The 230563-nt window shown below is 40.6% G+C and overlaps 3 protein-coding genes, 1 long non-coding RNA gene and 1 other non-coding gene across 23 annotated transcripts; 3 read left to right on the top strand and 2 right to left on the bottom strand.

Moving 5' to 3' along the window:
• The first annotated feature begins 3239 nt into the window (after positions 1-3239).
• RIPPLY3 (ripply transcriptional repressor 3) lies at positions 3240-15098 on the top strand. Its single transcript, XM_060640483.3, has 5 exons — positions 3240-3469; positions 4567-4633; positions 10339-10406; positions 13999-14261; positions 14498-15098. Exons 1-5 carry the CDS (start codon positions 3366-3368, stop codon positions 14782-14784), a joined length of 789 nt encoding a protein of 262 aa, XP_060496466.3. The 5' UTR covers positions 3240-3365; the 3' UTR covers positions 14785-15098.
• An 8151-nt stretch (positions 15099-23249) lies between these two features.
• On the bottom strand, positions 23250-59236 carry PIGP (phosphatidylinositol glycan anchor biosynthesis class P). Of its 10 annotated transcripts, XR_013557825.2 has the most exons (9): positions 58184-58372; positions 57666-57769; positions 51093-51165; positions 50434-50552; positions 49410-49476; positions 38869-39020; positions 31125-31259; positions 29153-29298; positions 23250-23386 (listed from the first exon to the last, which is right to left on the bottom strand). XR_013557825.2 is itself a non-coding variant. In XM_078452797.2 (6 exons), the coding sequence occupies exons 2-5, from the start codon at positions 57745-57747 to the stop codon at positions 49424-49426; spliced, it is 327 nt and encodes a 108-aa protein (XP_078308923.1). In that variant the 5' UTR covers positions 57748-57769; positions 58184-58372; the 3' UTR covers positions 38865-39020; positions 49410-49423. The 10 variants fall into 10 exon arrangements, 8 of the variants coding, with proteins under 8 accessions (XP_078308923.1, XP_078308920.1, XP_060496855.1 ...); XR_013557824.2 differs by lacking the exon at positions 31125-31259 and having other exon boundaries at positions 23254-23386; XM_078452797.2 differs by lacking the exons at positions 23250-23386; positions 29153-29298; positions 31125-31259 and having other exon boundaries at positions 38865-39020.
• Positions 58487-187173, top strand: TTC3 (tetratricopeptide repeat domain 3). Of its 10 annotated transcripts, none has more exons than XM_060640850.3 (47): positions 58487-58725; positions 71505-71659; positions 72767-72809; positions 73644-73794; positions 74262-74349; positions 75594-75647; positions 77679-77799; positions 80146-80231; positions 81676-81770; positions 82900-82962; positions 93276-93330; positions 101866-102028; positions 102964-103009; positions 104313-104433; positions 105552-105615; positions 107760-107820; positions 110808-110892; positions 117064-117198; positions 117854-117934; positions 120336-120448; positions 123572-123692; positions 126114-126236; positions 127007-127108; positions 128674-128766; positions 129400-129464; positions 130489-130625; positions 132452-132778; positions 135119-135370; positions 136620-136640; positions 138170-138216; positions 139609-139665; positions 140201-140274; positions 141819-141980; positions 146508-147576; positions 148508-148573; positions 153970-154119; positions 164900-165039; positions 168866-168934; positions 170360-170456; positions 171836-171936; positions 174867-174957; positions 175388-175489; positions 178134-178495; positions 180267-180393; positions 180565-180699; positions 184358-184450; positions 185624-187173. In XM_060640850.3, exons 2-47 carry the CDS (start codon positions 71516-71518, stop codon positions 185687-185689), a joined length of 6018 nt encoding a protein of 2005 aa, XP_060496833.3. In that variant the 5' UTR covers positions 58487-58725; positions 71505-71515; the 3' UTR covers positions 185690-187173. The 10 variants fall into 10 exon arrangements, with proteins under 10 accessions (XP_060496833.3, XP_060496836.3, XP_060496832.3 ...); XM_060640849.3 differs by having other exon boundaries at positions 58488-58725; positions 141816-141980; XM_060640855.3 differs by having other exon boundaries at positions 58513-58616; positions 141816-141980.
• On the bottom strand, positions 116601-143517 carry LOC132684195 (uncharacterized). The gene is made up of 4 exons (XR_009612611.3): positions 142750-143517; positions 133439-133590; positions 117306-117461; positions 116601-117184 (listed from the first exon to the last, which is right to left on the bottom strand). It is a non-coding gene; the product is annotated as an uncharacterized LOC132684195 (long non-coding RNA).
• On the top strand, positions 121259-121364 carry LOC132684402 (U6 spliceosomal RNA). The gene has a single exon (XR_009612625.3). It is a non-coding gene; the product is annotated as a U6 spliceosomal RNA (small nuclear RNA).
• Positions 187174-230563: the final 43390 nt, after the last annotated feature.

Genomic DNA, 230563 nt, shown 5'->3' with positions numbered 1-230563 from the left:
CCACGTGCCCTCAGGAGCACAAGTCCTGGTTCTCTAACCTGATGGTGACTTTACCCAGTTACCTAACCTCTCTGAACCCCAGTTTCTTAATCTGTAAGATGAGGATAATGCGTATTTGCAGAGTTGGGATGAGGATTAAATTGATAGTTTATGAATTAATTACATGCCCCACAAAAGGAGCAAATGATCCTAACTGTATGAGGTGCCTGGAATCGTCAGAGCCACAGCGACACAAAGTAGAACGGTGGTTGCCAGTGGGGATGGGGAGGTCGTGTTTAATGGGACAGAGTTTCACTTGGGGATGATGCAAATGTTCTGGGATGGGACAATGCTGATGGATGCACCAGTGTGAATGCACTTAAGGCCGAGGGGCTGGATTTGAAAATGATTAAAACGGCAAATGTTGTTATGTGTACTTTACCCCCACGCAAAAATATATGCTCATTGTTTAAAATTTAGAAAACATTTTTGGGGCGCCTGGGTGGCTCAGTCGGTTAAGCGTCCGACTTCGGCTCAGATCATGATCTCACGGTTCATGAGTTCGTTCGAGCCCCACGTCGGACTCTGTGCCGTCAGCTCAGAGCCCGGAGCCTGCTTCCGATTCTGTGTCTCCCTTTCTCTCTGCCCCTCCCCCTCTTGCGTGCTCTCTCTCAAGAATAAACATTTAAAAAAATTTTTTTTAAATAAAATGTAGAAAACATTTTTTAAAGTGTTTTAAATCCTTGGTAATCCCAGTAGTCAGTGGCCACTTCTGTTTTGTCATTTGTAGCCTCTGTATGGTTTGGGTTCTACTCATCCAATTTTGTTCTTTCGACATTATACAGATGTATCTCTCCGTGCTGTTCAAAACTCAATAAACTTAAAAAAAAAATATATATATATATATATATATATATATATATATATATATATTATTGTCAAATTGGCTTCCATACAACACCCCGTGCTCGTCCCAAAAGGTGCCCTCCTCAATGCCCACCCCCCACTTTCCCCCACCTCCACCCCCCCATCCTCCCTCCGTTTGTTCTCTGTATTTAAGAGTCTTATGGTTTGCCTCCCTCCCTGTCTGTTTGTAACTATTTTTTCCCCTTCCCCTCCCCCGTGGTCTTCTGTTAAGTTCCTCAAGATCCACATGAGTGAAAACATATCTGTCCTTCTCTGACTGACATCTTTCACTCAGCATAATACCCTCCAGTTCCATCCATGTAGTTGCATGCTTCAATAAACCTTTTTACTACCTTCGTGATATTCCATCATCACTGATTTAGCCATTGCCATATGTTTAGACATATTTTCAACATTGTAAATAACACTATCATAAACATCTCTGTTAATTAATATCTTAATTTTTTTCATGTTTATGTACTTATTTTGAGAGAGAGAGACAGCACGTGTGCAAGCTGGGGAGGGGCAGAGAGAGAAGCAGAGAAGAGACTCAAGTCAGAAGCTTTAACCGACTGAACCACCCAGGCGCCCCTAATATTCTTTAATATAGACCCAGAAGGAGAATTACTGAGCAGAGGTGACCATCTTTAAGGCACATGATTTACCTTGTCATGCTTTCTCAGAAAGGTAACCTGACTACATTACCACAGGCTATACGAAAGACACTCATTTTAAGGCACCCATTTTAAGGTTGCCCAACGTTAAATATAGCATTTTATTGTTGTAATGTCTGCCAATGTTCTTTGATTTCCTCTACTTGTGTTACATACTCAGTGTCCTCTTTAGTCGTTTGTATGAAATGTTATATAGTAAGCTTAGTTATTAATTCCCCCCTCTGCCTTTAATTAGGTTTAATTATTGCCAAATAATTGCCAAAAAATCTGTTGCTTTTTTTAAAAAAAATTTTAACGTTTATTTGTTTTTAAAAGAGAGAGAGACAGACAGACAGCGTGAGCAGGAGAGGAGCAGAGAGGGAGACACAGAATCCCGAGCAGTTTCCAGGCTCTGAGCGGTCAGCACGAAGCCGGACACGGGGCTTGAGCTCACCAACCACAGATCATGACCTGAGCCGAAGCGGGGCTGCTCAACCGACCCAGCCACCCTGGAGCCCCCCAAATCTGTTGCTTTTAAGGAAAGAAAATATGGAAATACACACACACACACACACACACACACACACATATATATATATATATAATTTTTTTAATGTGGAAATATTTTTATCTCTGAAGTTCATTGCTTTCCCCCCCACCCCACCCCCATTAGTTTAAATCACAGGCAGCAAGCTCCAGTTCTCAAACGCAGAGCCAGTGGGGCACCGAGGAGCAGACGCTATTTAAGCAAGGGGCCCCCAGGCCGGCCCGCGGCCTTCAGTGCTCTGTCGCCCGGGCAACTGATAAACCAGCATTCCTCCCACCTGACCCCGCGCCGGTGACGGTGGCGGCCGCGCTCCCGCGTCCCGCTCCAGCCCTGCAGCCTGGGGACGTGTCCTCAGCGTCCGGCAGCGGCCAGGCTCATCCAGGCGCTTTCTAAGCGCGGCCCCCGGGGTAACCGGAGGCAAGTCCCACGCACCCCCACGCGGGGCCACCTTCCTCTGCAAGGCCCGCGACGGCGGGGAGCGCGCTGTCCTCCCGCTCTCCTCTCCGCGGCCTTCCACCCGCCTGGAAGTGTCGCCGCGTCTCCACCCCACCCGGTTCGCGCAGCGCCGTCGGGGCGTCCCGGGCGCTCCAGCACCGCAGGCAGGGCGGGTCCACGCGGGTTCCCAGACTTCCGTAGCCGCCCCCCAAAATCGCCCTGCCGCTTAAAAGTGGCGGACGTGAGGTTCTGCGGAAATCTGGGGACCCAGACGTTCCCGCGGCAACCAGAACCCCAGGGGCCGCGGGAAGAAGCCAGGGGCCCCTCCCCTCCCGCAGCGGGCGGGGGACACCCCCGGGCGAGGGTCCCGCCACCCCTGACCCATAAGGGTGAGTTCCTTGCAGAAATACACCCCCCCCCCCCCGCACGTGTCCTCTTCCCCGCGCTTCCCGAGACACTTCCCGTCGCCCATTCCCCGGGGTGCCTCGCCCCCGCCCTGGCAACCCTCCCTGGGTTTCCTTTGTCCCCGCCACACCCCTGCCCGAGCTTCCAGAGTCCTCTCCAAGGATATCCCACCACCACTACCCCCCCCCCCCCCAACCCCCGCGCCGCGCCTCTTCGGGACCTTTTCTGGTCCCTTCCCCCTCTCCGCCTTCCCTGTCCCCTCCCCGAGCCTCTCCCGCGCCCTCCCCGCCCCCTCCCCGGTTTCCCCTGTCCCCTCCCGCCCCGCCCCCGTTTTTAAACCTGGCGCCGAGCGCCCTGGTAGGTGAGCGCCCTCGCCCGAGCGGTTAGAGGCGCGGCCGAGTCGCTGGTGCCGCCGGAGGGGCGCTGGCTGTGCGGGCACCATGAGACCCGAGGCGGCGGCCGGAGCCCGGGAGGCGCGGGGGCGCGTCTGTCACTGCCCCGCCGACGGTCCCCGGAGGCCACCGCCGCCGCGCGGGCCGGAGAGGTGAGGGTGTCCCCGCGGTGCGACGGTGAGGGGGGCGCAGAGCGGGATGCCCCTTGCGCCGCTGAGTCCCCCCGAATCCGGGCGGAGCTCCGGAGCCCGACGGCGACGCAGGGCAAGTCCCTTAACCTTAGTCAGGGACGCAGAGTCCTCCGGGTTTCGGGGTACAGCGCCGAAGCGCGGAGGCCCAGGAACGGCCCGCGAGGAAATGGGCCAACGCTTCCATCCATAGATCTGAAATCACTGGGCTGGGAACGTTGAAGTCTCGGGGCCTCTCGGCGTGCCTAACAGGGGTCCCCTCACGTTGACTGTCACAGCCTTGGTGACAGTGTTTGGTTAGCCCAGTGCTTGGGGCTCAGCCCTTTCTGTACTGTAAGGTAGTACAGTTAAAATCGAATTAGCCAAGGAGGTGTGGAAGGGGCTGCGTGGCTAGGCAGCCTGACAGGAGAAAACCATTTGCCCCTTTTGCATCCTAGATGCCTTGTGGAATGGTCTCGGCGAAGTCAAGATCCTTCAACAGCACGGGTGGTGCGGTAGAAATTAATGAGCCACAAAGTAGCCAGCTACAGTGGGGAATCAACGGAAGAATCCAGTCAGGCTGGGAGAGAAATCCCTCAACTAATGTGTCCTCTGATCATTGCATCAGATTTGGGACTTCTCAAAACCCAATGAAGGCAGAGAACTGATAATGCGGCAAGGAGAAAAAAAAAAAAAAAAAGAGAGAGAGAGACCCCCCCCCACCCCTTCCAAATGGTACTGGTTTATCCACAGACTGAGAACTTGAGAGAACTTTCCGGGGTATCCAGTGATCCTTTCTCAGGCAAACATTAGAATTGATAAGAATGATAACTCTTACGATATTATTTTTTTTAAGTTTATTTGTTTGTTTTCAGAGGGAAAGAGAGAGAATCCCAAGCAGGCTCTGCATGGTCATGGCAGAGCCCCACATGGGTGGGTCTCAATCTCACAACCATGAGATCGTGACCTGAGCTGAGATCGAGTTGGATGCTTAACTGACTGAGCCCCCCAGGTGCCCCTTATGACATAATTTTGAAAGAGCAGAAAATGCTGGGGTTCATCTCTGGTCCCTGCCTTTCCAGCCCCACACCATGGAGACCTTGGATCCTGACACCCCAAGAAACTGAGCTGCCCGCAACTGGAAACCCGGTAAGGTTAAGGGGGGCATTGTGGTATCCAACAGTTCAGCCAGAAAGTGGCACCAACTCAAAAATGACCATGAAGGCCTGTCCCTCTCTCGGTGGTCTAATACAGAAGTGCCTGTGGGTTTGGGATTGGGAGCCTGGGTGAGGCTGCTGTTAATCAGACCTGAGTCACATGCACAGATTGGGCTCCTGCTTGCTTCTCTCTCTCTGTCTTCTTTTGAATCTTGATTCATTTTTTGAGAGCAAGATGGAGACAGAGCATGAGTGGGGGAGGGGGAGAGAGAGAGGGAGACACAGAATCAGAAGCAGGCTCCAGGCTCCCATCACAGAGCCGGATGTGGGACTCGAACCCACAAACCATGAGATTGTGACCTAAACTAAAGTCGGACACTTCACCGACTGAGTCACCCTGGTGCCCCTGCTTGCTTCTTTCTTGAAAAGCAAAGCCTAGCTATGGCCTAGTTCTCTCAAGGGCATTCTGAGAGAAAGAAAGGGAGATTTCTTTTATGTCGTTTTTTCCCCTTGCAAACCAGCGGGTAGAGAGAGGAGGGGTTGGCTGTCTCTGGCTGCCTCCCCTCCCCTTAGAGAAAAGCTGAGGGTGCCATTACTGCTGGGCTGGTACCACAGTGCAAATAAGGGCAGAGACCAGTCTGGGGTGCCCAGAAGTTGCTGTTAAAAGCCCACCATCTGGCCCTTTCTGAAGGACTTTTGCCCAGTCTGCAAGCACTCCTGGGGTAATTCATGTTGTCTGAGCAAATACACTCTGGCTGAGGGCTTTGTGGGTAAAGATTAATCTCCACCACTATTCTTTTGTTTCCTGCACTGGTAACTAAATGGCTTTATACTTACTGAAGTAATGGCTTGCTTTCACAGAATTTACCTTTCCTTTTTTAAATCTTCAAATGTAAGTTGATGACTTTTATAATGCTGAAGAGCTAATCAGGCTGGGAAGGACCATGTATTTAATTTACGTAACATGTGGTATATGTTATGTGTGCAGTTATTTGTAATATGATAAGAAATTCAGGTGCGGGAAAGCTGACCTTGGAGTGTATTTTGATATCCAGACTACTTTATTAAATTAGCCTGGATAATGGAAGTTTTTAATTCAGTTGCTATTATTTAAAGAATGAAAAAAATACAATCTATATCAAATGAATGATTTTGTAGCCGAAATTAGTCTTAAACACATGCAATCTCTAAATAATGGAAAATAATTTCGTCTTTTGCATCCAAGCTTAAGTTCGTTCTTAAATATAAGATTTAAGAGGTGCTTGGGAGAGGGAGAAAATATAGTTTACAATTATGCGATTTTTTTTTTTTTTTTGTTAAATGAAATGTATATGGAGCGGTTGTTGCAAGAATAAAAATACTGTAGCACATTTATTAACGCAAGGCAGGTGGATTTTTTCCTATGATGACGAGGAGGCTATTTGTGAGAAAATTGTTAAGGTGTAGCAACTTTCTAGTTGATCGTTAGCATGGCACACTGGATAAAGCCGTTGTGTCCATGGATTTGGCGGGGAGGTGCTCTGTGGGGGCTGTAGCGCACGCCGCCCTGCGCGCCTGGACAGCTCTGTAGAGCCCACTTGGCGGGGCGAAGTCAGCGGGAGCCAGGGCCAGGTGAGCGCCGCCCGGCACCGGGAGGGACCGCTTCTTGCTCAACAGCGCCCTCTCCCGACGACGCGGGAGAACTCCTTGCCTCCCGGGCCCTGTTGTGTATTTCTGGAGAAATTGTAGGGCTGGATTGGAGGCCCTGTGCCCTGAGCCGTGGACTCACCCTCACCCATTTGGTATCCCTCCCTCTCCTTGGGGGGCTGTCTGCCTCTCCTGCCTGGGGAAAATGAACGACAGCCTAATCCTTCGTTGACCTCTGTTGCATTTCTCTCCTTGCCACTTGCCGACCTTGCAAGGGAGGTGATTCCCTAAAAGGAGATGGGCCCATCCTCCCATCTCACAGGTTTCCCCGCACTTGCACTTTGTTGGAGTCAGAGGCTGCATGGGGAGGAGAGTGGGAGACCCTCATGAAAGCCTCTGCTTGTATCTCTTCTCTTACTCTTAAGGACACACACATTGACATACTTACCCTGTATGCATTTCTGTTCCCCTTGCATCATTAAAATATGAATGTTTAGACATTTCTGTCATCAGAAAAGGATCTTTAATTAGAGTGTATTTGTGACATAAAGTTTTTATTTTTATTTATTTAGTTTCTTTTCTTTTCCTTTTTTTTTTTTTTTAGAGAGAGAGAGAGCATGAGTCGGGGAGAGGGGTGGGGGGCGGGGAGAGAATCTTAAGCAGGCTCCATGCTCAGTGCAGAGCCTGACATGGGGCTCGATCCCCTGATCCTGGGGTCATGACCTAAGCCGACATCAAGAGTCGGGTGCTCAATGGACTGAGCTACCCAGACCCCCTGGCATAAAGTTTTTAAAGCTGTGTATGTTTGTGGGTAAAGTTTTACAGATTTTAAAGGTGTATTGAATGTTTCAGAGTCTGGTTAGAATTACTCAGTTTATTCTGTTTAAATTTTTTTTTTCCACGTTTATTTTTGAGAGAGAGAGAGAGAAAGAACTTGAGTGGGGGAGGGGCAGAGAGAGAGCTCCGGAGACGCAGAATCTGAAGCAGACGCAGGGCTGGAACCCACAAGCCGAGAGATCATGGCCTGAGCCGAAGTCGGATGCTTAACCAACTGAGCCACCCAGGTGCCCCTAGAATTACTTGCTTTAAAGGAAGCTGTTTCTCTGTACTAACACTGCCTTTTGGTGCCACCAAAGTGTGTGCACTGTTGTATTAGACACAGCCATCGCCGGATATAAAATCATCTCTGACAGCCCAGGATTGCTTCCTGTGGTGGAGTGAGCAATTAGAGATATTTTATAAAGACAAATAAAGCTTAACACAGACACGATTCTCTGGAATCCTCAAAAAGTGAACTTCATTTTGGAGAAGGTTTTGCTCAAAGAGCCTCATTTTCTTTCCCTAACTTAGCTCAGCACAGCATATTGGAAAGAAATATGGTTGGTAAAATATAATGACGTTTGGGGTGCCTCGGTGGCTCAGTCGGTTGAGCGTCCAACTTCAACTTAGGTCATGATCTCACAGTTTGTGAGTTCGAGCCCCATGTCGTGCTCAGTCCACTTTGGATCTTCTCTCTCCCTCTCTCTCTGCCCCTCCCTCACTCATGTGCACTCTCTCGCTCTCTCAAAAATAAATAAACATTAAAAAATATAAATATACACATATGTGTGTGTATATATATATATATACGCACTTATATGTATGTATGTATGTACATATAATGTATATGTATGTACATATAATATATATGTATGTACATATATATGTATATATAAAATGACGTTTGCTCACAAAGACCACACATATCACTGCAGGATGGAAGGATGTGATGATCGTTGGTGACAGTCCTCAGACTCCTTCCTTGTCACACTCCAGAAGATTTTGTCTCCCTCTCGATCTGGCTCCGTGCAACCCAAGGGCTGGGGTTTCTGATCCATGGCTCCAGCCCATTTCAGCTCACTTTCAAGCTGTCCCCGGAATGGTCTGTCCCAAGACACCCCACTTCGTGCTTTCCATATAACTAAAACTTTCAGAGCTCTAACATCAAATGGCAATTTCTGCCTTCTCAGCCCCTTAGATAATCTGGCCACAGTTCAGGCGAAATTCTTTGAGATTCAGGACCTCACAGAATGGGCAGAAAGGGGTCAGCCCTGGACCGGAAGAGTGATTGTCCTTTCTCTCACTAGCACCTACTCTGGTCACAGCGTGGACAAGCCTGGCACTCTCTCTCTCTCTCTCTCTCTCTCTCTGTTTGTGTCTTATCTCCATTGTCCTTGGTTGCTCAGCCTAGCTTTTCTTTCCTCCACTCCTGATATTCAGGGGGTCACAGGGTTTTTTGAATACTACTGAAGTGCCCTTGAAATCCATCTTTCCTTTGCCTTCCTGTCACTGTCCAAATCTTTATTACCTCTTGCTATGTGCCTCTGGGCCCTTACCTCCCCAACCTAGGCTGTGCACTACTCCCAGGGGCCACCATTATCCTTAAATACAGGTCTGACTATTGAACTCCTGACTTCAAAATCAGCAGTGGTCTTTACTGCTGCCTCCAGAATGAAACTGAGACTCAAAAATAGGTATTCAAGGGGCGCCTGGGTGGCTCAGTCGATCAAGCGTCTGACTTTGGTTCAGGTCATGATCTCATGGTTCATGAGTTTGAGCCCCGCGTCGGGCTCTGTGCTGACAGCTCAGAGCCCGGAGCCTGCTTCAGATTCTGTTTCCCCGTCTCTGCCCCACCCCTGCTTGTCTCTGTCTCTCTCTGTCAAAAATGAATAAATGTATAAATGTTAACAACAAAAAAATAGGTATTCAAGGAGTCCTGTAATGAGGATTCAGCTTCCTGTTGGAGCCCATTTACTACCACAGCTTCTCGTTCATTCCACACTGGGCTCCTCACTCTTCCCCATCTGTGCCCGTCAGAACTTGATGCTCTTCTCTGCCAGGAATGGTCTCAGAATCACACATTCAAATGCCACTGAGGTCTCTGCCAGGCCTTCCATGAACCTTTCCCTCCTCCCTGCTTAGAATTGCTGGCATCTTGCTATATGATGCTTTGTAGTGCGGCTATTTGACAGTGTGTGTGTGTCTTTTCCAATTATATTTAAAAAGCCTGAACTGGGGGCGCGTGGGTGGCTCAGGTTTAAAATCAATAGGAAAAGACCATCCAGAGAGAACGTAGGCAAACAGATGATTCAAAGACAAGAAGAGGCACCTGGGTGGCTCAGTTGGTTAAGCATCTGACTCTTGAATTCGGCTCAGGTCATGATCCCAGGGTTGTGGGATTGAGCCCCGCATCAGGCAACACACTGGGCATGGAGCCTGCTTGAGATTCTCTCTCTCTCTCTCTCTCTCTCTCTCTCTCTTAAAGAAAAAAAAACAACAACCCTGAACTGAAGGACTGTGTCAGACGGACTCCTCTTTCCATCTTTGAATCCCTCACAGTCCCCAAGACATCACTGTCAACAGGAAGAGGAAGAGAGACTTATCAAATACTGTTAAGGTTGGGGCACCTGGGTGGTTAAACGTTAAGCGTCCAACTTTGGCTCAGGTCATGATCTCACGGTTCACAAGATTGATCCCTGTGTCGGGCTCTGTGCTGACATCTCGGAGCCTGGAGCCTGCTTCGGATTCTGTGTCTCCCTCTCTCTCTGCCGCTCCCCTGTTCACACTCTGTCTCTCTCTCAAAAATAAATAAAACATTAAAATTTTTTTTTAAAAAAAGAAGATAGAGAACTCGATCCATGTTCCCCTTAAGAATAAGGAGGATGAGGGGTACCTGGGGGGCTCAGTCGATTAAGCATCTGACTTCAGCCCAGGTCATGATCTCACGGTTCGTGGGTTCAAGCCCCGCATTGGGCTCTGGGCTGACAGCTGGGAGCCCGGAGCCTGCTTCGGATTCTGTGTCTCCCTCTCTCTCTGCCCCTCCCCCAGTCACACTGTCTCTCTCTCTCTCTCTCTCTCAAAAATAAACATTAAAAATTTTAAAAACCCACAAATACTGTTAAGGTGTTTACATTGTTTCTAAAATTGGTATTGATACTAAGAAGTGCAGACCACTTAGATTATATTTTTTTAGAATTTCAGGATGCTACTTCAGACAGACTATATCTGTGTTTGATGTGTCTGTCTTTGCAGCTTGAACCTGGTGATGACCGGCAAACTCCGGGATCAAAGGGTGCCTTTGGGTTTCAGCATCCTGTAAGGTAACATGACTTCACAGCAAGAAATATGTTCTTTCTTTTTAATAGAAGCATAAGCATACTTTAGTGTCCTCACCTGTGTACATTCTCAACAAAGTGGAAAATAATTCAATATAGTCTTCTGTATTTAGTTCTTACCCAAAGGAACTTCGAGGATATTTTGTTGGATTTCTGGAATTCATTCATTCATTCAGTGTTCCAGTTGCAAATTGGATTGACCTCTTTCCTTTATGTCTTTTGTTTATACCTCTCATTACATATTATGTCTTGTGTTAAATTTTTTTAATGTTTGTATTTATTTTGGGGAAGGGGAGGGGCAGAGAGAGAGGGAGCCAGAGGATCCCAAGTGGGCTTTGTGCTGACCTCAGAGATCATGATTCGGGCTCGAATCAACCAACCGTGAGATCATGATCTGAGCTGAAGTCAGATGCTTAACCGACTGAGCCACCCAGGTGCTCCTGTCTTGTGTTAAATTTAATTGGATATGAATTGTATATGTGTATCTGCTTATTTACTTAAGTACTTAAATACATTTCTATTTCTTTCCCAGAATATAAGTTAGCATATTGTCTGGAGCAAAGTAGACCTTGAAAATATGTGTGTGACCAAACAAGGGATTGGTTGGAGGGTTCTCCCACCGTTGGCTTCTCCGGCCTCTCTGTGCTGCCATGGTCCTTCCTGGTGGGGATCAGGACCCTCACTACTTTATCCCTCTTACATTTCATCCATTTTAGGCAGGTGGCTCATGCTCAGGATTTTTTAACTGTGTCTCTGTCTCTTTCTCTCCCCATCTCTCATTTCCTGCAGCAGAATGAATCTAGTCTGTGCTACTCCTCATGAAAGTATTTTTACCCTGGTTATCCTGGAAAACTGAAAGCTCTAGTAAAACCCAGAGATACTAACTGCTAGAGATGCACTTGAAAGACCTTCAGACTGGTCAAAGAGTGATTTCTGGAAAAGGGAAGCTTTCCTAGTGTCCCTTACACCTGTGGTCTTTATTCCCCACGGGACTGGGGAAGCTTTAAAAATACAGACGCTGGGAGGCTCCCCTGGGAGTGTTGACTCATTTGTTCTGAGAAAGGCCTAGGTGTCTGTATTCGTACGGTCTCCCAGGTGATCCCAATGTGCATGGGGGATGAACCTGCCACCCTCTGTCTTGCCCTGTGAGCGTCCACCTGCACGACCCACCCGTGGACCTGCCGGCCGCGGACGCTCTGGGGCTGCTCCCCAATTTTTGTTTCATTGAAAATGCAGTGACTGGTGAGGCATGCGTTACAAACTGAGTGCACAATTTTATCTTTTTATTACAGAAAATTTCAAACACAGACAAAAGTGGAGAGAACGGTACAGGGACCCACATGCCTGTCACCAGCCTCAATAATTATCAGCCGTCTTCAGATCTGCTGGTGTTTATCACCTTCTCCAACCTATTTTTTTAATTGTTGTTAGAATATTTTAAAGCAATTCCAGATATCCTACTAATTCACATTCCCCTGCAATTACTTCAGCATTACAGCTAACTTTTAATATGGCCAAACCCTGGGGGCACCTGGGTGGTTCAGTCAGTTAAGCACTGATTTCGGCTCAGGTCATGATCTGACAGTTCGTGAGTTCAAGCCCCATGTCGGGCTCTATGCTCACAGCTCAGAGCCTGGAGCCTGCTTCAGATTCTGTGTTTCCCTCTCTCTCTGCCCCTCCCCTGCTTACTTGCTCTCTCTCTCTCAAAAATAAACAAACATTAAAAAAATTTGTAAGAGAAAATATGGCCAAACCCTAAACCAAGTTTGTAGTTTATATTTTATTTATACATTTTATATAATATAGAATTTATGTTATTTATATTTTATACAATATAGAAATATGTTACATTTTATATTTTATATTTAAATTTATATTTTTATATAACATTACTTGTATTTATATAATATAGAAATATATATATTTAAAGTATACATATACATATATGTATATATGTATAAAGTATATATATACATATATGTATATATATATACATGTATATATATATATATATATTTTTTTTTTTTTTTTTTTCTTCTGTTTGTTGCAGAGTTCCTCAACCCCAGCACTATTGAACTTTGAGCTGGATGACTGTTTGTTGTAAGGGGCTGTTGTGGGCATGACACAATGTTCAGTGGAATCACTGGCCTCTGCCCACCACATACTAATAGCTTCCCCTCAGTTGTGGCAACCAGAAAGGTCTCCAGACGTTGCCACGTGTCCCCTGGAGGCTGAGAATCCCTGGCTTATCAGAAATCTTGGGACGTTCAGAATTGTCACGCATTATTTATAGCAGGGTGTTTCCGCTCTTTTCTCCTCCATCCAAAAAGAGGGAAATGGAAATCAGCTCTACAGGGGAGCCTGGCTGGCTCAGTCGGTAGAGTGTGTGACTCTTGATCTCGGGGTTGTAGGTTCGAGTCCCATGCTGGGTGTAGAAATTACTTAAAAATATAAAAAAATAAATCAGCTTTGCAACTAAGTAGTGATCGGTTGATAATCCCTCTCAGTTCCTCAGGAGACCTCAGGGGAAAACGCCAATAAATGAGTGAGTAAATGGTAAGAAAAAAGGATTATGGGGAGAGTGAGGGGTATTTTAAATACTTCCCATGTGTAACTGGAATCATAAATTCTATAAAACCTGGATTTAGAGGTTCCAAATTTATATATTTAGGTTATTTCCCTTCCTTCCTTCTTTTCTTTCTTCCTATTCTTTAGACTAGACAAATAACCAGGGTTCCCATCTTCTGTACTGGCAAAGTGAGGAACCCACCCCTATCACTTTTCTATAGCAACGTCCAGAAAGATTAGCTGCTTCTCTAGACTGGGGCCTCAGGGTCAAGTTTCCTCCAGGGCCCAAAGGGCTACAATGTTCCCCATGCTCAGGGGTGTTAGGGAGAGTGGGACCTAACCTAAATAGGACATATATTCTCCAGGATAAATCAAGTTCTCCATTCGATCAGAGTGAGACTCTTCATCTTGAAACTTGGTGTTTTAATTCCCCCTTACCTTCACGGAAGCAGACCCTTTTTCCTGTGTTGGTCTAAATTGATTTGCTCACTCACATTTTAGCTCATTTCTGAACTGGTGTAGGGTTCCTCACCAGCTCTCTCCACCTGCCCACAGTCTTGTGTTCTGGTGACTTAGAAAACACACCTCGGGGTGCCTAGGTGGCTCAGTTGGTTAAGCGTCCGACTTTGGCCTCAGCTCATGGTTTCATGGCTCCTAAGTTCAAGCCTCGCGTCAGGCTCTCTGCTGACAGCTCAGGGCCTGGAGCCTGCATTGGATTCTGTGTCTCTGCCTCTCTCTGCCCCTCCCCAGCTCACAATCTGTCTGTCTCTCTCTCTCTCAAAAATAAATAAACATGAAAGAAAGAAAGAAAGAAAGAAAGAAAGAAAAGAAAAGAAAAATTAAAAAAGGAAAGAAAAGAAAAGAAAGAAAAGAAAACACTCCGGGCACAGTGAAGGCAAGATCAGAGAGGGAGATTGGGAGTTAGCTGCTTTTAGGGAAGAGGACCCTCTCGATGGAGTTCAGCATTGTTTCGGGGTGATTAATGGTGTATTTTTTTCTTAAATATTAGACTTTATTTACCCATTTCAAAGCGCCAAAAGTATCTGCAGAGTTCTGGGGAAAAAGTGCTGGCCAGCTTCCCGGTGCAAGCCACAATCCACTTCTACAACGATGAATCCGATTCAGACGACGAAGAACAAGAAGAAGAAACCCAGTCTTCCGAACTTCAGTGCCAGGAGACAGAAGGTCAGGCGGAGAATGGCCCAGGAGGGAAGGGCAAGGGCAAGCTCACAAACCTGGGACGGAGGTCTGTAGGACACGGTGGCCTCAGTGGTAAGGGTCTACTCTCTCATGGTGACTCTCTGGGGAGCACAGAGTGTTCCTCACCCAAATAAATGGGGTCTCTCTCCTACACCAGACCTGGCTCACATGCACTCCTGGGGACAGCCGTGCCAGGACACCTTGCATTTCCCTTGGTGTTTAGGGGTCGGGGACTACCTCTGGCCAGGACGCCATTCACAGCCAGAACTTAGCTTTTAACTTTTCCTTCTCCTGGTGATTCTCTTCAGGGCACTCATGCACACTGTTGAGAAAGGATTCCAGGACCAGGAGAAGGTTTGTGTTGACATGGGTTGTTATTAGTTGGGACCAACTTTCAAAGCACCATTTACCATTGTCACTGTGCCATCAAGTGACAGATTATTCCAGTATAGGTTACTACCCCACCTGTGCCTCTCACTTAACCTCAGACTCTTTATTTAGCGATTTCTATTTTTGTAAAAATGATGAAGCTGTTGTCCCAGGGTTGATGTATTTGCTTACTGGCATTCCCAAAATATTTATGAAAAATAAATAAAACTGAATAATTTCCATAAGAGTAACAGAAATTTTAAATGTGGATTTTTAGGGGACAATTCTGGATAAAAATTTGTGATTCTTGTCTAAGGGCTGAGTGTATGAATAAATGGAGAGAAGAGCTTTAACTCTTAGTTGGGGACTGGTATGGGCTTATTACTTGAATAGAATAACACTGTTTTCAATCAAATTATCTAATATAAAATTATTTCCATTTTTTAAATATTTTGATGATTAAATGAGTGTACTCCACAAGTTTATCACTTAACTATCTTACATGTGGTTGTTTTCCTATATATAGCACATTATATAAATTTATACTTGAAATAAATATTTTGAAAGAAAAATGTTTGATAATCACCTTTTTTGTGTAAAATAATTCTATTTATTTTTTTATTTATATTGTATTTTTTTTTAAGTAATCTCTACACCCATGTGGGACTCAGACTCAGAACCCTGAGATCAAGAGTTGCACGCTTCGCCCACTGAGCCATCCGGGCACTCCATGTTTAAAACAATTTTAGATTTTAATTAGTGCCTGCTTTAAAGTTTTTAAAAGTTTGTCAGAGTGTTTTCATATTTAACTCTTTAAATGATATTAATTGTGTTTAAGAATATAAAAGTGTAAAAAGAATGTAGACAGGATTGTAACCTCGATGCTCAAAAAGTCCATTAATATTAAAAAAAAATGGAGCTAGGGGCACCTGGGTGGCTCAGTTGGTTAAATGTCCAACTTCAGCTCAGGTCGTGATCTTGTGGTTCATGGGTTTGAGCCCCGCATCGGGCTCTGTGCTGACAGCTTAGAGCCTGGAGCCTGCTTCAGATTCTGTGTCTCCCTCTTCTCTCTGCCCTTCCCCTTGTGCTTGGTCTCTCTATCAAAAAAGAAAAAAAAATGGAAGTAATATATGCAAATATTTTAACAATCCAAACAGTATAGAAAAGTATACATTTGCATAGTAAGTCACCCTCTCCTGTTTTGCTCTTTCTCTGTGCAAAATACCCAACAAAAATTGTTTTTTATTTGTCTACCTCTTTAAAAATTGCTGTTTGTAGGGCATCTGGGTGGCTTAGTCGGTTGAGCATCCGACTCTTGATTTTGGCTCAGGTCATGATCCCAGGGTCATGGGATCAAGCCCCGCATAGGGCTCCATGCTGTGTGTGGAGCCTGCTTGAGATTCTCTCTCTCTCCCTCTGCCCCTGTCCCGCACCCATGGTCCCATGCTTTCTCTCTTTCTAAAATAAAATAAAAATAAAAATTACTTTCTTTCTTTCTTAATAACTGGAAATTTGTAGCTCTTAATCCCCTTTATTTCACCCATCCCCCATCCACTTTGCCTCTGGCAATCACCACCATTGAAGAGTATTTCAAAGTCTGTTTTGTCTGGCCATTTGCTTTGTTTTTGAGACTCCACATATAAGTGAAATCATATGGTATTTGTCCATCCATAGTGTTGCAAATGGCAAGATCTCATTCTTTTTTATGGCTGAGTAATATCCCATTATCTATCTCTATCTATCTCTATCTCTATCTATCTCTATCTCTATCTCTATCTCTATCTCACATCTTTATCCATTTATCTCTTCACAGACACTTGGGCTGCTTCTATGTCTTGGCTGTTGTAAATAATGCTGCAGTAAACACAGAGGTGCATCTGTCTTTTCAAATTCGTGTTTTTGCTCTCTTTGGGTAAATACGGAGCTGTGGAATTACTGGATTCTATTTTTAAGTTTTTGAGGATCCTCCATAACTGTTTTCCACAGTGGCTGCACCAATTTTCATTCCCGCCTGTAGTGCACAAGAGTTCCCTTTTTTTTTTTTTTCACATCCTCCCTGACGCTTGTTATTTCTTGTCTTTTTTTAAAAGATTTTATTTTTAAGTAATCTCTACACCCATCGTGGGACTCGAGCTTATAACCCTGAGATTGAGTCACACGCTCTACTGACTGAGCCAGCCAGTCGCCCCTATTTCTTGTCTTTTTAAAAATTTAATGTCTTATTTTTTTATTTTTGAGACACAGAGACAGAGCATGAACAGGGGAGGGGCAGAGAGAGAGGGAGACACAGAATCCGAAGCAGGTTCCAGGCTCTGACCTGTCAGCACAGAGCCAGACGCGGGGCTCGAACCCACAGACCATGAGATCATGACCTGAGCCGAAGTCGGACGCTCAACGAACTGAGCCACCCAGGCGCCCCTTGTCTCTTTGATACTAGCCGTTCTGATAGGTGTGAGGTGGTATCTCCTTGTGGTTTGATTTCATTTCCCTGATGGTGAGTGACACTGAGCATCGTTTCGTGTGCCTGTTGGCCATCTGAATGAATGTCTTCTTTGGAAAAATGTCTATTTAGATCCTCTGCTCATTTTTTAATCGGATTGTTTGATTTTTTTTTTTTTGGCGTTTTTTTTCCTCTTTTCAGATTTTTTCTTCAAAATTTTTTTTTGTTAATATGATTATTTTACTTGTTTAAAGTGCCTTTTTTCAAACTTTAAAACAATTCTACCTGGGCTTATTTCAGAAAGGATTTCAGATGGCATCCTACTTTGCCAGGTTGTAACAGAAAAATATTAGAAGTCTTACCCTTACTGTCCCTTCATCGGATGCTTGAGATGAAGCTTCAGTCATCACATTTGGCTTTGTTTAGTTTTCTCAATAAATCAGTTTTACTGAGAAAAAAAGATCTGGCCCAGTTGCCCGTTTCCCATCAAGAAAACAAACTTGGTCTGCCATATATTCACTTATAAACTATACATTATATGGAACCATTTGAAATTGCTGATGTTTGGCTGTTTTGACCTCCATTTCCATTCGTTTACAAAAAAGAAAAAAAAGTCACCTTGATGGCGTTTTCTTTTTAAAAAAAAAATTTTTTTTAACGTTTATTTATTTTTGAGACAGAGAGAGACAGAGCATGAACGGGGGAGGGTCACAGAGAGAGGGAGACACAGAATCCGAAACAGGCTCCAGGCTCTGAGCTGTCAGCACAGAGCCCGACGCGGGGCTCGAACCCACGGACCAGGAGATCGTGACCTGAGCCGAAGTCGGACGCTTAACCGACCGAGCCACCCAGGCGCCCCGATGGCGTTTTCTAAAACCTACATTTCTCCTTCATTTTCTGCAACAGCTTGCCTGATAATGATGTAGAAAACAGAGATCACATGTGGTACCATCTATACACTTTTTCTCCGGAATCTTTAAAAAATTCGAATCAAGTCAGCCACTCCAACAATGGTTACAATTAGCCAGGTTTCCATTAAATGTGTTATTTTGAATAAGTAATCTGTGGTTCCGGCTGACTTCTATGAGACATCTTTTAGCGGCTCACAAAAAAATAGCTCCTAATGAATGTGATTATGGAAACAGAGTCTTGCAAATACCAGGGGCTGAAGCCCGCTGGAAGCATTTGTACTTTCACCCAGCTGTGTGACAAGCCTCCCACGCTGGGTAATTTGCTGTAATATTTTTTTCTTCACGTCTCCAGTGCATTTTCTATGAGCCTTCCAGCGGATTTGCCGACAAAAGAACGCATTTCAATGTGTGGCCATATTGTTTTCTGTTTGCTATTTTATTTTATTTTTTTTTAATTTTTAAAAAAAATTTTTTTTAAACGTTTTTTTTTTTTTTAATTTATTTTTGAGACAGGGAGAGACAGAGCATGAACGGGGGAGGGTCAGAGAGAGGGAGACACAGAATCTGAAACAGGCTCCAGGCTCTGAGCTGTCAGCACAGAGCCTGACACGGGGCTCGAACCCACAAACTGTGAGATCATGACCTGAGCTGAAGTCAGACGCTTAACTGACTGAGCCACCCAGGCGCCCCCAAATGATAGCTCTTTTTACCTGAGAAACTGCCAGAAGTTTTCAAAGCAATTGCACCATTGTCCATTCCCATCAGCAGCACATGAAGGTTCCAATTTGTCTGCATCCTTGGTTATGCTTGTGACTGTCTGTTTTTCTGATTACAGCCAGCCTAGTGGGTCTGAATGGATACCTCACTGTGGTTTTGATTTGCAGTTCCCTAATGACTAATGATGGGCACTTTTCATGTGCTTCCTGGCAATTTGTATATCTTCTTTCATGAAATGTCGATTCCAGTCTTTGTGCATTTTCTAACTGGGTTGTCTTTTTCTTGTTGAATTGTGATAATTGGGCAGAATTATTTTTAAAACGCTTTGTCTTTCTGGTGTGTGTTAATTTAGTTACAATTGGTTAACACAACCTATAAATCTACGTCATCACACATGTATACACGGCAATATACTGGGCCCAGTAAGTACAGGTGACTCCATCACCTGCTGTTATGCAAACCCTCTTCCTGTCTCACGAGACCTTGTATGATCCATGACCAGGTGCCAAGCAAAGGTACAGTGTCGATCTGTGCATTAAATGAACAAGGGTGAGGGGTGCCTGGGTGGCTCAGTCGGCTGGGTGTCCAACTTGAGCTCAGGTCATGAGCTCACGGTTCATGGATTTAAGCCCACGTCGGGCTCTGTGCGGACAGCTCGGAGCCTGGAGCCTGCTTTGGACTCTGTCTTCCTCTCTCTCTGCCCCTCCCCCACTTACACTCTGTCTCTCAAAAATAATAAGCGTTAAAAAAATTTTTTTAAATAAAATAAATTAATAGAGGTTAAATTAAATTATTTAAACAATTTTTTAGACTTCTAAAACTCCAGAACTCCCAATATTCCTTATGGATTTCTTTGCGCCTTCCCCTGGGCTGTGTGCACCCACGGTGCAGACGCCCCGACTTGGTTAAGGCACGGTGCCAATGGCTTCACCAACTCAGATTTGATTCCTATACGATCCAGTTACACTAGCTCAGAGAAAATTTCATTCTGAATCAGGAAATAAGCAAATCCTTGTTCTGCAAATTCCTGTTATTGGCCTGGAGAGAGACAGATAAGGCTGCAGGGCCTTGCTGCACCTGACCCATTGCTCCCCAGTGGAATGTTCCACCACCTGGTTTACAGTCCATCTTCAATAACATTATCTTCCCTCAGGGGAAACAACATTAGTCCTCGAAGAAGGCTGCAACGAAATAAAATATGTACCACTGACCAGCCAGTAGGCTCACAGATTTTTACTTTTTGGGACTTTGGAGTAAATTCTGGTGGGCTTTCTACAAAGGAAGTGGAGATTTTATTTTAGGTAGATTTTAGAATTTTTTAAAATGTTTTTATTTATTTTTGAGACAGAGAGAGACAGAGCATGAGCAGGGCAGGGGCAGAGAGAGAGGGAGACACAGAATCTGAAGCAGACTCCAGGCTCTGAGCTGTCAGCACAGAGCCCGATGTGGGGCTCGAACCCACAGACTGTGACATCATGACCTGAGCTGAAGTCGGACGCTTAACTGACTCAGCCACCCAGGAGCCCCTTGGGGGTTTTTTTTTTTAAGTTTATTTATTTTGAGAGGAAGAGACTGCAAGCAGGGGAGGGGCAGAGAGAGCGGGAGACAGAGAATCCGAAGCAGACTCCAGGCTCTGAGCTGTCAGCACAGAGCCCGATGCGGGGCTCGAACTCAAGAACTGTGAGATCATGACCTGAGCCAAAGTCGGATGCTTAACCGACTGAACCATCCAGGTGCCCACATTTTAGGTAGATTTTAAAGTAAGGTATAAAACTCTCTCTGAAATTATATAAAAGATTATCATTTCTCTTTATATTCCAGAGGTCTATTTGAATAATATATTGAAAAACACATTTGTTTAGGGGAAATTTCATAGCAATTTTATTATAAATACTGACATTAAGAAATAAAGCATCCTTTCTTCCCTCCAGGCTAATTTTTCATTGTAAATTTTTTATTGAAGAATGACACCTGTGAAAACATGGCATAAGCTTGATATGTATTTGCAAGGTTAATATGATCATGCAAACAGCACTCCAGATCAAATAGAAAACACAAGTAGGGGCACGTGGCTGGCTCAGTCTGTTAAGGGTCTGACCTCAGCTTAGGTCATGATATCACAGTTTGTGAGTTTGAGCCTTGCATCGGGCTCTCTGCTGTCAGCACAGAGCCTGCTTCGGGTCCTCTGTGCCCCTCTCTCTCTGCCCCTGTTCATTCTCTCTTTGTCTCTCTCAAAATAAGTAAATTGAAAAAAAAAACCTCAAAAAAGTTTTAGGGGTGCCTGGGTTGCTCAGTTAAGTGTCCACCTTCGCTCAGCTCAGGTCTTCATCTCCCGGTTCATGAGTTCGAGCCCCACATCGGGCTCTGTGCTGACAGCTAAGAGCCTGCAGCCTGCTTTGGATTCTGTGTCTCCCTCTCTCTCTGCCCCTCTCCGACTCATGCTCTGTCTCCCAGTCTCTCTCTGAAAAATAAATAAACATTAAAAAACACACTTTTTTAAAAAAAAGGAAACACAACTAGCCACCTAGGATAAGTGCTCCCTTCCAGTCATGACCCCCTCTTACACTACAGACTCCATTTGACAGGTTTTGAACTTGGGATCAGTAGGATCACAGGACATGTGCTCTTTCCTGTCTGGCTTCTTTCCTTGACATTCGTTTGTGAGATTCTTTCAAACTGTGTGGGCAGTTGTAGGGGTCTCATTCTCTGCTGAAGAGACCCCCACTGCGTGGCTGTACATGTGTCCATCCCCTCTCCTTGTGGTGCGTATGTGGTTTGTTTCCAGCTTGGGGCTATGAGAAATAACACTTCTTCAACTGTTTCCATACCCGTCTACTGGTGGACAGGGGCCCGATTCCGTTGTGTGTACATGTAGGAGCAGGAACAAGAGCACAGTTTTTAGAAGCCTGTCCTGAACATGTCTGGTCTCCTCCAGCCAGAAAATAGCATAAGGAGTTGGGTGAAGGTGCACGGACCAGGAAGTTCCAGAGGAAAAGAACGACATTACCAACAAGGCCAATCTTTTCTTTGAGACCTTTTTTTTTTTTTTTAATTAATTAATTTAATTTTTGAGAGAAGGAGAAAGTGCGAGTGTGTACGAGTGCAGGAGGGGCAGAGAGAGGATCCCAAGCAGGCTCAACACTGTCGGAGCAGAGCCCAATGTGGGGCTCAAAATGAGCTTAGAACCCATGAACCATGAGATCATGACCTGAGCTGAAGTCAGATGTTACCCAGCTGAGCCACTCAGAGGCCCCTCTTTAGATCTTTATGAATGGCCTAGAGCTCAGGAGTGCTGAGGTGCCCAGTGAGTGACCATGGGCAGTGGGCTCTTCATTTTTCTTGAGTCGAGATTTTGTAAAAGGATTTAGGAGCTTACCTCATTAGCAATGAAACGGGTTGTGAAATGGAAATGTGAAAAGAGAGCTGGAACATTCTATCCTGGAGGAGAAAGTCTAAGAACTCTTCTCTGCAAGTTCCAAGAAGTTTCCAGGAATTTGGTAAGGTTTCAACCAAGCTCTTGAACTCATCTGATGCCTTTACATACAGAGGAAATTCAGTTACAACAAGAGTCAAGTTTGAGAACAGAACCCGCATCCGGCAACATGTCCCCTTTCCAGCAATGAGGCCCAGCTCCGTCCCCACTTCCCCGTGATGGGGCAGCTTTGTACGCCAACCACGGGTCACATGATGCTTTTTCTAGCTGTTTCTGTAGCTCATCCCTGCCATGCTAATTATATAGACTCTACTAAGAGTTTTCCATAATTTTATTTTAGACCCTGAACAACCAACTGAAATCAGAGGGGTTGTTTGTTTGTTTGTTTGGGCAACTTATTTTTATCATCTCTCCCCCCACTCCCCACCCCATGATAGCAAGATAATATACCCAAGCAAAAGGAAAAACTACCTGGTTTTCTCTGTCTGTGTGACTCATTTTTGTAGAATTGCTGGTGAAACACCAACGTATAAATAGGTTAACTTTTTATGATGATTACGAAAATTATGGGTATTTATAAAAATAACTTCAACTGCCTTGGAGTTTGCTGGGCAAATCTAGAATATGATAGTATTGTAATATTCTATTATATCATTATACAGTAACCTTTACAAGCAGATTTTATTTTATAGTTTGAAATATTTAAAAAAGATGCTTAACACAACTAGCTATGACATAAATGAAAATTAAAACCACAGATACTGGCACGCGCCTACTAGAATGATTACATTAAAAAAATTTCTTTATGCTTATTTATTTATTTCGAGAGAGAGAGAGAGATTGAAAGTGCATGCACAAGAGGGGGAGGGGCAGAGAGAGAGGAGAGAGAATTCCAAGCTGTCAGGGAAAAGCCCAACGCGAGTCTGGGACCCACGAACCATGAGATCATGGCCTGAGCCGAAATCAAGAGTCGGACGCTCAACCAACTGAGCTGCCCAGGCGTCCCTAGAATGATTACAATTTTTAAGAGACAGATAATAACAAGTATTGGTGGGGATGTGCAGTAGTAATTGGAAGCCTCATACATCACTGGTGGGAACGTAAAATGGTTAACGGTTTGGAAAACAGTTTGGCAATTTCATTAAAAAGTTAAGCATACATCACTCACCATCAGAGAAATACAAATCAAAACCACAATGAGATACCACCTCACGCCTGTCAGAATGGCGAACACTGACAACTCCAGCAACAACAGATGTTGGCGAGGATGCGGAGAAAGAGGATCCCTTTTGCACTGTTGGTGGGAAAGCAAGCTGGTGCAGCCACTCTGGAAAACAATATGGAGATTCCTCAAAAAATTAAAAATAGAACTATCCTACAACCCAGCAACTGCACTACTGGGCATTTATCCAAGGGATACAGGTGTGCTGTTTTGAAGGAGCACGTACACCCCAATGTTTATAGCAGTGCTATGGACAATAGCCAAATTACAGAAAAAGACCAAATGTCTACCAATGGATGAGTGGATAAAGAAGATGTGGTCTAGATATATGTACAATGGAGTATTACTGTGTCATCAAAAAGAATGAAATCTTGCCATTTGCAACAACATGGATGGGAACTAGAGGGTATTATGCTAAGCGAAATAAGTCAATCAGAGAAAGACAGATAACATATGATTTCACTCATATATGGAATTTAAGCTACAAAACAGAAGAACATAAGAGAACTAAAAATAATATAAAAACAGAGAGGGGGACAAGACATAAGAGACTCTTAAACACAGAGAACAAACTGTTGCTGGAGGGGAGGTGGGTGGGGGGGATAGGCTAAATGGGCAAGGGGCATTAAGGAGGACACTTGTTGGGATGAGCACTGGGTGTTATACGTAGGGGATGAATCACTGGAATCTACTCCTGAAATCATTATAACACTATATGTTATACTATAATCATTATAACATTATATGCTAACTAACTTGGATGTAAATGAAAAAAAAAACTGATAAAACAGAATAAAATGAAAAATATCCCCCCCCCAAAAAAAGAATTCTTGCTTAAGTTTCATTATATGTGTCACATCATTCGCTTCTTTTCAAGTTGAGTCTTCTCTCTAGTACAAAACTTAGAACATTATAACACTCAGTAAATATTTTTAAATGGAGAGATTTATAAATGTATAAAATGAGCATATGCAATGCTTGGAGGCTCATGCTTTATTTAACTGGTCTATCACTATTACTGCAATAAATAAAAAATCCAAATAGAAAAAAAAAAGTTAAACATAAATTTACCACACAACCCAACACTACCACTCGCAGGTGTCTACCCAGGAGAAGTGAAAACATTTGTCCACACAAAGACACGGACACCAATGTCCATAGCAGCTTTATTTGCAAGAATCCCAAACTGAAACCAATCCAGATGTAGATCAACTGGTGAATGGATCAATAAAATGTGGTCTATCCATGCAATGGGATATAATTCAGTAATAAAAAGAGATGAAATGCAATAGTAAAACATGCTGACACATGAATGGACCGTGAAAACGTTGTGCCAAGTGAAAGAATCCAGATACCACAGACTACCCTGCGTGGTTCCATTACACGAAATGTCAAGAGAAGGCTTGCAGCGTGCTCGGAAAGAGAGGCATTGTTCAGGAACCAGGTCGAAGGGTCTTGTGCAGCAAGCTCAGGGGCCCAGCCGATCCACAGAGGGCTGTGGAGAAGAGCCTTGTAGAATTTTGAACGGGAAAGTGATAGGATCAGGTTTGTGTTCTGAGCATTCTTTCTGTAGAGATGCAAGACTGGGCACAGGAAAGTCAGGTGGGAGGCTGTCACAGTGGCTGGGACCCCGGGAGGAAGACCAGAGAGGAGGACACCTGTTTGAGGATGTACATTTCCGTATGCACATTTCTGAGCACTTGTTGTTGGGGTTGCTGACTCGTAGAAGATACTCCTGCTAACTAGACAACTGCCGTAGCTCCCCCAAATTCATGCTGGCCAACTTACACAGGCGATTGCTTTAGGACACCCCAGCTATTCTCCATTCCTCTGTCTTCCTATAATGAGATTTCGTATAAACTGCTCCATGAAGGAGATTGTACTCTCTGATTATGGGTAAAGAAAATCAAAAGCTTTGTCTTAAGCATGTGATTTCCCCTCTGCCTTCTGTCCCACTGTGCTGAGCTCCTCAGCAGATTGAAAGGCATGCTTGTTTCTTATTAATAGGCCCTGACCATAAATCTAAGTAAGCAAGAAAAAACAAAAGAAAAAAAAGAGAAAAGGCAAGTCTTTAATCACAATGCATAATATATAATTATATATTATATATGGCTATATAACATGCATTATACATTATATATATGTGTATAATGCAGAATGCTTGCTTAGCGCTGGGAGTGAGTGCCCTCCTACAACAGGGATTGACTGACAATGGGTGCAAAGAAATTTTTGGGGTGATGGAAATGTTCTAAAACTGGATTATGGTGATTGTTGCACAATTCTATAAATTTCCTAAAATTATTGAATTGTGCAGTGCCATGATTGGGTAAATATATGGTACATAAGCTACACCCCAATAAAGCTGTTTAAAGAGCTGAGACTCAACTACTAAAACAGTATTTGTATCTTTTCTTTGGCCATTAAGCCACTAAACAAATTATGTAATCTTTTTTTAGCATGAAAAAAAAACCCATATTAAAAAAAAAAATTAACTCAAAGGAGAAAGCTCTAAAGAAATCATTTGGTTTTTTCCCTGACACCCTTCGTTTTTGACTCTCTGGGTTTCTCAAGGCCTTGTCTTCTGCACACTTGCAGTGACCTCTGAGCCATCCATCACAAAAAGGTGAAGAGGTCTCAGGTGTATGTTCAGGATGATGACTTCAGTTCCAAAGACACGAAAGGAAGACCATTTGCTGAGATCCAGGCCATCAGGAAGTTAGATCTTTCTGTGAGTATCTTAAGTTACTTTAAACTCCAAGATTACATTTTTGAACAATGTGGTAGGGTTATGACCCAGATTTAAGTTAGGTGTAAGACTTGGGGCTCATTACTAACAATACCAAACAATAATGGTCACCAGCTGTCATAATTTGGGGGTCTCTCCAAGTACATCCACTACATCTGCAAATGCAAAAGTTTTACATAGTTTTCCACAAACAATATACTGATTCAATAGTTACACCTACCATATAGATCATTAAAAGATATTTTTTAAAATATATTTATCAGCCTACAACAGATACAGAAAAGTGAACAAATCATAAGTGCTTGATGAATTTTATTTTTTTTTTTATTAAAGATTTTGTTTTTAAGTAGTGTCTCAACCCAACATGGGCCTTGAACTCACAATCCCTAGATCAAGGGTCCCACGCTCTACCAACTAAACTAACTGGGTTTCCCGGTACTTGATGAATTTTAAAATAGAACACAGCCTTTAAAATATAAGCCAGGGGGATGCCTTGAGTGGCTCAGTCAGTTGAGCGTCTGACTTTGGCTCAGGTGGTGATCCTGACTTGGCTCAGGAGTTCATGAATTCAAGCCCCATATTGGGCTAACTGCTGTCAGCATGGAGCCCGATTTGGATCTTCTGTCCCTCTCTCTGCCCCTTCCCCGCTTGTGCGTGCACACTCTCTCTCTCTCTCTCTCTCTTTCTCTCTCTCTCTCTCAAAAATAAATACAACGCTAAATTTTTTTTTTAAATACAAGCCAGGTTAAGAAATAGATTATCATCACCCCAGAAGCTCCTTTTATGTGTTCCCCTGGCTAACACACTCACTCCCTTCCCCAAGGATAGCCACTATTCTGACTTCTAATACCACTGATTTTTCTTGCCCAATTTTGAAATTTACCATAGTGTGTGCTTATTTGTGTCTGGTTTCTTTTACTCAAGATTGTGTACCTAAGAGTCACTCATTGTTCTAGGGTATTCTATTGTAGGAGTATATCACTATTTACCCATTCTATTGTCGATGGATGTTTGGATTGCTTCCAGGGTTTTGGCTATTATGGATAATTCCGCTATGAATTCTTCTGAATATGCCTTTTGTGCATATGTGTGTGCATTTCTATTGAGTACGTATCTAGGAGCAGTCTCTGGGTCATAGGGTATGTGTATGGTTAGCTTTAGTATAAATCATTTTAGTTTGCTAAAATCAAGAAAGCCACTTGAAGTGATTTAAGAGTAAACACACTCAAATGCAGAAATTTTCTAAATATAAACACACGTTCATTCTTCGTCAGAGTTGGCCTGAACAAACACTGTCATAGGCAGGACAATTGAATATCAGTCACGAAGTTACTGGAGTGTGATGTCTCACAAACATAACTTCTGAAGACACCATCTCCTGTGAGTTTCAGCCCTCAGGAAATGAGGCCGCTGTGAGCTCTCTGGCATTCCTGTCTGCGCCTGGGCGGGAGTCTAAATGAGCAAGGATTGTATCCCTGCCTTGGCTTGGATCTCAGAGAAAGCATTATGTTTGTTCCATCTCCCCCTACAATCTGGAAATAAATTTATTTTGGGGTTAGTAAAAAGTCTAAGGTAGTTATTTGCACAGGATACCAGGCTGAGGCTCTCGGTTCCTGGCTGCCTTCTCGAGCTCCGTGGCTGTTTCCCAGGAGGGCCTGCAGGCCTTGTCTACAACCAGTTCTTCTGGGGTGGCCTTGGGCTCATCAACTACCCTGTGTCATAGCCTATCCCTGACCTGACACCTTGAGATTTGAATTTAAGCCAAGGGAACCCTGATTCAACCCACAGCCTTCCAGCAGGATGTTTTTGTGGCACAGGTTAATTTCAGAAATTCAGAGGATTTGCCCCAACAAACAATGCATCCACATCAGTTTCACTTCCTGGTCTCTGGACTGGTTTTCCACTGGGATTTGGAGAAAACTTTCTCTCAAAACAAGGAAACTTCTAGCTTCCTGCCTGCCTTTGGGAATTTGAGGGGCTCACCAGAATTCCTGGGCCTTGGGGTTTTTACAACCCTTAATAGACCAGGCTGTGGCAGGAGGGGGCAGGGGTCTCAGTTTTCTTCTCTTTTTTTTTTTTTTATTAATTTTTTTTTTTAACATTTATTTATTTTTGAGACAGAGAGAGACAGAGCATGAACGGGGGAGGGTCAGAGAGAGGGAGACACAGAATCTGAAACAGGCTCCAGGCTCTGAACTGTCAGCACAGAGCCCGACGTGGGGCTCGAACTCACAGACCGCGAGATCATGACCTGAGCTGAAGTCGACCGTTTAACCGACTGAGCCACCCAGGCGCCCCAGTTTTATTTTCTTTCTATTTGGATTCCTCCTGTTGCTGCCTGTTCTTTCTGAGGTCTCCAAGGTACTTAATCCCTAGAAGGAGCGGCTTTTGGAATAGTGTCCATTATGTCTTAGTGTTTAGACGGGAAGCGATGACTACATCTTCTTTCTTTTTTACAACACCCTAGTGTCCCAAAGAGACCGGCTTCAGCTTTAAGAGAAGTTACCATACGCTCTTAACTGTCCGCTTTGGTTTGCTTTAAAAATTGCCACAATGTTTGACGTTCTCATTTGCCAGTGGCTGAACAGAAATTATGTTCTCTGAGTCAGATGGGCTCCCTGAATTCTTTCACACTTTTCATGTTTTGATAAACCATGGCCGTGTTCTAAAGCTCTGCCCAGAACATGTTTTGTGGAAAACTTGTTATTTGTAAAATGGCAAATATTTAATACAAAGACATATAGGACAGCTATAATGACCTACTTGCTTAGGTTTATGAAATGGAAAGTATTTATTTGGTATCCCATATTTTGGGCTAACTTAACATTTTAAAATAATTATTTATTGCATAAGAATATATATTCTTAGGGGCACCTGGGTGGCTCAGTCGGTTAAGCGTCTGACTCTTGACTTTGGCTCAGGTCATGATCTCACAGTTCATGAGTTTGAGCCACGTCAGGCTCTGCGCTGACAGTGTGGAGCCTGCTTGGGATTCTCTCCTTCTCCCTCTTTCCAGGCCCCCTTCCCTGCTTACTCGCTCTCTCTCAAAATAAATAAAAATAAACTTAAAAAGAAGTATACATCCTTATAACATATAAGAATGCAATGAATATAAATTCACTCACCATTAGAAAGCTGGTTTGTCAATACAAGAGGAGAAGTCTTTATCAAGAGAACAGGTGAGGGGTGCTTGGTTGGCTCAGTCAGTACAGCATATGACTCTTGATCTCGAGGTCATGAGTTCAAGCCCCATATCGGGCAGGGAGCTCATCTAAAAAAAATTTTTTTTAAAAAAAAGAGAGAGAGAGAGAGAGACCAAGTTAGTCAACCAGCCCTTCCTAGTTTTCCATGTTTAAGACGATATAGATGTGGCTGACTTAAATTGCTTTTTTTTTTTTTTTAAGTTTACTTATTAATCCAGAGAGAGAGAGAGAGAGAGGAGTGGGGCAGGAGCAGAGAGAGGGAGAGACAGAGAATTCCAAGCAGGCTCCGTGCTGTCAGCACAGAGCCCAATATGGGGCTCGATCCCACAAACTATGAGATCACCACCTGAGCCAAAATCAAGAGTCGGATGCTTAACCAACTGAGCCACCCAGGTGTTCCAGATAGCTTTTTGTTTTAAAACCAGTTTTCTCCCATCCAACCATCCAACCATTAATTTTTTAGCAGCCTTATTGAGATGGAATTCACATATACTGTAATTCATTCATTTAAATTGTACAACTCAGTGGTTTTTTTAGTACATTCACAAATATGTGCAACTCTCACCACAGTAAATTTTAGAACATTTCATCATCTCGAAAAGAAACCCCACAGTCTTTAGTTATCAGCTCCTTCCTCTCCCACCCCAGCCCCGAGCAACCACAAATCTGCTTTTGGTTTCTGTAGATTTATATTTTTCCCCCCAAGTTTTAATTTTATTTATTTATTTATTTATTTATATTAAAAAATTTTAAATCATTTATTTATTTTTGAGAGACAGAGACAGGGTGTGAGCGGGGGAGAGGCAGAGAGAGAGAGAGAGGAGACACAGATTCCGAAGGAGGCTCCCGGCTGAGCTGTCAGCACAGAGCCCGACGTGGGGCTCAAACTCATGAACTGTGAGAACATGACTTGAACTGATGTCAAACACTTAACAGACTGAGCCACCCAGGTGCCCTGAGAATCCCAAGTTTAATGAATTGCTCTTTCTTACTCTTCCATTTGCTTCTCTGCTGACTCTTTCAAATAAAACTAAAATAAAAATAGGAGATACACGAAGGATTTCCTCAATTAACCAGGAAAATGAGCACAATTATTCTGTGCACAAGGGAAGCCACAAAGCTCACTGGAATAGCGGTTTTATTTGTCAGTTACTTTGATCACCCTGAGTACTTTTCAGTATGGTTAGACCATTTCCAAGTGCATCACTCAGAAAAGCTATCTTCTGGGATGCCTGGGTGGCTCAAGTAGGTTAAGCGTCCGATTTCTGCTCAGGTCTTGATCTCACGGGTTCACGAGTTTGAGCCCCACGTTGGGCTCTGTGCTAACAGCTCAGAGTCTGGAGCCTGCTTCGGATTCTGTGTGTGTGTCTCTCTCTCTCTGCCCCTTCCCTGCTCATGCTCTGTCTCTCTCTGTCTCAAAAAAAAACAAAAACAAAAACAAAACAAAACAAAACAAAAAAAACCCACACACACACAAAAAAGAAATCTTCTTCACCTCATACATCCAATGAAATATTTAAAATGCAACAAGAAGGTAACAGTAGATGCAATAAAAATAACTTCAGAAATTTTAAAATAGCTTCTGAATAGTCCAAGCCCTTGAGATCAGGACTGTGCCTTTTCTTTATGCCATTGTGCCTTGGTTGTTATTTGGAGTGCAATGGCTTCCAACTTCAGGTCCAAATAAAAGAAAATATCGTTTTGCATTAATCCAAGAGATATCTTGATTTAATTCTACCGATAGTGACATCTAATGTTTTAGTTTTTTGCTTTTTCATTTCAGAAAGGACAGAAATTCCGACTGTCATTTTGATATCGGCATGCGATGAATTCCTACTGATGCTCTCTTTTGTCCTCTAGTAGACATCTTTTGGGGGGGGTACGTCCAACTCACAATCATTTCCCTCTTCTTTGGGGACCATCCCTCAGTTCACCAGGGAAGCCAACCTAGGAACGTGGGTGGGTCTATACCATGAGCATTTCGGAGTTGTGACTGGACACGTCTGGCCCCGCAGTAGACAAGGTTGATCTGTAGAGAGATGAGAAATGAAACAGACGTGCTTGGAGGAACAGAGATGAGTGGCCAAGAAACCTGTTGGTTGGTCAATTCCTGGTTCCGCTGCACTCCTGACACCTGGCTGCATTCCTGCCCTGTAGATGTTCCCTCCACACAAAAGTTTAAAATAAGGAGACCTATAGAAGCCGAAACTAATACTGTAGTGTATGTTAACTAGCTGGAACTTAAATAAAAACTTGGAATAGGGCGTCCGGGTGGCTCAGTCAGTTGAGTGTCCAACTCTTGATTTTGGCTCAGGTCATGATCTCACGGTTCCTGCCCTGAGATGTTATGTTTTTTTCAACAAGAGTAATACATACTCATATGACACCGATAAAATACCTACCATGTGCCAGATGCTGTTCTAAGGACTTCTGTTGTGACAGTCTCACGAGACCCTATGATGTCATGACTGTTATGGTGCCCGCTTGACAGATGAGAAAACCGTTCAACCCTTGCTGGAGACACTTGGGGGCAGTGCCCAAGACCCCGGGACTCTGCTGGTGGCACGCAGGAGGGGTGGCCCTGCCAGAGAGTGCTGAGGGAGGAGCAAGGAACCCACAGCCACGGGCTGGCCTAAGGAAAGACCTCAAGAGTAGAACAAGAGAGTGTCTGTCCAGCTCCAGGTGAATGAGCATTGCAGCAAGTAAGTGACCCTGTTCTCTGCCTCTGCTGCCTACCAGCCTGACATCAGTGAGGAAGAAAGGGAAGATCTGGGGTGACAATGGAAGGTGAGGTTATAGTTTCTCGCACCTCAGAGAGGGGGAGGACCACTGGCATAGACATGGGGGCCTCAGGTCTGTCTTTCGGAAAGCTGGCCCCTTTCACCAGCACTTCTGGGGGTTCCGAGAGTGGGTGACTCTATTTGCGCGGTGGCCGGGACAGGCATCCTCAACACTCGGGGGTGGACGTTTAGCCCAGGGCTGCCCACGGCCACACAGTTAAGAGCATTGCAGGCTTACGCTTCTTACATCACAGACACGGCACTGTGGCTAAGGTTACACCGTTGTGTCCACAAGCCAGGTGCATGGGCCGACGTGACGCCCTGGAAGGGCCTGGCCCAGGGTGCCGACCGCCCGGAGCCCATCCTCTTGCCAGAGAAGCCCCTGTCTTCCTTGTCGTTCTAGGCCTGCCCCCTTGTCCTGTCCCTCCCTCCCTCTGCACTGGGCGATGCAGCCACCGTGCCTCTTCCAAGTCCACTGCTTTCTGTGGCCTGTGGCACCAGGTTCCACCGCCCACCCTGGGCTGAGTGACGATGGAATGTGTCTTCCTGACTCCCCTCTGCTTTCTGTCCTGGACTCAGTACCTTAGGTGGAGCCATGTGAAACGGCTGTTCTCATTTACCTACAGAAATCATACGTTCTCATAGGTCAACTTAAACGTAGGCCTTTTAATTTTTTTATTTATGGGAGAGCACAAGCAGGGGGAGAGGCAGAGAGAGGGGGACAGCGGATCCGAAGCGGGCCCTGCCCTGACGGCAGAGAGCCCGATGTGGGGCCGGAACTCGCCAACCGTGAGATCATCACTTGAGGGGAAGTCAGACGCTCAACTGACTGAGCCACCCAGGCGCCCCAAACAGTAGGCCTTTTTTATTTGAAACATCTTGCTGCTCACTGTGCAGGAAAATACACAGAAAGAAACAAAGTAGGAAATCTGGGCACACGACAGTCTCCCTGGAGACTGTACAAGATCGTTTTCCCGGCCTGTCTGCCTTTCCCAGGGGCCTTTTAAACAGGGAGTTTTGAGGACGTCTCCCAAGGTTACCTCATGGCCTGACCTGAATGTCGGACCTGGTGGCTCTGCTCAGACGGTGGCCGCGCCCCACCCTCCTATCCTCGTCCTCACATCTCCGCTTCCCTCTTCTCTCCTTCCTGCAGGCTTTTCTTCTGCAGCCGCCTCTTGGTCCCAGGCTGTCTCCCAACCCCCGTGAGAAGGAGGCCTGGCTGCTCAGGCCTGTGTGACCTCGCCGTTACCTCCCCGTCCTGTCCTGGAGGCCCCTGGGGCCAGCCCCCCGCCCCCCCCTTGCCTGTTTCTCTCTGTACTGTGTGTTTTGCCCACAACATTTCTCCTGGCCAGGCTGCTAAGTCCAGAAAAGTTTAGTTGCCTTATCTCCGCTGTGGGTTTCTATCTGAGCCAGCTCTCTCCTCAATTCATGTTTCCCTACACAGCAGGGGCCACCTTTGCAAGCCCACCAGCGGCTTCCCCCACCCCCACCCTGCAGATTCTGTCTCTGTTTCGGGCCGAGTCCCTGCTGGCCTCCCTCTGGGGCCCAGTGTCGAGGCTGCATGGCCCACTCCGGAGCAGAGGGCTGCTGACCGCCAGCTGACTCCACCCAAACCTGACTCCCCAGACTCACTCTCTGAAACTCCCCTCAGGTAGCCCGTTGCCCCCTCCCAGTGCACGGCAATGGATCTTGAGTGGAATTTCTACTCGGGGTCCTCGGAGGGAATCTGATCAGAGATCAGAGGGTTACCAGCCGGAACACGGGGCACAGCCCGAGCAGAGCTACTCTGGGATAAAACCAGGCTGCTACGTTGGCAAAGCCCGCTCCTGGGGCCTCTCATGAGCCTGGGCAGGGAGAGCACTGCTGAGTCATTCCTGGGCCCCTGCTGGTCCCCCATGATGCCTGCAGACTTCACCACCAGCACCCAGCCACTTGGCCAACAGTGACCAACCCAGCCAATGCACCCATCGGACCCCTCTTTTCTACACACCCTCTTTTATAGTGACCGGTTGTTCATTCAACCACTCACGCCATTCAATAGAAATGTGTTGAACACCTGCCAGGTACCATTTTAGGCCTTAGGGACATGTGGTGAATAAGACAGATGAGGTCCCTTCCCCTATGGAGTTAATAGTCCAATGGGGACAAACCAATGATTATCCAGCTGCATGGGCTAGTAGGGTCTGTGGACCAGAGCTGGGCCACAGATTTGTGTTACCAGCTTGAGATGAGGTAACACAGAAGTTGAGAGAAGTGTTTAGAAACTTCTTTTTTATTTATTTTTATTTTTTTAATGTTTATTTTTGAGAGAGAGAGGGGCGGGGAGGGGCAGAAACAGAGGGAGACACAGAATCTGAAGCAGGCTCCAGGCTCTGAGCTGTCAGCACAGAGCCTGACAAGAGGCTTGAACTCACAAGCTGTGAGATCATGACCTGGGCCAAAGTCAGACGTTTAACCAACTGAGCCACTCAGGCACCCCTAGAAACTTCTATAGTGATTTGATAGAGTAATCTTATGTTCATTGAGTCTAGTAAAAAAAAAAAAAAATCTGGCTTCTATTGTTTGTCTTTTTTTCATTTTATTTTTCTAGTAATTCATTTCTAATATATTTTACAAAAATATAGATCTGCAATGGGCTGGAAATTTAGAAAAATTCATCCTATACTCCAGAAATTTTGAGAAGCATTGCTCTAAATTACAAATTGCAATTTGTGCCATGAAAAACATGATGGAGAATAACGGGAAAAACTTGGTCTAAGAAGGGTGGTGTGTGATGTGACCTAAAGGGTGAGGAGGAAGAGAACCAGGCAGAGCTGGGGATGGAGCTTTCCAGGCAAAGGAACAGCCAATACAAAGGCCCTGAGGGGAGTGAGAACCTGGAGGGCTAAAACAGAAAAGAACCTAGCGGAGGTGGAGGCAGAAGTAAGGGGACACAGGTGGGGCAGGTGGGGTGGGAGGAGCAAGGGGAGACAGGTGGGGCAGGTGGGGTGGGCGGAGCAAGGGGGACAGGCGGGGCAGGTGGGGTGGGCGGAGCAAGGGGAGACAGGCGGGGCAGGTGGGGTGGGCGGAGCAAGGGGGACAGGCGGGGCAGGTGGGGTGGGCGGAGCAAGGGGGACAGGCGGGGCAGGTGGGGTGGGCGGAGCAAGGGAGATAGGTGGGGCAGGTGGGGTGGGCGGAGCAAGGGGGACAGGCGGGGCAGGTGGGGTGGGCGGAGCAAGGGGGACAGGCGGGGCAGGTGGGGTGGGCGGAGCAAGGGAGATAGGTGGGGCAGGTGGGGTGGGCGGAGCAAGGGGGACAGGTGGGGCAGGTGGGGTGGGCGGAGCAAGGGGGACAGGTGGGGCAGGTGGGGTGGGCAGGCAGAGGCCCCCATCCCAGGAGTGCATTTGAAGGGTAAGGAGAAGCTATTGAAGTGCTTTAAGTGTCACGTCAGGGCTTCCTACCTGCCCTTTCTGATAACACATGCACAGCCAAAAAGGGACCGCTTCATCCTGGACTCCATCGGGAGGGTTTATTTTCTGGATCCAGGACATCGTGATGGCAGTATCTCCACTAAAGTCCAGTCCTGAAACAGGGATTTTCATAACAGCTTTCTTGGGGCAGCTGGGTGGCTCAGTCAGTTAAGCGCCCGAGTTGGGCTCAGGTCATTATCTCAAGGTCCGTGAGTTCAAGCCCCGTGTCTGGCTCTGTGCTGACAGCTCAGAGTCTGGAGCCTGTTTCAGATTCTGTGTCTCCCTCTTTCTCTGACCCTCCCCTGTTCATGTTCTGTCTCTCTCTGTCTCAAAAATAAATAAACATTAACAAAAAAGTTAAAAAAAAAAAACAGCTTTCTTGTAAAGGTCTGCAAACCTTTTTTAAAGGAACTTCTTGTGGGGCACCTGGGTGGCTCAGTCAGTTAAAAGTGTCAGATTCTTGATACTGGCTCAGGTCACGATCTCATGGTTCATGAGTTCGAGCCCCGCGTTGAGCTCTGTGCTGACAGTGCTGAGCCTGCTTGGGATTCTTTCTGTCTTCCTCTCTGTCTGCCCCTCCTCCATCTCTTTCCCTCAAAATAAATAACATTAAAGAAAAAAAAAGACACTTCTTGTACCTTGGGCACTTACTGGTTGAGACAAAATGTTGCCAGGATGAAATTTGATTTAAAGAAGGATTTTCAGGGCACCTGGCTGGCTCAGTCGTTAGAGGATGAGACTCTTGATCTCAAGGTCATAAGCTAGAGCCCCACATTGGGCATAGAGTTTACTTAAAAAACAAAAACAAAATCTTTAAAAGAAATAAAGAAGAATTTTCTCAAAGATGCTACACTTTGCAGGGTGCCTGGTGGCTCTGTCGGTTAAACATCTGACTTTGGCTCAGGTCGTGATCTCCTGGTTTCTGAGTTCAAGCCCCGCATTGGGCTGTCTGCTGTCAGCACAGAGCCCACTTTGGATCCTATGTCCCCCTCTTTCTGCCCCTCCCCTGCTCACTCCTCTCTCTCTCAAAAATAAATAAATATTTTTTAAAAAGATACTGTATTTTGCAACTAGGGAAAAAAACTAAAGAATGGAAAAGAGGATTCCAATCCATCATTTTTCCTTTTTTAAAGTTTTCATTTAAATTTCAGTTAGTTAACATACAGTATATTAGTTTCAGTTGCACAATATAGTGAATCAACACTTCCATACAACACCTGGTGCTCATCACAGGTGTGCACTCCTTTTTTAAATTAGAATAGGGACTGGGTAATATGGTTGGTTGATCTGGCCTTCTATCAACCGGTCTGTGCTTCAACAACTGTTCATAACGACAATGATGCTAAGGTTCTAAATATTTCTAAAGTATCTTGTAAGTCCCCCAAAGGAAAATTATATAATTTAAGCGTAATTCTAGAATTGTGGTTTCTGTATTCTTTAAAAAGAAATGTGGTGCCTGGGTGGCTCAGTCGGTGGAGCATCTAACTCTTGATCTTGGCTCAGGTCATGATTTTGCCATTTGTGTTGGGCTCTGCACTGACAGCATGGAGCCTGCTTGAGATTCTCTCTCTCCCTTTCTCTCTGCCTTTTCCCTGCATGTGCATGCACACAGTCTCTCTCAAAATAAACTTTAAAAAAAAATGTAACTGAGATCTATTGAACAGGATGGTCTATACGTCTTTAACGACTGGCTTGTGTCTAAAATGAGATCATTGTCGTCTCCTTGCATTCTGTTACTTTAACAGACTTTGCTAGGCTCTTTTCACTGCAGGTGAAGGTCTTGTATATTCCAGAGAGTTATTGCACATTGTTTGCAAAAGATAACTTAGGTGGGTTCAAAGTTTGAACCAGCCCCATAACCTTTTTCATTATTGTAAAACAATTACTTTGTATGTGAAGGGGATTTCCTGCATGAGTTTGGTGAAACTTTAAGTTATGCCCTACAGATAAGTCATTTCTACCTCCTAGACCTGCCAGGAAGCTCTTAGCTCTGGTTTACATGTTAAATAAGTCTCGCTAAATTCCTAAGAGATCATTGCTTTCAAATTTCTTTGAACTTATTTAGTTATTCTGAAAATGATCATAGAAGATCTACTATCATTTTCTTGAATAGTTAAAGCTTAAAATGCATATTAAATAAATAAATAGGTTATCAATACATGATGTTGACAAATGAACAGTCACGCTTTGCTGGTGGAAATGTAAAAACGGAGGTTAGCTTCCTGGCAATTTGGCGATAGGTAATAAGAGCTTTAAGAAATTTCATATCGCTTACCCTTCAAATACATTTCCAAGAGATATAATCAGAGATAAGAACAAAGATTTCTATACAGGGATATTTGTTACACTGACATTTATAAAAATGAAAATCAGAACCATCCTTAGAGTCCGTTAATAGAGAATTTGTGAAATTATGGTGCATCCATATGCTACAATATTATGCAATTATTAACTGCTCATAATGTAATGTTATTTGAAAAATGAGGCACACAAAATTATATTCACAGTATTTTTTTGTTTTTTGTTTGTTTGCACACACATGTAGAAGGGCTTATAGAAGACAATTAAGAATATCTTTGAGTGATGGGTTATGGTTGATTTAGTTTTATTTGTTTTCTATAATTTAAAAATTCTCGGGGTGCCTGGGTGGCTCGGTCAGCTAAGCGTCCGACTTCAGCTCAGGTCATGAACTTGCAGTTTGTGGGTTCGAGCCCCGCATCAGGCTCCGTGCTAACAGCTTAGGGCCTGGAGCCTCCTTCGGATTCTGTGTTTCCCTCTCTCTCTGTTCCTCCCCTGCTCGCACCCTGTCTCTCTGTCTTTGTCTCAAAAATAAATAAAGAATAAAAATAAATAAATAAATCTCTATGATGCATGTGTATTACTTTTAAAATAAATGATACTGATTAAAAACAATGCAAATATTTAAAGTATCCGTCATTAGATACCATTCCACATTCATTACTTATGTAGATTTAAAATGCTATAATCATGAAATGATCTTAGCCAAAATCTTACGAACTTTAATCAAGGGTATTTCTGATATGGTCTGTTGATCCATAGACTGTGTGGCTGATGGGCTCTTCAGCACCTTTCAATCACATAAGTTATTTGGTTCTTGGCATTTTCATGATTAATCCAACATGAAAAATCTGATTTAGCCCAATGCACTAACTACCACTAATCTTATTGGTGACAAGAAGCTTCTGATAAGGATGGCTTGGAGAGGTGAAAAAGAGGGCAAGTTTGGGGATTTAACTTCACTGAAACCATTTTCTTTGAGGGATGGGATATCTGATCCGATTTCGTTTACTTCAGATCTTTGAACAAATCATTACACAGGGATTTTGGGGGAAAAGGAGTTAAGTCGAGAAGCAGTGCTTGATTTAGCATTTGTTTTGGAATCACTTACCTTTTGGGTTGCTGACAGCAACAAACATTTTCTAAATGCCCAAAAGAACGAAAGTAGATTGTCTTCCCATAAGAAGTGGCAGATGAAAGTTGGTTATTTCTCTATATTCATTCAGATGAATGTTTGAGTGAGAAAAAAACCCAAGAAACAACCTGAAACCAAAACAAAACAGGTAAAAGTTACCTCTTAAATTTGTCAGGCATCTGTACATGGTGTGTGGCCTTCTCTAACTTCCAAGATGGCCTAGGAGAGATATTTATTTTGTAAAATAAAGTTCAGAAAGGCAGAGATATCATCCACTTAGACCAAACATTCAGTAACTCCTGCAAATGGATTGTCAATAGGCCTTGACACCCATTCCTTATTCTGGCCAGGAAGGAATAGAGTTATTCTCAAGGTTAAGTAAAGGTCATCTCTCTCTGCCAACTGCCAGTCAGCAGTGATGGAAAAGCACAGGCTGGGGCTAGGTGCCTGGAAATTTCACTTAAGAAACAAATGGCCCCAGTCTGTCTGTTCACTCAGGTCACTTCTGTTAGTTTTCCCATAATTGTGCTAGATCGGTAGGCAAGTGAAATGACAGATTCGTCACTGATAGAATCTCTATCTTGGGTTGACAATTCTTTAATTTGTGGCCCTTTGTGGTCAGAGGCCATTATTTCTGATTGCTTTTTTTGTCCCACGGCAGTTCATCTGTCTTTCACGTGCATTAAATTTAATCTTCTCGTTCAGAGATGACAGTGAATTCAGTCTGAAGTAGCTTTCAAACTGATTTCATAAATTTAGTAAATTCAGGGGGAAAAAAAATCTTAAAAGGCACCAGAATTTGAAAGTAGAAGACAAATAATGATGGCTTTCTGGACATTTCGGGTCGTTACAAGATCTCCACATTGATCATTCTAAATATTTAGGGCCTTAAATGATTTGACTCCTTAAAATATGAGAAAAGTTTATATCTCCCTCTTTCCACCTTCAAAACCATTTAATTGTAATGCTTCTGATGATTCCAGCTAGGAGCCTCTGAATTTTTCCTTTTTCACTCCATAACCATATACTTTGTTGTCTGTGCTAGAAACCCAGGACCCAAGATGAATCAGCCAAATTCTCAGGAAGTGAAGTAAAAACCAAGTGTGTGCGTGGCCCCTTGTGTGTAGCACAGAGGACGTTCGGAGAGAGATGAACACAGTGTGGACGGGGTGTGGGGTGTGGACAGGGAGCAGCAGGGACAGATGTGGGCCAGGATCTGTGATTCCAGGGTTTTCGTCCGCTTTACCTGATTCAACCCTCAAGATTATCTCAAGGTAGGTGTATCCCTCTAGCACGTGAGAAAACGGAGCTTTCAGGGTGGGGGGAGGGGAAATCTCTCCAAGGCCTCCCACTCCACCCAGGAGGTGATGTGAGGACTTGAGAGCTTGTGTTCTCATCCAAAACCCAAACTCTTAACTTTGCAGGCTCTCTTCCTGAGGACAGGGGCAAAATCGGAAAGGGTTTCTATGAGTGTGGTGGTCCAGCCAAGTGGGGGTGAGGGGACGGGACAGGTGGGGGTAGAGAGAGACAGCAGAGGAGAGAGAGAAGAGTAATACTGTGTACGGGCATGTTGATCTCTCTCTCTGAGTCACAAGAGGGATTTATTATCTAACACAGTCCACTTATGGCATCGGCGCTCTCTGGGTTTGGGGTATTCTGTGGCACACTTTGCCATCAAAGATAAAGGGTTTTCTTCGTCGTGCTGTGCCAACCTTAGCACTTGGGTTTTCATCCTCAGGCTTGAGGGAATACTTTCTCTTCTGTTTCCTGACATGGATTTTAAGCCAACCTTGATATATGATTGGGGTAGCCTGAATAATGGCTCCCAAAGACATTGGCAGGTGCCAGTTCCTGGACTCTGTAAATGTCATCCTATAAGGGAAGAACAGTCTCTGAAGATGTGACAAAGTTAAGCCTTGTCTTGTTTTGCTATATAAACACTTTATTAAAAGCAGCAGACCAGCGGGGTGCCTGGGTGATTCAGTTGGTTAAGCATCTGACTTTGATCTCACAGTTCACCAGTTCGAGCCCCGTGTCGGGCTGTGTGCTGACAGCTCGGAGCCTGGAGCCTGCTTTGGATTCTGTGTCTCCCTCTCTCTCTGCCCCTTCCCCACTCACACTCACGCTCTCTTTCTCTCTCTCTCTCAAAAATAAATAAACAGTGACAGGTCAGCCCTATGGGCCAGTGGTCAACCCAGATGCTCAGGACCCAGCAGCAAGCCCAGCACTCACCTCTTGCTCTGACTCTGTTGGGGTGAGCACGTCGCACTCATGCACTGGGCCTTTCTCACTGAGGATGTGGAGTGGCTTGTGTCATTTCTGAATTCTATGCGCACCTGCATGCACTGTCCCCGAGAACCAGTCCTGCCCAGTGCCTTGGTGACCCTGCACATGGTTTATATCTGTGATGGTGATGCAGGTGGCGTTTGGGAGCAGACAAATTAAGGATCTTGACATGGGGAGACGAACTTTGATTATCTAGGTGGGTCCTAAATCCAATCACAAGTGTCCTTATTTATTTTTAATGTTTATTTATTTTTGAAAGAGAGAGAGAACACGTGCACGTGCACATGCGCATGCGAGTTGAGGAGGGGCAGAGAGAGGGGGGACAGAGGACCCAAAGCAGGCTCTGCGCTGACAGCAGAGAGCTTGATGCGGGGCTCGAACTCACAAACTGCGAGATCATGACCTGAGCGGAGGTCGGACACTCAATTGACAGAGCCACCCAGGCGCCCCGCACGTGTCCTCATGAGAGAGGCTGAGGGAGATTTGATACATGCAGGAGAGAATACCATGTGTCTTGGCCAGCTAGGGCTGCTGTCACAGAGTACCCTGGCTGGGCGGCTTTAACAACAAACATTTATTTCACACTGTTCTGGAGGCTGGGAGTCCAAGGTCAAAGTGCCTGCACGTTCTGGGTCTGGTGAGCACCTTCTCCCTGGTTCATAAGTGATCATCTTCTCGGGGCATCTGGGTGGCACCTGTGTGGCTCCTGACTTCGGCTCGGGTCATGATTTCACCGTTCATGGGTTCTGACCCTGCCTCCGACTCTCTGCTGTCAACACGGGGCCTGCTTCAGATTCTCTGTCCTCCTCTCTCTCTCTCAAAAGTAAACATTAAAATAATGATCTTCTCACTGTGTGCTCACATGGAAGAAGGAGAAAAGGAGCTCTCTGGGGTCTCTTTATTTCATTTTTTAAAGATTTTTTTTCACGTTTTATTTATTAAAAAAAATTTTTTTAATATTTATTTATTTTTGACAGAGACAGAGCATGAGCAGGGGAGTGGCAGAGAGAGAGGGAGACACAGAATCTGAAACAGGCTCCAAGCTCTCAGCTGTTGGCACAGAGCACGACGCGGGGCTTGAACTCACAGAGCGTGAGATGGTGACCTGAGCTGAAGTCGGCCGCTTAACAGACTGAGCCACCCAGGCGCCCCTCAGTCAAACTATTTTTTGCCTTCCATGGGCATAGGCGACTTCCAGGTAAGGCTATAACTTCTGTAGTGCTCAGCCAATGAGGAACCAGGGGAGGGACTTACACAGTAGGAGATAAATTATCTGCTGTAACTGCCCCAAGCGTGCCTATCCGTCAGACACCTGCTCCTGCCAGAACGTTGATTAAAGCCTCGCTTCACTGTGCTCCGCCTCCCTCCTTTGATTGATTGGGTTGGTGGGCTTATTCCTCCCTTTAAGTATCTTCAAGATGTTCAAGCCCTTTGATCCTGTAACAATTCCAATGTCAGGAACCTAGCCCAAGGGCACAATTTCACAAAGCTTATCCACAAAGATTTCCACTGATTGTTCCTAATAGGGGAAAACAGGAGACAACCTAAGTGGCCAGAGTAGGGAAACCATCATCCTTCTGCTCATATTTCTGCCTCAGTGACTAAAACAGTCTGCCTTCTTGGGAAAGCATTGGCGGAACACACTCCTGCACTATATTCCACACTCAACACTCACAGGTGTGTGACTTATCTGATGGGTGAGAAATGGCCACACTGACTGCACAGGAGTTGCCTGCTATCTGCCAGGACCACACAGGACGCAGTGCACCACGCTGTCTTGTGCATGCAGATGGCTGGGCCGTGTCTAACTCTGCAGGCCAGCCCTCCTCACATCAGATTTAAGGAAGAAAGCTGGGTTTTGGCTTCATTTTTATGCAGCACTTGAACATCTGGCTCCATCAGTATTAAGGTGGACAATGTATTTAAAAAATTTTTCTTTAATGTTTATTTTTGAGAGAGACAGAGCACAAGTTGGGGAGGGGCAGAGAGAGAAGAGGGAGAAACAATCCAAAGCAGGCTGCAGGCTCTTGACTGTCAGCACAGAGCCTAATGCAGGGCTCAAACTCACAAAAGGTGAGATCATGACCTGAGCTTAAGTTGGAGGCTTAATCGACTGAGCCACCCAGGTGCCCCAATGGACAATGTATTTGAATTCCCATCAGGCACTTGTCCTTCACAGAACAGTGACGACGAGTGTTGTGTTCACCCCAGTGGTGTGCATGTCAACTGTGGTTCACTGAGAGGTGTCAAAAGAGGGGGTCCTGGAAACTATAGTGTCAGAAGGCAGGATGGGGCCTTTAGAAGCGGCCACAGGAGCAGGGTGAACAGGCTTTATAACACAAGTGGGCCAGCCTGGCCAACTATGGTGCAATTGGAGGGTGCCATTTGATGCTTTAACTGGCATCATCCAGCCCTGGCCATATGGCCCTCTGTGACTGACCTATACAAGCAGAGCTTGGACACTGGATTTGCAGAAAGAGCCTGATGAGACAGGTATTGAGTTACTGGAGTTTTTCCCCTGCATCACGTGAAACAGATTCACAGGGGGAAAACTCAGATCCACAAAAGCATCTGCTCACCAATTATAACTCAGTTTCTGTAACGCCATTATTTCGAACTCCGTGGCTCCTTCGGTCCCTGAGGTTTCCGTTGCATTTCTGGAACACTGGGACTTATGTGGTGGTGAGGAATGGAGGGGTAGGGAACATTTGGTCCCTGGTCATAAGTCCACACAGGTGACCACTGAGACATCCACGGTCTCTGTCTACATGGCTCCGTTCTGATTTGGTGGTTATCTCCAAGTGCTGAACTTTTGTTGTGTCTAGACCGATTGGAAAGGTGGGGTAAGTGCGTCTGCCTATTCTGAAATAGTATATATATAGTGCTACGGTTAATCCACCTGAGTTTTACCCTGAACGAGGAGAATCTTGACAACGGCCACAGCCTGACCTGCACCTTGGGAAGACAAACAAAAAGAATCTCGTTTCTGCCTCCCTTTCCCCACATCCCATCCAGTCTGCGCTGAAGTGATTGCCTAGGACGGGGGGGTCTGTATTGTCCAATGCACTGGGTCTGGGATAACTGCAGTAGCACTGGATTTACTTGAGTTTTCCAAGTTCTGTGGGCATGGGCCTGGTAATAGGATACTGCTTGTCCCATCGGCTCTTTGAAATAGTGGCACATAGAAGAAATTATGGGCTGGATCAATTTGCTTAAGGAGTAACACCCCTCTAATGAGCCCCGAGGCATCGGCTTCTGTAGAAAACCCAGCCTCCTGATTGAGATACTTCTCAGCAAGACAGGTAAGGTCAAGAAATTAGGGAGGGAAGAATTTTGGATTTGAATTGTTGGCTTTTCATTTAGGCGATTTCATATCTGGACTTCTATAATATAATTCTAGTTGATAATTTAATTACTAGAGGGGGTTTTGCCAAAATCAGAAAATGTTTATATTGCTGACATTTGGGGAGTATTTTATGCTATTATTTAGGCTTATTGTAAAACATGGTGTCTTTCAAAGCTTTTTCTTTTTAAAATTGTTTCAGTGTTTATTTTTGAGAGAGAAAGTGAGAGGGAGAGATATCATGAGCCAGGGAGGGGCAGAGAGAGAGGGAGACACAGAATCAGAAGCAGGCTCCAGGCTCTGAGATGTCAGCACAGAGTCCAAAGCTGGGCTCGAACCCACAGAGTGGGCCCTGAGATCACGACCTGAGGTGAAGTCTGACTCTTAACCAACTGAGCCACCCAGGCACTCCTCAAATCTTTTTCTTAAACTACAGCATGCAGCAGGGAAATGCATTACATATCATGGCCCTGCAACTGAAGCAAAATTTTTACAGAAAAGCCACATCTCAGCCTGGGGTTCTCATGAAAGCAGAGCCTGTGACAAAGGCTTGTGCGTAGGCAGTCTATTTGGAAAGTGACACTAGGGAAGAGTGGGCAGCAACGGAGCAAAACCGAGAAGAGCCAATTCAGGCATGCGCTACTGAGCTCACCATTGCCATGGTGACCACAGCTCAATCTCCCAGGGCCTCCTGAGGAGCTCCCGAACATGAAGCTCACAATTGCTTCTTTGGGGGAGGGACGCCTGCCCCACATGGAGTTCCATGGCATCCTCTGGGGGTTGACTTCCCCTCTCTCCAGGGTGCATTGTCAAGGGGCACCTGTGGCTGATCAAAGGGGCATCAGTGGCTGGAATAAGGCGTGGAACCAAGCAGATCTGAAGTGGCCATTAGAGGTATTCAATTAAGATACTTATCCTTCCTAAGTGCAATACCGTATCCTACACACACACACACACACACACACACACACACACACAGTCTCTCTCTCTCTCTCTCTCTCTTTCTAGTTGAGGCCCACTAACCAGTAGTTCTCCAAGTGTGGTCTGGAGACTCTGTTTCAGGGGGTCCATGAGGTCAAAACCAATTTCATAAAACCATTAAGATGCTATTTGTCTTTTCCACTCTCATTCTCTCACAAGTGTGCAGTGGTTTTCCAGAAGCTCTGTGACATGTGGTATTGGAACAGACTGAATACAGAAGCAGACAGGAGAACCCAGCTGTCTTCCATTAAGCCAGATATTTAAAGTGATTTGCAAAAATGTAAAACAATTCCACTCATTTCACTAAGTTTCTTTCAGGAAAATATAGTTGTTTTTTATAAAATGTTATTTAAACATGTCAAAATGTAATGGGTATATTATTTATAAACAAATATTTTAAAAATTCCTATGTTAATTTCTAAATATAATCCACCTACACAAAAGCTCTTTGGGAACACTCTTTATGAATATAAAGGGGTCCTGAGGTTTAAAAAAAAAATGGTGAGAACTGCTGCACTAAACCAAGACCCTGGAAAGAACTGCATCCCATAATCTAAGAAAAAGCGACATACGGACAAAATGTCTTATAAAGTGTAAGAACAGCAGGGCTGGGAAACAGAATGAAAAGTTAATAGGGGGCTGGAGGTGAGGTGGGGTGCTGCAGTTAATGAAGGGCCTTTTCTCACCCATTTCAACACCTTCATAGGCCTATCATTGGCCTGAGGGGAATGCAAAGGAGTGATGCTGATCCGGGCAGGAGTCTCACAAAGGTGGGAGGGCTGCTCCAACACTGCCTGTTCTTTCAAAGCTAACACCACTCCCTGGTTGACCGCAGGCTCAGTTAAATCCAATGAATTAAGGCAGGAAGTTCTCAATCCTGGCTGCATGTTTTAAGTGTCAGGTTGTCATTAAAAACTACCCCTGCTTGGGTCCCACTCCAGACCAATGAATTAAAATTTCTGGGGATGAGGCATCGGCACTGTTCTTTACCTTTTTATTGATGTGTGAGTTACTTCTTGGTTGAAGGGACGGGTGAAACAGGTGTAGGGGATGGAAGGAACTTCTAACTTACAAACTTCTCATAAAATAAGCCACAGGGATGTAATATACAGCATAGGGAATACGGTCGATAACACTGTAATAACTTTATATGGTGACCTACTGTGGTGGGCATTTTGTAATGTACAAAACTATCCAATTACTAACTTGTACACTTGAAACGAATACAACATTGTATATAAACCATAATTCAATTTTAAAAAGCATTAAGTCAAATGATATTAACACAATGATTGTTATACCCAAGTAACTACAACCCATATCAAGGTGCGGGGCATTTTCAACAACCCCCCCCCCCCCGGCAGGTTCCCTCATGGCTCTGCTAGTTAATATCACCATTCCAATATTTATCACCAGAGTAGTTTTTCCTGATTTTGAATTTCATGTAAATGAGAACATATAGTATATATTCTTTTACGTCTGTTTTTTCCCCCCAACATATATCTGTGATATTCCTTCCTGTTGTTAGATAAAGCAGTGATTCATTGTTTGTACGGCTGTAGGGTTTTTCAATGTATAAAGAGATCACCATGTATTTACCATTCTATCCTGGATGGACCTGACTGGTCCTCTTAAACTGCTCTTAAATGTGGTGAGACGCTCTTACCATAAAAATACAGGAAATGGGACAAACAACAGAACAGAAATAGCAGATTCCTGTTATCCATCTCGTGCTCATTGGGCAGGGATACTGTCCTTGAAATGGAAGTCCTAGTTTTCTCAACTATTTAAAATTAATAGTTTCTTTTTTTTTCATTTTACAGAAGGTATAGTTAAATCTGCACAAAAATGGGTAGCTCCACCTCTATGTAGAGATTTAGTGTGTTCAAAGTTAGAAGGCCTTGAATGCTTGCTAAGACTGGCCAACTGTGAGTATACTCTTACAAAGTTATACATGGTTTGTTTTTTAAACTTTAAGCTTCTTAATCTCACGTGGACGCAAACAGATGTTCACAAGGTGGCATCAGTCCAAGTAACTCATATACCAAATTCTCCAACCTCCTCACCTACACTTCCCCCAAATACTGTCTGATTCGGCAAAAGGTAGAACCATCTACTCATTGATCCAAAAGAACCCAGGAGGGGCCCTTGATCACAACTTGTCTCAGCAGCTTGCCTCCCCCGCACAGTCAGTCAGCTGCGTCTCCGACAAAGGCTGCAGAGTGACTCCTCCCCAGCTCCACCGCCACCACTCTGCTCCATACTCTTGCCCCATCCCGGACTCTCCCTCCTGAATCCATCCTCTATCCACCAGCCTGAGCGACTTTTTAAAAACATACATCAGGCCATGTCATGCCTTCCCTTAAAGCCTCCCCATCGCTCAGTGTCTAAAGGGTTCCAACTCCTCACACAGACCCTTAAGTCCAGACTTCCTACACTGGCCCACAAAGCCCACTGCCGTGTCGCTGGCCTCTCCGGGCTCCCCCGACCACACCCCCTGGCACAGAGCACTCTAGGCCCCCTGCTGGCCTTCCGTCCTCAGGACACGCTGAGCTCCTTCTCACCTGGAGGCCTCTGCCCTGGCTGCTTCACACCTGCAAGGTCTCCCTTGTCTCTGATCCTTCTGTTGGGCTCCTGTTTTTGCTAATCAAATTTCAGTCCCAACTGCCTCTCTCTGAGCAGCCTTCCCTGACCCAATCTAAAGTAGTCATCCCTTTACTTTCTAGAACATTATATTATTTCAATTCTCTGCATAGCACTCATCACAAATATTTTATTTGCTTAGTCTGTCTCAATCTGCCTCTAAAATGTAGGCTCTTTCAGAGAGAATCTTTTCATCGCTACGTCTAGAAAAATACCTGGTATGTTGGAAGTACTCCACAAATGTTGCTTTGTGTCTTAGACACAAATGTGATGGCAAGAACATACAAATTAAATGTACCCTTCTCCCAAATCAGAGTTCGAATTCTGGGCCTCCAAGAACAAACGGCAGGAAGGACATAATTGCCATTTAAAAATTGCAGCATGAGGGGCGCCTGTGTGGCTCAGTTGGTTAACTGGCCGACTTTGGATCGTGTCATGATCTCACGGTTCGTGAGTTTGAGCCCCACATCGGGCTCTCTGCTGACAGCTTGGAGCCCGGAGCCTGCTTTTGATCCTGTGTCTCCTCTCTCTCGGCCCCTGCCCTGCTTGCAGTCTCTAGCTCGCTCTCAAAAATAAATAAACATTAAAAAAAAATTAAAAAAGAATTACAGCATAAATGTCTCTCTGGAGGGATTTCTTGATTTTACAGATACTTATGTTTCAAAAAGTCTGGTATGTGGTAATGCAGTATTTATTTATTTTGTCCATTAATAACTAATACTTGAGAACATCTACATTTTTTTAATGTTTATTTTTGAGAGAGAGAGAGCGTGTGTGCACGCACAAGACGGGGAGGGGCAGAGAGAGGGGGAGAAAGAGGATCTGAAGTGGGCTCTGTGCTGATAGCAGACAGCCCAATGTGGGGCTCGAACTCACGAACTGTGAGATCATGACCTGAGCTGAACTCAGATGCTTAACCGACTGAGCTACCCAGGCGCCCCAAGAATATTTACAATATTAACGGAACTTTATCTAAAACAGGCTCAACTTATTTTTTTACATTTCAATATCATGTTTTAACAAGAGAGTGAAAATAATTATGGTCAAAATTATTACATCAAAAACTTTTATAATAAATGCTTGTTGTTAGTCTACATACAATTTAGTTTTGGGTGTGATGTTCTTTGGCTGCAAGAAAGAACATTTGGTTTACTTCACTAATAGGAATATCTCTTAATGCCGGGATGGCCTCTTCTTGGTAATTCTTCCGCTGTTGATTTTTAGCATAGTTATCTGTAAGAAGAGGACAAAAAGCTATGCTTACCTAAGTAATTTCTTCTACGGTTTCTGTGGTTTATGGAGATCCACCACATAGTTTACTGAGCTAATATCTGCATAATAATAAACACCGTGTTAACATAATTAAGACTACTTGAATGCTCTCTTTAAAAGAAATGTCCCAACTGGAATAAAAATCAGGAAAGTCCTTTCTATATCTAACTAGGGTAAGAAATTAATATTTCATTCAACTGTACAGTGATGGTTAAAGTCCCACTTGCACACTTCTCATAGGGATAGAATTAGACTGAGGCTTGGAAAACAGATTTAACCCAATATCCCCAAACTATTAAATCATTCATGCAAACTTAACGACATCCCCTTTGTACAAATTGTCTATTTGCGGTAATTCCAGGCAAGAATTCAGGAAATACAGTAGGTTCTCAGAAAAGAAATATAAAAATACTGTAACTGGTTCAAAATATATTGTAGAGACTCATGAAACAAAAGCTTTGAAAAGTTAAAAAAAATCATACCAAGCAATATGGTGTGATTAATACCATAAGTATAATAAAAAACACTTCTTACAATCTGAGCAAGCTCAGGAATTTACTTTGATCGTTAGACTTAAGGGAATTTAAAAAAACTACAGAAACCTGCTGTGGCTCTTTATCTACAGAACTGGGGTCAGATGGACACAAGGGTCCTGAGGAGGGGGCACACTGTCACATTGCTCTCCTAGACAAGGTCTACATGGAACGATTTGCCTGCCTTGATCAACACTGCCTGTTTAGGATAAAATTTGTTTTTCTCATGAACAGTTGCTAAGGAATATATTATGTACTTGTGGTCTTTATGGGAAAATACACATACTATAAACAGCAGATTTAGAATTTATTTCTGCCATGTACACATCTCCTCTGGTATAACTTTGTATTTATTTCTCCCAGGTTCTTTTTACTGGGCCAGTGTGTGTCACCTACTGTAGCCTATTCTCGGTTGCTTTTCTTGATAAAACTGCTGACTCTTTCTCTTCCATTCCCCCACACTTCCCTCTGAGGTACATTTACCTGTGATCGTATGAATGGAGTTGAGTGGAGAGGTACTCATCATGTTTATTCCAAACAAGAGTACATAACCGATTACTATAGTAATGAGGAGGTAGACGGGCAATGCAATCGCCCAATACCTGCAGAAGAAAATATTAAAGTAGGTAACTGCCTAAAAAGTCATCATTCTCAAGAGTCCATCACCAAGGTAACATGCTTTTTGAATTTAATTTTATTTTTGATTAGACAAATCATTCTACAAGGTCTCATGATGAAAAGCTGCAATCCTGTATCATTCCATACCATAGCAACATGGAAAAAGTGGAAACTAAGTCAGTTACCACTCACCTACCTGCAATCCATTTCCTTAAATTCTGTTGATACTTCTTACCTGCTATCCCATTATTTGTTCCCAAGGGTTTATACCTTAAAATGTTTTTTTCTGTAGTGTTACCTGAGCAAGATGTCAGGAGGGAATGGAGATAATGATGTTGTGTCCACCTCACCATTTTTAACAAAAGGTGTATCAGTGATGTCCTTTAAAAAGCTTTAGATTTCTATACGGCTTTTTATGGATCTTAAAAGAATAAATATTTAAGATTTGGGAAGTCTAAAGGAAAAACTATGATCCTGAGAAACAGCATTAATACATTTTTATTTAAGAAAATCATTAAACTTACTTTTGAGGCCAGTAGGTTAAGCCTAAGGAGTTTAGCCAAGTTTCAGGAATAAAAGCCCACACAAGATATAGTACTGCAGAAAAGGGGAACAAAAAGAAAAAAGAGAAGTTAGTAAGGCATGTATCTAATCTATCAAGGTTTAGATAACACAAAACCTCCTTTGAAGGTTCCCTGATCACCTCAAAAATGACTTTTCTTTCCCTTCAGTCTTCTAGCTCCTTATCTGTATCATTCCTATGATACTTACAACAAGTTAAAGTAGTATATTTCCATTGCTGTGAAATGGATCTCTAGAACTTTACCATCTTGCAAATCTAAAACTCTATACTCATTAAGCTACTCTTCCCCCACCATTAGTCTTTTTTGTTTTAAAACATGTCTTAAGTCTTATACTATATTTTAAGCAATGTAAGGTCAGAAATCACTTTTTAAAAAAATGTTTATTTATTCTGAGAGAGAGCACATGTGTCTGAGGGAGGGAGGGGCAGAGAGAGAGGAGAAAGATAATCCTAAGCAGGCTCCATGGGGTCAGCACAGAGCCCAACGCAGAGCCCAATGTTGGGCTTAGTCCCATCCATCAACAGTGACATCAAGAGTCAGTTGATGAGCTGAAATCAAGAGTCAGTTGCTTAACTGACAGAGCCACCCAGGCTCCCCAGGATATAAATCACATCTTAGCTGTTACTGTGATCCTTACAGAACCTAGCAATTTGCCTTATATACAGTAGCTGTTCAACACCTCGTCCCCACAGGGTTGAAATGATTACAGACACTTGTTGCTCAAAGGTGAACGTATCTACTACCCTTGTTTGGACTCACTACCTGTTGGGCTTCTGCCCCATCTCCCAGAATACAATCTTATTTCCCTCAAGTGGAGTCTTTGTGGCACCCTTTACTGTTGTTAATATGTAAAAACAATAGTCAACCTCCAAGCGCTCACTGTTGGCTAAGCATTTCACATGCAGTATTTAATTTAATCCTTAAAACAATCCTATGTGTGTATGTCATTGTTACAGCTGAGTAAATGAAATCTTAGAAATGTTACATCATCTGCCCAAGGTAAGGGGCAGAGATAAAATTCGAACTATTGGTATCAATGATGATGAGTCATATTCTACATCAGAAGCATGAGAAACGGTGGTGAACCCAAAAGACATGGCCTCTGTCCTCCCAGAGCATAAAACTTAGGGGAGGGGGACGGAGAGAAGTAAATTGATATTTTCACTGCACTATGATTAAGTGGTATGAGTAATAAAAGACGACATAAGAACATATGAGGACCTTAGCCCACACTAGTGCGGATGGAGGTGATGTTAGTGGTCAGGAAAGATTTCCTGGAAGAAATGACTAAACTGGGGCCTAAATAATGAGTAGCGGATTCGCCAGATTAAAGATGCATATAATTGGGGCCTGCAGATGAGGAAGGAAGGAAATATGAGAAAACGATGTTCCCTGCCATGATCCACAGAGAGAGCATGAAGGATCTGGTGAGGCATTTAGTGTGGCTGGATGGTAGAAGGAAAAGATGGCAAGGGACCAGCTTGAAGCTTGTGATGGCTTTTAAGACTAAAGAAATGCAGAGGCGCCTGGGTGGTTCAGTCGGTTAAGCATCTGACTGCAGCTCAGGTCATGATCTCATGGTTTGTGAGTTCGAGCCTGGCGTCTGGCTCTGTGCTGACAGCCTGGAGCCTGCTTTGGATTCTGTGTCTCCTTCTCTCTCTCTGCCCCTCCCCAACTTGTGCTCTGTCTCTCAAAAATAAATACATGTAAAAAAAAATTAAAAACAAAACAAAAAAACAAACTAGTGTGTGAGACAGAAATGAGTCAAATGTAATGGCAGGAACTTCCCATACAGTATCTTGTCTGACCCTTTCCAAATCCTTTGAGGTGCATGCTATTATTATTCATAAGCCACAGACAGAAAAATCAAAGCACAGGGAATTTAAGTAACTTGCCTAAGCTGGACTGTGAACCCATGCAGTGTGTTCATACTATGCTTTCAGGCAGCGGCAAGAGCATTGGTTAAAACGGAAGTGAAGAGGAATGTGATGCTTCTGGGGGAAACTAAGGAGTTTAGAGTACGTGCGGCATAAAGCATAAGGCTGTGAGTGCTGAGAGATAAAGCCGGAAAAGTGAACAGGTCCCAGATCATGAAATATGTTGTACAAGGAACTTGGGACTTTATGCTCTAGGCAATGAGGACAGCCGGAGATACATATATATACACACATATATACACATATATGTGTATATATATGTGTATATATATATATATTTTTTGCTTTCAAGATCTAGCAAACTATGAAGACAAATAACCATTTACACTCCAACCAGAGGTTTTAAGTAGAGGAGTTGGGTCTGCGTCCCAAATGAGTCACTGTGATGGTTGTGTGTGTGGGATCTATCTGTGGAAGAGCAGAGGCAGTAGAAAGCCCCACCAGATTCAGCGGCAGGAGCAGATGAATGAGTTGGGAGAAGAAAAAGTGTAAGTGAAGAACGACTCCGGGTTTTTCGAGTGGGTGTCTAGTAATTTCAAGGCTGAGAACACGTGAGCAGTCATTCTCCACACAGCAATGAGTGATCTTCCAAAGATATAAATCTGACTATACTGCTTGCCTGCTCAAACCCTTAGAATAAATTAAGGGCCTTTAGAATAAAATTCAAACTCCTTTCTTGCAAGGACTTCAACATTCTGCTCACTTCTCCAATGTCTAGTCCTGCTGCGCAATGCTCCTGCTCTAGGTGGAATCTCAGGGCCCTTGCACTGACAGTGAGTGCAGTGATTACTGTCTGCCTGGAATGTTCTTCATTTGATTCTTTCAATGGATGATTCCTTCTCTTCCATTCATTTCTTGGCTCAAATACCCTCTTTTCCAATGAGGCGTTTTCCATCACTTGCTGTTCCAGCTGTGTGCCACCCACCACCCCCTCCTGACTCCTATCATTTCCCTTTATTTCCTTCTAAGTTACTATCAAAATCTATAATTATTGTTATGGAACCAAGGTTTATATCTCCCTCAAATTCGTATGTTGAAGCTAGAATCCCCAATGTGGAGGTATTTGGAGGCAGGGCCTTTGGGAGGTAGTTAGGTTTAGAAAAGGTCATGAGGGTGGGGCCCCATGCTGGGATTAGTGTCCTTGTAAGGAAAGTAAGAGACCAGAGCTTCCACTTGCTCTCTCGCCACTCTGTGAGGACACATCAAGAAGGTGGCTGTCTGTAAGCCAGGAGGAGGGCCTTCACCAAGAACCACCCATGCTGTTACCCTGATCTTGCACCTCCCAGCTTCCAGAACCGGAAGAAATGTTGATTGTTTAAGCCTCCAGTCTATGGAATTGTTACAGTGGCCTAAGCAGACTAAGAAAATTGCTTGTTTTCAATTCAGTAAATATTTAAATGTAGAGAGAATCATGTAATCCCTTTGTACCCAATACCTTCTTTTATCATAACTGCTGGGTACAGCCTCTGACCTCTGTCCTATTACTTTCTACCTCATTTTCTCAGGCTTCAAGCCTACGCCTCCATCGGTTCCTCAAACTCATAGGCACGTTCTTCTAAATGCTTCTGGTACTGGCTGTTCTCTGTCTGACTTTTTCCCCTGACTGCCCCACAGCTAACTCGCACTTTTCACGTCTGTGCTTAAATCACATCTCTCAGGGAGGTGCTTCCAGATTGCTGTATTTAAAACAACAACCTCCTCCCATTAACCTTAGCCTCCTTTCTTGCTTCATTCTTCCCCATGGTACATGTTATCATCTGACATCATATATGTGGTACTTACTTAATTTGTCCACTGGCTATCTCCCCATACTAGAATGAAAACCCTAGGAGAGCAGGTAAGTTTTGAATGTTTTGCTCCTCCTTTGCCTATCACAGTGCCTGGCATCTGGTAAGTACTCAAAAATTTGTAGCATTACTTTTTGGTCGTGGGCTGTAGCAATTTCTTACTAGATAGGTCTCCTGAGGCAAGAGAAACAAAAGCAAAAATAAACTACCGGGACCTCGTCAAGATAAAAAGCTTTTGCACAGCGAAGGAAACAATCAACAAAACTCATAACGCAGTCTATGAAATGGGAGAAGATAATCACAAATGACGTATCTGATAATGGGTTAATAGTGAAAATATATAAAGAACTTATCAAACTCAACACCCATAAAACAAACAATCCAGTCAAAAAAACGGGCAGAAGAATGGACATTTTTCCAAAGAAGACATACAGATGGCTAACAGATGCATGAAAAGATGTCCAACGTGGCCCATCATCAAGGAAATACAAATCAAAACTAAAATGATACCACCTCACACGGTCAGAATGGCTAAAATGAATTAAAGAAAACAAGCAATACTGGTGAGGGTGTGGCCCTTATACTGTTGGGAATGCAACCTGGTGCAGCCACTCTGAAAAACCCGTATGGAGGTTTCTCAAAAAATTAAAAGTAGTGGGTATTATTGGATTTAGGTCTTAAAGTCATTGCCTTTATTTATTTGTATAGTTTGTAATCTTTCTAATACTAAAACAGGGATTTTTAAAAATGATGTTGTTGATGATAATAGTAACAGCAGCTAACACTTAAGTAATTATGTTCCTATATGTTAACTGCTTTGCATAAATCACAGCAATTAATCCTCACGAGACCCGTGAGAGGCAGCAGGGTGAAGTCAACCCAGTGTCTGGGTTCAAATTCCAAGCTGTATCATTTACAGGGTATATTAGCTTGAACACATTACTAAAACCCTGTGCCTCAAGACTGTCGTTCTAAAATGAGGACAGTAATAGTAATATCTACTTCACAGTATCTACTGTCTTGCACGCAATAAACATTCAGTAAACTTGACCACCACCTTTTCACAGATGAAGAATATGGAAGTTCAAGAGGTTAAGCAAATGGTCTCAGGTGACACAGCTTGTCTCTAGAGGAGTCACGATTTGAACTCAAGTTAGAACATCTTTACTCCATACGCTACCCTAGCCAAAAGCATGGCTGGCTGTACTGATGCAGTTAAGGTTCAGAAACACCACCACTCCCTCACCTCCCTGGTTTCTACAAAATTCCAAGATGTTGGATGGGGACACCCAATTTTCTCTCAGGTTTTCCTCACAATTCCCGCATCCTTTTTTTTATTAAAAAAAATTTTTTTTTAAGTTTGAGACAGCACAAATGGGGGAGAGGCAGAGAAGAGAGAGGGAGAGGGGGAGAGGGGAGGGGGAGAGGGGGAGGGGGGAGAGAGGGAGAGAGAAAGAGAGAGAGAGAGGGAGGGAGGGAGAGAGGGAGGGAGATAGAGAGGGAGGGAGGGGGGGAGAGAGAGGGAGGGAGAGAGGGAGAGAGGGGGAGAGAGAGAGAGAGAGAGAGAGAGAGAGAGAATCCCAAGCCGGTTCTGTCAGCGCAGAGGCGGAGGCGGAGCTCAAACCCAGGAAACCGCTACTAGATCATGACCCGAGCCAAAACCGAGTCAGATGCTTTACTGTCTGAGCCACCGAGGCATCCCCCCACATCCTTTAGAGGAGAGATGTGGGTCCTGCTGTGTGACGTGGGCACATTAGTGTCTCAATGAGCATCAGTTTTCTTATCTGGAAAACCGGATCCTCCCCAGGGACTGAGCCAGATCCAGGATGTGAAGCACCCATGTCTTCTCAGGCTTAATTCTCTTCACTTCCTAGCTCCCACAGGCTGCACCCGCACCAAATTACTCACTCTACACCCTTCATTCAAAACCTTCCCACGTCTAGGGGCGCCTGAGTGGCTCAGCGGGTTAAGCGTCCCACTTTGGCTCAGGTCATGATCTTGCGGTTTGTGCGTTCGAGCCCCGCGTCAGGCTCTGTGCTGACAGCTCAGAGCCTGGAGCCTGCTTGGGATTCTGTGTCTCCCTCTCTGCCCCTCCCCTACTCATGCTCTGTCTCTCTCAATAATAAATTAACGTTAAAAAAAAAAAAACAAAAAATAAACCTTCCCACGTCTTGCTTCTTATTGGTTATTGTCGGGGAGAAAGCTAACCCTGATTTCCCAGGTTGATTTCATGTCGCTCTACTGAGTTCCCATGGCTCTTTTCACACTCTTTTTTTTTTTTTTTCAACGTTTTTTATTTTTATTTTTGGGACAGAGAGAGACAGAGCATGAACGGGGGAGGGGCAGAGAGAGAGGGAGACACAGAATCGGAAACAGGCTCCAGGCTCCGAGCCATCAGCCCAGAGCCCGACGCGGGGCTCGAACTCACGGACCGCGAGATCGTGACCTGGCTGAAGTCGGATGCTTAACCGACTGCGCCACCCAGGCGCCCCCTCTTTTCACACTCTTAATTGTAAATTTACTTGTCTGCCTTGTCCAGAAGACTATGACCACTGGGACCAGGTTTTATCCACTTTGCAGTCCTGTCTGGTGCTATCTAAATATTTGTTGAGTTAAACTATTTACGCTGGTGCCTGGCATACACAACACCAAACACAACTTCCCTTCGGGTTTTCTTAAAGACATAGGTAGAAAGAATCACAGTTCAGATGGGCCCATTCTAAGAACAAATGCAGTAATTTCCTTGTCCTTGAACACCAGAAAAAGGCGCTGGCCATCAAAGTACTTACTGAAGCCAAACTGGGAGCTTAAGAAAAGAACAAAGCCATAAATCGCTCTTTCTGGTAATGGCGACGGTGAATTTTCCACCATTTTCCCTGTGGCTTTGGACAATCTGTGGGAAAGAAACACAATCATCGTCAGTGATTTCCTCCCCTTCGTCACTGGTCTGTCGTAGCCTCATTGCTTTGCTATGGGCACAGCCTCTGCAGTTTTTTCCCCTAGCCTAAACCACTGCACGCGGCCAACCTGCGGACACACCTCCCAACACACACCGCTTGCACGCGCGCACAAGCCCCCGGACCTCGCGTGCGCGCGCACACCCTGCAGCTGAGGGGAAGGGAGCGCAGAGGAGGGACAGACGCCGCTCCAGCCCTGCAGGCTTCGCTTCCCTGCGGAAGGGCAGGGCAGGGCCGGGCCGGGCTCCTCTCCAGGTTTGGGCCCCGGCACCCGGGACCGGACCCTGCCCTCTCGGAGGAGGAGCTTCTCGTTTCTTATTCGAGGCTAGGGGTGGGGGTTGGCCCTCGACCTTGGGTCCTTGAAGCGTCCACTCAGGCCCCTCCCGACAGCTCGACCACCTCAGCTTCGAGTCCCCTGCGCAAGCGCTGTCCGGGAAGCCTCGGGGGGGGGGGGCGGGGGGGTGCGAGAGAAGAAAAACTGAAGGAAAGGCCGGGTCGCGATGGCGCTCCCCCCACGCCTCCCCCCACCCCAGGCGCAGGCGCACCGCGACCCTCGCCGGCTTGCAGCAAGCCAGCACTGGGGAAAGCTACATCGCTCCGCTCGCCGCCGCGGAAGGGGGGGGGGGCGGGGGGGCACGGTTACGCATGCGCGCTGCTGCCCACGTGATACGCCCGCCGCCTGCGCTGCCTCCCGCTCCCGCCCGCCCGCCGGCTGACGTGGAGGGCCCGAGGCGGCGGCGTCGGCGGCGGCCCGCGTCCGAGGCTCGCGGGCGGCGGGCCCCGGTGAGTGCACATCTGGCGCGCGGCGGGGGTCCCGGATGTGTCACCTTGTCGCGCTGCAGCCGAGATGCCCGGGGAGAGGGGCCCTCCACACCCCCCCCGTGGGTGTGTGGTGAGTGTGGGTGTGTGTGCGTCGCCCCGCGTCGCTAGCTGTGGTGCCCGAGGTGTGTCTGCGTGGGTCGGGGTGCCGGTGCGCTGGGGGTGTGGCCGCCTTTTTCGGCCCCAGTGGGTGTGTCCCCTTTGTCTTAAGGTCCCCTTCTGCAAGCTTGGGCCCCTCCGGGCGTCTGTGCGAGGGTGGGAGTAGCCCCTTTGTGTGCGCATCCCCCTGCCGCCCGCGCACTCTCGTCTGGAGGGTGACAACCCTGATAGGCGAGGGGTCCTTCGGCCCGGGCGTGCGAGCACGCGCCTGTGTGTCCACTCTCGGCTTCTTTGTGTCGCGACCGTTCTTCTTGGCGTGGGCGCCTGTGGCCCGTGTGGGTGGCCCCTCGTTGTGTCACCGTCCCTCGCCGGGGGGTGCGCGTCCACTCCTCGCGTGGCCGCGCGTTCTGCAGTCGTGACCCTGTCCTGGGGGCATCTCCCGTCCAGGTGTGCGTCTTAGCGTGTACCCGCCCGCGTGTCGCGCCCGGATCCTGTCGAATGTATGATTCCCCCCTGTGCGCGTTTTCGTTCGCGAGTGTTCGTGAACGTTCGTGCACGCTCCATCCTCTGTGTTTTGTGTGCCTTACGTCTGCGCCACCTGCTTTCGTGAGAATGGCAGTCGAGTCCGGGGGTGGTGGCCTCCTTCCCCGGAAGGGACCAGGGAAGGGAAACGCTCCCCCCTCCCTTCTTTTGGAAGCATCCTCCCGCCCCCAACGCTGGTGGGAAGAGGGGAGACGGCAGCGGGTCTGGCCAGCTGCTCTATAGTGTTGACGACAAGTGTGGCCTGTCGAACCCTCCTGTTCTGGGGATGGAATAAGGGGGGAGCCAAGGGCCCGAAATCGAGCCTAGGCGTAGGCGAATTTTGGCTGGTACCCGTGCAGAGTGCCTTTTCCAGAAGCGCCCTAGACACCCAAAGCCCTTCAATTGCAGACTGCTTCCAAAATATACGTACACGCCAGCTGGGTAAATATATTTTAGCTGTTCCTGGGCATTCTTGATCATACTTAACGGTTCGTGTAGTGTTTTATGGTGTTCACGTAAATCGTCACTTGATTCTGCCCAACACCCTGGCGAGGGGAGTCAAGGTAGACCTCTTACAGATTTTACTCCTCCCTTGGGAGCAGTTTCCTTATAGTTACAGCTTCAGTTAGGACATTTTTTTATTGCAAGAAATTTGCATTTTATCCCGAGCGAAATGGGATTTATTACAAGGATACCCAGGGAAAGAGACTTCAAACCCGTTAAAGACCCTACCCTTCTACGCCTCCTCTTGCTCAAAGGTTCGTGCTCTGCGCTCAAAAGCTGTGTTTTGGTGTCTGTTTATTTCTGTTCATTTGTTCAGTTTTCTTACCTTTGCCTAATCTCCCTTTTTCTTTTTAACTTCTGGAATGATTCACACATAATATACGTAGGGGGATCTAACCAGTCCATGACCCAGATTTACAAATGTAATTATTTTGCCAGATTTACTTCAGATCCTTTTTTTTTTTTTAAGAAGTAAAATTGCAGATATTGGAGGTGCTCCGAGCTCCTCCGCCTCCTCTAGAGGCAGCCACCGTGTTCCTATTTTATGCTTGATTCACAGTGAATCCGTAAACAATATGTAGTGGTATGTGTTTTCAATTTTAACGGTGTTAAATGATAAGTGTCTTTTGCAACTTGCTTTTTTTGATCAGCATAATATTTTGAGATTTATATACAAATAAATTGGATGATTGTGTTACCTTTGGTTCATTTTAATTACTGGTAAAGAATTCAATTGTATGAATATACCATAATCTATCCATTTCCTTATTGATGGATTTTGAAGTTGTTTCTGGTTTTTGACTCTAAAACAGTCCTGCAATAAACCTCTTTGTACTTGCCTGCTTGTGCACACATTTGGAAGTTTGTCTAGGAAATGCACCTGTAGCAGAGTTGCTAGATAGGTTGTGTGCATTTTCAATTTACTAAATATCACACAAGCTCTCAAGGTGGTTGTACTAATTTTCACTCACTGGTTTTGAGTGAGGACACCCATTTATTTCCTCACATCCTTGCTAATATTTTATGTTATTAGACTTTTAACTTTTTTTGTCTTCTCTTTACTGACCAGCTTCCTTGTACTTTAGTGTATGGCTAAATTTGCTTGCAGCCACCTTGGCTACTGCTCCAGCTCTGTGTCAGATGGGTTCATCTCTCACAGCTAATTTGCTCAGTCTTTATCTCATGTGGTCCTCATAAGTTCAATTCCAGTAAAAATTTATTTTGCACCTATGGTTGATGTAAAGTTAGTAATTTCTGTGATATGTATATGTACCTCTCTAGTGGCAGTTGAGGCGATTTAATTGCTTTTTAAAATACGATGAATGGTTTTGAAAAATCTTTTTTCCTTTTTAATGTAATATTTGATACAATCAAAATATATGTAACAAAATAAAGATAATAAAAAACAAAATATATGTAATATATATGCAGGTTATGAAGCAAAATAATAAAATGAACACCAATCAATACACCCAATCCAAGAATCAAAATGACCAATATCGAATGTACTCAACTCCAGAGTGACTACTATCCTGAATGGTGTCATTTCTTGCTTTTTAAATATAATTTTGCCAGATATGTGTATATCCCTCAACAATGTATTGTGTGGTTTTTGGGTTAAAAAAAAAGGAATTCTGGATACAGTTTTCTGAGACTTGGTTGTTTCACTCAATGTTGTTTCTAAGAATCACCGATACTGAGTATAGATGTAAGTCATTTTTTAGGGCTGTGTAATATTCCACAGCAAATATAACACAGTGTATGCATTCTTCTTTGATGAACATTTTGGCTCTTTCTAGGTGTTGCTATTACGAAATTTTCATACATATCTTCTGGTACACAGTTGCAAGAATTTCTCTAATTTTCATGCTGGGGTGTATGACCCTCAGGGGAGTAATGAAGGTATTTCTAGGGAGTACTTGGGCACCACGGATATTAATGCCTCCATTTCTAGATGATTAAATTCCATGTGTACTCTTTCCTGACGTTGGTAATGCCTGAGGCCTGTAATAGAGGCCTCCTGTTGCTTCCACTTTCACCTTACCTTTCCTAGTAGCACTTCTACCTTAGATAAGGAAGGCATACCACTCATCCACGTGGAGTCTGACGAAGGCATTGTTCCAAGTGGAAAAACTCCATGGAAAACAAAGAGATAATTTAAAATCTAGTGTACGTTGTTAGAGAAAGCCTTTTTAAATCCAGGCACTTCCCATTTCCTCAAGACTGCATTTGCAGTACATTTTAACACATCTTCAATTATCAGTGTATATAGTTATTGTTGATCAGTCGTATGCAATAATACTTATAACAATTTAAGCCAGTGATGTGTCAGCTTTATTTTTAAATGTCACAAGAAATTCATCCTTTGCAATTATTTAAACTTAGACTGAGCATTTTAGGTGTCATCTTAGTGTGAAATGATTAGAAGTATTTTTTGTGGTTTGTGAGTAAAAAAAGGTTGGAATACCACTGTGGTGAGCTATTTGCTAGAAGTGAAATTGCTGGATTATGGGGTATGAATGTTCAACTTTACCAAATCGTTTTCTGAAGTGGTTGTACCACCTTGTACTTCGACTAGCAGTTTTGTCAATTTATATACTTGGATGAGCAGTGTGTAAGAGTTATGGTTGATCTGTATCCACTCCAACACTTATTATCATCATCAGATTTCTTTATATTTGCTGATCAAATGGGTATGAAATGATGTGTCATTGTGATTTTAACTTGCATTTCTTTGTTAATGAGTTTGAGCATCTTTTCATATGTTTATGAACGGTTTTCCTTTTGTGACATGCCTGCTCGTATCTTTTACCCATTTTTCTGTTGTCTTTTAAAACTAACAAATGGGTAACAGTGATCCTTTATTGATTGTATGTATTGTAAATATCTTCTTCCAGTTCATGGCTTGTCTTTTTACTCTTTATGGTGTATTTTGGTGAACAGAAGTTCTTAATTTTAATGTAATCTAATTGGAAACTTTACCTGGCCTTGGAATTATAAAGACGTTCTCCTATGTTTCTTTTTAGAAGTTTTAAAATGATGTCTTTCACATTTAAATTCATAATCCATCTGGTATTGATTTTTGTGTATAGTGTGAGGCACTGATCCACATTCATTTTTTTTTCCTCCATGTGGCTACAGCTGTCCTCATACCATAGGTGGAATTGTCCCTCTGTTCACCAGAATGGGTTTGTTTCTGGCTCCCTTTTTCTTTGCCACTTGTTTCCTTGTCTATCTCTGTGTTATACCACACTGTTATAATTATTAATCCTATAGCTTTACCAGAAATCTTGCTATTTGGGGCAGGGGGTCTTGAGTCTCAGCTGTTCTTGGACCTCTGTTCTTGTTTTAAGAATCAACTTGTCACATGACATGAAAAACTCTTTGGGAATTAATTGGAATTATTGGATCACTTTGAGGGAGAATTGAAATCTTTAAGATTTTGAGCCTTCCTGTCTGAGAAAATGGTATGTATTTCTATTTATTTAGGTTTTTAATGTCTTTTAATTTGGTTTTGTAACTTTATACAGAGAGAACATTAAACCTTAAAATATTCATTCTAATGTTTCTATTAGTTTTGTTTCAATTATAAATGGTGCTATTTTTTAAGATTCTATTTTCTGTGTTTACTGTTAGCAAATAGAAATTTAATGGATTTTTATATTCGTCTTTAGCCACCCAATTGATAAACTTTTATCGTTTCTAATATATTTTCTGTAATTCTTTTGAGTTTTCTATGTGAATAATTATGTCATTGCAAATACACTTTTTGTTCTTCCTTTCAATTACTTTCCTTAAAAATTTTTTTCTTGTCTTAATATGCTGGCATACTTTTACATCTATGTTCAATGGAAGTGATGATGATGATTGTTCATTAAAAGTGATTGTAGTGGACATATACATGTCTCATTCCCGATTTTAAAGGGAATGTTTCTGCATTAAAAATATTTAAGTTCTCGTAAATAACTCTTTATAAGTTAGGGAAGTCTTTGCGGTTTTGTCACATGCTTTTCTGCATGGGACAGAAAAACTTGAGAGAGAGTATCTTGTAGTTTTTCTTTTTTAATCTGTTAAATGTAGTGGATTTCAGTTAATACATTTTAAAATTCTTAATTCTCTTTTGTATTCTTTACTGAGATAAACCCAAATTGATCTTAGTGAATTGTTTTTTTTTTTTTGTTTTTTTGTTTTTTTTATGAACTACTGGATTGAGTTTGCTAATGTTAGGATTTTTTTTATCAGTTTATGAGTGAAATCACATATCATTATTCTTTATTGACTATCTTGTCTGATTTTGGCATTAATGTTATGCCACCCTTATACAATTAAAGAATAGTTCTTTTTTTTTTTTCTGTTCCCTAGGACAGTTTGGATTGGGGTGATTTGTTTCTTAAATGTTTGGTGGAATTTACCTCTAAGATCATTTGGATCTAATGTTTTCTTTGTAGAAAGATTGTAAATGGTTGATAATTTGGTAGTAATTAGCAATGGAATAATAGTAGGACTTCAAGTTTTCCATTGCTTTTAATCAGTTTTGGTAAGTTTAAGAAATTTGTCTTTTCAACAAAAACTTTAAGTTGATTGGCATCAAGTTCATGGTATTGTCTTAATTTCTCCCCCCCCCCCTTTTTTTTTAATGTTTATTTATTTTTGAGAGAGAGGGAGAGACAGAGCATGAGCAGGGGAGGGGCAGAGAGAGAGGGAGACACAATCCAAAGCAGGCTCCAGGCTCTGAGCTTTCAGCACAGAGCCCAACATGGGGCTTGAACTCACAAACCGCGAGATCATGACCTGCGCCTGTGCTGAAGTCAGACGCTCAGCCAACTGAGCCACTCAGGTGCCCCTCTTAATTCCCTTTTTAATTTATGCTTTATCTGTAGTTGTGTTCTCTTTCTCATTTGTTTTTATTTATTATTATTTTTTATTTTGGAAGAGAGAGAAAGAGAGTGCAGGGGAGGAGCAGAGAGAGAGGGAGAGAGAGAATCCCAAGCAGGCCCCATACTGTCATTACAGAGTGTCGATGTGGGGTTCAATCCCACTCACCTTGAGATCATGACCTGAGACAAAATCAAGAGTTGGTGCTTACCTGACTGAGCCATCCAGGCGCCCCAACCCCCTTTTCTCATTTTGAGTATTTGTGTGTGACTTTTCTTTTTTCTAGGTTAATCTTGCCAAAAATTTGTCTATTTTACTAATCTTGGAAATGGATTAATTTTTGGCATAATTAGTTCTATTAAATTTTTGTTGTTGTTCATTGACTCCTTTTCGTTTATTTACTTCCTTTTTCTTTCTTTGGGCTTATATTACTTTTTTAACTTAAATTCCATGTTTAACTTAGTAATTTCCAGCCATTGTTATTACCTAGTATAAGTGTGTTAGGCTGTAAACTTAACTCAAAATTTATTTTTGCCTTAGCTAACATTGTTTAACTTACAATGTTTTCATTAACTTTCAAATCTAAGTACTTTAAAATTTTCATTTTGATTTCTTCTTTGATGTACACGTTTTAAAATTTTCTTTGAAACATGTAACATGTTTTTTTAATTTTCAAAAGTATCTACATTAACATTTTTCTTTTTGTTATTCACTCCTAAATTGTGTTATCAGAGAATGTAGTATTTTGTCTTCCAAAAAATGTTTGCTTGCTCTCAATTTGTGGCCTTGTACATAGTGAATAATAACTGTTAAGTGTGTACTTGTGACAAGTATGTGCTTTCTAATTGCTATGTATCTGTTAGATCAAACTTGCAAATTGTGTTGTTCAGACTAATTTTTGTTTCATTGGTCATTAATTGAGAGAGATATGTGCAATCTCCTGCTATTACTTTCTAACTGACTTCCTATAGTTCTAACAACTTTTCTGATGTGTGGTGAGATTATTTGATTAGGGATGTAAAAGTTTAACATTATTTTCTTGATGGATTGAATCTTTTCTATTATGCTGTGATCCTCTCCATGCTTAATTTAGCTTTTTGTGTTAGTATCTATTTAGTCTATCTCACCTTCCTTTTGGTGGTAATTTACCTGGAATATCCTTTTCCTTTATTTTGCTGTCACTTTTTTTATGCCCTGACATTTTAGGTGTCTGTTACAGAGCATATATTACTGGATTTTTCTTTCAATCCAGTCAGTTTATGTCTTTTAGTTGGTATTTTTTTAAATTTTTTTTTTTCAACATTTTTTATTTATTTTTGGGACAGAGAGAGACAGAGCATGAACGGGGGAGGGGCAGAGAGAGAGGGAGACACAGAATCGGAAACAGGCTCCAGGCTCCGAGCCATCAGCCCAGAGCCTGACGCGGGGCTCGAACTCACGGACCGCGAGATCATGACCTGGCTGAAGTCGGACGCTTAACCGACTGCGCCACCCAGGCGCCCCATAGTTGGTATTTTTTAAGAAGTTAGTTCAAGTCTCTTGGTAGCTCAATTTTTATATAAAATTATTTTGATTTTATCCTTGTTCTTGAGAGAGGTTTGATGGGTATACACATTCTAGGTTGATGGATTATTTTCTGTCCACATGGTGAAGATATTATCTACATGGAAAGCCTCCTGTGCGTTTATTTTTGCTACTTTGAAGAAACTTCTTTTTCTTTTGGTTGCATTGGATATTCTATCTTTGGTGCTATGTCATTTCCTTTTTAAGTCTAATGGAGATTACTTTTTGTTTATCCTCTTTTGGATACACACGCTTCTTGATTCTGAATTTTGCTGGATTCTGAATTTTGTCTTTCAAGAGGTCTAGAAGATTCTGAGCCTTGTAATAAATATTGTCTCTTTGGAAATTTAGTTGAATGTGTATGGAACTGTTTCCAGGTTAGGTATTTTTCATCTTTCATAGTTTTCATTTCCTTGTTTCCCTATCAGAATTTACAGTGCTGGGTAATTTTATCAGCCATATCTTCTAGTTCATCAATTTCTCTTCATCTGTGCTTAGTCTACTCTATAATGCGTCCATTTTTTTCCTTTTACTCTTAACCGTTATATTTTTTATTTGTAAAAGTTCCACTTGGTTCTTTTTTCAGATACATCAAGTCTTTCTTTCATGTTGCTTCCTCGTTTTTCTGAACCCATGGGTATTCTGTGGACTGCATCTGGCAGTCCCAATGTCTGATGTCTTTAGGGATCTAAATTTATTCCTTGTTTTTTTCTGTTGTCTATCTCTCATGTTGGGTTGTCACCTCCTATGCTTGATGATCTTTGGTTATGAACTCTTTGATTGATCTTTCTCCGTGGGATCTTGAAAGTTTGATTTGGAGGTCCTTTTCTTCTGATAGGATTTGTATCATGTTTGGTTGGGAGCCAGGGAGTTTACATTGGACCACTTTCGGTGTCTTCACTTTGCTTCTGGCCCAGGGCTGTGTCCGTTGCTGCTCTTGGCAATACTACTTGTAGCTCTTGACTCTCAGCTTTAGTTTTTAGCCAGAGGTTTGTTGCTTTTGCGGGGAAGGGTGGTTTTAGACATTCCTAGTTCTATAAGCTCAGCAAAATTTAAAAAATTTTAGAATCGAGGATCTACTTTGTTTTGCAGTGAGAGTCCCCTATTAGTTCATTGTAACTGATGGGTTTAGAAGTCCTTTACATTCTTACTTGAGTGTATTAGGAAAAAAAAAGTCCTTCCAAGTGTAAGGTTTCTTGTGGTATCAAATTTTCTATTAAAACAAGCTTAGATCTGAGTTAAAAGTTGAGTTATTCTCAAAAAAATACTGAATAACAGTAGTAGAGCTAGCAAGTGGATTTAGCAAAGTTTTCTACTTGGGGAGCGTGAATAAAAAATTTGGCAAGTACTGAGCTAGGGAATCAAGATGAATAGCGCACAGCATACCCTCTCAGCCTACAAAGATAAGCCTGTGATGACCAGTGTGAGAACTGCTGTCAAAAAGATGTGGGCAGGGCGCTCTGGGTTTATGGAGAAGAGGTGCAGAAAGGAACTTGGTAGTAGTAGTGAGAAGATCAGGAAATGCTTCCCAGACTGGTAGGCCTTAGGTGGTTGTAGAACAAGGTTTGTTTATGAATCAGAGGCAGTTGAGTATGAATGTCTTCTGTGTTGCATGTTGTGGAGTGACTGGAAATAAAAGCAGAAACAGGATTATGAAAGACCTTCCAAGCTGCAGTACGAAGTTTGGACTTTATTCTGAAGGTGAAGGGAAGCTATTGAATGATTTTAAGCAGTAAAATGTTACGATCAGAGTTTTAGAGAGTGCCAGGTTAGAGAGTGCCAGGTTTGAAGGCACATCACCAGCTGGGAGTCTGCTTGTTAAGTTAGTTCAGAGAAGAAAAGATGAAGCGAAAATGAAGGTAGTGTCATTGGCATGAACAGGTGTACGGGTGCTAATTTTAGATTTCATAAGTGGGTAGAAACGACAGGACTTTGTGGTCAGATGGAGAGGAATGTTGAGAGAGACTGGGGAGTCCAGATTGCCTCCGGATCGCTGGTTTGCTTAACCATGTGGCATGTAGAACAGTTGACTGGTAACATACGGAAAGAGGAGAGAACTTCGTTTCATTTGTTTGTTTTTGAAGAAAAAGATAAGTTTATTTTTGAACTTAATCTGAGAAATTTGTGGGACATCTTGTTGACGGGGACTATAGAGATGCAGTGCAGCCTGGAGGAATTAGAGACTTCAGCCTCTGGCCGTTTCGGCTGTTGTTTGTTTCAGTGCAGTTTGAGATAATGTAAAGTGGCACATGGATTCTGTAATAGTTAAGAACTTAATGTGTATGAAAAATGTAAACTGTATGTCAAATCTGTGATATCATGGATATTACCACTTAGGCCAAGTGAGCCCAATAAAAGAGAACTACTAAATAAATAAAAATACATGTGATATGTGGAAATGGCAAAAATCATGGTGAAGCTGTGCAAATGATGGAAGTGCAGAAAGTACTATTTTGAAGCCCTGGGTGTGGTGGATGAGGTCACCGAGGAGAGAGTAAGCCTGAAAAAAAAAGAGAGGTGACATTTGGGTGGCGGGGAATGGAGAAGAAGAGCCCATGGAAACTGAGGAAAAGCAGCCAGAAGAATAGGAGGAAAACCAGGAGAAGATGGTCTTTGGAGTCCATATGAAGAGTTCTGAGAAGGAGGAAGTGGTCAACAGTGTCAAGTAAGTTGTAAGCTGAAAAGTGCTCTTTGGACTTAGCAGTTAAGGTAGACCGTTTAGCTGGAAGCATCCAAACAGTGGGTTTTTTAAAATATGCATCTAATACTAATGTTAACAATAGCTGATATTTATAATATTTCCTATATGCCATGTACTATTCTAAGCACTATAAATGTGTTACTGGTTAATCAAACAGGTAGTATTGCTATCCCCATTGGAAATGTGAGGAAAGCCAAGTACAGAGAGGTTAAGTGACTCGCCCAAGATCACACACTCAGGAAATGAGGGAGCCAGGATTCAAGCCCAGGCAGTCTGGTTCCAGAGTCCATGCTCTTAATTAACCACTGTGCCATATTGCCTCTTTGGTTAAAACAAGGTAGAAAATAAAAAGTACACCAGTGTCTAATCATAGAATAGTTGGTATAGGGTGTGGTGAGTCAGGTGTGATGTCAGTGAGATCTGCCAGGCTGTGAATGACCAGCATGCTGTCACAGTGGCTCAGTCTCCTGGGTATGAGCACATTAATTGGATTATAACCGATGCCGTGATGGCGATGTGTGGGCTATGACAGAGAGTTCTTGGCTCTACACACACAGAATGTTTGTAAGGCAAATGAATTAAAAAGTGTATATATTTTCCAGGATAGCATATGTCCCACTTTATGTGCCATACCTTGGGTGCTAAAATGTCTATTTTTTCGAGTCATTCGCTTTTGGAGTTAAATTCTCCAAACTCTGGAAACCTTGTTCATACAGACAGTTCAGGTTCCAGACATAATAGATAATCAGTCTCTTGTAGAAGGTCATTAATGACCTTGTTGTAAGCAGTTTTCCTTGAATAACAGAGGTGGAAAGCCAGCTGCAGAAAGCTGAAAGGATTCGAATGGGAGAAAAGGGAGGAAGAATTCTTGATGAAGAATGTCTGTGGTAGGAGGCAGGGGACACAAGAGCTGTATGACTCTTGGTTGTGGTCAGAAAGGAGCTAATCAAAGTTAAAGGTTTAAAAACTGGCTTAAACCTGCACAGTGATCTGGGGTGTAGCCTTGGGAAGGTAGAGCCTTGGTGTCACAGGTGGTGAAGATCATTTTAGTCAAGGAGGTGAATGGTAAGGCTGGGGTCCTGAAGGGATCGTGTATACAGGCCTTGGTGTGGCTGGGTTGGTGAGAGTTTGGAGGAGAGAGGGGAACACTGTGATGATTGCCGGTGTTCTTAAACATGGCAACAAGCAAGAACTGGCCAGGTGGCAGTGACAAGGAAGAGTGTGTGAGAGGAGAGACTATGGAATCAGAGGACCTAAGTTTAAATCCTTCTAGCTTGGTGACCTTGAGCAAATTACTTAATTGTGCTAAGCATATTTCTTATCTGCACACTGGAGGTGATGATCGGACCTGAGAATTGCTGCGAGGATGAATGGGATGGTGTATGTGAAAATGTTTGGTACAACGTGTGACAAATAGCATGAATAGTTTGCTAGGAAGATGGTTCTTGTTCTTCACTTCTGCTACTGTGAGGTTTTCGTACAGCGAATTGGACACAAGAAGAATTAAAAGAACAGGTTTGTATTTCAAGGACTGACGGTGGTCTTGCTTAGGAAAAAAGAAGCTTTGTTTGTCCTAACAGGAGCGGGGTGATAGTGGTGAAGTGGAAAGGTGTAAGAAACGGTGTTCATGATGGTGCTGGTGAGGAGAGGGAAAGACGGCCGTTACATGGGCGAGAGTTAGAAGTACTACCATGCTGCATTTTTCAGTGATACTTAGGTTTTGTAGCTAATCTCTGATAGCTATAAATCTTTATTATTGAACTTTCTTCTGGAAAAAAGCCTTAGTCTGAAACTCCAGCCCTAATTTCCCTCTCCCCCCATTGAAATGCTTCTTTGTAAAACATAGTTAATATGTTTGAAAATACGAGGCTGTTGATAATATGAGGGCTTTTGCCTACCTTTGCAATCTAGCAGTGCTCTGTGGTGTGGTAGTTGTGAGAGTGAGAGATGCAGTGATTGTTAGGAGGATGGAAGTCTGGATGCGGCTGTGGGAAGTTGGGAGATTGACAGTCTCACCCAGGACCACCCCAGCTCTGCCTCTTTGTCCAAGACAGGAACGCACACGGAGGGATGGATAGCAGAATATGAACAGCCAGTGGAGTCAGGATTTACTTCTGGCCAGGAGGTTGAGAATATGGTAGAGTTTGTGTGTGATGAAATGGCATATTTTATAGGATGCAGTAAAAGCAGATGGTGTAGAAGGGCAGCGGTGGAAAGATGTCTTTTGTTCATTCAGCAAACGATTATTTGAGGGCTTACCATGTGCCAGGCACATAACAAAAGTGAGTAAAATGCCCTTAATTATCTCCCAGTTAAGGGAGACATGCAAACAGATAAATTCAGAGTAGAGATGGTGACTATGTGAGTCTAAGGAAGAAAAGAAAGATAAACTGATCACTTGAGGAGAGTTGGGGAAAGAATAGCAGACTGAGGATGAGAATCTTCCAGAGCTCAGTGTCCTTATTGATTATTTTGAGGAGGCCTAAGTTCCAAGGATTTTTCTAATATACCATAGAAGCCAGGAAAACTGCTTCTCATATTATCTCAAATGATTTAATTACTAATTTGGGTTTGTGTTATTTCCTTAGGATGGTACAGCATGGATGATTTTGCCCTGGGAGATTTCACTGTAGTAGATGATGCCTTGTTAGAAGATTGCCCTTATGTGGACGATTGTGTCCTTGCTCCTGAATTTATGTCCAACGATTGTGTTCGCGTGACTCAACTTTACTGCAATGGGGTGGTAAGATTTGTTGATTCTTTAACATTGTGTCTTCTTCTTCTTTTTTTTTTCTAATGTTTATTTCTTTATTTTGAGAGAGAGAGAGTGAGAGGAGGGGCAGAGAGAGAGGGACAAAGAGAATCCCAAGCAGGCTCGGTGATAACAGCCTGGGCCCGATGTGGGGCTGGATCTCAGGAACCGTGAGATCATGGCCTGGGGCGAAATCAAGAGTCGGATAGTTAACCAACTAAGCCACCGAGGTCCCCCTAACACTGTGTCTTCTTAAAGGTTTATCATTTTATTGAGGTATAATTGACCTAAAACATTGTATTAGTTTCCCATGTGTACAATATAATGACTTGAAATACGTACGTGTCGTGAAATTATCACCACAGTAAGTTTAGTTAAAACTACGTTCATTACTGTTCGTAGTTAAAGATCTTTTTTTATTCTGAGAACTTTTAATGTCTACTTTTTAAAGGTGTTTTGATTTAGAGCTATGGGAGTAAAGATGTTTTTGTGGTACACAAGTTTTTAAAATAATTTTTTTAATGTTTATTTTTGACAGAGAGAGAGAGAGAGAGAGAGAGAGAGAGCGCATGTGCGCACATATAAGTGGGCAAGGACAGAGAGAGAGGGAGACACAGAATCTGAAACAGGCTCCAGGCTTTGAGCTCTCAGCATAGAGCCCCATGCAGGGCTCAAACTCACGGACAGTGAGATCATGACCTGAGCTGAAGTTGGACGCTCAACCGACTGAGCCACCCAGGTGCCCCTGTGGTACACAAGTTTTACAGGAGGTACAAATGTGATTTCAGAAGGGAAAGTAAGCAGTGCCTCAACAAGAATGTACAATACCAGAGAATGAGTGATGAGGAAATATGGTTTTCTGACTGGAGATTAGAATGGTTCTCAAGAGAGAGCCGTAGATACAGACTCAGGGGAAATGAAACGCTTTGAAAAAAGGCTTAAAGGCTCACCACTGAGTAAAGATAGTGTAATCAAAGTGTATAAGTAAATGGGCACTGAAATTTGTTACTTTAGTACTGATAATCCTTACATTAAAAATTGAAAGCTGTATTTTTGCATTTCACCAGATACAAGTCAAAAGAATTTTTTTCTATTTAGGGGATGCAGTATAAAGATTTTACCCAAAGCGAGAGAAACTTAGGTGAGTAACTTGGTATTTTAATTTGTTAAAAGACTGTAATGGGAGGTTCATCCATTCGCATCAACATACCAGTCCTACATATCTGTCATTTTTATTTTTTGATCTATGTCTTTTTAAAACATTTTTAGCGTTTATTTATTTTTGAGAGACAGAGAGAGAGTGCAAAAACGGGAGGGGCAGAGAGAGAGAGACACAGAATCTGAAGCAGGCTCCAGGCTCCAAGCTGTCAGAACAGAGCCCGATGCAGGGCTCGAACCCACAAGCCGTGAGATTGTGACCTGAACCAAAGTCGGACAGTTAACTGACTGAGCCACCCAGGCACCTTGGTTTATGTTTTTGTTTGTTTGTTTGTTTTTTGCTCATTTGTTTTTTAATTTGGCTCCATGCCCAGCATAGAGCCCACTGTGGGTCTTGAACTCATGACCCTTAGATCAGGACCTGATCTGAAATCATGTCAGACATTTAACCAACTGAGCCACCCAGGTGCCCCGATTTATATATTTTTAGTTGAAGTATAGTTGGTATACAGTATTCTATTAGTTTCAGGTGTACAACATTTATATATATTAGGAAATGCTCACCATAATAGTTACCATATGTTACCATACAGAGTTATTACCTTGCTGATGATGACATCCCTCATCCTGTCTATACTTTACAGTCCTGTGATTTGTTTTATGACCGGAAGTTTTACCTCTTAATGCCCTTCACCTATCCTGCTCACCCCTTCTTTTTTACCTTTCCATATCTGTTGTAGCCTTTCCTTTATTAACAGTGTTGATTTATTTCAAAACGAGGCACAAAATATTAATTGGGTACTTTTTTCTAATTAAGAATTTGATATCTGCAATATGTGGTGTAGTAAACCAGTTTCTGTCCTGCAAGATTACTGTGATGCCATTAAAATACACATCTTCTGGCCACTTCTGTTTCAACGTCAGCACAGTTCTGTAATATCAAGGTTGCATCCTTGTGTGGAGGCTGGGTAAGTTACTACATGTTATTTGTTTTGTGTAAACAGTTGTAATCATGTTGCCCATTATTAAGGAACACCAAGTACAATGGAAGCCCTATTCTTATTCTTATGTCTTATTCTTAGATATTGTTCACCTTCACTGTAATGTAATAAGGTGGGAAAAGTTAATGCTTTGGATTTAGATATGATTGACTAATCATGGTAACGTAATGAATGGATATCTGAAGAGCATAGATGGTAGGTTTGAAACCTACCTAGGGAAAATTAATATGCTTGTTTATGAATAAGAGTATTGTTATGCAGAAGAGAGAAAAAAGTACAGAATTTTGTCCATTTAATAAATAACTTACTGTTACCTAGAGTGAAGAGAGAATTTTTTTCCAAATAGTTTAAATTGAGGTATAATGTAAAGTATAAAAGTCAGTGGATTTTTATATATAAGAACCTGATGTTTTAAAAATGAATTTGTATTTAAGCAATTCTCATGCTTCTGAGATAAGTTTGAAGAAATTACAACATCTAGAATTGATGGAAGATATTGTGGATTTGGCAAAGAAAGTTGTGGTAAGTGATAGAATCCCCCATATCTAAAGAATATAAATACTCATAGGGTGTCAGGGCCACGTTAGTAACTTATAGTGGCTAACAGGTTATGGTTTCAGTTTAGTTTAACATGACATTATTCTGCTACCCATGAGTTTGCTGTGTATTTGAGAGATTAGATGGACTGCTATTTTCATGGCTCTGACATGAATGATGCGATCCAGGACTATTCCTTGTCAGTAAAGAATAGAAACTGGAATTTGGCACAGATGAAAGTATGCTCCTGGTTCACAGGAACTTTTGTCGCTGAAAGTGACAAGGTTCTCTCTTATAAAATCATGCCACTGTCACTATCACCACAATAAATAGTACTACTTTGTGGTAAACTTTTATTATGCCGTATTTGAGGTAGTATCCCTGTACTGCACTGAGGGTTATTTTTTTTCCCTGTGAAAGCCATTTAGTAATTTTTCTTACTTCAGTTGGTTATGGAACCAAGCGTTTTTCTTGGTATTATTCTGATTGCAAACTTAAATAAAAGACATTCTGATATTTATTTCCTGCTGATAATCCTTTGCTATAACTTCTGTCAGCCAGTGTAGTTGCTTTTTTTTTTTAATGTTTATTTTTGAGAGCGAGAGAACATGAGCAGGAGAAGGGCAGAGAGAAGGGGGCAGAGGATCCCAAGCGGGCTTTACGCTGACAGCAGAAACCCTGATGAAGGGCTCAAACTCACAAACTGAGATCATGACCTGAGCTGAAGTCGGACACTTAACTGAGCCACCCAGGTGCGCCAGCCAATGTAGTTTTATAAAAAATTTGGTGTGGGGTGCCTGGGTGGCTCAGTTGGTTAAGCGTCTGACTCTTAGTTTCGGCTCAGGTCATGATCTCCTGGTTTCATGGGTTCCACCAGCTCAGAGCCTGCTTGGAATTCTCTCTTCCTCTTGCTCTCTGCCCCTACACCACTCATGCAGTCTGTCTCTCTTGGAATGAACTTTAAAATCCATACATCTAAAAGGTACACTGAGTCATTTTATTATTAGAAGCCAATTTAAGACTATTTCTTAATTCTTGTTTCAGGGTTCTTAGGAGGTAAATGGGGCATGAAAGTACTTGTAGGAAGTGGACTCTGAACACATAGCAGTATTCATGAAATGTAGGATTTTTTTTTGTTTTTTTTGTTTTTTTTGTCCACTGGAAAATTCAAGTGTAATTCATTGAATAAGGAAATAACTGTGGTTTTTTTGTTTTGTTTTGTTTTGCAGAACGATTCATTCTTTATTGGAGGCTTATTGAGAATTGGTTATAAAATAGAAAATGTAAGTGTTAGATATGGGAAGCAGGCACAACAACTGCCAGTAACTGGCAGTCATCTCACTGGTCATTGCCCATGGGTCGAGTTCACATGTTTAGTGTTTTACATGTAGTATTTGGTAGTATCGATTTCTATATTTTGCTTAAAAAATCTCCTTACTCTGGAGGTTTGCATCATTTTCATCATTTTCTTTCTCCTGTGTAAGTAGTATAATTTTGAGCTTCTTTTACAAGTTGATTCTTTTTTCTTTTTTAGATTATTTACCTTGCATATATTCTCCCAAATGAAATTACTAGGTCTCTAGTATGAACATTTTGGATATGTAATTACTAGATAATCTCCAGGTACAATAATCCAATTTTTAATGCTACTGGTAACATAATAAACATCTACCTGTTTCCCTTAAGCCTGATGCCAGCATCGATAACTCCACTACTTCTGAAGTCATTTCATATATGTGTATTTTTTTAATGTTTTTATTTATTTTTGAGAGGCAGAAAGAGAGCATGAGTGGGGAAGGGGCAGAGAGAGAGGGGGAGCCACAGAATCTGAAGCAGGCTCCAGGCTTCAGGCTCCAGGCTTCAAGCTGTCAACACAGAGCCAATTCGGGGCTCGAACCCACGAGCTGTGAGATTGTGACCTAAGCTAAAGTTGGACACTCGACTGACTGAGCCACCCAGGCGCCCATATATATATATGTGTGTGTGTGTGTGTGTATATATTATATATGTGTGTGTATATATATATGTGTATATATATTTGTGTGTGTATATATATGTATATATATATGTGTATATATATATGTATATATAGTTTGTTTTTATTTTTATTTTCTTTAATTTAATTTTGAAAGAGAGAGAGACAGAGTGCAAGTGGAGCAGGGCAGAGAGAGGGAAATACAGAATCTGAAGTAGGCTCCAGGCTCTGAGCTGTCAGCACAGAGCCTGATGTGGGGTTGAATTCACGAACCGTGAAATCATGACCTGAGCCAAAGTCAGACGCTTAGCTGACTGAGCTACCCAGGCATCCCTGAAGTCATTTTAGACCAGAAGTATGAATAACATTCTTGTGAACTCCTGACTCTTCATGAAGATCTTTGCACTGAATGCTCATTTGAGCAGTTGTGCTTTTCTCCTGTTGTTTATCTGCTTACTCTTCTCTGTTTGCCACAGACCATTTAAAATACCCAGTCCTGTGGTGCTGAGGGACTCCGTCAGTTAAGCGTCCAACTCTTGATCTCGGCTCAGGTCACGATCTCACAGTTCGTGAGCTCGAGCCCCATGTTGGGCTCTGTGCTGATAGTACGGAACCTGCTTGGGATTCTGTTTCTCCTTCTTTGTACCCCTCCCCCACTGTGCGTGTTCTCTCTCTCTCTCAAACTTAAAAAATTAAAAATTTTTTTGAATGTTTATTTTTGAGAGACAGAGCATGAGCGGGGTAGGGGCAGAGAGAGAGGGAGACACAGAATCTGAAGCAGGCTCCAGGCTCTGAGCTGTCAGCACAGAACCCAGTGTGGGGCTCGAACTCACAAACCATGAGATCATGACCTGAGCTGAAGTTGGGTGCTTAACCGACTGAGCCACCCAGGTGCCCTCCAAAAATGTTTTTAAAATACACAGTCCCTTTCATGAACCTTAATCTCTATACCTTTCACTTTGTGGTAAGGATGGAAGTCCTAGTTTAGATGAGATCTGAGACCCCTCACTCACCTTTTGTTATTGTACTTTAGTGCTACACAGAGCATCCTCTGGCCAGGTTGTAAACCTCAGCTTCCAGGTCTGTAATCATTGAAGCAGCATCCTGTTCTCTGAGGGTGGCCTGAGGTTACTTAAAGATGTAACGTGTGAGTCCATGTTATCTGTTAACTTACAAATCGGGGTCCAGCTGTTCTAAGTTGCATGCTAGTGTAATGAAAGTAGGAGATCGTGTAAGTTTTTATCAAGAATCTAAAATGCTATATGTTACATATATGGTGTCACATGTAAATTTAGAGTTAATACCCAAATCACATTCTTTATCCATCTTTTTGATACAGAAAATCTTGGCAATGGAAGAAGCTTTGAATTGGGTGAAATACACAGGTGATGTAACAATTCTACCTAAATTAGGAGCGGTTGACAATTGTTGGCCTATGTTAAGTATTTTCTTCACTGAATGTAAGTATACATGCATTAAATTGTTTCTTGACTCAGTTTTTAAAGGAATTATTCGGGAAATGGAATGTGTGGTTATTTATCTTAGGACTTTTTTTAATGTTTGTTTATTTTTAAGAGAGAGAGAGAAACACCGAGCACAAGCAGGGGAGGGGCAGAGAGAGAGGGAGACACAGAATCCAAAGCAAGACTCCAGGCTCAGCTGTCAGCACAGAGCCCAACATGGAGCTTGAACTCATGAACCGTGAGATAATGACCTGAACCACGTTAGGTCCTCAACCGACTGAGCCACCCAGGCATCCCTATCTTAGGATTTAAAAAAATGTTTTTGTCTTGTGAATAAGAGAAAAGCCTGAATAAGAGAACTTTAAGCTTATAGTTTTATTGTTCTGTACTTCCTGTCTTAATGTTTTTTATGACATCATACTTCTAAAAATCCTACCTAATGAATGTCATGTTATTATATATAATACCCAGAAAAAGAGATCACAACTGGCACTTTATGTATTCTCATTCAAAAGAGAAATAAGGGGGCACTTGGGTGGCTTAGTTGGTTAAGCATCTGACTTCGGCTCAGGTCATGATCTCACGGTTCCTGAGTTCAAGCCCCACATGGGGCTCTGTGCTGACAGCTCAGAACCTGGAGCCTGCTTCGAATTCTTTGTCTCCCTCTCTCTCTGCCTCTCCCTTGCTCATGCTCTGTCTCTCTCTCTCAAAAATAAAGATAAAAAAAAGAGAAATAAGAGCTGAGATTGTAATTTTCATTTCCCTGATGACTGTTAATCTTTTGTATGATGAAACTGCTTTATATATTTATTTACTTTGTGAAATATATTTCTCTAAATAATTTGAATGTTAGCAGTTTTTTTGTAGCATATCTTTTTTTTTTAATTAAAAAAATTTTTTTAATGTTTATTTTTGAGAGAGAGAGAGAGTGCGCGCGTGTGCACGTGAGCAGGGGTGGGGTAGTGAGAGAGGGAGACGCAGAATCTGAAGCAGGCTCCAGGCTCTGAGCTGTCAGTACAGAGCCCAGTGCGGGGCTGGAACTCCCGAACTGCGAGGTCCTGACCTGAGCTGAAGTTGGGCACTTACTGACTGAGCCACCCAGGTGCCCCTAGCTATAGGGATCTTGAAGCAGAAAATATTTGGCTCCTTAGTTGATGATGACTGGTAATTTGCCATCCCTACTGAGAAGAGGTCAAGTCTTATGCTGTTTAATGTAAGTGGTAGAGAGAAATTAAGCTTAAACATGAAGGCTGGGTTGATAGAGGTGGTTCTCCTCATTGTTCTGGAGGCCTTTAATTACAGGGTAGATTTTATGGTAAAAGTGGAGGAGCAGTATCACATCGGGCACCCATGTGGACTCGGTTCCAACGCTCTTTCTCTGTTCTCTTCTTTACAATAGCTGTCTTATGGTAGCTGCTGTTGTCCTTATTTTAGAAATAAGCAAACTAAGGCTTTGGGAGGTTAAGTGATATTTCTGCATTCTAGTGAGTAGTACGGCCTAGGTGAGAGGTCAAGATTCCCTAATTTCAAAGCCTAGGTTTTTATCCTGTAATCTTACTTTATCCCTTATTAATTACTTTATTTGGTGACCTTTCAGAATTCTTTCTTAAATCTTCGATTTTAGATACTTTTTTCACCTTGGAAATGTATGTGTTTGGTAGAGGCTTAACTACGATTTTGTTGGGATAAAATTACTATCCGTTAAAAAATATTTTTTATAGAATAGCTAAAAATATAGAAAATGAAGTCTTGGTATACTTTTAATATAAGTTTTGGTTATTACCTACTGTGTTTTAATTAGTTTATTAAATTTTTAAAAGAATGGTATTTCAAATAACATTTTAACATTTCATTCATGAGAGTCAGAATGTTAAATTAAGATATTTAAAATTATTTGTTACATTAAATACATTTTAGAGAGTTTTCCATGTTTTTGTTATTAGACATTTTTATTGAATATTGTGCCAGGTTCACCATACATGCTCAGTAACTTGAGTAATTATGGAACTGACTTGAGTAATTATGAGACCTGTTTGGAATATCATGACCGAACATTTATTTAAACTACAATTAGAACTAATGTAATAGTAAGTGCTTTTTTTTTAATGCTAGACATAAAACAGATGAGACTCACAGCAAGCAGTGAATCTAATAATGTGTTCTAAAACATTTTCAGTTGTGTATTTTCAGTTGTATTATTTGGTACATGTAAAATTACAACAAACATGTTATTTAGAAGGTATAATAATTAATTGACTTTATGGATTGACTTACATAACCTAAGTTTTAGAACATTAACAGTACCAATTTGTTTTCTCACTCTCTCCTAAAAATAAAATTTAGACAAGTATCACATAACTAAAGTCATAACAGAAAACTGCAATTTGCTTGAAGAATTTAAAACTCAAAATTGTGTGGAGTGTATAGAGGTGAGAATAAATATTTACTTGTAAGTATATTTTAAGATTTATCTGTTAGAACTTTTATTAACATTCAAAGGAAGTTCAAAAAAACTGTCAGCACACAACGAACTATAAAATTCATAAACAGGTTTGAGGGAAATTTTTAATAAATTTTAATTGGAATATTTATTTTTTTGGAACAGGCAAACAACATCTTGATCAGAATTTTCTAATGTTACACATATATTTTTAAAATATATATTTATATATTATTAAATTAAATTCACATAATGTTGAATAACATAAACATCAAATTGTACATATTTTAAGAGTTAATTATAAACTGAAATTTGATTTTTTTAAATTGAAAGGCTTTTACTTAGTTGAGGAAGTATGATTTTCTCTGGTATAGCTTTATTAAGATGTAATTCACATGCCATAGAATTTAATCATAGGAAATACAATTTTTTTTTTATTTAAAGATTTTATTTTTAAGTAATCTCTGCACCCAGTGTGGGGCTCAAACTTAAACCCTGAAATCAAGAGTCACATGCTGTACCAACTGAGCCAGCTGGGTGCTCAAGTTAAATAAGATTCAACTAAATTTTTAAAGAAGGATTTAGGAAAATATTTAATGTTCTATTTAATTCACTAATTAAAGCCATTTATGTGATCCAGTTTATTTTACTCTGTTTATTCTGAAACTGTAAGTATTTGAAGTGAAAAGTTTCAGTTGCATCTGTAGCATCTTCGATTTCACATTCTTACTAATTTTGCTGCTTCGTTTTTTGGCAATTAATCTATTCAACTTTGCCTATATGTTACTGATTTATATATTGGGGTTTTTTTTGGCACTTAGGTTATTGAATAATACCACATTTTCTTTTTTTTTAAGTTTATTTATTTTGAGAGAGAAAGAGTGCGTGCACGCTAGCACGCAAGCAGGGGAGGGGCAGAGAGAGGGAGAAAGAGAATTGCAAGCAGGCTCTGTACTGTCAGCACAGAGCCTTACATGGAGCTTGAACTCACGGAATTGTGAGATCATGACTTGAGCTGAAATCAAGAGTTGGATACTCAACTGACTGAGCCGCCCAGGTGCCCCTAAATAATATCACATTTTCTAACTCTTGCATCTACTTTTTTCCCTGCTGTGTGGCAGGCCCAGTAGGTATATTTAAAAGTGGGCCTGCCAAATACTATACACAAGGGGATTAATTATTAGTAGTTATTCATAATGTGGTTTTACTTTTTAATATTCCTTTAACAAAGTTAGCATTGAATCGTCAGAGACTGGTTTCTTTAAGTATATATACCAACATATTGGGTATTGCGTTCCCCTTTTCCACATAAATAATACCCCAGGTTATTTCTGTTGTCAATGACAAAAACCTAGAACTATTTTTCCTAGATAGTGGGTTCTTGATTGCCTTTGCATTTAATTTATGAGTCTTCTTTCACCTTGGTTTCTCAGCAAGGAGAACTAATGAAAATGAAAGGAAATGAAGAGTTTTCAAAACAAAGATTTGATATAGCTATTATCTATTACACCAGAGCCATTGAATATAGGTAAGAGCAAAATAGAACGAGATCCTTTTTGTGTGGCAGATCAAGTTAGAATGCTAGTCAGGAGAAATAAAAACAAGGCAAGGAATTAGAGAGTAATTTCAGTTTGCCAAGTGGAATAGATGTTCTCGCCCTTAGGCGCCAGAAGTATTAGGGGTGGCCTGGGTCGATGAACTTAACCAAGCAGTAGAATTCAAGCAAGTCAGGCAGGATTGTGAATATTACTTCTACCCTACCCCATTTTCTCTCAAGCTTTCCAGTATAGGGTCATCTGTTTTTTTCTTGTTCTCATTTTGCCTTTAGCTGATATCTTCCAGATTGTTAACTGATCAAAAAGGGTTAGTTACTAATACTTAAGATTCCCATTAAAAATTCCCATTTGGGAAGTTTTGCTTCTTAAGAGGGAACTTTTAAAGGATAATAGTTGGGATTGTTGAGAGAAGGTGTGTATTTTTCTACCTCATCTTCTGTTTGCTCAGCTGCTAGAATTTTGTAGCATTCCTGCATGTGTAACTCATATTTGGTTCCTACTGACATATTAGCTGGGCCACCTAGTATTGTAGCAGCCTTTGGAGGATGTGTTGTAGACAGCTACTCTCTTTCGTGCCTTGCCCATCTCCATGGGGAATGAGTGACTCAAGGTAGCACACCACACCTGGAAGGCGGCTGCTCTGCTCTGAGGAAAGAAACAGATAAAACTAGAAAGGATAAAATGTGAAATGAAGCTGTTTAAAGTATTGTTGTAGTTTAAAGACTTTCAGAGTTCTTTGTCAAAGCGGTATAGTCCTGACTTATGTGAGTATAATTCTGTCCTTTGTACCTATGCCACACTTGTGGTTTGCGAACTTTTTATTATGCCTTATTTTATCTTGACGGCATCCCTATGAGCTAGGCAGAAATAGTAGAACATTTTGAATACAGGGAAATATAGATTGATTTGAATAAAGTTACTATGGTAGGAAGTGAAGGAACCAGGACTTAGCCAATTAGGTCTCCAAATCCTATATTCCTTCTGCTCTGCCACATAGATGTAAAGGTTTTGAGAAGTTTTTCATGCCTTATGTTTTCTGTGTGCTTTTTATTTGTTTTGTATGTAATGTACTTTCCTGACTAAACATTATTTCTTTTAAAGACCTGAAAATCACCTTCTTTATGGTAACCGAGCTCTTTGTTTTCTTCGCACTGGACAGTTTAGGTAAGTTGGTTAGAGTACCCCGGTCACTGAGCTATTATGCTAAACTACCCATTTTTGAGAAATATTTCTGTTTTGCAGGTAGACAAGAAAATCCTTCAGTAGTTTTGGCAGAAATAGTTAAATGGTTAAAGGGGCTCTATAGGCTTTATGTAGAACAACAATGACAGCAGCAGCTGTTGATTGAATGGATAACATGTATGCTTTTTTCAGTACTTTTACATGTGTTTCTTAATTCTCATAACACACTTAATAGGTAATGTTATTCTCCACGTTGAAATTTGGGGGGGCTCATACTATTAGTAAGTAGTGATGTCAGGATTTGAACACAGATCTTATCTGATGGTATCAAAGTTTGTGTTTATAGTATCTATGTTACTCCCCCCCTTTTTTTTAAGTTTATTTATTTTGAGAGAGAAAGCACGAGTGGGAGAGGGGCAGAGAGAGTGAGAGAGAATCCCAGGTGTTCCTGTGTTACCTCCTTTTGCTCCTTTAATTGATCTTTATAATTCTGGAAGGATTTTTGCTGTTTCTTTCCTATATCTTGATATAAAAAATTAAGTAAATCTCACTTATAAGTGAAAGAAAGAAAAGATATTTACTGGTTTAGCTATGAGACTTGAATTATGATTAATGTAATTCAGTCTTAGTTTCTTATGTTGCATTGAGATTTTATGTATTAGTTGAGAAAGATTGTTGACACTGTGCCATGATTTTGTTGTTCCTCAATTAAAAATTTTTAGGATAATATCACAAGCATTAGTAGTGAACAGTATATGCTATTACATTTAGTTATATCCTGCCATACTGTAAGATGGGCTTAGAGTGGCTGCAGGAATATATGCACTCAGTAGAAGAATATTACAAGCACAACAAGACAAACTAAAAAGCCAGTTTAGAGCTGGGGATCCTCAGAGTAAAGCTGCATAGGCATAAAGTCCTGTGAAGTTATTAGTTATAATTCATATTTGTGTTTGACCTTTCTATTGCCAAAATAAAAGGAGAAAACCTGACAAGTTACATGAGATTTTTCACTGTTCATGAAGAAGGAGGACAGAAGTTGTTCGGGTGAAACAATTTTCCTGATGTTTAGTTCTGGAAGAAATGTCTTAGATGGCTTACAAGTAACTTGAATTGAGTGATGGACAAGAAAGAACCTCCACAACTTTTCTGTGAAAGCAGAAAACTCTGAAAGTGCAGTTTTGGGTTTCACAATTTTTTTGTGGCGTTTTCTGATGAAAGCAGAAAGTTTGATACCACTGATTTTTTAGTTAAAGTGCTTACATTGGGATGCGGGAGGGTGGGAGTGGGGAAGAGAGTATGTTCCAAGTATGTAGCTTTTAAAAATAACATGTGTTTTTCTTTTATTATAAACAGAACACATTCTCATGGTAGAAAATTTGGAAAATACGAGAGTTTAAAAAGAAGAAAATAAAAATCACCAGTAATCCAACCACCTCGGAGAATACCGCTGTATTAACGTTATGCAGCTTTTAGATGGCTTAAGCCGTGGATAAACCGAGGCTATCTAGACTAGAGGAATGGATGGGCTTGACACAGTCTTCCATCAATACCACTGTCCTCAACTGGTTCTGACAAGAAATGAGCTACAAATGTCCTTAGTTATTGCGTCTGGCTAGGTCCAGAATTGCAGATATCCTATGCTGTTTGATGGTGAATCTGTGTGCTTTCAAGATGAATAGGTTGGCAACTTGGCTAGCCTCTTGTGAAAATCGAAATGTTGATTGGGCAAAAGGTCATCCGCTCTGCATAGGGGAGCTCCGAGAGCTGAGAGGCCAGCCAGGGGGTTTCTGCCCTCTTTCAAGAGTGTTGAATGCTAGACATTCAAGGAGGATCCTCTTAAAACTGTGCTGCAGACGAGGTGCATCAAAGTAGAAATACAGAAGCCAGGTAGCCTGGTGAGGTAAAGGTTAAAAGCAGGGTTGTGTGTCCATCCTTGTACTGACTTCCTGATGGTCTAGCTTGTGGTTCGACACCATCGAAGTTTTCACTAGAGTCAGGTCAGCAGCATTTCCTTCTTAGGTGATCACCAATATGTATTGGATGCCAATGTAATGTCAGAAATATTGTGCCACACGGGTTTGTTGGTGTTTCCCACCTTCTCACACATTGTTTACATGACTTGCTCAGTAACCTATAGGGATGTTTTCTGAGTCCACAGTACGTTTCATTCCTGATTAAGTGAGTAGATAGTGTAGATAGTGTGACTTCAGGAAGGAACACGTTGCCAGTGATTCACTCGTGTCATTGACAGCAGAAAGACCCATGCCCTTTAGCTGAGTTACCGTGGTTGAGATGTTTTGAAGGTCTCACATCTGAGGTTTGGTAGATCTGTCATGGGAATCTGGCTGAGCAGCTGTGGGACACCTGAGGGTAAAGCCTCCAGCCACCCCCCCCCCCCCCCCGCCCCCGGCACTGTTCTGAGCACTTTACACACACAAGCTCAACAACCCTCCACGACCCCGTGAGGTGGTTGCTCCTGACTCTTTTTAGATGAGGAAACAGGAATGGGGAGGTCGAGTAAAGTGTTCTCAGATACTAGGTGGGTGTGATGGAGCCAGAATTTAAACCCAGACAGCCTGGATGCAGGGTCTCTACTACTAATCCCCATGGATGGGTGATGGTAGAATCAAAGGGTAATGTGAAAGCTGAAAAGAAAATTAAAAATAAATGCTTCAAATAGTCAATAAACATTAATATCCTTATAGGACATGCTGATTACAAACCGTGAGTCTTTTTTTCATGTCCATCAGATTGGCAAAAATTTTTAAAGCTTCATAATACCAAGTGTTTGAGAGGATGTGGAACAAAGGAAACTTGCGTACTCCGCCGGAGAAAATGTAAATTGGTGCAATCACTTTGGACAGCAATTTGGCAAGGTGAAGATGTGCATACTCTGCAGCCCACTTCTAGGCTCATATCCTCCAAACTCAGACGTGTCCCCAAGAAGATACGTGCAAGCCTTCACGATAGCATTGTTTGTAAGAGTAAAGGAATGGAAACAACTCAAATGTCCATCAGTGGGGAATGGATAAACAAATGATGGTATATTCATACAATGGAATCTTATGTAGCAGTTAAAATGATGACAATGCTGAGTGAAAAAGCAAGTTGCAGAATGATTGGTATGATGCCATTTATATAATGTTCAAAATATGCAAAATGACTTACATATCCACAATTAATACATAGTGTGTATTAAAACTTTTTAAAATGCATGGGCATGTTAAACACTAGGGGAGTGGCTGTCTCCTGGGGAGGGAAGGAGGGAAAAGGATCGGAGATAAGAAAGATGATACACAGTGGATGTCAACTGTAACAAAGTTCTGCAAAAAGATCTGAAGTGAATGTGGCAAAATGTTAAGATCTTGCTAAGCTGGTACATGGGTGTTGACTATATTAATGTTATTCTTTGTATTTTTATGTATACTTGAAATATGTGATAAAAAGTGATACAGTGAAATTGAAAATGCACATGATAAGATGAAAAAAGAAAAAAGCAGCATTCCCTAAACATCAAGGATAAAATAAGTGAAAAGTAATCTTGAAAGAAGAGAAATAATAAGTATTTTAAGACCAGAGGTGGGGAGCCGGATGTGAGGTGTGTGGGGAAAATGCTTCATTCAGAAATGGTCAAAGTGGTGGTGGTGTGGTTTTAATGCCAGATAGTCACAGTTTGTAAATCAGGGCACCTTTGGGTGAGTGTAGGTGAGGCCAAGAGCCCACCTGAACTCTTCCCATTCATCAGACACGTGCACCTCCAGGTCTGCAGATGTCGCACTTGGGGAATCCTTGGAACGGGATTGGGGTGAGGGGGGTGGTGTGTGTGGAAATACTCTATCTCCTGCTACAGCATCTGCTGAATACTTCAGGCTCAGGACTGTGCAGTGTACCCCAAAATGCCTGGTGTGGCTGAGATGTCCTTTTATTCATGTGTTCCAGAAGTTTACTTTTCAAATATGATTTGGCAGTTACAGAGCATTATAGAGTGATAGTTTTTTTTTTAATGTTTTTTATTTTTGAGAGAGAGAGAGCATGAGCAGGGGAGGGGCAGGGAGAGAGGGAGACACAGAATCTGAAGCAGCTCCGGGCTCTGAGCTGTCGGCACAGAGCCCAACGCGGGGCTCGAACTCACAGACTGTGAGATCATGACCTGGGCTGAAGTCGGATGCTTAACCAACTGAGCCACCCAGGTGCCCCTAGAGTGGTAGTTTTAATTGAAGTAATCAGCTGTTTTTAGTTTAAAGGAGAATCTAGAAAAAGCAATTAGACATATCTATGGCTTCTGTAGTTATGGTACTTAAGCGAGGTATGTGATTAGGCTGTGCCTCCCTACTGTTTCATTCCTTCTGGTACTCACATGTGGAAATCTGCATTCTTTGATGGGATGTGATAAACTGTGTAAGGGGAAATGTAATTGGAGAAAGGGAAAGTTTAGCCTTGGATGTTTTTTTTTAATTTACTTTGGAAAATTATTGAGCTTTAAACTTGGTATTTACTTTGACCTTCACTATTTAATTACCCATCATAATACGTTCTCTTCTTTTAGATCCAACTTGTGATTAATAGCAGGAAGATAGACTTTAAATGACTTCTGTTTTTTTGTTTTTGTTTCTTTGGTGTCTTTCTGAATTTCTCTGAGGCCAGAGGCATAAATCAAGTCAATTGTATGTTCCTGCGAGAACTTAAAAAAATCCTAGTGTGTGGTGCTTGACTGGCTCAGTCAGTAGAGCACGTGTGACTCTTGAACTCTTGATCTTGGGGTCATGAGTTTGAGCCTCACATTGGGCCTAGAGCCTGTTTAAAAAAATCCTAGTGTGTGTGGGGAATGTCACTGTGAGTGTTTTGGTTTGGTGAATTTTTGCTCATGCTGCTCTCTTTCTTTTGCGGGCTCTTTATTTTTACAAGCTGCTGAATTTACTTTTGAAGCTTTTGAATTTATTTTTTCAGTCTTCTTTGTGCTTTTAAAAAGCAGTAATGCACATCATAAGAAGTTAAGAGTACAAAAGAATGAACTGAAAACTCTTGCCAAGCTCAGACCCCTGCCCTAATTCATCTTTTCAGATCCTTAGGTGTTTCCATAACGTCTTATGCCTATATAAGCGCTTATTATGTTGAATCAAATGCAGTTGCCATTTTTATAAGTCAGAATATAGGCAGTTTCGTTTGGTTCAATGTAATGTTCATAGGTGTGTGTGTGTGTGTGTGTGTGTGTTAAAATATATTCCTTGTGTGTGTGTTAAAATATATATATTTTAACATAGGAGCATGCTCTACACACTGTTGCACTTTTTTCCACCTAATACTTAAATCTTGGAGCTTGTTGCATGTCAGTGTATATAGAGATACACCCTTGTTTATGTTCATGGCTCCATAGCCTTTTACAAAATGGATTACTCATGCTTTGGTTAGTTTGTATTAGAATATAAATTATTTCTAGTTAAAAATATTACAGCTCTGTAATGATTATCCTTTTACTTATATTCTGCACTCAGGTACAAGTGTATCTGTAGAGAAATTGCTGATTGCTTTTACTTGGATGAAAGAGTTTATATAATTTTAATTCCAGATGATAACTTTTGATATTATAGTGTATGTGTTTATTCAGTTGATGGTTATCAGTCACTGCTTATTTGGCAGTGAATGACCATTACATCTGAATCCTGCTTTTGTCGCTTCGTTGTAAGATCTGTGAACTTGAGGAGGAGTATTACTATTTCTTTGTTGGTCTGGTCAGTCCCTGATAGTGATGACTTATAATAGGGAATGAAAAAAGTGATAATCCTTTTATGTCTTGCAAAGTCCTTACATATATTGTGATTTGAGAGAGTCAGTAAATAGCATCCCCTGTCCCTCCCAAGTCCAGAATCAGTTAAGAGATGGAAACAGAAGACAGGCAAATGGTGATCCAGTCTTACCTCTAATGCTGATCCAGTTTTTAGAGAACAGAGCTTTATCAGGATAGTCTCATAGCTAAGTGACTTATTCATCCATGATCACAGACAGAACTGGCTACAGCGACCTTTATGAACTTTAAGCTTGGAGGAAAAGGGAATCTGGTGTTATGATGGTGTTCAGTAGAAGATTCCAAAGAGAAAAAGAAGAGGCTACGCCACTATGATTTGTGCCCCTCCCCCTCCACTAGGTAGTTATTATTCATCCTCCGGGGAAAAGTTAGGGGTGGGGAAGGAGATAGCTCAGAAATGGTTCATCTAGCAAATCCACATGGAAGCTAGAGGAGGGGACAATACGTATTTATTCCTAACATTTTAAGGCAAAATGTAGTACGTCATATATGAAGAAATAGGTGAAGGGGCTGGAGAGAGAACACTTTGCCATGTAACAGGTATTCAGTTGGATCATCTAGGCTAGAACTCTCTCTTACCTTACCCTGTGTTCAGTACTCTCACCATGTCACACAGTCTTTAAGAGTAAGTAGCCATTTGCATTTCTTGTTTCCTGTTTTCAGAGATGTATTGTTCAGGGTATTGTTGTTCCTAAAGGCATACCTGCTCTCCAGAGTGTTTAGGTTTCAGGCTGTACTGGGTTGGATGAGCAGTAACCCCATGTAATTTACTATGCCCAGTTTGTTTTAGTAGGAGGATGTGGTCATGTGCTAGTAAATGTGAAAATGTTAGTGTTTTTATATATTTATATACACAGGCACTAATGAATATAGTATTTACAACGTGATTGTAATATAGTACTATGGTTGTAGTATTGTATATTATATTAATTATAATAACAGTAACATTCAACATTGATTCAGCCAGTATGATGGGAGTTCTGCTTTTAGCTCTGTCAGAAATGGGCAAAAACGGACATAGTTCCCACTGTATTCTAGACGGTGGGCCAATGGTGGGAGGGAGGATGTTGTATTCATGTTATTAGTAGTGTGCCGGGTGGCCTGAATACAGAGGAGGAGGGGAGTGGTGGTCAGGGGCGAGACCAGGGAGGGTCTTGTAGGCTTCATTAAGACTGTTGGCCTTTAAGAACATCAAGAAGTGAGTAAAAGATTTTAAATTGAGGGGAGATGGCACGATTAATACCTTAAAAAGATCAGTCTAGTTGTAGTGAGGAGAATGGGTTTGGAGGGGATGCAGAAAGAATGTGGGTTAGGAGGCTATTGCAGTACTCTAGGCCAGAGATGATGGTAGCTTGGAGCAGGGTAATGGTAGTGGAAATGGAGAAGCGGAAGGATTTGACATACTTTGAAAGTAGAAGGGACAGAGGTTGCTTATGGTTTGGTGTTTGGAACTATTATGAAGTTTCTGCCTTCAGCCACTTCATAGATTATAGGCTTACTCTGTAATACTGAGCTCACTAGAAGAGATACATTTGTAGGAAATAGAACTTGACTTCACTCTTGGACATCCTGATTTAAAGTGTCCTTGAAGGATTCCAGTTGGAATGTCACATCGGCAATGAGTTAGGTGGGTCTGCCACTCTAGGGAGAGGTTTGGGCAGGAGACAAATACTGGGATAGTTAACCTAGATGATTTGAAGTTGTAGATGTGGGTGAGGTTGCTTGGGGAGACGGTTCTCAACTTTTATTGCGCCCTGGAATTGAGCTTGGAAGAAATACCCCCAACCCAGAGATTTTTGATTAATTGGGCTTCTAGCAGCACCCCCCATATAGTACTCATGTGTAACCAAGGCTGAGACCCACTGGTCTAGAGTGAGGATGAGCTGAGAACTAGGACTGAGCCTTGAGGGACACAAATAGTGGCCAATTAAGGGAAGATGAACCTGCGTGGAGACTGTTAAGAGGTAGCCAGAGAGGTAAGAGGAAAACTGGAAGCGTGATGTCATGAAAGCAAGAGGGAGAGAGTGGCCAGTAGTGCCTGTTGCTGAGAAGCCAAACGGAATTTAGATTGAGCAATATGAACATCTTCTAGTTCCCATAGGGAGATCTGTCTGTGGGAAGCTTGGAAAGGATGCTGGGTTGGAGTGGGTTGAGATAAGAGGAAATGTAACAGTATAAGCAGCTGTTAAAAGTATCTAGGGAGAGAAGTAATGAGACGAGATATGCCATTCTGTCATGATGTGTTTGGTTGCAAATAGTAGAAAACCCAGTTTAAATGGTGAAGAAAACTTAACCTCGTTCAAAAAATCCAGAAGAACGTGGCTCTAGGGTTGTGTATTTAGTTGCTCAACAATGTCCTCAAAGACCTAGGATTTTTTTAGCCCCACTATGTGACTTGGACCTTAGTCTGGCTACTGTATTTCAGACGTTAAACTGGACATTCTAGTCTCCAGCAAAAGAATGGCTCATGCAATCTTCAGAAAAAAGAAAAGTACACATACTGCGAAGCATATGATTCATAAGTATATAGGTTGAATTTTCAGAAACCTTACATGTGTAAGGTCCCGGCACCTTACATGGGTAAGATCGGCACCCAGATCACAGCCCCAGAAGTCTGCTTTTTTCCTCTTCCCAGTCTGCCCACCTCCTCCCCCAGGATAACTACTATCCCAGCTTCCAACGCTACGGGTTAGTTTTGCCTGTTTTTGTGCAATGTAAATAATCATATGGTATGTGCTCTTTTATGTTTGGCATTCAGCATTGTTTTTGAGATCCATATTGTTGCATGTAGTTGTAAAGTGTTCATCTATTGCATGAATATACCACATTTTATCCATTCTAATGTTGATGGGCATTTGGGTAGTTTCTAGTATTTGGCTTTTACAGATAGTATCATTGTGAACATACGTATTCATTTCTGTTGAGAATATAATTAAGGAGTGGAGTTGCTGGGATGAAAGTATGCTTATATGCAGCTTTCCTACATAATTTCCTGTCTGGTTGTATCATTTTATACTCCTGCCAGCAGTATATGAGAGTTTCAGTTCCACGTCCTCACTGACACTTACTATTTTGTGTCATTTCATTTAGACGTTCTGATGGGTATGTAATGACACATTGCTGTGATTTTAATTTGCATTTCCTTAAGTTGATCAAGGATATTTAAGTTGAGCATCTTTTCATACGCTTATCGACCATTTGGATATTCTCTTTTGTGAAGTGCCTGTTTGGATATTTTCTTTTCTTTTGAGTTGAATGTCTTATTCATTAGGTTTTAAAAAAATTTATTTTGGATATGAGTCATTGGTCAAATATATGTATTACAAATAGCTTCTCACATTCTGTGGCTTGCCTTTTCACTTTTGATGTTTTGTTTTCACAAACAGATGACACTAACTTCAATATAGTGCCATGTATCAGTTTTTTCCTTTATGATAAGCACTTTTTGGGTCCTGTTTATAACCTTTGCTTTCTCTAACATCACCAGAATGTTCTGTTTCTTTCAAAAGCTTGATTTTTTAACTTTCACACTTAGACGTATAGTCCACCTGGAGTTGGTTTTTGTATTTAGTGTGAGGTAGGGTTCAGGATGGACATGGATGTCTAATTGACTCATCACTGTTTCTTAAGAATGTATGTTTTCTCCATGCACGGCAGTGCTCATCTTTGTCAAGTAGATCAGGTGACTATATGTAAGCATCTGTTTCTGATTTGTTTGTACTAATCTGTTGGTCAGGTCATCTGTCTTTAGATAGACTTTTTTTTTTTTTTTTTAACTGTATATAGTCTGGTAGAAGCTACTGCTATCTGGCAATGTAAGTTACCTAGCTTTATTCTTCCTTGTAATCTCTTTTTAAGAGTGATGAGCCCTCTGAGCTCTCATTGGCCAGCTCTGGGTTATAGGACTACCTCAAAACTAGTCAGTGCAAAGGAGAGTGAGATTGCTGTGATTGGCTTACAATAATTATAATTATCACCCTCGTTTTACATGTGAGAAAGTGGGCCAGAGAGGTTAAGAACTTCCTAAATAATCCCAAATTGAGTTAGCGATTGTACTGAATTTAACTTCCATCTGTGTTTCAGTTTTCAGGCTCTGTCCGCTGCAGCTTAGCTGATGTGTGAAAGATCTGGGAATTATATTTTTGGAGATCAGAAGTCTGGCTGACACGCAAAAATAGTGCAGAAAAACCAGGCAAATAATAACAAGTTTGGCATAGATGTAGATAAGATATGTGCTGGAAATAACTCCAGAAATAAGAAAAGTAGTTATTCCTGGGTAGTTGCGATTGTGACTCTGGGTGACTTTTTCCTTTTGTTTTGCTTTTCTGTATTTTCCAAATTTCCTATAATGGACATATACGGATTTTTAAAAGTTAAAAAATTATTTTAAACTAGGTTATTTTTGGAAAAGTCAAGAAGTACAAGTAGATACACAATATATAATGCCTTTATTAAATACATAAAAATGAATATTTATTTTTCTTTTCAGAAATGCACTTGGTGATGGAAAGAGAGCCATTATTCTAAAGAGCAATTGGACAAAGGTAGATTTCTTTTATATTTACATTCAGCAAGTAATGCCATATAATTTTGTGAGAAATCTGTGTACAGGATGTGAATTTATATGTAAAAATGCTGGATAAAATTAATGCAGAGCTCAAGAATGTGAGAGGGAAATCTTCAGTTCCATGATCAGAAAGGATACTTCACACGACAGTGAGGTCCTGCATGTCTGAGGAGGACAGGTAGCCCATAGGAGTGTTGAGGGTCTGGAGGGTACTTGAGTGATTGAGATGTCAGTATCTGCGTTTTCTGGATTGGTCAAAGACCTTCCTATGAAAAATGAAACTTAAAACCTAGAATGAATTATAGGAGACTGTCTTTATGACCTTGAGGTGAGAAAGGATTTCTTAAATAATACACAATGCACAAATCTGGGGTGGGGGAAATCTAGTAAATTTGAATATATCAAACTTAAAAACTACTGTATGTCAAAAGACACCATGAATGAAATCATAGTCTGGGAGAAGATAATTTGTCATATAGATAACATATATAACTGATAGGATTTATGTCCAGAATATGCAAAGAACTACAATAAATAAGAAACCCAGTAGAAAATGGGCCAGCGAAATAGATAGGCACTTTGCAGAAGAGAAATCCTGAATGGACAATAGAAATAAGTTATGTTTTGTTTCCTAGAAATTAAAATTGTACAGTTAGAAAAATGAAACCAAGAGAGCAGAGTAGAGAGCTTCCAAACAGCCCTTCATATACATGAGTAAATAAAACAGTGTGGTATTATTAGGTACTTTAGATTGGCAAATTAAAGAGACCCACAGTCCCAAGTGCTGGTGCATGTGTGTACTAACAGGAACCCTCCGTAAACTGGTGGGTGAGAATTGGTTGCAGCCAACTTGGAGAGCACGATCATATGCTTATGCTGTTGTAATTATTTGATTCTAAGTGTGTGCCCCACAAACATTCTTGCAATATGTGCGCATGGGGAGATATACAGAGTGGTCATTGTGGTGGTGTTTTTAATGGCACAGAACTGCAGATACCTACATATCCATTGATGAAGCAGTGATGGATGTGGTATTTTCACTTGATCAGAGTTGTAACTCTCATCTGATCTGGCCCTCTTCTTAAACACCCATTATGTCACTCCTACCCCTCTCTCCCTTGTTCACTGTGTTGACCTGTTGGTCTCCTCGCTGTTCCTTACATATGCCAGGCACTCCCAGTTTGTACTTGTTCTTCCCTCTGCCTAGAATTAGAATGCCTTTCCCCAGAGTTAGCTCTCTTATTTCCTTTCATTTTTTACTGAAAATTGTCTTCTTAGTGAAAACTTCTGTCTGTACTACTAAAATGGCAAGCCTGCCCCTGCCTAGACATTTGCTGCCCTCTTTCCCTGCTTTACTTTTTTTCTTCTTGGCGTTTATCATTATTGAACAACTCTGTGTGTTATTTCAACTGTGCTTACTGTGTGTCCTCCTATACAACGTGAGCTCAATGAGGACAGGTTTTTTTGTTTGTTTGGTTCACTCTTGAATCTAGACTGCCTGACAAGCTGCCTGGCACATAGTAAGCACTTACTAGTAAATAGTAAATATTTGTTGACTTAGTGAATGAACGAACCAAATACTAGTTTGCAGTTGGAATAAGTTAACTGGCTTACCGACATTTATAGATTTAAAAAACAGTGTTGAGGGGTGCCTGTGTGACTCAGTGGGTTAAGCATCTGACGCTTGATTTTGGCTCAGGTCATGGTCTCATGGTTGTGAGATCGAGCCCCACATCAGGCTTTGCGCTGGGCATGGAGCCTGCTTGAGATTCTCATTCTCTCTCTCTCTCTCTCTCTCTCTCCCTCTCCCTCTCCCTCTCTCTCCCTCTCTCCCTCTCCCTCTCTCTCCCTCTCTCTCCCTCTCTCTCCCTCTCTCCCCCCCCCCCGCCCCGGTGGCCTCCCCCCTTCCCCCTCTTGCCCTTGCTCTCTCTGTCTCAAAACATAAAAAATTAAAAAACAGTGTTGAATGAAAAAAAGCAGTAAAAGCATAATGTAGGCCAGAAAGATATCTATCAAACTCATGATAATGTTTGCTTCTGGGCAGTTAGAGAGGGAACAATGAGAGAGGGTCCAAAGAAGATTTCAGCCATATCTGTATGGTTTTATTTCTTTCATTAAAAAAAAAATGCAAAACAAATACAACAAAATCTTAGCATTTATTTCTGGGTGTTATATTGATCACTGTATTTTCCTAAATCATAAAAATACCTGACTTTTAAAAAAAATTTTTTTTGAATGTTTATTTTTGAGAGAGAGAGAGAGAGAGAGAGCATGAGCAGGGGAGGGGCAGAGAGCAAGGAGACACAGAGTCCAAAGCAGGCTCCAGGCTCCGAGCTGTCAGCACAGAGCCCGATGTGGGGCTCAAACTCAAAAGCCATGGGATGATGACCTAAGCCAAAGTCAGCCGCTCAACCAACTGAGCCACCCAGGCGCCCCCTGACTTTTTTTTTTAAGTGGAGCTTCAGATAAGACACAGAAAGACATGTGTTTCAGACTTCATTCTTGGCTTTTTGTTTTTAAACCAGAGTGAATATAATCATAGAATTTTAGAGTCCCCTAAGTTGTGATTCATGTGGCCAAGGAGTTTGTATCAGAGTCTGGGGACGGTGAAATTCCCCAGGTGGACTTCTGCATCCAAATTTTGGAGTCTGTTTTTAAATGCCTCATTTTACAGATGAAGATATTGAATTCCAGAAAGGTAAAGGGACTTTTGCACGTAAAGACAAAACTGGATTGAGAATCCAGCATTGGATTTGCTTCTGTTTTAGAGTGATCAGTTTGTCGCTATTTTTATTTCCAGTCATTGTTGTACTTGATACGGAAATTTGTTGATCACTGAACCTGCATTTGGCGTGTGCTCTGTAAACACTTACAGAATGTATGGATGATAGAATTCTTAACACCAAAACCCAGACCCTGAAGTTGGTTTTCTGGAGTTACCTTTTGCTATTTCAGTCTAGTATCGATTGAAAAAAGAGTACTACAACTTTCTGAATTACATTGAAGACTGTTACATTATAACAGTTACATTGTAGAGTGTTTATTTCTGGATTAATTTATTGAGCAGAAAATACTTTTTAAAAAAAGACTTTATTTTTTAATTTGTTTTCTATTTATTAAGACTATTTTTTTAGAGCAGATTTGGGTTCACAGCAAAATAAACAGGAAGGTAATTTCCTATAAGTCCACACACATGCATAGCCTTCCCCATTGTCAGCCTCCCCCGTTATCAGCATCCTCCGGCTGACTGGTGCAATTTGAGAATCGATAAATCTACACGGGTACATTATAATCACCCCAAGTCCCTAGTTTCTCTTAGTGTTCATTCCCTAAATGTTAGGCATTCTGTGGATTTGGACATAGGTATAATGACATTTATCCATCATTATGGTTTATACAGAGTATTTTCACTCTCCCCAGTATCCTCCCAATCTGCCTGTCCATCCTCCTTTCCCTGACCCAGTCCCTGGCAACTGCTGATCCTTTTACTGTCTCCATAGATTTGCCTTTTCCAGAACACAGAGTTGGGATCATACAGTATGTAGCTTTTCTCATATTGGCTTCTTTCACTTAATAATACTCCTTTAAGTTTCTGCCATGTCTTTTCATGGCTTGATGATGCTTTTTTTTTAGTGCTGAATAATACTACCTGCCTGGATGCACCAGTTTATTTATCCATTCACCTACTGAAGGACATTTTTGTTGCTTTCAAGTTTTGGCCATTAGGAATAAAGCTGCTGTAAATATCTATGCGCAGGTTTTTTTGCGGACACGTTTTCAGCTCCTTTGGGTAAATACCAAGGAGTATGATTGCTGGATCACATGACAAGAATGTGTTTAGTTTTTTAAGGAAATGCCAAACCGTTTTTCAAAGTGGCTGTAACCTTTTGCGTTCCTACGCCACAAATGAGAGTTCCTGCCTCTCCGTATCCTCAGCATTTGGTGGTGTCAGTGTCCTGAATTTTGGCCTTCCTAATAGGTGTGCAGTGGAATCTCGTTCCAATTTGCATTTCCCTAATGACATGATCTTTTCATGTGCTTATTTGCCACTGTATACCTTCCTGGATGAGGTGTGTGTTAAGATCTTTGGCCCATGTTTAAGTGGGTTTTCTTATGGTTGAATTTTTTTTTTTTTTTAATTTTTTTTTCAACGTTTTTTATTTATTTTTGGGACAGACAGAGACAGAGCATGAACGGGGGAGGGGCAGAGAGAGAGGGAGACACAGAATCGGAAACAGGCTCCAGGCTCTGAGCCATCAGCCCAGAGCCTGACGCGGGGCTCGAACTCACGGACCGCGAGATCGTGACCTGGCTGAAGTCGGACGCTTAACCGACTGCGCCACCCAGGCGCCCCTGTGGTTGAATTTTTAAGAGTTCTTTGTATATTCTTGAGTAACAGCCCTTATCAGATGTGTCTTTGCTAAATATTTGCTCCTGGACTGTGGCCTCTCATTTTCTTGACAGCAGTTTTCAGAGAGCAGAAGTTTTTAATTTTAATTAAGTCCAGCTTATCAGTTATTTCTTTCATGATCCATGAAAAAGTTATCACCGTTTTTTGCATTTTACATTTAGGTGTGTGATTCATTTTTAGTTAATTTTTGTGGAGAGTGTAAGGTCTAGATTCATTTTTTTTTTTTTTTTTTTTTTTTTGCATGTGGATGTCCCACCATCATTTGTTGAAAAGGCTCTCTTCATTGTATTGCCTTTGTTGCTTCGTCAAAGATCAGTTGACTATAATTATGTGGGTTCATTCATTTTATTTAAATAGGGTTATTTTGTGATGATTACAAAAATATTTATATAGATGCTAAACACAAATCCTAGTAAGTATTAAAAAAATTTGGTAAGTACAGCTAGGCCATTTTTTCTTTTATTTTACCAGAAAGGAGTGCTCATTGAAGGGTAGCCTAAACTGCAAAAGCAAAGGTAGACTGTACAAGGTGCATTCTGTACTTCTACTTTAGATTAACTATGAGCCTGAGTCTGTTGAGTCATGCCTCTAGGGTATAAACCTGTATAGAAGGTATTCTTTAGATTCTGTGAAGGTGAGCCATTGTTCCCCCTTCTTTCCAGTTAGAGAAGACTGGTACAATGTCAACTGTCCTACACATGCTTTCAAGCTTAAGAGAGGGTATATCATTGTATCACAAAGAGTGGGAATGTTTATAGTCAACAGACATTTGTCAGTAATCCCCGTGCATTGTCTTTTGGTATTGTCATATAGCATACAAACCAGTAGCCTCACAGATGCCCACAAGAACCTTTTAATATTGAGGGGGTGTATTTTGTGAGTGACCAAACCTAACTCCGATTTGGCCTAAGTAGTTGGTTCATGTAATTGAAAAGTCTAGGGATCAGCTTCAGGCATGGCCTGATCCAGGTCTGCATCCATTTTCTTCCTGTTCTCAGTTTTGCTTTCATGTGTTTTTTTCATTTTCAGTCTTTTTTTCCTCTGTTTTCATTCTGTGTTTCTTTTTGGGTAGTAGTGTCTGTAGTGTCTAATCTGCCCCAGTTTTCATCCCATGTATTTTTCATCTTAAATGCTTTAACTTTGGAGTTTCATTTTGAGTATTTCTTACTTATTTCACATCTTAATATGTTCAGTCTTTTAGCTCCTTAAGCATATAGAATATGTTTATAATAACTGTTCTAATGTTCTTAACTACTAACACTATCACCTGTGTCATTTCTGAGTTATTTTCAGTTGACTTTTTTTTCTCTTCCTTGTAGATCACATTTTCCTTATTTGCATACCTAGTAATTTTTTATTGGACATAAGACATTGTGAATCTTACCTTGTTTGTTACTGATGTTTTTGTGTATCTGTAAATATTTTTGAGGTTTGTTTTAGGATACAGTGAAGTTACTTGGAAACAGTGTAATTCTTCCGAGTCTTGGTTTAAGCTTTGTTAGGTGGGACCATAGTGGTATTTGGTCAAGGGCTATCTTTTTCTTCACAGCTGGGGCAAAATTCTTCTGAGTACTCTACCTGTTATTCTATGAATTATGATGTTTTCCACTTTGGTTGGTGGAAACAGGAATTATTCCTGGCCCTGTGAGAATGCTGACTGTTGGCTTTCAAGTGGTTCTTTCCTTGATTTGGGTTTTGGGTGGTTGCCTTGCATGCACATACTGACTAGTACTCAGTTGAAGTCTCAATGCAGGTGGACTGTGTGAGGGTCTCTGGAGTTCTCTGTGGAGCAGTCTCCTCTCTGGTCTTCTGCCCTGTGAATTTGCACTGCCTTGGCTTTCCTGGACTGCTGGTGCTGTCTCTTGAACTGAGACTGCGGGCCCTGTCTGGGTTCCTTTGCCCTGTGCCATGGCATAGAAATTCCATTCAGCAAGGTGGAGCAGTCATAGGGTTTATTTTGTGTGTTTCTTATGTCTCGAGGATCACTCTCTTTTGTTGCTTGGTATTCAACGTCTACAAACCTTTATTCCATATATTTTGTCCTTGTTTGTTTTAGGCAAGAGCATAAATCCAAATCTCTGTTACTGCAGCTTGAGCAGAAGTGGTAGAGCGTAGGCTCTCCTGGCTTCATTTTGAAAAGGACTTTTACCACGTAGTGGGAGCCCCAAACTGATATCCTTAATAGCTGTTAATTCTAGTGCAAAGAGAACCTCTTTTAATATCTTTATAGAGCACCTGAGGGATGCCTCAGACTGATCCCGATTGAGCCGTGTGCCCACCAGCAGATTGATCCTACAACCTGGAAAACGGTGCATTTCGATTGGCCAGGCTCCTGGATCACAGCTGCACTCTTCCCTGTTTATTGTGGAGATGGAGCGCTAGTCCCAGCCCTGCCATTACAATACAGAGTAGGGACGTGGTGGCACCCGAAAAGAGGGGCTGCTCGGCAGATGGGCAACAGGGAGTTTCTATATATGTGCTACACAATGAGGTAGTGTCAAAGAAGAGCAAAGCTTTGTATTGCAATTGGGTTCAGGAAGCTCTGAGATACCTTTAATTTAAGCTTCCTTCACATAACTTCAGCAGCGATACCTGAATAAGCTCCTTTCTCAAATGATAGACATTATAGTAGGTTTTATAGAGTTTGGGAAGAGGACCCAGCAGCAGATGAGGACAGTTGCCGGGGGCAGGGGGAGGGGGGGTGCGGATAAGAGAAAGAAAAGGCGCTTTCTACAAATTTAGCAGGTATGGTTTATAATCTCATAATTTCTAATGCTATGAATTTTTATGCAGTTACCTAAATTTCAAAGTTGGAATATTCCTAGGGGATAGGATTTTGGTTTTGTAGCATATCTGAGAGATCTATCTTCATATGCCTTTTGAGGAAAAGCAGAGTTTAAGCAAATGGAATCAGAATTGGGATCTTTAATCTGAGCCTAAATAGTCTGGCTATAAAAATGCTTCAGAACTCACAGATTGGGTTGGTGCACCAGAGTAGGATTATATATATGCACCGAACCTGCATAAACAAAGGTCCTCATGGTTGTTTACAGCCTGTTTTAGTGAAAAGTTCATCTTTCTTAAAAGGGTCATTTATCTCTGATTTAGTAGTTTCTTATAGAATGAGAATGTTCTTTGTAAAATGTGGAGTAAGGAGGAAAGAGCTGTGGGCCCAGAGTCAATAGGTCAGGATTCTTTGGTTTGCCTCTACACAAATGTGCCATTAGGGCAGTTTCTAGCCTCTTTCACAGGTACGTCAGTTCCCAAGTGGAGATACTGTACCTACAACAGGAGCTCAGTTTGTGAGTAGGTAGAAGAGGGGGTGGTTGAGTTAGCCCCAAGTTTGGTACTACTAGCTTTCTAGATTAAAATGTTCATCCTTGATATAGAAGATTTCCCAGAGTGCGTAAATGGGGCCAGCCAGGACCGTGGTTCTATAGCAAACAAAACAAAACAGGAAGCCCCGATCGTTGGAATTGAGTAGATCTATGGTTTTTGGACCTTTTCTTCAAGCCAAGAACTACACCTAGAGATAAAAAATGAAAAGCTGATTGAGAGAGGTGGATGGAAGGTCTAGCCTAGGTGTACCCCTTATCTGTAGCCATGCTCTCAGAGGGGTTGCAAAACTTCTGTATAAGCTGATTTTCCTTCCAGCTCTAAAATCTGTGTGATTTCCAAAGTGTAGAGAGTGTAATGACTTAGAGACTATTACTGCCTTAAAATATTTTCAAAAAAATTAAGTTACTCCTATGTAATGAATGTTTTTTTGTACTTTATTTGGCACAAAATAATATATTGCATTCTTTACTAGTAAAATATAATAAAGGTTGAATTATTTTCTTTGTGGGCATAAAAATCTCTTAAGCAAAAATACTGATCTCTAGTTAAAATTATTATAAATACTATTCATTACTTTTCATTTTAGCTCATTTAAGTAATTTTATTTCCTGAGAGGTATTAACATTTTAAAAAAATTTTCATTGATAGGGTCCTAAACTAATATTTTAAGTAATTAGTTTTTAAGCAAAATATTTTTCCTTATCTATTTTCTTTAACTTAAGCATATTTTTGAGAAAAAATTAAATTTATCTTTTGGAACAGGGTCATTATCGTTATTGTGCTGCTCTTTCTATGCTGGGGGAATATGACTGGGCCCTGCAAGCAAACATAAAAGCTCAAAAACTCTGTAAAAATGACCCTGAGGGAATCAAGGATCTAATTCAGCAGCATGTAAAGTTACAAAAACAAATAGAAGACCTGCAAGGTATTTCACCTAAGATTCTTTGGTTACAGTCGAATTCCCTTTAAAACTTTTGAAGGTGGGTTTCTTGGATTAATGGAGGACCATAAATCAATTCTCAGGTGATTTGTACTTACTTTGTTTTGCTTTCTTGGTCAAGTCACTTAAGTTTTCCATTTCTATCTGTGTAGAAGTACATTAGTGTTCTATTCCATTAGGTAATTACAAATGATTTGTATCTTTTAGTTGAAACAGACAACAACAAATTATAATTTGTTCTTCTGTAGATTTTGAATAAAGTGAAGCCTTTTGAAATAAAATTGTTTAAAATTTTTTCTTCTATGGTTATAGTTACTTCCTAAAGAAAGAACCCTTCAGTAGAGTTGTTTGATGTTCACACCAAGTGTGTGGCTCATTCTATAGCATGCTGACCACATATGCATATATACATCTGTGTATGGATATGTACACATACCAGAAATCGGCTGTGTGGGCTAGGAATTCAAGATTTTCATTCTCTCGTTTTCTCTCCTAAGTGATTTTGTTTTCTCCAATGCCCGAAATTTCCTTACTCTATACTTGCACCATATAGGTCTTTGCTGTTTTTTCTTCTTTGGGTATTTACTGTCTTAGGAAGCTGAGCTGAGATGTTATCATCCAACTTAACGTGATTGTAAGATTGTGAGCTCCTTGAAGACAGATACCATCTCTGGTTCAGATTTATATACTGCTGCAGCTAGTCAATGATCACATGTAACGGGATGTCAAATCAGGCTGTATAACAATTTGGTGAAGCCATCCTAAAACTAAAAACATCTGGAAATACAAAATTATTCAGGTTTATTTTTCCAGTTCTGTAAATTTGATGCTCTGTCAGCTTAAAGGAAAGTTTAAATCTCTTTAAAGTATGTGTTGCTAATCCTCTGATTACTATGCGTGTGTGTGATTGATTTTTATAGGTCGAACACCAACTAGGAATACAATTAAAGCTTTTTATGAAAGCAGGTGAGTTAACATCTCTCAGGTCTGTAGCTGTTACTTGGGATGGCTTTGCCTTGTAAGTTTAAGAATCACTATGTATGATGCTTTGTAGCTAATGGCAACCACGGTAAAGTTGGGGAGGGGAAGGACCCAGGTTTGTGCCTTAAGATCAGGTGACCCATGAATTGTCACATTTGTTTTGTGGACTGTTTTACTGAACCATTTCGTATGTATTTATGGGAGATCTGTAGCCTAAGCCTAGGGGAAAAGAGCTGTGTAATATTACTTTCATTTCACTCTACTCGTATGGGAACAGTTTTTGTAGTGACGATCCTGGCAGCAGAGAATAGGGACAGTCTGTACCTTTAAGTCTTAGCTGCTATCCTGGAAACATCTGTCTCCAGCCTCCCAGTATCTTTTGAAAGGCTAAGACACTTTCTGTTAGAAATAAGCAACAGGCAGATTTTAATATGCTCACAAACAAATAGCAGCCTGGGTCCTACGTTTGTTACTGGGCAATTAAAAGAGATTATGCCTTTTCCTCCATGCTTTAGATACCTAAGATATCGAAGCTGTTAAATTTATTTATTTTTTATTTTTAAAAATTTTTTAATGTTTTATTTATTTTTGAGACAGAGAGAGACAGAGCATGAACAGGGGAGGGTCAGAGAGAGAGGGAGACACAGAATCTGAAGCAGGCTCCAGGCTCTGAGCTGTCAGCACAGAGCCCGACGCGGGGCTCGAACCCACGGACCATGAGATCATGACCTGAGCCGAAGTCGGATGCTTAACTGACTGAGCCACCCAGGCGCCCCTAAAGCTGTTAAATTTGAAACAGGGAGACTTACTTGAATATTAGAAACCAGAATATATTATTAAACTGTTCTTAATCTGTTTTGAGTTTTCACTACCAAATTGAAAAAAACATTTATGTATAAAGCCCAATCTCAGAGGTAGATTCTTTCTAAAACAGTATTACCGTGCTTTCAAGGGAAAAAAGGTGATAGTTGCTAAAACTTGTTTCTTTGAAGGATAACTTTTTTAAAATTCATGCTAATCAGGGGCACCTGGGTGGCTCAGTTGGTTAAGCATCCGACTATGGCTCAGGTCATGATCTTGCGGTTTGTGAGTTTGAGCCCCACATTGGGCTCACTTCACTGTTGTCCACCTGTCAGCACAGAGCCGGTTTCCCATCCTCTGTCTCCTTCTCTGCCCCTCCCCCTCTTGTGCTCTCCCCAAAATAAATAAATATTTTTAAAAATTATTTTAAAAAATGCATACTAATCAGTATAAAAAAATTTAGTATTTCTTTTATTCCCCATTTCAGGGCCTACATACCTAGTTTATCAGCACCTGCATTTAGTACTTCACTTAACTTCGTGGAAACTGAAAAAGATTCCAGAAAAACTAACCACGAAATGGCAAACGGTGGTAATCAGAATCTAAAGGTAGGTTTAGTTAAAAACTAAAATTAAAATTATTTCAAGTTTAGAAAGTCTCATGTTTTTACAATATTTTGGTGATAATGGAAGCTAAGTATTTTGGTGATACAAATCCCTTTTTGCCTATTGATACCAAGAGAATGATTTTCTTTTCTTTTTTTTTCATTTTCTTTTTTAGTAAATATTCCAACTACCTCCTTCAACTACATGAAGATGATAGTCACAGTTTCTTTTGAAATCACATTTGTGTGTTTTCAAAAATCTTTTTTTCTAAATTTCATTTTTCCTCTTGGATAAGTTCTTTTTGTATGCTTTTCCTGCTTTACATGTCTCTCAATCAAACAGCCACTTAGGAATGAGTGACAATGGGGTCTGGTGGCCATGTCACCCCACTGCTTACAATGCTTTGGATTTTTCTTTTCCTCCCTTTCCCCTTTTGTATCTACTTGGCCTTTGGCACCACACCAGCCTGCCCACCGGCTTGTGTTGCATTGGGCCTGGGAGGCCTGCCATCCCCATCTCTGCCCGAAATATTTCTGCAGCCTCTGTGGTGCTTCCCAGCAGTGGTCCCCAGGCTTTATTCCCTGCTGTGTGCACCAGCACCCAGGTCTGATGGTTTGTGAGGGCGCCTCTAGGCCTTCCAGTCTGCCTCTGTGATCAGCGTCTATATCTCCATTTTCTTCTGAACAGTAGTATATTAAAAATTCAGCAGGTATCACCAAGTACACATTCATATTTCTTTCTAGGATTTGAGAGGAAAAAAGGAAAATAGTGTTTTGGAGTAGGTGGCTAGGAGGCATTGAAGGGAGCTTTGCCAAGTCCCTGTATAGTCCTTTTATTGTTAATAATGAATATCTCAGAGGCTGTACTCAGGGAAAGAAGCATAAGGAAAGATATGATAGTATTTATTAAGTACACTTATTGAACAGACTTGTTAGGCATCATGCCAGGTGTTGGAAATAGAATGGTCTTCTTGTTTGTTTATTCATTTAGGCCTAATAACCAGCTGGTTATTTTAGGCACTTGGGTAAATTCTGTTCTATTTTATTATTTAGCTATTGAATTCTTTATGGCTGTATTTTTTTTTTTTTTTTTAATCTCACTAATTTTATTTTCATGGCTAGGTGGTAGATGAAGCTTTGAAGGTAGATGATTGTGACTGTCATCCTGAATTTCTACCACCATCAAGTAAGTTTTTTCCTTATTTGTTGCTGAATTAATGTAGCGTTCCTAAACTTCCATGGCCCAACATTTGTACAAGCCTCACTTGTATTTGCTTTTGTTCTTTTCTACTTTATAATATTTCTATGTTAAGAAAACATTGAATATTTACTTGAAGTCAATGCTCAGTATTTTCATATATTTAATAAATTTAATTTTGGAAATTCATATAAGAAGCACAGAAAGGAAGGATAAAACTCTTCTTCATCTGCTACCTAATTCCTGTTAGGCCGGTAGTGTCTTTCAACTTTAATTAACCACCACCACCCCCCAACCCAGGGGGCTTTTTAGACTTTTTTTTTTCCTATTTGCCCTCCTGCCACGGATACTGTTTATCTTTTTATGTCCTGTATGTACATCTGTGCTTTATATATATAAAAAAATTTTTCTCATCTCCTAATAACTAATTTTCACCCTGTTAGGAGTGATGCTGAGAATGGATGTTTTAGGCTTATTTTATTTTATTATTTTAACTTGCATGTGCTTAATGTATATGTTTATTTATGCATCTAGTAAATACACATACACCCAACAGGACTCCATTTACTCGACATCATTGGGAAATGATGGGTCCAGAGAAGCAAACATTGATGCTTCACTTATTTCTCAGTCTCCCTTTATATGACCAGATTTTGTTGAAAATTATTGTACAGTAGATCATATGCTTCCCTGCCTTTTAAAATAGAGCTTAGGAAAATACAGATATTCTTGATGATGCAAGGTTGCTTGTTAGATACAGATTTTGTCTCAGACTTTCATGTGCTCCTTCCAGAATTATCGTGGTGAGATTAGTGACGTAGTTAGTGATCCTGCTGCCCTCTTTTCCTTTTTCTTGTTTGTTGGTTCATTTGTTTTCTGCTTCTGGCAGCCATTTCTGTCTTTTTTCCCTGCAGTTCTGTCTTTTCTTAGACTCTGGTGCCATATACCCAGCTATTTACCATTAGCCACTCCCATTTGGTTAGCTCATTGGAGAATGATAAAGAGGGCGACTCAGGTGATTATCTTACCTGATGTGACTCTAATAGTGCATGAAAAATCTTTGAGGACAAAACTTTTCTTTTGGAAAACACCTTTTAATTTATTGATGTTTCTTAGGCTGTTATTATCAGCACATTTTTAAGTAAATAATTTAAATACCACCTTCAGCATCTGTATTCAGTCAAAGAAATTGAGGTCCTAGTTAAGCCTACATAGATTTGCCCTAAATCGGACAGCAGGAATCAAACTAGAACTCTTCTGCCTTTCTGGAAGCCTCTCTTGTTTTCTGAGGCCACTCAAACCACTTCGGCTCTCATCCCCTCCTTAATTCATAGGTTCTGACTTGCCTCTGCTGTCTCTCCCCAAAGCTCCCATCACATACACCCTGTCCGTATTGCCGTGCTCTCTTCCACACAACTTTGTGCATTTGCCTCCCTGCTCCAAAGTACATAGTGGTTCCTACTCTCCAGCCTGTGAGTCAAAGTCTGGACTCACACAGCTCGAGTATCGGAAGCAAAGGACCTGTGATCGCTCACTCCAGCCAGCCTTCACAGCCCCTTTCCAACCTTCTCTTCTTATCCAACTCCCCAGATCACACAGGTTTACTTAGTGTCTCTTAAAGTGAATGTCAGTCTTGAGTTTGGCCCATCCTATCCAAATCCTGCTTGCTTCTTAAAGCTAAATATGAATGCTGCATTCCCACTAACACTTTTCCCAGACACTCAACCTGAAGTGATTTCCACTTCTATGAGTTATAAGACCAGTTAACATGGAATTAATATGTCAATAGCAACATGCCATATCTTCTTTTCTAAAAGTGATTGTCGTGTAATCCTGGTAACTGTCTTTTCTTCCCATCTGATTGTAAACTACCTGAGAAGAGGAACTGTGGCCTTTATCTCTCTGTATCTACTGTAGGCCTAAATAATATCATTGTAATTTATGTTCACAATAATTTTATAGCATATACAGACAAACATTATAGCTGTTTCTTTACTTGTTTGTAGTTTCACTCACATAAAACATTGCTTGCTTTGCTTTCTTATTCCAATGTACATAGTTTTAGTTGATTTGCTTTCAGGCTTGTTGATTGTTGTGTACAGATTTCGGGAACAAATACTTTGTATTCACAGGTCAGCCTCCAAAATATAAAGGAAAACAAAAATCTCGAAACAATGAATTGGAGAAGTTCAGGTATGTTGTTTATCTAGGTTTTTTTCCCCCTTAAATATCCTCCTCTTAAGAAAAAAGAAAAAGGGGAGGGGAGTATGTCTCTTTCAAGTAGTAGCTATGATGAGTACTAAAATTCCTTTCAAATATCAAAGGCATGTCTTTAGGAGAGTGCCATATTTGGCTAAAATATTATTAATTCTGAATGTTAGTAATGTCTGAAAGGCATATAATATGAGATATAGCAGTGTTAATTCTTAGAAATCTCAAAATACATGCTCATGAGAAGAAAAAAGAAGTATGAAGTGAAAATTACCTCTTCTCCCTGCTCACCTTATTTCACCTTTCCCACAATTGCTTCTCTTGTGGCTTCCTTTAGGTACTCACTGTTAACAAGTTCTTGGCCACCTGAAGCTTACTCTGCATATACAGGCATGGGTGTGTCTATATTCAGGGGCCCTTTTAAGCAGCTGTCATTAGAGGAAAGTGTTCACTAATAAAGTGACTACATATAAAGTGAGTTCTACCAAACATCCCCTTCCTGGAATTAACAATAGGAACTCTTACCACCTATCTTTACAATTAACCCACCATTGCCTGCAAAGATACAGATTGATTGCAGAGTGAGTGAACTTGTAAATCTTGCAATGGATACAGAAGTTCATGAAGTCAGTGAAAATGATGCTGGAGACCCTGCAAAAGCATTTCTGCCAAAGGTACACCAGCTGTTGGCTTTCTCTTCATTTAAGGCTGATTCCTTGACAGATGTCTCAAGAAGGATTTGAATATCAAAGCAAGAGAATCTTTTCTATTGGCTCAATCTCTGTTGAGCTAATAGAGAAATTAGTAAAGCCCCATTAAAAAAAGGTGATCATTTTTTAATGCTGCTACAAAATTTAGTTTAAAGCAAGGGCATAGATACTATGTTATTCTCTTATTCTGTAAGAAAATCCTGAGTCCTCCCTCCCCCCTTCCCCAACCCTCAAAAGAAACCAAAAACATACAGGGACATTCTTTGAATGCATGGTTATAATTTAAACTGTTCTGCTAAAGATAAAATGTTTTTTTTTTTCTATAGTTTGTTTTTGTTTTCAAATTGAAGTCTTCTTGTTTGATTATGTCCATTTCATGGGGTTATTTAATGATTAAGTAGGATAGCCACATGAAACATTTAGAGCCCTGGAACATGGTAAATGCTCAGTTTACCTTAACTATCATTATTGTTATTACCATCATTTTCATTGTTGTTAAGACCATTCTGGCCTATATCTTGCTTTTTTATCTCTTTCAAATATCTTGCATATCTTCACACATCAGATCATGGAGATCTACATCCTTCATTTTTATGGCTGCAGGATATTTCACAGTATAGATGTCTATTTGAAGAAGAAATTTCTAGAGTGGAATTGCTCTGTCATAGGGAATGTGTAATTTTAACTTAGATAGATACTGCCAAATTGTCCTAGAAAATGAGTACTGTTCAGCATTCCTACTGAGCTGTGGGAGGGTGTGTGTGTGTGTGTGTGTGTGTGTGTGTGTGTGTGTGTGTGTGTATGTATATGTGTATATATATATAGTCTTTGTCCTCCGTTCTTGGCTTAGAGCACCTAGGATCCTTGGAACTTTTGGAGTGAAAAGAGTATCTTTCGTTATTCCTAACAGGCTCCTCTCTACCTTACCTGAGTTTAAACTGAGATGACTTAAGGCTGGGCCCCTACCTGCAGGATTGGGGTTGGTCATGAGAAAGAGCAAGAATGTGATTGGAGGGTTGGAACTCTCTGCTCTACCCCCTGATCTCCAAGAAGGGGATGAGAGTGGGAAATTGAGTTCAGTCACCAATGACTAGTAATATAATCATTCATACTTATGTAATAATAGCCTTAATAGAAGCCTTTAAAACCACTGGGGCTCAGGGAGCTTCTTCTGGGTTGCTGAATACATGGAGATGCTGAGAAGGTGGCATGGAGTGGCGTACCTTCCTGTGCATCTCTTCTGTTGGCCATTGTGAGTTACAGCCTTTGTGATAAGCTAGTAATGATAAGTAAAGCACTTTTCTGAGTTCTGTGCGTCATTCTAGGGAATTGTTGAAGCTGAGGGAGGGTCACAGAAACCTCTTGAGTTTGTAATCTGCCAGGCAGTAGAGGGTAGCCTGAGCGCCTCCTTGTGGCTGACAGTATGGGGAAGGGCATCGTGTCTGAAGTGGGATCAGTTTTGTGGGACTGAGCCTTTGACCTGTGGGGCCTGTGTTAACTCCAGAGTTTGTGTCAAAATGGAATTGAATTACTGAACACTCCGTGTTGGAGAATTGGTATGGAAAAATGACAACTATTTAGTGTCAGAAAACACTATCCAGAGTACCTGAATCTTCTTTACCCTCAGCAGCATTTGAAATCAGACTTTCTGAAACAGTTGTCATATTATTAGATTTTCCTATGAGATGAAGCATCTTTACAATGTTTAATGGGCACATTTCTTGTTTCAAGCTGTGTTGTTATTGACGACTATAGATTTGTAATAACTTTTGATGATCATAAATCCCCCCAATTTCTTTTTTTTTTAAGTTCTCACGTGTCATCTTTATAATCAATTCTTCTGGTCCCCCTCCACCTCCAGTTTTATAGGGATTCTATTGAGATGTCATTGTATTTAGAGATTAATTTGGGGAGAATTGCCCTCTTGGTAATAATATTTCTATGTAGGAATTTGTGACTTTCCATTTATTCAGTGTTTGAAATGACCTTCACATGGAGATGAGAAGGATAGGATAGGGAATATAATCAATAATGCTGTAATCATGTTGTATGGTGACAAGTGGTAAGCACACTTACCGTGGTGAGCATTGTGTAATGTATAGAATTGTTAAATCACCATGTTGTATGCCTGAAACTAATATAACATTGTATATCACTTTTACTTCAGTTTTTAAAAAATGACTTTTAGGAAATACTCTTTTCTTTCTACAAGCAGGAGTGTTTTATTTTAAAATAACTCAAAACACTTTTCTCTTTTAGTTCTACTTCACAGGGGAGTTTACCAGTAGATTTGAAAAACATCTTGGAAAAACAGTTTTCTAAGTCTTCCAGAGCTGCACACCAGGTAAAGGAAAAGGCTTATTTCTATTTTAAAAAAGCAAAGTCTTTGAACAAAATATTTTCGTATAAATTAAGTCTAACGTACATCTCTAAGATTTATTTTTTATAATTTAAGTTACGGACATACAATTTTCTATATGACTGCTAAGAAACAAAACTATCACTAATTTAGATATTAACTTGCTAAAGCAGATTTTTTTTTAATGTTTATTTATTTTGGGAGAGAGAGCAAAGGGGAGGGACAGAATCAAGCAGGCACCGTGCTGTCAGCACAGAGTCCGACACAGGGTTCGACCTCATGAACTATGAGATTATGACCTGAGCCAAAATCAAGAGTCTGATACTTAACTGACTGAGCCACTCAGGCACCCAAACTTGATAATTACTTTAACCGGAAATTGTCAACTAATGGTTGACAATGAAAAATTGTTTGGTTCCCAAAGATTTAAAGATTTGGGATTCTTTGCTTTCCAAAGTTTTAACTTTTAAGATAATATTTTAAGATTTAAATTATTTTGAAAGGTTTAAGTGCTTGCAGTTTTATTATGCCTACCTGAAAGCTGTCAAAGAGCGAACTTTTTATTCGTTGAATGATTTAACCATAATCAGATAACTTTATGTATAAAATTCTTTCTATGGTATTTAGTAAGTAATTTTAAAATATACATTAATATGGGGCCCCTGGGTGGCTCATTCGGTTAAGTGTCCGACTTTGGCTCGGGTCATGATCTCATAGTTCATGAGTTCAAGCCCTGCATTGAGCTCTGTGCTGACAGCTTGGAGCCTGGAGACTGTTCCAGATTCTGTGTTTCCCTCTCTGTCTCTCTGCCCTTCCCCCACTCGCACTCTGTCTCTCTCTCTCAAAAATAAACACTTTTAAGAAATTTAAAAAATAATAAAAAAATAAACATTAAGGGGGAAAAATGAATAGGCAGAACACAGAGGATTTTTAGGGCAGTGAGAATTTTCTGTATGATATCATAATGATAGTTATATGTCCTTATACATTTGTCCAAACCCATAGAATGTACAACACGAGGAGTGTATCCTGTGGTAAACTATAGACTTTGGGTGATTAAGATGTGTGAGTGTAGTTCGTGTTTGGTGAAAAATATACTATTCTGAGTTAAAGAAGATATGGTATACATACAGTGGAGTATTCTTAAAAAAAGCATAAAATCTTGCCATTCTTAAAACATGGATGGACCTAGACCAGATTTCATTAAGTGAAAAAGAGAAAGTTAAATACCGTGTGATTTCACTTCTGTGTGGAATCTAAAAACAAAACAAGTGAACAAACACACATTCAACATACAAAAACAGAAACAGTCCCATAAATCCGGAGAAGAAACTGGTGGTTGCCAGAGGGGAGAGGGTGGGAGGATGGGTGAACTATGTGAAGGGGATTAAGAAGTTCAAACTACCAGTTATGAAATAAATAACCATGTGATGAAAAGTATAGCATAGAGAATATAATCAATAATATTGTAATAACTGGATTGTGACAGATGGTAACTACACTTACTGTGGTGAGCACTGCATAATGTTAAGCATTGTGGAATCACTGTGTTGTATCCCTGAATTTAGTATAACATATGCTTATTATACTTCAATAAAAAAATAGATATGTAAAATACACCATTCTGATGAGTGATAGTAGGGTGTACATTTGAGGAGGCAAGGGGTATAATGGACATTTCTGTACCTCCTCAGTTTTGTTGTAAACCTAAAACTAAGAGAAAAAGTCTTCTAAAAAAATGCAAGGGGTATAGCTAAAAGATAACTTTGAAGGAAATTTATCAAGCTAAACGTATGTATGAAAAGAACAAAAACTTTTATTTATTTTTTTTTTTAATTTTTTTTTTAAAGTTTATTTTTGAGACAGAGAGAGACACAGCATGAACGGGGGAGGGGCAGAGAGAGAGGGAGACACAGAATCGGAAGCAAGCTCCAGGCTCTGAGCCATCAGCCCAGAGCCCAACGCGGGGCTCGAACTCGCGGACCGCGAGATCGTGACCTGAGCTGAAGTCGGACGCTTAACCGACTGAGCCACCCAGGCACCCCCAAAAACTTTTAAATTAATGAAGCAGTTATTCCAGGAGCTAGGAAAAAAGAAAGACAGCAAATAAACCCAAAGAAAGGAGAAGGAAGGAAATAATAAAGATTGAAGTAGAAAATAATGAAATGTGGCACAAAAACAGACACATAGACCAATGGAATAGAATAGAAACCCCAGAAATAGACCCACAAACGTATGGCCAACTCATCTTTGACAAAGCAGGAAAGAACATCCAATGGAAAAAAGACAGTCTCTTTAACAAATGGTGCTGGGAGAACTGGACAGCAATATGCAGAAGGTTGAAACTAGACCACTTTCTCACACCATTCACAACTCAAAATGGATAAAGGACCTGAATGTGAGACAGGAAACCATCAAAACCTTAGAGGAGAAAGCAGGAAAAGACCTCTCTGACCTCAGCCGTAGCAATCTCTTACTCGACACATCCCCAAAGGCAAGGGAATTAAAAGCAAAAGTGAATTACTGGGACCTCATGAAGATAAAAAGCTTCTGCACAGCAAAGGAAACAACCAACAAAACTAAAAGGCAACCAACGGAATGGGAAAAGATATTTGCAAATGACATATCGGACAAAGGGCTAGTATCCAAAATCTATAAAGAGCTCACCAAACTCCACACCCGAAAAACAAATAACCCAGTGAAGAAATGGGCAGAAAACATGAATAGACACTTCTCTAAAGAAGACATCCGGATGGCCAACAGGCACATGAAAAGATGTTCAACGTCGCTCCTTATCAGGGAAATACAAATCAAAACCACACTCAGATATCACCTCACGCCAGTCAGAGTGGCCAAAATGAACAAATCAGGAGACTATAGATGCTGGAGAGGATGTGGAGAAACGGGAACCCTCTTGCACTGTTGGTGGGAATGCAAATTGGTGCAGCCGCTCTGGAAAGCAGTGTGGAGGTTCCTCAGAAAATTAAAAATAGACCTACCCTATGACCCAGCAATAGCACTGCTAGGAATTTATCCAAGGTATACAGGAGTACTGATGCATAGGGGCACTTGTACCCCAATGTTTATAGCAGCACTCTCAACAATAGCCAAATTATGGAAAGAGCCTAAATGTCCATCAACTGATGAATGGATAAAGAAATTGTGGTTTATATACACAATGGAATACTACGTGGCAATGAGAAAAAATGAAATATGGCCTTTTGTAGCAACGTGGATGGAACTGGAGAGTGTGATGCTAAGTGAAATAAGCCATACAGAGAAAGACAGATACCATATGGTTTCACTCTTATGTGGATCCTGAGAAACGTAACAGAAACCCATGGGGGAGGGGAAGGAAAAAAAAAAAAAAAGAGGCTAGAGTGGGAGAGAGCCAAAGCATAAGAGACTCTTAAAAACTGAGAACAAACTGAGGGTTGATGGGGGGTGGGAGGGAGGGGAGGGTGGGTGATGGGTATTGAGGAGGGCACCTTTTGGGGTGAGCACTGGGTGTTGTATGGAAACCAATTTGACAATAAATTTCATATAAAAAAAAAAAGAATGAAATGGAAAGACATGTAATGGAAGGATTCACAGAGATAACCATAGATTCTTTGTCAGTATAAATAAAATTTATACACTGGTATTGAAACTGATTAAGGAAGAAGAAAAGAAGACATCATAAGACAATTTCAAGAATGAACAAGGATACATTACTACAGATCCTTGAATATTACAAATACATCAAAATACTATTATAAATGACATCATACCAAGAAATTTGAAAGCGTATATAGATGAAATGGATAAATTCCTAGAAAAATCCCAACTTACAAAAACTGATTCAAGAAGAGATAAAAACCTTGATGCAATCCAGAATTCATGAAACCTTGGCCGGTGACTATTCCAGTCACTGAACACTTACACATTATGTAGTACTAAATGAAAGATGATCTTTTTTGGGTAAATGTGATTCATATGCATCTGCTCTGGTCATCCAGTTCTTTATGTAGACATAGTTTTATTTCTTCTAAAATAGAATATTGGATTTAAATTTCACTCTTAAAAATGTGTATTAACATGGAATATAATACTTGTCCCAATATGGGGGTTATTTAAAAATTCAATTAACTATTTTAGGTATATATGACAAATATCTTACAAAAGACTGAAGGAATGAAGCATGTTTCAAGCAGTTTATGAAAACATTTCTAACCAGTTGCATAGAAGCATCTTTAGAATTTCTGGCAGTTAGGGGCACCTGGGTGGCTCAGTCGGTTGGGTGTCCAGCTTTTGGCTCAAGTCATGATCTCATCATCCATGAGTTCGAGCCCCACGTCGGGCTCTGTGCTAACAGCTCAGAGCCTGGAGCCTGCTTTGGATTCTGTGTCTCCCTTTCTCTCTGTCCCTCCTACACTCATGATCTGTCTGTCTCTCTCTTTCAAAAGTAAATAAAACATTTAAAAAAATTAGAATTTCTGACAGAGATGTTAAAATTATGGTTTTTTATGTTGATTTACTGACTCTAGAAACTATGAAAGACTTAAATAGAAGAGACAACCTGTGAAAGATCAAAGGTGATTTACATAAAATGTGGTAGTTATTTTTGAGCCTTCCATTGATCATTCAACACACTTTAGGTTAGGCCCCTCCCTGTCTGTCCTGAAGAACGAGAGACATTGGGTATATGGCATTGCAACCCAGCCTGCTCTCATGGAGCTTTTAGTACTCCATGGTCGTTTATTGTATTTACTGAGAGAAACAATTTTTAACAGAAGCATAAGTTAAAAGGGACTCTTTTCTAGAATGTGAAAGAGATTAAAATGGAATCAGTACATTCAGGGCTAATAACTAATTTGTGGGGATAGCACATCATCATCTATAACTTTTAAAACTCATATCTTGGGGCACCTGGGTGGCTCAGTCGATTGAGCATCCGACTTTGGTTCAGGTCATGATCTCGTGGTTCGTGGGTTCAAGCTGTGCTGACAGCTCAGAGCCTGGAGCCTGCTTCAGATTCTGTGTCTCCCTCTCTCTCTGCCCCTCCCCCTCTTGTACTTTCTCTCTCTCTCTCTCTCTCAAAAATAAGTAAACATTAAAAAAATAATAAAATTCATATCAACATAAATGTAGCTGTCCTCGAGCTTTTATTAAATACTGTAGCAAATACGAAGTTTATGTGAGAGCTTCTCTGTTCCGTGTGTATTCTGGGGGAAAGTTCTCCTTGGACAAAAGCCAGTAGGCAGCTTTTGTTAATTGTGACCAAACTGCTCTTCCCTTTGTGCTTTGTGCAGTGGGCCTCCTTTTGGATCTTTACTGTTAGGAACAGTGAGGAATATTGCACACGTATTTGCATCTTCTGCTTTCCTCAGTGGTGTGCACGTGTATGTCAAGGAGTGAGGAAGTCTAGGCTTAACCTTGTAGTCTTGTCTCTCTAGTTTTTATGGAACTTTTGTGACAGCTATTGCCATGTAACTGAAACTTGAATTCAGCTTCTATGATGTATGTTCACATATATATCCAAAGGTACCATTTTTTCTCACTTTATTTCAAGGTACATTTATATTTATAGTACTTTTGTTTTTTTAATTCTTATGCTCTTCCCTTTGCATTTAACCAAATCTCTCCTGATAATTTTATTGAGTTCTGTTCAAGCACATGTTAGGCAGAAGCAGAGCCAAAGATTGAAATAGCCATTTCTTGCTAAGAATTAAGGTTTAATTCCAGAGCACGAGGGCAGTTGTTAAAGTCTGATAGTGATCAGAAAATTGATTTCTTGTTCTTATTTGTCTAATTCTAGTTCCAGCCAAACAGTTACTTAAATTGGTGGCTGGTATTCTCCATTTGTGCTGTTAAAACTTCTGAATGCTGTCTGTTTGGTCTGGAGAAGTGAGCAAGGCTTAGAACCATACAGTGTAAAATGAACCACCCTTTCCTGTCAGCAGCAGTAGGAGTATTGAAAATAAGATGGTGAAGTAGTACCTTTAGGTTTTTGCTTTAAAGGTGCCATGTAGAGAAAGTATAATGCATAAAGCATAACTTTGGGGGTTTATGATCAGTTGTAAAATATAAATGCCCTATGATGAACTTTGGCATCTTAAGTTTCAGACGGAACACATATAGCTCTGGATTACTGAAGTAGAATTTCTTCTTTTGCAGGATTTTGCTAATATAATGAAAATGCTGAGAAGCTTAATCCAGGATGGTTACACGGCTTTGCTCGAGCAGCGCTGTCGCAGTGCCGCACAGGCCTTCACGGAGTTGCTCAATGGTCTAGATCCTCAAAAAATAAAGGTAAAATTTCTGTCTTATAACTGGCTCATCAATGCAGGAGCATTTCAAGTGAATGTAGATGAGAACGAAGGCTTTAAGGTCATTGTATTACTGTACCTTAGACCCACCTGAGATTGCCTGAACCTGCTCCAGGTTGTGAGAAGCCGGTCATGCTCTGATTCAGCCATTATGGTTGCACACATCATACCACCTGGGTTTAGACTCTCTCCTTGCTCTCTACTTGGTGCTCATTAGAATGCTTGGCTTCTCCTCCTGCAAAAGCACTAAATCCAGGTTTTGGACTCACGTTAGTCACATCTTTTCATCCAGAAAGAATGAGCTAGGTGAAGAGTTTATGCAAGATTATAAGAGAGGAAAATGTCTTAATCTGTCACTAGTACCCATTTATATGCAAAACATTATGGTTTCGGTTATTCTAATCTGTCACAAACCATGCCTTCAAGGAACTCTGAGATAATGGTTCTGCGTCTTAAATACTTGATTTCAGTATAACTGCACATCTTTGCAAAATATATTTTCTATTTCTGTTTGGTCTTATCCCAATCATAGCAGTTAGTGAGATTTTATTACATTTTTTTTCTATTGTGGCTACCAGGTTTGTGCAGATTAGGCAAAATTATGTTCAAATTTTTAACTGGAGCATTTTTCTTGACAGCAATTGAACCTGGCCATGATTAACTATGTCTTAGTAGTCTACGGACTTGCTATTTCTCTCCTTGGGATAGGACAGCCGGAGGTAAGATTTGTAACAGAGATGATAAACAGTTAAAATATGCCATTTTAGAAGATATGTGAAAAATAGTTTTGCCACTTTGGTTTATTTCTTTCTGTGTACTTCCTTGATATTTTTTTTCTGAAATACCTGTTTGTGGTTTTTGTTTTTTTTTAAGAAAAATTAGTTTGTGATCCCGTTAGAAAAAAGCTATGCCAGACGACCAGTAGAAATTTACTTTTTACTTGTATAAAAAGTAAAGCACCTACTATATCGTTACAGATTTAAGAAACATGTTGAGTGAAAAAGACAAGTTAGAGAACATGACAAACATTGTGATAACCACTTATGTACAGTTTGGAAAACTTGTGCAACAATAGTAGATATTGTTTATGACTATCTCTGCCTTTTGTAAAGGTAAAAAAACACTGGCTAGCCCTACATCAAGTTTGAGATAATGGTTGCATTTAGTGATGGAAGGAAGGAATGGCCTTGGGGAGATTAAGAAAGGAGAGTTCAACTTTGTGTTAAGTTCTTTTAGTTCTGGCTACTAAGTATTTGGGTATTTTATTATCTTCTGGAGCACAAGCTTCCCTTAAGCACATAGAATCAGTGTATAGGTGTGAGCACACATGGTTTTCGTTACTCATGGTCCTTCAGTGCTCTCCTGCAAAGTTTCCTTAACTGCAGTGCACACAGCATTATACAGTTGACTCTTGAACAACATGGGTTTGAACTGCATGGGTCCACTTACACGTGGATTTTTTTGAAAAATATAGTATAGTACTGTGAATATATTTTCTCTTATGATTTTCTTTTCTGTAGCTTACTTTACTATAAGGATGCAGTATATAACACATATAACATACAAAATACATGTTGATCAGTGGTTTATGTTATAGGCAAGGCTTCCAGTCAACAGTAGACTTAGTAATTAGGTTTTTGGGGAATCAAAAGTTACACTTGGATTTTCAATTGCATGGGACACTTATGACCTCTGCATTTTTCAGGAGTCAACTGTACTTTGCTTTCCATGGTTTTTAGTTTTCAATAAAAGCCAAAATTTCAAAATTGCTGTAGAATTACCTCAGGTATAATATATCCTTTCTATCAACTTGGGCTCCAAGCTTCCTTGGCTGAGTGAAGCCCCCCTGCCTGCTACCTTATAAGGATCAAGTAATCTTTTATGTTCCCCTCTCATAGTGGTCCACCATCTGAGGTTCATTTTCCTTGTTACATGCTTGTTTCCTTATTATTTTTGTTTTGTTTTTAATGTTTATTTTTGAGAGAGAGATTGATTGAGGGTGGGGGAGGGGCAGAGAGACTTTCAAGCAGGCTCTACACTGTCAGCTCAGAGCCTGACGTGGAGCTCGAACTCACAGACAGATCATGACCTGAGCTGAAATCAAGAGTCAGACACCCAGGCACCCTGCCTTCTTTCCTTGTTCTTGATGTGACAGATGAATATCTTCTATTAAGGCCTGTCTAATTCTATTTTCTAATAGACTGTTGGAGATAGGACTTTATGATCTCAGTTCTTCTATTCTTGGCAGAGTGATAATATCTTAACCATGTTTTGCTTTATCAAAATTGAAGAAATAGTTCACTACATTTGTGATTTACTTTGAATTAATGAGACTGATTTAAAAAAACAAACCAGACATGGTAGAACTTGGACATTTAAAAGAATATCATCACTCAGGGTAGCCCCAGAAGTAAGCAGCGTATTTACTCCAGGAGAGCTCTTGCTTAAAACATTTTTGGAATGCCTCCTTTGGAACTGGCCTCAATGCTTTAATGAAATCCCATTTTGTAGTGACATTTCCTTTTTCACCCACAATGGGGTTACCAGGACTGCCTTGAGCTAAGTGTCTTTTGGATTTTTTCAAAAACAAAATTCAAAGCATGGAAGTTTTCCATTGTTGGGAATTTTCAGAAGAATGTACTCTAAGTTCTGTAAAGCTTTTGCTATTTTTAAGACTGAGTATTTATCTTTCTTATGCCACAAAACATTGTGGTAACATCATTGGAGTGCCAACAGAGCAGCACTTACTAGGAGATAGGTCATGGTGTGTTTGCATCTAGTCAGTCTTTATACCATGAATTCATACCTTTTAGTTTTAGCCAGCACATACTGGGCCCTCTGTGTGTGTGTTAGTAAATGCTCATTTGGTTGGTTGTCTGATGTGTCCCGCACCCATGTTTCATTCTGAAGCTGGATCACTTTGGTTGTGTCTCTGAGTATCCTATGATCAAAATTTATATGTTTGCTAAGAAAATAAAATGCCGAAGGCGTGATTTTGCCATAGAAATTTTTGGATATACAGTTTGTAATAGTACACAAAAAGAATCAACCTTCAGATAAAATCTGTTCTAGTCTTTCTTTTGTAGTGTTAAATGATCATTATTTTTATTGCTACTGAAGGAATTATCTGAAGCTGAAAACCAGTTTAAGAGGATGATTGAACACTATCCCAATGAGGGACTTGATTGCTTGGCCTACTGTGGAATTGGAAAAGTATATTTGAAAAAGAACAGGTTAGTAGGAATTGTACTTTTTTGTGCTCAGGGTGGATAACTCATTTGAAGTCTAAGGTGGTGGTGGTCCCTTTTCTGGAATTACATTGTTATTTTCTCTGTGGCATACTACCATAATTGTGTTTGCTTGGAGGAGCAGCATTTCTATATCAATATTAATTATTAATTGAGTATGACCAGTCAGTTCAGCATCTAATGCTTCCTTTTTTTGAATCTTATAAGAACGTTTGGAATAAGGTAATGTGACACAAAAGATTGGATATTTTTTCTGTTAGTATATGTCACTTACAAATGGTGACTGAATTGATATAAGTTAATACTATATAAGTCTGATTATATGATTTTTTGGTTACCAAAATACCTATTTCCACCAAAAACCCGTATAAATATGGTTTTAATATGAGATATACATCTGTTCAAAGACATCATGAGTTAGAAATAAAAATTTGTTCTCTGAACTTACTCTATAGTTGGAATCATTTTTTTGTTTTAAGTTTATTTATTTTGAGAGAGATAGAGTGTGAGTGGGAGAGAGAGGGAGAGAGAGAATCCCAAGCAGGCTCCATGCTGTCAGCTCAGAGCCTGACTGGGGACTCGAACCCACAAACTGTGAGATCATGACCTGAACTGGAACCAAGTCTTTGGACGCTCAACCAACTGAGCCACCCAGCTGTCCCTATAGTTGGAATCCATACTCAAAGTTTAATATGTAGTTGTTCTCCAAATGTTTCATATCTTATCTTCCCAAATTGCTATATGACCCTTTGGGAATAGGATTATGCATTGGGCTTTAAAAAAGCTCTCTGTTCAGTACTTGCTTGCACAGCACATAGGCTAAAATTGGAATGATACAGAGAAGATTAGCATGGCCCCTGCACAAGGATGCACACAAATTTGTGAAGTGTTCCATATTTTTGGCACAATAAAGCAGTATAATTAACTGTAAAATAACAGTAACAAAAAGAAAACCCAAAATCTCCTGTTCTACACTTGCACTCAATATAATCGTAGGTATGTTAGATTACTTTATGAAGAAATAATTGTTGACTAATTGGATATCATTCATAGCTTTTAATTCTTAAATTTTAATCTGTCTTTTTAGGGGAAATTTTATCAGGCCTTTGGTACTCTTGGAAGCCCACTCTGGGAGTGTGCTTAGGACTTCTTTTATATATTTTTAAAGATTAAAGAAAGTTCTTTAACTTCCCAAAGTTAAGTTCCTGTGACCAGGCCGATTTATATTAAGAATCAGGTAGAGGGAGGGGAAGTGAGGGTTTAGCAATCATCTGTGTAGTAATAGCAAGTGAAGTTAATTTCAAAGTTTAGCATAAATTGTTTAGGATATACCCTTTTTATTTTTATTTTTTAAGTTTGTTTATTTAGTTATTTTTTTTTTTTTGAGAGAGAGAGAATATGAGCAGGGGAGGGGCAGAGAGAGGGAGAGAGAAATCCCTAGCAGGCTGTGTGCTGGCAGCATAGAGCCTGAAGCCAAAATCAAGACTCAGACACTTAGCCAACTGAGCCACCCAGGTGCCTTTAGGATATACCCTTTTTAATGCAGCGGTCATATGCAGTTATTCACAAGATCTAGGAATAGATCGTAATGTGTAATATCATGGGAATTATGATAAATGATAAAGTCTTTGCTATTTTGAAAAGCATTTACATTTTGATTTCAAAATAATCTGGTGTGGGGTTCAATGTCTAATATGCTGGTTGTTTGCTGTTGTGATATGCAGTTTCTGGTAAAAGTTCTGTGAACTGTCTTACGGTGGATGGTGAATTTTCTGCAGGTGAATTTTTCTTCCCCATAGGCAAAAAAAAGGTTCTTAAATTGGGCAATCATTTCAAGATTTGAGAAAGCAGGAAAACTTTCTTCTCTAGTCTCAAGAGAATTATAAAGACTTGGTTAACTTTATAATCCAGTATTTTAATATTCTTTTGCTGAATGGACTATGGAAATCGATTGACATTTTTTAAAAACATAAACCATAACTAAAACATTTCATATAGTTAAAAGTTTACATACACATTTGTTCTTTTAAAATACTGCTTTATGGTTGAAGATGTCTAGCATACACAGTCTCTTTAGAATTTTTTCAGAAGAGCGATTTTTACTATAGATGTCCTAATAGAGTTAAAAAAAAAGTATGATTGATTAATTTAATTGAAGCGTTGCCATTTCTCTACAGGAATCTAACTTATTAGTAAATAAAACAAATAAAAATGGAACAACCAAATTGTTCAGTTTTCTGTTTTAATTGTTGGAAACTTAAAAAAAATTTTTTTTTGGGGCGCCTGGGTGGCGCAGTCGGTTGGGCCTCCGACTTCAGCCAGGTCACGATCTCGCGGTCCGTGAGTTCGAGCCCCGCGTCAGGCTCTGGGCCGATGGCTCGGAGCCTGGAGCCTGTTTCCGATTCTGTGTCTCCCTCTCTCTCTGCCCCTCCCCCGTTCATGCTCTGTCTCTCTCTGTCCCAAAAATAAATTAAAAAAAAAAAATGTTGTCCCAAAAATAAATAAAAAACGTTGAAAAAAAAAAAATTTAAAAAAAAAAAATTTTTTTTTAATGCTTATTCATTTTTGAGAGAGAGAGAGAGAGAGAGAGAGACACAGAATCCAAAGCAGGCTCCAGACTCTGAGCTGTCAGCACAGAGCCCAGCATGGTGCTTGAACTCACGAACTGTGCGATCATGACCTGAGCTGAAGTTGGACACTTAACCGACTGAGCCACCCAGGCACTCCTAATTGTTGGAAACTTTAAATAATAAATTACAACTTTAAAAGGACTAGTGTGCACCTACCACAATAAAGCCAGTGTCCAGGCAGATTTGTGTTTTAATTTATATTACTTTTATAGTAAGCAATGATAATGCTTTTTTAAAAAGTTTTTATTTTAATTCCAGTTAGTTAACCTATAGTATTATATTAGTTTCAGGTGTACAATAATAGTGATTCAACATGCCTGTGTTTTTTAAAGAAAATATAGGTTGTATTGAATATTTCTCTACAGTGATTTATCAGATGTATTCTTAGTAAACTTGAAATCTCTGTGACTTTTATTGTGGGGAATGAAAATTCTTATCACAGCTTTAATATCTTCTTTCTTCATAATTCTGACTTTAGATTTCTAGAAGCTCTTAATCATTTTGAGAAAGCAAGAACCTTGATTTGTCGCCTTCCTGGAGTGTTAACTTGGCCCACAAGTAATGTGATTATTGAAGAGACTCAGCCAGGGAAAATAAAGGTAACCATTGATTTTTGCAGAGAATTTCTAACTAACTCTAAAGAGCTTCTAACTGCAAAAACTAATTTGCACTGACTGACCCAGGTATCAGGAGACAAAAAGGTAGGGACTCCCTGTCCTCAGCATCCCCACATGTATTTCCCCTTTAAAGACTAGTGAGAATCACTAACATCTGTTAACTGTTTCCTATGTGCCGGTCACACAACTTGCATTTATCATACCTTTAATCTGTATAGCAACCCTACAAGATGAGTACTAGGAATATTCTTATTTTACTGTAGATTAAGTTAGGGAGGTTAAATGATGATCTCCAGGTTAAACAGCTAGGAAATGGTGGAGCTGGGACTTGAATCTCGGCATTCTGACTTGAGAGTATGCATTATTATTTTTTTTTAAGTTACTTATTTTGAGAGAGACAGAGACCATGTGAGTGGGGGAGGGGCAGAGTGAGAGGAAGAGAGATATAGTCCCAAATAGGCTCTGGGCTGTGTGGGGCTGGAACCCACAAAGCCATGAGATCATGACCTGAGCTGAAACCAAGAATCAGATGCTTAACCAGCTGAGCCACCCAGGTGCCCTGAGATCATGCGTTATTAAGGAGTATGACTCACTGGTTATACTTAGAGAAAGGTATGGCATCATGGTTTCATCGTGGTGACTATAGTTGTTAAGATGGTACTTGAGGACTTAGAAAATAAATTTAGTCTCCTATCCAGAGGCATGGAATGCTTTGCTACTTCTGAAAAGACTAAGTTACGTGTGGATTGACTAGAATAGGCCTTTACTTGTGGAGAACTTGGTGTGTGTACAGAACTTGGCTTTTGGCTGAAGCTTTTAAAAGCGCAGGGGTCAACTCTTACAACTCAATAATAAAAAGACAGTCCAATTAAAAGTAGCCATTATACTGGAATTTAAAAAAATAATAAAAAGTAGCCAAAGGATCTGAATACCTCTATCTGCCAAACATTTCTACAGGTAGCCAGTAAGCATGTGAGACATGTTCAACACCATTAGCAATCTGGGAAATGCAAATTAAAACCATAGTGAGATAGTACTTCACACACTAGGATGGCTGTATTCAAGAAGGAAGACAAGTGTTTATAAGATGTGGAGAAATCAGAACCCCCATACGTTGCTGGGGGACATGTAAAATGCTCTGGCAGCTTCTCAGTAGGTTGAAGATAGAGTAACCACATGACCCAGTAGTTTCACTTCTGGGGATATACAGAGAAAGGAAACCATATATTCTCACAAAAATGTGTACATAAATGTTTATTAGCAATATTATTCATAATAGTGAGAAAGTGGAAACAGCTCAAGTGTCCATCAACTGATGAATAATAGTTAAACCAAACCATTCATAAACCATTCATAAAATTGTATAGTGGTCCTCCCATAAAATTGTGTATTATTTGACCATAAGGAGTAATGAAGTACTGATAAGTACTACCGCATGGATGAACCTTGAAAACATGCTAAGTAAAGGAAGCCAGACACAAAAGATTGCATATTTTAGGATTCTATTCATCTAAAATTTCCAGAATAGGCAAATCTATATTTAGAGACAGCAAGTAGATCAGTAGTTCCAGGGGCTGGGGGAGTAGGGGGAAATGGGGAGGGATGGGGTTTTTGGTTGGGTGATAAATCCGTTCTAACTTTAGACTGAGGCAGTGGTTGTGCAACCCTGTGGACATACTGAAAGCCACTGAGCCATATACATTTTAAACGTGTGGATTGTATGCTATGTGAATTATATCTCAACGGAACTGTTGAAAAAAAATCATCGAATGTTCTCTTTGTAGTAAATTGGGATGGAGACAGAGGAGCTATTGATAACGAAAGCCAACACTGGAAGCATGGCCCAGGTCTCTTGGGGGCGTCAGTGGCAGTGGGGTAATTCTCCAGGGAATGCACAAGATGCTTGAGGGTGATAGGATCCCAGGTGATGTGCCTCTGGCAAGGAGGAGCAGGGGAGATTCCTCAGGGTTGCTCTGCCTCCTCTGACCCCCTCTGAATGCCTAAAGGACACTTGAAGAGCTAACCTTGTAAAATGAGCCTTGATGATAATAACACAGGATAAGATTTTGATTCTGACATTGAAATTCTGAAACTTTTGTTCAATCTTTTTTTTTTTTTTTTTCTGACTCTATCTCTGGGTATGTCTCAGCCTCCTTCTGAAAGGAGAAACTTTAAAAGTTGTATGTAGTTTATTCTTTGCTAAAAAACATTTAGTCATTCCTATGCTGAAAATGTTTTGATGGCAAGAGGTTATTGAAATCATAAGGACTGAGAAATTAGTGTTGTTATAATATATGTGTTGTTATAATATATATAATATAATTAATATAATATAATATAATATAATATAAAATATAATATATAGTGTTGTTATAATATTATTTTTGTTTATTTTTGTTTTAGATGCTGTTAGAGAAGTTTATTGAAGAATGCAGGTTCCCTCCAGTGCCAGATGCCATTTGTTGCTATCAGAAGTGCCGTGGATATTCTAAAATCCAGATATATATAACTGATCCAGACTTTAAGGTACATAATGAACATATGGTAGGACAGTAACTTGCAGAATTGTGCCTTAAAATGGATTCAAAACAGATTCTGTAATTGGAGGTACCTAAGTTCTCTGGCTTGTCAGCAGTTTTATGTCTTGTCTCTTGTCTTTACCCCATCCCCTGGACTTCTTAGGTCTATATCATCTCACATAGGGACCCAGAGCCAGTCACTAAAGAAACTCTGAGGGCAGGGAGTGACCTGAGAAGGCAGGCTACCTAAGTCTATTTCAGCTTTCTAGTCACTGTTTATGTTCTTTAGGAACACTGGAAAGAAAATGAGGTTGTTACCTCTGATTTGTTGCAATTCTAATTTCTTACAAAATTTGAGCCTAAGAATCTAAGGGCCATTGTGACCACTGAATTCACTCCTAGAGACCTAAATCTGAAACCAGATTTGGCACTTAAGGTTACTTGGCCTTACTTTATTCAAGACAGTAGCTGCCCACTGTTCCTGGTTAGTAGATCAGGTGAATACTGTTTATACAATATTTGGTATTATAAAGAATAATGCAGCTATATGCTATGGAAATGAATATGTCAGTCAAGTTCTCTGTCTCTAGCACTAGGCATTTTGGGGTATAAAAAGATTGTACTTCCCTAGGAGAGAATGTGATGTCTAGTTATGTTTGCCAGGTGAATGCAGACAGCTCTCTTTTATCTTAATATGTGTGTTGTGATTGTGAGGGAGAGTGTGTGTGTGTGTAGACATCTTTAAAATGTATATTAAAAATTGTTTTAAACCCATAGGGTTTTATACGAATCAGCTGCTGCCAGTACTGTAAAATAGAATTTCACATGAACTGTTGGAAGAAATTGAAAACAACAACTTTTAATGATAAAATTGACAAGGTAAGTTCACAAAATAGCTTGGAACTTTTAGTATGTCTATTGTATGTTGATTTTTTTCCCCTGAGAATATTCAGAAAAAGCTTTAAGTGAATATAAATTCCTTTCTGTGTTGTTGTTTTTTTTAATTTCTTAAAATATTTATTTTTGAGAGAGAGAGCATGCGTGCGTGCGAGGGGGAGAGGGACAGAGATAAAGAGAGACAGAATCCGAAGCAGGCTCGGGGCTCTGAGCTGTGAGCATAGAGCCCAGTGCAGGGCTTGAACTCAAGAGCCGTGAGATCATGACCTGAGCCGAAGTCGGGCACCTAACTGACTGAGCCATCCAGGCAACCCCTTTCTGTGCATTCTAAACATAACTAAAAGTTTTAAATTATTATTTGAATGATAAAGTAGAAAATCAGTTTTTGTTGTTACTTTATACTGGTATAAAGGCAATAACCATAGAGACCTTTAATAAACTGTTTAACCAGTTTTTACATTGGGAATGTTATGGTTAAAAATAAAAATTTAAATGTCTAATGTTAACATTCTGATGTAGAATTGGGGTTTCAGATTTTTTATTTTCTACCAAAATGTAATGAGATAATTTGTACTAAGCAATTAACTTAAATTTGGTACTCCCACTTCTTTTTGTGTTTTTTCTTAATTAGCAAGGTTATAATGTTAATTACCATTAGCTAGGTGTACTTTGAAAGAAGGCACAGTTTTGTAATCTAATTTGCATTCATAGAATTTGTTTCTGATTCGTATAAGCTATTGACTTAAAAAAAAAACATTTTCTACACTGCTTAGCCTCATGTAATCCCCTGTTCTTGTTGGGGAAAAGAGTAAGGTGCTTGTGCGGTGTCTTCTTAGCAAGAGGAATTATTCAAGTTTGGTAGAAATAAATGCTCACATTTTATGGCAGTTTCACATAGTTAAGTAACGATACAATGATATGAACAAATAACTGTTGGCGTTGAATCACTTTTGCTGTGTCTTACATTAACTGAGTTTCTCTAGTTACACAGTGCTCCCTTAGTGGTCTTAACCATGCCTATGGGTTGAAATATACTCTGTCAGTTAGTCCTCTTTCACTAGGATGTATTAAAGTAATACACAATGCAAATATCTCGTAATTTACAATAAGAAGAGTTCATTTCTTGCTGACATTGATTGTCCTAAAGTTGTGCAAACTGTTGCCAGGGTTGGGCTGTAGCATCTCCAGTCTACGTAGCTGTATTGTTTCTGAGATGCGGTTGAAGAGTGACTGGAACGTGTTCTTGTGGCAGAGGGTGAAGAGGAATAGCTAGTCCATTTGGTGTTTCTTAAAGCTTTCTCGTGGACGTAGTGTACGTTATGTCAGCTCATCTTGCATTGACCAAAGCAAGTCATGTGGTCAGCCCTACAGCTGGAAGTATATTCCTTCTATAAGGGAGGCTCCGAAAGTCGGAAGACAATGGGCAGGGACTTTCAGTGCCTCCCTAAAGGAAGTTTCTGATGTATCTTGACTATTTCTGATGATTAAAATGGTATGCATCTATAGATTTATGCAGAGATATAGCACTTGTTTTTTTAATCAAATAGGATTTTCTGCAAGGAATTTGTCTTACCCCTGACTGTGAAGGAATCATTTCTAAGATTATCATTTTCAGCAGTGGTGGTCAAGTTAAATGTGAAGTAAGTATCTAATAAAGGGAAAATATTACCAAATTGTTAATCAAAACATTTACACCTTTTAAAATATGATTTAAGTTTGTAGAAGTTGTACAGTCTTGTGTTTTCCAGGAAAAAAAAGTTATTTAATTTAAGAAAATATAGGAAATTTTAGGATGTGAGAATATACCTTTGCAATGAAGGATTCTCACGTTCTTTAATTTCCTAAAAGAGGAGACTTTTGACATTTCAGTTTTACAGTTTGAACTCTTTGATAATCTTGTTTCCTTAATCCTCAGTAAACTTTTGGGTATTAACGAGGGTGGGGTTCTTAGGGAGGGGGAAGAGTTTCGAAGGATTACCTTTCACTTCACAATATGGAGGGTTATGGGTTGTTCTAATGGTATTTGTAGTTTATTTGATCTGCTCACTCTTAATTTTTTTTAAGCTTCCTAAGGTGTGTCTACTCTTTTGTTCCTCTTTTCAGTAAATTGTTTTGCTAAAATTTTCTGGGCTTTTGTCTGGGTCAGAGCATCACCACTGTTCTCTATCAAATTGAACATTGCGGGTGCTTCTGAAATGCTTGTTGCTTGTGGTTTTGTGCTTTATGTCATGGGAGTATGAGACAAATTTTGGATGTCTTTGTTTTATTTAAAGTTTGAACACAAGGTCATAAAAGAAAAGGTTCCTCCAAGACCTATTCTGAAACAGAAATGTTCTAGGTAAGATTTTTAACAATCAATTGGTAGTTTAATGATGTCTATTAGAATGTAATTCTGTTAAATGCAGATTTCTGAATTACGCTGTGTTTTAAATTGGCTGTGTACACACACCCAAGTAAGTGGTGTTTAAATGAATTTTGTGGATATTTAAAACTTGAAAAGAGAACTAGCCTAGAATGGTTAAATATCAAAAGCTTGAGTAAGAAACATTATTTGAATTTTAAGTAAAATTATGACATTTGATGCTGTGAAATGACGTTTGATTAGTAGATTTGGCATTTAGATAAAAATTATACACTTAGCTCTCAGTTGTTTAAACTTTAATTCCAAAAGCATTTTTCTTTTTTTATCTCTCTTCAGCAAATATTTTTGAACCAATGACTATTTCTCACCCGAAAAAACTCAATATACTGTCAGAATTATTCACTTCTCTATATATATGTTGTTTACATCAAATAATTCCAATGCTTTTTCTTTTTCTTTTTGGTCCTGCTTCTTGTTTTCCATTCTAAGAAGTGATTTTTTTTCATCGTTTGTGACCAAGAAAAAGCAAAAGAAAAGATGAACAGAAATATTTGTTGAAGAGAATTCTTTGTAAACCATATCAACCAAATTCCAATGTTGTGGGCTATCATTAGGATGTGAAAATAATATTTTACTGTGGAATCTTTCTTTGAAATGAATGTACATATGCATTCTCTTACCGAGTAATTTTTACTATTTCTGTTTACCCTAAGCAGTAACTTATATACATGGTAATAACATTTGTATAACCTATACATGCCAGCCTTAATTATAAATCACTCAGTCATTGAATTTTTGTTTTCATGACACAAGTACCCTAATTTTAACTGAACATGTGTCAACAGTTTTTGGTATTGAACAGAAGATGCAGGCCAAGTTCTAAATTCAAAGGGCAAATTCTAACTTACTGCTTGGAGAATGGTTTCTGTAATAGGCAAAGGAAATAGTTAATTGAGTTTATAACAAAGGTGGATTACCACTAACTGTAAATGCTTATCAGCCTAGAGAAGCTAAGACTGAAAGAAGACAAAAAATTGAAGAGAAAGCTCCAAAAAAAAGAAGCAAAAAAATTAGCACAAGAAAGGATGGAAGAGGACTTAAGGGAAAGTAATCTGCCCAAAACTGAAGAGCAGAAAGGTATGCTGAAGTCCAAGGCATGATGAGAATAATATATTCTTGCTTAATATGTCCGTCTTACTGGGCATTGTGTTGCTACCGAATTGAAATTAAGAGTTCAGTTAGTATGTTAATACCGTCACTTTCTTGTGTTGCTCTGGATGGGGAGAAGTTGGTGTAAAGAGCACTGAATTTGGAAGCAGTACATAGGGATTCAAAATCCTAGTACGCAGGGATAGCAGTACACTAACATGGGGCAGAATCTGTGTCCATGTCCTCATCTCCAAAGTGACGGTGGAAATAATAGCTGACATGCATATTCTGTGTTTAGCAATGCTCTGAACCCCACTGTGCAGATATATGTGAATGTTGAATGTGAATTAGCTGAATGTGGAATTAGTTGAATGTGAAATAATGTTGAGTTCAAATAAAGAAACTGTTCATAAAAGATCGATAGAGATAACCTAACCCAGCCTTCTGTTTTACGTTCATCTTGTCATTATTCCCTGATCTACATGGGAATGTCTCAGTTGTTATACTGTTCCTGTGAGTATATTTACTTTCAGACTTTTTTCTTTTTAAACACTTTTTTAAGTTGATTTATTTATTTTGAGAGAGACAGAGACAACACGAGTGGGGGTGGGACAGAGAGGGAGGGAGACAAGAAGAATCCCAAGCAGGCTCTGTGCTGTCAGCGCAGAACCCAATGTGGGACTTGAGCTCATAAAACTGTGAGATTATGACCAGAGCCGAAACCAAGAGTCTGAAGCTTAACCAACTGAGCCACCCAGGCACCAAGTTTTTTTCTTAATTAAGGTTTTTTTTTTAAATTGAGGAATAGATAATGTAACATTGTATTAGGTGTACATTGTATTAGGTGTATTTAGGTGTACAACATGATGTATATATGGCATATTTGTATATATTGCAAAATGATCACCATAGACCTATTAACTTCCATCACCATACATAGTTACAGAAATTTTTTTCTCATGACTAGAACTTTCAAGATCCACTCTTCTAGTAGCTACTTTCAAATGTGCAATCCAGTCTTATTAACTGTAATCACCATGCTGTACATTACATCCCCAGGACTACTTTCAGTTTTCAGCTGAAGGAAGTTAATCTTTCTTGTTTTCTACTGTGATGGCTGTTCCCAAAATGAAATATTTCCTCTTGTTTTTATGTTTTATTTAGTATTCCATTAATGTTTCACCAATCAAAATTATCTTTTCTACTGTAAAAGTCTTTGGTGAATGTGTTTTAATTTTGCATGCTTCAAGGGGCTAAATGGCCCTCTGTAAGGGAGATGCCTGGGTTGGGAACATGAACTTCTGAGAAATTTTCTGAGAAATTTTCCAGCTTGGAATCAACAGCTCCATGGGATCCTGTGATTTAGGATCCAATAATAAGATGAAAAACCTAATAGTAACTACCAAATATTAATTGAATTCAACTGAATAAATGATCCCTTCAACTCCAGAAAGCACTCTTTGCATTCTTAGTGATTAAACATAGTTATTGAATGTAAATGTTGATAAGGCTGGGTTAGGATTGTTGAGGAAAGTAACCCTATTTTGGAGGAACTGAGTTTTTCGATGTTACATGAGTGGTACAGAGTGAAGGAGTACTTAACTTCTGATGTGTTTGGTTTAATGTGACTGTGTTTTCAAACATATTGCTAAGCAATTATTTTCCAAATTTCTTGAGTTTATTTAAAACATTAAGAATTCCTCTGAACCGTACTTTACGTTATTATGTAATGTTATATTATTTCTTTCTCAGTTTATATCTTTGCAAATTGGCCCCGTTGCTTACTTTAACTGACCACTTTTCTTTATCCTTAGAAACTGTAGACAATGTTCAGAGTTGCCAGTTCCTTGATGACAGAATTCTGCAGTGCATAAAGCAGTATGCTGACAAGATAAAATCTGGTATTCTGAACACTTCCAAGCTTCTCAAAGAATTGCTTTCTTGGAAGGTTTTAAGCACAGAAGACTACACAACCTGTTTTTCTAGCAGAAATTTTCTAAATGAAGCGGTGGACTATGTCATTCGTCACTTGATTCAAGAGAAGAATAGAGTAAAGACCAGGATATTTCTGCATGTTTTGAGCGAGCTTAAAGAAGTGGAGCCCAAATTAGCCGCCTGGATCCAGAAACTGAACAGCTTTGGTAATGCCACTGAACTCGAGGGCTGCTGTTTATTAGTAGGAAGGCTGGATATATCTGCCTCTGAACCCTCTTTTTTTCTGTCATCATATATGATTTTTTTAAATGTAGGACCACAAATTTGTCTGGTTAAAAGTACTGTTTCCTCCCAATTCACAATTTAGGTTATTTTATAGATAGATTACGGTTATAGATAAGTTACCTTTTCAAAAGGTGTAAACACAAGAAAGTTCAGTCACTTAGAAAATCCAGTCCTATATTTTGCTACTATTTGTAAATGTGTAAACTACGTGAATAGTAGGCACAGTCATGGGTAAATAGCACCCCACCCCCCACCCCCCCCCCCAGGCAGCTGTCCGAGTGCCCTCTGGGACCGTGCAGTTCTGTAGACAGATTCCTTAGAAAACTTAGAGGAAAGAATGGATGGAACTAATTGCTTAGGATCACAGAGGGCAATCCGTATCTAAAGATCATGAGAAAAATTCTCTGAGGTTGAATCATAGGATTATAAAACTCTGCTACTACTGTTCCTGATTTTCCTAATTTGGTTGAGGAAGACCCTCTCCTCCCCCCAAGCAGCCCAAGGCCATGCGGGGACCTCAGAAAGCAGCTGCAGATAGAGTTGTTGTCTAACACTAGATTGAGAGTTTTCTGGGTACCTACCAGGGCACTGTTTACCTTGGTGACCATGATGGCAACTGGCCTCAAATGGTAGATGACTCCGTTGGCAGCAGTTGGATACAAGGCCAGTAGGAGCCGTAGCAGGGCAGTCCAAAGAGTGAGCCTGCCAGGCCTCTGCAAGTCACACGGATCTGCTGGAATTTTTAGGGACAGGGAGCTGTTAGAATTCTAGAGTTTGGGGAGTGTATTGATAAATTTCTGTCAGTGGAAACAAAGTAGGCTAGAAGCAAGCTCAACATAGTTGATAGCTAAGTGTTGCTACTTTGAGCATAGGTCTGCATGGGTTTCTGGTCCCAGAAAATCACTCTTAAGTGATCAGGTTGTCATTAGCATCTACTAACAATCAAATAATAAATTACAATGTTATTCTCACTTTAATCTGCTTTGGAAGATAGGCTCAGGAGAAGTAGGCTTTCTGGTTATGTTTACCTGGGCAAGAGTGCCTGCCATTGTTGCTTTGGGTAAACTAGAACATTTGAGCCTTATAGTTCACTGATGGAAATGTTAATGTGGCCTTTTGATATAATTCACATTTATTCTGTAGATTAAAGTATCATTTTAATAAGTATGTATGCATAGTATTTAAAATTGTTTCTATTTAAATTACTTCAGGCATGTTAATTAAAGTAAGGCTGTACTATAATCCTGATGTAAAACTCATATATATTTAAGGCAAGTAATTTCCAATTCTTGGAATTTTACTTCTCAACAAAAGTCTATACTGTGGAGTCACATCATGTGCATATTTAACATGAGAGGTCAGGTCACATGCAGGGTGTGGGAAGAGGTTAACATTTTAATACTAGAAGCCATCTCTTGCCTTCCCTTCAGTGAGCACATTTTTCATGCATCATGACCACTGCAAGGTAACTATTTCATCTGGAAGAAACCGCCATCCAAGGTAATTTTGTCTCAGCAGTCTGCTTCATTTGCTGACTGATAAACCATGGCCAACACGAGGTGATCATGCTGTATCAGAGGCGAGTGGGAAGACAGAACAGAGCCAACCTTTGCCTTTTGGTGGCTGTTGGTAGGGTCAGGGCTCACCGCCCCTCCCTCAGTAGCAGTACGAGTTTGCAGCTACTTCTTTCTCTGATTGGGTAGCAAGTGGAGTAACAGTGGGAATAGTGACTATCCTGATTTTGGAGGAGGGTAAGGAGCCATTGATGGAGGGATTGGGTGGGGGTGGTTACCCATGTCCTGTTTTAAAGGCATTTGGGAAGCTTTTGCATATTACTGATTTTTTGTTCCTGTGAAAGATATATAGAAAAGCACTGTAAAATCTTGCTAGCTTGCACTAATTAGGATGAACATCATTTTGAATTAGTGAAAAAGTTGTTATATTTTTAAAGGAATTTAATGCCTGCTTTCATTGCCTAAGTCTAGTAAAAATAACTTTATAAACTTTTAATATACGAGCTATTTTGTAAGAAGCTTTTGGTCCATCTTATTCAACTAATAGAGAAGAATGATTGTCATTAGCCTATCAGTGTTAAGTCATATTCTAAAATGCAAAATAGCTTGAACAAGTTTATGTTCAAATATGTATTTTTCACTGAAAATGTAAGCAAATTATAATTGAACTGCTTTCAGTAAGACTGAGTGTGATTTTACTGTAAATGATTTTCCCTTTTTCTGATTTGGGTTTTGTTTTTATTACAGGTCTAGATGCCACGGGACCTTTTTTTTCTCGTTATGGAGCATCTCTTAAGGAGCTTGATTTTAGCATCATGACTTTTCTCTGGAATGAGAAATACGGTCATAAACTAGCCTCTATAGAAGGAAAGCAACTGGATTATTTCTGTGAGCCAACATCATTGAAGGAAGCACGATGTTTAATATGGCTGCTAGAAGAACACAGAGACAAGTTCCCAGCGTTGCATAATGCTTTAGATGAATTCTTTGATATAATGGGTATGTAGACTGAGTTTTAGTTTATGTTATATCTAAGGAGGAAAAATATCTCCGAAGGACCTAGCTTATTTAATACTTAAAAAAATAGTGAGAATTATGGTACAGGCAGCTTATGTGGGCAAATTAGTGATTAAGAATAATGATTTTTTTTTTTGTCATAGAATCTTTTTACTCTGTTGAGCCAAGTGTTATAGAGATACTCAGATGGGTATATTATACTGACTACGTACCATACTGTTCTCATTTTAGGTACTTTAACAGTATCAGGGCAAAGGTTGCATATTAAGTGGACAGAATTTATTAGTAAATGGTTTGATGTTTAACATTCAAGAAAACATTGCCCTGCAGAGGAGGTGATGTTTGCAGAATCTATAAATAGCACATCTGTTGTAGTGGGAAGAACTTAGAATTGGGAGTTAGGAAAAGTAGGTTATGGCCCAGCTTCTTCTCTAATTCAGTTCATTAAAAACTGTTTTTACTACTTCTTCAAGGCCCCTGCCTGAGCTGGGTGTTAACCAGGAACTCAGAAGTGTTTATACTAGTCCCTGCCCTCAAGACCTTATGTTGTCGAAAAGGGAGTAAGATGAAGATACAAATAACTATAATATGGCCGTAAGCTCAATAAGAGAGGATCAGAAAGAGTGCTGGGGGTTCAAATGGAGGATCAAGCCCTTGTGCTCTTCCTGGGGAGGGCGAACCCTTGGTGCAGCACTGGAGTCCAAGCTGTGAACGGGGAGGTAGTTGGACACCTCCCAAGTTGACACCTGGGATTAGAGACATGGGGTTGAGGAGGGAGTCAGGTCACCTGTTTGGGTAGTGGCATGGAGTCCAGTTTGGTAGAATAGGAGGACTAGTAGTTAATTCCTTAGTTTCCCTTGGATCTTAGTTTCTTCATCATTGAAGTGATAGGATTTAGAGCCATTCATCTGTGTGGTCCCATTTTGCTTCAAAATTCTAATATTCTTAGATTCTATATTAATTTTAACTTATCTTTGGTACTACATGTATGTCTTATGATAATCTCCCACCCCACCCCAATCCCTCAGCATTCCTTAGTATTTGCTTTACATGTTGTCAGCAGTTAGACCTAAAATTTCATGCTTTGTTTTAAAGAGCGCATTAAAAAGTCCAGCCTTGTACAGAAGTATCACACATTACAAATTTCATACGTATAAGGAACTGAAAAGCTTGCTTTTGTTCTGGGTCTTAGGAAGGAGCACATTCAAATATAGATGGCTTATTTTTCCAGGACACAGCTTCATGGCTGGAGGTGACGTGCTTCTTGATAGCCTGAATTTATTGCCGTCAGTTTGCTGCTGCTGGTAGTAAAATACTGTCTGGGGACTGAGCTTACAAAACCCGATGCATGTTTGGATCACACAACAAAATAACTAAAAAGGACACAATTCTTTCTTTGTGTGCATTTTTTCTGATTCTTGTGTTCTGTACCCCAGATATACTATGACTGTTCCTCTGCTTTTAGTCATAGAGTCAGGAGCCACCAACCAAATGACTAGCCATCCCAACAGATTTTCTCTCCAAGAGCTGTGCTTCTCACCCTTATTCCAGACATTTTCAATTTTGTCTCTTTTCATTTAAAGGGATGATTATATTTCTTAAAACTTTTCAGAATCCACTGATCTTGTACATAAAAACATCCAGTCCTATCACTAATTCAGAGTTTCAGCCTGTCTCCTGAACTCTGCATACTGTTTTACTGTTGGTAGTTCTTTGTAGACAACTAAAAGGTCCCTTAAGAGCAGTGTGCCTGAACCCACTTACTGTATCCCCAGAGACCTGTTTTTCCTAAATTTATCTCAGTAACATTGTTGTATATCTTGTATATACGCAGGAAACCCTGAAAAAAGTCTTGATTCTTCCTTTTCCCTATTACCCCATATCTAGTCTGTCACCCGTTCCAGTAAGCTTTATCTTTGATCTCTCCTCTCCTGTCCATCTCCACTTCCCTAGGTCAGAACCTTAATAAGCGTTCCATGATTAGACCACGCTGGTAGCCTCCAAACTGGTGTCTGTTCTTTAGATCTTCCCACTACAGATCTTCCTCTTATATTGCCACTAGTGACTCTTCTGGAACATCTCTTTCATACAACTGTAACAATTCTGTTAAACACTTGCTTAGTTTTGCCTACGCATTAAATTCACATCTGTGTGATTTATCATCACTCTCCCCATGTGCCCTGTGTACATACACCCCACTTCTTGAAGGTGTACAAACCCTTCTCGTACTTTTCCTGCCTCATGTCTTTGCTCCTGCATTTGCTCCAGGTACGTCCTGCCCCTTTGCTTGTTTATTTCAAGTCTCATTTTGATATTGCATCCCTCTCTGAGCCCTCCCTGGCCTGTCATTGGGCCTTTATCCTTGAAAACTGTATTATTCCATCAGCTTTGTTTCCATTGTATTTATTGGGGCACTTGGCACTCTGGGTTGCCCGTATTTGCTTGCTTGTGTATTTGTACAACATAAGCTTAGAATACAAGCGTATCTATGACAGGGATTATTCTCTGCATCTTTGTATTCACAGCACCTAGCACGGAGTTTGATATCTAGAAGGCACTCAAATTATGCTGAACTAGATTGACATTTTGTGATTCTTTGTAGTTGGTTTCCATTTAATTGGCCATTTGCTCTTGGTTTCTAAACTAAACTTGTGTCAAAGCAAAATAAGGAGCAAAATATAGTTGATGATAGTAGTGTCTGCGGTGATTTTCTTTAAGGCTTTAGTGTGCTGTCAGTGTAAAAATTTCATTTTCTCACAAATTATTGGTATTTTCCTACAGACAGCCGCTGTACTGTATTAAGGAAACAAGACAGTGGTGATGTGCCGGTAGGTTATTTGATTGCTTTCATCGTGTTAATTTGTGTTAGCCAAAGGAAGAGAGGAGTACCCAGGCCAGTGTTTATTTACATCACAGGTGGCATTCTAGAACCAAACATGGAGGATTTCTGGCTAACATATACTCATTTATAGAATGTTAATGCCAGTCTTCCTCTTGGAATTAGAGTGACAATCAGCAATCAGCAAATTCAAGAGGCTTAAATTAGACAATGTCCATAAAGTTTCGCAACTAATAATTGTTAGTCTCAGAAATAGGGAAGGAGTTGAGTCATCTCCTGCCTAAAAATGAAAAGTTATCTGTAATGATTAAAATTCTAATGTTTTGTTCTGTAAGGAAAACAAAGAGACTTTGTTTTGAATGGCTCCAAACTAAGTTAAGTTAAAATAATTCCAGAGTCGTTTTTCTTAGTAGGTTGTGGCAGTTTTCAAACAGAAAGATGCATATTTACTGATTTTTAGGATCAGGTCATCTGTACTTGAAACTTTTCTTAATCTGCCTGTGAAATACTGCCCAGCTAAGTATGGAAACACAACTAACACACCCAGTGGGAAGTTAAACGTCTTCTAAGTCCACTGTGCCTCAGAGTTGGCTAGGCGTAGAGTGTCCAGTTTACCTTAAGAAAAGGAATGTTGGGGCGCATGGGTGGCTCAGTCGGTTAAGCGGCCGACTTCGGCTCAGGTCATGATCTCACGGTCCGTGAGTTCGAGCCCCACGTCAGGCTCTGTGCTGACAGCTCAGAGCCTGGAGCCTGTTTCAGATTCTGTGTCTCCCTCTCTCTGACCCTCCCCCGTTCATGCTCTGTCTCTCTCTGTCTCAAAAATAAATAATAAAACATTAAAAAAAAAAAAAAGAAAAAAAAGAAAAGGAATGTCATTGAAATGGTGGTAGCATATAATCGGAATTACTCTAAAAGACTGATTAATTACTTGAAATAACATACACCTTATTAAAATGTTGGACCAAGAGGTGGTTCAGTCGGTTAAGCATCCGACTCTTAATTTCATCCCAGGTTATGATCTCACAGTTCATGAGATCAAGCTCTGCATCGGGCTCTGGGCTGACAGTGCAGAGCCTGCTTGGGATTCTGTCTCTCCCTCTCTCTCTGCCCCTCCTTTGCATGTGCACACACACACACACACTCTCTCTGAGAAATAAAACATTAAAAAATTTTTGGAAGCAATTTTAGTTATAACAGTCATTATTAGGCTTTCTCTTATTTTCTATTATAAATCATAACACTAGGGCTAACATATGAAGTGTTATTTTTGTTCAGCATTTTGTGTATATTCAATTTGTGGCTAAAACCAGTATATACTTTATACAGAGCTTCATCATGCTGTTATTTGAGTGTTCTTTGTTTTTTTCCCCCATTTTTCCAGTTTAATTCTGCCAAGATAAAAAATAAAGGCAAGAAAAAGAAGCCAAAAGATTCAAAGGTATGGAGTATTTTGGTATTAATTCTTGTCTAAAATAGTTAATTGAATTTATAAATTAGAATTAACAAGTTCTTGGGGATATTTTGAAGTACTTTATAGAGAAAGACTTTTTTTAGGATTTAAAGATTTGCTCCAAGCCCATGAGCCATATGGGCATTATTTATCTTCTGGGGGGTTCTTCATGGCTGTCATGTATGTGGGAGCTCAGGAGGGCAGGAGTTGAGACAGTGAACAGATAGATACTAGAGGAGGATTAGAGCAGCTCTCTGTAAGTTCTGCTAAAACTTGGCTTTTTATCTTTGACATTTGAGTTTTTTTTGAGCATTGGAAGCTACCTGAATGTTAAGTTGGGCCTATTTATGGGTGTTGAAACTTTATTACTATGTGTTCCTGTTCACAAGGAAATTTAGATAAGTCTTACATATTGGCAATTTGCATGCATATTTATATAAGCATTCATTTGTTTTAATGCTAATTTTTTTTCATGGAATTTTAAGGTAGAAAATTGTTTTCATTTTTGTGTGTTTTAAACTAGCCTATGTTAGTGGGGTCTGGAACATCTTCAGTAACCCCAAATAATGAGACTATCACTTCAGGTGAAGACCACAAGTAAGTAAAATTGAAAATGTGTGCTTCAAATTTTAACTCAAGTGTATTAACTTAGCAAGTGGTATTAATTTAATATAATTTAAACTTGTGTTTTATTTCTCTAACTTCACTATCTAAATATGTGCATCTGTTATGACAGCCTAGTGTGATCCATCTTGGTTGATTTTATAATATGGCTTGTCAGCATTAAGAATTCCTGCAAACAACATTAAAATCATTGGGCTAATGACATTCATCAGATAAGTTTGGGAACTTACTATATGCAAGATACTATGGGAAAGATTTAGGAAATAGTCTTTAAAATGTTCAGTGAAGAGAATTTCCTACTGATAATTACTAGCATATTTGCTATAATAGAGAGGAAGATGTTTTAGATGTTCAATCTTAGATGTGAATGATTTTCAGTGGCATCTAGTTGTTGAAACTGAGTTTTCAGAAAACAAGTAGACATAAGAAAAAGTAAAAGTAGTGAGTAGCAATGACCTTTTTGTCATATTCTTTTATGAACCAGAAACCCATTTTTTTTCACATTTCTTTTTTTTTTTTTAATTTTTTTTTTTTAATGTTTATTTATTTTTGAGACAGAGAGAGACAGAGCATGAATGGGGGAGGGTCAGAGAGAGAGGGAGACACAGAATCTGAAACAGGCTCCAGGCTCTGAGCCGTCAGCGCGGGGCTCGAACTCACAGACTGTGAGATCGTGACCCGAGCTGAAGTCAGACGCTCAACCAACTGAGCCACCCAGGCGCCCCCACATTTCTTAAAGGAGTTGTCATAAGAGCTGCTTTTGCACATTTTCATGGATTCTTTAAATGGAGGAATTATTTTAAGTTCAAATAGTAATAGTCCATACTTAGACAGAACTTATGTACCAGGTACTATTCTCAGGGCTTTACATATACAAATTCATTGAATATACTCTTCACCCTGGGAGATAAGTACTGTTATTATGTACATTTTACAGATAAGGGGATTCATGCACAGTGTAGTTGAGTGCCTAAGAACCTGAAGCTTGTACATGTCTGAGCCAGGATTAAACCTGGTAGTCTTGTTTTAGAACTCACAAACTGCTACATCTTTTTAGAATGCAAAATCGTACACTTTAGCAAAAGAATCTTTTTGTTAAGTGTTTTACTGGTTCCAATCTCACTTTAGCTTAAATTAATAGCAGTTATAACAAAATCTTTAACAAGTTACAATTAATATAACATTGATACTTTTAAAACCAGGAGTTTCAAAAAATTTGTTCTTGGGATCAAGAGTAAGTAGTTAGTTAAAAGTGCTTCCTTGGAGGTTTATAAATGTATACACACACACACACACACACACACACACACACACACGGTTTATAAATGTCTACACACGCGCGCACACACACACACACACACACACACACGGGTAACTTTTCTGCATTTAATTATCTGGTAGTGTTTTTTTGCATTGTAAGGCTGAGTCGTATGTTACTATCTTTGTTTTAATTTAAATATTCTGGGTCATCTCAAAGTTTAGGACTCACAAAAAAAATTTCTTTTTTTAATTAGCAGACGCAATCCAAATTCTGCAGGCCCATTTGTGGTACCTGACCACCTTCGGCAAGATGTAGAAGAATTTGAAGCTATCTATGAACAGCACAGCAGTGAATATGTTGTCCGTAATAAGAAGCTGTGGGACATTAACCCAAAACAAAAATGTTCAACTCTGTATGAGTAAGTAGTTTAACATTCCTACTAGTATTATTTCATACTGAAGCTGCCAGTTAAAGATTGCAGGTTGTTTAATTTGTGTCCCTTTTGCTTATTAAAGGAATCATTTATTGGCTTACAAAGTGGGGAAGGAAAGTATTTTTATGGCTTTTGTCGTGTAGTGCACAAAGTTAACTGAGGGTTTTTAATTTTAAATTTAGAATCCTGGAGCACCTGCGTGGCTCTGTTGGTTGAGTGTCCCAACTCTTGGTTTCAGCTCAGGTCATGATCTCACCATTCTTGAGATGATTGGAGCCCCACATCGGGCTCTACACTGACAGCACAGAGTCTGTCTGAGATTCTCTCTCCCCCCACTCTCTCGCCCTCTCTCACTCCCTCTCTCTCCCCCTGTCTCTCCCTCCCACCCTCCCTCTTCTCAAAATAAATAAATAAACATTTAAAAAACAAAATAACCACAGTGGTCTGGCTGGACCCAGGCTCTGGTACTTGAGGGCAGCCAGGACCTTTTATAAGTAGATAGATAGATAGATAGATAGATAGATAGATAGATAGATAAGTAAAGTAAATAAAATAAATAAATAAATTCAGAATACTACTAATAATTGGTTTTGTCAGTTTGAGCTGCTAATATAGATATTTTCTGTCTCTGAAACTGACCCTGGTATGTGCTGATAGGACTGTAAAAGTTTCCAGCCATATCTTTCATCATGAATTCCAGGGTATACAGTACTCCTCCCTTATCCTTGGTTTCGCTTTCTGAGGTTTCACTTACCTGTGGTCATCCGCAGTCCGGAAGCAGATGATACTCCTTCTGACGTGGTGTCAGAAGGTCAGTAGTAGCCTAATGTTACGTCACAGTGCCTGTGTCACTCACCTCACTTCATCTCATCACAGAGGCATTTTATCTCCTATCATTGCAAGAATTGAGTGAGGATAGTGCAATAAAATTTTGAGAGAGAGACCACATTCACGTAACTTATATTACAGTATATTATTGTAACTGTTCTATTTTATTTTTAGTTATTGCTGTTAATTTCTTATTGCACCTAATTTATAACTTAAACTTTATCATAGGTATATATGTGTAGGAAAAAATAGTATAGGGCTCAGTACTATCTGTGGTTTCAGGCATCCCGGGGTTGTGGAACATCTCTCTTGTGGATAAGGGGGGAGTTCTACATTTGACAAGGAGTCCTATTATTATTTGATCTCATTGTTCTTTTGCTGATGGATGCTGTTGTTTAGCATCTCCTAAGTCCAGTGACAAGTAATGTAGCTTGTCAAAGTGTTGCCCTTTTATTGGGTAATGAGGATACCAGGATCCCATTATTACTTCTGCTGAGGTGACAGGTGTTCTGCTGGAATGATAGTAAAGGTAACAGGACCTTGTATCTCTGTATTGTACGGGAGACTTGTCTTCCTGACATTGACATGATACAAGAGAAACAGACTTTTCTTTTTAAATAACTTTGGCTGTTACTTTGGGATTGAAATGTGAATATGAAATCAACGAGTCTGAGTAGGGTAGATGAAATAATGGAGTAAAGGGTTCAGGAAAATCTAGCAAGCAGTTACCATTTTGAGCTTGGTATTACTAAGTAGTGCATGCTACCTTCCTTAAGAAGAGAAATTGAGGGTTAAGATCTGCAATAGGAAATTAATTTAAGACCTGGTTATTCTCGCAGAAAACCTGTTACTCGTCCATAGTTTAGTCCTTGCTTCTGTTTTCCCCAGTTGCTTCTTTCCTTTTCAGTCTGGTTATGCTCCCAGGCCCTTCTTTATGGTTTTTCTTTAAATTTTTTTTTAATGTTTATTCATTTTTTGACAGAGACAGAGCGTGAGTGGGGGAGGGGCAGAGAGAGAGGGAGACACAGAATCCAAAGCAGGCTCTAGGCTCCGAGCCGTCAGCACAGAGCCCGATGCGGGGCTCGAACTCACTGACCATGAGATCATGACCTGAGCCAAAGTCAGATACCCAACCGGCTGAGCCACCCAGGCGCCCCTATGGTTTTTCTTTAGAGTTGAAATGCTGAGCATATCATATTTCCAGAAAACTCCTGGATGACCCCATGGAAACAGCTATAAAACTACACTAGTATTTCTTAAAATATGGTAGGCTTTGCTTCAAGCATCTGAAACTGAAGCTAAACTGTGTCATTGTCAGGACCTTGCTTCTTAAAGAATTTATTACTGTTACAAGTGGGAGGAAATTAAACAACTTTATGAGGAAGAAAATAGGCTGATGTATTTTGAGATAAAACTTTAAAGTCAAAAACTTACAGGAAGTTACACCTCAAAACAATTCTTTCTCTGAATTTTCAAAAGTAGACATGTGATGATGAGCTTAAGAACGATTTCTTTTAGGGGTGCCTGTCTGGCTCAGTCGGAGGAGCGTGTGGTTCTTGATCTCGAGGTCGTGAGTTCGATCCTCATGTTGGGTGCAGAGATTACTTAAATGAATAAATGAATAAATGAATAAAACTTAAAAAAAAAAAAAAAAAGAATGATTTCTTTTAGTGGCCAGTGGGTAAAAGAAAGAAAAATGAAACTAAAATTTTGTGTATGACAAGAGTGTTAGAGTAGAAAAAAAAATATTACGCAAGGAATCCAGAATATTGGGATAACTGCTGTTAATTTTATCCTGACTCACGTATTCCACTGTGAAGCTGGGGATTAGACTGATTGGTGTATAATTGACTTGACCCTCTTCTAGTTCTAACAATTTATGATTTTAGATAGTTGAAGGGAATTGTATTTCACTGGGTAGCGTTCTGCACTTAGCTTTTCCTACCACCTCTTTCGTGGTATTAATTAGTCAGCCACGATTTATTTAACCACTTAGGATTAAGCACTGTGGAAGATTGCAGACAAAGTAGAAGACACAGTCCTTTCGCACAGCTTGCAAGTAGCAAGAGAGCTGCATCATTGGTCTGATCACACTGTGTTGTAAAGAGAATGACTTTGTGAGGGAAGAATCATGAGCTTCTACAAAACAGTGATTTGTCAAAGGACCACTGCCAGCATACTAGGGTGGGAATGCTTTCCCAAATGTTTTCTACATCCTGTCCCGTGCCCCTGTGCCTTCAGTGGCCTGTAATGGCACTATGGAAGGCCAGCCATGACCATTTCAGAACCTGATGGTCCCTATCCAAGTGTGAAAATATATGTACGCAAGTAAACATGTACTTGCATATATGAGATAACAACATAAGAACTATTAATCTTTCTGGTATAGTTAGGTTTTTGTTTGTTTAAACTGCTGTCTCATGTAGTGTGCTGTTTTTACCTCTGGTTCTGAAGTGCAGGAACACTATCCCTTTTAGAGTCTGAGACTTTGAACAGGAGCAATGATGAGAGAGATGCATCTTGTTTAACTTGGCAGAAGTGGAGTCAGCCTCCTTGTTTCAGTTGTATCTAGCATCTTTCATTAGAGCTTTGGCCTCTTTCATGTCTGCCGAACAGCCATACCAGTACCAGTGTTCTGTGCGTCAATGGATGGTTGCTAACCCCTGTAAGACACTGGTTATAAAGAAGTCATATTTATGCTATTTTGGACCCAGTGTTTCCCTTACAGAGATGATTTTTCAGGGCTAGAAAGATGTATAAATAGAGTTAAAGTTCATTTTTGTGTTGCGTTTCAAATAGCAACTATAAAAATTTTATTCACAATATGGTTTATAACACGCTTTCCCTTTGGGCTGGGGACCCTTGTTAAATTTTGTCCTGCCTCAATGTTTGAAAAATTCATTGCTACTTAGGCAGTGGAAAAAATGTGGAGGCTCTATTTCTTTGAAATTGCATAGTATGTGTCTTGGTTGCTAGTTATGCCATTGTTATAGACTGAATACCAGATTCTAATGGAAGAGGAAGGCTCTTGGAGCCTGACACAAGAATGGGAAAAGAAAATAGCCCCTTAACTGGAGTGCACCCCAGTCTAGGACTGGATGTAGATTAAGGGATCACCCCATTATGTGTGTCTGATCCTCTGCTATATTGATGTATTTGATTTTTTGTTTTGTTTGTATTGGTTTATTGATCAGACATGATTAGTTTCAGTACTTCTGAATCATTGCATATTCCTAAACAGAAAAATGTTGAGTTTTACTGTATGTAAATTCCAATAGGATTTTAATGAAATTTGATTTCTTCTCATTTGACATTCTTGTTACTGATACTCTTGTTATTTTTCTTGAATAAATTTTCTTTTCATTACTTTTAAAATAGATTGTATAATTATGTAATTGAAATTTATGAAATAACTTTTTAATCCCTTTTTGGTTTTTTTCCCAACAAATTTTTTAAGGATTATTCTCCAAGGGTAAACAAAATTTTGCTTCTAGAGTATCACTGATTGCATATAGCTTTTGTCAGATTTAATATGAGTATAATATGTTTGTTGGGGAGGTGTTGAGATCAGTTGGAAGTGAAATAGTATTTTTCTTTGGGAGAATTTTGGGGGAAACACTTTTTTCAGAAGAACATGTTTAAGTACTTCCTTGTAATAACATGTAAACATAAATTTTTTCCAAGTTATTTCTCTCAGTTGTTGGAAGAGCATGGTCCCTTGGACATGAATAATAAAATGTTCTCTGAAGAATATGAATTCTTCCCAGAAGAAACTCGGCAAATACTAGAAAAAGCCGGAGGTTTGAAATCTTTTCTCTTGGGATGTCCTCGTTTTGTTGTGATTGACAACTGTATTGCATTGAAGAAAGTTGCATTACGGCTTAAGAAAAAGAGAAAGAAGAAAAACATTAAGACAAAAGTGGAAGAAATTTCAAAAACAGGGAAGTATTTACGAGTTAAACTACCACTGAATCCAACCGCGAGGGAATTTAAACCAGATGTAAAGTCCAAACCAGTGTCTGAGTTATCTTCGGCACCAGCTTCTGAGGACGTGAAGCCCAAACCTGTATCTGCTAATTCTCCCCAACCAACCTGTGAAGCTGTGAAGCCGAAACCAGTGTCTGATAATTCTTCTAGATCAGTTTCTGAGGATGAGAAGCCCAAGGAGGTCTCTTTTGATTCTCCCACATCAGTGTCTGAGGATGCCGGTCACAAGCAAGTATCCTGTAATTCTCCCAAACCAGCCTCTGAGGATGTGAAACCAACCTACTGGTCTCAATCCCATTTGGTCACAGGATACTGTACATACCTCCCCTTTCGGGGATTTGACATTACCCAGACACCACCAACATATATGAACGTGTTACCCAGTTTGCCCCAGTACACTAACATTTATACACCTCTAGCCAACGTTCCTTCTGAATATCAGCTGCAAAGATCAGTACCAGTGGCGCCATCGTTTGTAGCCAGTGACAGACCAGATGAAAGTGCTGCTGTATATTTTGAGGGTCCTCATTTGAATGCTGAGAATACTCCTCCTGGTAACGAGATTGCCCCTAAAACACAGATCCTTCAGGAATCTTTGGAAGTATCAGTAAAGACACAGTGCAGCACAAATGGTGACGGTACAGCCCTCAGTGGGTCTAACAGCCATGAAGGTCACTGTGGAAATTCTGCCAACAAGTGGGAAGTAAATCTAGAAAGTACCGACGAAGTAACAAATATTCCACATAGACAAATGGCTGCTATACAGGTAAGACCTAAATAGAAAAAAGTAATCTCAATACTGAAGTTAAATTTTCCTTTTCATCTTTCTTTGCCATTTACTAAAATTCTTTTAAATTATTGACTTTATAATGGTTATGAAAGCTTTTGCCTGGAAATGTTTTAAAAATATGAACCCGTTTGTAGGGCATGATCAGTAATTCAGAAAGAATTTTTGGGTCTAGTAAATAATACCCTTCTTCCCTAACCAAGTTTTGTACCAGTTGAGAAATGAGATAGAGGAATCAGCAGATGGAGCCATCACGTTAATGATTAATAATGGCACCATTGAGGATGATGTAGTTACTTCTGTAGCACTTGCACATCCTGGTATTGAAGCCCTGACACACCAGCCTACCTACCCAGTTAGAGCTAGACCAGGAAACCTCACAACGTGGGGTGCTTGCCCCCATAGACTTACTGTATGGAGAATGAAAGGAAATATGCTTTTGGCACAGGTGGCCCCAAAAAACAGAGTCTGGGCTACATGTGACCAGTTTCTTTTACGAAAACCAGTTTCTCTAAAAAGACAACCAGGTGGAGAGAAACAAAAGAGATGTGAATAAAAGTTACTAACAAGCATGAGAATAAGTTTATGTTCTGTAGTTCACTTTATCGGGCATGAATTCATTAGACCCTTGTTGGATTATCCCCCTCCTCATTATGTTTTCTGTTTTCTAGAAAGCTCTGAAAGCACATGTTAGAGTAATAAACCAAAATCATTTTCATTTTTACCAATTCTACATGATAGCTCTTTCCTAATACAAGAATTTGTAGAAAGTGTGAGTTATTGAAATTGGAGAAAAATAAATAAAACACACCTCGAAAAAATTGTGAGCATGTCTTAAAATGTCATTACATAATGGATTTATTTTACCACAGGAATTGAGCTTAATGGAATTATTTGTTTTTCCCCAAAGGTGTCCTGGAATATAACACATCAAGAGGTCAATACTGAGCCATATGATCCTTTTGAGGCACAACAGGTGAGTCAGAATTGTATTAGACTATTTAAAGGTTTTTTAGTTTTCATTATTATAACTAGATGGCAATGATGAACTAGAACTATTTTGGAATCTGCTAATTCCATATAAAATGTTACCATGCAATAAGCTTTAGAACATGACAAAAAAAAAATTGTTTTTATTGAATTTGGGAAAGAGGCAGAAGCAAAAGTGTTTTTTCCCTAGCTTATTTATTTCAAAGTATAATGGCTTTATTGTTTTAACTGGTATAATGAGCCTCTATTAATTTATATATAAGAGCTTATTCATGTGAATGATACAGAAAGTTTTATAATAAAAACCTTCACCATTATAAGAATGATTCAGTTAGAAAAGCTATTAATATAATATATTGTGTTAATGTATCTTAAGAAAAGTTATTTGGCCAACTCCATAGTTCCTGAAAGGTATTAGATAAATTCAATTCCCCTTCTCATCTAAAACTCATAATAATATGGGGAAAGATGAATACTTCTCCACATGCTAATATCTTTTTCTCAAGCCAAAGCCTTCATCTCACTTTTAGGTGAAACATGACCACTAGTATTTTATTATCCTGGAGATAGCAACTGACAAAATTAAGAGAAGTAAGATTGTAAAAGAGGAGGTGTAGTATTCTTTCTTACGGAGGCTAACATTGTGTATCTGGAAGATTAAAAAACAATCAAGTGAAAATGCAATACCAAACTCTAGGAGAATTCAGAAAGGTGATTGGATAGAATACTTTTCCGTACATAAACAACAATCTGTTGCAAAGTATACTAGAAGATAAAATTCCATTTTTAATAGTAACCAAAAGATAAAATAGTTAAATCTATGAAAGAAAACTTTAAAATGCTACTGAGAAACGCACAAAAGACTTACGTAAATGAAAAGTATTGAATAGGAAGGTCCATTATTGTGAAGAGACTGGTTGTCCCTAAAGCTTTTAACACAGTTCCAGTACAATCATGAACAACATGTGTTAGTTACCTGTTGCTACATAACAAATTACCTTAAAACCTAGTGCCTTAAAACGACAATAAACATTTATGATCTCACAGCTTCTGAGTCAGCAATTGAGCGGTTCAGCTGATGGTTCTGGAGATTGCTGAGGACTTGCAGCCAAGATATAGACCAGGGCTCATCTGGCCATCTGCAAGGAGTAACTGGGGTTGGAGGTTCTGTTTCCAAGATGGCTCACTCACACAGCTAACAAGTTGCTGCTGACTATTGGTGGGGGCTTCAGTTCCTTGCCTGTGGACCTCCATGTAGGACCACTTGAGTGTCCTCATGTCCTCATGGGGCTTGGCTTTCCCCAGAGTGGTTGATCCAAGGTAGAAGTAGCAATAGCATTCATGACCTACTTTAGAAAGCCACTTTCTATCACTTCTTATGTATTCTCTTAGTCACACAGACCAACCCAAAAACCCTGATACGTTGTAGAGGAGGATTGTACAAGGGTATAAATACCAAGAGGTGAGGATCTTGAGGGCCACCTTGGTGGCTGCCTCCTGCACAGGGTTTATCTGAAACTGGACAAATTGATTCTGAACTTCACATAGAAAAGTAAGCATCAGGAATGCCCAAGGAGAAGAAATTACAAGAAAGGGAGTTGTGCATCTAGATAGCGAAATACAATATGAATCTATTTTAGCACATAAATAGGACGTTAAAATAAGAGACAATAGAACAAAAGAAAATAGAAACTTAAGGTATAATAAATAAAAATGGTATTAGTGAACAGAAAGTAGTTTATTAAATATGTGGTATTAGGAGAAACGGGTTGCCTGTCTAGAAGAAATTAATTTGGGTCCCCACCTTATTTCCACATACCAAAGTAAATTCCAGACAGATCAAAGATTTCAGTATTAAAAAGCAGATCCACAATTTACCTAGAAAAAAAAGGGAAATTTTTTTCATGAGATTAATAAACAGTATAACAAAGAGTATCTGTTTATATATACACATATATAATCTGTGTGTACATATGCATAGCATGTATTTGTATATGGACAAATAGACACATGATGTCAAAACACTAATGACAAACTAGGAAAATTATTTGCGGTATAGGGACAGATAGAGAACTAATTGCCTTGTTTAATGTACAAAGTTTCTGTAAATTAATCAGGGAAAGATTAATGCAAAAATGGGAATGGATGTGAATAGACAATCCACAATAAAATAAGGATGATTTTTTAAACATATAAAAAGATGCCCAGCTCCACCTGAAATAAGAAAGTCATTTATGCACTGTTGAAAGAATGTAAAAATGTAAATTTCTGGGGATGGCAATTGGGAATTTACCTGCACTCCTATATATGTATAGAGACCAGTGAACAAGGGTATTTGCATATTTGTTTCATCTGCGTTAGTGTCAGCAAAAAATTGAATACAACCTAAATATCCATCAGTATTAGACTCATTAAGTGAATTATAGTCCAGCAATTTTATTATTACTGATATGGAATGATTTACAAGACCAGATAGATAATTAAGTAGGAAGAAGTAAGGTTAGATTGTGTTGCTATGCTTGGTACAAATAGCTTTATAGTTTTGGCCAATTAAAAAAGTAATGTAATGGGGTGCCTGGGTGGCTCAGTCAGTTAAGTGTCTGATGACAGCTCAGAGCCTGGGGCCTGCTTTGGATTCTGTGTCTCCCTCTCTCTCTGCCCCTCCCCCACACTCACTCACACACACACACACACACACACACACACACACACACTCTCTCTCTCTCTCTCTCTCTCTCTCTCTCTCTGTCTCAAAAATGACATTTAAAAAAAAAAATGTAGGGGCGCCTGGGTGGCGCAGTCGGTTAAGCGTCCGACTTCAGCCAGGTCACGATCTCGCGGTCCGTGAGTTCGAGCCCTGCGTCAGGCTCTGGGCTGATGGCTCGGAGCCTGGAGCCTGTTTCCGATTCTGTGTCTCCCTCTCTCTCTGCCCCTCCCCCGTTCATGCTCTGTCTCTCTCTGTCCCAAAAATAAATAAAAAACGTTGAAAAAAAAAAAAAATTTAAAAAAAAAAATGTAGAACTCTTAATTTTTTTAATGAACAATACTGAAAATTATGGAGGAGAAATTAAAAATCATCTATGTTGCCTTCTCCCTTATTTACATTTTGATGTGCAGCCCTTAGGCCTTATTTTAACATTTACATTTAAGTAAGCAATTCTTTTTACACTTGATCTTAGCCAAAAGGCCGAGAAGCGATAGCAATTCTTTTTAAAAGATAGGATTGTAGGGGCGCCTGGGTGGCGCAGTCGGTTAAGCGTCCGACTTCAGCCAGGTCACGATCTCGCGGTCCGTGAGTTCGAGCCCCGCGTCAGGCTCTGGGCTGATGGCTCGGAGCCTGGAGCCTGTTTCCGATTCTGTGTCTCCCTCTCTCTCTGCCCCTCCCCTGTTCATGCTCTGTCTCTCTCTGTCCCAAAAATAAATAAAAAAACGTTGAAAAAAAAAAAAAAAAAAAAAAAAAAGATAGGATTGTAGCTTATATGTTGTGTTTAAAATTTTCGGTATTTATATGTTATGGATTTTTTCCATGTCAGTAAATATAGATTTTTACCATCATGTTTAACGCAGACTTGGTATTCTATTGTATGAATATGATAGTTTATTTGATTAGTTTCTTACTGTTGAACATTCAGATTGTGTCAGCTTTTCAGGCATACGAACAGTGCTGTAGTGAACATTTTTGCATATAGCATATCTGGTGTTGAGTTCTTATAGCATACTGAGTTCTAAACCAGGTATGCTCTTCACCCTCACATTTTTTCATCAGTATTGGGAGAATTCAAAAACACTTGTTAAATTAGCAGTTAGTTTCAGGACCTTATCATTAGTGTGGCTGAGTGTTGGCTTCTCCACCAGTGAGACTTGCAGTTAATCCCCAGCACTGTTGCTTTTCCTCAGGGGCTTTAAGAAGTTGCCTAATTTCTCTCAACTTTGGTTTTCTGATCTCTAAAAGGTGTGAATAATGTTCTTACAGAATTGTGGTGAAGTTTGTATGTGATAACATAGAGATGGCTATAATTTCTTGTTCCTTTGGTGACTTGGGCGTATAAATTGATACATAATAATAAGTTGTTCATTCATTGTGATTCTTTTGCTGAATTGAGAATGAACATAGAGGTAACTAAGGTCTAAAACCATAAAGTCTTTCTCCTGGGTCGTAGTGGGGTTGACCATTTAATTTATTATTTAAACGTGGACTCTCTATTCATGCTGCCAAACTTTTAGTCTGGACAAATAAAAATTGGGACACTCAAAACAGACTGACATGTGTGGTCACTCTGGTCACAGCTCATAGTTCTCTAACTGATAAATCACTGAATTTCAAAACCTTGATTCTCTGCTTTTTTTTTAAACTTGGAAGATGCTGAGGTGCAGGAGGTGGGGGAAGATAGACCTAGGTTTGTGCCCCTGGGATAGAGTTCCAGGCTTGGCCACTAAGGCCCTGGGGAGAGCAGTCAGCCGCGACTGGGCGGACTTACCAGCCCACCCAGACGCCTTTCAGACACACAGGTGTGATTGCTGACTGTCTTAGCAGAATGAAAGGTTTTTTTAATTTTTTTAGATGTTTGTTTATTTTTGGGAGAGAGTGAAACAAAGAGCACGAGTGGGGGCGGGACAGAGAGAGAAAGGGAGACAGAATCCAAAGCAGGCTCCAGGCTGAGACACAGAGCCCAGTCCAGAGCTCAAACTCAACAGACTGCCAGATCATGACCTGAGCTCAAATCCAACGTTTAACCGACTAAGCCGCCCAGTCTCCCTTCAGAATGAAAGGTTTTTATTTTTATTTATTTTTTTCAGAAGGAAAGGTTTTTAAAAACACGTAAATAACATTTCTTGTTGGACAATATTTCACATTCAATATGCTTCTGTTTTTGCTTTTGCTTTTTAAGCTGGTCCAAGAGATAGTTACATAACTGGAAACCATTGATAATATTTTAACTTGTCATTTTTACAACTGTCCATTTGAAACACTTAAAAGTAGGGTCAAAGTTAATATGTTTTGTTCATATCTAAAATGCATATGTACATACAGCTTTTTAAACCTAATAAATAGTTCTTGATGTTAATCATGGAGAATGATATTCACATCACACTATTGATTTAGTAATACTGAACCCTTTTAAGACAAATATTCAGAACTAATTATAGGACAGATTGAAATGTTTCATTATGAGTTACAGTAATATGAATAATTGTACTTTAAAAAGAGTTGGCTTTGCTAACCACTGTTTAGGAGGTTTTAATTCTTGAATTATCATGACATTTCCCTTGTAAATTTTCATCTGCCTCTTTTTCTCTTCTGTTTATTTTAAGAGACTGTTTGGAACAAGATGAGAAAAGGGTATTTTAAACTATTTTAACAGATAATTTTGTAACTTTTAGGGAGATCTTTCACAGATTGAGAAGGAGTACCAGGTTTTACAAGAGCAGCTTAAGGAAGCATGTGAAAATTATGAGCAGATTAAACTCAAGGTCTCGGAAGAGACCAAGGACATGGAAGAAAAGTTGAAAAGGAACTCAGAAGAAAACAAGGTAATTCTGTCCGAAACTTCTCTTTAGTAGCATGTGGCATGATCAGGAGGTCTGTACTTTAGTAGCCTCAGTTAGCTGAGTCAGCAGCATTGTTGGCTGAACAACGGATTTTTTCTTAATAATGCTTTTTTAAATTTCTGTATGACATTAAAGTAGCAGTGTTTTTGCAGTGTTTTAGAACTTCTGCTATATGTTGCCTTGTAAGAAAAGGGCTGTGAATCTGGGTTTTCGTTTATTTATACTCAGTTGCTTCTTTAATAAATCTGTTTTCTGGTGACTGAGATTTTTGTTTGTTTGTTTTTTAATTTACATCCAAGTTAGCATATGGTGCAACAATGATTTCAGGAGTAGATTCCTTAAAGCCCTTTACCCATTTAGCCCATCCCCCCTCCCACAGCCCCTCCAGTAACCCTCTGTTTGTTCTCCATATTCAAGAGTCTCTTATGTTTTGTTCCCCTCCCTATTTTTTATTATTTTTGCTTCACTTCCCTTAGGTTCATCTGTTTTGTCTCTTAAAGTCTTCATATCAGCGAAGTCCTATGATATTTGTCTTTCTCTGACTAATTTCACTTAGCATAATACCCTCTAGTTCCATCCACTTAGTCGCAAGTGGCAAGATTGCATTCTTTTTGATTGTCAAGTAATATTCCATATATATATATATATCTTACATCTTCATCCATCCATCCATTGATGGACATTTGGGCTTTTTCCATGCTTTGGCTGTTGTTAATAGTGCTGCTATAAACACTGGGGTGCATGTGTCCCTTTGAAACAGCACACCTGTATCCGTTGGATAAACACCTGTAGTGTAATTGCTGGGTTGTAGGGTAGTTCTAGTTTTAATTTTTCTGGTGACTAAGTTCTAAGTTAATCCTTGTTTATATTGAGAGGCAGTGTAGCATTAGTGATTCATAGTGTGAGCCTTGGGGTCCGACCAACTGGGTTCAGATTCAAGCTTGATTCCGTACCAGTTCTCATCTTGGGCAAGTCACTTAACTTCTCTGTGCTTTAGTTTCGTATCTGGAAATTTTGGGTGACAATAGCTCCCATTTCACAGGGGTAGATTAATACTTGTAAAGTACTTACAGCTGTGTATTGTGTAAGGGCTCTGTAAGTATTGCCTCTGCCACTGTTATTACTACTACTATTGTCATCACCTTACTCTGAAGGAAATGTAAGACTGACACATGAAGCTTAGGCATATTCGATCTGCAAAATCACCTAGACCATCTTGAATTGACCTTGAATTCCATCAGCTAAGATGGATTACAGTTACAGGTAACTGGCTATTGGAATTAATTAGTGGCAAGGCACACTGAATTGGTGGGGAAATGAATTATAGATGTAAAGGAATCTTAGCGTGTTTCTTTTTAAAACCTGAGGTCTTCTGTACAGGCATAACAAGTGGATGTTAGTTAATTTAAGAAAGGAAGGATTTACACTTATCGTGGTAAGCATTGCCTAATTTTTAGAATTGTCAATTCACTGTCTTACACACCTGAAACAAATTCAACATGGTATGTCAAGTATACTTCAATTAAACACAAAAAAGGTAAGAATTTGTTCCAGCAGTCTGGATCAGTAACTGTGGTAGCATATTAAATAGAAGAAAATTAGCTTAGTGGGATTTTAATCAGGGTATTATCGGTATTTAAGCACACCCAGAACAAAAGGGTCAGTTTGTAAAGGTAGCTGTTAAAATACTGCTGTTGTAATGGTTACCACGTTCCTGTTATAACTTGTCTTCACTTGGGGTGAGACAGGGGAGATTTGAAGGGTGAGAGCAATTGAAGAAACCAGACTTTCTGGTCAGTTGCCTGGTTGAATGAGATCTTCTGATTGGGAGAGGAGAAAAGGAGCAAAAATAAAACCCTGCACAGTAGTCACTCATAGAACACTAATTTGAGTAGGCTGTCTGGGGGCTTAACAAAATAAAATATTTTTATAAGCTTTCTATTACCTCAGTAAAATTCAGTTTTACTAAATCCATAGGAGAATGCTTATGGCCACCTGATTAAGTGATGAGAGCAGATTTTCAGACTCTGCCACTTGGGCTTCCGGTGAGCGAGCTTTGCTTCTCTCTGGCAGAGGCTTGTCCAGCTTTATAAACTGCTGGTCTGACTGGGTCCTGCATTTGTGCAGTTTCTCAAGGCATCTTCCTTTCTTTCTATACTTGACCAAGAAATTCACAGTGACTCAGTCACCTCGGGTGGAGGGCTGCTAGGGAGCCGCAGCTCTGACTGGGACTGGGCTTTTAATGTGCTTTTTTAACTTCACTGAGGCTCAGGTCTGCTTTCAAGTGGGGGGGGGGGGGGTCCTAAGAGTGTAGTCGGTCTGTTTTTTAAAAAAGCCATTATTTAGTCCCCCAGTTTTAGGCCTGTTGGGTTGTTAGATTTCCCATGTAAAATGTAGGCCCGTGTCCTGTCAGAATAAATTGCTCATCTGAGTTTTTAGGTTGTTGTCTATACAGGAGCCGATGCGATGTAGCTGTGGCCATTTCTTTATTAATCATGATTGTGTTCATAATTAGCTTGTGGAGAAATCTTTTATAAACATAAAAAGAAATGTGTGGCTTTTATTGATCTTTCCCATGGTCTTGGACTCTTTAGATCACTGAGGTCATCAGCTAATACTTCTACTTGAAAGTTGGTTGATACCACATACTAGGTACAACCACCCTTTGCACTCTAGACAAGCGATAGCAAATCACGTTTCCGAGCTCAGGCATCAGGAAGGCTGCATAGGTTGAACTCCAGCACTACCATCTGATACCTCTGTTACCTTAGTTTACTTAACCTCTTTGACCCTCAGCTTCCTCGTTAGTAATACAATCTGTACTTCGTAGGTTTTTGAGGACTCACAGGGGTGGTTGGACGAGGGTGGGTTGTCCAGAGATACTAAGTATAGTTAGAAGGAAGAGTTGTCCCACCCAAAATGCCGCTCATGCCCCTACTGAGAAAAATTGTTTACAAAGCAGTTAAAGAGTGCTTGGCATATAAAAAGCATCAATAAAAATCTGAGCTAGCTATTGTATATAGCTGATGGGGTTTTATTATCATGAGCTAGGATGGCCTTAATAGTTATTTAGGCTGGTTATCTGTTATGTCGGAGGAAAATACCTGTTCTAAAGCCAGAATCTCCTGTTGGTTTTACCTCTAACTTGCAGTTGGCAGATCATAACTGACTGCAGTATTGCTCACGGGTTTATGTTCTTTTTAATTTATTAAGATAAAATTCATCATTTTATTCATTACAAAGTATGTAATTCAGTGGTTTTCAGTATACTCACAATGTTATATGACCATTAACACTATCTAATTCCAGAACCATTGTCATAACGCCAAAAAGAAACCCTGTTGTACCCATTAAGCAATCATTGCTCGTCTCCCCTGTTCTTAAGGTACTTTAATGAGATTTTCATATAGCTAAGATGGGTATTTAAGTTGACTTTGGCTCTTAAAACATAATCAAAATAATTTTGACCTAGAATACGTTAATGGAGTAGAATTTTAAAACTTTGTCCTATTTTTACATCAAAACAGAATCTTGGGCCCTGCCTGCCAAAAATTCCTCAGCCCACATCTGTGTAGAGGTGGGGTTCTCCTGTTCGTTCAGTCATGACCTTTGCCAACTTCAGCCTTTTTTTTTTTAAGTTTATTTATTTATTTTGAGAGAGAGAGCGAGAGCACAAGCAGGCTCCTCACTGTCAGCATGCTGCCTGAATGGGGCTTGATCCCACAAACCATGGGATCGTGACCTGAGCTAAAATCGACAGTCGGACACACTTAACCGACTGAGCCACCCAGGTGCCCCTCGGCCTTTTTTTTTTTTTTTTTTTTTTTTAAGTTTATTTACTTTGGGGGGAAGTAAGCAGGGGAGGGGCAGAGAGAGAGGGAAAGAATCCCAAGCAGGCTCTGCTCTGTCAGCATGAAGTCTGACGTGGGATTTGATCCCACGAATCGTGAGATCATGACCTGAGCCGAGATCAAGAGTCAGACGCTTAACTAACTGAACCATGTAGGCACCCTGAGTTCAGCGTTTATGATCTAACCTTTATGTAGCTCATTATGTGCCAGACTCAGTTGTAAATTTTTTACATGGATTATTTAATCTCAAACAATCATAATATACTAATGTTACATAGTACACTAGCATTTTCTCCATTTTACTGTTAGGATATGGAGGCAGGAGCAGCTAATGCAACTTGCTGAAAGTCATACCAGTACTAAGTGGCAGAACAGTTAGTAAGTGTCAAGCTCTAGATCCCTTGCTTTTGTCCTCCCCTAAGAGAATGTCCGTTCCATAACCGTTTGAAAAATATTTCTCAGCACTTCACAAGCAGTATGGATGTGTCAGTTAATTGCTGCCATAATAATGCTGACTAACCACCACCCACAAAACCTTAGTGACCTATAATAGTAAATGGTAAGTGTGTGAGTCTGTGGATTGGTTTATCCCAGTTAGGCTGGGCTGGACTGTTTCACCTTTGGATCAGCTGAAGTTCTGTTGTTCTTGGCTTACTTGCTCATATACGTGGGGTCACCTGGCTATGGAATGATCTAGAATGGCCTCAGCTGGGATGATTGGGACAACCAGCTCTGCTCTATGTGTCTTTCTTCTTCCAGTAAGTGCAAGGACAAGCAGGGATGGTCACACAAGAAATTTTCAGGCCTCTGCTGACGTCAGGTCTGCTAACATCCCATTAGATAAAGCAAGTCACATAGCCAGCCCAGATTCAGGGGTAGAGAAAAGAGACTGCTCTTTATGGAAGGAACCTGGATGGCCCCATGACAAAGGGTGTAGATAAGGATGGGACTGTGAATGCTATCCCTCTGCCATAGTAGGTCAGCACCAAAATTCACTAACATTCAGTAGTTAACCAAGAGTTTAAAAACCCTTCCATGATTGGTGCCGACCCTCCATCATCCACCTTCTCCTTTACTAGTTAGTTCTCTGCATTATCCTCTATACTTACTGGATAGCATTTGTCCTGTGATTTTTTTCACTTTTGGCTCTTTTCCTAGCACTGTTTCTTCTGCCTCAAGTGGCCTTCTTTCTCTCCAAGCCTGGCTCACTTCTCATTTTTTGGGTCCACCTAGCTCAGGCATCACTTTCTTTTTTTTTTTTTTTTTTTTTTTAATTTTTTTTTTTTCAACGTTTTTTATTTATTTTTGGGACAGAGAGAGACAGAGCATGAACAGGGGAGGGGCAGAGAGAGAGGGAGACACAGAATCGGAAACAGGCTCCAGGCTCCGAGCCATCAGCCCAGAGCCTGACGCGGGGCTCGAACTCACAGACCGCGAGATCGTGACCTGGCTGAAGTCGGACGCTTAACCGACTGCGCCACCCAGGCGCCCCATCAGGCATCACTTTCTTAAGGGAGCAGTTGCTGATGGTAACCTCAGCTTTGGTTCAAGGTCCTTATTAATGCAATGGTAATAATAAATACCTCACTATATTATCCAGTGACTATTTTTGTTAACATTTTTGTTGAGATATAATTCATTTACCATAAAACTCACCCATTTAAAGTATACAGTTCTGTGTTTGTGGTACACGTACACAGTTGCACAGCCATCACCACAGTCTAAGTTCAGAACGTTTTCATCACCTTCAGAAGAAATCTCATACCCACTGTCAGTAACTCTCCATTCTCCTCCCTCCCACCGTCCTAGGCAACCACTCATATACTGTATGGATCTGCCTATTCTGGGCATTTTATATAAGTGGAGTCACACTCTGTGTGGTCTTTTGTGACTGCTTGCTTTTACTTAGCATAATGTTTTCAAGGTACATCCATGTACATCCACCCATGTAACACATGTCAGTACTTCATTCCATTTTACTGCTGAGTAATATTCTATTGAATGGCAGTGCCACATTTTATTTATCCACTCATCAGTTGATGGGGGTTTTTTTCTACTTTTCGACTGTATGAATAATGCTGCTGTGAATATCTGCCATGAATATCTGTGGGCATATGTTTTCATTTCTTTTTTTTTTTTTTTTTTAAGTTTATTTATTTATTTTGAGAGGGAGAGAGAGCATTCCAAGCAGGGTCTGCACTGTCAGCACGGAGCCTAACGCGGGGCTCAAACTCACGAACCGTGAGATCATGACCTGAGCCGAAACCAAGAGCCAGACACTTAACCAACTGAGACACCCAGGCACCACCATATGTTTTCATTTCTTGAGGGAATATGCTTAGGAGCAGAACTGCTGGGTCATACACTGACTCCATATTTAACTGCTTGAGAAACTGCCAGACTGTTCGAAAATAGTTGTAGAAGCTAACATCCCCACGAGTAGAGCATTCCAGCTTCTCCACATTCTCATTAATGCTTAGTATCAACCATCTTTTTGATTGTAGCCATCCTAATGGGTATGAAGTCATTTCTCATTGTGCTTTTGATCTGCATTTCCCTAAAGGCCAGTGGTGTGGAGCATCTTTTCATGTGCTTATTGTCTATTTATATATCTTCTTTGGAGAAATGTCTGTCCAATTTTTTGTCTGTTTATTAATTGGATTATTTGTCTTAAGCATTTCATATATGTTTAATCTGGGTGCAAATTGCTAGTTAAATATATGACTTCTAAATATTTTCTCCCATCTTCCATACTTGAAAATATATTTGTCCGATCTCCATTTTGCGGGTTGTCATTTCAGCTTCCTGATGGCATGATTTGCAGCACAGTTTTTTATTTCAGTATCGTCCACTTTTTTCTTTTGTTGTTTATTTTTGATGTCCTATTTTAGAAACCTCGTAATCTAGGGTCATCAAGATTTACTTCTGTATTTTCTTCTAAGAGTTGTATAATTTTAGCTCCTCCATTTAGGTCTATGACCATTTTGAGTTAATTTTTGTGTGTGGTGTAGTAATTATCATTTATGCATACTTCCCCCACCAAACTGTTGTCATCTTTTAATTTTTTTTTTAATGTTTATTTTTGAGAGAGAGAGAGACAGAGAGCAAGCAGGGAAGGGGCAGAGAGAGGGAGACACAGAATCAGAAGCAGGCTCCAGGCTCTGTGCTGTCAGCACAGAGCCCGATGCAGGGCTCGAACTCACAGACTGTGAGATCATGATCTGAGCTGTAGTCGGCCGCCCAACCAACTGAGCCACCCAGGCACCCTTAAACTGTTGTCATCTTTGAATCTCAATGTACAGAATAGTTCTGCTGATGTTATCAAACAATGTGCATTTGAGCACCAAAGAACTGGGTTAACTGGGTTTAGTGAATTGTGGCTGCATATTCTGTGTCCGCCTACATCAGAGAACATCAGGCCTGCACTTCCGTGAAGATTGTTGCTTGAATATTTGCTAATATGTGGTTGAGGATATTATCCATTGTTTCATCTGACAAAATGTATTGGATGCTCCCTTCAGTATAAGCAGGCTCTGCTGGTCTTTCGGGACTTTTCTGCAGCATCCTCTTTATGAGGCCCTAAGAAGTTGTTTCGCTCTGCTTTCACTACCTGGGCTTCTTTGTGCAGCAAACTTGTTTTTATTTTGTGGGTATAGCTCACTCTGTTTCCTCGGATTTTGTCTACCAGAAAAGTTTTAATGCTCTTTCTAAAGAATGGCTAACGCCTCATGCCATTTACTTTTATATTACTCTCACTTCTGGTTCTGTATTACCGTTTTTATCTTTTTATTTTGTTTTCTTTACCTACTTAGCATTCTTTTTATTTTGTCTTTTTTATTATTTATTTTGAGAGAGCATGCGGGGGAGGGGCAGAGAAGGAGACAGAATCCCATGCAGGTTCCATGTTGCCAGCACAGAGCCCGACTCAGGGCTCAGTCCCACAAACCATTGGACGCTTAACCGACTGAGCCACCCAGGCACCCCTTCCGCCTCCCATTTTCTTATCCATAAAAAAGTCAGCCTTGCCCACTCGGCTACCCACAGGCTGTTAGGAAAGATGAAGTTTGATAATAGATGTGAAGCATTTGTAAAAGTAAAGCCTGGGAGCACCTGGGTGGCTCAGTCGGTTAAGCATCCGACTTCGTCTCAAGTCACGATCTCACAGTTTGTGAGTTTGAGCCCCGTGTCAGGCTCTGTGCTGATGGTTAGGAGACTGGAGCCTGCTTTAGATTCTCTGTCTCCCTTTCTCTGTCCCTCCCCTGCTCATGCTCTCTCTCTCTCTCTCTCAAAAATAAATAAACATTAAAAAAACAAACAAACATTAAAAAGCAAGGAGAAACCATTGAACTTGCCAGATAAAGCATGTTTGTAGACCGCCTCTAGGTGAGAGTCATTTAGGCTAGAGAGTGAAGTGTGAACACTTCTAGGCGAGCTGAAGGGGTTCTTCAGAATCCCCGAGTGCGGTGAGGGGCTCTGAGTGCTGAGAGACCTGAAGGAAAGGAAAGGGTGTTTGAAGTATGTGCTTAGGAGGCTGACATACCCTCTGTCAGGGGCACTTAAATCAGGGGTCCAGTGAAACTTGAGGGTGTTGCAGAAGGGTCCTTGGAGGATGGAACAAATGTCAGAAGGAAGGCGGAGGCTACTACAGACAGGACTCTTTCGAGCAGCTTTCAGGGGAGATTCTGCACTTTCCCCTTTGCCTTCCCTGCACCACGTCTCTGCTCCCAGCACCCAGGATAAGACCGTGTCTTCTATAAATAGACTCTCATGGTCTGAGGACTTGCCCTCTGAACCCTGTAGACCTCCTTGCATCCAGTTCACAGTGTAACCAGGTGCATCCTGGAACGAACTGGTGGACATTTAACTGACATTTCTAACATGGCTTTTCATGGGGAAATGCATTCCAGGTTACAACCAACCAACTGGTCAGCGGATTTGGAATAGGGTGGGACTTGCCCATATTGGGAAAGGCTGTTTTGGGGAACAAAGCATACCTGACTTGATTGTGTGCTGTTCTTGTGCTAGAACAGCCTGTTAGAATAGAAGTGTCTGTTGTATAGACAAATAAGACTCAGAAGAATGTTGTTTCTTTCTAAATGGTTATGTTGAAAAGCTGTTTGAATTCAGTATTTTTATTCCTTTGATTTCTAGTCTTTGTCAAACGCTTAGAAATTTCTGCTCTGTCCCATCAAACTGACTGCAGGGCCTGGGGTGCCTGGGTGGCTCAGTCGGTTAAGTTTCCAGCTCAGGGTCCTGAGATCGAGCCCCCTGTCAGACTCCACACTGAGCGTGGAGCCTGCTTAAGATTCTCTCTCTCCCCCACTCTATCCCTCTCCCCTGCTCACTCACACTCCCTCTTTCTCTCTCACTCAAAAGTAAAAAGATTTTTAAAAATGACTACAGGGTCAAAATTATGGGTTCTCACATATTTATTCACAGATTTATTTAAACATCCATATCTAGGTTAATGTGTCTGTTTTCATGCTTCCTAGCCTAGTACATCTTCTGTGCTCTTTTTTGTTAATGGGATTTTTAACTGTTCATCAAAGGTAGAAACCTATCTTTAACTCTGTCAACTTATTTTTTTTTCAATTTTTTTAAATGTTTATTTTTGAGAGAGAGACAGCATGAGTGAGGGAGGGGCAGAGAGAGAGGAAGACACAGAATCTCAATCAGGCTCCAGGCTCTGAGCTGTCAGCACAGAGCCCAACATGGGGCTCGAACTCACAAACTCTGAGATTGTGGCCTGAGCCAAAGTTGGCCACTTAACCAACTGCGCCACCCAGGTGCCCGTAACTCTTCTTTAGGTCACAACTTCTGCTTTAGGTCTTATATCCCACTTAGACATATGGTCTTATCTCTCCTCTTCTTTTAAAATTTCATTTATTTCTTTTTATCATCCCTACCATAATCCTTATTGTCTCTCACTTGGACTATTACAGTGAAATTTTTAAGAAGTTCTACCTTCGTCTAACGTAGTTTTTAACATTAAGGGTTATAATAATGGGCTATGAAATCAGTTTAATGGTGGTGACTGGAATTGTTTTCAATAACTGAATAGATTAAAAATATCAGAAAGCATCTCCGAAAGGGCAGTTCTCTTTCAGTGTGCATGTGTGTGCATATATATATATACATACGGTATGGATTGTTATTAAAACGTAACTGTTGTTTGGGGTCACAGTCAAGAAAATATGAAGGCCACTGATTTGGTCTACCACTTTCATATGGCCTCTTACCTATTCTTTTTTGGTTTTTTTTTTTCCCTCTTACCCATTCTTAATCCATCTCTGCGTCTTTCGCTTATTTTTCTAAAACCAGAATCTACTCATCTCACTACCTTGCTTAAGAGTCTTCACTGGCTCCGTGTTATCTACCGGCTAAAGTCCACCCTCCTTAGCATTACTCACAAGCCCCTTTATAATTTGAACCCAAGTCATCTCGGGTACCATTCTCCCTGCCCTGCCTTCCATATGTCCACCTCGTACTCCAGCCACGTAGTGCCTCTTGCTTTCATTTGTACGTGTCTTACTCTTTTATCCTTCTGCCTCACTATTCCTACTGTTTGGGATCTATTCTCCACATGGCATCTCATCTTTAAAGACAGAAATCAGAAATCACTGTTTTTAAGAAGCCCTTCCCAAATACCAGATAGTCTATCATGCCTCTGTGCCTTTTTGTTTGACAGCCTCCCCCCAGCCTGATTCGGTGAGGACAAGTGAGGCCCAAGGCTGTGTGTCATATGATTCTGTATCCCAGGCTCAGCCCAGGTCCTAAGTGTGCTCTGCTAAACTGGAGTTATTGATTGAACTAATGCACCACCACAATTCTGGTCTTTGGGGCTTTTTTTTTTTTTTTTTTTTTAAGTAAATCTTCCTGTTTATTTAAGTGCTTTCTAAAAATGTTTTCAGATATCAAAGACAGAATTAGATTGGTTCCTTGAAGATTTGGAAAAGGAAATTAAAAAATGGCAACAAGAGAAAAAAGAAATCCAAGAAAATCTAAAAGCACTGAAGAAGAAAATGAAAAAGGTTCTAAATGCCAACGAAACGTAAGTTAACAATTGAAAGGCAGTGATTTTTTATTATTGGGGCTTTTTTGTTGTTATTTTAACATTTTTGATATTCAGTTTCAGACTGTCAGGTAAAGTACAAATTTAAATACTGTTTTCATCTCATTTTAGAGAACGTTCTGTGGGGACTTACCTGAAATTTTTCGTAAAACTACCATGTTTGCCAATCAAGTGGGACTATGAATGAGCAAAGAGCTGACTTCCTTCTAGTCGGGACACCACCCCTTACTGTGAACATTACCTTTGCCCCATTTTTTTCCTTGTCTATAAAGTGAGGGGCTTAGTCTAGATCTAAGGTTCTTTCCTGCACTAAGATTCTGTGATGATTATTTATAATTGCTTTCATCCTGAGCCTTTAAATTACTAAAATTTGGTCTTGTGGTATGAAGGATTTGGTAATGCATACAGGTAATACAGTTGTCAGATGGGCCAAGTTTAAGATTCTCTGTGATCCATTCCTAACCCCTCTCTTCCCTAGTTGGTGACATATCACATGATTCCTCAGCTTAATTGTTACCTACCACTGTGTAACAAAACACTCAAACTTGGTGGCTTACATTAACAGCCATTTTATGTGATGATGATCTTGGAACCTGGTCTGAGTTCCGCTGGGCTGTTCTGCTGGTCTTCACGTGGCAGGGAATTGGCTGGGGCTGGGCTCAGCTGGGATGGATGCTGGGATGTCCTGGCTTTTTCTCTCCGTGTAGTTTCACGGCTGCTCCCTTTCCATGTAGCCTCTTCATGTGACTTTTATCGGTATGGTCTATCCAGGTGGTCTCCAACACAGTAGCCAGGCTTCATATGTGGTGGCAAAGGGCTCCCAAGGGTACGGGAGCAGAAGCTGCCATGCCTCTTGAAGGTTCAGGCTCAGAACCATCAGAGCATTACTTCCACCACATTCTGTTGTGAAAAGCAAGCGGCAGGCCTACTGGAGATTTAAGGGCATGAAGAAGGGGAGGCATGGTTCACGGGGGCCATGCTACCATTCTCACCTTTCAGGACATCCATTTGCCATGCCATAGGATCGACGACTTCATCGTGAGTCTTGCTGGCATTAAATTCGGACGGTTTTTAGGTAATCCTTCCAAGAATGATGAACTATAAAACACCGCCTATGTCTTGTCATTTTGAGTAGGCTCAGAGTAGTTCCATCAGAACACATGTGTGGAAATGATAACGTCTGCAAAGCTCTGTACAGTACCCCCCACCCCATCCATAGGTTCATTTTTCACGGTTTCAGTTACCTGTGATCAGCGGCAGTCAAGCTCAGATGATTCCCCTTCTGACATATTGTCGGAGGGTCAGTAGTCGCCTAGTGCTGTGTCACCCGCCTGCGTCACCTGCCTCACCTCATCATATCACACAGGCATCTTGTCATTTCACATCATCAAGGAAGGCTGGGGACAGTGTAGTAAGATAAGATACATTGAGAGAGAGACCACACTCATACATAACATTCATTACAGTATAGTTGTTCTTATTTATTATTAGTTATTGCTGTTAATCTCTTACTGTGCCTGATTTAGAACTTGAACTTTATCGTAGGTATGTGTATATAGGAAAAAACCTGGGTTTGTTACAGTCCATGGTTTCAGGCATCCAGTGGGGGTCTTGGCACATATCCCTCTCAATATTTGAGCATGTCAGTAGTTAAGTTATTCAAAAATTCAGGAATATTTGTATTTAACATAGATTTTTGTATGCTCAATTCAGATTTACTGTTAAACTAGACAAAATAAATGAGGCTAATAATGATAAGAAAATTTTTTGTGTGTGCTAGCATAAAAATCCATTTCTGTTGAGGAATAAAGTTTTTATTAATTTTTTCTACTTTATTAATACATGTTTTCCTTTTTTCTGTCCCAGTTTAAAGATAAGCTACAGGCTTCTTTATGTGCTTGGCTTTTTGCACTTTGTAAATGATATAAATCTAAATTTTATGTCTGGATTTTAAAGTAAAGCCTCTTTTTATATTAAAAGTTTTATGTAGTCTTAAGTTTTGAAGCAAAACTCTGAGCAGGAGAATAATTGTATAATTAAGCAGTTGACCCTAGAACAATGTGGGGGTTTAGGGGTGCTGACCCCCAACAAGTAACTTTTGACTCCTCCAAAACTTAGCTACTAATAGCCTACTGTTAACTGGAAGCCTCACTGATAACACAATTAACACATATTTTGTATATGTATTATATGCCATAATTCTTGGTAAACTAGAGAAAACAAATTTACTAAGAAAGTCATAAGGAAGGGGCACCTAGGTGGTTCAGTTGGTTAAGCATCAGACTCTTGATTTTGGCTCAGGTCATGATCTCACAGTTTTTGAGTTTGGGCCCCACATCGGGCTCTGAGCTGACAGCTCAGAACCTGCTTGGGATTCTCTTGCTCTCTGCCCCTCCCCCACTTGCACTCTCTGTCTCTGGAAAATAAATAAACTTTAAGTAAAAAGAAATAAGAGAAAGTACATTTTTAGTATTATACTGTATCAAAAAAAAAAAAATCTGTATATATGCACTACACAGTTCAGACTTGTGTTGTTCAAGGGCCAACTGTACTTCCTGTTTTGCAGGAAGTTTTAAAATTTAAAAAGAAAATGGTTTTGTAATCAAAATACCTTAGGTTTACATTCTGGCATGCCAGTTCAGGTCTTTTCATATGCAGATCCCCTCCCCAAGCACCCACCCTTGAAATTTGATCTTGCTGGGATACTTTTTAGTTATTATTTTAATTCAAGTTGGTTGGGGCACGTGGGTGGTTCAGTAGGTTAAGCCTCTGACTTTGCCTCAAGTCACGTTCTCCCAGTTCATGAGTTTGAGCCCTGTGTTGGGCTCTGTGCTGACAGCTCAGAGCCTGAAGCCTGCTTTGGATTCTTTGTCTCCCTCTCTCTGCCCCTCCCCCACTCGTTCATTCATTCTCTCTCTCTCTCTCTCAAAAATAAGCTTTAAAAAAAAATTCGGGGTGCCTGGCTCAGTCAGTTGGGTGTCCAGCTTCAGTTCAGGTGATGATCTCACAGTTCATGAGTTTGAGCCCTGCATCAGTCTCTGTGCTGAGCTCAGAGCCTGGAGCCTCCTTCAGATTCTGTATCTCCCTGTCTCCCTGCCCCTCTCGTACTCGTGCAGTGTCTCTGTCTCAGAAGTAAACATTTTTAAAAAATTAAAAAGTTTTAGAAAGATATATACACTTCGTTTTGCAGGGTGTTAGACTGGATATGTGTGTGTGTTAACTAGGCTGTATTTCTTTTTGAGAGAGAGAGAGCTCGCGCAAGTGGGGGAGGGGCAGAGAGAGGGAGACACACAATCCACAGCAGACTCCAGGTTCTGAGCTGTCAGCGCAGAGCCTGACACAGGGCTCAAACTCATGAACTACAAGATCTTGACCCGAGCGGCAAGTCGGATGTTTAATCAAATGAGCCACCCAGGCACCCCTGTAAGTCCTATTTTAAAGATGAGAAGGCTGTTTTCATTTTGAATGAGAGCCACTGGTTATACTGATGATGATAGACAACACCGATGCTCCTCTGGGTCATGTGGAATCACCTGGAAGTGCTCCTTGAAGTGAACGGAGATAAGGTGTTGTCTACACTGCAAGCATATGACCTAGGGTGAAGACAAGATTTCTGTCCTTTAGGTGTAAAAGGAAAATGACCCAGATTCTTTGCCTATTTAGAAGATAATAGAAATTAAATCAAAATGTAGAAGTTTACAAAATCAAGAAATGTTTGCATCAAAGTAAGTAGAATTTACTATGTGGGATTGTGTTTTTAAATATCCTTGAAAATTAATTAAAATTTGGTGATTTTCTTCCATAGATATACCCAGAAAAATGATGGAAAGGATAAGGAACATGAATTACTTCTGGATCAGTCCCTCGAAATCAGGCAAATTAAGTTTATGTTTGCTTTTACTATTATCTTATACTTTTAATACCCAGAGGCACCAGCACACTAGGCTTCTAAATCTATTGTGGCTTGTCTGTTTCTTTTAAATAATTATGTGTCTCTTTTATTTCTGTTTCTATTTTATTCTTTAAATTAAGGTTTAAATAAAATTATTCTTTGAGTATTTTTATTTTATGATGTTCCTACTACTTTTATTTTACATTGTCAGTATAAAAATCCTGAATTTTATTCGGGGTGCCTGGGTGGCTCAGTCAGTTAGGTGTCCTACTTCAGCAGTTCATGGGTTCGAGCCTTGAGTCGGGCTCTGTGCTGATGGCTCAGAGCCTGGAGCCTGCTTCAGATTCTGTGTCTCCTGCTCTCTGCCCCTCCCCCACTCATGCTCTGTGTCTCTCAAAAAATAAACAATTAAAAAAAATTTTTTTTAATCCTGAATTTATTATTGTTGATTAACTGTTCTTTTCCTTTGAAGTCTCCTGAAACTAAAAATGTGGATTTTTTTTTAAGATTTTATTTTTCAAGTTTATTTATTTATTTTAACAGAGAACACACGTGCTCCTGAGTTGGGATGGGGGATAGGGAGAGGGGGAGAGAGAGAAAGAGAAAGAAAGTCCCAATAGGCTCCTCACTCTGCACTGAGCCCGACGTGGGGTTCAGTCTCATGGACAACAAGATCATGACCTGAGCCAAAATCAAGGGTCAGATGCTTAACCAACTGAGCCACCCAGGCGCCCCTAAAAATGTGTTTTTAAAACTTTTCTTTTGTGTTACTTAAGATAACAATCTCAACTTTATTATGGTGGTGGTTCTACAATTTTAAGTTTATTAAAGATGACAGATTTTTATTATGAACCTATAAAAAGTTTTAAGCTTTGTTAATGGATATAATGTTTTTACCTACGGGTAGTCAATATATTCATTAGTGAAGCAGTTGTGTTCTGCATTTTTCGTTGAATATTGTTTCGCATAGACATTTCCATTCGCATCATGATTCATGGCCTTTTTTTTTTTAAGCCCTTATACACATATTGCCGTGATTACTTTGTAGAGATCACTTTTTTCCTTTGGATGATTTCTTTGTCATATAATGTGTGTCAAAATAGAATTTCCTGACTGGAAGCATGAGGGATGTTCTGTAGCCAGATACGTTGTAGTCCACCTGCCCTGGTAAAAGTGATGAACCAGCTTCTCAGCATTTCCACCAAACACTCAACTTTTAAATCTTATATGTTCCTTTGATCATTTGTGAAGTGCAAAAAGCACATATGAGTGAATCTGTGTGTCAGACACTAAGAAGTTATGTGAGTCTTTCTGTGTCATGATTTCAAAGCTAACCTGGCTTAAGCCTTTAGTTATCTCACTGTTTTTTTTTTTTTTCAAGAAGTTTTTTCTCATTAACATTTGCAGTGATACATTTACAAATGAGAAAATGAAAATAGAAGAGTGCATAAAGAAAGGGAAAGAGAATTATGAAGAGAGTCTTCAAAGAGCAGTGGCTGCAGAGGTGAGCCTGGGACACTTGGTGACGGACAGATGTGGCGAGATTGTTTGCTTTGTGTTTAACTGCATGTGAGGCATAACAACATTGCTGAAAAGTGTGGAGTCTGACGGATAGCCTCTCACCCAGAGTCCTACATCCCAGAAATAGCTACTTTTTTCCATGCATGTCACTTTTTAATGTTTTACCCTTGTGCTTACATGATATTACATAGCTGTACTCAAAGTGAACACCACATTTTGCAGTCTGCTTTCCTTATTTTTATAATTCAGTCGTTTTCCATGCTGTACCTTAGAATGGCTTCATCATCTGTAATCAAGTGGTGTGCCATGAAGTAGCCAACCATAATAGTCACTACTAGAAGAGGAACTTGAAAATAATCCACTCATTAAGAATATACTCTCAAAAAAAAAAAGAATATGCTCTCTTCTTTCCTCAGAAGAATATATACCAATGTCCACATACTATTTGAGATACTACTGAGACAAAAATCAAAATAATGACCTCTGGCTGTATTTTATTGAGTTCCCAAAACATGGTTGTCTTTGTTTTCTCAATTGAGAAGAAATACTACTTGTTGGTATATATATCTATGATTATTCTGGGAAATTAAAAAAAAAAAAAGACTTAGCTTATATAGTCCACAGACATGGGACTTCTGATTAAATATTGACTATGCAGCTGCTCCTAAGGAAAGGATGGGGAAAGAAAAGCTCAAGTGCCTATATTTTATGAGTCCTATGCCTGCATGTATATTTATGAGCTTGGTCAGGTCCCATTTACCACGATTTGGCCAGCCCTTCTGCCTGGTGGGCCCTGTGAAGGTTACTGACACCTGTATTAAAAGAAAGCAGTTCTATATTTCTCGCAGTGCCTCTTACAAAAATGGCCCATAGGCTTGTGGGAAAACCAAAAAACATTCCCCAGAGGCTTTTGAAGCTCATACTGAGAACAGCTTCTCTGAGGCCTTTAAATTTGATAGCGTGCAGCCTGGGGGTAATTGTGCAGGCCCCTGGCCCTCTGCTTACCAGGGACAGGACCACAGATAATGCTCATCAGGCATATACATGCAGGGAACCTGGCTCTGTGTTTGTACATGGCTTAAGCAGTAAGCCATGTGGAAAGTTTAGTATCTGAGAAAAGTACTCTGTAAGGTAAAATAATTTTCCCGTCATTATGTTATTCTGTTTTCAAATCCAAAACTTTGAATTAATTCATGTTGACTTTTGTGAATTACCACATAAGCAAGTTCTAGTGCTTCTGTCATCATCTGTCATTTAAGGAGAAACTTGAAAGTGGCTTAGAATGTTTATGTTTTAACAACCTTAAGATAGTTTCAGTTTCACTGTTTGAAAATACTTCATTGTTATCTAATCTAATGGTAGGTATCTGTGCTTGAAAACTGGAAGGAGACAGAAGTGTACAAATTACAGATCATGGAATCACAAGCAGAAGCGTATCTGAAGTACCTGAAGCTCCTGAGCAGGTACTGTGTGGTGTCACGGGTGTGCTTCCCAGCATGTCGTGTAGGAAGTCCACATTAGAGCTGATTTGACAAAAAAGTCATTACATTATTCAGGACCATTTTATTTTTAATAGTTATACATCAATACATGTTCAGTTGTAGAAAAATCAAAATATACAAACCAAACTGATAACGATTATCCATAATTCTTTTTTTAATGTTTATTTATTTATTTTTGAGAGACAGAGTAGGGGAGGAACAGAGGGAGAGAGAGAACCCCAAGCAGGCTCCTCACTGTCAGCACAGAGCCTGATGTAGGGTTTAGTCCCACGAACCATGAGATCATGACCTGAGCCAAAATCGAGTCGGATGCTTAACCTGTTGAGCCACCCAAACTCCCTGATTATCCATAATTCTTAACGTTTTTTAATTTATTTTTGAGACAGAGAGAGACAGAGCATGAACAGGGGAGGAGCAGAGAGAGAGGGAGACACAGAATTGGGGGCAGGCTCCAGGCTCTGAGCCATCAGCCCAGAGCCCGACGCGGGGCTCGAACTCACGGACCGTGAGATCGTGACCTGAGCTGAAGTCGGACGCTTAACCGACTGAGCCACCCAGGCGCCCCGATAATTCTTAATTAATGTGTAACTAATTAGTATTTTAGAAGAAACCATTAAGTATCTGAAAAAAAGAAAATATATATATATGTATATATATATATATATATATATTTTTTTTTTTTTTTTTTTTTACTAAGTGATGTAAAGGAAACTTCCTTTCGTATCAATAATGACATTTCTCTAACCTAATTTTGAAAAGTTGGATAGTATTCCAGCATACAAATGTGTCATGATTTATTAAACCCCACTGTGATGGTGCATAGTTGGGTTCTTTGCACACTCTGTTAAGAAAAGCTGCATTTCAGTGAGTTTCCTTGTAGCCGCATTTTTATGCACGTTATTAATCATTTCCATGCAATAAATTTCTGGAGTGAAGATCACATTTTCAAGCTTTTTAAACAATTACCTTCTGTAAGAACAATCACTTAACAGTCTTAATGATAGAGTATGGAAATGTCACTTCAGAAGATACTCACCTATGGTCATTTTTTCAACTCTCATAATCTTTACCTGTTTTTGTTGGTTTAGCTTTGATTTTGGAATAAGGTTTACCTGGGAATTCTAGAGGGTCTTCCTCAGTCTAGTCTCTAGCACTATTCTGTGTGGATTTTCACACAAAGGATTATTTCTCATCTGGTCTTTTTATCATTCCACAGTCAGGTTTTTCATCCTTCCCTGTGCTTTTTGCCTTACATTTCAAACCCTCGGTGTTGAGCCACAGGTTCTGTGGGTCACGGGGAAAAGTTTGGATGTGTTGTTATTTCTTCGTTTTTCAAGATTTAGTTTTTTTCACATGAGAAAACCTTTCTAATGAGAGGAAAACTAAGACGCTGATTCGGGTTATAAGACTAGTGCAGCTGAAGTGGAGGCCCAGGGGCTCTGAAAGGCCAGTGTTTGACCTCGTGCACTGTGGTGCCTCTGAGAAACAGAGAGACCTCCTGTCATCTGACAGTGTCGACTTCCTTATTAAATCTCATAGGACACGTAGCTTCTTTCTTAGGGATGCCCTGCTAACTCTCCCATTCCACCAAAGGATAGCAAAAGAGAAAAGATGTAAAAGGAAATGTTCTGGGTTTTCTTTAAGATGTGTAAAGAAAACTGGGTGCTCAATCAGTTAAGTGTCTGGCTCTTGGTTTCAACTCAGGTCAATATTCAAGGTTTGTGGGGCGCCTGGGTGGCTCAGTCAGTTAAACGTCTGACTTCGGCTCAGGTCATGATCTCGCGGTTCATGAGTTCAAGCCCCACGTCGGGCTCTGTGCTGACAGCTCAGAGCCTGGAGCCTGTTTCAGATTCTGTGTCTCCCTCTCTCTCTGACCCTCCCCTGTTCATGCTCTGTCTCTCTCTGTCTCAAAAATAAATAAACGTTAAAAAAAATTTTTTTTTTAAAAAGATTCAAGGTTCGTGAGATCGAGCCCCGCATCAGGCTCCCCATCAACAGCACAGATCCTGCTTGGCATTCTCTCTCTCTCTCCCTCTCTCTCTGACCCTCCCCAACTCACGTGTGTGTGCTCACTCTCAGTCTCTCAAAATTAATAAATAAACAACAAAAAAAAAGATGTGTAAAGAGAGCTGACACAATCACAAATTCATAGTGTTATTGATCTTCCCAGTTAGGAGTTGGAAAGCTTGTTTGTCACTTTCAATAAAGGTGTGGAGGTATAACTTACCAGTGTGTCAGGCCCTACTCTTTATTTTACAATAACGATGTGGGTTTTATTGGAATGTTTCAAGTGTTCCAGGCTGCCTTATAATTTTTTTTAGTGTAAAAACACCCTTTGATGTTAAACACAAATAAGTGAAAAATGGTCAAATCTTCAAATTTAGGGAAAGAAATTAAAATTAAGGAGAATGTTTGCTCTCTGTCCACCAGCTTAGGGGTTTGGGTTAAACAATTAATATTTCCTAAATTGTTTCTAGTGGTGAGTCTATAAGATACATAATTCTTTAAAAATAGGTTTTGGAGGGGCGCCTGGGTGGCTCAGTCAGTTAAGCATCCGACTCGGTTCAGGTCATGATCTCACTGTTTATGAGTTTAAACTCCGCCGCAGGCTCTGTGCTGACAGCTCAGAGCCTGGAGCCTGCTTCAGATTCTGTCACCTTCTCTCTCTGCTCCTCCCCACTTGTGCTCTGTCTCTCAAAAAGAAATAAATGTAAAATAAAATAAAATAAAATAATTTAAAAATCGGTTTTGGTGTGTGTGTGTGTGTGTGGTCATGTGAAATACATCTTTCTGTCATGTTTAAATGTTGTCATTTACACTTCAGTGCTTTTAACTTTTAAAACATTTCTAAAGTAAACATTAAATGGTTTCATGGTTCTCTGCTTTTTCAGTGATTCTGCAGCATATCCTGATACGGAGTCTGATGTACATTCATGGGAATCATTTCTTTGTAAAGTTGGAAAAGAAATTGAGAAAGCAAAGGTAAGTTACAAAATATTTTCTGTCAAAACCTAGATGATTATAGTTCTCAGGAGAGGCTAGTGTCATTGAAACTCTTTCTTTTTTGAGCTGTTAAAGATAATATATATTTTTTATTGTAATTATTAAGAAGAGTTTTTCCTGAAAGTAATGCTGTTTTCTTAATTAACTGTCTTAAACTCTGCCCTTAATTGATAAGATTAGAGAAGTTCCATTTGATAAGGCTTTAGAACATTCTGATTAATGAGGTCTCATTTTGAGTTTCTTTCCTTACAAGAAATAATTGTTCTGATACCTTGCATCTCTGTTATATTTCCTGGAAAATTGTTGACCATTTGTAAATATATAGTAAGGAAAAAAGTATTAATTGACAATTGTGATATTTCCCTGGGAATTTATTAGAAAAACTTAACACTTTTCCTTCTACCTACAGTCTCAATTTGAAGAACAAATTCAAGCAATTAAAAATGGCTCTCGGCTCAGTGAACTTTCTAGAGTGCAGATTCCTGACCTTCCACTTCCTGTCTGTAGCACAGTAAGTCTGTCACAGCTTCTGTCACCACAATTTCTTCCTTATTTGGGCCCAAGTAATTTTTTATTGTTTGTATTCTGGGAGATTGCCTTAATGTTTTCATTATTGGTGCTACTGGTTAACATTTCAAGCTGGATAGTAAACATTCTTACATAAATGGAAGAGGAGTCTTTCTACATCAGTGTCTAAGGACAGGACTGAAGTGAACACAGGGCTGGTACATCTGCTTTCTTTTCTGGATGCTGGCATGTTCTCTGCATTTGAACGAATAATCTAAGAGGAGCAGGTGCCTGTGGTTTAGACCAGCTCTCTCTACTGACACCACCTCAGAGTTAGTCTTATTCCTGGATACTTGTGGGCATAAGACCAAAATTCAGATCTGTGTCCTCATCAAACACAGAGACATACAAAGGTTTTGTTGGTTAGGTCTGTCATAGTTTACTGCTATTTTGAGGTATTTGCTAAAAAATCTTTTGAATAATAGTGACTGCCAAACCTGTCTTTATATTTTAAACTATGCAGCACAGTAAAGAAAAACATGAATTTGATATTGTGGACTTTAAAAATGGCTATACCAGGTATCACTTTATTGTCTTCTGGGGTGCATACTGCTTCTTTAGACACAGAGCAGACGCTCAGCCAATACTAAAATGGCTGAAGCCCAAAGGAGATCAGACTGTAAGAATTTAAAGAAGGACTCTATTCAAGAGTTGATTAGAGGTGGTTTCAGAATATTTTGGCACAACATTAAAACCTGTTTGTGAAGTAGTCTGCTGTAAGGAGACTATTTTCCTTAGCTCCTGATTTGCACCTTCCTGCTACTGCTAGACCTTTGCCTAAACTGTCCTCCAGCCTGGAGCACTAGCCTCACTCTTGGCATTGTGTCTGTACCTGAAAGCCTGGTCAAGGCGGCCCTCATTTGCCCCTCACCCCGTAGCCCTTCTGTCACATGCGCTCAGTCTCCTGAACTGAGGTGACAGGCTCCCTGCACACAGGAGCCTGATCTTGAAAGGCTTTGGCTTGCCAGTACTTTGCACAGTAAGCATTCAACTTGTGGTTTCGTCTGCCAAAACTGTGTTTAAAATGTTAAAAGTCAGCCACCTTGAACTGAGTAAAATATTCTATTGAGTTCCAAAGTTTCTTCTCTCCATAGAAAAACATTTTTTTCTCCATTGAACTGAGTAAGAAGTAGAGTTTTATGTAGAATTAAAGCTCACGTATCATTTATAGTGTTTCCAAGCTTTCATGGCAGACATGGAAGGGGAAAAAATGTGAGATCTCAACAGCATATTCACTACTAACTTTTAGTTCTAGCTTATGTAATTTTATAAACACACAAAAAAATTTTAATACCCAAAACCTTGGGAACTTGTAGGGTGCCAGGCACTTGAGTAAATAAATATTACCCTAAAAACCATTAACTTTGTGTGTCATTTCTCCCCCATTCATTCATTGGGTATTTAGTGGTGATGAAGATTGGATGCAGTCTCTTCCCTCAAAGGACATATGGGTTTGGGAAAAGAGAGATGTTAAGCCCATAATTACAAGTAAAGTGTGCCAAGGTTTTTCATAGGAGCATAAAATGCTATAGCAGCATAAATTAGGAGGCACTAACCTAACGAAGAGGTCCAGACCTCAGCAGAAGATTCCCTGTTGGAGGTCTCAGTGAGTCAGAGATCTGGAATAGGAATTAACCAGGCAAAAGGAGGACATGGGTGTGTGTTTGAGGAGGGGTGGATGGTGTGATATTTGGAGGGTCAGAGTGTTCAAATGGAAGAAACAGCATATTTGGAGGCTAGGAAAATAGGGAACACTTCTTTCATGGATATAAAAGAAGTTTAGTATGACAGAGGGGGGCTTTGGTGAGAAATATTATAAAAGTACCCAAGGGCCAGAACGAAGGGAACTTTGTTCTGTAAGGTGTGTTCAGCAGTTTGACTTTTCCTGAGGTCACTAAGAACCCAATGCAGGTTTCAAGTAAGGGGACGACTTGGCGCTGTTCCTGATGGCTGTCAGCTTGCCCACAGTATGAAGTGGCAGAGGGGCTCACTGTCACCAGCCATGTCATGGATCAGAGAGTGGTTGTGGGGTTGGAGGGAGAGCAGGGTCAGAGACCGAGCTGAGCCTGCTTTTGGAGACACTGAGTTTAAGTGTCCTTGGAATCACCCAGTGGATTTGCCTAATAAGGGAGTTTGAATTTGCAGGTTTGGATCTCAGGCAAATATTCTAGACTAGGATCTTGTAAAAAGCGGGCGTTATTAGTACCTAGCACATAGTCTCTGAGGCATAAGAGAGTGTGAAATGTCCTGGGGAGAGGGTGTAGCAGGGGCTGGAGATGCACCCCCCTCCCCCAACAGCATAAGGAACTGAGCGTCCACATTAAGGCACAAACAGGTGTAAGCACTGCAGGGAGAGCTGAGAAGGAACTCCAGAGAGGGAGAGGGAGGCCAGCAGTGCAGAGCCCAGAGAAGCTCATTTTAAAGTGAAGGCGACCAGCAGTTTTTTAAAAACAAAAACATTTAATTCATTGGAGTCAAGTTCCCCATGCACTTGAGCACCCAGGTTTATTATAGTCGTGCTTATTCGTCAGTGTTTGTCCACAGATGTTTCTCTTAGTGATCCAACGACTGTGGTGTGTTCTTCCCAGATTCCTCCTAAGTTACTTCCCGAGTCTTCAAGCCATGACGATCACGGAACTGCCGCTGCCAGCACTTCTGCAGATCGTGGGACTGGAAACCAAACAACAGGTCCCAAGGATTCAAGTCTGGTCTCCGCCAGCGATGGCCCAGTGGGGGCTTCCTCTCCTCCATTGTCGGGATCGCTCTCCTGTCAGCCTGGAGTCACCCAGCTGCCAGAGTGTAAGAGCACGGGCCAGGAAACTCTGTCAAAACAAAGCCTTGTGGCTGATCAGAAACTATCAGGACGTGCTACTTGGTCAAGCCAGTCTCCAAAAAAGCCGTTCAATAGTATTATTGAGCACCTGTCAGTGGTATTCCCATGTTACAACAGGTACGGCTATAAATTGTCTGTGACTCTGTTAAATATCTTAATGAACTGAGGTTTCCTGATCAGATAACATTTTGGCCAGTTAAGGGCTGAGGTGGAAACAACTCCATAATCGTTTTATTCAAAAAGACAGGTGCTACATTTCTTCCCTTTTTTGTAAACATGGAGGTGAGCATTTTCAAACCAACCTTTTGATGCACATATCTAGATTGAAAACACTGAACACTGGTTACTCCATACTCATCAGAACCCAGGGCAATTTGCCTAGATTTTGATGAGATCATTAACATGCTCTAGTCCTAGTTATGGAACCCCTAAATGAAAATAAAACTGTAGAAGCACCTGGGTGGCTCAGTTGCTTAAGCATCCGACTCTTGGTTTCAGCTCAGGTCATGATCTCACGGTTCGTGAGTCCAAGCCTCATGTCGGGCTCTGTGCTGACAGCTGCAGAGCCTGCTTGGGATTCTCTGTCACCCTTTCTCTCTGCCCCTCCCCTGCTGTCTTTTCTCTCACTCTCTCAAAATAAACATTAAAAAACAAAAACAAAAAACTGCAAAACACTAGTTTTATATCATTTAGGCAAAGAAATACCACATAGCCAGGAAAGTGGCAGCAACTTAGACCTTGCTCGACACCTCTGATTTGTTTAGAGGTGTGAGGTCCGAAAGACTAGATGTAATCTGATAGTGAATCAGGGTTGTGGGTGTGTTACAGAGGGTCCTCTGAGGGTGGGGAGCACTGCTTTATCTCAGCCAGTGTTTCCACCTCCAGCCTCTGGCCTTGCTGTCTGGGTTGGTATGAAGGAGGAGAAGTATTCCTTGTCTCAGCCAGGAGAGAAGGAAAGGCAGTGTCTCTGGGATACAGCTAGGAAAAGAGGAATGCACATCCCTGGATGACCCTCTGTGCCCTGTTCCATGTTATTTCTGTCTTTGATATTAGTTACAGGTTTTGAAATTACACAGTTGAAGCAAAGTAGTGGTTAAATTATGATTGAGCAGAATTAATGTTTTGCATCTGTTGGCAGAGCCCTTCTTATTTGAAAACAGGTATATGCACATGGGCATATTTAGCCCTGCCCAAGTTTGAGAAACATTTTAAGTTCTCTCAATAGCAGTTCCCATGCCAATTGTAAAAATACTCAAGTTGTAATTAGCCAAAGTACCTTAGAAATAAATTGTTTGCAATCCTGACTAAATTTGGGAGCGTTTACACCACCAAGTAGAAATGCATCCTAATTTTCTGAAAGTTAAAACATTTGAGGGATTAGTGCTACAAATAACAAGTTCCTGTTGATTAATGGTTTAATTCCATCCACTGCTACTTGTGAAAAATTCAGGCTTGGAAAACCTTGTCAGATTTTTTTAAAGAAGGCAGTCAGCAAATCTAATTTCCTCTTGGGTAGAAAGAGATTTTGTTGATTTCAAGTCAGAACCAATGTTGTCTGCTCAGTCAGTGATTTAGCATAAAGCTACAATATACCCAGGCTGTAGGAAGTCAGGTTTCTAGGTAGAGATGGGTATCTCAAGTAGATCTAGTGATACACTGTTACTTTGACATTCTAGTTAAATAAATAGTTAGAAATACCGGAATTTTCATAACTGCTTGGAAAGAGTGATTCCCCTGCTTTTATATACCGTTGCTATTATTTACAAATTTATTTTGTTTGTATGTATTTGGTTTGTTTCTTTTAGCTGTTAATATCGGCACACAGTATTTCTTTACAGTAGAAAACCTTGAGTTTCTCTTGTCATTTGTGTCCACTTTCTCTTTTTAGCACTGAGCTTGCTGGTTTTATTAAAAAAGTGCGAAACAAGAACAAGAACTCACTGTCAGGATTGAGTATTGATGAAATTGTCCAAAGAGTGACAGAACACATTCTAGATGAACAGAAAAAGAAAAAGGTCAGTGTTTCATCCAGATACAATAAAATGGTCCACTTTATTTATAAAATAAGAATTTATAAAAAAAAAAAATGCATCCAGCCAAAATGTGGAGAACACTTCAATAAAGACAGAAGACGGGCAAGCTTTTGGATTACTGAACTTGCTTCACTCCCCGCATTATCTCTGCAGCCAACTTCAGGAAAGGACAAGAGGTTGTCTGAGCCCAGCTCTGCTGCTACTGTGACCACTGCCTCCCAGGGCCCATCCTCCCTGACTGCTGGACCGTTGCCCAAAACCAAGGGACAGAAGGCAGAAGATATCCCTGTGAGTATTGTATGTGTGGTCAGTTTGTGTTTTTTTGGGGTTTTTTTGTTTTGTTTTTTTTTTAACATTATTTATTTTTGAGACAGAGAGAGACAGAGCATGAGCAGGGGAGGGTCAGAGAGAGAGGGAGACACAGAATCCGAAACAGGCTCCAGGCTCTGAGCTGTCAGCCCAGAGCCCGATGTGGGGCTCGAACTCATAGACTGTGAGGTCATGACCTGAGCTGAAGTCGGACGCCCAACCGACTGAGCCACCGAGGCGCCCCTCAGTTTCTTTTTTTAATGAAGAAGAAGAGGGAGACAAAATTTAACAATTTTAGCCCCATTCTCTTCATTTCTAGACCTAATTTATTTGATCTTAAAATTAGAAACCTGGGACGCCTGGCTGGCTCAGTCAGGGGAGTGTGTGACTCTTGATCTCAAGGTCATGAGTTTGAGCTCCACGTTGGGCGTGGAGCCTACTGAAAAAAAAAATTAGAAACCAAATTTAGATGTACTTGAGTTTCCCATTAGGACAGTCTGTGACCAGTAAGGCCATCTCTGCTTTTATGGGAACCTGGGGCTCCTGTTGGGAGAAGCGCCTACCCCAAGAAAGTTCCAGCCACATTGTGGAAACTGGGCCTTCAGACAGTCAAGTACAAGTTAATTTTTTATATCACATGTGATATTTTGAGTAGTTCGGGAAAATGATTTTTGAATCATTTTATGCCGTGTCACCACGGGCTTTGGAATCACACAGACTTGGTTTTGTCACTTAGTAACACTGTGAGCTTAGTTCTTACCTGCTTGTTGAAGTTGCTATCTGGATGAAGTGCTACATTAGAATTACCAGGGTCAAGCTGTGTGTCCAGGAGGGTCTGGCTGCTTCCCTTCCCTCTCCCCTTGAGTGCCTGGAGGGGGTGTGGGTGGGTAGGACACTGGAATGGGCTGAACTTGCCTTTAATTTGATACACAGATTTTAAATGTTTATTGTTCTTTTAGAACAATAAATGTTCTAGAATGTTACATTTATATAGATCTTTTTATAAAGTACTGTGGCATCGATGATCTCAATTGAGAAGACATTGTAATTGTCTTTGTAATGAGGAAACTGAGGCACAGATGGCAGCTTGCCAGCATTCCCTCATTTGATCTGGGTGTGCAGCATTTAATTCCCTAATCCTCACCACACAGACCCAGCTGACACCGGGACTGCGTACCAGGGACCAAACGTGTGGTTGAAAGAGACGCCATCACCTCCGTGGCTCAAGGCCACGGGCTCCAGATTGAATTCTGATGCAAAGCATGTTTTTTCCCTTTTGTCCAACTGTGGTATCAGAATTTAGATGAAATCAAAATTGCAATAGATTTTGGCCCCGTAGTGGAGTCAGTGATGCATGATTGGACAGAGTACTAGTTTGCTGACGAACTAAGCAGTGAATCTTTTTGTGAACTTGTTTTTATTCCTCCCGTACATTTTCATTTTCCACTATTCGTTGGAGATTTTCCAGACCTCATACACTCAGTTCCCAGAGTGTCTAACTCCAATGAGAAAGTTTATGAGCATGCAGAACATTCCTGCAAGGCCTGGCTGGAGTGCCTCCCTCTCCCCAGGCTGTCCCTGACTGGCCACAGGCTGTGTGGTCCTCCAACCAGGTCCTCAGAGCATCTTCACGGACAGCCCCACCCCCAGACAGACGGCAGTCACCTTCTGCAGAGAGATGGCTTTCTGCTTCACAGTTGATGTTGATAGTAATAAAGTTGTAAAAGTTGACTTACAAGAAAAAAATATATTCAAACTGGGACTTAGTTTGATCATCGTGGGTAGTTTTTTAAGGATTAAAAGTAGTTTGCTTTATGTTTTTAAATTACAAAACCAATATGTGTTAATAGTAGGAAACACAAATAAAAAGCATTTAAAGCCTCCCAAAATCCAGTCTCTAAGGTAACCAGTATTATGAGGTTGGTATTTCTAACTCTTTTGTATGTGTGTTTATGTGTGGATTTAGTCATACTTTTTGTGTCTTTTTTTTTTTTTTTTTTTTTTTTTTCACTTAGAAATGTATTGTAGCGATCTTTCCATGCTAGGAAATAGTCAAGTTAACTGTGGGTTTTTGAGCCAAATCTAGCTCTGAGCTCTGCAGAGGCCTTACCATTCCTTTCCCCAGGACTGACCCCTCTGTTGCTTCCCTGACCCTCCCATCAGGGGCCACAGAGAGGAGCTAGAACACCTCATTCTGCTGCATCTGCCCGGTCAGTGTCAGAGGAGAGACAGAAAACCCCATTCAGCAGTTCAGGGTCTTCAGAGCCTTTTGCCCCCCTCTGCATCCCTGACCTTAATCCCACTGCCAGGGCTGCTTCCGTGCACTTGCCTGACAGTTGGTGGAGAATCCGTTTGGGGCCAGGTTCCTTGTCAGTTGCTAAGGTTGTAGATGAATGAGGCTCCTTCCTGCCATCAGGGTGCTCAGAGTTTAGAGGGGAAGAGGAGTGGAAAATACTGGTGCAGTGTGGGGAGGTGCTGTGAGTCGTATGGAGAACTTGTGCCTGGTGTCCCGGGTGCCTCTCGGGCTCTGCTGTCACAGAAATGCCGTCTGTGCTCACCAGACTGTGTGCCCCTGCTGGAGACTCTCCCATTCAACTCTGCGCCCTCGTGCCCCACACAATCCCTGACCTTGGTGTTTGCTGAATGAGCCATCAGATTGTTTTGTTTTGATTTGTACACGTAATCTACATTCATAGAAACTTTAGAAAATAGGAAAAAAAGTTAAATCTCGCTGGACGAAAAGTAACCATTTGTCCACATTCTGTATCTTTCCAGCCTCTTTCCTGGGTATCTCTCTCTACACCCATTCTCTTTATTTTTAAAAAATTAAGTATGTGATTATATGATACGTACTGTTTTGTAACTTGCTTTTATTCAGATGTTAGTCGTGACCAGCTTTTTGTGTCAGGGATCGTGGACTTCAGTGATTTCAGTCAGCCCCACACGAGTCCATGGTGTGGATCATCATTTACGTTTGTATCTCCAGCTGTTAGATAATTAGATGAATGATTGGTTTATAGTGTTCATACCATAGTTTAGGTGTGAGGTGGGATAATTAGAAATTTGTAGTAATTTCCTGGGAATCTATCAACCGTATAAAATATTTTTTTCTCTGAGAAAATTAGAACTTCAGAAGTATATTTTTTCTTTTGTATGTCTTTGTTTTTCTTTTTTTAACGTTTATCTTTGAGAGAGAGAAAGCACGTGCATCTGCATGTGCGCAAGGGAGTGGCAGAGAGAGAGGGACGCTGAGAATCCAAAGCAGGCTCCTCGCTGTCAGCGCAGAGCCCGACATGGGGCTTGAACTGACGAACTGTGAGATCGTGACCTGAGCCGAAGTTGGACACTTAACTGACCGAACCACCCAGACACCACCCCGTCTATATTTTTTCTTCAACGCTGTTGAAAAATAAGTTGTTCCCAACTGAAGGCTACTGGTGGGGTATTGGGTGTGGGGATGGGCTAAATGGTGACGAGCATTAAGGAGGCACTTTGTTGGGATGAGCACAGGGAGTTATGTGTAAGTGATGAATCACTTAGTTCTATTCCTGAAACCATTATCACGCTGTAGGAAGAGCTCATATAGTAAAAAGGAATTTAGTTATTCTTTATTATTGGAATATATTTGTTCCCACAGGCACCGGGTGCAGCTTCCTGTGAAATATGCCATGAGGTATTCAAATCCAAAAATGTGCGTGTACTAAAATGTGGGCACAAGTTTCACAAAGGGGTAAGAATTATCTTCGGCCATCCTCCTCTTGAATTTTGACTATGAAGTATTTTGAAAATAAAAGGGAACTTTTTTTTCTAGGTGTCAATACTTCTTGGGGTTTCAAAGCACTTTCTTTATAAGCCAGTGTTCCTTGTCTCCCTTTCCAAAAATTGCTGCTGTGGCGAGGGAGAGAGGCCTGGGGTGTGCACACTGTCCTTTCCATCCATCACATCATGGGTGGAGGAGAACAATCCTAGTCGGCTCCATCAATCAACTTGGTTGGTGCTGAAATTCAAAATAATACTAGTTTCTTGGAAGGTAGCTTCTTATGTATATGACTGAATAGGTGCACAGTGCAAGAGTTTGTCAGTTTCGTGCAGTATAGGAAGTTTGACATTTTAGAGGAGAAAAGCTAAGTTTAACTGGATCCATTGTGCCTGATTCTAGGAGATTCTGGCTTGTACCCTTCCAGGATCTATAGGTAGTTATCTTGGTTGCTGTGAGCATTCATTCTGCACCCCTGCTGCTGGCTGGAACAGATCAGGTCTCTGCCATGTCTGTTTATTAATCCCTTCAGAAAAGGGATAAATACAATATATTCACTAGGTGGGGTCAAGACAGCTTGTAGTCTCTTGCATGGCCTGTCTCCTGCAGGTATAGGGGTGTTGTGCCTGCACTTCCAGACTTAACACACACACCCAGCTTGGTAGCAGCAACACACCGTCCACGAGCAACTTGGGACCACAGTGGGTAGACAGGCTCCAGTCAAGGCTGCAGTATGCAGGCTGGTGGGGTGTTACAAGGTCCAAGACCAGGCAGGAGAGGATCGGTTAACTATTAGGTGAGTGAGTCCCAGGGCCAAGAAAATGCCAACCTCTGGAACTCAGAGCACTGACATGCCAAGGCTGAAGCTGGAGTGTGGGGCAAGTGGAGGGGCAAGGGGCAAGGCCGTCCCCCTGAGGTCAGGTTGGAGGCCCAGAGTGCATGGGTCAGATCCTGAGGGGAGATTATTTGTTCTGAGGCTTGGGGCACACTCCTAGCTTGAGTAGGCTTCTGTGTTCCTCAGTGTTGGGAGCTCCAGGCCCCATCAGAATTAGAAGTGAAGTTAACCATGTCCTTTGAGCAGCACAGGAGAGCTCAGGCTCCACGTGCCCCTAAAGGCACTGACTGATTTTGTTTTCTCATTTTCAGTGCTTTAAGCAGTGGCTGAAAGGGCAGAGCACTTGCCCGGCCTGCCTTGATCAGGATCTCCTGTAAGAAAAGTAGCCGACACCTTCTGGAAGAGGCCAGTCTGCTTTTGTAGGTAGTCACAGTTCACTGAAGAGTCATTTACTGGTTTGTTGAATTGGGAGAATAACGATATATTACTTCTGGTATAAAAGGCAAACATTTGGAGATCCTTTGCACTGTGTGTCACAGCGCTGGTAAATGGAAATCTTTAATATAGTTGATAGTAATTTCCCTGCTCTTATTAAACACTTTGATAATAGCAAATAGTGGCTAATAAAAGTATGTGTAACCACATTCCTAAATTGTTGGGGCTGCTTACAGAGGTACTCTCTGAGACTGAAGTGTTGTTTGGAAAGTGTTGTGAGCACCTCAAAGCAGTACTTGAATTGTAAGTATTCTGACCTGTTAAAGTGCCCCCAGTTAAAATTTTTACGAGTCAGTATTCCTTATAAAATGCCTACATTTTTCCTCAGAAATTCTGCACTTAAATGGGCGTAAGCAAACACATTTTAATAATCTATAGTAAATGGTAACATATCGGCTGATTTAAACCAAAAGATTTAAATCTCCTTTTCATGTAAACACCATGTGATTTTGCTTTTCCATTTCATTATTTTATATCCCTGGTAGATTTATAAAGGACTTAGTTTTCATCACCTAAAGGTATAATTTGATTTTTGAAAATTGGTTACAAACACTTTCTTATTAGTGTCAGCCAAGACTTTTTTTGCCCTGAAAATTGAGGCTACGTGTTCATCCCCCAACCCTACACTTGGAGCTTCTTCTTTCCATACCTTACTCTTAGGAGCAGCATTTGTCCTTCTTCGTGATGACAGGTGTTTGGGTGTCTCTGTCTGATGCATAGCGGGCACTATGGGGAAGTAGTCCCCGTCATTCCCCTCCCTGTCCCACCACCACAGAGAGATACTTGTGTAAGTAGACAGTCCTGAGGCGTCCGTGTTTTGCTCGCTCCATGTGTGACATTTGTGTGGAGTAATGCATGCGCTCTTGTACTGTGGTGTGAGAACAAAACTCTACATTAGAATCTGTTAAAATATTAGATAGCTTTAGTGACTTATAAACAGTGGTAAATGCAGAACCACGAATTGTAGATACATTCCATTTCTCTCAGACGTCAAAAAATGTTTTTCATTGTGTTCTTTGTTCCCCTGGAAGCTCACAGTCCCAAGTTCGTGAGCTGATTTCATCACCTTCTTCAGCCTTGGTTCCCTGTGAGTTTTGATGTCGTGGTGACTTAGTCCACTGACACTCACTCTGTATTTTGAAGCAGATTCTCTTTGTGGGTCCCTGAAACATCGTCTGCATGTCCTTAATAACTGAGAACGGTAGATAGGAAGATATGTGGGGACCAGTATGTAGCAGCAGGTACAAAGGCAAGGAAGAGCAGCTAGAGGGTGAGAACATGCGTTTTGTACATCAAACAGATACTTGTGAACATGCCTTACCCATGTCCTGTTGTAAGTTTCAAAATAAAGAGCATTCTAGAATAACATCAGTTTACTGTCATGCTTGTCCATCGTTTGTCAATTTTTTAAAAGGATTCTACTAGAAAACTCAAGGCACATACAAATGTTATCTTTGGTTGGAAAAGAAGAGCCATGATATGTCCAGAGTCTAACCAAGGATCTTAGGAAATTATGAGCCTCTGTGCCTACATAAAGGTTGCTAAGCTCAGTTTCACAAGATTGGCTATTTAATTTGTGAATGGAAGGTTTATACACAGATGATAGAATTTACTGTTGAGCTAATGTAAGGCTTTTCATGTGAATACGAATAAGAATGCGCAAGTCGATCTCTCATTACAATCCTCAGTATCCGTTTTCCCTTGAGGCGCTTGTGGATTCATGGACTACTAAGGCCAAGCAGTAAGGTCTCTGTTGGAGAATTCTGGTGAGCACTAAGGGGTGATTGAGGAAATACCACTATGTGTTTTTAATCTGATAGCATTTAATTAAAAATAAAATGTAACTTAAAGCAGTGACTGTTCCTAAGAGCTTCCATTCTTTTCCCTGCTGAGCAGCTTCGTCTATGCTATAAATATTGGGTAATCTAATATAAAACTGAAATGGTGCCCCAGCAATGCAAATGTTACTATGTTTTCTAAGGTAATTTCTAAGACTGGAGGTAGGTGGGCAGAGTGGCCACACTACAACACGGAAGCAATGGAACTATTTTATTTTAGGTAGTTTTTAAATCTGATGACCCTCTCTGGAGAAATGGATTAAGGGAAACAGAAGAGACAGTAGCAAAGGTGGAAACTCCTCTTATCACACGAGGTACTTGGTACTTACTACGTGAGGTACGTGAGGAAACTCCTCTTATTACATGAGACTGATAAAAAGCAGGTGGTAAAGTCTGTCAGAAAAAGGACCAAGAGCATCACTACGATCCTTTGTAAAAGAAATAGGAAATACATTTAGGTATTCTAAACTTTAATCAAACTATATTAAAAGAATAGCTATGAAAACAATTGATCAGTCATGTCTGATCCCATTTTTAATGTTCTCCTTCACTCTGCCATGGTCTGAAAGGAGCCATCCGCCTTCATGTAGCCATATACCTTAAGCACTGGGCTAGATGTTTTGATACAGCGGTGAACAAGAGAGCAGGACTCTCTGAAATTTGTCCTCCAGCCGAAGAGATAGTAAGTGTGTGATTTCTGGTGGCAAGAAGGGCTTTGAAGAAGTAGGTATATAGATTAATGATATTCTTGTAGGGCACCTGGGTGGCACAGTCAGTTGAGTTTCTGACTCTTGATTTTGGCTCAGATCGTAATCTTCATGGCTCGTGAGATTGATCCCCATGTTGGGCTCTGTGCAGACTGTGTGGAGTCTACTTGAATTTCACTCTCTCCCTCTCTCTCTGCCTCTCCCCTGTTCTGATTCTCTAAATAAATAAATAAATAAATAAATAAATAAATAAATAAATAAACTTTATTAAAAAATAATATTCTTGTAAAGTGTTTAGCAAGGTGCCTAGCACATAAATACTTGACAAAAGGAAATTAGTAACTGTTACTAAGATTAGGTCCTGGAGATTGCACAAGGAAAGAGTTTGGTGGTCCTGTATAAGAAAGGCCTTGTTAGATTAAGAAGTAGAATTTCTCAGTGTAGCCCAGACTGCCGAATGTGATCAAGTGGACAAGAAAGCAGAAGAAATCAAATCACCTCAAAGTCATTTGGAAAATAACAGCTTTGTTCCAAAATCTACCTAAAGATAACTGTGGACATTGTGATGATACAACAAAGGATAATTTAACCTGTGGCTTTCAACACACGCAAGCAGTTTTGAGGCCATCTTTCTGGTCAGTTTAGATTTAGGACCAAAGATCTATGGTTGGCTCACTTTGGAGATTTGTACTGGGGCCTGGGAAGGGTCTGAGCCAGGCTAATCCTAGTGGAGAAGGTGTGTGATCCCAACTCCCTGCTTTGGGGTCGGAACTGTGCTCATTCACTCTTGTCATTGCCTCCAGGTTATATTGTCTCTTCCTACTTCCCCTTTAAGAGTGAAAGAAAAGAAAATATTCAGCAAAACTGCAGAAATTAAATGACACTTAGAAACTATAAAATCCTAATGAGACAACCATCAATAATCAGAAAAGGTCATCATTTAAGATGTACATATGGAAAAAAATGAACCTTGACCTCACACCACACAAACGTGATCTCCAAAAGGATCATGGTCCTAACTAAGTATAGAAAGTGAAATAAAGTTTCTAAAGAAAACAGATAATCTTCCTGGCCTTGGAATAGGCAAAGATTTATTAGGACACAAAAAACACCATGAGAGAGGCACCTAGGTGGCTCAGTAGGTTAAGCAACTTCAGCTCAAGTCATGATCTCATGGTTTGTGAGTTCAAGCCGTGCATCCAGCTCGCTGCTGTCATGACATCACAGAGCTTGCTTTAGATCCTCTGTCCCTCTGCCTCTTCCCTGCTCGTGTACTCTCTCTCTCAAAAATAAACATTTTTTTAAAAACACCATGAGAATAAAAAATATGATAAATTGGATGTCATTACAATTAACTCATTATCAAATTATCATTGAGCAAGAAGTCAAGCCATGAAGCAGAAAAAATCCAACAAAGGACCCAGAATATGTAAATGTTACATATGAATAAAAAGACTGTTGGGGCGCCTGGGTGGCTCAGTCGGTTAAGCGGCCGACTTCAGCTCAGGTCACGATCTTGCGGTCCGTGAGTTCGAGCCCCGCGTCGGGCTCTGTGCTGACAGCTCAGAGCCTGGAGCCTGTTTCAGATTCTGTGTCTCCCTCTCTCTCTGCCCCTCCCCTGTTCATGCTCTGTCTCTCTCTGTCTCAAAAATAAATAAACATTAAAAAAAAAATTAAAAAAAAATAAAATAAATAAATAAAAAAAAAAGACTGTATATTTAGAAATGAGCAAATAATTTTGGCCATTTCACAAATATCCAGAAGGTTATTGTGCATTTTAATAGCCAAAGTTATTCAGTATTCATCATCAGGGAAATATAAACACTGGAATGAGATACCACTAGATAATCCACCAGGATGGCTAACCTAAAAAGAGGACCGACGAGACCAAGCATTGGTGAAGATGAGGAACAACTGGAACTCTCATACACTGCAGTTGGGAGTAAATTGGTACGACCACGATAACAGTATTTACCAAAGCTAACACTACACTAGTACCCTTTGACACGATCCCACTCCCACACATGTACACTTACTTACCAGAGATGCATGCAATAGTACTTAGTATTTTTACGCTAGTTTTGTTCATAATGGCCTCAGACTAGAAACAACCCCAAGGTCCATGAACAGAATGTTCTGGCAAATTGTGGTATGTCTACACAATGGTTTAATGTCTCAGAAATGAAATTAAGGGAACCATCGCTCTACACAACAACACTGGCGACTCTCCCAAGCAGAATACTGAGCAAAAGCAGCCAAAGTTGAATTGCATACGTGTGAATTTCAAGAACGAGAAACCAAAGTGGGAGAAGTCAGAGTCCTGGTTACCTCCAAGGTGATGCTGCTGACAGGGAATGAGTACAAGGTTGTCCACCAGGGCTCTGGAAATGTGTATCTTCGGCAGAGTATTACACTTACCTGAAGAGATCATTTGGAAAATCCACGGAGCAGTAAATTTAAAATTTGTGTACTTTCCTGTAGTGCTTTTCAACAAAGCTAAATGAACAAAAAACAAAATGCTAAGCCTGGGCTCGGGAAGCTTAGTAATTACTATGGTTTTTAGGCAGAGCTCCTGGAAAGGCTCATCACGCACCTGTACACCTGGCCCTCGTGACTGTTAGACCAAATTCCCACCAGAAGTCAGCGTTGACCTCTACGCCCCAGCACAGAACAGAACAACCTTTCCTTCGGTTGCCTGCTCCTGTAGTCTCCCAGCAATGACCTCAGCCAGCCAGTGGTTCTTCAGAAAGCTGCTCAGTAGGGTAGTAAAAAAACGTGAGCCTGATGCCAAACTTGTAACTGGTGCTGAATGAAGAGAAAAAAAGCCAAAGAGCACACCTTGTTAGGAAGGGAGTGCAAGTTGCCTTGGAGTTCACTCGTACTGGCAAGTGAGACCATTCTCTTTGCGAGGACCAGTTCAGCCAGCCTCCTTGGCCGGGGGAGGTCTGGGATGCTGGGGTTGGGTTACACTGGCCCCAGGAGCAAGAGCCAGTCGTTCAGTTTCAGGAATTTTGGGAGCCGGCTGTTCGACACAACCATTGCTGAAACTGGAATGTATAACCTTATAATTAAATTCTATAAAAAGCAAAGGTAATTCCTTCCTGATTGCTAGAGTTTATCATTATGCTTTTGGGGTCACTGATGTATATAGTTTTGGTATGGTGGGAATAACGTAGAGCGGGATTCTCCCAACTCTGTTCAATGCTGGGAGTATTCAGAAATTGGCAAATGTGACTTACCGAGGCTTTGCCTCCCTACTGCCCTCCACCTCCGAAGAAGCCGTGAAGGCAGTTTTGTCTGTCGTAGAAACAGCTGGTCTAATGGCACTGGAGGTGCCCTTTATGCCTTTCTCATTTCACATTTGACACAGCGATTAGGGGATTTTAACACATCAGCCCTTCGAGATGATTTTTTGCCGAACGAGCTCCTTCTCATGGCTCTATCAGGCGAAGGTCCTCACCCTCGCTGCCAAGAGTGCCTTCTGTGTGCCCGTCCTGGGCCCTGTCCTGGGTTTGCTCCCCTTTCACTGCCATCCTGGAGAGAACACTGCTTAGCACAGTGGCTGGGGCATGCTGGCCCGGAGACCCAGCAGAGTCTCAGCTCCTTCCAGCAGCCACTTGCCCGCATCACACCTGGTACGGCTGCGGGTCCTGTGCGAAGAAAAGAAAGAAGGACACCCTTCCTGCCTCAGGAAGCTCGCAGGTAAATCCAAAGCAGGTGTCCTTCAGGGGTGCCAGACAAGAAAGAACCACGTGGACCACCCCAAGCCACAGGCGACTGACTCATCTTACCTCCCTGGAGGCAGGAGGCAGCTTGAAATTGGGCCAGACCTCAGTCTTGCCCCCAGAGGCCTCCCAACAAAGTGATTGGTATTTATTACCCAGGCTTCTGTGGCAGGACACTTCAAAGAGAAAGGCTTGCTCTTTCTAACATGTGCTTTTGTGTCAAACAGAGGTGTCATTGTTTTCAGCAAATACCTTGGGACGCGAGTGAATAAATACCATTCTGTTTTCCAACTCCCCCCCGCCCTCCATTTTTCAAAAGTTATGTATAAAGGCATTTTGCCCAATTCCTTCAGCCCTCTATTTCAGCTTCTATTTATTTGGTGTGATATAAAGGTCTTAATTTAGATCTCCCTGCTACCAGTTCCAAGAAATCTGCCACCAGCTCCAAGCTTCGTGTCCTGAAGTGCCACCCCATTCCAGCGGGGTGAGCCAGCAGCCTCCGAAAAAAGAAAACAGTTGAACAGATGGACACTGTGCCTCCAGACGCTGGCTGCAACTCCCGCGCCAAGCAGGACTCTGGCTTTGACGGGGGCCTCACTGGAGGCCACGGTGCTTTTGCTTCCAGTTTCAAAACTACCACAACTTCGAAACTGGTCAGACCTTTGGAGCCTACGACACAGCACTCGCTACAAGCCTTCCCTGTGAGAGACATGGCCATCAAGCCCTGCTTCCGGGGCCTTTGTGAGACACAGCCCATGTGTCCGTCCTTCCCTTGTCTTCGTCCCCCTAGGGACCCCTCCTGGAGGACAAGGGCCTTGTCTGCCCTGACACCTTCACTTCTCCCACGAATTTTCAGTACCTTGTGGCTGTGCTTTCTGGGAGTAAGCCACATGGCCCTGGTCACTTTGGTGAGCTACTGAACTACAGCACATCCACTGTCCATTTGTCACGCAGTCATTCATCAGATCTTCGTGGAATAGAGTCTAGCATGTGCAGGCAGTGTTGTGAGTGTGGGAGATACTACAGGGAACAGAAGCCATGAGAGGCCTGATCTCAAGTCTTCAACATTCTAGTAGAGGAGACTGGCCTCAAGTACGATAGTAAAATATATGGTATGGCACTGGTAATCCAGAGAAAAGTAGAGCTGGGAAAGGGATGAGGCAGTGTGTATGGGACGGCAGGGCTCACAGATGTTAAGCCAGGGAAAGTAGCATTTGAGTGCAGGCAAAGGACCTGCGGAGGAAAGGGAGAAGGGCCGGACAGAACAGGCAGAGCAAAAGCAAGAACAGAGCTGGCCAAGGGAGCACCTGATGGGTGTTTAAGGAGAGCAAGGAGGTCAGTGTTATCCCTTGTTCTGGTGGAATGTGCAGAGACAGGAGGATCCCAGGGCAGAGATGGGACACTGGGGGTCATGGGATGGAGTTGGGACTTGGGCTTGAGACCACCAATGTGAAGGCATTTCAACATCTGGCAGGCGGTACAGCTTGCTGATGGACCCTCGTTAAATGTTAGTCCTAAGTGTAGGCTTGGACTAACAAGGGACTTACTCTGAGGCATGCAACAGGCATTTCTTCTTCCTTCCTCCCTCCCTCCCTCCCTCTCTCCCTCCCTCTCTCTCTTCCTTCCTTCCTTCTTTCCTTCCTTCTATCCTCCTTCCTTCCTTCTTCCCTCCCTTCCTTCCTTCCTTCCTCCCTTCCTTCCTTCCTTCCTTCATTTCAAGTTTTTAATTTAAATTTTAGTTAACATATAGTGTCATACTGGTTTCAGGAGTAAGTTACACTTACATGTAACTCCCAGGGCTCATCCCAGCAATAGCCCTCCTTAATGCCCATCACCCATTTAGCCCATCCCCCCATCCACTACCCGTCCATCAACCCTGTTTGTTCTCTATCATTAAGAGTCTCTTGTGGTTTGTTTCCCTCTCTTCTCTTTTTACCTCCTTCCCGTATGTTCACCTGTTTTGTTTCTTAAATTCCACATATGAGTGAAATCATATGGTATTTGTCTTTCTCTGACTTGTTTTGCTTAGCATAACACTCTAGCTCCATCCATGTTGTTGCAAATGGCAAGATTTCATTCTTTTTGATGGCTAATATTCTGGGGTGTATGTGTGTGTCACATCGTCTTTATCCATTCATCATTCAGTGAACATTTGGGCTCTTTCCATAATTTGGCTATTGTTGATAATGCTGCTGTAAACATCAGGGTGCATGTGTTCGTTTGAATTAGTATTTTTGTATCCTTTGGACAAATACGTAGTAGTGCAATTGCTGGATCATAGGGTAGTTCTATTTTTAACTTTTTGAGGAACCTCCATATTGTTTTCCAGAGTGGCTGCACCAGTTTGCATCCCCACCAGTGGCTTAAGAGGGTCCCCCCCTTCCCCACATCCTCACCAACATCTCTTGTTTCCTGTGTTGTTAATTGTAGCCATTCTGACAGGTGTGAGGTGGTATCTTATTGTGGTTTTGATTTGTGTTTTCCCGATGATGACAGATGTTGAACATCTTTTCATGTGTCTGTTAGCCATCTGTGCATCTTCTTTGGAAAAATGTCTATTCCTGTCTTCTGTCCATTTCTTCACTGGATTATTTGTTTTTTGGGTGTTGAGTTATATCAGTTCTTTATAGATTTTGGATACTAACCCTTTATCAGATATGTCATTTGCAAAAAGCTTCTCCCATTCCATAGGTTGCCCCTCAGTTTTGTTGATTGTTTCCTTTGTTGTGCAGAAACTCTTTATTTTGATGAGGTCCCAATAGTTCATTTTTGCTTTCGTTTCCCTTGCCTCCAGAGACATGTCTAGTAAGAAGTTGATCTGGCTGAGGTCAAAGAAGTTGCTGCCTCTGTTCTCCTCCAGGATTTTGATGGTTTCCTGCCTCACATTTAGGTCTTTCATCCATTTTGAGTTTATTTTTGTCCATGGTGTAAGAAAGTGGTCCAGTTTCATTCTTGCATGTTGCTGTCCAGTTTCCCCAACACCATTTGTTGAAGAGACATTTTTCCATTGGAGATGCTTTCCTGCTTTGTCAAAGATTGGTTGACCATATAGTTGTGGGTCCATTTCTGAGTTCTCTATTCTGTTCCATTGATCTATGTGTCTGATTTTGTGCCAGTACCATACTGTCTTGATCACTACTGTTTTGTAATATAGCTTGAAGCCTGGGATTGTGTTGCTTCCAGCTGTGATTTTCTTTTTCAGGATTGCTTTGGCTATTCAGGGTCTTTTATGGTTCCATACAAATTTTAAGATTGTTTATTCTAGATCTGTGAAAAATGCTGGTGGTATTTTGATAGAGATTGCATTAAATGTGTAGATTGCTTTGAGTAGTATCAAGATTTTAACAATATTTGTTCTTCCAATCCAGCAGACACCTCTGATACAATTTCAACTGTATTTTATCAGCCTCCTAACTGAGCATCTGCTTCCACCCCTAACACCCTGCCCCACTCCCACCCTCCTCTAGTCACTTTAAATTCTGGACCCAATCACACCCCCACAGACCTTCAATGGATCTGCCCAGCAGAGCTGTGGGCATACCAGTGGGCTCACGTATCCTGGGCCTGAGCCCGTTCATTCAGCACCAGCTCCCTCCCCAGGTCATCAGTGTCATTCTCACTTCTCACACCTTGTCTTCCTGTAGCCCAGACCAGCCCCTGACCTTTAGCCACCAGCTCCCTTCCAGTGTGCCACTGCAAGCTAAGACACCCAGACCTCCCTTTCATTCTGCCACCTCTCTGCTCCCTGAATGCCTCTAGTACTGTGGCCTTGATAAATTTTTTAACCTCCTGGAACCTTGTTTTTCATATTCATACAGCCAGGATCAAATGAGCATGCCATGCACATTGTGGCTGCTCAATCAACATTTTTTAAAACCAGTGAAGCCACAGAATAAGAGCCACACATCGCAAATGGGCTGTGGTGGCCTCCAAATCTCCCCTTCCTCACAACCCCCAACACAGGCTCTGACCTCCACTGTCTCCCAACATTCCTTTTACAAATGACTGTTTCTTGAGTGTAGTAAAATGTTCTGGCTGCTGCACTGATCACAAACATCACAGCGTTTAATTTCTCTAAGTACCCTACAAAGTAGAGCTTACTTTTATCACCTTGTACAGAAGAGGAAACAAATCTAAAGAGTTAAATAGCTTCACCAAGGTCATAAGGCTGGAAAGTGTCTGAGTCAGGATTTGTACCTCCTAGGCCAAGATGCTGCTCAAGGCATTCATCTACTGGCCACTTCCCCTCCAGCCAAAACAGCTCAGCTTCCCATACCCCTACAAACCCTTCTCCAACCATGTAGACTATGAAACCCCTGGAAATCCCAGTTCCCCTGCTGCATGCACTCACATACAGCTGCAGTGGGGGGTCCCCTTCATTTACCTCAGGAGACCATGCAAGTAGTGTCCCATGGTTAAATGGCCTTCTCCATGGTCACAATGCTACAACCTTTGTGCTACTCATGTTGTTGGGAAAAGAACTTCACTGAATCCCCAATATCTTCCTATTCTATTCTCATCTTATCTGTTTGTCTTGGAGCCCACTGACTTCTGTTCTACATTGGCTCTTTTTTTTCCTGAAATTTTTGGTTGCCTCTCTTTCCCTCTTTCTTTGCTCCTATCTTCTTCCATTATGCACCGTTAGCCTATTTTCTCAGGCTCTTGTCCAGCTTCATCATAGAATTACCTTTATTGCTATCTTGGATTGGACCCACACCTTACCCAATGCATGTTTTTCTCCTCCTTGATTTACAACTCTTTTTAGGATCGATTTGTTGATTTCTACAAAAATAGCCTGCTTGGGTTTTGTCATGGATTGCATTAAACCCATATATCAATATAGGGAGACTTGGCATCTTCACAATATTGAATATTCCATTCTATGAACATGGTACATCTCTTTATTTATTTGAGTCTTCTTTAATTTCTCTCAGGAATGTTTTGCAGTTTTCAGTGTAGAGATCTTGCACATATTATGTCAAGTTTATGCAAGTATTTTCTATTTTTGGTGCTGTTGGTAATGATTTTTATTTTAATTTCAATTTCTGATTGTTTACAACTAGGATATTGATATATAAGCGATATTTGTGTATCTATTTTACACTGTGCAAACTTGCTAAACCCACTTATTCTAGTAGCTTTTTTTTATATACTCAAGAATTTTCATAGATAATCATATCATTAGAGAACAAAGTTTTAATTCTTCCCTTCTACTCTGGATGTTTTGTCTTATTGAACTGTATACAATGCACTAAAGCACAATGCTGAATAGAAGTGGTGAGAAGGGGTGCCTGGGTGGCTCAGTTGGCTAAGCATCCAACTTCGGTTCAGGCATGATCTCACAGTTTGTGGATTCAAGCCCCACATTGGGCTCTGTGCTGACAGCTCAGAGTCTGCTTCAGATTCTGTGTCTCTCTCTCTGTCCTTCCCCCACTCACGCACTCTTTCTCTCAAAAATAAATGAGTAATTTCAGCAACTTCTTAACACGTCTCCAGAGGCAAGGGAAACAAAAGCAAAAATGAACTATTGGGACCTCATCAAAATAAGGAAACAATCAGCGAAGGAAACAATCAGCAAAACTAAAAGACAACCTATGGAATGGGAGAAGATATTTGCAAATGACATTATCTGATAAAGTGTTAGAATCCAAAATCTATGAAGAACTGATATAACTCAACACCCAAAACACAAATAATCCAGTGAAGAAATGGGCAAAAGGCATGAATAGACACTTACCAAAGAAGACATCCAGGTGGCTAACAGACACATGAAAAGATGCTCAACATCACTCATCATCAGGGAAATATAAATCAAAACCACAGTGAGATACCACCTCATACCTGTCAGAATGACTAACATTAACAACTCAGGCAACAACAGATGTTGGCAAGGATGCAGAGAGAGATTATCTCTTTTGCACTGCTGGTGGGAATGCAAACTGGTGCAGCCAATGGAAAACAGTATGGAGGTTCCTCAAAAAATTAAAAATAGAACTACCCTATGACCCAGCAATTGCACTACTAGGTATTTATCCAAGGGATACAGGTGTGCTGTTTTGAAGGGGCACATGCACCCCTTGCAGCACTATAGACAATAGCCAAAGCATGGGAAGAGCCCAAATGTCTTTCAACGGATGAATGGATAAAGAAGATGTGGTGTATATATATATACACACACACACACATATATGTGTGTATATATATATATACACATATATATATACACACATATATATATATACACACACACACACATATATACACACACACAATGGAGTATTACTCAGCAATCAAAAAGAATGAAATCTTGCCATTTGCAACTAAGTGGATAGAACTAGAGCATATTATGCTAAGTGAAATTAGAGAAAGACAAATATATGACTTCACTCATATGAGGAATTTAAGATACAAAACAGATTAAAATAAGAAAAGGGAAGCAAAAATAATATAAAAACAGGGAGGAGGACAAAATATAAGAGACTCTTAAATATAGAGAATAAACAAAGGGTTGCTAGAGTGGTTGTGGGAGGGGGGATGGGCTAAATGGGTAAGGGGCATTAAGGAATCTACTCCTGAAATCACTGCTACACTATATGCTAACTAACTTGGATGTAAATTAAAAATAAATAAATAAATTTAAGATTGTGCACAGGGGGGAAAACATTAAAATTTTTTAAATTAAAAAAAACCAACATTTGCAAAAAAAAAAAAAAGAATAAACATTTTAAAAAATTAAAAATAAAAAAAAAACAAGTGGTGAGAACAGGCAGCCTTACCTATTCCTCATCTTATGCTGAGAACACTCAGTATTTTACCACTAATTACAATGCTAACTGTAGTTTTTTCATAGATATCCTTTATTAGATTGATAAAGTTCATGTATATCCCTAGTTTGCTGAGTTTTTAAAAAATCAAAAATAAGAAAAACCAAAAGCAAATACCACACAAAAAGAAAATTGAGGCCAATATCCCCGATGAAGATAGATGCAAAAATCCTCGATAAAATATTAGTAAACCAAACTCAACAATACATTTAAAGGATCATGCACCATAATTAAATGGGATTTGTGGATCCCATTTAGTATTTATGCATCCAGGCATGTAAGGATGGTCCAATATCTACAAATCAATCAATGTGATACACCAAATTAGCAATATGAAAGATCAAAATTATATGATATCTCAATAGATGCAGAAAAAGTATTTGACAAAATTCAACATCCACTTATGATAAGAACTGAATAAAGTGAGTATGGAAGGAACATACCTTAACATAATGAAGGCGATATATGACAAACCCACAGCTAACATCATAGTTAATGGAGAAAGGCTGAAAGCTTTTCCTCTAAGATCAGGAACAAGACAAGGTTACCCACTCTTTCCACTTATATTCAATAGAGTATTGGAAATCCTAGCCACAGCAGTTACCCAAGAAAAAGAAATAAACGGCATCCAAATCAAAAAGGAAGAAGTAAAATCCACTACTTGCAGATGACATAATACTATATATAGGAAACCTTAAAGACTCCACCAAAAAACTACCAGAACTAACAAATGAATTCAGTAAAGTCAGAGGATACAAAATTAGCATACAGAAGTTGAATGCATTTCTGTACACTAATAACAAGCTATCAGAAAGAAAAATTAAGAAAACAATCCCATTTAAAATTGCACCAAAAAGAATAAAATACAAATGAATAAATATAACCAAGGAGGTGAAAGACCTATACCCTTAAAATGATAAGATACTAATGAAAGAAATTGAAGATGACACATATAAGTGAAAATATATATTGTGCTTAAGATTGGAAGGATTAATATTGTTCATATTAACATCCATACTATCCAAAGAAATCTACACATTCAATGCAATCTCCGTTAAAATAACAATGGCATTTTTTACAGAAGTAGAGCAAAGAATCCTAAAATGTATATGGAACTTCAAAAGACCCTAAAAAGCCAAAGCAATCTTGAGTAGGAAGGACAAAGCTGGAGCTGTTATGCTCCCTTACATCAAACTATACTATAAAGCTGTAGTAATCAAAACAGTATGGTACTGGCATGAAAACAGACATACAGATCAATGAAATAGAAAAGAGAGCCCAGAAAAAAAACTTATACCTATATAATCAATTAATTTATGACAAAGGAGGCAAGAGTATACAATCAGGAAAAGACAGTCTCCTCAATAAATGGTGTTGGGGAGACAGGACAGATATATGCAAAAGAATGAAACTGGACCACTATCTTGTACCATATACAAAAATAAATTCAAAATGGATTAAAGTTATTAAATGGATTAAAATTATGAGTTGCATAAACTCATAAAACTCCTAGAAGAAAACATAAGCAGTGAGCTCTCTGACATCAGTCTTAGCAATATTTTTTTGGTCTGGTCTCCTCAGGCAAGGGAAACAAAAACTAAAACAAATGGAATTATTTCAAACAAGAAAGCTTTTTTTTTTTTCCAAATTAAAAAGCTTTTGCACAACAAAGGAAACCATCAACAAAATGAAAAGCAACCTACTGAATAAGAGAAGATATTTGCAAATCATACATCTGATAAGGAATTAATATCCAAAATATGTAATGAATTTACACAACTTAAATTTAAAAAGATTAAAAATGTCTACTTGAATAGACATTTTTCCCCCCAAGAATACATACAGATGGCCACCAGGCACATAAAGATACTCATCACCAATCATCAGGCAAATGCAAATCAAAGGAAGCCAAATGAGATATCATCCCACACCTGTCAGATTGGCTATTATCAAAACGACAAAAAATAAGTGTTGGAGAATGTGGAGAAAAGGAGACTCTCACACACTGTTGGTGGGAATGTAAATTGATGCATCCACTATGGAAAACAGTATGGAGGTTCCTCAAAAAATTAAAAATAGAACTACCACATAATCCAGCAATTCCACTTCTGGGTATTTATCTAAAGAAAATGAAAACACCAATTTGAAGAAATATATGCACTCCTATGTTCATTGCAGCATTATTTACAATAGTCAAGATATGGAAGCAACCTAAGTCTCCACTAATGAATAAATGGATAAAGAAGATGTGGTATATATGTACACACAATGGAATATACTCAGCCATAAAAATGAAATTTTGCCATTTGTGACAACATGAATGGACCTAGAGGGTACTATACTAAGTGAAGTAATTCAGACAAAGAAAGACAAATACTATATGAGGGTGCCTTGGTGGCTCAGTCAAGCGTCTGACTCCGTTTCAGCTCAGGTTGTGATCTCGTGGTTTTGTGAGATCAAGCCCTGTGTAAGCTCTGTGCTGACAGCATGGAGCCTGCTTGGAATTATCTCTCTCCCTCTCTCTACCCCTTCCCCACTTATGCTGTCTCTGTCTCTCTCAAAAATAAATAAATAAGCTTTGAGACAAATACCATATGATTTCGCTTACATGTGGAATCTACAAAAACAAATTAACAAACAAAATAGAAACAGACTCATAGATACAGGAAACAAACCTTTGGTTACCAGAGGGGAGAGAGGTTGGTGGGTGGGCAAAATATGTGAAGAAGATTAAGAGGTAAAATCTTCCAGTTACAAAATAAGTAAGTCATGAGGATATAATGTACAGCATAGGGCATATAGTCAATAATATTGTAATAACTTTGTATAGTGACAGATGGTAACTAGATTTATCATAGGGATCACTTTTTTAAGATATAAAAATATTTAATCACTATGATGTACACCTACAATTAATAGGATATTGTATGTCAGTTATACTTCAATTTAAAATTAATTAAAGAAATCAGTCAAATGTTTCTTTGCATCAATTTTGATGATTATATAGTGTTCCTTTTTCAGTCTATTAATATGGTAAATTATATAGCTTTGTTTTCAAATGTTAAGTAAATCTTATTTTCCTGGAATAAATCTCATTTGATCATCCTTTTTGTAATATTGTTGAATTCGATTTTCTAATTTGTTTTACAATTTTTTCATCTATGATCATGAGGAATATTAATCTGTAATATCTTTTTTTGGTAATGTCTTTCCCTGTTTGTGATAATGGGATGATTTTTGGCCGCATATAATGAGTTCAAGAGTATTTTCCCTTTGATTTTCTGAAAGACTTTGCATAGAATTGGCACTATTTCTTTCATAAATGTTTGGTAGGATTCATCATTAAGTCCTGTAATGTAATGTTGTGTTTTTATTCAGTTCAAAATATTTTATTCATTTTGATTTTTATTTTCTCTTTTACCTATTGGTTACTTTAAAAATATACCATTTAGTTTCCAAATAAGATGGAATATCTTTTAAAAGATGGAATATCTTTTTAAAGATGGATATCTTTTAAAAGATATTCCATCTTATTTGGAAACTAAATGGTATATTAAAAGATGGATATCTTTTAAAAGATATCTATTATTGATTTCTAATTTACTTCCAAGAGTCAGAAAATAAAATTTATATGATTTGAATCCTTTTAAAGTATTAAGAGTTTTTATGGCCCACAATGTGGTCTGTCATGGCAAATGTTCCACATGCAGGATGTGTATTATGCTATTGGTAGGTAAAGTGTCAATCAACAAATGGAATTAGTTGGTAGTATTTTCCAAGCCTTCTATAATACTTCCTGATTTTCTGTCAATTCATTCTCTCAATTACAGTGTGAAACTTCTGACTATAATTGTGGATTTGTCTCTTCTTGGAGTACAATAGATTTTACTTTGTGTATTTTGAAGATGTGTTATTAGGTGCATAAATATTTAGTATATGTTCTATATGTTCTCTTGATGAATTGACTCTTTATCAAAGAGTCTATGGTCTATGAAATGACCAATTTTTATCTCCAGTAATATTTTTTATCTGAAATCGACATCATCTGATATTAATATAGATTGATACAGCTTTCTTTTGATTAGTGTTGGAAAAGTATATTTTTTCCCATCCCTTTGCTTTTAACTTACTTGTGTCTTTATATTCAAACTAGGTTTCTTATAAGCAGCCAATCAAGCATCACATTTTTAACCAACCTGACAAGTTATGCCTTTTATTTGGGGTGTCTGCACATTGACATTTAATGTAATTGTTGGTATAGTTAAGTTTAAATTTACCATATTGCTGTTTGTTTTCTATTTGCAATATTCCTATTTTCCTTTTTTTGCCATCTTTTTGAGTAACTATGTGTTTAAAAATTTTGGTTTTGGTTTATTAGCTACCTGTTTTTTTAATTTTAGTGGTTGACTTATTTATAATTTACACCTTTAACTTCCATCAAGTAATATTATGTATATTAAATAATAATATAATTCCTTCAAGTAAATTATTCCAGTTTACTTATAGTATAAGAATCTTACAACAGTATTCTTTCCTTTTCCCCTCCTGACCTTTGTGTTATTTTTGCCATACATTTTGAACGCTATAAGTTATATACCCTATAGTATGTTGCAATTATTTTTTTTTTTTAACAGTCAGGGGTGCCTGGGTGGCTCAGATCATGATCTCACAGTTTGTGAGTTTGAGCCCTACATTGGGCTCTATGCTGACAGCTCAGACCCTGGAGCCTGCTTTGGATTCTGTGTCTCCCTCTCTCTCTGCCCCTCCCCCTTCACACTCTGTTTCTCTCTGTCTCTCAAAAATGAATAAACATTAAAGAAAAAAAAAATTTTAAAGTCAGTTATTCAGGGTGCCTGGATGGCTCATTTCATTAAGCGTCACTCTTGATCTCAGCTCAGGTCTTGATCTCAGGGTCGTGAGCTCAAGCCTCATGTTAGACTCCACACTGGGCATGAAGCCTATTTAAAATAAATGAATGAATGAATGAATGAATGAATGAATGAATGAATAGTTATCTTTTTATAGCAACTTTATTGAGATAATTTACAATTATACAATTGTATAATTTATATACAATTATAAAGTATATGATTCCATGGTTTTTAGTATATGCAGTTGTGCAACTATCACCATAATCAATTTTTAGAATATTTTCATCATCCCCAAAATAAATTTCATATATTTTAACAGTAACCCTTCATCCTCCAAAATCCTCAACAATCACCAATCTACTTTTTTTCTCTATAGATTTGTGTATTCTGGATATTTGATATGAATGGAATAATATAATCTGTGGTCTTTTGTGACTGCCTTCTCTAACTTAGCATAATGTCTTCAGAGTTCATCTATTTTGTAGCATGTGCCAGTAATTCATTTTTATTGCTGGATATATTCCTTTGTATGAATATACCTCATTTTATTCATCCATTCTTCAGTTGATGGAAATTTTGCCTGTTTCCACTTCTTGACTTTTATGAATAATGCTGGAATGAACATTCATGTTCAAGTTTTTGTGTAGACATTTGTTTTCATTTCTCTTGGGCATATACCTAGCAGTGGAATTGCTCAGTTATATAGTAACTCTATACTTAACTTTTTGAGGAACAGCCAGACTATTTTCTCAAGTAGTGGCTGCACTGTTTTGCATTCCCACTAGCAGTATACAAATGTTCCTGCTTCTCCACATCCTCATCAGCACTTGCTATTGCCCATCTTTTTTATTATAGCCATCTTAATGTGTCTGAAATGGTATCTCATTGTGGTTTTAATTGGTATTTTCCTAATGGCTGATGATGTGCATCTCAGTGACTCTCCCCCCAGCCCTGATTTTATTGAGATATAATCAACATCTGACATTGTGTAAGTTTAAGTTGTACAGTGTAATGACTTGATATATGTATATATTGTGAAGTGATTACCAAAACATTTTAGTTAACACATCCATCACCACCTTTTTTCTTTCTTTGGTGGTGAGAACTTTTATGATCTAACAATGACTTATTAAGGAGATTTTCTGAATAGAGGAGAAAACTCATTTTCATATTTATCAATACATGTAGTATCTCCAGTACTCTTTCTTTACCTATGTAGATATAGATTTCCATCTGGTATTACTTTTCTTCTGCCTGGAGGATTTCCTTTAATATTTCTTATAGATCAGGTCTCCTAGTGATGAATTCATTCACCTTTTCAATGTCTGAGAAACTCTTTACTTTTTTGTGAAAGATATTTTTGATGACCATAGAAGTCCAGGTTGATAGCTTTTTACTTTCAGTGCTCTATATTTGTTCCATTGTCCTTGGGTTCACATCATTTCCAATATGAAGTCTCATGTAATTCTTATCTTTGTTTCTCTGTATGTAATGTGCCTTTTTTCTCTGGCTCCTTTTTTAAGATTTTCTCTTTGTCAATGGTTTTGAGCAATTTGATTATGATGTGCCTTGATGTAGTTTATTCATGATTCTTGTGTTTATAGTTACAGTTTATAGTTTGAATTTCTTGGATTTGTGGGCTTATGAGTTTCATCAAACTTAAGAAAATTCTTAGCCATTATTTATTCACATCTTTTTCTTGTCCTCTTATTTCTCCTGTGCTGTCCAATAACAGATGTTAGGCTACTTTGTTTTCTTACAGCTCAGTGATATTCTGTTCACTTTTTTTTTCAGTTCCCCCACACACAGTATGCTTCATTTTGGGTAGTATTGTTATATTTTTAAGTTTACTCATTTTTGTCTCTACAGTGTCTGATCTGTTATTAATCCCACCAAGTGTATTTTTCATCTCAGACATTGTAATTTTCAAGTCTAGAAGTTCATTTTATGTCTTTTCAATATTTCTGTGGTTTTGAACATGCTTATTTCCTCTACCTTCTTGAACATATAGTATATGGTTAAAAGGACTGTTTTAATGTACTTTCCTACTAATTCTATTACCTATTTCCCTTTTTTTCCTGTTTTTGTTGATTGATTTTTCTCATTATTATAGGTCATATTTCTCTACTTCTTTGCATGCCTGGTGATTTTTGGTTGAATGCTAGACAGTGTCACTTTTATCTTATGTGGTAGATATTTCTCTATAAATATTCTGCAGTACATTTAAGTTTGTTCTGCAGTACATTTAAGTTACTTGGAAATAGTTTGATGCTTTCATTATTTTTTTTTAACTTTGTTAGCTGAGACTAGAGTAGATTTGAATCTGGGCTATTTTTTCCTTCATTACTGAACCAATACCTTCTGGGTATTCTATCTGATGCCTTGTAAGTTATAACCTTTTGTATTCTAAATAACATGGAACCATTACTGGTCCTGAGTAAAGCATAGGGATTATCTCATCTGGTCCTCTTTAGTGACTCTTTCTCCAGTATCTGTTGGTGTCATCATAGGCATGCGCTGATCAGTAATCAGCTAAAGACTCAAGGGGACCCTTTGCAAATCTCTGGGACCCTCTCTCTATATGATTCTTTTCTCTGATAATTCTGCCTTCTCAACTCTGTCTGCCTTGGCCTCTTTTGACTCCCAGCTCCATCTTCTCAATTCAGGGAGACTGCGGGCCTCCACTGGGGTTTCCCTTCCCAATGCTGTAGTTTGGAAACTGTGTCCAGACAGTAAACTGGGGACATTGTAGGGCTCCTTTGTTTTCCCTTTCTCAAGGGTTACTGTCCTGTGCTGCTTAATGCCCATTATTTGCATATCATTGTTTTTTTTCTTTTTCTGGTGTTTTAGTGTTTCAAGCAGGAAGGCACATATTGTCCTTGTTATTCCTGGAAGCAGTAGTCTTAGAAGGTATTTTTATTTATTTATTTTTATTTTATTTTATTTTATTTTATTTTATTTTATTTTATTTATTCTGAGAGAAAGGGAGAGAGAGAAAGCATGGGAGGGGGCATGCAGAGAGAGAGAGAGAGAGAGAGAGAGAGAGACAATCTGTCAGCACAGAATCCAATGCCAGAGTTGAGAAGGCAGAACAGAGAAGGAAATCATATATAGAGAGGGTCCCAGAACTCATAAACTGTGAGATCATGACCTGAGCCAGAGTCAGATGCTTAACTGACTGAGCCACCCAGGTGCCCCTTAACTCCTTTTTTAATGCTTATTTATTTATTTTGAGAGAGAGCACAAGCAGCAGAGGGGTGGACAGGGAGAGGGAGAGGGAGGGAGAGAGAGAGAGAGAAAGGGAATCCCAAGCTGGCTCTGAGCTGTCAGCACAGAGGCCAATATGGGGTTCAATCTCACGAACTGTGAGATCATGACCTGAGCCGAAATCAAGAGTCAGAAGCTTAACCAACTGAGCCAGCCAGGTACCCATCCATCTTAACTATTTTTAAGTGTCCAGGTCAGTGGCATTAAGTACATTCACATTGTTGTACGACCATCACTGCCATCCTTCTCCACAACTTTTGCATCTTCCCCCCCCCCCCCCCCCCCCCCCCGACTGAAACTCTGTACTCATTAAACACTAATGCCCTCGGGTTACAGGCTAGATATTGTGGATGCTCCTTTGTTGCATGCCTGTATGTTGTTGTCTTCCCTTAAATAATGTGCCCTTTTATTCTGAAAGGCAGTGAATTTGTTGATAGATCTTAACCTTCCAAGTCTTGCTAATCGGTTTGTGAGGAAGCGTTTAGAGTGACCCTTGCCCTGGAGCAAGAGTAGTCCTACTCATGAGCTCCACCCTTCCGAGGGTCTCAACTAAATGAACGGGATGTTAAGCAAAGAGTCCCCAAGCAGAAAGCCAGAATGAATGTGGTGCTCACCTAATGTTTCACTTTCCTTAGGGACTGTAGTCCTCTAACGGCTTTTATCCAATGTCTGAAAGCAGTTGCTTTACATGTGTCCGGTTGTATGGTATTGTGAGAGAATAAGTCCCATACCTGAACTTCTGACCACATCTGGAAGTCCTGGAGGGCATGTAAAAAACGGTGTCTAAAATACCATTTAAAGTTGTGTGTCTCTTTGTAATATGAGTGCCTCCTTCTCAACGCTCCCACTTTTTCATGAAATCTGTCATACTTACAAATTCTGTGTTAGTCAAGCTTTTGTGGAAGGTACATATTGAAGAAAAGATTCATGACTCCACGAGATGTGGAACAGAGAACCAGAATTTTTTTTTTTTTTTGCTTTAAAAAGCATTAAAGAAAAATTTTTTAATGTTTTTATTTTATTTTTGAGAGAGAGAGAGAGACAGCAAGGGAGGGGCAGAGAGAGAGGAAGACACAGAATCCAAAGCAGGCTTCCGGCTCTGAGCTGTCAGCGCAGAGCCTGATGCGGGCTCGAACTCACAAACCGCGAGATCATGACCTGAGCCAAGATTGGACACTTAACTGACTGAGCCACCCAGGCACCCCATCAAAAAATTTTTTTAATGTTTATGTATTTTTGAGAGAGAGACAGAGTGTGAGTGGGGGAGGAACAGAGAGAGAGGAAGACACAGAATCCAAAACAGTCTTTGGACTCTAAGCCGTCAGCACAGAGCCTGACACGGGGCTTGAATACACGAACCGAACTGTAAGCATGACCTGAGCCCAAGTCAGACACCTAACCAACAGAGCTACTGAGGCATCTGAGAAGCAGAAATCTGGAGAATGAGCTGGTGTAAAGAACAGAAGTCCCCTGGAACTTGCTAGTATATTGGAGGGGAAGTTGGATTTTCACAACATAAGGCGAGGAAGAGATTTCCTGACTCAGAGATCAGAGATCTGAGAGACCCTGCTGAGAGCTGGGTTGCACTTACACTCCTCACAGCACCTAAAAGCACATCTTACTTCAAAAATGGTAAGAGGTTTTCATAGAAACATAATGAATAAATAAATGAAGTTTCTTTTTTTTTTTTTTTACATTTATTTATTTTTGAGAGACAGAGCACATGCAGGGGAGGGGCAGAGAGAGAAGGAGACACAGAATCTGAAGCAGGCTCCAGGCTCTGAGCCGTCAGCACAGAGCCCGATGCAGGGCTCGGACTCGCAAACCGTGAGATCGTGACCTGAGCCGAAGTCAGACGCTTAACCGACTGAGCCACCCAGGCGCCCCAAGTAAGTTTATGTTCTTATGTCAAAGGCACAAGAGAAGAGTTTCCTATATGTTTCTGCAATTTTTTTCTCAAGTAGTCAAAAGGATTTTAGATTTGTTTTAAGTTCTAATGTCAAACTCTCTTTTATCCTAACACTTTTTCCCCAAGCCACACTTGGAAAGAGGTAAGCCCTTCTGTCTCAAGAAGCATCTGCACATCAGGTCAGCCTGACCGCCCAGAGATCGGTCATTAAGCAGTCTAGGCCAGCTGCCCCTGACAGGATGGGAGATATCCCAGCATGCCTTCTCTTGACGGGGCAGCTGGTGTGAGCCTTCATTTGTGGAAAAGGCCCTCAGGGGGCAGGGAGGAGAGGAAAGGAAAATGACTGTGCAGAATGGAATCTACTGCTTGTCTGCAACTTTCTGCTGCTCCGAACCAAAGCCCTTTGGGGCTCTGCCAACCTGGGGACCTAGCCCTGTGAGAATGGAATGCCCACTTCTGGTGCCAGAGACCTGAGCTGGGGAGGGCGAAGAGGGAGGGAAGGCGGGGAACCTGTGGCTTAGGGAGCTGGCCCTGGTGCTTGGTGGTCTGCCCTGGTTTCTTTTCTTCTCACTGACTTTCTCATTGGCTTCTCGGTGTCCTTCTTCCTCCCTGCCTACGACTCCAGGACAGGAACTGGGGGCAGTGGTGGAGCCTGTGAAGGGAGCAGCCCCAAAGCTTGTTAGGTGGAGGCGGGAGACCCAGGCTGGGACAGGGCTGGAGTGAGGGGCCAGGGGCCCGTCACTGCCCTGACTGATATCGAAGATGAAGGGGACGGAGGGCACAAGGGGTGCGGTGAGCCTGGAGTTCAGATAAAGTAGATGCAAACGCTAGAAGCTTCTTCCGTGCCTCTTGCCAGTTGTCGCCACACCAATACTAAAAATAGCCCCCTTAATCCTGATGAAACGACTAGAGGAGAAATGGACTGTGTTTGTTTCTAAGGCGTCCGTATATGGTGGACTGGCAGTAGGTGCTCTGTGGTTCTCTCTGGTTCTCATTGGCAAATCTTCATTTGTTCCTGTGGTGGGAGTAGTGAGAGGTGGCTAGACCACCTCTGAATGGCTCCAGCTTAGCACACCCCAACAGATGACAGCATACAAACACGGGAATCTTACAATGAATAAAACCCACTAACATCCAAACACTAGGGCTCCTGACCATGTAATATGAGAATATTATTGCTCGCTCCTTTCTTTTACTGCTGGGTTTCCTCACAGCCTTGACATCACTAAGATATAGTGGAAAGAGTCTGGATCTTCACGTGGAGTAAATGTGAAGTTTAGTGCCTGGCTAATGACTTCTATGTAGCGAGCATCACTCCGGGCCTGACGTTGGGCTGAGTGTGTTACACGGCTTTCCCAGGATCACACAAGATGCGGGGGGACGTGTCTGAAATAGAACTCTGTCCTACCAGGCACTTATTCACAGAGTATCCTTTGTCTACCTGATGTCATCGATCAGAGTTCACAGGGCCCAGGAGAGCCTCTGTGACTTCAGCTCCCGCACAGGTTGAGACCTTCGTCCTCACTCATTTGTTCTCAGCCATGGCTACTCATGAGAATCCCTGGGAGCATCTCAGCAGCCTATAACCAGCATCCCCAGCACAACTAAATCAGACTCTTAAGGGGTGAGATCCATGCTATAGACTGAATTGGGTCTCCCCCTAAATTCACATGGTGAAGCCTTAACCCCCAATGTGACTTCATTTGAAAATAGAGCCTTTCAGGCTATAGCTAAGGTTAAAAAAGCAGGTCATAACAGTGGAGCCCTAATCCCATACAACCGTGTCCTTATGAAAAAGGGAAGAGACCCCTGGGGTTGCACATACTAAGAAGAGACCTTGTGAGGACAGAGTGAGAAGGCGGCTGTTTGCAAGCCAAGGAGAGAGGCCTCAGGAGAAACCCAGCCTGCCCACACCTTAATCTGGGATCTGAGACTTCCAGCTTCCAGAACTGTGAGAAAATAAATCTCCGTTGTTTAAGCCAGCCAGTCTGTGGTATTTTGTTATGGCAGCCTGAGCAAATGAATATAATCCAGCATCAGCATTTTCGTCTTTCAAAATAACTTTGGCAATTCGAGGTCTTTTGCATTTCCAAATACAGTTTAGAAGCAGGTATTTAGTACATAAAGCCACTGGGAGTTTGGGGTTTGCACTGAATCTACAGATCAATTTTAGAAGAATAAACACCTTAACAATGTTGATTATTGCAACTTATAACCATAATGGATCTCTCTCCATTTATTTAGATCATTTTAAATTTCTCTCATCAATGTTTTAAAGTTTTCACTCTGGTCTTTCGTATCTTTCATTAAAAATATTCCTAAGTATGCTGCATATTTACTAACACTGGAAATGCTATTTTTAAACTTCTTTGTCCAAGTGTTTTTTATAGGCTTGTATCCTGCAACCTTGACAAATGTCCTTATTAATTCTCTTAGTGTTGTTTTCTAATTCCTTAGATCTTCTATGTAGACAATTGTGTCTGCAAATAAAGGCAGTTCTTCTCTTTCCCTTCCAATCTTATACCTTTTATTTTTTGACTTACTGCATTGGCTAGGACATCCAGTATAAGAGATTCTCACTTTGTTCCCAATTTTAGGGGGGAAGAATTTAGTTTCTCATTATTAAGTATGATGTTAGCTATGGGTTTTCCATAGATGCCTTTTATCCAGTTAAGGAAGTTCATATTCCTAGTTTGTTGAGAGTTTTAAAAATCATTAATAAGGGGGGTGGGCAGAACCTGGGTGGCTCAGTTGGTTAAGTGTCCGACTCTTGGTTTCAGCTTGGGTCATGATCTCACAGTTTGTGACTTTGAGTCCCACATCAGGCTCTGTGCTGACAGTGCGGAGCCTGCTTGGGATTCTCTCTCTCTCCCTCTTTCTACCCTTCCCCTGCTCACGCTGTCTCTGTCTCAAAACAAATAAAATTAAAAAAAAAACTTTATTAAAAATCATTAATAAGGACCTTGAATTATTTTCATAATGTAATAAATTATTAACACTGAATATTAAAAAGAAAGTTCTTTCATTTAAAAAAATTTTGTCCATTGTTTTTAGTGATCACATAACTTTTTTTTTCTGTTAATGTGGTGAATCACATCTGATAAACCTTATTTATTTATGTATATATTTTGATATTCCTGCATTATATTGGATAATACCCTGAAGATTTTTGCATCTATGTTCATGAGGCATTATTAGTTTGTAAATCTTGAGTTGGAATGTCTTTGTCAGGATGTGGTGTCAGGGTTTCGTTGACCTCATAAAATGAATGGCAAAGTGTTCTGTTTTCTGAAAGAGTTTATGTAATATGGGTACTATTTCTTTGTTAAATGTTGGGTAATTTGGAATTTCCTCTACAGAAAGGCTTTTTGGTAAAAAAATCTAGTTAATATATATAGGAGCATTCTGATTTTCCATTTCTTTTTGAGTTAGTTATACTAATTTATGTCTTTGAAGTACTTTTTCCAGTTCATCTAGATTGAATTTGTTGGAATAAAGTTTTTTTTTAATATTTCTTCATTGTCCCTTTAATATCTAAAGGACCTATAGATACTTCTTCATTCCTACTATTGGTTATTTCTATTTTCTCTCTCTCCTTTTTTAAAAAAAATTTTAAACATTTTTATTTATTTTTGAGAGACACAGAGAGAGCAGGAGGAGGGGAGGGGCAGAGAGAGAGGGAGACACAGAATCTGAAGCAGGCTCCAGGCTCTGGGCTGTCAGCATAGAGCCTGACACAGGTCTCGAACCCACAAACTGTGAAATCATGACCTGAGGCGAGGTTGGACACTCAACCAACTGAGCCACCCAGGCGCTCCATATTTTTTTTTTCGTTAGTATTGACAGCTTATGAATTTTACTCCTCTTTTTGAGAAACCAACTTTTGGCTTTGTTAACTTTTTCTATTGTTTATTGCTCTCCTTTTTCTAGCTTCTTATTGGTTTTAAACGTATTGTCTCTTCTATTATATATATATAAAATTATAAATTTCCCTCTAAAGAGTGCTTTAGCTGCATCTTACAAATTGTGATGTGTTTCCCTTTGCATTCAGTTCAGAATATCTTCTAAATTCCCTGATGATGCTTTATTTGATCCATTGGTTATTTAGTAGTGTGTTAATTTCCAATATCTGAAGTTTTTCTAAATATCTCACTTTGATAGAATCTAATTATATTGAATTATTGTGATCTAATATAATTTAGTTCTGAGAATATGTTTTATGTCATTTGATCTTTTAAAATGTATTGAGATTTGTTTTATTGGCACAGTTGATAAATTACCTTGGTGAACATACTATCCTTAAACATACTAGATTTGTGACCAGAGGGGGATTTGAAATATTGTCCAAATGGAATTTAGTAGCAAACTTGGGGTGACCAAGGAGTTCAGGGCTGCTGGAGTGTTTAGTATGAGGCCAGAGCTATGTGAGGAGGGTGGGGGCACAGAGAGGCCCAGAGAGAATAGCTGGGAGCTTCATCCTATAGGGAGAACAGTCCACATTACCTGTCCAAGGTAGATATTTTAGAGATACGTGAGGATGTGTTTGGTTGTCTCAATGACTGGGAGGCAGCTGGGGAGGGCCAAGGATGTGGGACTTTTCAAAGACCCACCAGACTCAGTCTACATATTAGTGCTGCTGTCCCATAATGCAAGTCACATATCCTTTCTCTTCCTTCCTCCCTCCCTGCCTCCTTTCCTTCCTTCCTTCCATTCCTTCTTTGCTTTTTTGTTCTTTACTTTCTTTACTGTTCTTTTTTCTTTCTTTCTTTCTTTCTTTCTTTCTTTCTTTCTTTCTTCTTTCTTTCTTCTTCTTTTCTTTATTTCTTTCATTTTAGAGAGAGCACATGAGCAAGGGAGGAGCAGAGAGAGAGAGGAAGAGAGAGAATCCCAAGCTGCTTCACACCCACCACAGAGCCCTGTGCGGGACTCGATCTCACAATGGTGAGATCATGATCTGGGCCAAAATCAAGAGTCAGTTGCTTAACTGAGCCACCCAGGTGCCCCTAAGCCACATATCACATTTTAAATGTTCTAATAGCTACATTTAAAAAGTAAAAAGAAACAAGTAAAATTAATTTTGGTACTACATCTTATATTTTTTTATTTAAAAAATTTACATTTTTATTTATCCAAAATATTATTTTAACATATAATCAATATAAACATTAATATGGAGATATATTACATTCTTTTTGAAATTATTCTAAGTCTAGTCTTCAACATCCAAAGTAATCACACTTCAAATTTTTTTAGTGTTTTATTTATTTTTGAGAAAGAGAGAGCAAGTGAGGGAGAGACGGAGAGAGAGGGAGACAGAAGGTCTGAGGTGGGCTATGCACTGAGAGCAGCAAGCCCAATGTGGGGCTCAAATTCACAAACTGCAGCATCATGACCTGAGCCGGAGTCGGATGCTCAACGCACTGAGCTGCCCAGCGCCCCAGGGTAATTACATTTCAAATGCTCAGTAGCCACACATAGCTAGAGGCTTGTGGCTACTGAACTGGACAGCACAGGTTGAGACCCTAACTTTATGCATGAATACCAAGTATCCTTTGAATTTTAATGTACTTGAATTTTCTAGGAATGCAATTACTGTGCAAATAGAGGTTTGAGGGTTTGACTGTACTTTTTTTTTTCCAGAATTTTACCAAAAGTTCTTTACTGTTTTGGAAAGTGATATCCTCTAACAACACTCCCGTTTTGCGTTTGAGTCCCCAACACAGCACATACCCAAATCAGCTACATTTGTAGCTGTCATATTCATGGGGATTCTGTGCCTACAGGCATTAGGTACTTCAGTATCCTGTCTTGATATCTTCTAGTTTCTCTGTGCCAAAGCGATTAATTGAAGTATGTATTATTTTACGATACATTTATTTCTTTGTATTATAGTTGAGCATTATAGTGATTTTTTAAAATTGTGTATAGGCAGCTTATATATGGATCTATCGGGTTACCATAGGAGCTATTTAAACATATTTGACCAATATTAAACTATTGCTAATTATGAAAATATTGGTTGTGAATAAAAAATACTAATTATAAGGGCACCTGGGTGGCTCAGTCGGTTAAGCATGTGACTTTTGGTTTCTGCTCAGGTCATGATCTCACGGTTTGTGGGTTGTGGGTTCAAGCCCCGCATGGGGCTCTGTGCTGACAGTGTGGAGCCTGCTTGGGATTCTTTCTCTGCTTCTCCCCTGCTCGCTCTCTCTCTCTTTCAAAGTAAATAAGTACACTTAAAAAATACTAATTATTGGGGGAGCCTGGGTGGCTCAGTCGGTTAAGCATCTGACTTCGCCTCAGGTCATGATCTCACAGTTTGTGGGTTCGAGCCCTGCACCGGGCTTTGTGCTGACAGCTTGGAGCCCAGAGCCTGCTTCAGATTCTGTGTCTCCCTCTCTCTCTCTGCCCCTCCCCTACTCATGCTCTGTCTCTCTCTCAAAAATAATAAACATTAAAAAAATTAAAAAAAAATACTAATTATAAAAAGGAATATTGGGACCCTGTAGCAGAGAAGGGTCCCTGATTTAGGTTTTAAATCTCTCCCCCTCTGAAAGCAGAAGAGAACTAAAACTGGTTTCAATTGTAGGGTTGGAGAAAAGGACGGATTACTTGCTTTATTCACTTTTTTCTATGAAAGACACACCAAAACTCTCTGATTACAGAAACCTTGATGATGCCTTTAGATTGTTTTACAAGGTAAAGCTCGTCTCAGAAAATTACCTCCCACCGTGTAAGAATGAGTTCTTAAATGCCACTTTTCCATACTAAATATTTGCGTTAAGATAGTAGCTCTTCCTTTTGTCCTCACAGATGGAAACCTGTTTCTTGGTCTTAATTTAATTACATCCATCAAACCTTACCACCTTCCCCTGTGGACACTTTCCCTCCAGATCTCTTACAATTCGGTGGAGCAGTTAGTGGTTCCTCTGAGGGTCCAGAGAATCATACCACGGGAACCACTTAGTCTCTTGCTATACGTGCTGCCTCGGAAAGGATACTGGAAGCGTTTGCGTTTTTCTCAATGGCAGTAATGATAAAAGAACAGGACTCATGAGTATAAATGTAGTAACGACTAGGACAAAATGGTAATTTATTTTTAGGATTACAAACACAAATTCAGAAATTCCCAGGCCCTTCCCCTCTGTGATGTCATGGGCTGTGAAGGCAGGGGCAGCCGCTTGCCCAGGGTGATCAATACCCGGGAAATTCATCGTTGATGAAGTTGCTCGATTAGTCCCTGCCTCCTCAGGCCACTTTTTGAGGCCACTATTTACCCAGCACTTTTAACAGGCCAGGCTCTGTGCCAAGTGTTTGAATCCTTCATGGTAGGAGTTATTGTCCATATTTTACAGATGAAAGATTTATCTTTCTATTTGCTACGGAGGCAGGCCTGCGGATTTACATGCAATTACTCAGTTCTGGGTTGAGCTAATTTAAGTTCTAACCTCCTCTGTTTTTCAAAACAATGGCCAATTCAATCCTACTAACCACAGGTTGGTGATCTCATCAGTTCTCTCCCCAGGCCCTGCTTTTCATTCTCCTTATTCAGCAAACATTTGTTGCCTACCTGCTCTATGCAAAGCCCGGGAAACTTACGGAAGCTGTTGGGTTTCTGAAGTGTGAGGCACAGGGGCAGGGCAGGGCAATCTCCTTCCCCTCACAAAGGGTGAAATTACAGAGCTTTAGAAAATGCCATCCTCCTTGGGGCGCCTGGGTGGCGCAGTCGGTTAAGCGTCCGACTTCAGCCAGGTCACGATCTCGCGGTCCGTGAGTTCGAGCCCCGCGTCAGGCTCTGGGCTGATGGCTCGGAGCCTGGAGCCTGTTTCCGATTCTGTGTCTCCCTCTCTCTCTGCCCCTCCCCCGTTCATGCTCTGTCTCTCTCTGTCCCAAAAATAAATAAAAAACGTTGAAAAAAAAAAAGAAAGAAAAAAGAAAATGCCATCCTCAATGAGCTTGGCCGTGGCTCTCCAACTGGCTGCGTGGAGAGTCACCATTTGTGGGGGGCCTGGGCTTTCTCCTCAGTAGCTGGAGTAAGTAGTCATTGTGGCCTGTTTCCAACGTGCAGTCAAGGTGGAAGACGCGGGTACCTGGGGGTAACGTATCATCGACGTTGGCCAGTTGGACAACTGAATTAATCATATGCCAGTCAGGCCTGGAAAGAGCTTCCTGGGAAGTGCCCTGGTTACCTCCCGCCCTGCAGTCAGGGCCCTAACTGGGGAGTAGCCAGTTAGGCTACTCCCTACAGCCTAACTGGCTGAGAATATCACCTCCAACACTCCCCAGTAGGTAACCTAGGGCAAATTACACCGATCTCTCCATGCTTCAGTTTCCACTCTATTAAGTTGGAGACGTAAGAGTATTGTCAATGCACCTAGAACGGTGGCTGGCACATAGCGCTAGATAAGTGTGAGCTATTACTGTTACAACAAGTCAGACACCAGTCTGCCTCTCCTACCTTCAAAGGCTTTCAAGCCAAGCAGAAGAAACAGCCCTCCTTTCTCATCTTCTCTGCTAGCCTGAGAGCTTCATGTGGACACAGATTCTGCTGCCTGGTGTGGGCCGGACCAGTGGTCACAGATCTGGGGGTGATGGCCAGAGCCTCGACACTGGAGGGCTACGCTGGAGTCCTCCTGGGGGGTCCGGGTTGAATAGTCTCTTCATCGCGGGTCTCACTCATTTTTCCAGCTCTTTGCTTTTTTAAGTGCTCTCTGAGCCTTTACTCCATTTTCTTGTGTTTCAGGTTTATACACATCCCAAGAAGAACTGTATGTTGGCAAAGATTTAATGCCTTGTGTAATGTGAAAATTATCATAGCATACTTTCTTTACCTTAAAAAAATTTTTTTTAACATTTATTTATTTTGGAGAGAGAGAGAGAGAGAGAGAGAGAGAGCGGGGGAGGGGCAGAGAGAGAGGGAGACAGAGAATCAAAGCAGACTCCAGGATCTGAGCTGTCAGCACAGTGCCCAATGCGGGGCTCACACTCAAAAACAGTAAGATCATGACCTGAGCCAAAGTCGGACGCTTAACCAACTGAACTACCCAGGCACCTAGATTAGTTATTTTTTTTAATATATATTTTTTAATGTTTATTTTTGACATACAGACAGAGCATGAGCGGGGAAGGGGCAGAGAGAGAGGGAGACACAGAATCCGAAACAGGCTCCAGGCTCTGAGCCCTCAGCACAGAGTCCGGAGTGGGGCTTGAACTCACAGACTGTGAGATCATGACCTGAGCTGAAGTCGGACGTTCAACCGACTGAGCCACCCAGGTGCCCCTAGTTTTTTTCTTAATCTGTGTCACATATGTATTAGCATTTGTGTGTATACATACACACATATGTATACCAATTTACAGTCCCATGAGCAGTGCATGAGAACACATCACCAATTTTAAATTGTGTTTGTTTTAAGAATAGAAAAAATACGTGGATGAGGTAAACATTCAAATGGACACAAAGTAAAAAAACTAAAAATAAATAAGAATCTGTCCTTCTCTCCCTCTACCCCCAATCCTCTGTCCAAAGGAATCTACTTCCAAAAGTTCACTGTGGCTACTTCCATACCCATTTCATATAAGATAATGTGTATCCTTTTCAAAATTAGACAAATGGGATGATTCTATACCTATTATCATTATACCTTGCTTTTCTCACTTTATAATACATGATTTTTCCATGCAAATCTACCTTGTCCAATTTAACAACTTCCTAGCATTATGTCAATATTGATGTAACGAAATCTATTTAACTGTTTCAATTTTCATCACATTTGGAAAATTTTCAGTCATTATTCAAGCAAATACTTTTCTGCTCCCACTTAACACTTTTTTCCAGGACTTCAGTGATGATAGACCACCTGACATCAACCCACAGCTCGGGAGGATCCCTCTCCCTTTCCTTCCCCTCTCTTTGTTTCTTCCTTTTCCTTTCCTTTTCTCCCTTATCCAATTGGCCTAATTCAATGATCCCGGAATCAGGCAGCATCCTTTCTAGTAAACAGGTAAATGCTCCCCATTTGATTATTTTTTATGTCTTTAGTTTCCTTTCTGTTTAAAAACTTTTTTTTTTTTTAGTTTATTTATTTTTGAAGGATAGAGAGACAGAGGGTGAGGTGGGGAGGGACAGAGAGAGAGGGAGACTCAGAATCTGAAGCAGGCTCCAGGCTCCCAGCTGTCAGCACAGAGCCCGATGTGGGGTTCAAACTTACAAGCCATGAGATCATGACCTGAGCAGAAGTCACATGCTTAACCAACTGAGCCACCTAGATGCCCCTTTAATTTCTTTTCTCATCATGTTATGTTTTTCACAAATCCTTAAGCATATTTTTAATAGCTGTTTTAAGTTGCTTATCTGCTAATTTGACCTTCTCTGCCAACTTTGGATCTATGTCTTTTGACTGAGTTTTCTCTGGTTTATGGATCACATTCTTCTGCTTCTTGGCGTGTCTAGTAATTTTGATTGGATACTAGATATTGTGTATTATACCAACTGAGGGTCTGGAGTCTGTCTTCTTTTAAAGAGTGTTGAGTTCATTTTGGCTGATAGTTAAACTCTTGAAGATCAACTTGACCCCATTAAGACTTGTGTTTAAGCTTTGGTGGGATGGGTTTAGAGTAGCCCTGCTAATTATGTATGACCCTTCTGGAATATTCCCTCTCGCTGGTTGGAATTCACATGCCTCCCAGCACTGTGTCAGCTCTGAAAACAGTTTGGCTTACAGACACCTGGCATTTCCTTGACTTTTGGAGATTCACCTTACATATATATTGATGAGGGAACACAGGGCAAGGGGCAACATATAAGCTAACACATCCACCTCCCCCAGGTGGGATGTGTGTGACATTCCTCAGGCTCTCCTGGCTGCCCAAGAACAAAGGAAAGGAAAGAAAACAAATGGTTAACTGATAGAGATCACAGTCATACAGGACATGAGTCTCCATCAGTTTACAAATATCTTAGTAAATTATAAGAAAAAGGCAATCTTATCAATAGATTATCAATCTATTGATATCAATCTTACCAATCTCCAGAAACCTACAGACTCAGTTTCCTGGAGCCCCTAATATCAACCCCCTTCACAGTAATGTGGGGAACAAAGGCAAGAAGGAAATGTCAGGTAAAATTAAAGTTCTTTATAACCTGCAGGCTATCGACAAATACTTGGGGGAAATACAGAGTATACATTTCTCCAGGAACCCCTACTGTCCTAATGTTAGTGCCTTACTAGAGGAAGAACAACTTTAGTTTGTCAATAGCAAGGCCTCAGGTAACTTAGGAGTCCTCTTTAGCACATGAAAGTCCTTCTGGAGGCCTCCCTCTTGCCTTTGCCTCTCCCAATTCCATAGTATATAACCAGTCACTCTTCATGACCCCAGTGCAGCCCTTTCTGCCCACAGGTCTTGCCCTGTACTTTAATAAATTCACCTTCTTGCACCAAAGATGTCTTGAGAATTCTTTCTTGGCCATCGGCTCCAACCCCCACCCCCATTCCAAAACCCCATCATATGTGACTAAGTTTTCAGCCACAGGTTCAAGGAGACTCCTTTCAGATTTCTGGAGCTTTTTCTCTATGTATCTTTCTCCTCTCCAGTGTTCTGAAACTTAAATTCCAGCCATTCCAGTCTACCCAAACTCTGATCTCCGATTCCCCAACTCTGCAATGACATGTCCTCCTCAGTCCCCCCTCCACGTGCTACGGCCCACATGCAAAGCCTCGGCATTCTTAGGACTCACCTTGTGTGTGCTTCCCTCTTTCCAGGGATGTCAGTCCTGCACTGACTAGCCTAATGTTTAAACACAGGTGTTTCCTATATTTTAGCTAGTTTGCTATTTGTTTATGAAAGAGAGGCAAGTCTGGTACCAGCTTCCCCTTCATGAGTAGAAGCTGAATTTCCTAAACACTGTTTTAAAAATGTGCATCTTAAACCCCATGAGAACATACAGGTTGATCTGTAAACGAAGATCTGGGATATATTTAACCTTAGTGTGTAAAACACTTTAATTTCTTTATGTCTGTTACACTTTTGCAAAACGGAGATAATAAATCATGGAAGCTGTATCACAAAAACTAGAAGCTGATGGTGAACAAAGAGCAAGAGAAAAGGGTGATTTCATTTACAATTTAGGTGAAAATCACGCACACATAATTCACGAATGAACACTATATACATTTTTTAAATTTAAAATTTGAAAAAAAAATGTTTATTATATCAAGCAATTGATTTTAGCCAAGAGGTTAAATAATACATTGCAGGTATTTAATGATTATTTATGATTTTGCAATACTGCTTAGCAAAAAGGCACACCACAGAAAATTTAGTTATGATGGAGCAGAGCCAGGTTTTAGGTTTATTTAGTGTTTCTTGCTAGTTTCAACCTGATTCATTGACAACAAGTTCTTTGTTTATCTCCCTGAGTCATAACTATTTTGTATCCTCAGTTTCTACTGTGAGGAAAGAACAGAAATTTGTAACATAGAGCCTGAACAAGCAGAGGATTATTAGGCCATGTGATTGGCATTACCATTTTTCTTTCAATGAAAAGATTCATGTATCTGATTTCATACGTTTCTGAATCAAAGAAAGGGCTTACATAATCTTGTTCCCACGTCTCCCTTAATAAAGAGAACTTAGGAACCTTTAACTTTCATAGACACCATGCTTTTTACCCTGTTCACTGGGTATCCCAGAAAAATGGCTGATAAATCGTATTGCCTAATACATGTTTGCATAAATGAAGAAATTAGTGAGGCTGACCCTTTTTTTTCATGAGTTGATTGGCTACATGTTTTTCCTCTGGTGAATTGTCTATTCATATCTTGACCCATTTTTCTTTTGGGGCGTTCATACTTTTCTTACTGATCTGTAAGACTATTCTTATATGTTAATGATATTCATACCTTGCAAGTCATTATGTCATAGTTTTCCTAATTTGTCTTTCCTCTTTTAACTTCCAGAACATTTTTATGTATTGAAGGTTTTTACCATCAATATTCTTCTTGATGACATTTGTCCTTGCTGTCATATTTTAAAAGTTTCACCATAGGGGCGCCTGGGTGGCGCAGTCGGTTAAGTGTCCGACTTCAGCCAGGTCACGATCTCACGGTCCGTGAGTTCGAGCCCCGTGTCGGGCTCTGGGCTGATGGCTCGGAGCCTGGAGCCTGTTTCCGATTCTGTGTCTCCCTCTCTCTCTGTCCCTCCCCCGTTCATGCTCTGTCTCTCTCTGTCCCAAAAATAAAATAAACGTTGAAAAAAAAAAAAATTAAAAAAAAAAAAAAAGTTTCACCATATAAAAGTTATATATTATCTATATCTTCTTTTTTTTTTTTTAAGTTTTATTTCAATTCCAGTTAGTTAACATACAGTGTAATCGTTTCAGGTGTAGAATTCAGTGATTCATCAACTTACTATATCTTCTCTGGTATTGTTATGTCATTATTTACTTTTACATTGTTATACCTTTGAAATTTACTTCCTTTTGAGGTGGTTACTGGCAATACAAAATTTTTTTTTTAATATTTATTTATTTTTGAGAGAGACAGAGCATGAGCAGGGGAGGGGCAGAGAGAGAGGGAGACACAGAATCCGAAGCAGCTCCAGGCTCTGAGCTGTCAGCACAGAGCCCGACGCGGGGCTTGAACTCACAAACCGCGAGATCATGACCTGAGCCGAAGTCAGACACTCAACCGACTGAGCCACCCAGGCGCCCCAGCAATACAATTTTTAACACAACTTATAATATTCTCAATTCTTCTGCAACTGTTGAATGACGTTTTTAACTTCGTATTCCTTGCTTGTCTCAATACTAAGTTCTTATTTATACACCTGGGTCCAACTGTGGCTTTTATATTTGGTAAATTGTCCTGTCTCTTTTGGCACAGCTACCATACTGTTTTAATTTTTTGGTTTTTTTTTTTTTTTCATACTACCTAATAATCTGGTTCGGTATTACCTTTCATTTTTTCCTTTATTTTTAAAATGTTATTGAATATTCTAAATACAAAGAACAAACTGAGGGTTGATGGGGGATATGGGAAAGGGGCAAGTGTGTGATGGGCATTGAGGGGGGCATTTGTTGGGATGAGCATTGGGTGTTGAATGCAAGCCAATTTGACAATAAATTATATTAAGAAAATTTAAAAAAATAACATACTTATTCTTCCATATGAACTTTAGATCCAAAGAAAATATTACATTAAGATTTATATTAGAATAAAGTTAAATATTAAAAATTTAAAAATTTTTATTTTTATTTATTTTTGAGAGAGACACAGAGAGAGAGCGTGAGCCAGGGAGGGGCAGAGAGAGAGAGAGGGAGAGAATCTCAAGCAGGCTCCATGGTATCAGCACCAGAGACCAATGCAAGGCTTGAAGCCATGAACCATGAGATCATGACCTGAGCCGTGACCAAAAGTCGGACATTTAAGCTTGGGTGGTTTAGTCAGTTGAGCGGCTGACTTCAGCTCAGGTCATGACCTCATGGTTTGCGGGTTCAAGCCCTACATCAGGCTCTGTGCTGACAATTCAGAGCCTGGAGCCTGCTTCAGATTCTGTGTCTCCCTCTCTCTCTGCCCCTCCCCCTAATTGCACTCTGTCTCTCTCTCTCTCTCTCAAAAAAAAAAAAAACATTAAAAAAAAAAAAAAGTTGGACGCTTAACCAACTGAGCCCCCAGGCATCCCTAAATATTAAAAAATTTCAATTAATTTGATAACTGATATCTTTACAATTGAGCTTTTCTATATGCAATAACATACATTTATCTTGATTTTAAGAAGTATTCCTAGGGGCACTTACTCTCATCACTTGTATTCAACACTGTACTGGGGGACCTAGCCAGGGCAATTAGGTAAGAAATAGAAATAAAAGACAACGTTGGAAAGAAAAAAGTAAAACTAACTCTATTTGCAGATGACATGATCTAGTATATAGAAAATCCTAAGGAATATACCCCCCCAAAAAAAACCTATTAGTAATTAATTAACCTATTATTAGTAATTAACCTATTAGTGATTAATATCAGCAAGAATCCTGGATACAAAACAATATATAAAAATCAGCTGTATTTTGGGGCACCAGGGCGGCTCAGTCAGTTGAATGTCTGACTTGATTTCAGCTCAGGTCATGATCCCAGGGTCGTGGGATCGACCCCCATGTCTGGCTCCTTGCTGAGCCTGCTCTCTCTCTCTAAAATAAAAAATAAATTAAATTAAAGTCATAGGACTCATACTTTACAATTTCAAGACTTCCTACAAAGCTACAGTAACCAAGACAGTATGGTACTGACATAAGAATAGACACATTGATTAATGGAATAGGGAATCCAGGGTCCAGAAACCCATATGTGTATAATCAATTGATTTTTTTACCAGGGTGCCAAGACAATTCAATGGGGAGAAATAATGTTTTTTTTTGACAAATGGTGCTGGGACAACTGGATATCCACATAGAGAAGAATGAGGTTAGATCTCTACTTCACAACATACAAGAAATTAACTCAAATTGATCAGAGACATAAATCTGATATCTAAAACTATAAAACTCTTTGAAAAAAAGCCACAGGAGTAAATCCTCATGGCCTTTGGATTAGGCAGTAGGTCCCTGGATATGACAACAAAAGCTCAAGCAACAGAAGAAAAAATGAATAAACTGGACTAATCAAATTTTAAAACTTTCGTGCTTAAATTATGTATCAGGATGGCGAGAAGGCAACCCACAGAATGGGGGAAAATACCTGCAAATCATATATCTGAAAAGGGGTTTGTAAACAGAATGTACAAAGAACTCTCACAACTTAGTAATAAAAAGACAAAGAATCCAATTAAATACAGGGCAGAAGATCTGAATAGACATTTCTCCAAAGATGACACACAAACGTCCAGTAAGCACATGCAAAGATGCTCAATATCATTAGTCTTCAGAGAAATCAAAATCAAAATCACGATGAGATACCACTTCACACCTGCTGGGATGGCTGCAATAAAACGATGGGCCATAACAAGCGGTGATGAGGATGTGGAGAAATGGGGACCCTGGGGCACTACTGGCGGGAATGTAAGATGGTCCAGCTGCTGTGGAAAACAGTCTGGCAGTTCCTTAAAAGATCAAAGAGTCCTATGACCCTCAACTTCTATTCCTACATGGAGAGTTAAGAGGAGTAAAAACACATGTCCACAAAGGGCTTATATGCATATAAGTGTTCAGAGCAGTATTTTTCTTAATTGCCAAAAAAGTGGAAACGGTTCAAATGCCTGTAGCTGAGAATACACACAATATCGTACAGCTATACAACGGAATGTTATGTGGCGATCAAAAGTAACAAGCTATAGGGGCGCCTGGGTGGCTCGGTCGGTTAGGTGTCTGACTCTTGATTTTGGCTCACGTCATGATCTCACGGTTCGTGAGTTTGAGCCCCGCATCGGGCTTTATGCTGATAGCCTCTGCAGAGCCTGCTTGTGATTCTCTCCCTGTCTCCCTACCACTCCTCCCCCACTCTCTCTCTCATTCAAAATAAATAAACTTAAAAAAATAATGATCTACTGACCCACGTTGCAATGTGGATGAACCTCAAATACACGATACAAAGTCAAAGAAGTCAGTCACAAAAGGCCACATAATGTATGATTCTATTTATATGAAATGTCCAGAAGAGGCAAAGTATGGAGACAGTAAATTACTGGTTTCTCAGGGCTGAAGGCAGGAAGTGACTGACTGCTAATAGGTTCAGGGTTTCTATTTGGGGTGAAGAAATGTTCTAAGTTTAGATGGTGGTGGTGTTCCACAATTCTGTGAGAACACTAAAAAACAATGAAATTATACACTGTAAATGGGTCAGTTTTATGGTTTCTAAATTATATCTCAATAAAGATGTTAATAAAAAGAATACATATCCTTTGGATCTGACATGATCTATATGATTCTCTCCTTTTGTACATGTTGGAATAACATATACAAAATAAAATACAAAATAAAACATTAAAGAATATATACCCTAAGGCATCCATTAAGATGGTTTCCTTTAACTGATTAATGTGATAAATCATGTCAACAGATTCCTTAGTGTTGAACTGCCTTTTCCTATTGTAAACATACACACATACCCCTTCCTGGTCATGATACATTGGCTTCTTTTTTTAAAGTTTATTTATTAATTTTGAGAGAGAGAGAGAAGGGGGTGGGCAGAGAGAGAGAGAGGGAGAGAGAGAATCCCAAGTAGGCTTTACACTGTCAGTGCCCAGCAGGGCTCAAACTCTCAAATCTCAAGATCATGACCTGGGCCAAAATCAAGAGTTGCGTTTAGTTTGTCCTATTGAAACTCTGCTAAGCAAAAAAGAGGTTAGAGTGGGAGAGAGCCAAAGCATAAGAGACTCTTAAAAACTGAGAACTGAGGGTTGATGGGGGGTGGGAGGGAGGGGAGGGTGGGTGATGGGTATTGAGGAGGGCACCTGTTGGGATGAGCACTGGGTGTTGTATGGAAACCAATATGACAATAAATTTCATATATTGGAAAAAAAAAAAAGAAACTCTGCTAAGCAAATCAGTCTTTTCAAGTACCAACTCCTGGACTTAGTTATAAACTTTCCAGTGTTTTTGCTTTCATATCAATCAATTCCTGCTTTCATCATCACTTTTTTTTTTTTTGAGAGAGAGAGAGGGGCTCAAGTGAGCAAAGGGCAGAGAGGGAGGGGGAGAGAGAGAGAAAGAGAATTCCCACGAAGGACAGAGAAGGAGAGGGAGGAAGAGGGAGAGAGGGAGAAGCGGGGTTCCCCTGAAGCAGGGTTCAAGATCAAACAGTGCGGGGCTCAAACTCATAAACCGTGAGATCATGACCTGAGCTGAAGTCCGATGCTTAATTGACTGAGCCACCCAGGTGCCCCTTATTGTCATTCTTATTTTGTTCTTGCTTTTCTAGACTTAGGAGTGCCTAACTCATTAGTTTTCATTCTCTCCATTGTAATAATAAAAACACTTAAGGGGAGCCTGGATGGCTCAATCAGTTAAGCATCCGATTCTTGATCTCAGCTCAGGTCTTGATTTCCGAGTTTGTGAGATCAAGCCCCATATTGGGCTCTGCACTGACATCATGGAGCCTGCTTGGAATTCTCTCTCTCCTTCTCTCTCTGCCCCTCCCCTGCGCATGTGAGTGCTCTTTCTCTCAAAATAAACAACCTTAAAAAAAAAAAAAAGACTATGAATTACCCTTTGACTGCAGCACTAGTCACTGTGCAAAGCTCTTTGCCATATAGTATATTCGTTTTCATTAAATTAAAAAAAAATTTTTTTTATATTTTTATTTATTTTTGAGAGAGAGAGACACAGAATCCAAGGCAGGCTCCAGGCTCCGAGCTGTCAGCACAGAGCCCGATGTGGGGCTCGAACCCATGAACTGCGAGATCATGACCTGAGATGAAGTCAGATGCTTAACTGAGCCACCCAGGCGCCCCCCAAAAAATTTTTAAATGCTTATCTATTTTTGAGACAGAGAGCACAAACAGGGGAAAGGCAGAGAGGGAAATACAGAATTTGAAGCAGGCTCCAGACTCTGAGCTGTCAGCACAGAGCCCAACTCAAGGGCTCAAACCCATGAACCATGAGATTGTGACCTGAGCCAAAGTCAGATGCTTAACCTACTGAGCCACCCAAGTGCCCCTCATTTTCATTAAATTTTAAAAGGTCTGCAAATAAAGTTCTGATTTTCTTTTTGAAGAATGTTATAAAATTTACAAATGGTTATACTGAATTTTTCTTTTGGTATTAATTTCTAATTTTATTGCAATATGGTAGACTGTGTGGCTTGGGCAATTTCTACTTATTAACATTTTATTGAGATTTTCTTTCTTTTTTGGAAGAATGTATACCTGATTTTTGCAAATTTTCCATGCATTAAAAAAATATTTATTTTCTGCAAGATAGAAAGAAAGATGGTGGTAAACACTTCAGGGAATCAATACTCATCTCTTGAATTTACCTGTTTTTGTGTTTTGTGTTTTTTTTTTTTTTTTTAATTTTTTTTTTCAACGTTTTTTTATTCATTTTTGGGACAGAGAGAGACAGAGCATGAACGGGGGAGGGGCAGAGAGAGAGGGAGACACAGAATCGGAAACAGGCTCCAGGCTCCGAGCCATCAGCCCAGAGCCTGACGCGGGGCTCGAACTCACGGACCGTGAGATCGTGACCTGGCTGAAGTCGGACGCTTAACCGACTGTGCCACCCAGGCGCCCCTGTGTTTTGTGTTTTAATACATTTTGATGTTGAAAACTATTTTAAAACTAAAACGAGGGGTGCCTCGATGGCTCAGTTGGTTAAGTGTCCAACTTCAGCTCAGGTCATGATCTCACGGTTCATGAGTTCGAGCCCCATGTCGGGCTCTGTGCTGACAGTTCAGAGCCTGGAGCCTGCTTCGGATTCTGTCTCTCTCTCTCTCTCTCTCTCTCTGCCCCTCCCCCATTGACACTCTCTCTCTCTCTCAAAAATAAACATTAAAAAAATTAAAACATAAACATTTAAAAACTTAAAATGAATACTTGATTTTAGTTTTCTGCTCTTTTCCACAACTTTTCGTCAACTAAGTCTGTACGTACCCTTTTCTTGGTGCATCAAGCAGCAATATGTCTGGGCTGCTGGCCCAGCCTCCCTCAGGGGGCCTGATCAGTGGCTGCTGGTCTAAAACAGGAAAGCCGGTCCCATCACATAAGACCCAGAAGTGATGGTTCTGAAGCCCTAGTCCTTTGTCCCCCAGATGGGTGACCCCTGAGAAAGGAAGTGACAACATCCCATCTCACGGAGCACTTGTTTAACAAACCCTACCTCAGGGGACCCCAGCCTCCTGCCCCTGCTGGACGTTGCCAAGGGAACCAAACAGAGGCATCGCTGGACCAAGTGACAGTTGACGCCGATCACAGGCAATCCAATATTTTGGTTTTTCTGCCCCCTTGGTCTCGGTCAAGGGGGTGCTCCCAAAATCTGACAACAGTCTTGCAGACACAGGTGCAAATGATGTCTTGTACTTTTCTAAGTACTTAAAACCTCCAGAGTATGCTTCTTGTATGTTAATGCAAGGTTTCAGAGGGCCTGGCTGGGTTTGGATGTGAAAAACCCCGCAGCACTTGGAATCCTGCCTAACCTGGCAGGGGCCGAGGTGGCCCCATTCTACCAGCGAGCGACATTCTCAGGAGAGCAGAATTGTGTGTCACGACTCCTCACTGAGCTATCACTCCGGTTTGCCTTTACTCCCTCCGTCACTTCACTGCATTTTGTGTAAGTGTAGATGGGTCAGCTTTGAGTCTGTAAGCTAGGTACTCTTAGGTTTCTTAGTAAAGTCACGTTCTTTGACTATTCCAGCCCCTCTTGACAGTCTCGAGTATAAATAGGTTTTGGTGGTCAGAGTGAAGACACTGGCCCAGGAGACTTACTGTCACCTCCACCTCTTGGGCCCACATGCACGCACTTTTTTTCTGCCCGAGTGTCTAGTTTTGCCCACCTTGGCGTTCCAGAATTGTTCATGCCCAAAAGTGGCCTTCTCTTCCTGGAGCATTTTCCCAAGCAGTTGCCCTGCCTTGTGACTTTTCAGCTCTACGCTGGTCTCAACATCCGTTAGCTTGGATAAGCCTGACCGTGGACAGAGGTTTCTCCACACAAAACTTTCTTCCGCCTCTTTGACAACCAGTGGCAATTACGAAGAGTGGCTTTGACAGCAGGGGTGCACAAACAGGTGGCCCCCCACGAACAAGATCACGTGCGCCTTTGGCAATGGCTATTCTAATTCTCTCTTGGTGTGGGAAGTCGGGGCCGTGGGGGCGGATGATCGGGCCAGGAAACATATAGAGCGATGTGGCTCGGGCAGCTCACAGCTTCTCTGGGCCTCAGCTTGCTTAGCTGCGAAGTGGGGCTAACAGAACCCCCTCAACAAGGCCATTGTGAGGTCATTACCACAAGACACTACAGTGGGCTGAATTGGTCGAGAACATTCCCTGACATTTTCACTTTCCAGAACGGAAATCAGGACGAGAGTACGACTTGTCTTGGACTTGTGGGTCTTCTGTCACTCACCTCACTCCTTAACGGCATCCAGCTGCAAATGATTTCCTGTCTCCTGTTTTCATCTCCATTTGATTCACCTCATCAAAACGGAGGCCACCACTGAGAACAAAGGCAGCAGAGCCCTGAGCTCCCCTCGGCCGACCCGGTGACGCAGCCAACGTGGGACGGGGAACGGGAGGAAAAGGGCAGAAAAGCATGGCGCTGACGTGGCACAGCGAGGCCCGCACCGAGCGAGGTGAGGGTGGCCCGGGGTTTGGCGCAGGTGAAACTGGACCTCGTTAAACAGAGCGCCCCCGGGAGGCGGGGAGGCGCGGGCGGTGCCTCCGTCAGTTCTGATCCCTCCATCAACCACGTGGAGAGTAACTGTTCCCTCCTCCGAGGATCACCATTCGGCTAAATGATACGTGCACAGCGCTGTTGATGGGGCCAGATCCTAAACGACGACAAACGCTCACGTATCTCCTACTCCCACTAGACCCAGAACCACCGCTGGTCTTTTTTTTTTTTTTTTAATTTTTTAAGTTTATTTATTTATTTTGAGAGAGAGGGGCAGAGTGAGAGGGAGAGAGAGAATC

The sequence above is a fragment of the Panthera onca genome, chromosome C2 (genome assembly GCF_046562875.1).
Source record: "Panthera onca isolate mPanOnc1 chromosome C2, mPanOnc1 haplotype 2, whole genome shotgun sequence".
In the NCBI taxonomy this organism is placed as follows: domain Eukaryota; kingdom Metazoa; phylum Chordata; class Mammalia; order Carnivora; family Felidae; genus Panthera; species Panthera onca.
This window is presented reverse-complemented; position numbering and strand designations above follow the sequence as displayed.

Excerpts from the sequence above, each read along its gene's own strand:
- TTC3 (XM_060640849.3), top strand. The coding sequence starts at position 71,516 with ATGGATGATTTTGCCCTGGGAGATTTCACTGTAGTAGATGATGCCTTG. Across the intron at positions 107,821-110,807 it reads AATGAATTGGAGAAGTTCAG|TTCTACTTCACAGGGGAGTT; the intron begins GTATGTTGTTTA and ends TTTCTCTTTTAG. Across the intron at positions 140,275-141,815 it reads ACTTCAGGTGAAGACCACAA|CAGACGCAATCCAAATTCTG; the intron begins GTAAGTAAAATT and ends TTTTTTAATTAG.
- RIPPLY3 (XM_060640483.3), top strand. The coding sequence starts at position 3,366 with ATGAGACCCGAGGCGGCGGCCGGAGCCCGGGAGGCGCGGGGGCGCGTC. Across the intron at positions 4,634-10,338 it reads TGCCCGCAACTGGAAACCCG|CTTGAACCTGGTGATGACCG; the intron begins GTAAGGTTAAGG and ends CTGTCTTTGCAG. Across the intron at positions 10,407-13,998 it reads GGGTTTCAGCATCCTGTAAG|ACTTTATTTACCCATTTCAA; the intron begins GTAACATGACTT and ends CTTAAATATTAG.
- PIGP (XM_060640872.3), bottom strand. The coding sequence starts at position 57,747 with ATGGTGGAAAATTCACCGTCGCCATTACCAGAAAGAGCGATTTATGGC. Across the intron at positions 51,166-57,665 it reads AAGCTCCCAGTTTGGCTTCA|TACTATATCTTGTGTGGGCT; the intron begins GTAAGTACTTTG and ends CCTTTTCTGCAG. Across the intron at positions 49,379-50,433 it reads CTCCATTCATACGATCACAG|ATAACTATGCTAAAAATCAA; the intron begins GTAAATGTACCT and ends CTCTTCTTACAG.